General features: G+C 44.2%; 4 protein-coding genes and 1 non-coding gene across 5 annotated transcripts; 4 read left to right on the top strand and 1 right to left on the bottom strand.

The window, feature by feature from the left end:
• The first annotated feature begins 718 nt into the window (after positions 1-718).
• Positions 719-5,216, top strand: SLC26A1 (solute carrier family 26 member 1). The gene is made up of 2 exons (XM_065406920.1): positions 719-1,336; positions 3,690-5,216. Exons 1-2 carry the CDS (start codon positions 719-721, stop codon positions 5,214-5,216), a joined length of 2,145 nt encoding a protein of 714 aa, XP_065262992.1.
• A 15,924-nt stretch (positions 5,217-21,140) lies between these two features.
• Positions 21,141-62,004, top strand: LOC135880504 (protein regulator of cytokinesis 1-like). Its single transcript, XM_065406818.1, has 14 exons — positions 21,141-21,163; positions 21,349-21,481; positions 34,226-34,348; positions 37,484-37,717; positions 38,462-38,632; positions 41,452-41,601; positions 49,078-49,225; positions 52,123-52,259; positions 53,331-53,426; positions 54,598-54,735; positions 56,538-56,627; positions 58,114-58,218; positions 60,616-60,729; positions 61,933-62,004. Exons 1-14 carry the CDS (start codon positions 21,141-21,143, stop codon positions 62,002-62,004), a joined length of 1,734 nt encoding a protein of 577 aa, XP_065262890.1.
• A 22,994-nt stretch (positions 62,005-84,998) lies between these two features.
• Positions 84,999-211,759, top strand: DGKQ (diacylglycerol kinase theta). The gene is made up of 23 exons (XM_065406705.1): positions 84,999-85,206; positions 118,861-118,940; positions 137,060-137,159; positions 141,173-141,258; positions 143,572-143,697; positions 145,224-145,377; positions 152,608-152,676; positions 163,068-163,168; positions 164,698-164,921; positions 166,250-166,340; positions 171,204-171,258; positions 173,377-173,438; positions 173,740-173,890; positions 174,946-174,984; positions 176,793-176,908; positions 189,172-189,323; positions 191,033-191,181; positions 196,490-196,671; positions 198,841-198,941; positions 207,227-207,373; positions 208,596-208,707; positions 210,223-210,375; positions 211,661-211,759. Exons 1-23 carry the CDS (start codon positions 84,999-85,001, stop codon positions 211,757-211,759), a joined length of 2,757 nt encoding a protein of 918 aa, XP_065262777.1.
• Positions 123,579-123,651, top strand: TRNAK-UUU (transfer RNA lysine (anticodon UUU)). The gene has a single exon. It is a non-coding gene; the product is annotated as a tRNA-Lys (tRNA).
• Positions 211,760-228,166: 16,407 nt separating the features above from the next.
• Positions 228,167-261,861, bottom strand: SLC49A3 (solute carrier family 49 member 3). Its single transcript, XM_065406853.1, has 10 exons — positions 261,715-261,861; positions 248,632-248,790; positions 247,528-247,747; positions 245,262-245,338; positions 245,018-245,155; positions 244,656-244,772; positions 243,076-243,228; positions 240,774-240,931; positions 238,838-238,950; positions 228,167-228,318 (listed from the first exon to the last, which is right to left on the bottom strand). The coding sequence occupies exons 1-10, from the start codon at positions 261,859-261,861 to the stop codon at positions 228,167-228,169; spliced, it is 1,434 nt and encodes a 477-aa protein (XP_065262925.1).
• Between the last annotated feature and the right edge of the window lie 26,497 nt (positions 261,862-288,358).

Raw genomic sequence — 288,358 nt, 5'->3', positions numbered from 1 at the left:
ACACCCTGACACTGCATGCTGGTGAGCACACTGACTCGCTCTAACGCTGAGTTTAATGCTTTGTTAACTGAACCCTCTTGTTGTAGACAGAGAACATCTGGACGTTATGGATCACCACAAGGTGTGTTGTTTCCAAAACAAGGGTCAAATGCTTTCTTAGGAACTGAATGCCCCTCCCACTGCATTGGGAGCATTCAGCATATCAAGTTGTAAGTTTATATTGAATTATAGCATTCAATAAGTGGCTTTTCTGTGGGGAGGCACGTACTGTGCTGCATTATTCAGACGAGCAGACCGAATTGTTTATCATCAAAAAGGGTTATTAATTCAGCTCTGTTTTTGCTTAATGGACCAAAGCTGATTCATGTAAATTTATTGTTAAACATTTGCCAGATAACTTTTAAGCTGTTGGTTCTTTACAACTTTGTTTTTCAGTTTTCTTAACTAGTCTTGTGTGGTTGATCACTCAATAAGTCGTATGGTAATGTTTATAGTAGCTGATTGAATTAGACTTTATTAAAAGCATAATGAATAGTAAGCAATGAACTTCCATAGTCAATATTTAGAGTTAGAAATATTTGTGCTGAAATACTCAACTTTTGGACCTCTTGGACTGTAATGCACAAATCCTGCCATCATCAACAACATGCTGAGATGGAACCTAACCAGCACTTTCTTTACATCTTAGGAACTGATGTATTAAGTGAACGCACACAAAATGGAAAGCCAAACAGAAACTATCAAGATGGATATTGGCCCCTCTCCGTCATTTCCAATGGAAAGAAAGGTTCACATCCAGATAAGCGGGAGACAGATCATCCAAACCAAACTGAGGAAGAGCTGTTCCTGCACCACTAAGAGACTGAAGAACGTAGTCACGGACTTCTTCCCTGTGTTACGATGGCTTCCCAAGTACCACTGCAGAGAATACATATGGGGGGACGTTATGTCCGGGGTGGTGATTGGGATCATTTTGGTACCCCAAGCCATAGCGTATTCTCTGCTAGCCGGTCTGAAGCCTATTTATAGCCTTTACACGTCATTCTTTGCCAACATAATTTATTTCCTGATGGGCACCTCTCGCCACGTGTCTGTTGGCATTTTCAGCCTGTTAAGTTTAATGGTAGGGCAAGTTGTGGACAGAGAGCTGCTCTTGGCAGGGTTTGACCTGAACGATGATGATGACGCCATCAGCAACAGCTACGAATGGAACGGCAACAATTCTAATGTAACCGCCTTCAACCTTACCCTGGGGGGGTTGAGCGCTGAGTGTGGGAAAGACTGTTATGCTATTGGAGTTGCTACAGCCTTGACTTTTCTGGCTGGATTTTATCAGGTAAGTTGCTGCCTCGCCTATGGTGAGGATATGAAGCTCTTAGAGTGCCTTTGCAGGCTTTTGACTTCCACTGTAAGGAATTTTAACACGTCAGCTCAGTCAGATGGTCACTGAAATTTATCTTCCACCGAGAATCCTGGCAGCACGTTATAACGTTTATTTTAAACGTGTTTGACCAATAGGGTTTATTAGCTAGTTACTTGGAACACAATCATCAGGACCCAACATAGGTAAAATTCCTATTGGCCGCAGTGGAAGTGCTACTTACACTGGGTGCAATTCTCCATTGCATTGTGGGCCCTTTATGCTGCCCTGTGGGCACAAAGAGGCCTGGCACTCAGATTTGGTCATGGGGGAATTTTCAGGTAACACAGACACCGTGTAACACCTCTAACAACTTCGCTTCACTTCCCTCATGTGGCTGGGGCCACACAATCCCAGTCTTCCCCTACATCAAGGTGAGGAGAGCTGCTCCCCCTCCCTTTCCCAGCCCCCTGCTTGGCACCCCACAATCCCCTTGCTATCGCTGCCCCAACTTTGCCCCCTCCCAGCAGCCCCAGCTGGCTAGGAGTTGGAGAGTGAGCCTCATCCTGCAGCAGTGGCTTCTGTCCCATGGCGCTGGACCCAGCCGGCTCCCTGCTCCAGACACTGTGTCCTGGTGCATTGGGTTGCAGTGCCACTCAGGTTTGGCCCAGCTGCCCCTTCATCATGACAGAGGGGCAGCCAGGCCAAACCTGAGTGGCACTGCAACCCAATGCACCAGATCACAATGCCAGTTGGTTTGGGGACCCTCTCAAATGGGGGATCTAGGGCAAACTTCTCCCCCCATGGGCATGCACGGGGTGGGGAGTGATGCGGGGTGGGCGGTAACAGGCAACCCATCTAAACCTGTCCCGCAACTTACTGGTTTAGGAAACACTGGGTTAGGGCACGAGCCTAGAACTTGGGAGACCTGGATTCAAATCCCTCCTCTGCCACAGACTTCATGTGTGTGGCCTTGGTCAAGTCACTTAGGCCTGGTCTACACTGGGGGGGTGGGATCAATCTAAGTTACACAACTTCAGCTACGTGAATAACATAGCTGAAGTCAACGTACTTAGATCGACTTACCGTGGTTTCTTCACTGCGGTGAGTCGACTGCTGCCGCTCCCCCGTCGACTCCGCCTGCGCCTCTCGCGGCGCTGGAGTACAGGAGTCGATGGGAGAGCGCTCGGGGGTCGATTTATCGCGTCTAGACTAGATACGATAAATCGACCCCCCCGCTGGATCGATCGCTGCCCGCCGATCCGGCCGGCAGTGAAGACATACCCTTAGTCTCTCTGTGTCTCAGTCCTCCATCTGCAAAATGAGGTTAACACCATTACCTCGGTGGCCTGCTGAAGCTAAATGCACTGAAGACTGTGAGGTTCTCAGCTGCTATGCTGATGGGCTATGGATAGAAAGTTCTCAGGTGCCCAGTGCAGGTCACCTTCAAGGGCCTTGATTTTCCGAGGGAAGATACTCGGCACTTTCTGCATGTCAGGCTTCTTTACTGCATCTCAAAATGGCCACCCAAGCCCTGAGGCACCCAAAGTCACTACTGTCTGCTGAATATGTAAGGCACGGTGCCCAGGTTGTAAAGCAATCCCACTTCAGACTGCAACAGGCCTGAACTCAAGAAATGAGCTTGTTAGTTAAAAAACAAAAAAGGAGCCATATTTTCCCTTACCGCTGAAGCAGTAATCTCAGGAGGGATAGCTCAGTGGTTTGAGCATTGGCCTGCTAAACCCAGGGTTGTGAGTTCAATCCTTGAGGGGGCCACTTAGGGATCTGGGGCAAAATCAGTACTTGGTCCTGCTAGTGAAGGCAGGGGGCTGGACTCCATGACCTTTCAAGGTCCCTTCCAGTTCTAGGAGATAGGATATCTCCATTAATTTATTTATTTTATTTATAATCTCCATTGTCCTCACTGGGAGTTCTGCTGACAAAGGGATGGCAAGGAGGGCCCCACGCTTTTCTACTCCCTTTAGCGGAGCTGAATTATCAGCTCTGAGTACAATGAAAGCGCTCTGGACTAAATTCTCCACTGACTTACACCGGCATCAACGCAGTCACGTGGCAGATCACTTCAGTGTGGAGTTAATTTGAATTGATGCTGGGGTACCAGTTCCAGTTAGTCCACTTCAAAAACCTGCTCATTTATCTCTAGAGCTCATGGTGTAGCAAAACAAATCCATCAATTGTAAAAGCAGGCCTGAATTAACAAGTTACCAGCTCTTTTAAGAATTACAACTTTCAAGGATTTGTCTGCAACTGAGGCTTGCTCTGTTTTTTGCAGCACCCTTTAGTTCTCACCCTCTTGCTTTTCTTTCAGGTTCTGATGGGAGTCTTTCGTCTAGGCTTTGTCTCTATGTATCTTTCAGAGTCTGTGCTTGATGGATTTGCAACTGGTGCTTCTTTAACCATTTTAACAGCCCAAGTTAAGTACCTTATTGGAATAAAAATCCCACGCAGCCAAGGGCATGGGATCCTCTTAACGACCTGGATTAATATTTTTCGAAACATTTCTCAGGCTAACCAGTGCGATGTAATCACGAGCGTGGTTTGCATTGCGGTGCTAGTTGCTGCGAAAGAACTGGGAGATCGGTACAAGCAGAAGCTGAAAATCCCACTGCCCACAGAGCTGGTGGTTATTGTTGTGGCTACGCTGGTTTCACACTATGGGAAGCTGAATGAAGTTTACGCATCCAGTGTTTCGGGGGCAATTCCAACTGGATTTATTCCCCCTCAGCTGCCAAATTTTAACATGATGCATCGCGTGGCTCTAGATGCTGTTCCCCTTGCCATAGTTGGCTTTGCATTTACAATCTCCCTCTCAGAAATGTTCGCCAAGAAATATGCCTACACTGTCAGAGCCAATCAGGAAATGTTTGCCATAGGATTCTGTAACATTATCCCATCCTTTTTCCATTGTTTCGCAACCAGTGCAGCTCTTGCAAAAACGCTTGTGAAATCTTCTACGGGCTGCCAGACGCAGGTCTCTAGTGTTATCAGCGCAGTGGTAGTGCTTCTGGTGCTGCTCTTCCTCGCTCCGCTGTTTTATTCTTTGCAAAAATGTGTTTTGGCTTGCATCATAATAGTCAGTCTCCGAGGAGCCCTTCGGAAGTTTCGAGACGTGCCCCAGCGATATCACATGAACAAAGTGGACACTCTGGTCTGGTGCGTTACTGTGTTCTCATCTGCCCTGATCAGCACAGAAATGGGGCTTTTGATTGGGGTCCTCTTTTCCATGCTGTGCATCGTTGTTCGTACGCAGCGACCCCGTACTGCCCTGCTTGGTCAGATCCAGAGCACTGCCTTCTATGAAGACGACTGGGAATATGAAAGTCTCTGTCCTGTTCCAAATGCCAAAATATTTCGTTTTGAGGCACCACTTTACTATGCAAATAAAGACTTTTTTCTGAAGTCTCTCTACAGAATGACTGGGTTAGATCCTACTCTGGAAGCTGCTAAAAGGAAAAAGAATGAGAAGAAGCAAAAAGAGCATTTGAAAGAGGGAAACAGAGGCACAATTGTTAAGGGATCGGATCAGGCAGATACAGCCTTACACCTGGTCCCTAAACAAGTAGATTTCCAGACCATCATCATAGACTGTTCCTCAGTCACTTTTCTGGACACAGCTGGTATAATCACATTAAAGGAAATACTGAAAGATTACAACGAGCTAAAAATCACTGTTCTTCTGGCTTGCTGCAACCCCTCAGTGATTGACTCTCTGAAAAGAGGGGACTACTTTGGGAAGGATTGCAAAAAGATGCACGAATTGCTGTTCTATAGCATTCACAGTGCTGTGCAGTTTGCCAGAGACAGAAAGCTTTTGGCAGATGGCTCTGCTGTTTAGTTTCAAAGGCCCATGTCTTTCCCTCTGCTGTGCTGCCCAAAGGGGAACAGGGTCACTTAGAAGTCGGCAGACACCTCACTTGCTGCGCAGGAGCCATCTGCCTACAGGACATTCTCCCGTGAGAAGGTGTGCAGTGCTGGATCGCCGCGTCACATCTGCAGACGGGGCAAACAGGGGTGGGGTCAAGGACCAGATGGGAAAAGTGAGGCGTGCACCCAGTTACCACCTGAACTGCCACTTCAAAATGCAGATGTTGGACTGTAAAACAGCTTGTGAGTTACTTCTCCCTTGTACGGTAGTAACTTACACGCATCAAACGTATGCACCACCGGTCTGGTGTATCTGCAAGTCTGTCTAGTGCCTGAGCAGAAAAGGCTAGCTGTTTCCCTTGAATGTGCTGGTTTATGGGTACAGGAGAGCAGTCTCCAAGAAACCACTTGTGGTCTGGTTCCTTGGCCACACCACAGTGCTATCTTTTAAACTCTGGCCTGTAAGGCCTTTTCCCTTATCATATCACTACTACAGGCATGCTCTTGTTTCAACGGGCTTTTAGACAACCCCGCTGTTTGCTACACACTTGTTAGGAGCATCAGCTGGGATCATGTAGCACCTCCTTCCCACATGCCCATGAGCCATAACAAACGTGTTCCCCTCCGTTTCATTATTCCTTAGCAAAACCTCCCTCAAAGCTACTATGGAATCATCCATATTAAAAAGAGCCTATTAAGGGTATATTTCTGCTCTTAAAGATGCAGGAAGAAGTGTGACCATTAAACTCAGATTTGCTGTAGCTAGTGAAATTACTTAAAGCGATTTAAGAAAAGGGAAGTGCTTTCATTAGAAATCTTATAGCTACACTAGTTTAACTGAGAGGCAAATCTGACTTTCTGGAATTTAGCTATCTCAAGCTTAAACCCTAGAATTCAGGCCAAGCACATCATCTTTGTAATGTAACTGTCAGACTGGGTGCAGGGCAGTGGGGAGAAATGGGAGTGAAAGAGACAGAGGAGGGGAAAAGATGCAAGAAGGGAAGCCTGAGATATGGATGGGAAGGGGAGAAACGGGCTGGTTCTGAACTGGGTCTGAATCTGGAGTAACTCCATTGAAGTTTTACGCTGGTGTAACCGGGGTCAGAATGTGGCCTAATGGCTGAAGCAGAACTTTTTTAAACCATTCATTTCATTATGTTGTCAGAGTACCCCCGCTATTTGTATACATTTCAGGCCATAACTTTAATTTGTAACTCTGTGGTTTCTAACGACAGCTAATAGATGGCTAGGCTGTTATGCAGAGTCGGGATATGTTATTTTTATATTAATTTCTATGACTATTTATTCCCCGTAATATCAAATGGTAATTTAAAAGACAGCACACTGCAAAGCAGATGCATTGGTATATATCACACCTATTTGTGCAGTATCTGTACAAAAATATACGTAAAATAGGGCTAGACCAAAAGTCAGTTTAACAGACGGCGCTGAATTGCCGCCAGCAGTTCTGACACTTGGCTTTGGCAGCGTGGCTTCTCCAATGCTCAAGCTGACGAGCTAGCCAAGGCACAGTTTTGGCTCATTCAGCAGCTGCTTCTCCCTCCTGTCTCGTGTCCCATCCCACAGGCCAGATGCTGGGCAGTATAAGGGAGCTCAGCTTCTGGTCCTGGATGCTTTTTTCCTTTCTCGTTTTGGCCATTTTGTGTGACCCTCCACCCCCATTTCAATGGCAGAACTTTCCCAGTAGCTCTCACTGTCTTTCCTCTCCCATCCTTTTCCCTGGGGTTAGACGCGCCTTCCATTCATGAGTGAAATGTGGGGAAAATGCAGGTTTGAGGACTACTTACAGGGCTACATTTAGTCTAACTCCATTGAAGCCAATAGAGAAGCCCTTAAACGTACTCAGTGCTATAACTGCTCTGTAGTCTCTAAAGAGACTACTGGTCTCATTCTACTTTTAAAGCGAGCCCTTTGCCACGATACACAACATTTTGTTTAAGAGCACTACACAGCAGTACCAAGCAATTTATTTCCACTCTCTAGATCAACAAGTGCAAGGATATTCGAAGCAAAGGTCTCCAGATTTTCCAATGTCCCCTTCCCTATTTAGGAACACCACAACAAATAATCCTTTCATAAAGGAAGGGCAACTCATTTCCAAATAGAGATATTCTGGTGATTGACTCTATCTGAAGTGAGGGCAACACTGGGATGGGGTGTATAGATCCCACGCTGAGGAGGGAGGTGCCAGAGAGGCTCTGGGGACAGGACGAGCCCTGCCTCTCTGGCCTTGTCAATCATGTATAAAAGGGAGAAAATGGCAGTCAACTGAGGGGGCAGGAGCAAGAGTGCCCTAAGCAGAAGACTACTGGAGCCACTCGGGGAACGCCCATCCAGGAGATCTCTACCCCCACCCTGGGGGGAGTGCAGTGAACTCCCAGGGAGAGACTTAAGGCGGCCTGCAAGGGGTAGGACCCCTGGTAAGAAGTAAGGAATTGGGGCCTGTGTGGGAGCCACCCAGTGCAAGTAACTGGGTGTGGTCAGGTTCTCACCCTCTGGAAGAAAAACCTGTGGGGGCTCCTTTACAAACACATTTTTAATGAGGATTAGTAGTCAGGTACTGAAATTCCCCTGCTCGCCTCATTTATTCAAAAACACATGTGATGTCTCGGTGCTATTATCACAACACAGGATGTCAACAGTAACAAAATAATTCTGGAAAAGCCGGCCTGACTGATGTCCCTGTTAAGAGATCAGAACTGACCAACCATTTTTAGTATTCATGCTTTTCTGCAGTAAAGTCAATTGAACATGCAACGACATCATCCATTAAAGAGCTGGTGTACCATGACCACAGCTTACCATCTTCTCATTGTTACCTTGTGTTCTCCTGAAATGTTTGTTGTAGCCACTTAGTATGTATGCTTTGCTGGTCAGGACCAGCTTTGTCATATGTCTATACAGGGCCTAGCACAAAGCGACTGCGGCCAATACACTTCGCTGTATGATACAGCAGGCTACAATTGGGAGTTAACAGCAATCCCTGGGGAAGAAAAGAGCAAGCTGTTTAACAAGCTAGTCTTATTCACTCTGTTGGTTTGAGCCCCAGAGCTAGAACCTTGAGAAGAAATATAGCTTAGCTTTCCCCTAATGTTATGAGACTAATCTGGTTTCCGAAAGAAGGCAGGCAATTGGGGAACAAAATTAAGACTTATCCTTACCTGAAAAAAAAAAGTTAGAGTTCTAGCCAATGCCCCCCACACCCCCCAAAAGAGGGAGAAGGCGAGAGACGCTGATCTGTCAATCTTTTTTTAACAAAGCATGCTGGGAAGGGGTGCAGTCTGGTGGCTCTTTACAAGGTAGGCTCTTCAGGTTGTTTAGTATTTATCAGAGCAGCATCCCAGTAGAAGAAGGAGAGCTGCATGAAGATGCGGGATGGGGGGAGAACAGGTTGGTTTTTTTCTCTCTGATAAAAGTTGTTTTAACAACCAGAAAAGACTTCAGGAACCATTTGCGCTTTGAATGTTAGTTCTGGGAACCGGCATATATGTAAGTTACGGTGTTGGTGGTTGTAAATGACTTTCTATGATTAAAAACTGCTTTATTTCTGTTCACTTACTGTCAGGGGTCAGGGCAGGGTATCCTGACTCAGTGTGTGGCTGGTGAAGGGCTTGTAATTCCTCTGTGGTTTTATACTATTCTCAACGACTTGGGGTTTGGTAAATACTAGAATAAGATACTTAATATGAGACTCTCTCTTTTCTTGTGTAGCTGGCATACAATTTTTGTCAAGCATGGTGTCTTTGGCATGGACTATATATTTAACAAACTACAGGTAGCAAGGGAGGGGCTCCCAACCTCGAGGGGGAAAGAAAACTACATTAGTTCAGCCTGGAAGCAAAAAAGCTGCCCTTACATACAGTGTGGGGAAAGACAGGGAATGGTTACAGCTGCGGGCTGGAAGCAGGGGATGTTTTCAAACAGCCCCTGATTAGTGATGTCTCACAACTGACAGTTTTTCCCACCAAGAGAAACTTTTTAGCTCTACATCACCGCTTAGTCATGACTGGGATTTAAAGGCACAGTCTAGCCATAAGGGTTCACAGCTGAATACAGTAATTCCCCTATGTCTGCTTCTCATGCACTCCCAGGACTCTCACATCACAGAGGCATTTCCATTACTTCTAGGGAAGAGCAACCCTACCAAGTGTACATAGGAACATACAACTTACCTAAAATACATAGGTTGAGGTATTTAAAGAGCTGAAGCACTGTCAGAGGTATTAACAGGTCTTTTTGGACAATGTGCATGAGTCAAAGCAAATCTGAGCTCCTAGAGCAGGAAACTTGATTTTTCCCCCCCTAACACATTCCATTGTTAATTGTTGAGTAACAGAAATGTTCACTCACCCAACGGTAATGAGTTCCAGTAACCAGTGAATTCGAACTTGTTCAATGCCGCCATGTGGTACCGAAGACACATAGGCAAGGTTCAGCTCTTGGTCTTTACTGAGGTCAAATAAATCCGCTCTGCTGTGAGGTAGAGGAGGACTGGAGGTGGGAAAAACAATAGGTCACAGAACAGATCAATGCCAGAGCCAGGAATAAAACCCAGGCCTCTTGAGTCCCAATCCAGGGTCCTGTCCATGGGGATACACTGCTTTTGCTGGAGCAGTAAGTGCAGCTCAGCAAAGTGGAGTGAGGAAATTGAAACATGACTTGGGGTTTGTATCTTCGTGTTAGCTTACAAGTTAGCATCAGAGTACAGGACCGTGAATCATTCCATGAGTAGCAGGGCAGGAAGATTTTGCCTCAGATTACTTAAACTCAAGAAACACGCATAAGGAAAATTGGCAACGAGATAATTCCCTGGGAGTAATTAACACTGTTCTAAACATAGTGTCAGCCTGCCTGACTCCCACCTCTACTGAAGCCAACCAAAATCTTCCATAAGTCATGTAGGGGCTTGGTCTGTCCATTGACTTCAACCAAGTTGGATCAGGCTTCAAGAAAGCACATGCTGCTGAGGACGTTCTGCCATGCAAGTCTCTCAGTGCATGCACTCCACTGCCACACTGTGCCTCGCCCCTGGGCACCTGTCACAGGGGTGTTTGCCATGGGACTAAGCAGGCTGAGAAACCCTGAGCCATATTTAACTCTTCACTGATGCACAGTAACACACTCATGTTAACACTGACTCTCTGGGGCCCACTTATTCCATTGAAACTAACAACAGGGGGCGGGCTCCGTGTGCCCTTTGCCCCACTTTTGAACCCACACAGAATAGCTACCATGTGGAGGGAAAGTGTTTTCTCTAGCAGTTAGAATATGCTCTGAGTTTGTTGGGTTAAGTGCTAAATGTTGGGGCAACAGCAGGGGACTGGACACAGTGACCCAGGAGGGCCTTTCCAGTCCTATGTTCCTAAATACAGATCTCCTGTGAATGCCCTAGTTCTCTTCGTTTTTACAGAAAAGAGAGAACATGCTAAATCACTGCAAGACTTGGCTAAAATATATCCTGATACACTTTGTACTTTTTATATACATATGAAACTTAATAGAACTGTATATTGTGCTGGTTTATTTTGTTATGGGAGCATAGCTTAATTATACTCATAAAGAACCTATTGCAATGCATGCTAACTCATTGTGGGTAGTTGTCGCCTTCTAGCGGCTGGACCAGATACAGGTTTGAATCTGCTACTGCTTCCAAGCCAATGGACCTAGTGCTTTAGCTCAGTGGTTCTCAACCAGGGGTCTGTGGTCCCCTGTCGGTCCGCAAATCCTGTCAGGGGGGCCACGGAGCCCCACTGCTGAAACTCCGAGCTCTGGTGCCGGCCCCCGCCCCCACTGCGGGGCTGAAGCCAGGAGCGGCGCGGGGCTGAAACCCCGAGCTCCCCTCTTCCCCCTGCTGAAGATGGGAGCAGTGTGGGGCTGAATCCCCGAGCTCCTCTCCCCTCCTCCCCCCCCGAAGTCAGAGTGGCAGGGAGCTGAAACCCCAAGCTCCCCCCCACCTCCACGCTGAAGCCGGGAACGGCAGGGCTGAAGCCCCGACGCAGGCAGAAGCCCTGAGCCAATGGGCAGAGCTGAAGGGACACGGAGGTGTTGCCCCCCCCAAACTGCAGTGCCTTACCCAGAGTGCGGCAGTCCTAGGGGGGCAGCTCCACCCCCTCCCAGACCTCCTCCTCTCTCTCAGCCCCCTCAGGTCCCACCCTCTGGCCAGGTCCTAGCGGAAAGCCAGAGCCAAGCAGTGCGGGGCAGCTGCTCCTCTGGCTGGTGGCGCCATGGGGGGGAGTGGAGGGCAGCCCTGGCATTCCCCGTCTGCTGCTGGTGCCCGGGGTTGTGGCTGCTCCTCCGCTCCCAGCCCCCTTTGACTGCTCATGCAGCCAGTCCGAGCTGCCCAGATGGGGACCCAGCTCCGGGGCTGGCAGAGCCCTTGGGGAACAGCCATTGGCACACAGCCCCAGACAGGTGGGTGGCCTGCAAGATAAGTCAGGAGGTGGAGGTGGTGCTCCCTCCCTGGACCCTGCTGTGCAGAGCTGGCCTGAGTCCTGCTGGCCCTTGCCCTCCCCCCCCCAAAACAGAAGTTAAATTACGCCTATGCCCAAGGGTCCTACCCCTGGCCTGGAGCCCCGAGTCACCCCTCCCCCTGGTGGGCCCTGGAGTTTTTGTAGCATGTTGAGGGGGGCCTCAGAAAGAAAAAGGTTGAGAACCCCTGCTTTAGCTCAAGCACCGCTTCACATTACTAAACCCCTTTATTTAGCCACACCTCTAGAAGGAGGGAAAGACCTACACTGGATTTAACATGGGTTATCCTATCTCAGCAGCAGCTTTTGTCCTCTGTGGCTTGTTGTCCTGGTATCTGTCCTTTCCCTTTACTCTTCCATTCTAGTTTAAATATATCAAGTCTATAGAATCTCAGAACTTGGTGTTTCTGTGGTTTCATCCATGTTCTCTAGCAGGTTCCAAATCTGGTCTCTGCCAGATCATCTGATATTCTGACATGGAAAAAGGAAACTACATTCAACAACTAGAGCCTGCTTCTGATTCAGATTTCCAGTTCAGATTTCCAGTTCAGTCCTTTTGGTTGACCAGGGTTCCTGTCTGACTAGATGTGAACTGTGGCCTGATGTAACAGAACCAGGGAGGGTGCAAGGATGTTTCGCGCCCTAGGCGAAACTTCCACCTTGCGCACCCCCCTCCCCGAGCCCCTGTGGCAGCTCTCCGCCCCCCCCCTCCGCCCTAAGGGCCCCCCCCCCCCGCGGCAGCTCCCCCCCCTCCGCCCTGAGGCCCCCCCCCGCAGCAGCTGCCCCCCTCCACCCTGAGGCACCCCCCCCCCGCGGCAGCTCCCCCCAGCCCAGGGAGCCGTGCGGCAGCTCCCCGCCCCAGCTCACCTCTGCTCCGCCTCCTCCCCGAGCACGCCGTCACTGCTCCATTTCTCCCGCCTCCCAGGCTTGTGGCGCCAATCAGCTGTTTGGCGCCGCAAGCCTGGGAGGGAGAGAAGCAGAGCGGGGCGGCATGCTCAGGGGAGGAGGCGGAGCAGAGGTGAGCTGGGCCGGGGAGTTCCCCTGCGTGCCGCTCCCCCCCCTTACTTGCTGCAGGCGGCCCTCCCCGCGCCCCCCTGCCCCAGCTCCCTCCGCCTAAATGCTGACGACGACTGGGGCGGCCGAAGATCCGGCCGCTGCGGTCGCCGCCAAAAGACCCGAAATGCCGCCCCCCAAATGCTAGCACCCTAGGCAACCGCCTAGGTCGCCTAATGGGTTGCACCGGCCCTGAACAGAACTGTTGTTTGTACCTTTTCTGCTTTCCTTTTAATCTGTTTTTCTTACCTTTTGGGGAAACTGTAAATGGAGCTTTATAAATTGTTCCCAAGATGTTTTCAGCTAATCTGAATAATAACCTCATCATTTAAGAAAAAGTTTAAGAAAGCTGGCTTTAACTTTCCTTTCCTGTATACTTAGAAATATGCAACGAAGAGTCCTGTGGCACCTTATAGACTAACAGATGTATTGGAGCATAAGCTTTCATGGGTGAATACCCACTTCGTCAGACGCATGCATCTGACGAAGTGGATATTCAGCCACGAAAGCTTATGCTCCAATATGTCTGTTAGTCAATAAGTTTGCCACAGGACTCTTTGTTGCTTTTTACAGATCCAGACTAACACGGCTACCCCTCTGATACTTAGAAATATGAAATAAATGTTTTTTATAGCCTGGTGTGGTTCAGAAGTTAAACCTTAAACTGTGGTAAAAATATCTTGGGGTTTAGCACTAACTATTCGGTGTCTTTGACGATGTCTAAACAATCAATAACATGGACTGTTCACGCCAGAAACATGACAGTCACAATCAACGCTGCCCTCGGTCTCAGCAGAGAGGTCACATATTGAAGAGGCCCAAAATCTGAACTAGTCTCTCACGCTTGGAAGTAGTCACTCCTAGGTTGGGCTTGAGGCACACTGGCAAATTAGGGACGTTTGTACTTTTTGCTGTCTGTGCATGTGTAGTGCATGGTCATTTGATAAACCACATTTCCAGTGGTGCTAATCTGCTACTCTTCCTGAGCAGTAAAAACACCTTTAAAGATTACTTGCAAAATTAAAAAATGGGATGGTGCCTGTTTTGCTATTTTCTGATGGATAAAGAACTGTTAACTTTATTTATTTTATAGGTGGGCATGGTGCTTCTAATGTTCTGGCATTTCTAAAAGCACAAGTGTTGACTCCAGCTTTCCCTCATCTTGTTGTCTTGGAGATCTTAAATGCGAGATCTTAGCTATTAATTTAAAGAGAGGGAGGGAAGTGTGTAAAATCTTCCAGACTTTCTTACAAGTGTTCCCTTGGTGTGAGTTGAACACTGTATGTAAATTAAGAGGAGTTATTTGAACTGTCTAAGTAAAAAACACTTTCCATTTTTATCAGGTTTCACTTCCAAGGTTTTTCCAATCTCCTAACACTGGCAGTGCCTAGAGATTCAGGAGACAAGGTGGGTAAGGCAATATCTTTTATTGGACCAACTTCTGTTGGTGAGAGAGAAGACCTTTCGAGCTTACATAGAGCTCTTCTTCAGGGCTGGGAAAGGCACTCAGAGTGTCACAGCTAAATACCTTGTAAATAGTCTGCCAGCATGAGGCATCAGAACCCTGCTCCATCTCCATGCGGGTCCTGGAACCCAGCATAATGTAATAAGGTCACATGGTCACAAATACCTTGTATTTATCTGTGACACTCTGAGTGCCTTTCCCACACCGGAGGAAGAGCTTGGTGTAGCTCGTCTCTCTTACCAACAGACGTTGGTCCAATAAAAGATACCTCCCCAATAAAAGACCTTTCCCACCTTGTCTCCAGCTTAACCTATCACAAACTTCCAGCTGCAGAGTAACCAAGGCACTGCTCGGATACCAGTAATGTGGCAATGGCGTGGATTGGGAACTCTGGCTCCCTTAGATGCTTGACTGGAAAAGGAATCACACATTTCTCGGGCAATGTGATAGATACTCGTGTAAGATGCCACATATTCGTTTGACTGTCTACTTCGGGGTCAGGCAGAGCAGTACAATCCTATCCATGGAGGGGGCAGTAAATATGTGAGCCTGTTACAATATGCTGGGTTTCTGGACCCACATCGAGATGGAGCAGGTTCTGATGCCTCAGACTGGCTGTCAGACTGGCAGACTATTTATCAAATGCAAGAAGACAGATGTAGAGTCTCTAAGGCAAAAACAAGGTGAGGGGATGAGAGGTGCACTTGCTGGGAAAAGTCCCTAGAAAAAGTCAGCTCAGGAGAAAGGTGGACTATGGTTTGTTTGGGGCTTTGAGCACAATTAAAACACCAAAGTGATGCATGAGTTCTGACTGTTAACGCAGCATGTACTGTCCTGGGAGAAGGCCCTGCATGTTCACAGGCCCCGGAAAGGGGTGGGGAAAATAGCTTTCAGCTGAATCTTCTATCCTGTCCTAAGACCCAGTTTGCTGCTTGAGACTTAGCTATAGGAATATAATACTGGGCCATGTTCTGCTCTGCTACGGCTGTGCAACCCCCCTGCACTAGAAGAAACTAGCAATCAGTAGCTAAGTGTGGGGCCTGGGGGGGGACAGGATATAATGCTTTGATGTCTGCAAAACAGACCCTGAAAATCTATCTGAATTAGGTACCTGCCTTCTCCAATTTACAAGCCCGGTTTAGCTTATCTGCGGGGGCTGTTTAGGCCATAAAGAAAAAACCCCTCCTCCCTCCTGGACTACCCCCTGCGGGGTAGCAATGCAATATGTAAAGGCAGAGCAGCCTGGCTTTCCTCCAGGCGGCAGGAACTTCAGGAGGAAGCTTGCTCTCGAGTTGGATGTGGGTGTGTTCAGAAAGCAAAGGGCGCTTACCAAAAGCCAGTGCTTTTCCAGAAGTGCTTCAGGGGCCTTTCAAACTGCGAAACATCCACGTGTAGCACGTAAAACCCCAAGCCCGCGCCGAGCAGCAGGTGCAGGATTATTACTCCGGTCTCCCAGCTCCGAACCGACCCCATGGGGCCCGGGGAAACGGACCGGGATTACACTAGCGCCGGCCCAGGCTCGGAGCTCTCACTGAGAAGCCGGCACCCCAACAGGCTTCGTCCCACAGGGGTCCCCCCAGCCAGGCATCCCAGCTGCCGCTCCGCGGGGCCTGGGCACGGGGGCTCTGTAGTCCGCCGCTCTCCCGGTCCAGGGGTGGGAGAGATTCTCCCTTTAGCGACTCCAGCGAAAGCAAAAGCTGCGCCCTGGACATACCCCCCTCTTCGTGTTACACACATGGTTTCCCCGGCTTACTTCCTGCTTTCCAAATCTGCCGTGTTAAGGCAGACCTGCACACGTAGGAAAGAAACAGGGACTGGAGACAGCTGCGGAGAAGCGGGGAAGCCAGTGGGGCTGGAAAGGTGCTTGGAACCAGATCCTGGGGGGATTATTATAGCAATTCTGTGCTTTACTTGTGGATCCGATTTTGCAGAGAGGTGTTTTCCTGTGGCTGGCTCACCCAGAAGCAGGGAACCCAGATGGAGTACACCCCAGTAGCCCATGGGCACTCGAGTTCAGAAGGGAACTCGAAAGAACAGCTTGCAAAGGAGCACTGCTATCAGGGGCCCGTGGGAAAACCTTTGCAACAGCTCCCTCGAACCAGGAGGATGGAGAAGTGCCACAGGGTCGAGAATTGGGCGGAGGGATGAGGAAACTGAGTATTTCAAAATGGTATGAAAACTTGAATTGTAATTCTTGGCAGTGAGTGGAAGTGAAATGTTATGTAAGGTATATCCAGTGTTACCTATGAAGCCCCCTGGATTTCAGGGTGCAGAAGCAAAGGTATTTTACAAATGCTCCAGGATAATAGATTTGTATGGTAGGAAAACATTCTTAAATAGAAACTTTAGTTATGAAACAACACGTAATATTGTCCCCAAAGTAAAAATGGGGCAATACTGTAAAAGTATGTGTTAGAGAGGAATTCGGGTTTCATCACAAAGCAGAAATAAAGATGTGTTCTGCTCCCACATAATCTGCAGTGGCTGTGTGCTGTAACCACACCTTTTCCCTTTAATACTTTGAAGCAATTTTATATAGTGTCTTTCTTTTCAGTGTATCTGTCTTTCCATATCTTCCCCCCTCCCATCTTTAAATGTGGGGTTTTTCTTCCTTTTGTTGCATTTTGGAGGGAGGGGGTCCATTTTTGTTTTCCAGTTTTTGCTTTCTCTTTCAATCTGTCTGTTACGGCTTAGTTTACTTTTCATTTTAACTTTGCTTCTTTTCATTTAGTTCCTCAGTGTCGTCTATTTCCTTGACTTTGTTTCAGTATTTATCATCTCTGCTGGTTTTGTCTTTGTTTTCCCCCTCCCCTCCCCCTTTCTACATCCTTCCTGTCCTATTACAGTAGGGGTGTCTGAAAAATAAACTTACCTAAGGTGAGGGACTAACACTTACAAAACAACGAGGAGTCCTTGTGGCACCTTATAGACTAACAAATTTATTTGGGCCTAAGCTTTCGTGGGCTAGAACCCACTTCATCAGATGCATGGAGTGGAAAATACAGTAGGAAGATATATATAGCAGTACATGAAAAGATGGGAGTTGCCTTACTAAGTGGGGGGTTGAGACAGTTCAATTAAAGTGGGCTATTATCAACAGGATGAAAAATCACTTTTGTAGTGGTAATGAGGGCAATGTAAGCAGGGTGGCTCATTTCAAACAGTTAACAAGAAGGTGTGAGTAACAGTAGGGGGAAATTAGTTTTTGTTTTTTTTTTTTTAGTTCTTGTAGTGACCCATCCACTCCCAGTCTTTATTCAGGCCTAATTTGATGGTGTCCAGTTTGAAAATTAATTCCAGTTCTGCAGTTTCTCGTTGGAGTCTGTTTCTGAAGTTTTGTTGTTGTTGAAGAATTGCCACTTTTAAGTCTGTTGTTGGGCTTATGCCCAAATAAATTTGTTAGTTTATGAGGTGCCACAAGGGCTCCTCGTTGTTTTTGCTGATACAGACTAACACGGCTACCACTCTGAAACCAGTCACTTACAAAATAGTTACCCTCCTGAGTCTTTCTTGCCAGACATCCCCATTTTGGTCACATCCCAGTTACCTATATTCTACACATACTTGGTGTGTTTGTACTTCTATTGTTTGAAAATTATTTTTAGTAGAAATAAAGAATAATTAAACTGAAAATGTAGAGTTTTTTACACTAAAAAGGAATCTCACAGCACTTCAGTTTTGCTCCATCAGTACTTTTTTCTCTACTCATTTGGGGTGTTTGTTCTACATTTGGGCTGTAGCACGCGGAGAGATAAAGCTAGAACCGTTTAGGTTTATAACCACTCAAAGGGTAGCTTAGCACTCCTTTTGGGTGAGTCCTGCTGTCGGCTTCTGACAGCTCTGTCCTTCGCAGATTCAGCTACTGCCAGGAGTACATTATGACTTAACTGGATGTACATTTAGGACTGGTCTGCACTAGCGTTAGATCAACGTAAGGCAGTTTATGTTGACCTAACTCTGTAAATGTCCATACTACACCATTGCTCCCGCTGATGCAAGTCACCCATTACACAGACATAATAACTCCACCTCCACGAGAGGCGTAGCGCTTAGGTTGATGTAGTTAAGTCAACACAGTGTCTGTGTAGACCAGGTGGGGCCAGGCGGAAGCTAGCACCCAGACCCCGAGACCCCGCTGTGCGGGGCCAGGCGCCAGCTGGCAGCCAGACCCTGGACCTCACTGCTACGCGGGGCCAGGCAGCAGCCAGCCCCGTCCCAGATCACGCTGGGCAGCAGATGGACCTGGACCCTGCCGTGCAGGGCCGGGTGGCAGCCGACAGCTGTACCCCGCCGCTGGACCCGCTGGACAGCCGGGACCCGGATCCTGCTGCACCAGGCCAGGCAGCCAGAACCTCCAGCACCTGGCTAGGTGCAGAGCGCAAGGCGCAGGGCTGGGGTGGAGCCTCACCTAAAACCTGGGGGTGCTGCAGCACCCCTGCAAACCTCTAGTTCACAGAGCCCCCCTCCCCCCCAACTTGCCCGAGACCCACTCTCCCGCACCCTGCCCTCCTATGGCACTCACCAGCCCCAGGCTGGCAGAAGCGCTCTTACAGGCTGCCAGATGCTGTCTCCCCCTCAGGCAGCCCTGCCCTCTGCCAGACCAGAGCAGCTGGGTGCTAATTGGGCCACATGTGGCCACGGGTTGAGAACTGCTGGTGTAGACAATGCGTAACTTACATGGCCTGTTGCTGCCTTTGAGAGCCTGAGCTATGAGCCCTGCGCAGGGCTCACCACCGCAGCCCCACTGACCCAGGGCTGACTGCCTGAGCTCTCAGCCCTATGCAGGGCTGACTGCCGGAGCTAGGGTGACCAGACATCAAGTGTGAAAAATCGGGACGGGGGTGGGGGGTAATAGGCGCCTATATGAGAAAAAGCCCCAAATTTCAGGACTGTCCCTATAAAATAGGGACATCTGGTCACCCTAGCCGGAGCCCATGGGAGCGGTCAGTGCCCCACAATGCCCTATACTGTCAGTTAAATTGGTAGAAGCACTTCTGGTGAGGATGCGCACTGCCAACAGAGGGGGCATAATGTGGACATGAAAAACCATAGTAATTACTGTGGTGGCTGTACGTCAACCTAACTGAGTCGACTTAATTTTGTAGTGTAGACCAGGCCTTACAGACTGCATGAAAGAGCTTTCAGGGGAGATAGTCAATTGCCCAGTACTACTCTCTGGCTTTTGTCAGAAAGGAAAGAATGGAGTCACTCAAGCAACACTGTAGTGCCCTGGTAGGACGGCAATGCCAGTGTGTTGAGCTTCGTGGTGTAACACCTTGTACATGAGAAGCAGGCATTGGGCAAACAATGGGAGTTCCCAGGTTGCAAAGGCCAGGCATGCACATCACAGGTTTCCCTGGTTATTAAAGAGGAAACCTTTATCCACTATTCCTGAGGGCTTATCTTCACCTAAAACACTACAGCTGTAGGGCTTCAGTATAGATACTATCTATGCTGACAGGAGAGATTCTCCTGTTGGCATAGGTAATCCACTTTCCCAAGAGACAGCAGCTAGTTAGACCAAAGAATTCTTCAAGAGAGCTAGCACTGTCTAGACGGGGACTTAGGTTGGCTAAACTACGCCACTCAGTGGTGTGGATTTCTCACCCTCCTGAGCAATGTCTCCTACCCCAACAAACAGGACAGCATTTTGGGACAGATGCTATATATGAATACTTGCTGAAGGGTCAGATGGGCAGTTAAATGGCTTTGAGGGGAACTCCAGGTGTGTTTACATCATTGTACACATCTTCACATAGAACTCCCTTCCCTACACTCCCCTCTACAAACACCCCAATCTACCCCACACAGGCATTCTCCCCTGTATGGTCTGTATTGCATCCCCAGTGAGAATGTATACCCCTACTTACACCCACTATGCCCCCCAGAAACCCTATAACCCCCACAAGCCCACTAGAGACCCTATACACACTCATTATGCTCCCAGGCGCCCTATCACCTGTACATGCCCCCCAGACCCTAAATTAATGGAGATATCCCATCTCCTAGAACTGGAAGGGACCTTGAAAGGTCATGGAGTCCAGCCCCCTGCCTTCACTAGCAGGACCAAGTACTGATTTTGCCCCAGATCACTAAGTGGCCCCCTCAAGGATTGAACTCATAACCCTGGGTTTAGCAGGCTAATGCTCAAACCACTGAGCTATCCCTCCCTGCATACTACAAACAGCTACTGTACTCCCCAGAGACCCCACCCAGAGACCCCATATCCCCTACATACACCCACTATACTCCCCAGAGACCCCATATCCCCTATAGACACCCACTATACTCCCCAGAGACCCCATATCCCCTATAGACACCTACTGTACTCCCCAGAGACCCCATATCCCCTACAGACACCCACTATACTCCCTAGAGACCCCATATCCCCTATAGACACCTACTGTACTCCCCAGGGACCCTAAATAACCCCGCAGTGCCTCGGAGATTTCCTACCCCACTTCCCCCCCCCCCCGGCTCCCTAGTCACATGACCTTCTACCCACGACCCCACCTCCGCGTGGTTCTTTTCGAGAAGGAAAACAAGGGATCTCGATTCCCATTGGTCCCTGCCCCTAGCGCCTCGCCTTCCTTCCTGACGTCATGACTGCTCCCCAGTGTGATAGATGGTGGGCGTGGCCAAAATAGAACGGCGACTTCCATCCGGGCACCGCTCTGTACGTCACACGCTGCGTCCCGGAGGGTGGGGGGAGGATTTCCACAAGAGACGAGCTGGGAGTGGCTGGGTGTTGGGCCAATCCAGGCGCGGTTCTGTGTTGTGCGGCCGGTTTGAATCCCAGGGGCTGCCGTTAGGTTCGTTAGCCGGGAGAGAGCCGCTTCAGCCGCGCGCCCGAGAGGCCGAGACCCCCCCCCCCCTCAGCGCCGCGAGGATGCCGAGGACCCCGCGCAAGAGGTGAGTGAGGGGACCCCCGGGAAGGGGGGGCGGGGCTGCCTGTCCTGGGTGACAACCGCTCCCCGGGCCTCCTGCTCAGCCCCCCCCGTCCGTACTGGGGGGACCCCCGTGTCTCCCTCCGTACCCCGGCCCCCCTTCTCCAGCCGGACGCTGCGCTCCCGGCCTGACGAGGTGTTTCTCCTCAGCGAGGTCCTGGCCTCCTCCCTGGTGAGCAGCGTCAACCACGCCCTGGGGAAGCTGCTGGACATCTGGCACCAGATCGGCATCAAGGAGGAGATGCAGCTGGAGCGCATGCAGGCCGTCAAGCAGCACATCGAGGTGAGGCGGGGGGGGTGTGAGTGTGTGTGTGTGGGGGGGGGGGGGGGTCCTCACCCCTGCCCATTTCCCCTGCTCAGCAACAATCCTGCTCCCTCCTCGTTTCCTCCTCCAGGGGCTCTGCTCAGCCTCACCCCTGTTGCCTCCTCCTGGGGTTCTTCACTGCTTGTGGGGGCTGCAGCTGGGTCCCCTCTCCTCCTCCTCCTCCTTCCCCGACGGGCTGTCGCAGAGGAACAGACCCAGTGCTCACAATGGGGTGGGGGAAGAGCAGGAGCTGAGTTGCTGGGCTCTTTCTCTTGCTTCCTGTGAGAATGAGGGTCCCATACTGAGGGGCTCTGCCTCCTTCCTGCACCAGCCCTACCCGTCTTCTCTTCTCCAGGAGGTGGGCAAGTGGGGAAAGCAGCCATACAGAGCGGGGTTTCTCCCAGCTGGCACTAAAATCATGTGCCTGTCAGTGACCTATCTCCCTTCTCAAAAATATTATTTCCTGGTTTGCAACCTGGCCCACTTTAAGCAGTGGTGCCCACCTGCTGCTGGATGCACTTTCCTGGGAACTCCTGCCCACCCTGATCTGTCCAGCACGCAAGCCAGAGAATGCCAGAGCTGCAGCTTTGTATGTAGCCTCAACTCCCAACCCCCTGTGCGGAGGCAGCAGTGGAAGGGTAAGTCCCTAGCATCCCACCTGGGAGGTTTGGGTTTAATTCCCTGTTCTGTTACAGACTTCTTGTGTGACCTGTACGTTTCCCCTAAGGGCTTTTGTGTCATTGACATGGATATAACAGTACTTCCTTATCTCCTAGTGGTCCTGTGAGAAGAAGGTTATAAATACTACAGTAACGAGGGCCATATAAATACCATTTTCACACCTTTGAGTGCTTCATTTTGCAACTGGGATATTTCCAATGTAGTTTTTAGATGAACTCTTTTGAAAATAAAGTTTTGCATTCTAGAATTTCTGTTCTGCTAGATAGAAGCAGAGCACTGTGTCCTACACACCTTGCAAGGCCACTTCTTACCATATTAGATCCTTCTCTCTCCTCACCCCTCTCCAAACCTCACTAGCCCTGCAGCTCTTGCCTTAGAAAATAAACAATCAATGAGACAGGACTCTCCCATTAGGAATATTTTCTCTCAAATTCTCACAGCACAGGAAGATTTGACAGAACAAGGAGCAATGGTCTCAAGTTGCAGTGGGGGAGGTCTAGGTTGGATATTCGGAAAAACTATTTCACTAGGATGGTGGTGAAGCACTGGAATGGGTTACCTAGGGAGGTGGTGGAATCTCCATCCTTAGAGCTTTTTAAGGTCTGGTTTGACAAAGCCCTGGCTAGGATGATTTAGTTGGGGTTGGTCCTGCTTTGAGCAGGGGGTTGGAATAGGTGACCTCCTGAGGTCTCTTCCAACCCTAATCTTCTATGATTTGTCACATGCATGTCCTGTTTGGCCGCCTTAGCTGTGCATGCACAGAGTAATTTTAAATGGGTTGCAACTTGGTCAAATAAAACAAATCTTTATCAGCACACTCAAAATCACTCTACTCTATGCAGAATTTCAACTCTACTTGGCCATTTCAACACTTAAGTTGGTAAAAGTTTTTTCTCGTGTATTGTGCCTGGAAAAGTTTTGTTCAGACTATGCATGAAAAACTTCAGATTGAAAGATAAAGGCTTTGGAAGGCTGAGCAACTGTGAACAGGGTTAGAACAGTAACTTCCAGATATCTTTAAAACTATACTTTTTTGTTGGAATAATTATTGGTACAGGATACCACCATGACACCAATTTGATCATGAATTCCTTTATTAAATCCAAAGACCAAATTATATTTATGCAATTGCTCTAAACATGTCTAAAAAGCCTACATAACAAGCAATTACTACATCCAACCAGTAACAGATGTTCATAAGCATTTAATTAAGACACAAATGGACTAAATCCAGGGGTGCTTAGACCTATGTTAACAACAAGGAGTCTGGTGGCACCTTAAAGACTAACAGATTTATTTGGGCATAAGCTTTCGTGGGTTAAAAACCTCACTTCTGCATCTGAAGAAGTGAGGTTTTTACCCACGAAAGCTTATGCCCAAATAAATCTGTTAGTCTTTAAGGTGCCACCAGACTCCTTGTTGTAGATACAGACTAACACGGCTACCCCCTGATACTAGACCTATGTTAGTTTACTCTAACTTGGTCAGGCAGATATTAGTAATGAACCCCCAAGAGTTGACCTTTTTATACCCTTTAACAAACAAGTGATTGCCAATTCCTGACTTCAGCTAAAACCCAGTTTTGGGTTGGGAACGCTTCTGCTTGGCATAGACAAGAGTTATGACTGAGCCCTTTTCTTCAAGATAGCATTGGTGTGTCAGGGATCAACTTTTCTTTGTCTATTAGAATCAGCTCTGATAACTAGAAACTTCTTTTCTCTTATGAGCTACATTGAGTTCGGCATTTTTACAACTTATCTTGCCAGTTACATATTTTTCCTTACAGACTTCCCACAATGGCTAACTGACTTTTGTTTTACTTAAACTACAAAGCACACATTTTCCTTCATTCCTACACTCTTGTACATGGTAGTTAGTGATGCGCTAAAACTGAATTGTACAAAGCACCTAAGTTTCTGCCTCCTCACATTAGTATAGAGCTTTGAGCCGACACCAAGCTTACTACAAAACAGACTGATGTTGTATGGTTATCCTAGCTTTCCAGAATGAAACCTTAGAAGTTGTTGGTTGGAAAGGGAATGTAAGCTTGGTATACCCCATATGGATGGCCATTCTAAATGTATGAAGTAGTGCAACAGGTGCCAAATCAAAAATGGGCTAGGGGTCTTAGGAGCTAGGGGAGTTGGACTGTGGAGTCCTACAGCCCAAGGAAGTGGCCCTGACAGATCTGCACCCGGAAGTACCCTAGAGGCTAGAGATGGAAATGGCAGCTTCCACACACTTAGACTCAGCTTCAGAAACGTGGGATCCAAGGGTTGGGTCCAGTTACAACAGATTGTCCCCTATGGGGATTCAGCCAGCTCTGTACCATGGAATTCACTACATCTACGTAAGTATACTAGCTCTGCAGTGATGGAAGGAGCAATAAATTAATTGGTGGTCAGTACATTGAATCTAAATACACATAGGGAGCTGCTTTGCTGATTGGGTAGTGATCATTTTTACTGTTTCTTCTGATCATGATGACACTTAGGTCAACAAAAAATTTGTCCAGGCTAACTAGTTTGAACTACACAGATGTACAGTTTTCTTTACTCAGTTTCTTAATTTAGGTAAAATCTTGGTGCAAGATTTGGTTCATACGGGCTTATTACTTGAAGACTAGTCATGTCCTGAGCTTAGAGGCATTGGCCTTTAAAATTTATTAAAAATACAGCACAAATGAAAGATTTAGACCTGTGCAAGAACTAGAGAGGCACTTAGGAAAAGTGATTAAATCTTACAGACCACAGGCTTGCAAACAAGTTTAAATAAGTAACAAGATTGTTGCAGTAGCTTCTATTTTGAGTCAACCATGGACCAAGTAGACCAGGATCATGCCATTTGAGAACTGGGGCTCGTAAATTGGATGTAGGTATCTTAGGGAATTGGTAGCATGTACAATTACTGAGGCTGTCTTGTGCCAAAGCTACCCTGAAGCACAATAGCAGGCAGTTTTGACTTGTAAGATTACATGCATACTAAAGTAAAGGACCCATAGACTGAAACAGTTTATTTCCATTTGGGAGCTACTTGTAAACCAAGTGAATGTTCACAATACTTGACAAACCATCCAGTTGTTCTGTTAAAGCAAACAAACCAGATATTGCTGGCTAGACTTAAAGAGCTCAAAGAGATTGGGAAGGATTAGAATTGAAGGGTAGGTCACTAATGATTAGATTAAGAGAGCCCTTCATAAAAAGCAATGGATGCCTATATACCTCTGACTTAAACATGCAATTAATATTGATGATTTTCTTAGCTAAGTGTGTCTGAACAGATTAGCCACAGAACAGATGGTAAAGCTTGAGGACCAGAAAATGCTGAAGGTCAGTGTGTGACTTCAACACCTGTAATTTAAGTGCCTCGTCCTATTGGCTTTGATATAATTTTGTAACAATAATTAGTACCCTTTTAAAATACTGTACTGTTCGAGTGCAGAAGTTCTGCCAGGTTGTAGCTATATTGTGTCCCCATAGATTAGAATAATCTGAGCAAATGCCTCATGACTTTCTCTGAGCTCATCTGACTAGACTGACATTTTATCCAGTCTATTGGTAGCCAGGATGGAGGGTTGTATCTCACTTAGAAGCCCACTGGATATCAGTTTAATTGATAGTCTGAAGTTAGGTACTGGACCAGGCTGAAGTAAATAGCTCTTGCAATCCTGCAAGCTGAGGAGATGAGTTTAAGCCTAAAGTTTTCCCTTTCTCTATTTGTAAGCTGTAGAGATGTCTCGAGGCCACTGTCTCCCTGTCTGGGATGCAATTAGTCTTCAGATATGGAGCAACTATGTAATGGGTATAGTGGAGGGAAGGGACAAACTAGTTTGGAACATATGGGCAGTGTAGAAGGAGAGGCGTGTGTGTATATAGATATCCATTAGTTTTTCTTTTTTTTAAAAAAAAAAGTGAATTAAAATGACTGCCTTCTAGTTAAGCAGGAGAACACTAAACTTGCTCCAAATCTTTTACATTCAAACGTTCCATTGGGTGTCTGCTTTCATGTTGCTCTTCTTTCAGGCAAGATGATCCTGCAGCATTGTCCCTCAACTTCTGAAAAGTAGTAGTGAAACTTATTAGGATCCTGTATTGGAGAGAAGGCTCATGCTATTGGTAGTTGATCTTATTCTCTGCATTATTGATTTGACTTATAATTCCATTGATGATGGAGACAGAACAGACCTGTTGGGTCACAATCTTACAGTTCATGGAAGACAAAAATACCATACCTCCGATAAGCTTTGGGGGTGGGGTTTACTGAAGTTAAGCATATATAAACATATGTATACACTGAAATACATAGATTGTGGAGTTTGTGAAGTGGTACTCAAAACTGGAAGGATTATACATGAGTCACATAAATGCTGGAACATCAGGCATGCAGTTTTTTGTTTTCCTCGCAACAATTAATATTGAACTTTGCAACTAGTGTCTAGGTGTATGGAGGCAGGAGTGAAAACGTGCTGCAAGGATCAGTAACTAAGAAGAGTCTCTTAAAAACGGTCATGTTCCTCATTTTCATGTGAATTAAAGATCTCTACTGCTTCTCTCAAACTGCATAAAATGTTGCTCTGTATTCTACTATTTAGAAAATATCCAAGCTAAAACACCTTCTTTCATGCTCACCATACTGTTTTATCTGATTTTTCTTGGGGTTACTTTTTTAGAGCAGAGTTATATTTCAAGTAGCTTCCTTTCACTAATACACAAACAGAAATTGAATCTGAGAAGCTTGGAATAGTAGCATGTGCTACCACGAACGAGGAACTGCTAAGAGTGCTCAAGTATCCCATTATATAAATGGATTCTGATTAGGGCTGCCAATTGGAATTAATGCAAGTGATTAATGCAAAACAAATTAACTAGATTACAAAAGTCATGATTAATCAGTTTTAATTGCACTGTTAAACAATAATAGAATACCCATTAAATGATTAGAAATATTTTGTATGTTTTTCCTACATTTTTAAATGATTTCAATCACAACACAGAATACAGTGTTGTTCACTTTATACTATTTTTATTACAAATATTTGCACTGTAAAAGATGAACAAAATAGTATTTTTCAGCTCCTCCTACATGTACTGTAGTGCAATCGCTTAATCATGAAAGTGCAACTTACAAATGTAGAATTATTTTTTTTACATAACTGCACTCCAAAACAATATAAAACTTCAGAGCCTACAAGTCCACTTAGTCCTACTTCTTGTTCAGCCAATCGCTGAGACAAACAAGTTTGTTTACAATTACAGGAGATAATGCTGCCCACTTCTTATTTACAATGTTACCTGAAAGTGAGAACAGGTGTTTGCATGGCACTGTTGTAGCTGGCATGGCAAGGTATTTATGTGCCAGATATACTAAACATTTGTGTGCTTCTTCATGATTTCACTTGTTCAGTGTTGTTGGGTTGCTTACGTGGGTACCTAGAGGCTAAATATGAGACTCCTGGGGGGATTCTGTGCCACTGCGCATGCTTAGAATTTATGTCCCCCACAGATTTCTTTGCTTCCCTGCAGAATAATACTTTCTGATGGGGAAGCAAAAGGAAGCCACAAGAGCGGTCATGTGACCCTCCCCAGCAGTATATTTTAGGTGCCCAGGGCAGCCGGCAGAGAGGTAAATCAATGTGAGGCAAGGGGCGGGACTGGGGAAGACCTGGCGAGTGGCTCCTACCCTGCGCTGGGCTCAGCTGCTAGTTCTGGTTGGGCTGGGGAGGATGGGACTTCCCCTTCACATCTTCTGGGGCTATCATACCCACTCCCAGATTTCTCCCCTGGCTTTAGGAAGCTCTGCAAACTCTCTCTCACCCCCCAGCCCCCTGTGCTTCCTGCACCCATCGCTCCTCAGGTGCAGGGGGAGGGATCGCTGTACAGGGAGCTGCTTCCCCCATCCACCCAACCTCTGTGCAACCAGATTCCCCTTATACCCAGACCCCACCCGATAAGCCCCACTCCCCCTGCACCTGGACCACCCTGAGCCACCTACACATGGATCCCCACCCTACTGAGCCCCAACCAGCTGCACCTGATCCTTGCCCCACTCCCCCAGCATCTGGACCCCACCACTGAGCTCCCCACACCCAGACCCCCCTGCCGAGCTCTATCCCTGCCCCCCCCCGACACCTCTTTGGCTGAGCACCAACTACCTTCACCCGGACCCCCTGCAGAGTCCATTACTGTTGCACCCAGATCCCCCCCCAACAAGCCCCTGTGCATCTGGATCTCCCCCTTCTCCTCTTCTCCCCCCCCCCCGCACCTGGATCTCACACTGAGCCACCCACACCCAGATTGCCCCACACAGAACCCTCTCAACCCACACCTGGATCCCCCCACACTAAGCCCCTCCACACTTGGATCCTGCCTTGCTGAACCTGCTTGCCCACACCTGGTGCACCTGGCACAGAGGGGCAAGGCCCTGGGGTGTTTCTGGGCCAGGCTCGGTCCTTGCACTGTGTCAGGGTTGGGTGCAGCCTCATCGCTGAGTCCGTGTCCTGGGGGAACCTGCACAGTGATCTCTCACCTGTGCAGCCAGTGGCCTGTGCTCCTCACTGCCATGCTGGAGCCTCACATTTATTTGACAAATAAAATTTGCAGAATTTTAAAATACTGTGTACAGAATTTTTATTTTTTTGGCACAGAATGCCCTCAGGAGTAGTAGGAAGAGGGAGCAGGGGCTGTATAGTGATCAAGCAGAGATACTAAGAGTAGCTCTGTCTTGCTAGCTAACATATCGGCAATATGATGTCTTATAGATGCTCCCAGAAGAAAAATAATACATATAAGTTTCCTGAATGCGTGTTAATCACCTGCTCTCCATCCACATAGGAGGAAGGTTTTGGTCTTTACTATGATAGGAGTTCACTGCTACAACAGCCTTTCTGAGAGACTGGAATAGGGGTAGCAGAGTTACAGATTCTGTGCCAAATGATCAGAAAATGAGATGGGGCAGCTGGAGAGTATTGACACCTCATTTGTGTAGCTAAGCAGAGACCACCTGCAGTCAAGAATACCAAAGCTGCATGTTAAGTAACTACCACAGTGATCTTGCATGATCATGATGGGGAGGGATAGGGATCCATGCTGAGTTGGTGAACTCCTCTCCCTTGTGACTCATGGTAACTTAAGTTCAGGCTACAAAACTAAACGTTGATGCCCACGTTTGTTCACCCAGATCAGACCCTTCTTAGTAACCATAGTTACTAATAGGATGCTTATATGGAATTTATTATCTATACTGCAGGAGCCGCAGTCATGGACCAGGACCCCATTGTGCTAGGTACTGTATGGCAAAGACCATCCTTGATCCAAAGTGCTTACTCTGTTTTTATAATGCACTTCAATAGCCAATACCAAATGTACCCAGAAGAAAATAGCGCTGTTTGTATTTAAGTAAGGATTTGAGAATTATTGAATAATCTCTCCTTTCAAATGAGGTACTAACCTTAGAGTTGCTTGTAATAGGTTGTGACCATTTACATTTCCATCTAAAATTTTGAAACTTCATTAACTCATTATTTAAGGGCTCCTGCATACAGGATAAATCCCAAATTTTAATTGACTTTCCTATAAGAGATCAGAGAGTCAGTTGTCTTGGATTTAAACCACTTAAATGCCTCTAAAGTGAAATATGCCATATGTAGTCCCCTAAGAAGCTATTTATATCTTTACAAAGGAACTAAGAAAAGACCATTTGACTTTTTCAAGGGTCTCTTAGGTGTGAATTGGCAAAATGTGCATTAGGTCAGATTTCATAAATGGATAATAAATCTCTCATGTAGGCAAAGCCAACTGCCCAAATTCTAGTGAAATAAAAATAAGACCGAACTTCATAAGAGATGCTTGATAGGCATACCTTCTCACCACTGCTAAGGCACTTTGTAGTGCTTAGGATCACACATGACATGGAAACACATGGCCCTTACTTCGACTAGTTTCCCAACCCAATGTTAGACATGACAACAAGGATTAAAATACTGGGTTGGGCTGGTGGTCCACAGGACTAGTATCCTGCCTAACAACAGCTGTTACCAGATGCATCAGAGTAAGGTGCTAGAAATCCCAAAATGGGCAATTATAGAATACGTGGCCTATGGCAACTTAATTGATTACGCCCCTCAGAGGCTGGCTAATTCCCTTAAACCTGAGGGTGTATTGCTTCCTAACACTTTCTTTTTAATCCTGTCTTGTAATTGTGGGTGTCCTCATCCCTATAAACACCCAACATGTATTGATCCAGCCATCTGCAGGCTCCAGCAGTGCTTCAGCAGCCAGTTGTAGCTGTATTCCAGTAGCTAGCCCTATATTGCCCCAGAGATCATATGCAAAGTAGCTCCCAACTTTCTGGATCAACTAGTGATGGATATAGGCAGCAAGTGCTGTACAACAGAATCCTGCAGAATCTCCTAGAGCTGATTTATTCTGTTTCCATGAACATGGTAAAACATAGACTATTTGCGGCTTAGTGGTTTGGGAAGTCTGAGGTAGCAAGCTTTGAAAGATTCCTAGGGATCTATTCCACTTCCTTCCTGATCTACAAATGGTTGGAAGTCGTCAGAATGATCTGAATTTGAACAACTTAAAACAAGTCACTGAAAACGAAGTTCAAAATGGAAACATTGAGTTCTCCTTAACATGTCTTCAGCACTTTCCTAAACACTTAACCTAATCAGATCATTGCACTGACATTTTCTCAGGTTCTCTTATGCATTTTCAGAACCTTTGGAACGTAGCTCCTCTCCTGGAGCATTAATTAATTAACTGGGATGTATCAGCAGGAGTGTTGTTGTAAGCAAGACATGAGAAATCTTTTACTCTACTCCATGCTGATTATGCCTCAGTTGGAGTATTGTGTCCAGTTTTGGGTGCCACATTTCAGGAAAGATCTGGACTTTCTCCAATTTGTCCATAGGAGAGCAACAAAAATGATTAAAGGTCTAGAAAACATGACATATGAGGGAAGACTGAAAAAGCTGGGTTTGTTTAGTCTGGAGAAAAGAAGACTGAGGGAGGCTATAACAGTTTTCAAGTACATCAAAGGTTGTTACAAGGAGGAGAGTGAAAAATTGTTTTCCTTAACCTCCGAGAATAGGACAAAAAGCCGAGGTCTTAAATTGCAGCAAGGGAGGTTTAGGTTGGATATTAGGAAAAACTTCCTAACTATTAGAGTGGTTAAGCACTGGAATAAATTGCCTAGGGAGATTGTGGAATCTCTGATATTGGAGGTCTTTGAGAACAGATTAGACAAACGTGTCTAGTTATTACTTGGTCCTGCCTTGAGCACAGTGGACTGGACTAGATGACCTACTGAGGTCCCTTCCATTCCTAGCAATGAAGTCTATTACTAATGAAGTCAACCTGTTAGATTGGGGGCAGTGGGGGGACTTAGTGTTGAAGATGGGTCTTTTAAAATGAAAATAACTAAAATGGTGCATTGCTGTGACAGTCTACATAAATGGCAATTGGTTCATGGCTAAAAAGGATAGCTCAGTGGTTTGAGCATGGGCCTGCTAAACCCAGGGTTGCGAGTTCAATCCTTGAGGGGGCCATGTAGGGAACTGGGGTAAAAATCTGTCTGGGGATTGGTCCTGCTTTGAGCGGGGGGTTGGACTAGATGACCTCCTGAGGTTCCTTCCAACCCTGATATTCTATGATTCTTCTTCTATGAAATATCTAATCATTTCTCGCTTTTATAAAAGCTTTTTATCAGTTGATATTGAAGTGCTTTACAGAGGAGGTTAGAATTATCCCCATGTTATAAATGAGGAAACAGATGAAGTGAATTTGATGAAAGTCATAGCATCTGCAAAAGTGGAAACTTGAAACTCGATGTGCAAAATCTAGCAACGTTAAGGGAACATAGCTCTAGGTTTTGTCAAAACCTTAATGTGCATAGAAAATAGGGCCTGAGAGGCAAGGTAACAATCCTCAGGGACTATTTTCTATGGGTTGCTACCTCCTTTCTTTCTTTCTTTCTTTTTCTTTCTTTCTTTCCCTGAGACTATTTTCTAAGCATATGAAGCTTCTGACTATATCTAGGCCCACGGTTCTCAAACTTCATTGCACCGCGGCCCCCTTCTGACAACAAAAATTACTACATGACCCCAGAAGTGGGGACTGAAGCCTGAGCTTGCCGCCCTGGGTTGGGGGGCCCAAAGCCCAAGCCCCTCCACCTTAGGTGGGGGGGGCCCAAACCCAAGGGCTTCAGCCCTGGGCAGAGGGCATGTAACCAGAGCCCTGCTGCCCAGGGCTGAAGCTATTGGGCTTCAGCTTTGTCCCCGAGCACGGGGGCTCGGGCTTCGGCTTTGTCCCCGGGCCCCAGCAAGTCTGAAACCAGCCCTGGCAACCCCATTAAAATGGGTCCTCTGATCTAGACCTATGTTCCCTTAATGTCCCTTAATTTTGCACATCATTGAGTTTCAAAATGCATGCCCACTTTTGCAGATGCAATAATGACTTTCACCAAATTGTTTTCATGTGTCTAAGAAACATGATTTAACAACTGTCATAACTCTAGTCAAGTGCCACCTCTTGGCCATTCACCAGGGTACTGTGCAGGAATCCAGCTGCTGAATCCTCAGCTGCCTTAAGCCTCCAGAATCTGACTGGACTTCAGGCACAGCAGTTTTCTTGGATCCTCTAGGCACACTTGGGGTGCAGACACTGTGTCTGCTCTCTTCTGAGAGCTGAAACCGTGTGACCTGCTGCCCAGTCCCTAGAACCAGTGCTGGCCACTGACTCTCCCCATAGCTTAAACATACCCTCTTTCAGAGCTCCTGCTCTGGGATGTTCTGGGTTCATAGTTTACTTTCTCAAGGGGAATATGAATAGTGTAACACAAATGCACACTTTACACAGGATTCTAAAGCCAGTGCTGTTACTCACATGAGGAAATACAGTTCTGTACAAAAATAAAACCTACATTCCTTTGTCTGCTGCAGTTTCTTCACCATTCCAGAGCATTCTTTGGGCTGGGGTCAGTCGTCTGGGCTGGTCCAGGGTCCTTCTGCTGCATGGTTTGTTCTGAAACATGGACACTTCTCTCTCCTGCCCACAAGTTCCTGTGTGGCTCTCCCAGTCTTCCCACTGAGAGTATATCTACACTGCAAACAGGAGGTGCGATTGCAGCACATGTAGACATAGCTGAGCTAGCTCTGAGTCAAGTCACTTCAAGCAGTAGTGTAACCCAGGTAGCCTGGAACCATGGGTATGTAGTAGGGCAGCAAGCATGTGCTGCCACACCTACACGGCTAGTTTGAGCCAGCTGGCTCTATCATGGCTAGCTTAGGTGTGCCTACATGTGCTGCAATTGCACCTCCCTGACCATAGTGTAGGTGTACCCATAGTCCTTTTTAACCCTTGCTTTATTTGTCCTCTTTGGAAATTTTCCACTCCCCTCCCCCGCCCAACGAGTAGGCAGAAGTGTAGCTACTCCTAGGCTCCAGCTATCAGTATAGCTATTGGCTAGTCACAGTACAAACATTAAAGTTAGGGATCCTCCATTGTTATGACCTACACTTAAAATTTAGATTGATCTAGCTACGTTGCTTAGGGGTGTGAAAAAATTCACACCCTGCGTGATGTTAGCTATGCCAACCTAACCCCTGGTGTAGACATGGCTAGGTTGATAGACGAATGATTCAGTTGACCTAGCTACCACCATTTAGGGAGGTGTATTACCTACAGCAATAGGAAAAACTTCCATTGTTAGACACAATTTTTATCTATGCTACAGGCTTTGTTTGGCGTAGCTATGGTGCCAAAGCTATGCTGCTGTAGTCCCTGTAATGTAGATAAGCCCTTAGTCTGGTGTGTTCCTGATACAGGTCTTGTCAGCAATGTTGGCTACACAGAAATAGAGGCATTTCATGATACCGCAGTTTTCCTTGTGCCAATCTCATAACATTAACCAGAAGTTGTACAGCAATTTACAAATTATATTGATAGTTTAGTGCTGGGCCCAGTGTTGGGCTTGGTTACTGTGAAGTATGTTAGATCTGTCCTACTTATTGATAATTATTTTGTACCCTTTCCTGGGCAGGATCTGTTGAACGAAATGATTACAGAGGAATGCCAGTTAAAGGAAAGAATCGAAAGCAGCATTGAACGCCGTAAAAAGGAATTGACGTCACTGAGAAATGAACTGTCGCTGGACCCCTACCTGGTAAGATGGCTCTAGGTTTATTATGCCTGACACACAATCTACTAGTTGACTCCAAGGTTAAATTTGCTGTTTGAAACTGTTCAAATATGGATCAAATGTTACCATGTAGGTGCTTTTTTGATGTAAAATTTCAATGTTAATATTTATGCTCCTTGAATTTTCTATACACGTTTTGGGTTTTTTCTTTTTCTTTTTGGTGTTTGTCGCCTCCTCCTCCCCTTCCCCCCCACCATACAGTTTTCATAAGAAATCTAAAGTTGGTCTCTAGCAGAAATTCATTAGGGTTTCTAACATCTACCTCTATTTTAAAAACAAATTATAAGTGTGGGTCTATAGGGATCAATCCTGAGCAGATCTGCTAAAACAAGTAATTTATAGAAAAATATTAGGGTAAGGGTCACTTTTCTGTCTATCATAACAAACAGTTAATCTAGCTGCAGAGGCCATCAAATCTCTCCCTTCAGAGAAATTCATGAATTGCCTATTTAAAAATTACTGCTACTGTGGTCTGAAGACTGTGAGGACTCAGGCTGCATCAGTTAAAATGGTTGCCATTTTGCTACAGTAGGAAAATGAGGAAGCTTACGAAGCCTTTGGCAAATATGACCACTGCCTCCTATTGTTCCCAGTGGGAAGGATACCCCGTTGATATCAGGAATGATTGCAGCCCCTCCCTACTGTTTCAGAAGTAGAGAGGAGCCTGTGAGGTGTGAAGGAATATGAGGGGCAGGGAAAGCAGGAGAGAGAACTGGGACGTGTTTCATAACCTCAAACCCGTTTACTTGTCTTGCACAAAAAATATTAGACTACTTCCTTCTCTTGCCTTAGTATAACTTAAACATGATCTCCATCTGGTGTGTTCAGCAACCATTGTGAGCTGTCATGAGTTTGTCCAAGGAAGACCAGTCTCCGTAATTCCATGTTGTCTGGTACACATAGAGCTTAATCCTTGTGTATTCTTGCAGTAAGCCCCCTGCGACATGGGATGTTGGTCCTGACAAACTTGATAAAGTTGCCTTTGAGTTCCTTGGTCCATGTAAGCTTGTTTCTTAGATGAGAAGTCATTTTCCTGGTAGCAGTGACTTGTGCTCTCAGTGACTAATCTGATTTAAATCAAGTCTTAAGTATAATGTGGTGGTGCAGACTCGGTTCAGAAAGGAGTTCTACATTAGTGATGCTGTTCTGCTCAGTGTTCCCATGCCTGTGTCAGTCTGGCCTAGTGTAGCTCTGGATGGCCATCAGTCTTGTGAGTGAACCCAACTGCTGGACCCAAATGACTGGTCCCTTTTCCTAGCTCTGGGGGTTTCAGGCAACTCCCAGGTGCAGACCCCATGTCTGACATTCTTCTTAGGCAGTGGGATACCAGAGTTTGGCCACCTTAGACCCCAAAATAGTACCTCAGATCTCCTGAGCCACCAATTGCTTAGACACTTTTTCCGTAGAGTCTTGCAAACTCCACAACTCTGGCTTCAGGGACAATGTGGCAAAAACACAGGTTTAGGTATCTGGTTAAGAAACTCCTGTGTGAACTTTTTAAAGCATGCTAGTGTTAGATTTATTTGAAAAACACAAATTTGAACACCGCCTCCCTTCCTTCCTTGTCTGATCTTGCCACTCCTGTGACTCCTAGGTTAGGGCTAGGAAGCACTGTCTGTCTGCCTTAACCTGGTGGTCTTGCACATGCTGGTTGTCTGGCCACTTTGTTTTAAGAGGAGTGCTTCTCTAATAGTCTTTGTCCCTCTTTTGCCCATATGCTTTGGTAGGGGAGCTCCAAGTCTCAGCCTACTTCCCACGCCCCATTGGCTTCTGTGCAGTGTCAAAGTCAATGGTTCTACCAGTTGAAAACCCATTGTTGCAGTTGGAGAGAGTCTTTGAATGTTGACTGCCCTTTAACAAGGCTCTGTCACAGTGTCTGTCTTTTCACTAGGTGTCAGACCCCTGTTTCAAAATGCTCTAATCCATAAAGGAGGTTGCAGCATAAAGTAGACCCCCATGAAACAAAATGAGGTTCACCAAACAAAATGGGTTTCACAATTTGACACATATATCCACAACTTGTCACAGCCTACATCTCCATCCTGGGAGACTCACCTGCATATGCTCTGTTAAAATGCTTGGACATCTACTTAGAGCACACTAAAGCCCACCCAGTGCCTAAGGTTTTCATACCAATTTGCTGGTTAATGCGATTACCAAAAGACTATGTCAAAGTGTATGTCTGTTTCACACTCCTTTGACCTGGTTGGCCGGAAACTACAAAACCATGTCAATCAAGGCTTGCTTAATTGGAGGTAAGAGTTCATAGCTTGCTTTAGGAATATTTCCATCACACACTTGCCAAGCAGCTTACAGGCTCCCCTCCTCTCACATTCACAAGGTGCTGTTGCTTGGATTGATTCTCTGTATAGGACTCCTTGTGCTCCAGAACTTGTTTCCAGGGTTAGATGGCCAAAATCTTCTAACCAGAACCTGTTTAATTGGATGGTCCTTATTCTCAGTTGACTGACTTTTGCCTGAGTGCTTACTCTTAGAAGTGGGCTCTTGTGCTTGAATATTGAGAGATCTTGAAGGTTTGGATCAGGTATACATATACTCATTATTTAACTCTAGTTTAAAAAACCAAACAAACCTGCTTATACTGTTGGCTATATTGCTCCTCACTGTAATTGTGCTGTTTTCTTCTGCAATATCCCTTGAGATTCTTGCACTAAAGAGTGTAAATTCTGCACACAGGGTGTTCTCTTAAAGTAGGGGTGGTCAACCTGTGGTTCCGAAGCCACATGCGGCTCTTCAGAAGTTAATATGCGGCTCCTTGTATAGGCACAGACTCCAGGACTGGTAGGGGACTGTCTCACTGTCTATATACCTGCCCTAAGGGTTAAACTTCTGGGGTAAGGGAATTTTATCAGTCTTAGGTGAAGCAACTAAGATCCCAAGAATTAGAATGTGAAGAAGGTAAGTAACTTCAACAAACAGAAGTACAGGTCTGTTTCCCTTCTAGCAGCACACCCTGAAGTTTTGGTCTATCACACACTGATTGTATCTGATGGCTTTTCTTGATGCCAAGTCACAAACAAATGTTACAAGGCATTATGTATCCTTACGATTACAAAACATGCTTCAAAAACTCTACAGGCTGAAGAGGGTATATCCATCCTTCAGATGGAGAAAGATCTACGACTGGCATTAGACGCTACACTCAAAGAAAAAAATGAGAGGCTGGAGGAATTGAAACAACTTCAGCAGCAAGATGAAAAGCTCTGTGCTGAGCTTTTTGCCACCCCTTACTATATACCTACTGGCAGCATTCCAAGTCGTTTACAGCTGGAAGAGTTAAAGGAACATGTTCGGATGCGTTCAGATGAGAAGGTATGTGGTGTTGTTGTTTTTTTAAAAAAAGAAAGAAAGAAAAAAAAAATCCAATAAATGAAATGTGATTTGGGGCTGTAGAGGAAAGTGTTTTCCACCTCTGCATTTTAACTGGAAAAGAATGCTAGTTGCAGTGTGTTGTCTGATCACCAAGTGTAGCTGTAGCCCACGAAAGCTTATGCTCAAATAAATTTGTTAGTCTCTAAGGTGCCACAAGTACTCCTGTTCTTTTTGCTAATACTACAGTATTTAGTTTAATACTAATTTTTTAATCCAGTTTAATTAAATCCTATTATGGCCCGATTATCCATATATATTTAAAGGCATTAGATAGCTGAGACATCTCACCCTGTTTAAGGAGTTCTTTAAAAGTTATTATGGAAAATAATAGTGATGAAATTTTAAAATTTTTGTATGAAGTACAACTTCACATTGTCTAAGACTAAAATTTTAAATGCTGTTCCTATGAACTGAGTTCCCTTTTCTCCTTTTGTGATTAGCAGATAGTACTTGGATGATGACGTACACTTCAGCTTCTGTGCAGTGCTTTTAAGTTTTAGATAGTTTTTGTACAGTATAGTTACAAAGCTATCAATCCATACACAGAAAATGGAATTACCTGAACTAGCAAAATCATACTACCTTCGCTATCGTCTTGACATGGTATCTTAACCTACAGAGCCACAGTATGAGACAATATTCTAAGCAATTGTATATAAAATGCTTGTTTTAATTTTTCAATAGAAACAACGTCTGGAAGTTTTTCTCAAACTAAGAAACGAAATCAGGCAGTATAATGAAGAGATTGGGCACACACCTGATTCTACTCTTGAAAAAGAGGCGCTCTCTGATGATGAGGAACCTTTTTGTCTTACTAATAAGAACATTGAAGCTCTTCAAACACTTGTTAATAAGGTTAGATTTTTAAGTGCCTAAGAGAAAATATAGTAACTGTTCTTAACGATCACATGTAACACTGATATAATTAGGCTGTATAAGCATTGCCATTATAATACTTCCTACATCCTTAAGAACATAGGAATTGCTATGCAAGAGCAGTAGTAATCCATTGTGTCTAGTATTTTGCCTGGCAGTGGCCAGATCTAGATGCCTCAACAGAAGGTGAAAAAACACCCAGTTTTTACTCCTGGCCCTCACTTGTAACACTCACCTGCTCCATGTTATGTTGTTTTCCTTTTTCCTCTTCTGCTCCCTGTTCCCTGATTACTCTCCTTTCTTCTCTTCACTCCATGCCTGTCTATATCCTATGTTCTGTTTTCCTGATCATAACCTCTGTTTTGTCCCAAAGATTTTCAAATCTGGCTCTCCCTTGTCTACAGTCAGTCCTTCACTCTGCAACCTTGGCTTTCAGTCAATTCTCTGCACGTCCAAGGCCCACTAATTGTTGTTGTGCTTCCCTCAGCCCTCTACGAAATGCACAATCTGTCATCTTCCCACCAATCCACTCTCATCTCCATCAGTCTATCATTTGCCTTCCCCCCATTCCAACCAATCCATCCTCTGTAATCAAAGTTTTGCCCCGGTTTACTCTTTCCCTGTCTCCTAGACAATTCATTCTTAGCCTCTGCCTTTCCCAGCCAATTAAGCTCTTCTTCTTAGATAATTGATGATCAGTTCCCCTGCTCCAGTCTCCCTCCCAGCTGCCAGACAACTGGTCCTCTTCCCATTGCAGGCCATTGGGCATCTCCTGCCAGGCAATGAATTTTTTGTCTTCTATGAAAATTCAGGTTCTCTCTGGCCAGGATTAATGTTAGTTTTCATCAGTGTCTCCCCTCCTCCTCTTTGTGGCTATATGGACAGGATTGTCATCCTGTGCTTGGTGCTCCGTTAGGGCTCGAGCAAGGCCAGGGGAGCAGAGAGAGTGCCTATTTTCCCCCTTCTTCTTTGCATATATGAGGCAGCCCTCAGGCTTCTGAGAAGCTGCAGCAGAGTAGATGGACTAGCTTTTTCTAGCACTCCTATTCACACTCTTTTGAGTGCTTTGGGGATTCAGGGGAGGAAAAGGTAGCACCATGCTTTCCTTTATTCAGTTCAGTTTGCCTCTTCTCAATTCTGAACAAAACTGCAAGAACTTCTTATGATCTTTTTCTAGACCAAGAACCAAATACGCAGGAACTCAAGGCCCCTTCTTAAAGATAGCTATATTGAATAACTAATGTCCAAATAGCATATATGGTGGTATCTGTTTTATGATGAGCACACAAGCCACATGTTTCAAGACAATTAAATGCTAAAGTCTTTCAGTGTGTCTTGACTTCCTTGTTCTTTGTTCTCTTCTGTTAACCTCAGAATTGATCATAAATAAGCCATTGGCAGTATATGCGCAATGCCTTTAGATTGGAAATAGAAGGTCTTAATTAAGTACTCTAGCAAATAAACCTGTTCTGCAACAGTTTGCTAACTCATGCTGTTCCATAAAACCCTTGAAGCTGCTGGAACCTTGTCTGTTAGCACTGGTGGGATTGATAATGTTAATGCAGCTGAGTTGGTGGGAATATTTTAAGGCCCTGGTATACATGCAGTCCTAGAAATGAATTCTCCTATTTGTTGTTGCATGATAATAGGCCAGCTTGAAAGCTTCCACTATCCCAGGGGTGGGCAAACTTTTTTTGGCCTGAGGGCCACATCGGGGTTCCAAAACTGTATGGAGGGCCGGGTAGGGAAGGCTGTGCCTCCCCAAACAGCCTGGCCCCCTCCCCCTATCCATCTCCCTCTCACTTACTGCCCCCCTCAAGACCCCCGACCCATCCAACCCCCCCTTCTCCCTGTCCCCTGACTGCCCCATCCCCTGACAGGCCCCCCGGGACTCCCACGCCTATCCAACCCCCCCGTTCCCTGACCGTCTCTCCCCTCCCCCCCCCAGAACCTCTGCCCCATCCAACCTCCCCCTGCTCCCTGTCCCCTTACCATGCCGCTCCAAGCAGCAGGACTGACAGCCGCGCTGCCCGGCTGGAGCTCGCAGCCCCGCTGCCCATGGCATGGCGAGCTGAGGCTGCAGGAGGAGGGGGGACAGGAGGGGAGGGGCTGGGGGCAAGCCTCCCTGGCCGGGAGCTCAAGGGCTAGGCAGGACGGTCACGCGGGCTGGATGTGGCCCGCGGGCCGTAGTTTGCCCACCTCTGCACTATCCACTCTTTAACCATTTTGTTTGAGCTTCCAATGCTATGTCTAATGCTTCACTAGCAATAAATTCATTTAATATCATAAACTTCAGTCTTCAGGCATGTCCTGATAAGCATCAGCCAGAAGGGAAGGATATGACTGTTTTCACAATGTACCATAAACTTTGAGTGGCAGTTGCTATTAGTAACATCAAGCAATGATAATTTGCAGGGTTACTGGAAACTCTTGATTTCTGCTTGTATTGATGAGTTAAAGATGTCTTTCTAATGGCTTACATCAGGAATGAACTAGACCTTTGGACATTACCATAATATATTTTTTAAAGAGTATACAGCTTGCATCAAAATAGTGACCCATTAGTTAACTGTACAGATCCCATGTACTTAGTGTCCTCACTGCAATGCTGTAAGAACAAGCTTTCTTCCTTTTTCCATATCTTTACTGGAGCTTGTACATTATTTCTCTTCCTACCGAATAATTGTGGGTTGGTTCACCTTGCTACTATACTGTAATTTCTCAGCGTTCTTCTACATTAAGGTGCTATCCTCTCTGAAGTAAGTTTACCTTATACTGTCATACTATGTGCCTTGTAGTTGCAGTTGAAGAAAGAATCTGTAATCTCAACACGGGAGGCTCTGAAGGAGAAGGTACGACTTCTGTGGAACAGACTGCGCTGGCCAGTAGAGAAGCAGGAACAATGTAAAACTAATATTAAAGGCTCCATTACTCAAGAAGTTACCATGGTAAGACAAAACCTTGCATATTTTTCATCAAACTACTTCCCCTGCCTTTCTTCTTACAGAAACTATTTTAGGTTTTTCTTTAAATAGACAAGCTTTGTCACAAAATCCAACTACATAAGAAATGCAAGGTTTACACTGAGAACTCACTTTGCGTGAAGGCAAACCCTTATGTATATTCAGATTCCCCTTAAAGTAGTATTTTTGCTGGCAATTGAACTTGTACTACTGTTGCTTTCAAGTTGAGGTTGAAACTCTGTCTTCTGAAGTCATCAACACTTGAGCATGACTTAGTTGCCCTTTGATTTTAGAGTTCCTTGCAGTTATTGGTTCAGTTTCCAGACAGGGTGGATAGAAATCATTATTTAAAACAAGATTTATTTTTTAAATGAGGTTGACTTACCTGTTAGTACTTCTTCACTATTTTACCATTTTATGGGCTTAAATTGCTAAACTGGATGTCTTGTACTAGTTTGTTCAATTGGTTTCTTAGTTGGTGATAGAATTTCAGATTGTACATTGATTACACTGGTCTACAATTTTTGAGAAGTCGTCTGCTTCAGAGATAAAATGTGCTATTTATTATGTATTTTGATGTGCTGAATTCAAATATGACAATTAAAACAACTGATTGGCTACTGTTTCTAAGATATTTAAGTTTTTACATTTTATGTCTATGTATATTGTGTAGATAGTAGAGTTTTAATCATAAATTGTAAACCTAGGTCTTTTCATGTGTTTATGGTTGCTTTACATGATAATATTTCACCTGTCCTGTTTATGTAACACTTTAAAAATCAGCAAAAGGGTTATATAAATAAAATTTATTATGAAACAAAAGGCAAAAAACTATTCTGTACATACTTTAGTCCTATTCAGTGTCTACTCGGCGCTTCTTGGCTTGTCTCTTGTATTCATTAAATGGAGCATCTCTTGTCACTGTCCAGCAATAGTCTGAAAGCATTGATGGGCTCCATTTGCCCTGATAGCGTTTCTCCATTGTTGCAATGTCCTGGTGAAATCGCTCGCCGTGCTCGTCGCTCACTGCTCCGCAGTTCGGTGGAAAAAAATCTAGATGAGAGTGCAAAAAATGTATCTTTAGTGACATGTTGCAACCAAGGCTTTTGTATGCCTTGAGGAGGTTTTCCACCAACAACCTGTAGTTGTCTGCCTTGTTGTTTCCGAGAAAATTTATTGCCACTAACTGGAAGGCTTTCCATGCCGTCTTTTCCTTGCCACGCAGTGCATGGTCAAATGCATCAGCTCGAAGAAGTTCACGAATCTGAGGACCAACAAAGACACCTTCCTTTATCTTAGCTTCACTTAACCTTGGAAATTTTCCACGGAGGTACTTGAAAGCTGCTTGTGTTTTGTCAATGGCCTTGACAAAGTTCTTCATCAGACCCAGCTTGATCTGTAAGGGTGGTAACAAAATCTTCCTTGATTCAACAAGTGGTGGATGCTGAACACTTTTCCTCCCAGGCTCCAATGACTGTCGGAGTGGCCAATCTTTCTTGATGTAGTGGGAATCTCTTGCACGACTATCCCATTTGCAGAGAAAACAGCAGTACTTTGTGTATCAAGTCTGCAGACCAAGCAAGAGAGCAACAACCTTCAAAGCTGCCACTGATGTTGGTCATAGTTTATGCACCTCAAAAGTTGTTTCATGTTGTCATAGGTTTCCTTCATATGGACTGCATGACCAACTGGAATTGATGGCAAAACATTGCCATTATGCAGTAAAACAGCTTTAAGACTCGTCTTCGATGAATCAATGAACAGTCTCCACTCATCTGGATCATGAACGATGTTGAGGGCTGCCATCACACCATCGATGTTGTTGCAGGCTACAAGATCACCTTCCATGAAGAAGAATGGGACAAGATCCTTTTGACGGTCACGGAACGTGGAAACCCTAACATCACCTGCCAGGAGATTCCACTGCTGTAGTCTGGAGCCCAACAGCTCTGCCTTACTCTTGGGTAGTTCCAAATCCCTGACAAGGTCATTCAGTTCACCTTGTGTTATGAGGTGTGGTTCAGAGGAGGAGGATGGGAGAAAATGTGGGTCCTGTGACATTGATGGTTCAGGACCAGAAGTTTCATCCTCTTCCTCGTCTGACTCAAGTGAGAATGATTCTGGTGCATCAGGAACCGGCAGTCCTTCTCCGTGGGGTACTGGGCGTATAGCTGATGGAATGTTTGGATAATGCACAGTCCACTTTTTCTTCTTTGACACACCTTTCCCAACTGGAGGCACCATGCAGAAGTAACAATTGCTGGTATGATCTGTTGGCTCTCTCCAAATCATTGGCACTGCAAAAGGCATAGATTTCCTTTTCCTGTTCAACCACTGGCGAAGATTTGTTGCACAAGTGTTGCAGCATATGTGTGGGGACCACCTCTTGTCCTGATCTCCAATTTTGCAGCCAAAATAAAGGTGATAGGCTTTCTTAACCATAGTGGTTATACTGCGCTTTTGTGATGCAAAAGTCACTTCACCACAAACATAGCAGAAGTTATCTGCACTGTTCACACAAGTACGAGGCATCTCTGCTCACTTTGGCTAAACAGAAATGTGTCCCTTTGCAAAATCAAACACTGACAAATAAGAGAGCACGACATTGTATGATTTCTAGAGCTGATATAGGGCAATTTGTTCAGCAGAGTGATGTAAGCTTCGTTATGATTGCATCATCCATGACTTCTAGGAATAACATGATGCAATTCATATCATGTATGACGCAATACCAGCTTCAGATTGCATCCTTCATTGTTTTGCCTAAAAAGCAAGTACTGTCCAAACCCAGTCATAGATTTATTCATAGATCCAGTCAAAGATGTATTTTAGTCATTTCTGGTTTAAATTGAGATCCCTTCCCTTTATAACTCACCTATCCGCCGCCATTCCCAAGTCAAGGGTCGTATATACTGACCCAATAGCATATCTTGAAAACTAGAGCCAATCAACAATTTTAAGCATCATTTTCGTTCTCAGTGACCCAGAATTAGTAAAGTTTGACTACATTTATTTCAGAAGCATTTTGGCTGTAGAGCAGTATTTCTGCCAAGATGTTTCATACTCAAAATGTTTATATGCTGAAAAAGGCAAGTCCATAGTGTGAACGCAAGTTTGAACACGAAATAGGGGAATAAAAGCCCATGTTACGTTCATAGCCTGCACCATTTTCTGATATATTGAATTTCTCCAAGTTAAAAATGCTGACCTATTTCAACAAGCTATACTGGTCACTTTGAAGTGACTTAAAGAACAAATCTCTCTCACGTAAGTGGTTTTAAAAATCCCACCCTTGGGTGCCTAAATGTGGGTGATGCCTTGCCTTGTCACAGTGCTCACCAGGCATCACAAGCTGTTTAGTTTAGTGTGCAATAGCTCATTCAGGATATAGATTCATAGATTCTAGGACTGGAAGGGACCTCGAGAGGTCATCGAGTCCAGTCCCCTGCCCGCATGGCAGGACCAAATACTGTCTAGACCATCCCCGATAGACATTTATCTAACCTACTCTTAAATATCTCCAGAGATGGAGATTCCACAACCTCCCTAGGCAATTTATTCCAGTGTTTAACCACCCTGACAGTTAGGAACTTTTTCCTAATGTCCAACCTAGACCTCCCTTGCTGCAGTTTAAGCCCATTGCTTCTTGTTCTATCCTTAGAGGCTAAGGTGAACAAGTTTTCTCCCTCCTCCTTATGACACCCTTTTAGATACCTGAAAACTGCTATCATGTCCCCTCTCAGTCTTCTCTTTTCCAAACTAAACAAACCCAATTCTTTCAGCCTTCCTTCATAGGTCATGTTCTCAAGACCTTTAATCATTCTTGTTGCTCTTCTCTGGACCCTTTCCAATTTCTCCACATCTTTCTTGAAATGCGGTGCCCAGAACTGGACACAATACTCCAGCTGAGGCCTAACCAGAGCAGAGTAGAGCGGAAGAATGACTTCTCGTGTCTTGCTCACAACACACCTGTTAATACATCCCAGAATCATGTTTGCTTTTTTTGCAACAGCATCACACTGTTGACTCATATTTAGCTTGTGGTCCACTATAACCCCTAGATCCCTTTCTGCCGTACTCCTTCCTAGACAGTCTCTTCCCATTCTGTATGTGTGAAACTGATTTTTTCTTCCTAAGTGGAGCACTTTGCATTTGTCTTTGTTAAACTTCATCCTGTTTAACTCAGACCATTTCTCCAATTTGTCCAGATCATTTTGAATTATGACCCTGTCCTCCAAAGCAGTTGCAATCCCTCCCAGTTTGGTATCATCTGCAAACTTAATAAGTGTACTTTCTATGCCAATATCTAAGTCGTTAATGAAGATATTGAACAGAGCCGGCCCCAAAACAGATCCCTGCGGAACCCCACTCGTTATGCCTTTCCAGCAGGATTGGGAACCATTAATAACAACTCTCTGAGTACGGTTATCCAGCCAGTTATGCACCCACCTTATAGTAGCCCCATCTAAATTGTATTTGCCTAGTTTATCGATAAGAATATCATGCAAGACCGTATCAAATGCCTTACTAAAGTCTAGGTATACCACATCCACAGCTTCTCCCTTATCCACAAGACTCGTTATCCTATCGAAGAAAGCTATCAGATTGGTTTGACATGATTTGTTCTTTACAAATCCATGCTGGCTGTTCCCTATCACCTTACCACCTTCCAAGTGTTTGCAGATGATTTCCTTAATTACTTGCTCTATTATCTTCCCTGGCACAGAAGTTAAACTAACTGGTCTGTAGTTTCCTGGGTTGTTTTTATTTCCCTTTTTATAGATGGGCACTATATTTGCCCTTTTCCAGCTTCTGGAATCTCTCCCGTCTCCCATGATTTTCCAGAGATAATAGCTAGAGGCTCAGATACCTCCTCTATTAGCTCCTTGAGTATTCTAGGATGCATTTCATCAGGCCCTGGTGACTTGCAGGCATCTAACTTTTCTAAGTGATTTTTAACTTGTTCTTTTTTTATTTTATCTGCTAAACCTACCCCCTTCCCATTAGCATTCACTATGTTAGGCATTCCTTCAGACTTCTCGGTGAAGACCGAAACAAAGAAGTCATTAAGCATCTCTGCCATTTCCAAGTTTCCTGTTACTGTTTCTCCCTCTTCACTAAGCAGTGGGCCTACCCTGTCTTTGGTCTTCCTCTTGCTTCTAATGTATTGATAAAAAGTCTTCTTGTTTCCCTTTATGTTGTTGGTCTGTACTTGACCATTAGTTGAATCTTGAAATCCCGTGTCAGTTTATGTAACAGCTAATGTTATTAAGACCTTGAGTGGTGGGGAGATCACTTAATCAGAACCCTGGATGTTGCCTAAATGTTAAACAAATGTTTCTGGTGGTGATAAGTGTTTTCTGAATAGAAATTAAGTAGATACCCATAGGGCATCTTGGATTCAAAGAGGGCATCACTTTCTTCTGGAGGCAGAAACATGTCTCTGGATTATTATTATATGGAGATATACCTATCTCATAGAACTAGAAGGGACCTTGAAAGGTCATCGCGTCCAGTCCCCTGCCTTCACAGCAGGACCAAGTACCGTCCCTGACAGATTTTTGCCCCAGATCCCTAAATGGCCCCCTCAAGGATCGAACTCACAACCTTGGGTTTAGCAGGTCAATGTTCAAACCACTGAGCTATCCCTCCTCCAATATAATATAACGTATATGAATTCCATTACTGATCAGAGAACATAATGGAAGAACAATACAAATTATGTAGAGAAATCTATTAAGCCATACTAATTTTTCTTTTATTCTGAAGTGCAGTTATACTCTGAAAATTAACAGATGTCATTAGGCTCTTACTCATTTATCCTGTTTCTGTGTCTTTTATAATCAATGCGCTCAATTTACTATTTAAGCATACATTTATTTTAACTGGCAGCATGACAAGGGGCCTGTGATCAGCATCAGAATTTAGCTAATTTAATTGATGATGCAAGAGGTAAACGGGAACATGTCTTATTCTTCTTTGGCTGCATGGACTGTCTACTAAGAGACTCTCCTCTCAGTATGTAAATATAAGACAAGTGCCACTTTTATGACTGGAAATGCAATATCTAAATCCCATTCATTCAGTTTATGGAGCAACTCCCGCTCCTCTTACTCAGGCCAGTAGTCTAGTTAGTTTATTATAACCAAAATACCACATAAAGCAGAATTCTTACTCAATTTGGTTGCTTAAACTTCAGTTATAGCCCCTAGAAGGCCTCAACCAGGTCAAGACCCTGTTGTGCAAATTGACCCATGTGATTGGATAGAAGCTCCTTATTAAAAGTGGAAGCTGTGGTGTCAGTATTTCAGGAAATCAGGCCACTTAAGTCTAACATTAGGCACACAAATTTGAACACATTCTAGTGGACAGTGAAATATTTAAAACACCATTAGACTGCATCAGGGCAAATGCAGAGAAAACTAAATCACACTGGGAGGAAATCTGAAGGCTCTGAATAAGAAGTGTGTGCGCCATTCCCTGTTACAATCTATAGGCAGCAGAGGTTGATGGAGTTCTCGGTCCAGGACAATTAAATTGCTCTAATGTCAAATTCAAAGTGCAAATACCACAAGAGGCCAAAAATCTTGGTCAGTGACTCTTTTCACGAATCTCTTGATGCATCAAAAAAGCACCAAATGTTAATTGTAAGCAATACAAGTTGCGAGTCAAGAGAACTAGATGTCATTAGCAGGAAGTCTGGCTCTATGAACCAATAAAGATCAGATTATAGGCAATGCTAACTTGTCAAAGACATGGCAACAAGGCTCCAATGTTAATCCCGCCATATATTCAGAGTACTAAACTCTGCTAGAGTAAAGTAATAACCAGAGCAGGAAGAGTTGCAGCTAAACCAGTGGCTCCCCTCTTAAGAGCTTACTTGGTTCAGGATAATTTTAGACCTGGTGACCCCTTTACCTGGTAACTCTCAGCAGTCCATGCCCCGCCGTAATAATGTAAGTACTGCTCTAGGAGGCTTAGTTTACATAGATATTGGAGAGAGTAACTTTTACCTCATTTGTGCTCTGCTGTGTCTATTAAGAGATTCTCGTTTAGTATGTTTCAAGCAGTCCAGTAATCAATGCCTCATGTCACCAAAGCTTTATGGCCTCTGTCTGTTGATGTGCCGAAACCATGCCTCCCACTTGACTGACTGGGTGTAGACACTTGTCTGAACTTGATTACTATTTCAAGTTTGTCCTATTTTAGCCATTCATGTTCTTTCTGCATCTAATACTGATTTATTAGGTTATTTTATTTTCCTTTTAACTTGATAAGTGAATTGCTAATCACTATACTGTTATGTACTACAGTAGTTTCCAGAACACTAAAGGCTCAAAGGCAAAATAAAACAAACAGCGTGACGCTATCCTATGAGTAAGAGTGCTAAGAATGTTATGAAGATGCATTGTTGGCCTTAATGCAATGTATTACATTATTTTAAATAACTTTCTCCACTAGTGGGAAGAAGAGCTGCTGCGTCTGGAGGAACTGAAGAAAGAAAACTTGAAGGGAGTGATTGGAAAAGTCAGACAGGAGCTTGACCTTTACTGGGAAAAATGTTTGTATAGCACAGAACAGAAGTCAGCCTTTCATCCATATTATGATGGTAAATCTTCACTCCGACCTGCCACTCTTCCATTTCATGTGCAAGGATTGATTGATATAGACTTGAAGGCCAGAACGGACTATCATGATCATCTAGTGCAGGGGTCTCAAACGTGCGGCCCGTGGGGTGATTTTCTGCGGCCCGCAAGCCCCCCCGCACTGGGAGCAGGGCATGCTCCCTGCCTGCCTGCCCAGCCCTGCCCTGCCCTGCGCAGCTCCGGGAAGAGGCTGGAACATGGGGAAGGGGGGCGGAGGGGCTGTGTGTGGCTGTTGCTTCAGGCAGTGCCCCCAGCAGCTCCAATTGGCCAGAAACGGGGAACCGCGGCCAATGGGAGCTGCTGGCGGCGGTGCCTCAAGCAACAGAAGCACACAGCTCCTCCGCCCCACCAGGCAGGCAGGGAGCCTGCCCTGCCCCCGGTACGCGCCGGACCAGATCCTGCCCCCCGAACCTCTCCTGCAGCCGAACCCCCAGCTCTGAGCCCCCTGCCGCACCCCGACCCCCTGCCATACCCTGCACCCCGACCCCCTGCCATACCCTGCACCCCAACCCCCTGCCTCACCCCACACCCCTCCTGCATCCCAACCCACTGCCCTGAGCCCCATGCCGCACCCCTCCTGCACCCCGACCCCCTGCCGTACCCTGCACCCCTCCTGCACCCTGACCCCTGCCCTGAGCCCCCTGCCGCACCCTGCACTCCGATCCCCTGCCCTGAACCCCCTGCCGCATCCCGCACTCCTCTTGCACCCCAACCCCCTGCCCTGAGCCCCCTGCCGCACCCTGCACCCTGACCCCTTGCTGTACCCCTCACCCCTCCTGCACCCCACACCCCAACTCCCTGCCCTGAGCCCCCACCACACCCCACACCCCTCCTGCTCCCCCTGGGGGCAGGGAGGGGGCAGAGTTGGGGTGGGGATTTCGGGGAAGGGGTTGGAATGGGGGCAGGGAAGGGGTGGGAAGAGGCAGGGCAGGGGCGGGGCCTCATGGAAGGGATGGAGTGGGGGCAGGGCCGAGGGCAGCAGGGGCGGGAAGGTGTCAGTAATGCGGCCCTCGGGCCAATGTACTAGTCCTCATGTGGCCCTCATGGTCATTTGAGTTTGAGACTCCTGATCTAGTGTGACCTCTTGCATATTGCAGGGCACAGAACCTTACCCACCCATTTCTGTAATAGCCCCAAACTTCTGGCAAGTTACTTAAGTCCTCAAATCGTGATTTAAAGAATTCAAGTTACAGAGAATCCACCATTTACACTAGTTCAAACCAGCAAGTGACCCATGCTGCAGAGGAAGGCGAAAAATCCTGAGGGTTGCTGCCAATCTGACCTGAGGAAAAATTCCTTCCCAACCCCAAATATGGTGATTAGTTAGACCCTGAGCATGTAGATGAGACCCACCAAACAGACATCCGGGACTTAATTCAGAGACCATCCCATCTTTGCCCGTTGGAGATATTTGCCAATAGCTGTCACAGATGGGCCGTATGCCATTGTAGGCAACCTCCTCCATACCATCCTCTCCATAAAAGTATCAAGCTCAATCTTGAAACAAGTTAGGTTTTTTTGCCCCACTACCCCCCTTGAAAGGCTTTTACAGGAATTCCCTCCTCTGATGGTTAGGAACCTTCATCTAATTTCAAGCCTAAACTTGTTGAGGGCCAGTTTATATCCATTTCTTCTAGTTCCGACATTGGCCCTTAACTTAAATAACACCTCTCCCTACCTGGTGTTTATCCTTCTGATGCATCTATAGTGAGCAATCATATTTACCCTTAGCCTTTGTTTTATTAGGCTAAACAAGCCAAGCTCCTTAAGCTTCCACTTGTAAGGTAGGTTTTTCCATTCCTCGGATCATCCTAGTAGCCTTCTCTGCACCTGTTTCAGTTTGAATTAATCTTTCTTAAACGTGGGAGACCAGAATTGCACATAGTATTCCGGATGAGGTCTCACCAGTGCCTTGTTCAATGGTAATACACTCCCCTATCTCTACTGGAAATACCTTGCGTGATGCATCCTATGATTGCATTAGCCTTTTTCATGGCTGCATCACATTGCTTGTAGTCCTCTTGTGATAGACCAAGCAGTGCTGGAGAAATTTTTATAGTGGGGGTGCTGAGAGCCCTTGAACCAAACTGTAAACCCTGTATATAATGGAAACTACTTCAAGCCAGGGGGTGTGGCAGCACCTCTAGTTCCAGCACCTATGGATAGACCAATACATCCAAGACTTTCTCTGCTTCCTCTGTCATTTCCAACTGATATGTCCGTGGCTTATGGCAAAAATTCTTGTGGTTAGTCCCTAAGTGTATGACCTTGCATTAGTAAATTTCATTTACTCCAGATTTGCCTAGAACAGTGGTCATGTACCATTAGCCATTTTATCAGCTGGTTTCCCTATGTCTTTTTTTTTATACATGAAAGAAATGTTCAGTGATGGCTGTTTATTAAATAGTGTAGTTCCCCAAACCAACCAGAATAAGTGTCTTCATACTCTAGTTTTATAAGCCGTATTACTCCAGAGTTCACTATAACAAGCAGATGGGGTGCTAGGGATTGTATCCTCATTGACCAGTTGGAAAACAGCAAAAAAACAAAGCAGGATAGCCCTGAAACAGTGGACTTTTGGAATTAAAACATCCTATTTATTGGGAAGGGAGGAGCTACTTGGAACTGGGCCTAGAGTCACAGACCTTGGCAGGGTTTTGGATTAGCAACAAAACCAGGAGAGTTATGCTAGGTAAATCCTTAAAGGGTTCACTTAAATGCATTACTAAATTACTTAAATTACTAGAGCTTTGATGTCCACTATGCAACTAGTATTGAAAAGTTCAAATCACATGTGAGTAACTTTGCAGAAATATGTTATACCACAAATAATGAATAAACTAATTTTTTTCAAATCCAGATAACTTTACAGAAGATTTGTTGAACCAACATGATGAGGAAGTTATGAAAATGAAACTCCTTTATGAGAAAAACAAGGCTTTATATGATGGCATTGCTAAATGGGAAGCTACCTGGAAACAGTTCATGGAGTTGGAGGTACCAGTTACTGAAAATTAGTTTACACTAAGGCCTTGCTTGAGCAAGGGTAGTGATGCCACTAAGTGGAAGAATTGTGTATTGCAACTTAAATCGACGGGGCACAATTTCTAAAGAGCAGTGGACTGATGATAAACAACATCAGCAAAAAAAGGCTGTTGGGTTGGGGAAAAGGCTATTGGGGTTGGAAAATCAGGTCAAGTAAATGTACAAAATCTGAACAGCTACAAAAGTGACTGTTCATAATAACTTTCAGAGGGAGTCTAAGTAGAATTCCCATTAAAGATGGGCAATCTTTGGGGATAGCATTCTACTTAGTGAGATTTAGCTTTTGACTTCATGATATCAAAATAACCCCAGTGGTATGTCAGTTGTAGGTCCTATTTATCCATGCTAAACTTAAGGGAAGCTGGATGACATGTCAGTGTTTGACACATGTCAACATTTGTTCAAGTGCAAGTTGGTATCTAAAGCATTTTGGGTGTTAGTTTTACAAGACCCTGTTTAGGAGTGTTGTCAGCACATGTTTTTGGCAAATAACTAATCTGAGAAATCTTAATTTTCATGGTGCACTTAAGAATCTTTCTTCATTACACTGAATATATTTTAATTTTTTTCCCAAAGAGGGCAAGTGCTGTCAATTAATATTGCTATTAAAAGACCTTTTCTCCTTTAATTTTTCTCTTATGACTCATTGAGGCAGCCTGTTGCCACTTACAGCCATCTGGGCTCGAACAATTTCCAAGCACCCTTGTCTCATGTTGATGTAAATACTGTGTGTTAGTGCTGAGGAAATAGCTTTCATTCTTTTGTAGCAGACTAAATGATGACTCCCAAGTCATCACTGATGATCTCTTCAGAGAAAGGAGATATTTTGCTGATCATTCCTGAAATAATGGATTGAATAAGTGAAACTTCCCTGGCATTGAGTACAGAATAGCCTGTTTTGTGGGAAATGTAATGAATTATATTACTACTTAGTGTTGCTCCTGAAGGCCCTTTGCCATTCTGGAAGGGAAAAAAAAAGGCTTGAAGTATATGTTCACATTTCAATAAATTTATTTTGTTCAGAAAAAATCCACAAATCCAAACAGATTAGTTAACAGAGGTGGCACTCTATTGAAAGAAGAGAGAGAACGCTCAAAGATCCACAAGCTGTTAACAAAGGTAAGCCCTACCACAGCTAGCATGTATGCACTCTTGAAATTAAGAGTTAAAATTCAGTCGTTTCAATACAATATAGGCAAACTTGTCTGAGTTGATGGAACATAATATGCTATTGTTATAGTTCTCTCTTAGTAGGCTGGATGCTGAGTCAGTTCATTTGTCATGTGATAGATCTGATTTCCGTAACACTCCAGAAATTCTTATGCTTAAGGGATAGAAACTGAACTAAATACAATTCCTTCTAATGATGTTGATCCACTTTTGTGGTGATGGTCACCCTTAAACATACTTAAGTGTGAACAAACTTTAGTATTTAATGCTTAGACACTCTTTTTAGATGCTAAAAAGAACCCCACTCAGCAGCCTACAAGGGAGCGTCAGCCTTCAAGCTGTAAACTGCCTGCACAATACTAAACGCCTGTTCAAGGAGTCAATATGGGTGTCAATTAAATGTCACTTTGCTGGGTAACACTTTGTAAAACATCTATCCTGAACTACTGAAACTTCTGATGCTCATCCTCAGTCTGTCTGATATGCAGCAGCTAAATTCATGCTCTGGCAATGTCCAATCCTTCATTTACCTTGAATGGTTCCAGGTCTTTCTCCACCTCATATTTCTTGGAGTTTTTTTAGCTAGCACAATATAAGGCAAATGAAAAGGCCTGGAACTGTGCTTTTAGCCTCACAGTGAGGCAGGACTTGAAATACTTTAAAAGGATATAGTCAGCATGTTTTTGAGTATTACACCTACTGGTTCTACAAGCAGTACCTAACATTAATATAATTAAAATATTTGAGAAAAATCTGTTCAGTTTTGTTCAATTGTGAAGCATTTGAACAAAACTAAACAGTACTGCGCTTGCTTAAATCTCTGTCAATTTGTAGTTTTACAATCACTACTATTTTAGAAGTATTTCTCTTTCCACCTGCTGTGTGGCAGTTGCACATAATTATATAGGTATATACCACACAGCAGGTGGAAAGAAAAATACTTCTAAAATAGTAGTGATTGTAAAACTATCAATTGACAGTTTTAAGCAAGTGCAGTACCTGAAGGAACCTGTTTCTACCTCTCTGAAACTAATCAGTCCTCAAGCTGACTGTCCTAGCTGGTCAAATGGATAGTGAAATACAGACAAACTACCTTTTTTTTTTTCATTTGCAAACTTAGTTGGGAGAAGATCTGAAAAGGAGCATTGAAAGCTGGGAAAAAGAACAAGGTTGCAACTTCCTGATCAAGGGTCAAAGGTTCCTGGACTACATGGCAAATCAGTGGGAACAGCACAAACTTAAAAAGGAACAAGAGAGAGTGAGTTTGTTTTTTCTTAAAAGTAGACAAGGGATTGGTGTTACGCTACAGTAGAACCTCAGCATTACAAACACCAGAGTTATGAACTGACAGGTCAACCACACACCTCATTTGGAACCAGAAGTATGCAATCAGGCAGCAGCAGAGACCAAAAAAGCACCAATACACTACAGTACTGTGATAAATGTAAATTACTAAAAAGCTGTAGGGAAAGGTGTTTTTTTTGTTTGTTTGTTTGTTTGTTTTTAAGGTTTGACAAGGTAAGGAAACTGTTTCTCTGCTTGTTTCATTTAAATAGAGTTAAAAGCAGCATTTTTCTTCTGCATAAGTAAAATTTCAAAGCTATATTAAGTCAATGTTCCTTTGTAAACTTTTGAAAGAATAACCATAACGTTTTGTTCAGAGTTATAATCTCCATTCCCAAGGTGTTCATAACTCTGAGGTTCTACTGTATTTTCAATTAATTTTAACATAATTCGTCATACTGGCTATCTCCAAAGACCTGGCCTTCATGAAGTAATAAGTGATGGAGGGGCTTTGGTGGGGTAACATCTAGCCAAATACAGTGTGTCAGGCAAACATCTGTGTGAATAGCATGTTGTTGGTGCTGTTAGAATACAAATTATGCACGCCCTCGCACCCTTGAATGTTTAATTTAGATTTCTTGATGGGAAATGTGGACCCTAGGGTACTGGGAGTTTCTGCTGCCACCCTGTTGGCTTCAGACCAACAGGTTATTTGAGACGCCCCTTGTTTAACTGTGCAGCAGCTTTGTAATCAACTGCTGTTAAAAGGTTCAAGTCATTGATGAATGTGATCCAATTGTTAAGTGAAGAATTAGGGTAGGATTTTCAAGAGCTCTTCTCTCATTGAAGTCAATCACATGCCTTATTGCCTCAGCTGATTTGCCAACACGCCTAGTAGCAGTCTGGGGTAGCCAGCTTCCAAACAGCTATAGCAACCAGCTTCTGGACCAACGTGGCCTCCTTCATATGGGTATCCTGACTATGGAGGAACATGGAAAGCTGCTCCAAGCTCTAGAAACGTCACTTTATTCACATGAAAGTTCTGCACCCACTGCTGGTCATTCCAGGTCTGTGATCCCAACAGTCGTTTTTTGTGGCTGTAATGCAGAAGCACCAGGCTACATAGGGGGCATCAACAGATATATTGAGAGTCACGAGCAGCACTAGCCAATTGGATTCTGTCACATTTGTATTGTCATCCTCTACCAGGTGCATTTGGTGGGTCTGAAAATGCTATGTCCACCAGCATCCAATGGATGCTTCCCGACAGGAGTGAAAGCGCAAGCCAGACACGTTTTTCAAATAGTGCCTCATTTTCATGTTGCTGGCTCCAGTTGCTGAGTGTGTGCACAGCCAAAAAATGCTCAGCTGGATGTGGTAGTGTGCTGCAACAACTTCTAGTAGTGCCACATGGGATGGACAGTCACGTTTTTTCCATAGTGCACCATGAACCAAGGGCCAGAGCAGCTACAGCTGGGGAAGGCGCTAAGAAGCCTGAGTGAGGCTGGTTTGACTTGACTCTGCATAGTGCATTGTGGGTGTGTGACTGTGCATGTGTGTTCAGATTCTCAGAAATTATAAACCAAGGGTGAGTAATCAACGTGGGTACTCCAGGTCAGGCTCAGAAACATCGAGCCGACGGGGTCAAGTCCCACAGACTTATGCTGACATTACTGTGTAGACATAGTCAAGTCATAATTGGAAAATTTTAGTGAGTTAGTACACTCCTTCAATATACCTACCAGTGAAATAAAATTCAAGTCTTTTGTATTGCAGTTGACAAAGAAGGAAGATTCTGCAGTTCTGAAAACACCCATGAAAAGGCATGCTGGCTCAACCACTCAAACTCCCCTTAAGACAAGGAAGGCAAGTATATGGTCTTTTGAAACATACAGTAGAATCTCAGAGTTACAAACACCAGAGTTACGAACTGAGCAATCAACCATGTACCTCATTTGGAACCCGAAGTGCACAATCAGATAGCAGCAGAGACCAGAAAAAGCAAATACAGTACAGTACTGTGTTAAACATAAACTACTTTAACAAAAGGAGGGGGGGGGTAAAAATATTTGACAAGGTAAGGAAACTGTTTCTGTGCTTGTTTCATTTAAATTAAAAGCAGCATTTTTTTCTGCATAGTAAAGTTTCAAAGTTGTATTAAGTCATTGTTCAGTTGTAAACTTTTAAAAGAACAAACCTAAGATTTTGTTCAGAGTTACGAACATTTCAGAGTTACAAACAACCTCCATTCCTGAGATGTTGGTAACTGAACAAAATCTTATGCTTGTTCTTTTAAAAGTTTTTATAACTGAACAGTGACTTAATACAGCTTTGAAACTTTACTATGCAGAAAAAAAAATGCTGCTTTTAATTTAAATAAAACAAGCACAAACAGTTTCCTTACCTTGTCAAATCTGAGGTTTTACATTATAGAGACAATGCAGTTTCCTTACCTTGTCAAATCTGAGGTTCTACATTATAGAGACAATGACAAATATCCATAGGGAAAAGGGTATTATGGATTTCCCTTTTCCTGGCTTCTGCCATTAATATTTCATGCAAGTAACTTCTAGGTCAGTTCTGAATCAAATTGCCTTACGTCAGCTGGTGCTCTCCCAGACAATTGTCACTTGTCTCCTTGCTTTTTCAGAAAGATGAAGGAAAAAGGCACTGGCTCAAACTTTTTTCTAGTTGTTGTTTAAAATTGGTATATTCTGTTGTAATTATAGATACCATTGTAATCGATGCTTAATTTTAAAAAGCTGCAAAAGTATTTGAAAATGTGAGTAGGACTGCATCGTTCATGGAAGGAAATCATAAGAATTCATTCCTACTCCTTAATTAGGAGATAAAAATGAGTTTGAAAAAGTCTCTGTAAAACTGAGACCCTATTCCTAGGGGACAATTGGAGTTCAGTCTTAGCAACTTTGAGCCATCATATATTACTGTTTTCTTCTGATAGCTGTGCCAGCTTTGGAGTGCGATGGGAAAGTGAGGTTCATTGCTTTGTTGGGGATGAGTGAGCTAGAAAAGGGACAGATTTACTGGAGACCTTCAAGTTGTTGGCAGGATTGGTGGTTTAAAGAAGCAAAACTACGCAAACTTAATATAGTCTAGGTTTGAAATGGCAGGAAGCCAGTAATGGATGGGGCATCAGGCATAGCTTCTCTGGAGAAAAGCTGTACAGCAGTTCTGTATTTAAACAAAACTTGGCATACCTTCTAGAAACTAGTCTGAAATGTTTTGTCACCTCATAGATGCTGCTGGAATTAAAGGTCAGCATGCCCTTTACTAGCCTAACTTTTGTGTATTTAATGTTAGAAATCTGAAGCGTCTCATTTTTAACCTTTAGTTACATGGAGTCTCAAATTTAACTGTGCTGCGGGCAGCCAGCTGCATCAGTCTGACCAGCACAGGTACTGCAGCTGTTGCCAGAACACCCATTCCAGTTTGTAAGGTGAGTTAAGCTCTTGGATTGATTCTACTGTAGTTATTGTCAATAATAAAAGCCCTTCTTGTGGGCCCAGAATAAATGGTACTATCCCTATTTTTATGCAGGGCTCAAGCCCTGAACATTTGTATATGTGTACACATACATAAAACTTGAATATGAACTACAAAGGTTTGACTGAACTTATTTTTCCACTTTAACAATCATGTAATTTTTCTGGCAAAAGTGTTCAGTGTTTATAAAGCCATACTAGAAACAAACTGCTATTCAGTTAAACCTCAACTTTCACTCTGTTAAAGTGGAGACTACAAATGTTTGGTAAATGGTTATGAAAACCTCCAGTTCACCTTTAAATTGACTTCTCTTGAAGTTCCAGCATTTACTGTCTTCTTATACCCTTTCTTTCCTTTGTCTTGTAACTTGCACACAACCAAGATTTAATCTGTGCTGTCAAAGAAAAGCAATCTCTATGACTAGTGAGAAAAATAATTCCAGGGGGAAATGATCCATGGTATGAGTTGTGTCAGAACCAACCTGGTCAGTTGTCGTTTGTCTAATTGCTGGATGGGTGACTTCACATCACATTTCAAGAACCTATTCAGGGTACATTCCATTGCATGTAACCATCAATCTTCCACATGTAAGTTCTTTGGAAAGTACAAATGGTAACGTTTTCCCTCAACCAAGCACACTAGTGGTAGTATTGCGTAGGAGTGTTGGACTTAATATCTTATATAAAAGTTAATTTCTATGGGAGGAGCAATAAGCGACACATCCATTTTTTTTTCAACAAGTGAGGGAGCAGTAGGTCAAACTTGACAGTACTTCTTCAAATAGAATGGTTCCATTTTTTAGTTTCATTACTTTAACTTATCAAACTGGCTTCCAGTGCTCTAGAATGCTACCAGTGTGACTGTCTGCACATGTAGAGGAAGCAGAGTTCTCTATTCCCCTCTCCAGTCTTCTGGGTCTTGAGGTTATAAAAATATTGAAGTTGGGGATATAGAAGTAACCACATCCATTCTTGGACCAGGACAAGTGGATGTTTCTTCCAAACTTCTTGATTTTCCCAGAAGGACTTAAATATTCTAATGGAAACTTTCAGGCCACAAAGCCAGAATCCAAGTGCATTCCTTACAGAATTATAAACTTAAAGAAAATCTTTCTGTATTATCAACTCTTAACAGGCAAAATATAGACTTTAAAAGACTAATATTTGTGATGAACGAGTTGAGATTAATTGGAAAGTAGAAAACTTTTTTTTCCCCTTTTTGGAGTTAAAAATTGACCACCTCTTTCCTCATCCTTAGCCAGCACTCAGTCCCAAATGACTTAAATTCTAGTATGTGGAGCAGCTGCTGTGAGCGTCCCTGGGAAAAAATATGAATTCATATTTTACGCTACAAGTTAACTGTCAAGATCAATGAATGCCTCCATTATGAGAAAAATTACAGATAAGGAAACTAGCTCTTAATGCTAACGTTAATACAGGCTTTGATCTTAAACATTAATGGCTATCAGGCAGCTGCTTTTGGTCAAATTGAAGTGGTCTGGTTGTCAAGAGGATTATTGAATAAGCTGACTGAACTTTCTAGCACTTCCTGCTTATAGTCGTATTAATGGGAGCAGCATGGTTAAAGCCCCTTCACTGGGTAAGAATTGATAGAAGTCAAACCCTTACTGCAGCATAAGGGAATGTAACACCAAAGATCTGAGTCACCCATGCCACTTCATAGATGCATGTTTTACAAGGTTCATTATGAATGCATATAAAAGGAGAGAGGAAGGATGGCCTTTATGGTTAAAACACTGAAAAGTCTCAACCTGGATTCAATTCCTAGATCTGTTGCAGACTTCTTCTGTGACCTAGGGCAAGTTACTTAATCACTTTGCCTCGATTGTCATCTGTAAAATGGGGTCAAGTATCAGAGGGGTAGCCGTGTTAGTCTGGATCTGTAAAAAGCGACAAAGAGTCCTGTGGCACCTTATAGACTAACAGAAGTATTGGAGCATAAGCTTTCGTGGGTGAATACCCACTTTGTCAGACGCATGTGGTGGAAATTTCCAAAGGCAGGTATAAATATGTAGGCAAGAATCAGTCTTCTGTTAGTCTATAAGAATCTAGATTGATTCTTGCCTGCATATTTATACCTGCTTTTGTAAAATGGGGGTGTTTTCTAAAATAGGGATATTAGTGACATAAAGGCCAGTAACAAAAGTTTAAATTAGGCTAGTTTTTGCTCTGAATTATTAATGTGTATTTAATGATAAAAAGTAACTGAGCGGATTCTCCACCTGATGATTCTACATCTTCTTGGTCAGAGATCTGGTACTTTTTAATCAAGGTTGTACGTAATCTGTAGTAGAAAAGCTCACTAGACATAATGACATTACATTTTGCAGACACCATCTAAAAGCACACCACCAGATTCCCTGCAGCCAGCACGATTACAAGAGGGCAAAGAAAACCAGCAACCCAGCAAATCAAACAATCAATTCAGCTATTTAGACTTCACGGTATGTCTTATTTTTGTCTGGTGACTTAAATATAGTCTAATTTTAGAGAGGTGAGTAGAAAACTGACTAGATTTGGATGAGATTAGGTGGTGGGCATATAGCAAACTGCACTTTTAGATATTTTAAACTTATCCAAGGGACAGGAAACTAAATTCTCAAATTCTATGCCACTTTGAGGAATCTAACAAATTCTGTTTTAAAGCTATTGTCCAGAGAACTCTCAGTTCAGGGTTACCCAATAGATATTGAGAGTAGGGGGGTCCAGATTCCACAGCTAATCGAGGACTAACCAGGGAGTAAGGAGTAACAGGAAGCTGGACAGAAAGGGTAGCTATAGATAGGAACTTTGACAGTATGGAACTTCTGGAGCAGGGGATTTACGGATTTATTTTATTATCTGTCTTCATATCTCAAACATGGGTTTTGTTAAGATGGCTTTCTGGTGAAAACTAAAATCTGAGCAGCATGAGGGAAATGTAATGACTTCCAAGGTTTTGGCTTATTTAGGGGATAACAAATGCATTTCAGTTCAGAAAATACACTGAAATTGAGTCCTGGAAGCAAGGCAGCAACAACTGAGCTCACTAATCAGAAAAAGGGTTTGGTGGAGGGATGTTACTGTTAGCTCTAGTGAATAGACTGGGCTGTCTTAGTAGTGGGATGGAAAACAAGCAGTAATGCTGTTGTGTAAGGCAGTTGTTAAATCTTCTTAGGAATATATGGTATTGGTCACCATATCACAAATAGTATTACTGCATCCTCAACTGCAGAGTTGGACAAAAGTCCAGGTCAGAAAAACACAAGGAAAGGATCAAAAGAGGGTACTCTAACTGGATAAGCCAGCAACAGGTGACTTTTAACAGCTGTATTAAATCATAAATGAGTAAGTTCTTCAATAAGAACACAAATCAAGGGAAATGGGGGGGGGGGTTTCGGGGAAATCAGGCTGGGCCCACTTCATTTAAACAACAAAAATACATTCAGTAAAATATTGGTGAAGGGAAGTGAGGTAGGCTAAGTTTGAAAGAAGCATAGACTTCCTTTTGCAAGAGACAACTGAGAAGTATGGTAAAGCAGGAAGATGGGGTTGTCCTACCTAGATCACTTTAATTGGGTGAGTGTACCACTGAGTGTGCTGTGATTATATAGTAATGTTGTCTTGTTACTACTTAATCTACCTAACAATTTCTTAAATATTTTCAGAAAGATCTTTCAAAGAAAACTAGCAATACCAGTGGGATTTTCAACTCTACAGTAAATGAGAACAGATATTAAGGAACCTGCTGCTGCACCCTCTGAAATGCCGGGGTAACTCATTTTTTTTGTGGCACTTGAGCTCTTTTAACTATTTTCATAGACGGAAGAGAAGACGACTTACACTGTACCCTTGATGCCAGTGCCTTGACTAACTCCGGCTATCGAATTGGCACATGCAGCAAGTCGAAAGGATTTATGTGGCACCACAATTGTACCTTGAACTCTATTTCCTAGCTAGAAAATAAAAATAGAAAGTAGCACTTAAAAGTAACATGTTGAATTAGTGAAGTCTTTAAAATACTCCAACCAAACATCTGCAAGTCTTAGTCTACAGTTCAAGTATTTACCTTGTCTTTCTTTATCGGTGGGGCTGCATGATATTGAACTGGCTCATTTTGTTTTACTGATGAACATTTGTTTTTTTTCTAGAGTGCTAACAATCCTTTTTTTAAAAAAAATATTTATATTCAAGCCTTTGAACTGTCTCAACTCTTTCATGAAGTTCAGATTTGCAGGTTTCATATACTTAATTATTCTGTCTAATTGTTTTAGCCTGTCGCGCAATTAACTCTCAAGCCTTGTTGCTTTTTAAGCAAGCCTTGCAGGCAATTATGAAGCAAGGGGGGGAAAAAAAAAAACCTTAGTTGAAATGAAGTGATCACAATCCCTAATCATCTGAACTGTTCAATGCAACTTTGTTTACTTTCTCTTTTACTTTATCGTATTAATATCATGTCTTGAACTGAAAATGTACCTTCACATTAGTGAGTAAACCGTCTGAACTGCTGTGAGGAGATCTGGATAATATTGGGGCTAGAATAAAAATGTGTGTTTAAATATTTCTTATTGTATATAGTGTGATTGTGAAAAGCAATTGAAATAATAAAAAGATGTGTGTTGTGCTCTTAAATAAAAAGCTGCACTAGTCAAGATGTCTGTTTTCAATGGGATACCACTTCCTGGTTCTGAAGAAAATCTCATGCGTCTACAGTATTTGCAAAACACATTTTGTTGTTTTGTATGCTGTTTTGTAACTCAAAGGGAACAGCTGGCATTCATAAATTAAAAATAGTAATTTGTCTGAGAAGGAGCCATTTCATGGTGCATTAGTAAACTTTAAAAACAAATTTGGAAACTGATCAATATTTAATTTTACTCATGCTGTGAAATTTGTTTTTCTTGAAGTAGAATACTTCAAAAACAACGAGGAGTCGGGTGACAGCTTAAAGACTAACAGATTTATTTGGGCATAAGCTTTTGTGGGTAAAAAACCCCACCTCATATGCATGGAGTGAAAATTACAGATTCAGACAGGGTGGATTTGCTTTAAATACACTATACATTTTTTTAAGTGATGTATTTTGAAAACTTTTCAGATTAGTTTTACAGCTATATCATAATGAAGGATTGTTTGGTTATTTCATTTACCAAAGGTAATTGAAGCAGATAGTTCACCTCCCAATGACTTCATAATTATCTCCAATTCAACATGTTAATCATTAATATTTGGAGGATTTTCTTGCCAAGCTGTATTAGGAGGAGAACATCACCAGACAGACATTTTAAATTGTTTTATTTAACTAAAACAACAACGTTGTATATTCTGGATTTTTTTCTTCAACAGCAAACATTTTAACAAAACAAGCATATGAATTTTTGAATTTAGTTAAATATTCAAGTTTTTTAAAATCAGGTTTGTTTTTGTTCAAATTGTTTATATTTTTAAAAAAAACTTAAATCGACTATGTCAGCCAGGTCAACATGAGAAACTTAAAATATTGGCTTCTACAGCTAATTCAGTCGTCTTCACCTTCATTTTCCTGTTTGATCATAATCTGAAAAAGAGAAACAAGCTTTCCTGCTTTTTCAGGTCCCAAACGATTTCTCAATTTGGAATGAATTAGTCCAAAGGAAGAAAATATTCTTTCTACACCGGAAGAAGCTACTGCTGTTAAAAGTGAGATTATCACTTCAACAGTCTCTGAATCCAAGTGCTGAAGTGACTTCCACCAGTTCACTGGTGTGACTTTCTTTAAAACACCATCAGCAAACATATATTTCTTGAACGGTTCACCCTTAGCTCTGAAGTCGATTATAGTTGGTATTATGGAGGGATGATTGCTGGATGTCCATGTCATAGCCAGCTCCTCCTCTTCAGCAGTTAAGGTTTGACCCTGGTACCAAGTATTGAGAATATTTGCAAGAAAATGAGCTGGAGATAGTGCTTGTCCCATTCGTTTTTTTAATGCTTGTAATTTAACTGTCACTGCATATTTCTTTTTTTAAGAACAACAGGAGTACTTGTGGCACCTTAGAGACTAACAAATTTATTAGAGCATAAGCTTTCGTGGGCTACAACCCACTTCTTCGGATGCATAAGTGGGTTGTAGCCCACGAAAGCTTATGCTCTAATAAATTTGTTAGTCTCTAAGGTGCCACAAGTACTCCTGTTATTTTTGCGGATACAGACTAACACGGCTGCTACTCTGAAACCTGTCGTTCTTTTTTTAAGATTTCACTCAGTTCCTTCCAAATTTCAACAGCATCAGCAATAAAAGCTATTTCCCTGCATTTTGTTCAAGGCTACAGAAATAGGCTTCAGGGTACTCAGCATGTGTTCAACATTTCTCTTAAGCCCAGTGTTGAGAACTTTGGCTGTGACAGTGCCATCTATTTGTTCACAATTTTGTTCACAAACTGTCATCAGATTAGGCCAGTTCTTGATATAGTGCTCCAAACAGTCCACTACTGAGTTCCATGGCACGTCTTGTGGGAGAGTTAGCTTGGATCCTCCCACTTTTTTCAGAGCAGCTGCTGCAAAAGTGGTTGTTATGGAAGTATTTTGCAATTTCAACAACATTAGCCTTTATTTCTGGAACACTGAAGTCTTTGGCTAGGAGGTGCATCAAATGAGCACTGCAACCGTATGTTAGCTTGGGGCTCTCTTCTAAATAATTTCTTCTCATCTTGGATATATTTGCAGCATTGTCTATGACCAAGATGCATACTAGATATTTGAATTTTTTTTTCACGGTTTGTTCTAGCTTTTACTGCTGCTACTTGTAAGTATTCTGCTGTGTGCGCATTTCCTGATGGATCAATTGTTTCGGTAAGGAAGACATTCCCTTCTTCTGTTGTCACACAAGCACATACAACAGGATCATTGTGGACACTGCTCCACCTATCAAGACTCAGGTTAACAATTTCACCCTCTAGACCAGGGGTCGGCAACCTTTCAGCAGTGGTGTGCCGAATCTTCATTTATACACTCTAATTTAAGGCTTCGCAGGCCGGTAATACATTTTAACGCTTTTTAGAAGGTCTCTCTATAAGTCTATAATATATAACCAAACTACTGTTATATGTAAAGGGTGGCCTGCTGGGACTCCAGGCCCGAAAGCAGGATGAGCAAGGGCTGGAAACCAAGATTGGCAGCTGAGGTGAGTGGAGTAGGTGGCTGGTAGGCCTGAGCAGGGCTGGAGGCCTGGACCCTGTCTGCAAGGGAGCCTCCAACCGGAAGCAAGGTGAGTGGAGCTGCGCGGGAGAGACCCCTGCTGGCCAGGGGCCAGCAGCCAGAACCCCAGAGCAGCGACTGGCTCGCCTGCCGCCACTGGGGTTTCTGCCCCCAGCTCCTGCCAGCTGAGGTCTCAGCCCGCTGCCAGCCTGGGGTTCCTTCCCCCACAGGCCAGCAGCGGGTGCTGAATTGGACCCGCGGGGACCCCGGCTGGCAGGAGCCGGCAGCGGGAACTCCAGAGCAGGGCGGGCTGAGCAGCTCAGCCCGCCGCGGCTCTGGGGTTTTCACCGGCGGCTCCTGCCAGCCGCGGTCTCAGCCCGCTGCCAGCCTGGGGTTCCTTCCCCCCAGGCCAGCAGCAGGTGCTGAGTTGGACCCGCGGCGGGTCCCACAGGAGCCGGCAGCTGGCAGCGGGAACTCCAGAGTGGCAGCGGGGCTGAGCGGCTCAGCCCACGCCGCGTGCCAGGAAAAATCGGCACGCATGCCAACTTTGGCACGCGTGCCATAGGTTGCCGACCCCTGCTCTAGACCTTTTGCACCCTGCTCAATTTCTCTTTCATACACTTTATCCAGCAATTTGCCTGTGACATCTGCTCTGTTGGGTGGACTACATCCTGGTCCTAATGACTGAACCATGTTAATGAAGTGTGGGTTCTCAATCATACAGAGAGGACAGTTTGTTGCATAAACAAACTGGGCAATTTTTTCATCAATTACCTCTTTTTCTAATCTGCTGGTTCTTATCATAAACTTATCTATGGTTGATTCTGGATGATGGAGGGTTTTTTTTCTTTTTGCTATAGGTGATCTACTGTGGCTATGTGACATACATGATATGTCTGAAACGCTATCATTGGCAGATAACTCAAACTATAGAAGATGATTGTGATCTTAAAGGTGGATAGTCTTCAGAATCCTGTATGTTGAGGATGGATTCTCCTAATTAAATAACTGCATTGACTTATTTTGTTTATTACCATACTGCTCATTTAGTATTACTCATTGCATTGACCGACAGTACTACTTTAAAGGTGAAGTTGTACAAGGAAGATCTGCCTATTTCAGCTGTTTATTTTTTATTACATCTGCATCTAAAATTGATAGTGCCATAGAGTAACAACTATATTTTTTGCTCAAACATGAGAATTCAAGAATAGTCCAGAAGGAAGACAGGCAGTCCTTAAGAAAAGTATGAAATAAAAAAGTTTACCAACCTGAAGATCCTTCATGTTCAGACATGTTCCTTTTATCATCTTTAATGCAGCTTCTTCCTGAAAAGGAACACTTCTCATGATGTTGTTTCATTCGGGCAATCAGGCCTTGCATTTTTGTTGTTGCACTGTTTGCATTTTGCATGCTTGCCTGTCTTACCCACAGGTAGAGGAACTTCATTAAAATATTCCCAAACTGGGTTTCTCTTACGGCCTGCTGCCATTATAGGTTTTCCGTTCTAGTGAGAGAATGGTATGGTAGATCTCAAGTCAATGAAGGCTATACTCAGAAAGACATCAACTTCTAGAATATGCTGCTCAAACAGTTTCACTTTTGTTTCTACTGCCTGTCCCTCCCTTCTCACATTTATCTCCAGACTTCTTCTCCTTGTCCAGATCTATTCTGCCCCCAACAATCTTCTATTCATTGAACTTTTTGAAACTTTGTTCTTTTATAGAGAGGTAAGGGATTGACTCCGTGTACACAAATTTGCAGAGACAATAGGGTTGAGGTCTGTTATTTCTCACCTCTATATATTTATTTATTTTAAAAACATTTTTGCTGTTAACAAGCATATTATCTTTGGAGACACAAATCCACAGTTTGAGAACTGCAAAACTAAGCATCTCTGATCGTATCTTCTAGACTGAGCACTGTGTCCCATTGGATAGATAGAAAGATTAACCTAAAGAATCTATACAGAAGCCCCTGGAAACCCATAAGATTGGGTCCCTAATCCATGAATTTTTGGAACGCATTTACAAAACTTTTCTTAAAGTTTACATCAATATATTGTCTCATACTATAGAATTAGAATTTATAATCCCTATTCCATGATGAGATATCTTTGAGCTATAATGTATCTTAATTAAAACTATCTTTAGATTGCTTTTTGAGGAAAAAAAACATTTTATCAAAAAAATCTGATTTAAATTAAAAATTGATTTAAAAAAAAATCATTGATTTGTATCCACCCTGCATACAGGCATAAATATACTGTTACATGAAGAGAAGGGAATTACCTTACAAGTGGAGAACCCGTGTTGACAAGGCCAATTCAGTCAGGGTGGATGTGGTCCATATCCCAATAATTGATGAGGAGAGGTGTCAATACCAAGAGAGGGAAAATTGCTTTTGTAGTGAGCCAGCCACTCCCAGTCCCTATTCAAGCCCAAATTAATGGTGTTAAGTTTGCAAATGAATTGTAGCTCTGCAGTTTCTCTTTGAAGTCTGTTTTTGAAGGTTTTGGTTGGTTGGTTTTTTTTGAAGGATGGCTACTTTTAAATATCTGTTATAGAATGTCCAGGGAGATTGAAGTGTTCTCCTACTGGCTTTTGTATGTTACCATTCCTGATGTCTGATTTGTGTCTATTTATTCTTTTATGTAGAGACTGTCCGGTTTGGCCAATGTACATGGCAGAGGGGCATTGCTGGCACATGATGGTATATATCACATTAGTACATGTGCAGGTGAATGAGCCCCTGATGGTGTGGCTGATGTGGTTGGATCCTATGATGGTGTTGCTCCAGTAGATCTGGGGACAGAGGAGGCAACAGGGTTTATTGCAAGGATAGGTTCCTGGGTTAGTGTTTCTGTGGTGTGGTGTGTAGTTGCCGGTGAGTATTTGCTTCAGGTTGGGGGGCTGTCTGTAAGCAAGGACTGGCCTGTCTCCCAAGGTCTGTGAGAGTGAGGGATCATTTACCAGGATAGGTTGTACATCGTTCATGATGTGCTGCAGAGGTTTTAGCTGGGGGCTGTTCGTGATGGCCAGTGGTGTTCTGTTTTAAAAGCAACGTGGACTTCAGTTTGTCTCCATTTGCTTTCTATCAAAGTGACCTTTAGTTGCCATCTCCTCTCCTAGGTGCACAGGGGAACTGACTCCAGTAGCCACAGAACTCAACGGCACAATTTTAAACTTGTTACTAGATTTCATTCCTGAAGCTTTCAGAATATAAATCAAACTACTATCCTCTCCTTGCAACCCACTAACTCCTGTGCACAGGGATATTTGCAGTCTAGTTAAGAGGACTATCTAATTTTATTTAACCCCCCCCCCACAAAGCTTTTATTAAAGTCCAAACCTAGTGTTCTAAATGAGAAACAAGAGCTTAAGAGCTTCTAAATCATGCGATGGGTTTAAAAAACTATCAATATGTCCAACAGAGGAAAAGCAAGCTTTCTCCTGCAAACATCTGCTCACAGACCCTGAGGCATAGCTATTTCTTAAGCAAAGAAGGCTGGGGGGTGGGAGGGGATAACTGATTTTATGTAAGGTATCCTAATTAAACCGCTTTCATCTATGTTAGGAAAGTCCCCGTGGCTGAGGAGGGGTTGGTATTGGATGCAGCTGAAGTTCTTGAAATGATGCTGAACAATTGGTACCTACAGTTGGTATCAGCTAGTTCTGCTGAGGCCCCTCAGCACAATGGGCAATTTTCCTAGTGTCAGCATTCTGACTAGACGTATCCTGCTCCAACGATGCAGATTCTTGGTTATGGAGCTCTCCAGACTTCAGAGAAGCCCATTGCAAGTAGTACAATGACCGCACTTAGGCTTACTGTCTGGAATCTTGCTTTGTAGGATGGCAGAAGAGGACTTGTACAAAAAAGGAAATAAAAGCTGTAGCAGTCTGATCCTTCATATTCTGCTTCCCTCACATTGAATAATGCTTCCTTTTCTACACGCAACTTTTTGCTTGTGGGATGAGTTTTCATAAGCATCTAAGGGCTATATTATACTTGCTGGAGGCTGCAAGGATCTCACACTTCTAATGTGCCGGGGCTCAGAGCAGGCATAATCATGTGAGGTGGAGACAGGGGCAGGTGCTGACTCTCCCCAAGTGGCAAGGTGCCAGGCAGGGCTGGCTGAAGTCCTGTCTGCTGGGAGGTACACGAACTACAGCTTGGGGCCATGCACTCTTGCACTCAAAAGGCATTATGCTTTTTGAAGGCGTAAACTGCACCGCTGCTGAGCGTTTGCAACTTCCATGGACTTGAACTGGAGCTACGGGCTGCTTATCGCCGTGGAAAATCAGGCCCATAAAATGTTTCCAAGCACCATAGCTGAGGCAGTGTTCCGCCACTTCCTCTCCAGTGTTGTTCAGTTTAGGAGCCAGAAATGAGCCAGAAATTTTCAACTTCCTCTTTACAAGACCAAAACCAAGAGATTGGGGGAGTGTGGTTTTCAGTCTCTCCTGAAAATGACAGTCTGTTTATCTCCCACTTCCTGATAGCACTTTGTGTAGAGGATCTCCCCTGGGATGAGGAAACAGGCATATAATAAAACTATTTAGAGGGTAAATTCCTTCTGCTTTTGTTCTAGCATTTAGCAATCAATTCAATTAGGAAGAGTTGCAAGTTTTCACACTGACTTTAAACATTAAAATATGATTCCATGACTACTGCATCAAAGGTAAAAATCAAACCTCTACTGGAGTGACCATATTCCTTGGGAACGGGGAAGAAAAGGAGGCAGGATGAACTGGTTGTGCTAATTTGGCCTAGAAAGATACTATATGTTCATATAGTAGCTTTTGTTTGCCCCTCCTATGTGATCTCATGCATTTTTAGTCAAGATCTTCCCCCTCCCTAAGTGATCTGTCTTATTTAGAATCAGCAATGCTGACACAAAAAATTAAGATTGTAGGCTTAAAAAAAAAACTTACCATACATTATTGTCCCTGTTACTGTCTGTCAAGGCATAGGAATCTACCTCCACATTAGGCCCTGGTATACTGACAGTTATAAGGATAAAAAAAATGTAGACGTTGAAGTATCTGAATTGATGATCTTTATTGCTTTTATTTGTACTTTTTTTTCCCAAAAGAAACACATTTTTCTTCTTAAATGACTGAAATTTTCTCTCTCTCCCCCCACCCCCTTCTAAAATCATGCTGCACTTGGATTACATCAACCTATATAGAGGAAGTAATTTTTTTTCTAACTGATAATTCATCTGACAGGTCAGTACCCAGCAATCAAATAAATTATGATTCTATCTGAAAGAGGATAAACCATTTTTAATTTCTTGTTTTTACTCTGAAGCTTCTGCAGTGAAATAGATTCAGGTTTGTAATACTATCTATTAAAGCAAGTAGTACAAGAATGTGTATAAAATACCATTTTATACACATTCTTGTGAAGGCTAGAAGGTGTTACCTGGGAGATAGCTGGCATAATTCAAAACAAGGCCACAATCTGTTCTATATATCAGATTGCTGTCTCTCTTCTGAATGTCTTCCCCTGCCCTCAGGTACAACAGTTGTTGGTGCTTTCTCATGGGACTGCCTTTGGTTTGTTTCTGATGTGGTCATTATGGTGGTGTTCTCAGGATATGAGCTAAGTGTTGCAGAAGATGGAAGCTACTCTAAAACAAAAGGAAAACATACTAAAATGTAGTTACTCATCCCAGGTATCAAATGCAGAAATGAAAATGTTTACTTTCTACAGTGCCTTCCATCACAGGATCTCAAAGTGCGTTGCACAAACGTCTCACCTGATACTTCCTCTGCCTGTTGAAATAGGAAGTATTTTACAGATATGACAATTGAGGTGTAGGGTAGTAAAGTGACTTGGTCCAGGCCACCCAGCACATCTGTAACAGGGATAGGAAGAGATCTCAAATCATTTGACTCCCAGCCCTTGGTGGCAGGATATTGCAGTGATAAAGTTACTTTGGAAGGCAATACAAATCGTGCATTTACTGAGCAGGCATTATATGCTTGTCCAGTTAATGCTGGTGTAGATGTCCTGAGGAAACGCATCAGTTTGTCACATTCACTTCTGACATCAAAGGTCGTGAGTCTTCCCTCAGCTAGTAAATTGCCTCTGTGCTGTTTGCAGAAGTTCTCTTCTAGAAAGCCGCCAGCCCCTCCATCTCTGAGGGTCAAATCCTCACTTGTGTGTGCAGCCATCATTGTACACAGGTTGTGATGAGTGGAGATCTGCTGCAGAATGAGGATGCAAAGGAATATTGACCAGGCCACAGAACAGCAGCAGAGCTCCCACATGATTGCTAATGTAGTCTTGTGGGCTTCCACCCCTGCAGGGAAGGGAAGGGCTATGTCGGGTGGCCGTTGTGGTGGTGCAGCTCCACCTATCACTCAGTCGCTCAGTGTGCACTGGGCAGCAGGGTATAGTCTCCAGTCCAGGCTCTCAATATCATGCTAAGAAGATGGAACCACACCAGTTTCTACTGCTTCTAGGGCCCTCTGTGCTTGTAAGTTGGGGAAGGGCAGGATTTGCCCGGTAGTATGGGTGTTTTGAATGATTACATTATGTAAGCGGGGGAATGGTCCCGCTATTGTGGGGAACTTTCCTGGCTTCTGCACTACCCCGGTGAAGTGGGCTAGTGAAAGGATCTGAGTCCTCGCTCCCACTCCCTTTACCCAGAGGCCTCCCTGCCCTTGAGGGCTCCCCTTCCACTCTCCTGTCTGGCAGAGTCCTCGTAACCCCAACAAGGCTGGGCCCAGGATTCCTGGGGGGCTCAACCCCCAACCCTGCTGTGGTCACCTAGGACAGGGGCTAGGGTGTCCCCACTCCGGGGTACTCTCTCTGCACTGGGCACCTCCCTGACCCACTGATCATTTTATACAATTTAAAGCAAATACAAGTTGTTTAATTAACAATTAATCTAAAGAAAAGAATAAGGAAAAATGGGAAAGGTTAAAGGAAAACACATCACCCCGCTTTGTGGCAGGGAACATCACACACAGTGTCTCTGGACATCAGGGCACTTTGCAGTCTGTTCCTTGTAGGTCCCAGATTTCCGTCTCAGGCCCTGGCTGTGCTGCAGGGATGCTGCGGGTTGGACACTTGAAATGGTGGTGGCCACACACCTCCGGGCTTTGAGTGGTGGGACCCTTCTTCCCAGCGTCAGCCCCCCGTCAGGTTACGGTCCCCCTCCCGGTCTGGCCTGCAAGGGCCCTTGTCTGGGGGTGTCTTTCTGTGCTGGGCCCTTTGCCCAAGGTCCCCCCTTGGCTGGCCCCACTTGCTCACCACACCTGGCTCTGTGGCTGCGGCTCTGCTCCCAGCACAGGATCTGCTCTCCCTGGGCTGCGTCTCTGGCTCTGTGGCTGCGGCTCTGCTCCGCTCCCAGCTCAGGATCTGCTCTCCCTGGGCTGCGTCTCTGGCTCTGTGGCTGCGGCTCTGGCCCCTCTGGATCTGGCACGGTTCTGCTCTCCAGCTCAGCTTGGGCCCCTGCTTTCTCCTTAGCTCGGCCCCACTCAGTCTGATCCAGGCAATTCCAGCTCACATGGAGGACGGGATCCACCCTGGCCTCCTGTCATGCTGATTAGCCTGCCCGCCCTGTCAATCAGGCTGATCTGGAGCATTGGCCTCTTCCCATTGTTCCTGGGGACTGTCAGTCTCAGGCTTCTGATTTGCCATCGACCCTTCCCCTTTTAGTGCTGGGAGCTAGCCAACCAAAACACCCCCACTGAATGTTAGTAAGGGGGCAACAGTCCCCTTACATCTAGATGTTAGTTTGGTCCCCCCAGAACATGTACCGCAGGGACAGTAGCAAAGCGAGCTAATGAGCCTTGATCTTGACCTTGAAGGCCCAACTCCAGGGATTAGAGGGTCCATGTCAGTTTGCAACGTGGCCTCCCTGTGAGGGAAGCCAATAAAGGTACTAACTAGTGCCAGTAGTGATGGTATTGTCTTGTGGTGCTGAATAACCTACTAAGAACTGAAAGAGAACAAATCGGTCTGCATTAGGCTGCCAAAAGCCATTAGACTGTAGCAACTTCAGGTCATTACCAACCAGGGCCAAATTTAAACTAATGACCTGGAGGTGAAAAATACTGGAAACATTATGGGTAACGGGATTCTTTCTCCAGCTGGGGTGACTAACCTCTAGTAGTACTGTAGATAGTATAAAACAATGGGTCTGAATCTGCCCCTTTGGAAGTCAGTGGTGAGTGTGAACAGAATTAGAGGTGTTCCTGGATATGAGAAGTTTTTATAATATGTCATCTTTTGAGTGTTAAATAATTTCTACTTACTCTTGTTCAATGTAGATCAGTGGTTTTCAAAGGGGTCGCGGAATGCAAGGCATTGGGTCGCCTTGCTCAGCACCCAGGGACCCTGGCAGCCGGCCAGTAAAAACTAATATTCCCTATCTGTTCTGACACCACGCTGCGCCAGAAATGGTCATTCAGAAGGGAAAAAGAGGAAAACTCCAAATATTTGCTATTGGATAAGCATGTTGACATTGGCATTTTCCTCTACTTGTCAAGTACCTTTGTCATAGATGTTTAAAAACGGATACCTTAATTGTTCCCCTTGGTTCTGCAGGGAGTTGTGGTGGGCTGTTGAGCTTGGACTGTGAGGACTCTGTTTTCGTTAGGCTTTGTGGACTTCCTTGAGTTCTGTGTGTTTCTCTCTGCTTTGATTTCTTCTATTGTCTGGATGGCAGAAATGCTTCCAGGGTGGCCATCATAGATGTAACGTCTTTGTGCAAACTGGCTGCCATTAGTATCCTGAAAGAACAACAAGACCGTAGTTCCTACAGCTGCCAGCGACGAGGAGCAGTAAGAAATGACTCCGATGTGTCTGAAACTGTACTGAACTTTACAGCTAGGGTCAATTGAAATCTTGTTGCTTCATTTTAACTTGAAGGGATGCTGTCAAGCTAGCGTTGGCTCAGAATTTCATACATTAAAATTGTGTCCAGTTACTGTTTCTTTCCCCTTGAGCCATCTATAGTACCCTAAAAGCTACATATTTTCATGCTTTATCCTTGTGCTGGGAACAAATGCGAGTGAAAAGGTAACATACTTATCACGGTGGTTAATGTGTGCACACTGCTTTCCAGTTGCTTGCCTGGGTCAACTGTCAGACCCGTATAGAGGGAGAGTGAAGGAGTACCCGCCCCCCCCCCCCCCCCCGCAGTCAACTCTTCTTCTACGGGTGCAGAAGATACCACTGCTGAGTACCCTGCTGTTGAGGGAACATACCAAATTCATCATGCAATAAGATCTTAACAGCAGAATGGCAAGCAGCTGCTATCTTAATGTACAATCACGGTGTGGTACCGTCCAAGGGTTAAATCAGCACCTCTGAATTATACCTAGACCATGTCTATTAGTAGGTGTTCAGTATCTACGGGCCTGACCCAAACCCCAGTGAAATCAATGGGAGTCTTTCCACAGTGTGTCAGGCCCTTAAATTCTTTTGAACGAGATATCTGTAAGCAGAGAACAAATATTAAAAGGGATCAAATTCAGCCCTTGGCTTCAATCAACACACAACTGCCCTGGAAGCAACAGGGATTGTGCAATGGTCCGAAGGGAAAACTTGACCCAATATTGCACAAACATCGTTTCACAATACTGGAGCTAATGATTGCTCCTACTCGTAGTAAAAACTTCATAGATCTTCAAAATTACCAAGAAAAACCAGCTCCGCTATTGAGAAACTGTATTTGAATTCTCATCTTCTTCTAGTGTAGTACTGAGAGCTTGTGCTTTGGAAAACATCCAATGGGGGGAAGCATTATTCCCTATACAGACAAACTTGTAAGCGGATATCTAGTTAGATTTATTAATAACAGGACTGTATTTATTAATTAATGAAGCTGCACCGCACTAGCGACCAGTGTTAGAAGGGTAAATATTAAACTCTTACCCTGGGATGTAGTTGGAATCATAAGAAAGGACAGTCTCCGTTAATTGAGGTAGCGTTACGGGCATCTTAGATTACAGATCTATAACAATTGGTTTCCCCCCCCTCTCTTGAGCTTCAACCTCAGATGGAGTGTAAGAAATGTGTTGCCAAGATTGTCATAACTTTTCTGGTGTCGTAACCCAGAATGCAAGGTTTTGTTACCAGAACCACCCAAGTCAGGTGACCTTAATGGCAATAAAACAAACAATGTCTGCGGTGCACCAACAAGAATACAAAAGGCTTGTAACCAAATGAATAGTTTACAATGCATTACCCATCCAAACCATGTTCTTCTGAAAGCTGGCAATCCTCAACATGAATGTGAATATGGTGTTGCCACTGCCCTCCCGCTCTCAGCCTCCTTAGCTGTAGCCCAGGGGCTAGAGCAGTCACCTGAGATGCAGGTTCAAATCTCTGTTCTAGCTCAGACCCAAAACAGACTTCTTTGCTCCACCAAAAAACTCAAGTCTGGTTCAACCCCCACCCAATTTCTTTTTCAACTTTTCAGAGCTGCCACAAACCGAAAAGCCAATGATTTCCCCAGCTGGTGGCCAAAGAACCTAGTGCCAACTGAATTGATTAGCTGAATTTCGCATAAATATGTTTGGCCCCTTACCACATCCAAGTCTTCAGCTGGGCTGTAGTGGGGCAGTGCAGAAGGTTTGTGGGTCCCTGAACCCACGCAACATTCTCTGGTGACTGCAAACCTCAGCCCTGCCCCTCAAGTGCCTTAGTCCTGCCCACTCCCTTCCTTTGCAGAGCTGAACACAAGTTCATCCAGCAGGATGTCAATCCGGTGCTCAGTGATGGCAAGGAAAAGGTTTCATTATATTGAGATGGTGGCAAGGCTGAAGGTCTTGGAGGGTGGGGCGTAGATGTCTTGTAATGTTTTGTATTACAAAGAGAGGTGGAGTTAAGTTCTCTGTAATCTGCAAATACTAGTAGCAAATACCTTCAACAGCCAGTGATGGGACACTAGATGGGGAGGGCTGAGTTGCTACAGATAATTTTCCCAGGTGTCTAGCTGGTGGATCTTGTCCACATGCTCAGGGTCTAACTGATTGCCATATTTGGGATCAGGAGGGAATTTTCTCCCCGGGTCAGATTGGCAGAGACACTGTTTTTTTTTTTTTTTTTTTTTTGCCTTTCTCTGCAGCGTGGGGCATGGGTACCTTGCAGGTTTAAACTAGTGTAAATGGTGGATTCTCTGTAACTTGAAGTCTTTATATCATGATTTGAGGACTTCAGTAACTCAGCCAGAAGTTAGGGGTCTATTACAGGAGCGGGTGGGTGGGGTTCTGTGGCCTTCAATGTGCAGGAGGTCAGACTAGAGGATCATGATGGTCCCTTCTGGCCTTAAAGTCTATGGATCTATAATGTTGAAAAATGTTACTTAATACAAATGGTGAGAAAACAAGCAAAAAAAATAATAATCAGGAAATAGTTAAGACTTGTATTAAATTTAACAACGGTACCAGGAGAGCACGTCCCACCTCGGAGGGGTAGGAGTCAGTTGGTTAAGTTTGGAGGCTAGGATGAGCACTTAGCAACTGAGTTGAGGGAATATGAAAGATTGACAGCTGGAAGTGGGGTGTGATGAACGAGGCAGGTGACAAAATTGAAAAGGAGATGGGAGTTGGATTTAGCCTGCCTCACTGGAGGTTAGAGGTTTGGCTTCTGAGGCAGGAATGGGTGATGCTTCTAAATAGGGGATCTGAGAGGGTTTGTCAGCTTGGGCTGTGGCATGTCCCTTGGCAGGAGGCTGGAGAGATGGTGCAGACAATCTGGGGAGGTTTGGCTGCCGGGAGAGCAGGTGTCTGGCACTTAGAATGGCTTTGGATATTCAGAGATAAAGAGCCTGACGATGCATTGCCTTACACCTTGTGTAGTCACACCTGTGCAAAGTAGGTTAAAGATGCACTGGGAAGATTCTGAATTGGCAGCCTTTTACACCTATCATGCACAGGTGTGACGGCGGAAGGTGTAAAGCAGTGGAGAATCAGGCCCAAACACTAGATGCTTATGGAAGAAAGTGAAGTAAAAATACGTATGTGTTAGAGTATGATGTCAAAAATTTAACCCGGTTTTCTTATCAGGAGGAAGCACATTTGTATTTTAAAAAAATCCCCCCCAGTTCCCAGAACCCAAACGTCCAAACAGTTCTCTTCTAATTTCACAAACAACCCCAACCTGCAAACTGGCATGGTAGATTCCAGGAGGTTGTGGCTTCACACTGCCCCCAGAGCAGGACGGTATCTATAATAAGGTATGTCTGGTCCAAAGACAGCCACCTTACGCTTTGTGATCAGGTCATCATTCAAGACTAGCAGTCTGCATCTGGCTACACTTCCATCTGTACTGATACTTGTTAGATAATTTCCTTGCATTTCTTCCGGCAGCTTTACAGCTGCCTGTCTTCTTAGCGGCTTAGTCACAGTGGGCAAGTTAGAGATCATTCAGGCTTTGGCTCAAATTAAGAGTGAGGAGGACTCTTTGGGGGAAGGGGGAAGAAAAGGCTTAAATGCCATTATTTTAAAGCTAATAATGATATGTCCCTCTTGTAAAGGAAAACTTCCCTTTATTAAAGAAGATAGGCATAGTTACCCACCCCCACTCTGTTCTAGAATACTTCGTGGGTATGAATCCAACCTTCAGATGCAAACCTGGCCAGCTCTGAATTTGAAACTGGTGTCAGATCCTTCTAGCTTACTATCAGATGTGTGGTACTGACCGCTGGTAATAGTCCTTTTAACAGAGATTTTCTCAAAGGTCTTAGATTTTGCCCTTGAAATCCAGATGAAATTAAATCACACTTCAACTGCTGCCGTCTCTGGTAGTTGCTACCAGTGATGACTGACTATCCTGCAGAAAGTCACTAGCAAATTGCACAAGGAAACTGCCATCCGGTGGAGTTAAGTTGGTTTCCCAGAGATATGAGGAGAAATGTTTGGGATTCTGGAGGACCTCTACAATCAAAACAAATATATGCAGCACCTGTGTCTGAAATGCTTATAAATCCAAGTGGAACATCAGACTTGAAAAACTAAGGGGACTTTGTGCTTACCCTGCATTGATGTATAATGTAGGTTTAATTAAACATACAGACTTAGAAAACAGGATGTATTTTTAACTTCCTTCCCCCCCTGCTATTAAGTGAGGCAAGGCCATCTCTTGATGACTCTGTAAAGCAGTAGGGTGTGACCTGCTTTTGAATGCATGGAAGAATTTTTCAAAGTGGCATCATTACAGAAACTAATTTCCCCACACTAATTTCCCCCTACTGTTACTCACACCTTCTTGTCAACTATTTGAAAAGGGCCACCCTGATTACATTGCCCTCATTACCACTACAAAAGTGATTTTTCCTCCAATGGGATATATGCCATCATGTGCCAGCAATGCCCCTCTGCCATGTACATTGGCCAAACTGGACAGTCTCTACGCAAAAGAATACATGGACACAAATCAGACATCAAGAATTATAACATTCAAAAACCAGTTGGAGAACACTTCAACCTCCCTGGTCACTCAATTACAGACCTAAAAGTCACAATTCTTCAACAACAAAAAACTTCAAAAACAGACTCCAACGAGAAACTGCAGAACTGGAATTAATTTGCAAACTAGACACCATTAATTTAGGCTTGAATAAAGACTGGGAGTGGATGGGTCATTACAAAAACTAAAAAATATTTTCCCATGCTAATTTCCCTCCCCCCACTCTTACTCACACCTTCTTGTCAACTGTTTGAAATAGGCCATCCTGATTATCACTACAAAAGGTTTTTTTTCTCCTGCTGATAATAGCCCACCTTAATTGGATTTGTCTCGTTAGAGTTGGTATGGAAACCCCCATCTTTTCATATTCTCTGTATCTCTCGCTCTCTATATATATCTTCCTACTGTATTTTCCACTCCATGCATCTGATGAAGTGGGTTTTTGCCCACAAAAGCTTATGCCCAAATAAATTTGTTAGTCTCTAAGGTGCCACAAGGACTCCTGGTTCTTTTTGCAGATACAGACTAACACGGCTACCCCTCTGAAATCTTCTCCTCCTTTGGTATTCTACTGTTGAGAATAGCTCACTTCCACTTTAATTGAATTGTCTCGTTAGCACTCACTTTCCACTTGGTGAGGCAACTCCCATCTTTTCATGTACTGTGTATATATATACCTGCTACTGTATTTTCCATTCCATGCATCCGATGAAGTGGGTTTTAGCCCACGAAAGCTTATTCCCAAATAAATGTGTTAGTCTCTAAGGTGCCACATGGACTCCTGGTTGTTTCAGCAGCAGTGTTTCTGTCTCATGGGGTATATGTGGCTTAAGAGGAGAATGGAGGATTTGTAAGGTTCCATGCAGCTGGACAGATGCTGGGAGGGAAGGGTAGGGGAGAGGTTCTTGCATCACAGTCATGACAGGCAGCTGAGGCAGAAAACTCCCCCAGAGGACTTTGGGACAAGGCCCCAGAAGCTGCAGTATGAAAAAACCCTTGGCCGTAGGGCAGAGGTTAATGGCCTTGTTTAATGTTGGGAATGGAGGGATTTAGACTTTGTGCCTGAGCATGAACATCCCAAGGAGGAACAAGTGCAAATTCACCACAAAGAGCAGGATGAACTCCATTTAAATGACAGGAGTACTTGTGGCACCTTAGAGACTAACAGTGCCACAAGTACTCCTGTTATTTTTGCGGATACAGACTAACACGGCTGCTACTCTGAAACCTCCACTTAAATGGACACTGATCGATCCAATCTGATCTAAAACTGTTGCAAGCTCTGGACCTGCCATCAACTGTCAGCTCTCGGACACTAACAAACTGCCTTGGGTTTGAAGTGGTGACCTCTGGGTAAAGGGCTGCTGGCAGAGTCAGGGTAAGCACATGGCAGCCGGAAAGCTGGGACTAATTGTTGGGTGTTTAATAAATGAAATAAAATCAAATAACACTGCTGAGAAGGAGTCTTTAATTTACATGTCTTCTCTCCTACTTTAGAATATGCAAAGCCAGAGACCCTCTATTGTGGGCCAGATCCTCAGCTGGGGTGAAGTTAAAGTTGGTGCAATTAACGGAGCTATGTTGCTCTAAATCAGCTGTGCATCTGGCCCATTGTTTTAAAGGTTTTCTTGTATTAATCCCATTCAGCTTTGAATGGTTGGAAGACAACTTCCTGGGAGTTACCTTGGGATTGTTCATCTTGTTCCCCCCGGTCCGAGAACAAGCATTTTTTCAGGGGGGAAAAATCAGACTGCATTTTTTAGGTCCCATACCTTTCTATGTACCAGAAACAGCTTTTCTAAACCATGTTGTAGGAGCTGTTGAAAATGGCTTAATGCGTCTGCCTTTTCTTTAGATGTTCTGGGGGTCAGTTAAGTACTCCCAAAAATCAATTGTTCCTTTTCAAGCCAAGGATTTTTAACCATCAAAGAGAACCGGACCAATACTGGATATAGACTGTAAGCTCTTTGTACCAGTTCAGTAGGAGCCCCCGAGTGCTGTACTGATAATATATTAATGATTTGGAAAAGAGGTGAGAAGTAAGGTGGCAACTTGCAGGTGGTACAAATGAGATTAGTAAAGACCCAAGAAAACTGAGTAACTTTAAAAAAAGAACAGGAGTACTTGTGGCACCTTAGAGACTAACAAATTTATTAGAGCATAAGCTTTCGTGGGCTACAGCCCACTTCTTCGGATGCATATAGAGTGAAACATATATTGAGGAGATATATATACACGCATACAGAGAGCATGAACAGGTGGGAGTTGTCTTACCAACTCTGAGAGGCCAATTAAGTAAGGGGGAAAAAAAAAAGTCCCCCCCCCCTTACTTAATTGGCCTCTGAGTTGGTAAGACAACTCCCACCTGTTCATGCTCTCTGTATGCGTGTATATATATCTCCTCAATATATGTTTCACTCTATATGCATCCGAAGAAGTGGGTTGTAGCCCACGAAAGCTTATGCTCTAATAAATTTGTTAGTCTCTAAGGTGCCACAAGTACTCCTGTTCTTTTTGCGGATACAGACTAACACGGCTGCTACTCTGAAACCTGAGTAACTTTAGTAACCTAAGTTAATGAGCCACATGATGCCATATACAAGTCCCTGTTAACAACTACCAAGTAATTAATGCTTATTGAAGGCAATCACCTGAACTGCTCATATATCTTACTAGATCCTAAATTAACTATATACTCAAAGAAAAGAGATGGGTATCTTAATGGACAGCTCAGTGACTATCTCAAGTCAATGTGCAGTTGAGGTCCAGAAAACAGAGAAAGTGAGGATGCCTAAGGACTGATAAAATAAAGTGGAAGAAATTGTGCTATTATATAAATGAAGGGTATACCCCCCCCCCCCACTGATACTATGATCAATTCTGATCATTCTTCTCAATAAGGATGGATGAGACACAGGGAGTTTCAGTGGCAGATGATGAAAATGAAGAGGGACTTGGAAACACTTGCATTTGAAGAGAGATTTTAAAAATTGGGCCAGTTTAGCAGAAGAAGGAGACAAATATGAGGGAATATGATGGAAGTGTACAAATTAAAAAATGGTCTATTCTCCCTTTCTGATCACATCAGAATGAGGTGACTTTCAATGAGACTGAAAGATTGCCAATTCAAAACCAAAAAGAAAGTACCTTTTCATACAATGCACAATTAGACGTGAACTCATTGGTGCAAGATAGTGTTAAGGCCAAGAGTTTAGTAGGATTCAAAAATGGATTCAATATTTATATGGATAATACAAATGTCCAAAGTTATAATTGATAACATTTTGGAAGGACATTCAATCTCATGCTGTAGGGCATATGCCAAAGTAACTATTTGAAGTTAGGCACAAACTTTTCCTGGGACCAGGTTAGTCTACAATTGTCTGCTTCAGGGTTTCTTCTTTCAAAGCAGCTGGTATTGGCCACTGTCAAGGACAGGATGGACTGTTGATCTGATGCAGAAGGTTCAAATGTCACCAAAGTGTAAACCCCTACCCAAGAGAGACATCACTTACAAGTATTTTAAAGTTGGATCAAAGGTCAGGGATTTTCTCTCATAGAATATCAGGATTGGAAGGGACCTTAGGAGATCATCTAGTCCAACCCGCTGCTCAAAGCAGGACCAATCCCTAACTATTTTTTTTGCCCCAGATCCCTAAATGGCCCCCTCAAGGATTGAACTCACAACCCTGGGTTTAGCAGGCCAATGCTCAAACCACTGAGCTATCCCTCCCCTGTGTGTAGTTCTTAACACTGTGCAGGCTTTAGCTCCTGTTTGGGGCCTTTGTATATTACTCTCTACAAACAGCTGAAAAAATATTTATATGCCATATTCTTACCTATGGCAATTATAAACAATGCTGCTATGCACTTACCTTCTTAACTTGAGGATATTACAGTATGACATTAAAATTGGACAGAACATGCTGCTAGTGGCTTGTCTGAATTTACGCAAATCTATGAAAATGTGCCACTTTACAAGTGACTCCTTTTACAGTTAAGAATGTTGGCAGATAGGGAATGATTACACTGCCATCAGATTCAGCAAACTATAAATTTTGCAAGTCTTCTGACTTTATCAAAGTCTTAATGCCACAGTTTCACCACTAGGTGGCTTTTTAACGAGCCAGGTACTGGCAGTACCTTTTCTTTCCTTGGTGCATCACGTATTTGGTCGTGGGCGGGATCTGTATTTGGTTAGCTCTGTGATTATTACATCTTCAGCCTGCTCCAAAAGGATTTTGGGTTGAAGAACCTCCTAAACTCTATGAAAGGTAACAGAAATTGAATAAGGAAAGAGCTGGTACAGCAGAGGATTTCCTCTGTGCCCCTACCCAATATAGGATTCTTACTCACAATTTCCAATACATTGTCCATTTTATTTTCACACTGCCCAGGTGCTGGGGCTTCCACCATTTTCTCATGGGAAATCATTCCTTAACATAATTGATCTCACCGTCAGACAGTTTATTTTCCTGATATTAATTTTAAATTTGCTCTTTATTTAGGTAATTTAAACCTGACAAGAATCTCTCCATAAGGAAATAGATGATCTCTTTAGCAACCTCTGAAAATGTGTCTTGCCAAGAATTACAATGCAGAAGGCTTAATATTTATTTCATATATCAACACTGAAAGTAAGCTAACCTTGACGTCTTTTAAACCAGCATAACCAGTTTGCAGGACACTACTTAGCTCCTTTTTTTCCTAGGAGGAGGGGAAAGAAATTAATGGAGCCAATGATGAAATCAAAGGGGTGGTTGGTTATCAACCTAGTGCAGCAATCCCTGAGGGGGAGGTGGTTGCCTATAGCTGTTTCATGCAGTGTTGTAGCTGTGTCTGTCCAGGATAGAGAGAGAAGGTGGGTGAGGAAATATCTTTTATTGGACCTACTTCTGTTAGAGATAGAGACAAACCTTCGAGCCACACAGAGCTCTTCTTCCTAAAGCTGAAGTAAGCTCGAAAGCTTGTCTCTCTCACCAACAGAAGTTGGCCAATGCACGACATTACCTCCCCCACCTTGTCTCTCTATACCTGTTCCAGACATGGTGAGATTGCTCAGTAAGGAAGGTCTGGCCTTTCTAAACTCCTTGGAATTACATCAGCATCTTTTTGCAGTCTGGTGATCCGAGCTGCTTAGCAGTTAGAACCACCCTTATGGTAACATTGTTTACTCAGCCATCCTCTCTGGAGAAGAAAGACTCTCTAAGCCACGGCCTACACCTACATATGCCCTTTGCATCTCCACTTGAACCATGCCCTCTAGACAGCTTTGCCTGTGGCAACACCCGGCACATGCTCCTCCTTCCAGCCAAAGACAAAAGCTGAAGGGTATCAAAGGAACAACACCGCCCACCCCAACTGCCACTTCTCACTTTCTGACTGCAACACCCAGCAGATCCCCTTTGGTTTCCTCCAGCTGCCCTGGGGGTTGCGGTTAGTTTAAGGCAAGGCTCTGGTACTCCTACACCCGTGTGCCGGCGGGAGTGAAGATGATTAAGAGAAAAAAAATCCCAGGAGCAGGGGGTTGGGGTGCAGGGGGGGGGGGGGTGAGGGCTCTAACTGCGGGTGCAGGCTCTGGGGTGGGGCCAGAAATGAGGGGTTCAGGGTGTGGGAGAGGGCTCCAGGCTGGGACAGGGAGTTGGGGTGCAGGAGGGGGTTGGGGTTTAAGAGAAAAATCCTGGGAGCAGGGACCCTGGAGGGGGGGGGGGCGCTGAGAGCCACTGAACCAAACTGTGAACCCTGGATATGAGGGAAACCACTTAAACGCCTCTGCCTTGCACCAGCCCCCCCCCGTCCGACCCCCACGCTGCCCACATGGCCCGGGGCGGGCTGGGGCGGTCCCCGGGCCAGAGGGGAGAGAGGCGGGCAGGCTCCCGCTGCTGCCGGAGCTTGTCAGGCTGCGGGCGGGGCGGGGAGCGGAGCGCGGCGGCCCGGCCCCGGGGAGGAGCGCGGCTCTGCGGCGGGGCCGCTGCGTGCGAAGCGCCGCCCCTCGCTCCCCGGCCGCGGCCGGGCGGAAGCGCGGCGCGTAACAACCTCGGGGGCCGGGGCCCGGCGGCGCAGGGACCGCCCCGCTTCCCCGGGGGAGGAGGGAGCGGACCCGGCCGGCCCCGGCTGCGGGGCCATGGCGGACGGAGCCCGCGCCCTGCTTGGCAGCCGCGGGGGCAGCCCGGCCTCCAGCCCCCAGCTGGGCGGCAGGAGCCGTTCGCAGCCGCCGCCGGCTCCGCTCAGCGCGCCCGGGCACGGCTTCCGCAGGGTGACCCTGACCAAGCCCACCTTCTGCCACTGCTGCACCGACTTCATCTGGGGGCTGGCGGGCTACCAGTGCGAGGGTAAGAGACCGCCCGGGGCTATCCCCGCCTGGATTACCCCCTGCGCCCTCCCCCGGGGCTATCCCCGCCTGGACTACCCCCTGCCCGGACTCCCCCCTGCGCCTTCCCCGGGGCTACCCTCTGCCCCGGGGCTACCCCCCTGCGCCCTCCCCCGGGACTATCCCCGCCTGGATTACCCCCTGCGCCCTCCCCCGGGGCTATCCCCGCCTGGACTACCCCCTGCCCGGACTCCCCCCTGCGCCTTCCCCGGGGCTACCCTCTGCCCCGGGGCTACCCCCCTGCGCCCTCCCCCGGGACTATCCCCGCCTGGATTACCCCCTGCGCCCTCCCCCGGGGCTATCCCCGCCTGGACTACCCCCTGCCCGGGCTCCCCCCTGCGCCTTCCCCGGGGCTACTCCCCTGCGCCTTCCCCCGGGGCATCCCCTGCTCGGGTTACCCCGCTGCGCTTTCCCCTGGGGCTACTCCCCTGCCCCGGGGCTACCCCCGCATGGACTACCCCCCTGCCCGGGCTAATCCGCTGCTTCCTGCCCCGGGACACTCCCTGCCCAGGCTAGCCCCCTGCACCTTCCCCCGGGGCACCCCCTGTGCCTTCCCCTGTGACACCCCCTGCCTGGGCTACCCCCCTGCGCCTTCCCCTGTGGCTACCCCGCTGCACCCTGCCCCGGGGCACCCCCTGCCAGGGCTACCCCTACTCCCTGCCCAGGGCTGGCGGGCTAGCAGAGTGAGGGTAAGGGACTGTGCCTTGGGCTACCCCTAGCCACCTTCTCCTGGGGCTACCCCCGTGCACCTTCTCCTGGGCCCCCACTGGTGGCGGGTACCTCTATTCACCTTTCCCTGGGGCTATCCCCTGTGTGCCTTTCCCTGGGGCACCCCTTGCTGACGGCTACTCCTATCCACCTTCCCTGGGCACCCCCTGGCGGCAGGTACCTCTATCCACCTTCCCCTGGGGCTATCCCCGTGCGCCCTACCTGGGAAGCCCCCCACGCGCCTTCCCCTGGGAACCCTCTGCCGGCAGGTTCCCAGAGCCGGCCCACAACTTTTGGCACCTGAGGCCAAAACTTTGAAAGGTTTAAATTCTGGGTCCTAGTGGCGCCCCCCCCACAGTCTGGCACCTGAGGCGGCCGCCTCAGTTTGCCTCATGGTAAGGCCAGCCCTGCGGGTTCCTCTATCAACCTTCCCCAGAACACTCCTCATGTGCCCTCCTCGGGACGCCTCCTGCCGGCGGATACTGCTATACACTCTGCCCAGGGCTACCCCTACACACCTTCCCCAAGATACCCCCCATGTGCCCCCTGCTGGCGAGTACTGCTATACACCCTGCCTGGGGCTGGCGGGCCAGCAGTGCGAGGGTAAGGGACCATGCCCGCGGCTACCCCCTACCCACCTTCCCCTGGGCTACCCCCCCACCCCTGTGCCTTCCCTGGGACAGCCCCTGCTGGGGCTACCCCGTGTGCGCCCTTCCTCTAGGCAACCCTGCTGGCCGGTTCCCCTATCCACCTGCCCCGGGACACCCCTTGCCGGGGCTACCCCGTGCGCCCTGCCCCGGGACACCCCCTGCTGGGGCTACCCCGTGCGCCGTTCCCCTAGGCACCCCCGCCGGTGGGTTCTCCTATCCACCTTCCCTGGGACACCCCTTGTCGGGGCTAGCCCTGAACACCGTGCCCAGGGCTGGCAGGCTACCAGTTTGAGGGTAAGAGACCCCTGCCTGGGACACCCCTGTGCACACTGCCCTGGGGGCCACCTCCTGCCCGGGAGGCTACCAGTGTGAGGGTAAGAGACCCTTCCCCAGGACACCCCCTGCCCAGGTGTACCCCTATACACCTTCCCTGGGACATCCCCTGTGTGCCCTACCCTGGGGCTACACCCTGCCAGGAGTACCCCTACACACCTTGCCCGGCGCTGGCAGCCCCTGTGCCCAGATCACCTCCTATACACCTTCCCTGCCTGGGGTTACCCCTATATACTCTACCTAGGCCTGGTAAGCTGCGAGTGCCAGGGTAAAAGACCCCTCCCCAAGGCACCACCATACCTCTGCCTGAGGCTACCGACCTTCCCCAGGGCTGGAGGGCTACCAGTACCAGGGTAAGAGTTTTCCCTAGCCTGGTTGTGTGTGTGTGTGTCTCGCATTGTTGGTGGAGCCCTCCTCTTTGCCCGCTTGCCCTGAGTCCTCATCTGTGAGTGTCTCGTGAGGGCAGAGGGCTGCTCCCTCACACCCTTCCCAGGGCTTCAGCCTGTCTGTTTCAAACTGGGGTCTGCTCCGTTTCTCACACTCTTTCTTTGGGGTGTGTTCACATCTCGGAGCATCTCTTCCAAGAGGGTGCCTCTTTATACACCTGATTTGGGGCTGGGTGTCTCTACAAGTTATTTGAAATCCTTGCTTTTTTGGTGACTTCTTGTGTCAGTTCTAACTTGGTAAGATTCAGGTGTCTAGCCTTTAAAATGTGTGAGCGCCCCAACTGGATTGATTTTCCCAGAGTGCCTGCTCTGTGTATGCTTGGGCTCAACCAGAAGTTACAAGCTTGATGGGTGCGGGTGGGAAGGAAAGATCCCTGTGAAATTCTGTGGCCTGTGCCCTGCAGGTGGTCAGACGACATGATCGTCCTGACCTTAAAAATTGTGAGTTCTACCCTGTTAAATGCTATAGCAACATTGTCATGATTCAGCCTTGCTCATATCCATGTTCAGTAACAATGAGTGTGTTGATTGCTAAGGGAGAAGGGTCACTTTCTGTCTGCAATGAATGATGTGCTCCGAAATCTGATATAGTTGAGCAATCTTGTAATTTGGGGGGTGGTGTTCAGCATTTGCTTTTTGCTAAGCCTGGATGTATGGCTCTCCAGAAAAGGTTCCCAAATGTTGTGGCACTGTGTGGGCAACTTTCTAGGAACCTTACAGGTGCATCCAATGTGCAGATAAATGTATATAGAACTTTTGTGGCTTTAAAAAAAAAAAAAAAGTCCTAAAACTAGAGAGGAACAGGGGTTCCTTGGGAAACTGTCCATGACCAACGTCGATAAGATAGTCTTTCATAGATGGAAGGCAGAAAAGGACATAAAACCCAGCTTGTTTTAATGCAATATACTACAAAGACTTGCATCATTTAAAAAAAAAAATATGGGATGCTCTTCTCTGTTCCATCTACTTACAAAAAATATCTTCTGTCTGTTAGCGGCAGCCTTGCAGTTTTATCTTCTATCGTTTTTTCCTCTCATTCCCCAAAGCTAGTAGCTATTGTAATATTGGTCTGTAAAATCAGCTAAGAGGGCTTCTAGGACCCGACCCTCCCCCCACACACATTAAGATAAAGAGAACTTAGAAACGTAGCTTTGAATTGTTATATTGTGTTTGTGTGGGAGAAGTAACTGACAGGTAGTCTCATAGCCTTGTGAGCTGAATCTCTGCATTTGAGAGATGGCAAATCAGGGGGGCTCTGGGCTTCGTTTTTGAGATATCGAGCGCTGCGCTTTGAGTGTCTTTCTTTTAACTTGTGAAACTCTAAACAAAAATGTAGTTTCTCACAAAATAAAGCAGGCCTTGGATAATAATTGTGTAACCTTAGTATTTATGACAGCTAGCATGGTTTACTGGGTGCTCTGGGCTGAAAGAAGGAGCAGGCTGAATTTAGCAGAAGCCTCTGTGTTTTTACCTGGTGAGGGACAGTCTTGTGAGAATGGAAATTGTTGTCTTAAAGTTGTGCACTTCCATATGATGAAAACTTTTATTTAAAAAACATACTTTGAGTTAGAAATAACACTGAAGTACAGAAAAGGTTGTATTTTGTCAGGAAAATAGAATTATAAGAAAGCAAGTTTATTACTTAATTTTTACAACCAAGGAGAAGACTTTAACTTTTCTAGAACTTGATTTATTTATACTGTCTTGTACTGGAAGGTTTTGCTAGATAGCTTAAAAAAAAAGGAAGATAATCATCTTAAATCAGTCTTTCTCTTGGAATTATGAAAATGTTCAGCTGCCTGTTTTGCACTTCTGAGTTTCAAACAGCTTTGATGTGTCAATGTGTGAGAAGAACAGGAAGACTTTAGTCCATATTGTTGATTTCATTCTGCACTGAAAAAAAAAAAAAAGAGAGCGAGAGAACCTGTTGTGGAGGCTGGAAAGTGAACTGCTGCTCAAAGATTTGATACACATGTGCGGCAGTATACTTACTGTACTATGCTTTAATTTGAAAACTGCACTAATAATCTGGTATTCTGGTCATCTGTGAAGTCTGGCAGGTTAGAAATCCTGAATAGTATTTATCAATACCATTGTGTAATTGACCTATGGCATATAGGAGTGCCCTACCTTGTGCCCTTAAGAGGTGTGTATTATTTAATCTTTTGCTTAAAAAAAAAAAAAAAAAGTCCAACAGGATTTGAAAGTTGCACTTGACACACATCAGTCTGAAGACCTTGCCTCTGCTAGTCAAGGGGAAAAAAAGTGTGCTGTCATATCCCACATGCCTTCACTTTAAAAGAATAAAATAGTAGTTTGTTGTTCATACGCACTGTATTTAACAATAACTTTATCTATTTTCTATTAGATTTTTTCCAAATAATTTATTACTGAGCAAATAATAAGAAAAATAATTATCAGATATATTATTAGATGTGTTTCACTGGTATTTGACGAATATACTTACAGCTCTCTAGCTAGTCATATAACACAAAAAATTGTCAAATTATTCAATGATTACTGGTGAAATTTCTTGAATGTTCTTAGGCGACTACCGGGTAGTGCTCAGTAATCCTCTACTTAATAAATTTTTTTGCTTTTGCTAATGTATGGAGAAGGAACTTGATCAGCTCAGCTTTTGATCAACTTAACCCAAACAAACCCAGTGAGGATAAAATTGCAAACTTCAGGACAATCAGCCTGATAGTGAGTGAGTGTGTCTATAAAAAAACATCATTGGATGAATTTGTGGTTAAATGAATTCAGTATATTCCTAGCCAAATGAAAGTTTAGGTAGATGCAATTACCTCTTTTCTATGAGGAGATAAAGTGGGTGTAGAGGCAGGCTACAATCCAGCTGATCCTTTTTGTTATTTAGACACCTTTCATAAATATGTATAAGCTTAAAAATCAGAAGCTGTTTCCTAACTTTAATGAGTTTACAGTGTGTAAGGTTGTGTAGTGGTTTCTTTTCTAACTCCCCATTTTCAGCTGCTCAGTTTTCTGAAACTTTCACCCTCTGTGATGAAGTTCTGTATACTTGGTTTCTGTTCAAAAGTAATGTTTTTTTTTAAGTTTGAGCAAAATTAGTGGTGGTGTGTTTGAGTATTTAAAAAGAATACACTTTTCCTTTTATAAATCCAAACACAGTTCTTCAACGTTTTGTGTTTGGAGCATCTTTATAGTCTAAAGGGCTAGGGATTGAAATTTAATTATGTGACAAGTATAACTCTTTGAAAATCACATGCTCCACGTACATTGTCCACTGGAGTTCTCACTGAATTTGTAACTTTTCCAGCTAAGGGAGGTTGTCTCTGTGGTTGTTTTTACCTCAGCCAAGCAGACAAATAATATTCAGACCCTTACGTACAGGACTTATTGGCCCACCCTCTCCAAAGCCTGGACAGTCATTAATTTTTATGACAAACTCCTTTGTTGACTGAATTGAGTGAGAGTTATACCTTATCAGAGGTGGGGAGGGAGAGGTAGTTTAAGTCATGTCTACTATTTTTTTCATTTTGTCCCTTTAAAAAAAAGTCAAGAATCTTTCTTAATATGTAAAGTCTTCCATATGTAATGAACAGGGTCAGAATTGCAGTATATATATTTCTCATCAACAATGCAAAGTACAACCAATTAAATATTTACTCATTATTGTTTATATTTTATAGTTAGGAGTTTTTGACGATTTCTTCCTACCCAAAATATTTTTCTCTGCAGTGCTTCTCTTCATAATAACATTAAAGCCTCTTTTATTGGCTTGAAAATAATCAACGTTTAGAGGTAGAGGAGCTATAGGTTTGTGTGGATCTCAGATACTTCCATTGCTGCAAATCTCTGTAATACGAACTTTAGTTCAATTTGTTTTATTTTAACCAAATTTGATTTTTTTTTTTTTTTTTAGGTTAAGGAATATGATAAACGAGCTTTAGAGGGGTGGAAAAGACATTGGCTTAAAATTAAATGTAATTTCATGGTTGTATTTTTGGGTGCATAAGTGTTTCACTAAACTTTTTAATGATAGCTTACAGTGTATGAATGTAGGTGTCGGTTAAAATCTGTGTGCTTTTTTGGACAAATACTGCATTCATTTTATTTGGACAGCAGCTACTGCAAGTGAAATGATACTGTAGAAATTAGTCTAGCTTTCGTGTATTCAGGCTTTGTATTCTAAGTAGATCACCCAAAATGACTCTAAGAAAACTTCATAGAAGCACAGCTCCTGTAGTGCTTGTTTGTCTTTTGATCTGCCTTGACGTTGTCTGAAAACATGAGATTCTTCCAAAATAAGATGTAAACTTTGGATTGAAAGTAGAAATTTATAACATAAACAAAGCTAAGTAACACAGCTGTAAAAAGGTTTTTCCTTGAGAATCTTTTGTGGTTCTGATCTGATCGTACATCTGTCGTGTGTGTTCTGTTACTACACTTGAATTTTGAGATGTCTACACAGCATCTCTATAGCAACCCAGAGACGCACATTCCATGCATCTTTTGGTTGGAGTCTGACTACTTCCCAACGTCTGTGTGTAACTGGAACCCACACAGGAAGGGTGTGTGGTTGCTCTGAGTCTTGGGTTTGGTTTAGAGCTGGGAGCTAGACGAACAGGGTGTTTGTTTCCTCAGAAATGCAGAGGTGGTGCTAGGAGAAAGGAAAAAAGCGAAGATGTCTTGGATCAGACTTCAGATCCCTAGCTAATTTCCTCCTGGGGACAAGCACTTGAAATTCCCCAAGTGGGGGCATAGCTTAGTTGTGAGAAAAGCAAATGTGCTGAGAGAGCTCCAGAAAGGAAGGTTTAACATTCACAATTACAGAGCACTAGACATTTTCTCTGTGGCTGGCAAGCTTTGGCACATTTCTGGTCCATGTTTAAACTAAAAATAAAAGCTACAAATGGGCAAAACCAAAGTAAAATCTGAGAGATTCCTTTTTTGAAGCCACCTGCTTCCATCCCACAGGCAGCTAGAATTTTCTAGACCCATTTCAGCAGCTAAAACCCTACACGGGAATGCTTCCATCTTAGAGGTTTCCACCTCTAAGATGGAAGCCATTCAAATCTGCTGGACCCAAAGTTCCACGCATTGGATTCAAAGATAGGAACCGTAAATTGGGTATGTATAATAAAGTGGGAAAAATAGAAATATAGCTTGCAACACAATGGAGTAGCAGTCACTACAGGAGGGGGTAAAACAATGGAGATTGGAACTTTAATGAGTAGACTCATGAAACTAATTGGAACTCCTGTCAGATATAAAAATACCTGTCTTGGGAGACCTTGGGGGAAAATACTTGGAGCTACCGACTGACATTGCGAAAGACATAATTCCATATTTCTTGGGCCTAGGTCTGAAGGAAGATCCAATTTATCCTGAAGGGAATTTCGACCTTTCTTTCCATTACCTGCCCCCACACACAATCTAGTAATAATTGAGAGAGAACTGTAATTGTCGCACTGAACAATGCAAAGGAAAGGAGAAGAATTTTGCAAACAGAAAGAAAGGAGCGATTGTAATTGGAGGATACACTAAAAGTTGTTGGATTCTTTCCCTCAAATACAAGTCCAGCAGCTCCAACGGTGCAGAAAGTCACTTGCTATAGAGGGCATTTGGGCAGCGGGGTCGTACAAAGTGTTACATTTTGTATTCTAATAAAACCACCTTTTTTCTGAGTTATTACCTCTACAAACCAGTTTGTGAAAAAAGATTAAAGACCAACAAAATGGGACGCTGCTCACTCCAGATTTTAGAGTGGACTAAAATCCACAAGTATGTTTGCATGAGAAGGCGGCCACTTGTTCCTTGCAGTCTTCTTTTTCAGAAGAGTTGTAGTCTGTTGTGTCTTCCACACTGGAGTTTTATATCTCCCCCTTACTGCGAGCCAAATCCTGCAGTGCTCACTCTGACAAACACTCCATAGACTTCAGTGGCCATTTGGTTTGAGTAAGAACTGAATGAAGGACTGTGTTCCAGATTTCTTAACTCCCCAGTGTTTGCTTTCCTGAAATCAAACACCATGGTGGTGCTTGCTGCATTTTGTGATCTCGTTCCCTAACTTGCTGACTTCTCCATGTAACTTCTCGCAGATTCTCATTGCCCCGGTCATTCTCTTTCCGGGCATAATCCAACTGTCCTTGTGCTCAGTAGAAAGAGTCTCGTTGTCTGCAATGGCAATTGAATTAGGCTTTCAGTTTCTGTCGTTAAGAAGTAGATTAATGATGGCTCCTTCTTGGATCATATCTACTTTCCGGGTCAGTCTGCTGTTCATGGAGTTGAAGGCCAGAAGGGACTGTTAGATCATCTAGTCTCACATCCCTATCACAGGCCCTTAAATTTTTCCCAATTACCCCTGTATTGAGCCCAGTAACCTATATTTGGCTCAAGCATCTCTTCCAGAAGAGCACCCAGTCTTGATTTGAAGACATCAAGAGATGGAGAATCCACCACTTCCCTTGGGTGTTCGTTCCCATGGTTAATCACCCTCATTGTTAAAAATTATTTCTGATTTCAGTTTGCCTGGCTTCATTGTGCAGCCATTGGTTCTGGTTCTGGTTCTGCCTTTCTCTGCTACATTACAGAGACCTTTAGTGCCCAGTATATTTTCCCTGTGAAGGTCCTTATACACTGAAATCAAGTCACCTCTCAATCGTTTTGATAAGCTAAATAGGTCGAGTTTTTAACCCGCTGTTCAGAACTGTCTTCCGTGTTTTAGTATCTCTTTCTTTAACGCTGTACCCATAAGTGAAATCGCCCCCCTAGTCCTACTCACTGTTCCCCTGTTCATTCATCCAAGGACTAGCCAGAGCATGGCTTTGGGATCTCATGTTCAGTGCTTGTGCACGGTGACTCTGAAAAGCACACAGGAGTTGCTGCTTTGCAGAGGGCAGTCCCCCATTCTGTAGGCATGGCCTGCATTCCGTGTTCGTAGACATTTGACCTGACATCTGGCTGTATTAAAGCACATTTTGTTTGAAAGGGCCCAGGATACCAACCGATCCAGATTGTTCTGTTTGATTGCCTATCCTCATCATTATTTACTATTTGGCCAATTTTTGTGTGATTTTTTGTTTTCAAATGTTAGCAGCAGCGATTTTATATTTACTTCCAGATCATAGATGAAGACGTTGAATAGCGTTGGGTATAATACAGATCCTTGTGGAACCCCATAAGAAATGCATCAGTTCAGTGACGATTCCCTATTGACAACTGTTACAGAAAGTAGGAATCTTTTTTGCATGTTGGTTGCATCAGTTACCCAGCAGCAAATGCAATCTGAGTAGAGTGTCTTGTTATTTAGAGTTCTCAACAGTTGATTCAGGGCCTTTTTGTTAATGTTCTTCTCTAGTCCTGGTACTATGTAGCAGACATGCCTATGGAGGTTCTACTTTTGTGCTTAATTCCTTATCCTTAGACATAAACTGTTATCTTGTTTTCCCACTGGTCAGTTTTTGGACAACATTACCCCCATGTTCACCCTTTTTTCTTCTCCTGCTCTTTTTGGTTATTCCATCTTAAAATGATCAGCCATCCATAATGTCTTCATTTATTGCTCCAGCCGTCTCCACACGTAAAGCCAAATTTGTATCTGCATCTGATCTTCAAAAATGGCTCACGGATATCCGCATCCATGGGTATAAAGCGGATATCCGCGAATCTGCAGGGCTCTATCTATGCACTCAGAAATCCAGATTCTCTTCTGAAATTATCTCTGGAGTCATTCCATTTTAGGGCAGCTTCTTTCTTTCTCATCCCTTACCCTGAATTTTTCCCTATGTGACCATGGCGAGCCTTACATAACTCTGTCCCTTGCTGCTTCTGTGAGCTTGTGTCTTGTGTCAGTCTCAATTTTGTCTCCTTCACCACACTATGGTCTTTCATGTTGTCCTCTACTCATGACATGGCCTTCCTGAGCTGGTTCTCAAAGACACTGCCCTCCCTCCTGCAAACCCACTTCTTTCACAACTCCTACAGGAAATTATATCACTGAATTATCTACTTGTCAATTGACCTGTATTTCCTGAATAACCTCAGTTATGCAGAGGGAAGGGGGAGGATGTTTAGCTTAAATACTGTATATAGAAACCCTGAAACAAGCTAGAAAATAATGTATGGTGTCACTTCCTTGATCACTTTGTTTTTATATTGTCTTCCTTTGCCCCATCTTTTGTCTCTTGTCTTTTTAGATTGTATGTTGAGGTGGAGCTGTGTGTGGAAACACCTTTGGGTACTACTACACTATACAAAGCTGAATTGTAATGTACTGCAAATGGTTTTCTATGCAGCCACTACCCCTTTCTCTCTTCTTTATAAATATCACTCTCTGTTAACATTGCAGTTATGAAAATAATCCCACCAAATTACAGTGACGCTCACTAGATCATAATTTCCTTGTAGTTTTGCTTCTAGTTCTTCTTCTTCCTTGACTAGAGTGAAAGAATTCCTCTCTGTTGGAACTTGGTATGAGAGTGATCCATTTGTATTTATGTTCAGCATTATAAATGCCCTTTATGCTGATATTAGTCATCTTGTTTGTTCCTTTCTAAATAACACTTGTATGGTTTTAGTTAATGTCAAACACACCACTTGCAGTATAAAAATAACTTTGTTTAATGTTTAAAGCCACAAAAATTGAGAACTTTGACTTAAAGCCACCACATCTTCATTTAATGCATGCCTGTAGTGCTTATTTATTGTAGATTGTGTGAGGCGTTCAGAATTTACCACAATAGTGGGTAGTTGCATGAACCCTACTGTGTGGTTAAATGCAGATGGACAGGGACAGGCTGAGAGAATGATCAAAATAAAGATCTAGGGAGGTAGAGAAATGCAGGTAAGCCAAGAACAAGTGGATTGCTTAGTGTTTTTTTCATGGTGGTGGGGTAAGGTGGGGGACATTTATATTAGGTTTTAGGTCCTAATGTATTTAACTGAAGTGGTAGTTTTCAAGAGATTCAGAAATAAAACTTCCCGCTAAAATGTAGCACTCATGCCCTTATGTTTGTAAGGATTTGTGGAGAGAGCTTTCCCACGGGCATACAAACAAATGAAATAATTCCTGCTCTGGGTTCTGTGCCATTAACTTATATAACTGTAGTCTCTCTTGCTAATGGTGATGAAAGGGAGTTAGCCAGTGCCTCAAATTCCCCAGGGTAGCTTATCCTATAAAACTTCCTCAGTGAAATCTTGCTCCTTTTGCAAAACTAGGCAGGAGCATAAGGTTAAAAATACCCTTCAGTACATTCAAGTATCTTGGTGTCCTTGCTGCCTTTGTCCTCTGTCATTCTGTTTCTCTCTCTCTCTCTCCTTTTTACTCCAAAATCGCTCCTGTATTAGCAAATGCCTTGAGCTTTGTTGGATACAAAATGGAAGCTTTCCTGTATTTTTCATTAAAAGCTTTTTTTTTTTTTTTTTTTTTGTAAGATAGGAGCAAATATTTTCTTTTCTTGAAAAATAGGATTTCAGGTCTAGAAAGGTAACCGAAACGTTTCTCTCGCCTTGAGTCTTTCTCACAAATGTAATTTTGATTCTGAATATATTTTCCTCTGGGGCAGTCCCAAAGTCTTCTCTCTCAATCTAGTTTTCAGCCAGCTCTGGCTTTTTGTATAATACAAATATTTTAATAACTGATACTTTGTTATTAACCCTCTTCCCCTAAAACTGCTTTCTGTTCCTGGCAGCCACCTCATGCATGTGAGCTTGCATTTCTACTGCCCCATCAACCTGGTCCTCTAGAACCGTAATTTTAGATGTAGACTCTCCTTAAAAATGACCTGTAATTGGCTTGAGCTGGCACTCAGATTTGATCAGTTTATATACTGAGCTATCAGAGTTGGAGAAGCTGGTGTACTCATAGCAGAAGAGTATTGCCTTTGAAGACTTAGGCTGCATTCCTGCAAAGGCTTATGTACATCCTTGGCTTCATTCACTGTGAATAGTCTCATTGACTTGAATGGGATGTTCCATAATTACAGTTAAGCGGGTGCTTAAGTCTTATTAATCTAGTGTACTTAGATTTTCAGAAAGACTTTGACAAGGTCCTTCACCAAAGGCTCTTAAGAAAAGTAAGCAGTCATGGGATAAGAGGGAAGGTTCTCTCATGGATTGGTAACTGGTTAAAAGATAGGAAACAAGGGATAGGTATAAATGGTCAGTTCTCAGAATGGAGAGAGGTAAATAGTGGTGTCCCCCAGGGGTCAGTTCTGGGACTAGTCCTATTCAACATATTCATAAATGATCTGGAAAAAGAGGTAAATAGTGAGGTGGCAAAATTTGCAGACAATTCAAAACTACTCAAGATAGTTACGTCCGAAGCAGACTGCGAAGAGCTACAAAAGGATCTCACAAAACTGGGTGACTGGGCAACAAAATGGCAGATGAAATTCAATGTTGATAAATGCAAAATAATACACATTGGAAAACAAACAATCCCAACTACAGTAACTCCTCACATAACGTTGTAGTTATGTTCCTGAAAAATGCAACTTTAAGTGTTAAACGCATCCAATTGTCCCATAAGATTTAATGTAAATGCGGGGGGTTAGGTTCCAAGGAAATTTTTTTGGGGCAGACAAAAGGCATTATATACTGTATGCTGTACAATACTGTACTGTACTGTGGTTGGGAAGTGCCCCTGGTTTACCCCACACAGTCACAGCCCGCTGCAGGCAAGGACGCTAGGGAGCACCTTTGCAGCAGCAGCAGCGGCAGCTTCCCCGGAGAACAGGCCCACCTCTTCCCACCCCCCACTTCACCTCCTCTCCGGAGCACACCACATCTCCCCCCCTCCCAAAGTCCTAAGCGCCGCCAAACAGCTGTTTAGCGGTGCTTAGGATTTTCTGGGAGGGAGGGGGAGGAGTGGAGACACGGCGCTTCCCCACTCCTGCCCCTCCCTCCTAGAAAGTCCTAAGCACTGGGGGGAAGCGCTGGGAGGGAGGGGGAGGAGGCGGAGAAGCGGAACTTGTGCAATGCTCCCTTGTAAAGTCGCTGCTCTTCCACAGAATCTTACAAGCAGGCAGCCAAACGACGTTATAAGGGAGCATTGCACAACTTTAAACGAGCATGGTACCTGATTGAGCAGGGACGTAACATTGAAACAATGTTAAGTGGGACAACCTTAAATGAGGAGTTACTGTATACATCTAAAATGATGGGGTCTAAATTAACTGTTACCACTCAAGAAAGATCTTGGAGTCGTGGAGAGTTCTCTGAAAACATCCACTCAATGTGCAGCGGCAGTCAAAAAAAGCGAACAGAATGTTGGGAATCCTTAGGAAAGGGATAGCTAATAAGACAGAAAATATATTGCCTCTGTATAAATCCACGGTACGCCCACATCTTGAATACTGTGTAAAGGCAGAAAAAACGCAGTGTCGCTGCCAGCAGCAGCAGCAGAGAAGTAAGGATGGCATGATATGGTACTGCCACCCTTACTTCTGCACTACTGCCTGCAGAGCTGGGCCCTAAGTCAGCAGTCGCCACTCTCCAGCCGCCCAGCTCTGAAAGTAACAGCACAGAAGTAAGGGTGACAATACTGCGGCCCCCTAAAGTAACCTTGAGACCCCCCCTGCAACTTCCTTTGGGGTCAGAATCCCCAGTTTGAGAAACGCTGGTATCCCCTGTGAAATCTGTATAGGATAGGGTAAAAGCACACAAGACCAGATTTCATGGTGGGAGACCAGATTTCACGGTCCGTGATGCGTTTTTCATGGCCATGAATTTGGTAGGGTCCTAGACATCCGTGAATGTTTGCACACATTTGATGTTCCATGGTTCCAATTTAGGAACTGAACACCTCAAAAGCTAAAAGTACAGGTTGCTATGGCAACCTTTCATCTATGCCTTTATGAAACAAAAGAACATAGAGTCGTGTAGTTGAGTGGTGTGACACACTAGTTAATGTCTTGCAAAAAAGTTCTAAAGTTTCTAAATATAGAAATGGTATATAGGTTGGGTGATTAAGAAATAATTCAGCATATGTTAAAATGCTGATAAATGTATTTCTTGTAAAGCCATAACATTACAGTGGTTGCATGGTAGCCACTGCTGTAGTTAAGATTAAACAGTTTCCATTCTGCCCCCTCTTTCCACTCATGCTTAATTTTTTGGACGCTTCATGTTCACCTGTTTTTGAGTGAGAGCAGAGTGACAGAAAATACTTCTCTCCAGTATATAGAAAGTGTTACTCTTTTTGAAATGATTGAGGTTAGAAAGTTGAGAGAGCTCAAGAAATTGCTTTGTATTCACTTATTTGTATACTAAAATTACATTACCGCACGTGTGCAGTAGACCTTTGTGCTAAGTGTAAGACGTACATGGCTGAGTATGAACTGCATATGTGTGCATAGCTAGGTTAAGATGCTTTAAATTTCAGGATGGCTCTAAACTGGACACGCTTTTGGAATATTATGGGAGATTCTGGATCTCATCCAAAGGAGGTTGATTGCTGCTGTTGCAGCATTCTCCTCCACCGTAGCCTGTGGGAAATAGGTCCTAAATTATGTTCCTACCTTCTGCTGCAAGTGGCTTTAATAATTCTGTGCACTTCACAGATCTTGTTTTGTGACCCCCCCCCCCCCCCATGAGGCTTAAATATCATTTCCATTTTACAGACAGGGGATCGGTGGTACAGACTTGCTCAAAGTCACAGAGCTGTGAACAAACCCTTGATTTCTCCTAGACCCACGGTGGTTGTCCGCCTGACCGCAGAATGACACGGAGTGCAGGTGTGTGCACTGTGCTACGTGCAAGCCCTGCTTCATTCTGCAGGATTTGTTAATGGCCACAGGGACTCTTGCCTCACACAGTGACGCGTGTGCAGTACAAAGTGGCCTGCTTATAATAGATTTCCTTGCCGTGGGATTTTTGTTCATTTTTCTTTTTTTAAAAAAAAGTTCAGGATAAAAAATTATATTCACTTGGCATCCTTGATATTCTTTGAAACACACGAAAGTCTGATTGTCTGAACAGACTTAACTCTTTGCCCGTGTGGATAGTTTTTTATGATCACATACCGTTTCTTTCCAACAGCATGGCAGATTGGATAGTGTGCGGTGAATGAGGTTGGGGACCAGACACTGAACATGGGGGATACAAATTTAAAAATGAAAGAGCTACGTTCACTTTGTAGCATACAGTGTTGTGGAAATGCCCGCGGCAAATGTCAAATTATTTAAAAACCAGTGTTTTTTGTAATTGATCATTGGGATGGAGATTGTATAGTACTTGTCAAATGAATTTGTTTTGAATGCTGAAGCCTATAGTTCTTTGTTTTGGCAAAAATAATTGTGATTCAGCCGAGGAACAATAGTAGGCAATTGACACAATGCATTCCTTTTCATAGGGAATTCTGTTGTTTTCAGTAGAATGCAAAAGCTGTTGTGGGCAACAACAGAACCCGGTCATAGGAATACTACAAGTTTTATGTTAAATAATTAGAACGTAAATATGTAAATTAGATATGTAAACACAGACAGACCTCAGAACAGCCTTTTGCAGCACTATCTCCCTGATGGATTGAATGGGCTGAGTCCTCAGCTGTCAGGCAGGCAGCTGAAGGCAGGATTTTTGTCTGCATTTTTCCTCCTCTTTGTCTGCAGAAGTTGTTCCTCTGCTTTACCGGAAAGAGTTGCAGCCAGTTCTTCTCTATTAAAATGCAATCCATCCTTCTTTGAGTTATTCTTGGAGCTCTTGGCCACCACAGAGGCCAACAAAGGAAGTTTCTGCCTAGTAAAAGCTGGGGAAAAAGACCAAAGATTGCGTCTCATGTATGTCTGCTTTGCAATCATTAGAAGCAGGTTTCTTCAGCCGGTCTTGTAGCCCCAATGGCCTCCCACTGAAATGCCACAGCTGTCCTGAACAGGGGTGGGAGACCATGTTCCATTTCATCCCATTGGGAGCCAGTGGGACAGAATTGGACCTCCAGGAACATCAAGACACTGGTGTTCCTTGAACCTCCTGGAGCAGGATTACTTCAGAGTCCTTGGAGATTTCTATTGTACATGGGTGGATATGTCGGAGTTCCTTCTCACCAGTTCTCTTTCACCCTGCTTCCCTAGGAGCCTCAGAAGGGTAGTGGACTTTTTCACTAGAAAGGGGCCATATGTCTAATTTCCAAAAATTGGAGGGCGACACAGTATATCCCAGGTACGTTGTAGTCCTCAAAAGCTGAGGAGAGCAGAGACTGATGCTAGATTTAAAATGACTGAATCAGTTTGACAGATAAGAAAATTTAACAATGGTGTTTTCATTCATTTCTTGTGGACATAGATCTGTGAAACTGTTAGTATCCATTGATTTGTAGGACACTTGTCTTCCCATCCCCCTATGTTTTAAGCCCATCAGAGATTCATTCGATTTTCTACGGGACCGCTGCATTTCTAGCTCAGTGCTCCTGCTCGGCCCTGTGGCTGTGGGTTGTTGCAGTAGTCACATTAGGTGTCTGCCTAATTCTTTACCTTGATGTTGATGGGCTGGGCTGGACTCAGGTGCTCCAGAACCCTGATGATGCTCCATGATTTTGGCGTGGTGGTAAATTGTGAAAAGAGATGCGTCTTCCTTCAGATTTTGTTTGATCTGCGAGTGGTTTTAAACATGCCAGATAAGCCCTTCTCTCCACCTGCCCCCCAACAAGCCTCTGATTAATCTCTTCCGGTCCAGGGGTTCAGCATCCATCCACTTGTGTAGAACCTTGCTGGAAGGCCTGGCATTGTGCCAGGACTCTGTCCCATGGGCTGGGTTCTCGATCATTCCGATCTCTGTTACCTTGCCTCTGTGGAAGAGGATGTCAAGCATTTAGCTGGCTCTCCTCAACCAGCAGCTGGACTGATTTCACATGACAGGGAGGATTTTTGAGGGGGGGGCTCTCCCACCTCTACATCAACACAGACTAATGCAAGCCTCTGTAGATTGGAGGCTCACAGTTAATCTCAGCTAAATCATGAATTGGAAGTGTCTCTTTTCAGAGGCAGGGTCCCGCCACTGAAAGATTTTCAATCAATTAGCTGCCTGCTCCTGGCCTTCCCTCTGTTAGCCTCTGTGTTTGGCTGCAACTCCCTAGTCTCCAGGCACTTCAGCAGACACCTGCCCCCAAGGCTTGGGTGCAGGATGCTTTCTCCATATTGCAGGTGGGATCTGAAGAAAGTGGAAAAAGAGATAGTGCCTTCTGATGATCAAAACCCTAGGCTGGCCTAGAGGGACCTGGTTTGTGGACCCCCTTTAGCTATTCCTTTGGGAAGGAAAGGATCTCATCCTTCACTCTAACCCCGTGCCCCTCAAACTCCGGGTCTAGCCTGCTCTCAGAGGTGGTCAGGTCCTTGTTCAGATCTGTTTTTGCTGATTGAAAGGCCTGAAAATAGGAAGAACGTTTGCCTTTCCTGCTTGGTCGGCGTCTACATTTAACTCTCCTACTCCCTTTCAGGCCTCCCATGTCAAGAAACTTCAAGGACGCTTGACATGGTCAGTGGCTATGTCATGGGTGTAGCATGGGGAGGCCTGACTCTGTTGGCTGCCACCTGGCACTCGGTTCAGAGAATCAGGACACTACTGGATGGATTTGAATTCATCAGCTGATGTGGCTTCAAGTTGGATTTCATCAGCTTGGCTATTGTTCCTCTTTCCCTCCCTGAGTATGGTCACTGCCAGTCAGGTCCATTTGGCCAAACTGATGTCAGTTACACCATGGCAAAAGGAACTGCTCATACTTGGCTAATTGTTTCCTGTAATATGCAGGCTTCGTATGGACCTAGCTAGTAAGCCTAGTGTAGCCTAGCCATATATTTTCTCTAGCTCTGGGGGCTCTTAACTGGGGACTCTTGCCTGCAAGTTGTGAGGAGGAGCGAGACGTGAAAAACCTGATCTGGATTTGGTACAACTGGGCTGACTGACAGGTGACTCATCCATTTGTCTGTCCTGGGCTTGCATCATGGAAAACATCAAAGCAAGAGAAATTTATTTTTCATATCTTGAAATGAGTAAATCCTAAATCATAATAGAAATGGAGATTCTCAACATGCCCTGTGGCCTTTTTGAGGCTTTTACAAGTCAAGCCAGCTTACTGTAACTGAATTCTGCTTTTATGAATCACTGTTCAAGTACGTTGTTGCACTTGCTTGACTGTCAGTTCAATATCATTTGATTTCCTGCTGTATTTTTTCTAGCAACATGTCTGAAAGGGAAACAACAATTCCCTCTCATTGACAACTATGTAGATGTATGACCGTTAAACGTATTGCTTTCTGTTGCATACACTGTTGAGAAGTTTGCAATAATGTGAGTCCGACCTTCCAAGAAGACAGTAGGTGGATTTTTGAAAGACCATGGTTGTGCTTGTACAGCCTTCCATTTTAAACGTGAAGCTCCACATTAGTGCATTAGGTAGCAGGATAGGAGAATGCCAAGGGGGAAAGGAGTTTGTAGAATATGAGTATTTTATGAATGTGCTTTTTCTGTATCTGGGTAAACCCCAAACTATTCCCTGGGGACAAGGAGCACTGTTTCTGCCTCCCAAACCTGTTCAAGAGCTCCCTGGCTGCTAGGAGTTGGGATGGTGGCATCTCCGGTACTTTGACATCCCCTCAGGTATCTGGCTGCAGTGATAGAGCTGTGCATCTCCACTACTCAACTGCGGCTCTGTTTTCTGGCAGCTGGAAGGGGAATGTTTCCCTTGCACTCTCCCTTCCCCAGCCCCCCTCTCTTAGATTATTCTCACCAATGAATAGCATCAGTGACAGCCTTTTGTGCTGCTCTGAGCTTTCCCCAGCAGCTGAAAAATGTAACTTAGCATAGAAACTTAGCGCCGTTGGGTGTCCTCAGGGTTCTGAACAGCAACAGTAAGAAGTGATGAGACTGGTCAATTTTCTCTCTGCTGCAGCTTGGGAAAGCTCTGAGCAGAAGCAGAGGCGCTGACGCTATCTGTGGACTTAGGAAGACAACACTGCATGAGGTTATGTTCAGTTCCTATTGCGTATTCACAGTCATAAGAGCTAGTGACTTAGATTGTTTTTTGCTTTTATTTAATGAAGGCCTAATTTCTGCGGAAGTTGCTGGCACTCACCTGAAAACACTTCCTAAAACAATGGTGGCTGACCTTGTCGGAACATTTTTAAAGGGACAGTTGCAGACTGGTGGCAAAAGCCTGAAATCAAATGTGGAGATACTTCCCTAAGCTGGAAAATTGACAGCGCTGAAGGCCTAAGAGACTCCTCAGGATTATAAAATCCCAAGAGACCAAAGTCAAGGGGCAGTGGAGGGAATACTATGGGTGGGAAGAGAACACTCCTTGGGACAGCCCAAATAGTTGCTAAAACGCAGTTTAGGTAGAGAAACCTCGAGGCTAGTCCCCATTGTCAGGCCGAAGGAAGCCCAATGAGGTTCCTGGAATTAGTCTTTTGTTTTATCCAGAACATTTGCTTTTTCCTTCTTTGTGGAAAATTAGAATTCTGTAAGCTTGGTAACAATGGATTTGATCTGCAGGACTCTCCTCTTTAACTTAAAAGATGTACTTGCCCATCAAAGAAGCTTTGCACAGAAATCTAATTTTAATGGATACATCCTTATGCGAAGTCTCTCCTGCAAAGTGTCATTCCTCTGCATGTCAACCTTCACATTTGCTTTCGAGCTAGAAAATAAGGCTTGGTCTACACTAAACCCCCAAATCGAACTAAGGTACGCAACTTCAGCTACGTGAATAACGTAGCTGAAGTTCGAAGTACCTTAGTTCGAACTTACCTCGGTCCACACGTGGCAGGCAGGCTCCCCCGTCGACTCCGCGGTACTCCTCTTGTCTAGCTGGAGTACCGCAGTTGACGGCGAGCACTTCCTGGTTCGACTTATCGCGTCCAGACAAGACGCGATAAGTCGAACCCAGAACTTTGATTGCCAGCCGCCGAACTAGCGGCTGGGTGTAGACATACCCAAAGGTACGCTGACAGGTCCTACAATTGAATCCAACCTTCCTTTGAATGCTTATTCACAATACTCTGATCCTAAGGTCACTGCTCTGAAATAGCTGAATGTAACTGTGTGTTGGCAAGGCTAGTACAATATAAAGAGATCAGAGCTGTATGACAAATGTAAAAGTTAATCCCCCATGCACCCAGTGGAAAGAAAACATTACTTGGTGAAGTTATCCATAAATATCCCCTCATCCATTAGCCTGAAAGCTCCAGCCCATATAAGGCCATCTGTTGGACATCTCATGTTTTAAGAAAATCTACCTGTTTTGCCGGTCCTAGCTGATCTGGTCCCCAGCTTCTCATCAAAGCAGTTAGGTTCAAATTATCATTATCCTCGGTGCTCCAAAGCCAGTTCCCACAGGAAGAGAAAATCCTAGAGTAGAAAGAAGCCAACAGCTCAAGAAATAAAGTTGTAAAACCCACTGAGCTGTAAAATTAACATATGACACATTCAATGTTTTGTACCAGATCGTCTGCTCATCACAATGAAACATCTGAACCGCGGGAGCATGCTAGGATGGGGTTGGGCGGGGGACAACCTAAGTCAAACACGGTTAGCAAAAATGTGAGAATCAACCTTTTCGTTGCTTTCTTTTGATTGAACTAGCTGCTGCTCTGTCTCCCTGTTCCTGGTGCATGCGTTTCACTCTGTCATACTTTCCGCTGATTAAAGAACGAGATTATCTGTTGTCGATAGTCTGTTGGTGTCACCTTGCACAACAACATGGAAGTTTGTTTGCTCAGGAACTTTGCTAGATTTCTCTGTTATTTTACTGAATCCATCTACAGATGTTTGTCCTTTTAGATTCCCTTCGGTTACTAAGTATTCTGCAGCAGCTACATGTTGGACGATATTCCCCTCAATTGGCACCCAGTCCAATTGCTGTAATTTCTCTTTTTGTTTCATAGAATCATAGAAACATCCAGTTAGAAGGGACCACAAGGGTCATCTAGTCCAGTGGTTCTCAACCTTCCCAGACTACCATACCCCTTTCAGGAGTCTGATTTGTCTTGTGTACCCCCAAGTTTCACCTCACTTGAAAACTACTTGCTTAAAAAATCAGACATTAAAAATAGAAAAGTGCCAGAGCACAGTAGTACTGAAAAATTGCTGACTTTCTCATTTTTACCATATAATTATAAAATAAACCAATTGGAATATAAATATCATACTCGCATTTCAGTGTGATACTTGAGCCTGTTGTTCACGTGTGAGTGGTGAAGTGACAGTAACAATTAAGTTTTTCTCCACATTGATTCTGTTCCTACTCTGTCTTGATGGCAGTTGTAGCAGAAGACGAGACTTCACAAAGATACGTTGACCCAAAAGGTAACAGAACATTCAAAGCATGGCTCCCAAGGCCAGTGTAGTCTTTTTGTACTAAACACCAGAACTGGGTTAGTGTGGAACAGTGGTTTTCAACCTGCAGGCTGCCTGCGGCCCAATCAGCACAGAGCTGCGACCCATGTGACATCCTCAGGGCCATACAGGTAGTATTGGATGCAGCCCACAATGGTAAATAGGTTGAGAACCACTGGTGCGGAGGCATTAAACTTCATTTGCAGACTACTGTCTGAAGATAGCTCAAGAAGATGTTCTTGCTGACTGGCAGAGAGGTTACTGCTGCTAACATCTGACAAAATGAATGGGTTTCTTACCCAGTCGAGTTGAGCTGAGTTGTGTTGAATGTTGGGGAAATATGACTTGATCTGAGATGTCAAGTTAATAATCTTCTATTATTTCTTTAATTTTGCTCTGCTCAATTTCCCCGGTGCAGACATCAGTGACATATGCATGAAACAGTGAAAAACAGATCAAGTCTTTGTCTCCACATTTGGACTTCCGGAATTCGGTTTTTTTGGTAAAAGCATTCACTTTGTCATAGAGATTGAGTGTCAGTGTCATGACCTTGCATGGACAAATTTAGATCATTCAGCTTGCTAAATATATCTGTGAGGTAGGCAAGTTGAGCTAACCACACAGTATGGTCAAAGACCGAGGCAAGAGGGGATGAATGATCAGAAAGAAACGTGTGAACCTCTGTGCGTAATTCAGACAGTCTGTCTAGTCCTTTTGCTCTTGAAAGCCAGCTAACCTCTGTGTGAAGCAACAGTTGTTGATGTTCTGCCCCCATCTCTTCACAAAGAATGCGAAACTGGTGAGCATTGAGTGGGCTGGACTTGAGAAAGTTGACAGTTTTGACAGACTCGTTTAAAACTTCATGCAGCTCAGAACTCGTCTTTTTTTTTTGAAGCAAATGCCTCCCTGTGTATGATCCAGTGCACCCACTGGAAGGCAGGACTTTCTTTCTTGATCCTAGCTACACTCTCCTGGTCATTGCAGTGGTCCCGTCAGTGTAGAGGAATTTGCATAAATTCCAACTCAAATCATGATCAGGAAAAAAGTCAATTAGTTTAAAAATGTCCGCTGTTGAGTTTGCCTGTATACCTTTGCAAAATAGTCCCTGCTTACTGATATCAGTGGTTTCAGGGTATCTAACGTAAGCAGTTCTCCACTAATATTCGTGGACTCATCAAGCTGAAGGGCAAATGTTTTTGCCAATTTAAGTTGCTCTACAATTTGAGAGACAATATCCTCAGTCATTTCTTTAATTCGACGACACACAGTGTCATTTGATCAGCGTACGTTCTTGAGAGAATCAGGTTTTTTTTTTTTTAATCAAGCATGGTTTTTCTGCAAGCGCCGCAGGGGCAGGCAGAATCAGACCTTCTGCAATTGTGTATGGCTTCTTTGATTTTGCTACAAGAAGGGAGACCGCATATGAAGCTTCAAGTGCTTTTGTAGACATAGTTGAAGCTGCTTTCTTTTTAAGCTGGCAAATCTGAAACTCGGAAAGTTTCCTTTGAAAAAAATTCTACGGGCTCACCCGCACGCACAGGGTGTTTTGTCTTCAAATGTTGTTGCAAATGTGTCAGCTTCAGACTATTGTTTGATAGCGCAGTGGTTCTCAACTTGTGGCCCGTGGGCGGGCCGCATATGGCCCAATCAGCACACATTCTCATATTCTCAAAGTGGTGCACTTTAGTAAAATATAAGAACCTGCTAACATTAAACCCACCAAACTAGAGAAGCTGCCAGTCTTCTTCAATCACTTTGTGCTTAGGTTCATTTCTGGTTGGTGTGAGTCACATATGGGTTTGAACCCCGTTATTGAGTTTTTTTTATTTAATATATTTATAAGGCATCCCTTCTTTTCCACTGGCGGGGTCCCCATCATTTCCCTCCACATCAGCCGTCTCCTCAGAGGCGCCCCATGTGGGACTCTTTGGATCATATCAGTGCTACACTTCATTTACATCGGAGGGTTTGTTATTGAATGTGGTTGCTGAGTGTGCAACATTCCGAAGCTTGGCTGTCTGGAGCAGGAGGGTATTTTATCATTTTAAAGAAATATTTAGTTTCTACTTTAAAAAAAAAAATCAGTTGTTCTCATAAAGGCTTTAGGTCAGGGGTTCTCAAACTGGGGGTTGGAACCCCACAGCGGGTTGCGAGGTTATTCCGGGGGGGGGGTCACGAGCTGTCGGCCTCCACCTGAAACCCCACTTTGTCTCCAGCATTTATAATGGTGTTAAATATATAAAAAATGTTTTTAATTTATAAGAGGGGTCGCACTCAGAGGCTTGCTATGTGAAAGGGGTCACCAGTAAAAAAGTTTGAGAACCACTGCGTTAGGTTTAGGAACAGCTGCAGTAGTATGGTGCAAATTGAAATGGATTTCACCTGCCCTGTATTCTTAATGGTTCAGTTGGGCTCGTGATACACAAAACACAAGAGTTGCCATAATTCTGTCTCAGTAAAAGAAATATTTCTGTCTTTGGCTGTACTGTTAGAATTTCCTGTCATCTTTTATCAAGTCAGCTTGGCAGGAAGTATTGGAAATGTTTTCTGGTGCATACTCTATTTCAATTTTTTTTCATGTTGATAAATACAAATATAGAAGCGTTGCATGGACATGATGCTACTTATGATTTATTGTGTTGACTCCAAATAGAAACACCATGTCAGATTCTCAGCTGGTGTAGTTTGTTATAGCTTTCCTGAATAGGGTTGCCAGGCGTCCGGTTTTCAACTGGAATGCTCGGTCAAAAAGGGACCGTGGCGGCTCCAGTCAGCACCGCTCACTGGAACGTTAAAAGTCCGGTCAGTGGGGATAAGGCAGGCTCCCTGTGGCTCCTCGAAGCAGCTGGCATAAACCCAGGGTTGTGAGTTCAATCCTTCAGGGGGCCATTTAGGGATCTGGGGAAAAATCTGTCTGGGGATTGGTCCTGCTTTGAGCAGGGGGTTGGACTAGATGACCTCCTGAGGTCCCTTCCAACCCTGATATTCTATGATTCTATGTCCAGCTCCTACGCGTGGGGCGCCCATGGGGGCTTCACACGCTGTCCCCGCCCCGAGTGCTGTCTCCATAGCTCCCATTGGCTGGGAACCGTGGCCAATGGGAGCTGCAGGGGCAGCACCTGCGGGCATGGGCAGTGTGTGGAGCCCCCGTGGCTGCCCCTGGGCCTTGGAGCCAGACATGCCAGCCACTTCCAGGAGTTGCCTGAGGTAAGCGCTGCCCGGCAGGAGCCTGCACCCCCAACCCCTTTCCCAGGTCGGAACCCCCTTCTGCACCCTACCTCCCTCACAGAGCCCGCACCACAACCCCCTGTCCTAGCCCTGAGTCCCCTCCCAGACCCTGCACCCCACAGGCCCTCTTGCACAGCACCCCAAGCCACTCATCCCTGGCCCCACCCCAGAGCCTGCACCACCTCCTGCACTCTGAACCCCCGGCCCCAGCCTGGAGCTCCCTCCCGCACCCTGAACCCTCATTCCTGGCCCCACCCTGGAGTCCACACCCCTTCCCACACCCCAACCCTCTGCCCCCCAGCCTGGTGAAAGTGAGTGAGGGTGGGGGAGAGTGAGCGACGGAGGGAGAGGGGATGGAGTGAGCAGGGGTGGGGCCTTGGAGAAGGGGTGGGGTAGGGGCGGGGTCTTGGTGAAGGGGGCGGGGTGAAGGTGTTCAGTTTTGTGCGATTCGAAAGTTGGCCACCCTCTCACTGAAGTTAATGGAGGTATGCTGGTTTATACAATCTGAGCATCTGGCCCTTCATCTGTAGATTATTTTATGTTTGCTCTTAAAGTTTATAATATTTTAGTATACGCTAATGCTATATATTATACTATGTGACGCTGTAGGTGAATTTCTTAAATTTCATTATGCTGTAGCAGAATATTTTGAAACAGATTCATATAGTGACTGACTTCTTGTGAAGTTCTGTATTTTTTTGCTAACTTGCTCTCAGATTTGATGACTTACTGTAACGGATTTAAGGCCGTGTTAATGCACTTCAAAATTAATTCCTGCTGCTAAAACTGAAGCGCATGCTACGCTTGCATACATCTGCTTTTTAAAAGCTTGTATCCCTGTCCTGCATTGTCATCCAGGGGCTGCACCCGTACAAATGACAGGACAGGACTGGGGCCTTAGCACATGTCCAGAATACGTCCAAAACAATCGCAGTGATGCAAATGTTAAGCATTTATGCATTATTCCTCTTAAAGTTTTATTTCAGGCTTTATCTCTCTGCCCCCCTACTGGACCCAGACTTCAGGGAACACTGCCTCTTCTCCCCGCCTTCCCAACGTGTCCTATAGTCACTGTACGTCGGGAGCTTTATTCTGTCCCACATCTGTGGGCTCACCCTATAAAAGGCATATTTCCTTTGCTTCAGGAGTCTGCTCCTACCCTCTGGCCAATAGCATGTTTTGTCTCAGTAGACTGTTATCCTCTGTAGTTGATGGGGTTTGTGCAGATGGAAAAGGAAGGGCTTGACCAGAGCAGATGGTGTTCAGAAGCAAACTGGACTGTGCTTATCTCTGGTTTCTGCCAGGAGGGTGTGCAGAGATAGGCAGAAGATTGCCATACGATGAATAAATGAGTGCTGCCTTATATGGAAGCTCGTAGATTTGTGAACATGTTGCAATAGGAAATGGGCTTTTAAAGGTTCAAATGATTTGAATGGGGTTAAAGTGAAAACAAAGCTAAAGCTTAAAATTAACGTATACAGTAGGAATATGCCAGGGTTAAATATAAACAGTAAAGGATGAAAATAGATTACATAGAAAAGGTGAAGGTTAGATTAAAAAATATGTGAGCATAGTGTTACATTTCACAGCAAGGGACAACAATCTAGATTTATGAAGGCAACCAAAAAAACAAAACAAAACAGGCAGTGGTGAAGTGTGGAGGCAAGCATCAAAAAGTGAGATTTAAATCTGGATTAAATTTCTTAATATAATCATAGAATACCAGGGTTGGAAGGGACCTCAGGAGGTCATCTAGTCGAATCCCCTGCTCAAAGCAGGACCTATCCCCAGACAGATTTTTACCCCAATTCCCTAAATGACCCCCTGAAGGATTGAACTCAGAACCCTGGGTTTAGCAGGCAAATGCTCAAACCACTGAGCTATCCCTCCCCCCAATAACCCTGTCCCTTCATCTATAAATTTTCTCTGTGAATTGGCCTAATGAGAATGCAAGTTCCTTGGGACAGTGGATGGGGTTGTTTTATGTTTAGATGGTACCTAGAACACTTTTAGGCAGTCATTGAATCAAAAATAACACTCCAGATTATCATCTGTTTTGTGATCACAAGTTTGAGTGTAATGTCTGTTCCATTTGCAGTTGTCATTGGTTTGTTGGGTTATGTGACTTTGGGAGATGATATGGCAGGAACATGCTCCCTGCTCACCAAAACTAGGGTGCATTGTCATATGAACACCGTAACCTGAAATTTAGCCTTTTCCTTATGTTGTTTTTTGTTGACCCTGTAATTTAAGCAAAATGGATCCAAAGATACTATATAAGGGTTCGTTTTTTGACAATTTCTCTGGTGATCATATGTGAAAAACCAAAGTAAAACCATAGGGCCTGATTCTGTGTTGCTCTGCATCTTCTGTAGTTATTTACGCCAGTGAACGTGGGTGAAAATGCTGCCATTCTGATTTTAGTGGTATATTAAATCCACGTTCACTGCCGTAAATGTCTGCGTACTGTGCAGGGCAACTGAGATTCGGGCCCTCAGTGCTTTCACATGCCATCAAACTTGAAAAACACCTTTAATGTTTAAATTGTATGCTAGAAATACGCTGTACTGCAGGACTTTGCTAATCCTTTGATGTTATGATCCACATAAACAATGCAGGTCTTCCCACCTTTGCATGTTTTATATTAGAACGGTAGAGAGGTTTCATATTGTGTGCTAGGCACTAATAGACTTGTAAGAAGTCCTTGCCTCAAGCTTACAGCCCTTGCCTTTTACAAGATATTTTACAGAACATTTGTTAGTATATTGGTATAAATAAAACTAAACTGAAATTGCCAGAATAAATGAACAAAGTACATTCTGTGATGCATTATACTTCAATTCTTTGTTCATTTACAGAAGAACCTTACTAATTTGCACTAATGACTGGGGGAGCTGTTAGTGACTGAATTTTGCAAATTCGTAGTAAAAGCAAGGATAGTGCATCACAGAATTCCCTTTGTTAATCTGTCATTCTATCATTTTTGAAAAGTGGTTGGGAGAGACGTGTTTTTTTCCCCAATGAAATTTATGGGGTATGCAGATGAGCAAAGTGCAAGTTAATGAGGGGTATGCTACTTGCTAAAACACAAAATCCAATAATTCACAACAGGTGGCCCAGTTATTCATGAAAATTAGTGGGTTCTACTGTAATCATTTCATGCTGGAGATTGTTTCTTTGGTGCTGAGTCTGTGACAAGTGCTGAAATGGCTATTTCTAATGAGTTCATGTAACCCACTGGTGAGTGTGTTACAGGTGCCCCTGTGTGCCAGTCCATAAAGTATATGCTGTTACAGTCACCCATTTCAGAGGCTTGTCTCTTTAGTTCAAGCCATAGCAGCTCATCCTTTTCATCTGGAGGGTCCCAGTTCAGTCCCTGCTGTGTCATCCAAGATGGTGAATATAAGAACGGCCATACTGGGTCAGACTATTGGTCCATCTAGCCCAATATCCTGTCTCCAGAGCTTCAGAGGAGTGAACAGAACTCAGGGGGCGTGTACAGACTTGTGGTGATCACGTCAATGTTAGGTCAGGATTCCAAGAAAGCCCTTGAGCGTGCGCTTAAACCTGCTTGAGCTTCCCTGAATTGGGGACCAGAGGGTCTGATTCAAAACCCATTGTGAAGGGATGGGAGTACTTCCATTTACTCCAGTGGGAGTTAAACCAAGCCCATAAAGCCCACTCCAGCTTCTACTGAAATCAGTGGCAAAATAAATGGTTACAGGGGTTGGGCCATAGTGCATTGGCTCCGTGTCATAAATGAGTCATGTTTGAATTAGAAAATAAACCCAGCAATCTCTTAGCTTTTCGGCTGCCTTCCATTGACCCTGCTCATGCCGAATACCTAGAGAGCAGTTATTCTGGGTGATTGGCAAATGCAAGAAGAGCTCGGAAAAAATAAACAAAAAAAGAAATGGAATTGTGTGGAATACCTCAGGTAGAGGACAAAGGCATTTCTGCATGTTCCTGTAGAAATCACAATTTATGATTAGTTATTAAATTTGTAGCAGCCAGAGGCAATAGTCCTGGTTGAGGTCTCATTGTGCTAGCTGCTTTCAGGTGGAGAGGTAGATACAGCCTCTTCCCCAAAGAGCTTAATCTTAGTATTAAAGTCTTTGGTTGCCAAAGCGCATTGTGGGGCATAGGTGAGAGAAGAGGTTTGCTTTCGGCTCTCTATGAGCTGGGGGGTGAAAACATTATCTACTATCACCAAGTGGCTCGGACTCTGCCTTCTGTTTGCATGTGAATCAGATACACTGTTTGCATCATACAGGATGGGTCGCTGTGATCTGCCTGGCCGGGTTTCCTTTTTGGAACCAGCCTTGAACTCTGCCTTCAGGGCTGGGAGGAAACGCGATAGGATGTGAGCCAGTGTGGCACAATCGAGCTTATAAATAGTTTTAGTTTCACTAGAATGCTTACCACAGCTCTGCAATAACACACAACAGTTCCCGCCGGCATCTCCCTCCTTCCTGACTCAAGGGCAAACACAGAGTAGAGATGGTTTCTTGGCAAACAGAGTAGTTCTGACGAGCCACTGATACCATAGTTACATGGCCACTCCCCCATTTTCTCCTTCCCTCCCACCCCCCGTACCTTTACCACATCACAGGCCCCGTCCCTGTGTTGGAACGGTGCCCAGTCTGAGACGAGAGGGTGTACCGGGGGGGGGTGGGGGGGGTCAGTTACAAATCATAAGTGCCCCAGCTTCTGATAGCCACATGTCCCTTTGTCATCCTGTGAAATGCCTGAGTCATGTTGGTACTTACAGAAAATAGCCCAAATTTTCAAACATGGTTGCTGTTACCCACCTAAATCTTTATTTAGGTGCTTAGAGAGGGTGCCCAATGTTTTGGTCACAGGCAGTAAGTGCCCAGGGATTGCCAGTGACATCAGTGGGAATTATGGGTGCTCAGCATCTCTGAATATTGGGTGACTTGGTGGAGCTTGAACAGGGATGTAGGTGTCTAGCTTCAGGCTTCTGAAAAATGTGGCAAAATATGATAAATTAAGGTAAGAAAACACAAATACGTCATAGTCTTTTTCCCCTTAGGAACTTGAAGTAAGAGTTAAAATATTGTTTAAACAGGCTACACCACTGAAAATTCCTACCTCCCAAACGTAATCTATTAATATATAAAAACTGTGTGTTCAAAATGGTTTAGAAAAATAAGACATTTCTGTTGTACTCCCTGCTGTATCCCTCATAGTAGCTCCTGATCAATTTTAATGTTCAATAAGCATCTCTGTAAATAGTCTCAAATTGTCAGGACAGTATGTCCTTTTCCCGACCAGTTTCTCAATGAGCTTTCCTTAAAATATATGCTTCTGAGACTTTGTATTCAAAATAATGACTCCTGATTTGGTCCCATAGATAACAATCACCCATCACAAAACTCCTTCCAGAGATTCCCACTCCAGGAGTTGAGATGCTTCACTTTACCAGACTAAATGGTTTGATGCATTAGATAGCCAGCTAGCACGTGCTATTTTAATGGAAACACAAAACCTCTTCTGTCCTTGTCTTCTTTTTAACTCCTGCTTCTTCGGTCATGGAGCTGGCACTGCATGGCCGGATTTATATTTCTCTATGTAGGCTGTAGTTTAAAATTTAATTGGCATATGATTGTTCAAGATTTTTTCTTACTGGGTGGATGTTCACGGTTAGCACCATAGGGCTCTGATCTTGATGGGGAACCTCTAGGTCCCATAGTAAGGCAAATAGCAAGTAATGACTTACCAAAGAACAAAGTTCAAAGCAGGTGTTTTGAATGGCCGCTGCACATTCCCACTCATGGGATACTCCAATAGTGCAGATCCGGCCACACTGTTAGCACGTCCTTTGAGTGTGAACGTGCAGTTCATCTCAGAGGACTTGGATTACAAGTGAGAAACCTTTATTTATTCAGGTTGTGAATCCAAGCACCCAGATTTGGGAAATACTGGCTATACGGCTTCAGTGCAACCTTAACTCTGCCCCTTTGTGCATACGTGTTATAATAGTCTAATTACATGATTGCGTCCTGTGGGTATTGCAGGGCAGGACGGGACGGGAGTGGGATTTAAAAAAAATGGTCTTCTGCAGGGCTCTACCCCCCGGGATGTAATCATGTTATTAGGACATCATAATGGATATGCACTCGGGTAGAATTAAGGCTGCATGGACAATGGTAAATCTAGCGTATCCTAATTCTGCAAAGTCAAGCACTTGAACTGAAAGTTTTAAAGTTTTGGTATGTCATTGCCTAGGTTTCTTTAAAAAGGAAAAAGTTGAAAATGAATTCTAGTACGTACAACTGTAACAATGCTCACTTCTTGCAACGTCAGCAGGACTTGAATCCCTGAACCTTCAACAGTGGAGCACAGAGGTCTGTCACTTGAGCTACCGAACTAACTGCATTAGGTGGCAGCAGGACAAAGCGGTGTTCCCAGGGAGGAAGGAGAATGCCCTGTTGGCACCAAGTGCCAGGCCCAGAAAATGTGTTTAAAAGGGGGAGTGCACAGAGCAGCCTGTGTCAGCAAGGTCCTGTCCTTGCTCCGGCAGCTTCCGGCAGTTCTAGAGCAACTTGTGGTGTTGCTGCTCTGTTGGGAGCCTGGACCCAACGTTTTAGGATATCCATAGTCAGTTGTTGTTTCGGCGGGCTGCCAAGATTTTCCTGAGGAACAGGACAGGAAAGGGAAGTGGTGACTTTTAGCAGTTCATGCCTTGGCTAAACCGGAGTGGAGTTTCATGAGACAAAGAAAAGGCACCGTTGTTGTCAGAGAGCTTTTCTCCCTGCTGAATTCCAAGGCTGGCTGCAAACAATGGACGTGGGAGAGCTTCACAAAAAAAGGTTAAACAAATCATTTATTATGGAACTATTGAGCGACCTAAGCATAGTGATTGCTGCTAGCTCCCCATAGATTCTCTGATGATCGCTCTTGCTGTCTCTGGGGTTCCTTAATTTGCTTCCCAGTAAAAGCAGTAATCCTCTTTCTGAAATTTTACCCTTGTTAACTTTTGTTCCTGAGACTGGCCATTTTTCCTTGTACTCCCCTGAGCCAGATCAGTAAACTGCAGGTACTTATGTCTTACTCACCTTTTACCATTATGAAAAAATGCTAAGATGGAACTTTGTCCTTGCCTAAGATTTCTATTGTTGGAGTTATTCCTTAACAACATCTCTGTGCATTTCCCCTGTGCTCCATGATACTCCTTGCCCAACTCTTCTACCCAACTGGATACTCACTTCTTAGGTGAAAATGATTCCATTAAAAATCTTTTTGTAAGCGGTTTTCCCACTTTTTGTTGCCCATGAGCTGAGAAGAAATCTGTCTTGGTGTAGATTGTCTAGACGAATTGAGAGAGGCAGATATTAGAAGATCTCAAGGCTTATCCTACCAGAGCTAGGGCATCTTTTCTGGTTTCCCTCAGTAAAGAATTCCTCTCTGAAATCTGTAGAGAAACTGCGTGGGGCTCAGTAAATCATGTATTCAGCTTTGGTGTGTAGATTGGAAATGGGGTGTCTGCTTTGGGATGTTGGTTTCGCAGTTTGTCTTCTGTGGATGGCTACTACCTCTCTGTACAGGAGTGTCTTGCAGCTCACTAGTCTTCGGGTGGTGACTTGTGATGCAATGTTCTGCCCTTGCTCAAGCAAGCTGAGGAATTGAATGAGAACACAGACCAACATCTTGCCAGTCAGATAGATTTGGTGGCAATTGGTATAAGTGAATTGTATAGACTATTTTAATGGATTTTTATCAGTTGTGGGGTCTTATCCCACACTAGACCCCATGTGGTGAGACACACAACTCCAAAAGCAGGGGTCTGTGAAGGTATTCTGTCTAGAGAGCTCCACTTACGGATATTATGAGTAACCAAGTTCTGCTGTTAACTTCTCTCAAAGTCATCAACGCTCTGAAATGTCTGCACCTGTGTGGTTTGTCAAGTTCTGGAACCTTATATTAGTACGTTCATCCTCACGATCCAACTGGCACTGTCCGCTTCTGAATACAGTGAGCGCTATGTATCATTAACGGGCTGACGTGTTAATTCCTAAGTAATCCCAGCTAGTGACACTATACAGATAATGAATGGCAGGGAGTTTTTCTTATTCAACGGTATCCCTCTTAGTAGATCATGATTAATTTTAATGTTCAGCAATAAACATTCTATAAAGAGTCTCACATTGTCAGGACAGTGTGTCCTTTTTCCTGAACAGTTGCTCAATGAGCTTTCCTTAAAACTTTGTACTTCTGAAACTTTGTATTAAAATACTGGCTCCCGATTTGGTCCCATACCAACAGTCCCCCATCACAAAACTCCTCCCAGAGATTCCTACTCCAGGAGTGGGGATGCGTACCGTTGCTTGAACTACGCACTTCACCTATGCAGTTATAATGTTTTTTCCTGAGCATTAAAAGCAAGCTAGTGAAACAATTTTCCAGCCCTTTGTAGGTATTAATAATATATTTATTAATTTTAGCAAAATTTACATGGAAGTGTTACTAATGACTTCTGCAATAAAAATTGCAATTCATTTTCAATACTCTAAGCAGCGTATGCTTTGTCGTCTCTTTCTCCACTGCTCCAGTGGGTTTGATGCCATGTTTATCCACCATATAGTCCTCCTCCACGTCATGAATTGTAGGGGGAAGAATTCCTCTGTACACAGCCCACCCACTTGGGCCGTGTCCTAGGGCTGGTTCTGGCTGTAAGCAGCCTCCCTGTAGTTAAAGCTGCTTGGGGTAGCAGGCCCCTAGTGTGGTGCTGGTGGGGGGACGTTGCTCCTTTGACAGCTGGGAAGGGGAGAATGGGCAATACAGGGATAGGATGAACTCTGTTCTCAAACCCTGAGACATTAGTAATAGTACAGTTTAGAAAGTGGTTCTTGAATATATTTGATCTGCTTTGGAAAAAGAAAAGTCTCACGTTTTTGAAACATTCATGTTTTATTTCCACAGTTTGCAACTTTATGTCTCATGAAAAGTGCCTCAAGCATGTGAAGATACCATGCTCGTGTATTGCGTCAAGTCTCGTCAGGGTGAGTCGGCATGTGTTATGATATACTTTACCTAGCCAGTGGCTCAAGTTTATTTGCTATATCTTTCTCATTAGTAAATTAATTATAAAAAAATAGATTCACTCATTAATTTAATGATTTTAATATAAGCTAAATGTTATTCATGGGTTCAAACTCTTACATCTTTTCCATGACAAAAGTTTTAAATCTAAGCCCTTCTGAACCTGCCTGGAATAGGTAGTTATGCACAAACTGCCTTGAAAAATGCTGTGTTGCGTTCCTTAAAGATTACCAAAGTGCTTTAATGGTGTGTCATTGCCTGGTAGAATTGTCATACTTGAATGTGGTAACTGATTCAGATGAGGTGCAGAGGTACAGTACACTCTTATACATGGTTTTCTGAGCAAGGTTTTTGGACATTACCACATTTTTTACAGCAATTACACTTCAATAGAGGGTGATAAGCCTTTGCTGTTGAATGAAAGAGCTGTTTTTGACTTCTGTAGGTTGGTGCATCTTAACATTTTTGTTCACGTATGCCCTTTTTTGAGTCTTAATTGTAGCGGTGGATACAGACAGAAAATACCATATTGTCTCTATATAAATCCATGGTACGCCCACATCTTGAATACTGTGGGCAGATCTGGTTGCCCCCATCTCAAAAAAGATATACTGGAATGGGAAAAGGTTCAGAAAAGGGCAACAAAAATGATTAGGGGTATGGAACAGCTTCCGTATGAGGAGAGATTAAGAAGACGGGGACTTTTCAGCTTGGAAAAGAGACGATTAAGAGGGGATATGATAGAGGTCTATACAATCATGACTGGTGTGGAGAAAGTAAATAAGGAAGTGTTATTTACTCCTTCTCATAACACAAGAACTAGGGGTCATCAAATGAAGTAGGCAGCAGGTATAAAACAAACAAAAGGAAGTATTTCTTCACACAGTACACAGTCAGTCTGTGGAACGCTTTGCCAGAGGATGTTATGAAGGCCAAGACTATAACAGGGTTCAAAAAAGAACTAGTATGAATACACACACAAAAATTGGATTCAATTTAATTACTAAAGAAAAAGAGCACAAAGAGGTATTGTGGAGCTGGAGGAAGATGGAAATGGGAAGACGGGGGCAGTACAATGCCTGGTGAAGTGTTAAGTGGTACGAAAGCTTTAAATAAGGAAAACCTGGAAGAGTTAGAGACATCTGTCATTAAATCAGTCTCATTGAATCAAAGGGATGTTGATACAGGTATAACAGAGAAGATAATCAGATACTTTTGGGAACGTTTCAATGGAGAGCCAGCGTCATCTTATACTGATATCTCGGATGTGAACTGCAAGTTCTTATACATAATGTCATTAAAACCCACCCATTCTGTCTGATTGAAACTTTTCCTTAGGTATGTTTGTACACCGCGTGTGACCTAGAACATGCGAATATGAATTGACTAGGATGCTAAGGGTGGGGTCATGACAAGAGCCTGTGGCTGTTTTTGGTGGAGGATGTGTGGATCTGGGTGCTTGGTATGAGTGGCTGGTGCTGGGTAGGGCGGGCAGAGGCAACAGGAAAAGGATGGCAAGAAGAGCTCACCTGTCTTCTTCATTCACAGCTTCTGGATCCTAGTGTCCATCGGATTTTGCTGCGTTTTCCTTCAACTCCTGGGACATGACTTACCAGGCGCTCCTGGTGAACCTACTTGTGGATCATGGCAGGGCTTTGGAGCTATGCTCCGGCTCCGCTCCAGCTCCAGGCAAAAACCTGCAGCTCCGGAACTGCTCCATGCTCCAGCTCCGGGCTCCGCTCCAAAGCCCTGGATCATGGCCACTGGGCTGGAAAGTACTGCTCCAGATCCTGTTGTTTTAGGTGTATGGGCTTGTGGCTGCAACAACAGGCACTATTTCCAAGGCTACATGCTTTATTTATTTTACTGTTCATGTCACTCTCTGCAGAGAGGCAGATATTACAGCACTGTAAGTCAACAGTCAATAGCTGGGTCAGCTACATCATGACGTATGGATAAGTTTGTGAGTAAGCTTGGGGAGGGTCATAGATCAATGAAGTATCAGTTAACTAGTTCAAGTTCTGAGAGAGAGAGAAATGATCATTTTTCTTGGAAATGTGTGACTGATCAAGTATTCATTCAAGGACAAGTGCAGAATCCTGCACTTAGGATGGAAGAATCCCATGCACTGCTATAGGCTGGGGACCGACTGGCTAAGCAGCAGTTTTGCAGAAAAGGACCTGGGGATTACAGTGGACAAGAAGCTGGATATGAGTCAGCAGTGTGCCCTTGCTGCCAAGAAGGCCAACGGCATATTGGGCTGTATTATTAGGAGCATTGCCAGCAGGTCGAGGGAAGTGATTATTCCCCTCTATTCAACACTGGTGAGGCCACACCTGGAGTATTGTGTCCACTTTTGGTCCCCCCACTACAGAAGGGATGTGGACAAATTGGAGAGAGTCCAGCGGAGGGCAACGAAAATGATTAGGGGGGCTGGGACACATGATTTATGAGGAGAGGCTGAGGGAACTGGGGTTATTTAGTCTGCAGAAGAGAAGAGTGAGGGGGGATTTGACAGCAGCCTTCAACTACCTGAAGGCGGGTTCCAAAGAGGATGGAGCTCGGCTGTTCTCAGTGGTGGCAGATGACAGAACAAGAAGCAATGGTCTCAAGTTGCAGTGGGGGAGGTCTAGGTTGGATATTAGGAAACACTATTTCACTAGGAGAGTGGTGAAGCTCTGGAATGGGTTACCTAGGAAGGAGGTAGAATCTCTATCTGTAGAGGTTTTTAAGGCCTGGCTTGATAAAGCCCTGGCTGGGATGATTTAGTTGGTGTTGGTCCTGCTTTGAGCAAGGGTTTGGACTAGATGACCTCCTGAGGTCTCTTCCAACCCTGATATTCTATGATTCGTTCATTTAAATTTGGCATGTGATTTAAAATATCAAATCTTCTTAATTGTGTGACTAAAACCATGAGTCTGAATGTATTAATGTTAAAATCTGTTTGATATTACAATATTGTAGTCTAGTTGTTTTTATTTGTGTCTGGGTGCAGGTTGTTTTCCCCACTTTTCTCTAATATTTTATCTGATGTTTTATTTTTGCTTAAACAATCAAAATACAAACAATAGCATATTTTATTTAACTTTAGATCGTCCTCTCCTACACCTACAGTTGTGCAGCATGCCTTGTAAGAATTGGCAGCTTTCCACACTCAGAATTGTCCACCTGTCAGTGTTGCTGTACAGAGTTGTAAAGGGCTGATGAGCCTTCATATAGAAAGGTGCTATATAAAATTTAAGATAGTCCAGAAGTAAACAGAACAGTTTCTTCACACAATGCACAGTCAACCTGTGGATCTCTTTGCCAGAGGATGTTGTGAAGGCCAAGACTATAACAGGGTTCAAAAAAGAATTAGATAAGTTCATGGAGGATAGGTCCATCAATGGCTATTAGCCAGGAGGGGCAGGGATGGTGTCCTTAGCCTCTGTTTGCCAGAAGCTGGGAATGAGCGATAGGGGATGGATCGCTTGATGATTACCTGTTCTGTTCATTCCCTCTGGGGCACCTGGCACTGGCCACTGTTGGAAGACAGGATACTGGGCTAGATGGACCTTGGGTCTGACCCAGTATGGCCATTCTTATGTTCTTGTTTTCTTGATGTGGTTATCTGAGTTCTGTTAACCTGGCCCGCTGAGCAAGTGAAGGCTGCCATGTGGGAGATCTTGTTTTGTGTGTAGTCTACATGAAGTAAATATTGAACTTGGTTCTTAATTAAAAAACATAACCAAGCAAAACAACTTATGATGGTTTATAATATATGTGGAAAATTTATTTTTGCATCCATCACCATCCCTTCAGATTATTTACATGTGGTTCTTTATGGAAAGCTCTGATGTATGAGGCGGTGTTAAGAGGATATTTTTCCTGTCATTTTCTCCTCATGTATTAATATTAAGCTTATGACATAAATTACATTTTTAATCTCTTGGATTTTATCTGGAACAGACAACAGCCTTTAAAGTCCATCTGTGACAGTGTTTCATTTGATGTTAAATCAGACTGCCAGAGAACCGTTTTTCAATGATTGTCTCATGGAAATTTTCATACCTAAACAGAGCTTGCTTTCCAGGATCAAGCAAAGGCTCATGCAGTCTCAAACATGTCATGACTGCAGCTGGTCTCAGATAAGTTCTGGACTAGGAGATTCGCAAGGATGCCTTACCAAGTTGTTTTTTGCTTGCACTCAGTGTTTCAGACTGGAATCAGTATTTCAAAACCTGTTTTTGTAGAGAGTTCAGCTTGCCAAATGTCCATTTCTGCTGTTCATGGGGTGTTTCTGTTTTAGTTCTGTGTGTTGTCATTTAAAAAAAAAAGTACTCTTTGTACTGTCTGAGGTGTTTAAAAAACTAACTGTATTGTCCTTAGCGGTAAACACTACACATCCTCACTGTGTGTTTCATCCTAGTTATGTAGGTGACGTTATGTGTTGTGTAAGTGTTTTCCGGGCTTTGCCTGGACATAGAAATGTTTGCATTTTTTTTGTTTTGATTTTACAGATTGTGGCCATATAGAGAAGTTTTTTTAGTTTTTATGAGTTTTCTATGATAAATGCTTGCTTTTAGAGAAGCTATGTATTTGTAGTACTTGTTATCTGAGCCTGGCTAGCTCAGTTGGTAGAGCATCAGACTTTTAGTCTGAGGGTCCAGGGTTTAAGTCCCTGGTCAGGTGATAAACTACTTACCAAGATCTTAAAAATCTGTCTTTCTGGAGTCCTCTTTGATGTTACTTTTGGGAGGAGCTCAGTGGTTTGAGCATTGGCCTGCTAAACCCAGGGTTGTGAGTTCAATCCTTGAGGGGGCCATTTAGGGATCTGGGGCAAAAATCTGTCTGGGGATTGGTCCTGCTTTGAGCAGGGGGTTGGACTAGATGACCTCCTGAGGTCCCTTCCAACCCTGATATTCTATGATTCTATGAATGTAGTTGTGTTTAATGCAATTGTTACCCAAGATTTATATTTCTGGAGTTGTATGTGGACTAGACTCTGTCATAGTCCAACAATAGCATATTAATTTTGTGCAAACTAGGGCATCTATACAAAAGCGTGCCGAGATAGATCCCATCTACAATTCTTGATTGCACATATACTGATTTAGAACTGCAAGTCTATATTAAGGCTTTTACAAGTTTTCTGTATAGTAATTTGTTTAGAACTTATTAGTTACTGGTTGCTTGCATGTGTGATACTGGTATTTAATTTTTTTCTTGCTGATTCAGATACTGGGAAATCAAGATTATAGTTCCCATAGAATGTTGCCCAGAGACCAGAATTTGCTGTTGACTGTCTTGCGGAAGAGATGTCACTACGGTTGCTTCAGACTACTAGTGTCTTGGGTGGATGTTTAACAACTGAAACTGTTGAATGTAGCATCTCCTTCTCCCATGCCCATGAATTGTGATTGACTGAGCACCATTTGCTCCCAGTAGGTAGAAATCTAACTTTCCTTCCAGAGACATTTCCCTTTGAACCCTGGGAAAGCTTACATTGTTTAAGTTTCTTTTTCACAAATGACAGATTTATTGCCCTGATTACAGGTTGATGTGACAGAGTGGGGGCAAGAGGGAAATGTCAGTGCAGCTTTCCAGGGGTCTGTGACATCATGAGCAGGTGGTTGACCTTGCCCGTTGACCTGATATTTTCCCCCCATTGGCTCCAGCTATGCACAATTGATTGGTTGTATTTGTCAGTTGTTGTATTTCTCCTAAGCTGCTGGAAGACGTGAAAAGGGGTGTGTGGGGGGAATACAGAGTTAGGTTAATCCCCATTTAAAACTATTGATAATCCGTTCTGCATTAAACATTCCATGGTTGATGGTAACAGTTCCAGGCCTCTTTATCTAGTCTTCACCACTGTAGCATTTTGCCTCGGTATTAGGAGCCTCACAGGAGTGAGTTCCACCAAAGGGGTGAAAATCCAAATAGCATCATCATCACCGTCCCCGTTTGTCTGAGATTTTAAGGAAGTGCCTAAGAGTGCTCAATCACTTACTAAGATTTATCAAAATCAGGCATTTGATAACTTCCAAGATTTCAGATACAAACGTGTTACATTCAGGTGGAGGGAACAACACTGGGACAGGGATAGCTTGGGGAAACGAGGGATGGAAAGAAGGAGAGGAGCGTGGAAGGTGGAGAAAGTGAGGCTAGTGGTGGAGGGACTGGGTGAGAGTGAGGAGTGGGAGGAGGTTGGGGCAAACAGCCTATCAGAAGATAGAAAACCGTGTCCAGAATCCCAGTGGAGAATGCCGTCTCCTGACATCACCTGTCTGAAGGTGCCTCAGCCTTCCCTCACTTCTGTTTTCAGGAGTTGCTGCTTGCTACTGGAATCTGCTTCTGCTGCCCGGAGTGCTGTGGTGATGCTTGCGGTTCCTGGGGAGGGTCGGTGTTTGCTGGGGCCTGATGCCCCGGGGTGTGTGTGTGTGTGTGAAGGGATATTTAAACATAACTCGGGGTAATCTGAAGTCGAACAGAGCAGCTAGTTACCAACTTTGATCTTGGCCGGGATCATGGGCTCTGATGAGGTGCCATAGCAACGTAAAATGACCCCAGCTTTACTTTGTAGCTCATCTGCTGAGCGGTGACATTTCCAGCGTCATGGTGCCCCGTAATAGTGCCCTGTCAGTGAGCCGAGCAGTACCTGTTGAATCATCAAAATCATTCCTTGGAAGTGTCCCATCCAATATTGACCCAGCCCAGCGCACCTGAGCTTTGAAGATTAGACTGGTCAGTATGATGGCAGGTCACTAGAAGAATTTTGTTTGTTCTAAAAATCAGCTGACATCAAACATTATTCCTGTGAGAGACAGGGGTGATTTTAGAGGTGGAAATGAGAGAACTCCGTTTTTTGTTTTTTTTTAAAAGTGGTAAATTTTGTGTGTGTGTGTGTGTATTTGTGTTTTAAGAGAGCGGGAAATAGATGGACAGGTGAGCTCAATCTCTGTATGAATCACAACTAGTGACACTGGTTATAAAACTCTCCTCTCCCTCTCATATAAACATATTTGGGTATGAGATGAGTGACTTCAGCACTCATGGATTTAAAAAAGGAAAGTTTATATATTCTCCCTGTGATAAATGAAGGTTGCGGGGAGTGAGGGGGGGAATAGCTCCCTTTTATGGACACCTAGCCAGCCAGTTAGCTATAAAGTCCCTCTTGGTGGCTGTTCTCTGCTTGCTTTACCTGTAAAGGGTTAACAAAGTCACCCAGGTAAAGGGCACCTGATAAAAGAGCCAATGGGAGGGCTAGAACTTTTTAAAATTGGGAAAGAAGCTTTCCCTTTGTGTCTGTGGTTGTTCTCTGTAGAGGGGGGACAGAGCAGGACAGGGCTGAAGTTATGCTGTAAGCAGCTTTAAAATCAGGTATGAAAAAACATCAGTTCATTCCTCAGACCTACTTATCTGAAACCCCAGATGTGTAAGTGGATCAGAAAAGTTTAGAAAGACGCGATTGGGTTATTTTCTTTTATTTCTGAAAGGCTTGTGGACTCCTCTGTGCTAAATCCCAGATGCTTTTGTTTGCTTGTAACCTTTAAGCTGAACTCCCAAGAAAGCTATTTTGGGTGCTTAACTTTTGGAATTGCTCTTTTAAAATCTAGCAAAAGCCGAAGTTCCAGATGTCTTTTCTTTCTTTTTGTTTTTAATAAAACCTTTTTTAAGAACAGGATTGGATTTTTGGTGTCTTCAGAGGTTTGTGCATGTTGTTTGATTAGCTGGTAGCAAAAGCTAATTTCCTTTGTTTTCTTTCTCAGCTCTTCCCCAGAGGGGGTGTGTGAAAGGGCTTGAGGGTACCTTACCGGGAGGAATTCCCAAGTGCTCCTTCCTGGGTTCAAGCAGGGCCGGCTCCAGCTTTTTTGCCGCCCCAAGCGGCGAAGTGGGGGGAGAAAAAAAAAAAAAGATAAAGCCACGATGGGCGGCACTTCGGCGGCAGCTCTGTCGTGCCGCTTCATTCTTAGGTGGCAAGACGGCAGCGGGTCCTTCGCTCCGAGAGGGACTGAGGGACCCGCCGCCGAAGACCTGGACGTGCCGCCCCTTTCCATTGGCCGCCCCAAGCACCTGGTTCTTGGAGCCGGCCCTGGGTCCAAGGGGTTTTTTGCATTTGGGTGGTGGCAGTATTTACCAAGCCAAGGTCCGAGAAAAGCTGTAAGCTGGGGAGTTTAATACAAGTCTGGAGTGGCCAGTATTAATTTTTTGAATCCTTGCGGGTCCCCACCTTCTGCACTCGGAGTGCCAGAGTGGGAATTCAGCCTCGACACTCCCCCCACCCCCTTTTTTTTTTTTTTTTTTTTTTAATTTTGACTTCCACAAAAGCTGGACAGGTTTTCAGTTAAAAGATTTTTCATTTGTATCAATTTTAGCAATAAGTGTCGGTAGAAGGTCTTGTGTTGTAGGTTGTAACAACAGTCAAAACTTCTGTTGTGGGCTTATGATTGTGAATTTAATTATCCTGTAACAAATAAAAAGTTAATTCTTAGTTGAAAGTTAAATTATCAACTTATTAATATTACTACTTAATTATTAGTTTATCTAAAATTGTAATTAAAAGTTATTTAATTTTAGTCAACCATTTGAAGATTAGCAAACATGTAGGTTAAAATACCAACACCTTTTAATTACTATTTTCTTGGCATAAACTTGTACATGTAACAGTCATGTTCAAGATGCATCTGTCTGAGGACTTCATCTAGTGCCAGTTGTTGTACTGCCTAAGTGCTTCTCTGGTTCTGCAAGGTGAGGTCCCCCCTAGTAGACTTCATGAGATTTCTGCTCTTCTCCTTTTCCTGTGTATATACAACTTTTTGACTCTGTTCTTTCCGCTCCTCCCCTTTTGGTTTCTTTGGCTTTAGTGTGAAAGTTTTGTTCCAGCCAAAGGGGTCTGCAGCATGTCCTCAAAGTGGTCAGGCTCCAGACTAATCCAGTCTTATCTGGCAGGTTGTTTGACAGATGTGCCCCCTTGACTGAGAAGGATCTGCCTACAGATCTCTTGCGGTTCATCCTGGGTTTTGTGAGCTGCATTGTTCCCGCAAGACAATTGCCTGGAGCCTCACAAAAGGGTGGGAGACATGATGTGACGAATTGTTGAGCTACCAACAAAGCGAGGCACAGTGTACTTTTTTTCTTACATTATAAGCACAGGAAACTTTAACTGATACAATTTTTTGACTGTTCCAAATGTTTTCACTGCTCCAAATTCTTCATCTCCTCCTCCAAACCCCCATGTCCTACCTCCCTAGGCAGGAGAACACCATCTAAATTCTTGTAAACTTGATATAAGCTGTAGCCTGTCATGAGAATTCACATACTAGCTCTGAATTCACAATCTTTCACATTCAGAAATAGGATAGGTTTCAGAGTGGTAGCCGTGTTAGTCTGTATCAGCAAAAAGAATGAGGAGACCTTAGAGACTAACAAATTTATTTGGACATAAGCATCCGATGGGGTGGGTTTTAGCCCACGAAAGCTTATGCCCAAATAAATTTGTTAGTCTCTAAGGTGCCACAAGTATTTCTAGAAGTAGGATAGATACTCCCTGGGAGGTTGTCATTTCATTTTCTATTTTTATTTTTGGTTTTTCTTCCCTTAATAGGATCCATAAAAGCATTGATGTCTGTAGTGGTAATAAAGGCAAGGTGTCCTTTTATTCTCAGTTATCAGGTTTGCTTTTGATGTTGCGAAAAGGAACAGTCTCCAGCAGGGCTTGATGATAGCAGAAAACTCTATTGAATGAGTCATTCTTTCAAGTAGAAGCATGACTCATACAAAAAAGTTTTCTGCTATAGAAGTACCATAGGGTCTAGGGGGACCTGTGTATTCAGACTGCATGAAATTGACCATAAGCTTTCCAATTGCAAGGCTGCCCTTGAGAACTACCACCAACAGTGGGTCTAATCTGCTGTTTGTATGACACATTTCAGACAAATTGGGTCAACTGTAGGAATACATTTGCTTCTGATACAGTGAAGTAATGTACAGATTTATACTGTTTCCCTTGCATCAGCCACAATAGAAATTTTGGGTATTGGCTATATTAGCTAATTTTAACTGTATTCATCTGTTTCCTGTCCTGAGATATGTTCCCACCCCTTTGTAATGTTAATTCTTGTTTGATTACAAAATTTATATCTGAAAGACTTTGGACTTTTTACCAGAAATTGCTTTTAACTTGCATTCTTCTTGTCCCAAGAAAAGTGGTGAAATTAACATAGTTACTCAGCATGGAGACTACTTGTGTTCTTTAGACCAATTTATAAAAATAAATAAATAGCAGTTACAGAAGGTGCGTGTACTCCTAACCAAAAAGAAAGCAGGAAGGCAAGCTAAAACCCAGTATAGTTAAAATACAAGATTAGAGGTTATTCAAACTAAGCCTACTTTTCAAAAAATAAAAATCCAGACCAAGTGAAGTCAATAGAAAACAACAGTGGTGGTTGGTAAGATGGAAACTAGGAAAGCAAAGAAAATTTGGAGAGAAAACTAACAAATACACACACACACAAAAATCAAAACTCAGGGAATTCTTGAGGTATATTAGAAGCAGGAAGGCGTCCCCTGGACAACCACCGCGTCAAGGGAGCAACCAAGGCAGATGTGAATGTTGTAGAGAAACTAAATGATTTCTGTGAAAGAGTCTCCCGCACATAGGATGTGGACTTGACATCTACTCCAGACTTTTACTCTTTCCAGATGAGGCACTAACAGAGACTGAAATGTCAAAATAAGAAATACTGGAATAAAATGATAAATTGAATAGCAAAGAGACAAGGTGGGTGAGGTAATATCTTTTATTGGACCAACTTTTGTGGGTAAAAGAGAGAAGCTTTCATGCTACACAGAGCTCTTCAGGTAGTCACAAGGACTAGACTGCATTCATCCAAGAGTTCTGAAGAAACTGGGGGTGAGAGTGTTATGATTTTCAAAGCAGTCCTGGGGATTTAGACATGTCTCCCATTCCTGTGGCTAGTCTGTTTAAAAATATAAGATATCATGTATTAAAACCAGCTTCTAGACTGGAGGATAGCAAACTTACCTACTTTTTTAAAAGGGCACTTGGGGGTTATTCTGGGAATTAGAGCAGTGAGTGTTACTTCAGTATCAGGTATATTGGTTGAAGTATTAATTAAAGACCATTCTAAAACACCTAGTTGAGCATGATGTGATCGAGATCTTGTTAAGGTATTTTGTACCCTGACAGTAAACTAGAATTTTATTGAGCATCTCAACAAAATAGTGGATAAAGGAGAAGCAGTTGATGTGACTTATTTGGCTGTTCAAAAGACCTTCAGCTCTTTCACAAGGGGCAATTAAGGTAAGTAATCCTGGGGTGAAAAATAAAAGGCTATAACTAGGACCGTACCAAATTCACGGTCCATTTTGGTCAATTTCATGGTCATAGGATTTTTAAAATAGTAAATTTCATGATTTCAGCTATTTAAATCTGAAATGGCACAGTGTTGTAACTGTAGAAGTCCTGACCCATCTCCGAAGGCAGCTGCGCAGAAGTAAGGATGGCATGGCATGGAATTGCCACCTTTACTTCTGCGCTGCTGCTGGCGGGGCGCTGCCTTCAGAGCTGGGCGCCTGGCCAGCAGTTGCCACTCTCCGGACACCCAGCTCTGAAGGCAGTGGAGAAGTAAGGGTGGCAATACTGCAACCCCCCTACAATAATCTTGCAGCCCCTCCCCCCAAGCCTCTTTTGGGTCAGGACCCCCAGTTTGAGAAATAAATCTGTATAGTATAAGGTAAAAGCACACACAAGACCAGATTTCATGGGGGAGACCAGATTTCCCGGTCCGTGATGCATTTTTCACAGACGTGAATTTGGTAGGGCTCTAGCTATAACAAATTAGAAATCGTCTGAAAGAGGAAATGGCCTGGTGGGGGAAGAAGTTGGAAAAAGGAGACTTCTGCCGGTTGTTGGGTGTTTGGGGTTTTGTTTTTGTTATGAGATCAAGCCCTTTAAAAGTCAGGAAAATTCTGAAGATTAAGATTATTTCAAGTAATGTTAATTCATCCACTTTGCATAGATGTAATATTTCCTAGTCCTTTTCCTCTGTTAAAGACATGTTGTATTGATAACGATCTTAAAGGCCTAAAGAGTTCATGAACACCTTTAACTCTTTCACTGTCCAACATTAAACAGCAATAGGTGGGTTCTGGGTTATTGTTAAACAGAGCCCTTGGTTTTACTCAGTTACTTAGCAAACAACCAAAAGTATTCATTCATATTGAAAGTTTATTGATTAAACACAAGAAAGAACATGAAATTAAAACAAGCATTTATATTGAAACTGTGGTTGAGTGATGATGTAAAACAGACTTAGTTAGACCTTATCAAAGTCTCTCTCCTTTTGGTGTCAAACTATCAATCTCTTATTTTTAGAACAGCCTTTCTTTGATGAAAGGGCATCTACTTATCCTGTTCTTAACACGCAGGCAGACTAAAGGTGGAGGGGAGTCAGGGTAGAAAAGATGGGTGAAATATGGCTTTGGTTGATATTTTTGGAACACTGGATCACTGGTTAATTACGAGTGGATGCTTTGGCTGGGTAGTGGACCAAGACACCTGCTGCTTTGACCCTGGTTAGTTATGATCCGGTCAGGGCTGTCATCTGGTTGGATCCTTTCTCCTTAGACAAGGCAGGATTGGATGACTGCAGTATAGTTGACTTCAGGATTCAATGAAAAGCCGGGAGTGAGATAGGCTAGGAAGAAAGAGAGAAACCGTGGGCAGAAGATAACACAAGAGAAGGGAATACAACACAGGATCTTACATGGCTTTGTGGTGCTGGTAGTTAGCTCTCCCCGCTGGCAGGCTGAGAACTGGCTGTCATGATGATGTGATGACTTTCAGCACTCACAGGAGAAAACCAAGTTCCTTAAATAAGAGCGAGGCCAGCCGGCCTTCCCTATTATTCCCCATTATTGTGGAATAAATATATATATAGGAAGGCAGAATTCACTTTCTTCATGTGGCAGCTAATGGAAGTCTGTTTCGAAAGCAGATAGTGGTTTGGAGTACGGCAACCATGTTAAGTCGGTTGTTCGAATCTTAGCTGAGAATTTCCAGACTTTTGCGCATACTTTGTTTTTTCATTATTTAATAGTGTATCTTAGCAGCTTCCGATGGCACCAAACAGGCCCCATTGTGTCAAGTGCTTTGCAAACAACTGGAAAGACAGTGTTTGATTTTTCCTGTCCCCAGTTTCACAACACTGTAATGCCCTGCCCTGAAGAGCTTACAATCTAATGTAATGTTAATTTTTGAAAAGCTAACATTCCAATAACACATTGTTCTCCCAGGGAGAATGCTTTCAAAGTTTTAAGGCTTTTGACTGGGTATATACTTTTGAGAGTGTTTTGTAGGCTAGAAGCAATTATGCGTGGCATTGTTGGGAGCTTATCTGTAGAGCAAAGGTTAAGAGAATTGGAAAATCCCTAGCAGAATTAGAAAAGGCAAGTACAGCTGCTATAGATAGCTGAAAACAGAATGGTCATCCCCGTACCACAAATACCGGTTAATGTTTCTGTCTACACAATACTCTTGATTTTACTTTATGAACAGTAGTTTGCATCTCAGCCACCCGATAGGAAGAATTTTTAACATAATTTAGAAGTGCCATGGTCGGTAAATCATATAAATGTAGAGGAAAATAAGGTTAATCATAGTAAAGGATAGTGTTTATAGTGGTAGCAACAAAAGGCCTTTGAAGATTATTGAAAGCAGAGCCATTTGATGATGGTAAAAGCAGTTTGTTTATAGTGTACGCTACATTTCTATATGGTATAGTAAGTAATCCAGCAAGACAATATCCAGTTACACGGCAAGACAGTATCCAAAGGACAGTACTCGGATGTCTTCATGAGTTATGGCTGGAAACAAAATGCTGAAATGAAGAATTAGGGAATACTCTGTTCATAAGGAAACTGGGTATTCAAGGGCATTTCAAGGTATAAATTGAAATAAGCATTAACACTGACCTTTGTGTCAATAGAGGTTTGGTCAGGACTATATTGGCACTTAGACGTTTTTAATGGCATTTCATGGATAAAGTTTCTATATCGTTCTGTACAAATTGATTTTAGTGTCATCGGACTGGAAAAGCAGCTCAGTAATTGATGAGAACCAAGAAATTGCAACTCTCTTTGTGACCGTGTAAGCCATCTCCCGTGCTTTTAATGCACAATATTAATACAGCTACTGAATCTCATTTCAAAATGAGTACTATTTCAGGACTTGGACTACAAGCTCATCACCAGACCTTCCCTGGTAAGGGATTGTCCTGAAGACAGGACAAGAAGTGATGGGCTTAATCTGCAGCAAAGGGAGATTTACACTAGCTATTACACTTCCCAACTCTAAGGATAGTTAAGCTCTGGAACAGGATTCCAAGGGAGGTTATGGAATCACATCATTGGAGGTTTTTAAGAACAGGCTGAACAAACATTCATCAGGGATGGTCTAGGTTTACTTGATCCTTCCTCAGCACAGGGGGCTGGACATCTAGACCTCCTGAGGTCCCTTCCAGCCCTACATTTCTATGATTCTCTGTTGCTGCAGAACGTTTAGCTTCCGTCAAATGGACATTTTCTGACAGAAAAGTGTTCCGTCTGAACATTTTTGACCAGCACTAATGTGAATACAGTCTTGTGGTTGAGATGTTACACACACATATTAGGAAATTTGAAATTACAGTGTATACATGTATACTTATAGGAATCATTATAACTTGACCAAAGTGCCATTTTATGTCATAATAGAAAATTTAAAAACTAGTGCCTATGCGCAGGGCTGTGAGTTATGGTTGCCATGGGAATTATATTGACATTTATGCATCTATGGTCGTAACTTTAGTGTGAGGAAAACATGATTTTAATATACCTGGGAATATGTTTTAAGTACAGTGTTTCAGTTGTATTTTTGCCATTAGGGAGGGAATCCTTTCATCATCATCATCATCATCATCTTCTTTCCCCCTTTTGTCCACCTGAATTAATTCAGATTAGGAGATCAACAATTCACGTTAGGAATCTGCTCCGGCAATTAAAAAAAAAAAAAAGTATTTTACTTTGTTTTTGATTTCCCCATCCCTTGTTTCATTTATGTGTCAGTCTCTGTCCCTCATTCTGCACCCATCCAATCACCTGGGATCTCTTTCCCCATCCTGCGACTGACAAACCTTTGTTTCACTTACTTTGTCATGAACATTTCTGGAATAGAATTGCTTAGCATAATCATGACTGTGTTCTGGTATATTAGAGCTTCCCAGTGCAAACCCTTTAGAAACTGACTGGAATGATGTGATTCTGATCAATTTCAGATTGTTGCTAGCAAATACAGGAAAATCCTAATACTCAAGGAACAGTCAGATCTTGCTTAATAATTCTGTGGGGTGGTCTGCTGGAGTGAGCATGGAAATGTGGTATTTGTGTGATCTCATGTATCATCTAAAAGCTGCTGTTAACACATTTTTACTGGAAATGATTTTTATTGTGCAATGTCGTAGTGAAATGTTGTTCCAAATGTACTTCAGATAGTTTTTTTTATCAGAATGTGACAAGGCTAATTGTCATGGAGCCATAGATGATGATAAATGATGTGATGTCGTAGCTTGTCATGAAGGGTACGTGGATTACTCAATTCAAGAGGCACACTGTGTGTAATATAAAATTGTAAATTTGAAATTTTACAACGTAATTAACCTAAATTATACCTGAACTTTGTGACACCAGTCATTTGAATTCTAAAGTCTAAAAGAGACATTTGCACTTCTGGCTTATTGTATGAGCGTACTAATGAGACGGGAATATGCTACTTCAAATACTAGTGTCTCCAGAGTGTGGATTAAATACATAAATAAGAATCCTTTTAAATTTTCCATTTCGTGTTTTCACTTTTCATTCATAAATAGTGGTGTCCCTCAGGGGTCTGTACTGGAACAAGTACCGTTCAACGTACTCAGAAATGATCTGGAAAAAGGGGTAAAGTTGGCAAAATTTGCAGATGATACAAAACTACTCAAGATAGTTAAGTCCCAGGCAGACTGCAAAGAGCTACAAAGGGATCTCTCAAAACTGGGTGACTGGGCAACAAAATGGCAGATGAAATTCAAGGTTGATAAATGCAAAGTAATGCACATTGGAAAACATAATCCCAACTATACATATAAAATGATGGGGTCTAAATTAGCTGTTACCACTCAAGAAAGAGATCTTGGAGTCATTGTGGAGAGTTCTCTGAAAACATCCACTCAATGTGCAGCAGCAGTCTAAAAAGCGAACAGAATGTTGGGAATCCTTAGGAAATGGATAGATAATAAGACAGAAAATATCATATTGCCTCTATACAAATCCATGGCATGCTCACATCTTGAATACTGTGTGCAGATGTGTTCACCCCATCTCAAAAAAGATGTATTGGAATTGGAAAAGGTACAGAAAAGGGCAATGATTAGAGGTACGGAATAGCTCCTGTGTGAGGAGAGATTAATAAGACTGGGACTTTTCAGCTTGGAGAAGAGACGACTAAGGAGGGATATGGTAGAGTTCTATAAAATCATGATTGGTGTGGAGAAAGTAAGCAAGGAAGTGTTATTTTCTACTTCTCATAACACAAGAATTAGGGGTTACCAAATGAAATTAATAGGTGGCAGGTTTAAAACGAACAAAAGGAAGTATTTCTTCACACAGCGCACAATCAACCTGTGGAACTCCTTGCCACAGGATGTTGGGAAGACCAAGACTATAACAGGGTTCAAAAAAGAATTAGATAAATTCATGGAGGATAGGTCCATCAATGGCTATTAGCCAGGATGGGCAGGGATGGCGTCCCTACCATCTGTTTGCCAGAAGCTTGGAATGGGCGACAGGGGATGGATCACTTGATGATTACTTGTTCATTCCTTCTGGGGCACCTGGCATTGGTCACTGTTGGAAGACAGGATACTGGGCTACATGGACCTTTGGTCTGACCCAGTATGGCTGTTCTTATGTTCTTATTCCTGTCTGTAGTTGTTTGTTTGGTATCACCTGAAGAAAAGACTCAGTCCCAAGGTTCAGCTGTAGTTATTGTTACTAGATCCAGACTGTGTCATGAATAGGAAGATGCAGTGTTAAAAGACTGTTTAACACTGTTGAGGCATTTTTCCTACTGTATTGGAAGATGAAATTCCACCCGTGCTTTTTTCCATTGGCCCTGCACTTCCGTTCTAGCAGCAATCATCGATATGTGAGAGAAATAATTAGATTTTTGTTGCATTACGTTATAAGAAGAGTATAGCGACACTAAAAATGTTTTGTTAAACCTGTTAGTGTTGTCCATAGCAACAGAATCTTGAGATACCACTGTCCATTGGGAAGTTGAGCAATTTTTGAGCCAAGCCACAGATTTGGCTTCCAGTGTCGCAATAATACTAATACATCCATCCTTGTGATTCAGCACAGTAATTTACACAATCTGGTCGGCTTCCATCTCGCTGTAATAAAGGATGACTGCGGCAGTTTGGCATGGGTGTCTTGCTGTCCAGGCATTGCAACGTTAAGTTGTTCTTTTGGGTAATGGTCAGTTTGCGCCTTGGAAGGGCCATGTGGAGAGAGCACCCTTGGTCAGTTAGTTAGCAATGGAACTGAGATGGGCGAAAAGACATGGAGCATAGTGGGATGGAGGAAAATCTTTCATTTTTAAAAAGATTATTCACTGGATATATATGCATCTTTTGGCATTTTTCTTGTATGTTTGTGTTTGTCTTGTCTGTTCAAATCCTCTTAAGGGCAAGGACCATGTCTCTGCGTGGGACCCTGATAATAATTGGAGCCTTTGGGTGCTATTTCAATAATAAAACCTCATTAGTGCCACTTTTTTCTTGTTTCACTTTTTAAATTTTGAGATGCCTGGGTGTTTGTAATAAAACGAGCGTATTTGTTTTCAATTTGTGTTCCTCCCCGTTTCTGTGGGTGCACATAGTATAAAGTCATGTATTGCAGGATATAGTATACAAAGGAAGTTTCAATGACTTAGAATTCTTCTTAATAGTTATTGATATGACAGTGATTGTTAAAGATGTACCCTGTATATTTTCATTGACAGATTCCAGTTGCACATTGTTTTGGACCTCCGGGACATTACAAAAGAAAGTTTTGCACCGTGTGCAGAAAGCAGTTAGAGTCCCTTGCATTTCGATGTGAAGGTAATTTAAAACGTGTATATGCACAGTCATGTTGTGTCACATAAAAATAGATATATGTGTATTTCTAAAGATATATAACGTATGCTAATAATAACCCTGAGATAAATTCCTTTCTTTTTGCATTCATGAGATAAGCTCGACTTAATTTGTACTCTGAGCTGCTTCACTTGCGTTCTGTCCAATAATCTTTGTGTCTGAACTAACATTGCAAACTACCGAGCACCTTCAAACAGTTACTGTAAAAACAAGGAACAAAAATACATGCAAACATACGTCTCTTCACCAAATGTGGATTCCATCCCCTGATTTTACTCTGGTCCTTGAATTTTTGTTGACGCTGCTGCGGGTCAGTGACAGGCCCAAAAGCAAGCCTCCTCCCCTCGGAGAAATGTGATTCTGAGCTTTCTGTTAGTGTGTAGCACGAACACCTACCCCTGAAGGCTTATGAGATACTGGGACTTAAATAAATACCAACACTTTTGACAGAAAAGCTATTTTAGACTGCTTTTAACATATTCTCACTTTTCTATCACTGTCTGTTGATCAGGGCACCTGAAGGGACATGAAAATAGTATCACTAAAAATAATTCTACTCTAAAAATGTTCCGAAGTAGCTTTCTGTAAAAAGTGCCATAAACCAAATACATGTTGGTCTGAAGGCTTCGTTGGCACTTGTTTGGGGCAACCTGCCTAACTCACGCATGGCCGTGCCGTTCATGAATGACATGGCCATTTCAAAAATGAAAGTCACTGGGAGTCGGAAAGGCACTGCTGAAAACTTTATCCCTGCTCTAGTGTTCCCCTGTATGCATGGCAGGAGAGCAGAAACTGAAGAGACAATAGGTTGGAGCGTATATGGAGGGAAGAGGGAATAGCGATGAACCTAGAGTCATGTTGGATAGTCTTGGGCCCATTCTGAAGACCCTTGTAAGCAGCATCAGAAAAAAGCTTTATAAAGTTAGTTTTAAAGATTTTTTTTAATTGGGTGATAAAACTTGTGTTCTCTTTTGATGGTCTTCATATTGACTAGTTCAAAGAAATGGTATTGTTGACAGAGAGGCACTTATAGCTTGAGATGAGTTTTGATTTGATGACTTGCCTTTGTATTTGACAGACCAATTCCTCTACCTTTCTGCAGATACTGGCCTTCAGTTGTAAACTAAACAATCAAAATATGCATTATGAAAGAGCCCTAAACGCTGCTCAGTTCTGACCCTAAGCTCCTGGGCTGAAGTTGAGACATTAACAGTTCTCCCCAGTCATTTCTAAATCTTGCTTTTTAAAGACTGTTTCTCTTATGAAAGTGGCTGTCTCTAAACTGTCCCCTTCCTACTCAACAAATCCGTTCTTTTCAGGATTTGGAGGCATATCTGCCATCTGCAATGCAGTTTCCAGCTTTTACTCCTATTAATAATACAGAGCCAACATTGCTTTGCTGCGTGAGCTGCAGATTGTACTTTACCGAGTGTACCAACAACAGAATTGTTGCTATGTTCCAATCAGCTATGCCTGTGTAACCTCACTGAAATCATGATTTGGTTTGCAGAAACTTTATTACTGGTAGTGATGTGTGGATGGAAAGAACTCAGCTTGTCTCTAAGCCCAGGTTGAATTTACAAAACTGTCAACATTTTCCTTATCAAATGTGTATTTTTTTAAAAAAAATTGTTGACAAATAACCCTGGAACTGCACAATATCTTTTTTTACCAAGTAATTTTTGTGGCAGATTTGTAGTCAAGTTAGGAAGTACTTAATCTATTTAGGGATCTCATACTTACTACCTTGTTATAGCAGTTTTCAGAAGGATTCTTTTCAGAAAAGAAAAAAAATGTTGCTTCTCCTGTAGATTTAAACATAAGACAGTCTTTGCTTATGTGCAATGGTGAATTACATCCACAGCCGTGTGTAGGACTACAGTTAGCTAGAATGTGCTTATTGACTTTATTTCTTACTGCTTATAGAGCACTTTTAAAATTAAGTTTACAGAATGGGTAACTTGATGATTCTTGTAGAAAGCATGACTGTCATTGTTAATGGCTGTCAGCATGGCTGACCTCCGGTGTCAGACCTGGAATTCTTCAGAGTTGTGTGAGGTGGTTGGAACAATGGATTCCTTAAATGCTACAGAAAGAGGTGGTTTGCAGGGTTGGTGGAATCCTGAGATTCATGTTCTTGATTTATTTGAAGAGACAAATGTTGCTGCCTGCCCAGAATGCTCACTTTTAAAGAACAGTTCTGTTTACAACGTAGCTAATTTTCTTTTCTTTTTCTTCTTCTTCCAAATAGGTTCATGGCCATTTGGCCCTGTGTAATTTTACGTTTGGGGTGTGTCTTCCAGCATTTGAATTCCGTTTTGTTACATTAACATGTGGGTTTGTTAAGGAGGTCATTCCAGAACTTTGTCATTCCAGTTCATGCCAGTTCTGTTGCATTTTGTTGAAGCTGTTAACTTGGGATTCCACTTTGCTGATGGGCCAGTGGTCTCTCCTTTATAGCTGAAGCTTCAGGTCAGCCTTTAGGAAATCAAAATACTACTTTTGGTCCAAAAGGAAAACTTAACCAAATCTTCATAGGCCACAGTAAGGCATCTTCTGGTGGAAATCTAACAGCTGGACATATCTGACTTCTAAAACATCTGGCATAAGGGGAGGCTGTAAACCCCCTCCCACACTCCGGTTTTCTGTCTCTTGACATTAAGATGGAGACTAGGATATAGAGTGCAAAGAGATTTGGACCAGATCTCCTATATGGGATGGATATGCCCCTTTTCTTCTAGAATATATTCAAGTTGAAATAAGGAATCCAAGTTGGCATCTGACAGCAAAATGGGTGATTTCAGATGTTAGTTCCTGGGTAAAATTCTGTTGCCTGGCTGTTAGAGTACACTTATGAATCTGGATTGTCTAATGTAATCTCTCTTTGTGTATTGCACACACAGTATTTGTGTATATTCAGTGGAAAGGTGATCTAGGTTTCCTGGGTAACCTAACAAGCTAGACAGAGGCACATGGAAAAATATTTCCTTTTGGTGCTACAAGAACTCTTTGACGCTCCTAATGAACTCTTCAGGTCCTTTAGACTTGTCATTAAAGGTGCTGGAGTAATGGTCCTGATGATGGAACGCTGGTTCCCAATGAACAGGTACAACATACTGTAGAGGCAGCGGCAGTGCAAACTCCTCCACGCTCCATTACCGGTGTGTGTGTGTGTGTGTGTGTGTTTACTGTCTGCTCCTAGGCCAGCTAAGGATGTGGCAAGGAGGAAGCCTGTCCCTTATTTAGGCATCAGGTTACAAGCGTGCAGTACAACACTATTAACAGTTCAGTGTCCCAGTACGCTACACTCACCCTGCTTTGGAGGGACACTTTGTCAGACTCCATGTCTGTTCATTCCCTGGGACCTCTACTGAGACTCCGAGTCAGGCAGAGTGGAGGATTTGGAAGATGTGATTTTTGGAATGTCTACAGCTGACTGCCTCCTGTCCCCCTGCGATGTCAGAGTATTTGGGGATACGACTTGGTGGTTGGCTACCGCTCTTCTGTGTTTAGGACTTCATTATTTTTCAGCTATAAAATAGAGAAAGTTGCCCTTCCTATTAATGGGGGTCTCCTGAACTCTACTTTCTCATTTTGTTAAAGCAAAATTTCCAGTTTAAGGTGAGAGAGGTGATTATATTAGGGAAGACTGGTTTCTTTGAATCAGACTATAGACATCCTTATAGTAAACTAGCCAATTGTTGTTCTTATCTTATTTTATTGGAAGAAATAATTAAATCACTTAAGCGCAAAATTAGCTTTGCCTTCCTACCTACTTGCTTTTTCAGTTAAATAATAGTTGCATCAATTAAATGCAAAGTAAATTGAATAACACACACCATAATACAGATAAATGTCTTGCATTTTGCCTGTCTTTGCTGAACAGTAAAAGGCATGAGAAATGCTATGTGGGGAGATAGGAAAATAAAACAAACCTGGGTGCTAAAGACATTTCCTGTTTAATTTTTTACTTTCAGTGTGTGAACTACACGTGCATACAGATTGTCTCCCGTTTGCTTGCAGCGATTGTCGTCAGTGCCATCAAGATGGGCATCAGGATCATGTGAGTGTTAACTTGTGTGGCTAGAATAGAGTATGAAGTACAATCAGTTACTTTCAATGTAAAACAAACCTGAATCCTTCCCCCTCCCCCAATAACATCCTCCTCCAGCTTCTGTTGTGTGGTTTAATGTGTGAGTGACATTGTTTTCGTAGATATGTTCCCTACGTATAAGGAACAGAAAAATACATCCTGTATATTATTGGATTTTGTTGTGAACTGATGCTACTTTTTGTTTTCTAACGTGTTACTGACATTTGTCCAGTGGAGAGCAGGTTGTTGCTGCTGAATTTTAGACATGCTTGGTGGAGCTCAAGTTGAGCATACCCAGGGATGTTCAGAAAATCTCAGGCTTTATTTAAAAAACAAAAGACCAATCTGGTGATGGGGAAATGGAAATTCCCTCTTCTCTCCGAGGCTGCTTCTGCCTCGTATTTTTTTTTGCTTCTCATGATGTGAACCATTTTTAGAGAAACTGTAATGCTAACAGTACAAGCCTGTTGGCAGGACGAACATAATTACCATCAAAATACAATGTGCCCTTCATACTGATGGATCATTTCTAAACTGTAGTGTCCTCTTTGTGAAGGGGCAGCTGATTGTATAGCTGTTGCACTTCTCCCTGTTGTACTTCAGTTAATTTAGATTTCGTGGCCAAAACTTTAAAAGATGGCTGCTGAAAATTAGGGTAATTTTAAGTAGATATTGAGGCCTGATTTTCAGAAGTGCTGAGCAGCCGGCAGCTTCCATGGGAGTAACAGTTACTGCTGAATGCTGAGCACGTCTGAAAATCAGGCCTAGTCCCGTAGCTTTTAGCACCACTTTTAAAAATGTTTGGCCTTCTCTTTCTCGTACTGAAGACTGACTAGGCATTTTGAAAGGGTCTGTTATTGTAGTAGCTATAGGTGCCGAAGATCAAATGCAAAGTCATTTGCTGTGTATAGCTTTAGTGTAAGAATAATACATTGTGGACTGTTTATAGAACATGAAATAAAAATTAATATTTCTGTCTGCAGTGTTGTAGCCATGTCAGCTTCAGGATATTAGAGACAACGTGGGGGAGGTGATATCTTTATTGGACCAACATCTGTTGGTGAGAGAGACGAGCTTTCGAGGTTACACAGAGCTCTTCTTCAGGTCTGGGAAATGTACTCAGAGTGTCACAGCTAAATACAAGGTGGAACAGATGGTTTAGCATAAGTGGTTAACACATATTTCAAGGGACCATTCCAAGTGAAGTGGCCTGTTAACACCCCTGCAGTTAGGGGAAGAAGGAAGATGTGTGTGTGTGTGTGTGTGTGTTAGTGGATACAGATAGTTGTAATAAGTCATAACTACACTGTCTCTTTTCAAGCCATGATATTGAGTGTCTAGCAAAGTTATGAATTTAAGCTCCCAGGCTCATCTTTTGAAAGGATTGTGCAGATTTCCTCTGAGGATGAGGACTGATAGGGCAGACATAGAGTGATAGTTTGTGAAAAGTGTTCACCCACAGCTGATGTGAGGTTTTTGGCTTTTATCGTTTTCCTGTGGTTTTTCTGCATTTTGAGCTTTTGAGCAATGTGACACACCCGTAGGACACAGAGAGTTGTTATAGAAGCCACACATTTCTGAGATCTCTAAACCCATTCCTCAGGCTGGCTGCTGCTTATGTCTCAGGCAAAATGTTTAACGTTTGCTCCTCAATTTTTTAAACTGTAAAGTGCTAATTCTAATCTCTCTGAATATTTGGAGAACTAAGATTTGTAATGGGCTGTGAGGATGGAAAGTGCTATGTAAGTGCCAAATATTTTTCCTTAAGTTGATGCATTTATTACAGAACTAAACATTACAATGCTCAGGAAAATGGGACAGTGAGACTTCTTTATCCTAGGTTTCAGAGTAGCAGCCGTGTTAGTCTGTATCCGCAAAAAGAACAGGAGTACTTGTGGCACCTTAGAGACTAACAAATTTATTAGAGCATAAGCTTTCGTGGGCTACAACCCACTTCTTCGGATGCATCCGAAGAAGTGGGTTGTAGCTCACGAAAGCTTATGCTCTAATAAATTTGTTAGTCTCTAAGGTGCCACAAGTACTCCTGTTCTTTTTTCTTTATCCTAGATTTTCTGTGGGATTTTAATGGCCTGCTGCAAACTTCCTTACTCCATATGTCAATAGGAAAATAATTAAATATTTTATATATTAATTACATTAAATATGCACAACATTCTGTGATGTTTTTCCTAAAGCCTTTAGGGTTAATTGTAAATTAATAATGTAGGGACACGGTTGTATTTGCCATTCGGTATAATACAATCGATTGATCCATTTTCTCAGGACACATACCATCATCACTGGAGGGAGGGAAATCTCTCGTCCAGTGCTCGCTGTGAGGTCTGCAAGAAAACCTGTGGCTCTTCGGAGGTGCTGTCTGGCATGAGGTGTGAGTGGTGTGGCATTCTGGTATGTAAACGGTATTGGGCATGTCTGTGGAAATAAAAGCCTGGTTAATTTGATGTATTTAAAACTGGCCATGAATTTGTTGGACGACACTCGATAAATCAGAGCGAAAGTAAGTTTGGGGTTTGTTTCCTTTTGTTTCCAAAGTGGAGGAATTTTAAAATAAGCAGATAAAATTAAGAAATTCTTAATGCTGTGTCTTAACAGGATGCTTTGGGGTACAAACACTGCATAGTTAACTGATGCTTCTTCATTCAGTACATGGCTGCTATTCCATTTCTTGTCTTGTGGTTCTCACCCATTCAGTATATTACCAGTTAGTCCTTGTATTATTGATGTGAATTGTAAAAAGAAACAAAGATTTATGCTGATTACATAGAATCCCTCCTTCTAACCTGCTCGTGTTCCCTTTCAGCATGGAATGTTGTTGAACCCCGGAGATTGTTCCCAACATTTCTTAACGTGTATTTGATTTTGTGATCATCCCTTTGTACTGCTAATGTTTGATTCCCATACAACAAAAGTATCCTCTCATCCAGAAGAGAACCAAAACTGGTTACAGACTTAAAACTGATATACAACCTACTGTGTAGAATAGGGGTCACTGCATCCATCATTAGTCACCTAGGGGGTGAAACGCAGAAACAGTGCCTAGAAATAACACGCAAATCGTTAGGGGATAGGAAGTGAAAAACATATTTAATAATTAAAAACAAAAGTATTTTTGAATTGCCACACTAAGTTACAATAGCAAGCTTACCTGTATCTTAAGGATTAACAATTATTCAGTGTTTCAGGTATATTTTATGTGAATTATTTAGATATTCAAAAATACTTTTAAAAAACAAATAACTGAAATAACACAGATCACCATTTTTTCTTTAATTTTTTAAAATATTTTTGCGAACTTCTTTTATTGGTTGTGTTCATCAGTTTGTCATATGTATTTACCATTAGCTGATTCCAAGGATAATAGATGGTCTAGAATAAATGTAAGGCAGAAATTTACTCAAGGGTCTGGGCTGATGACATAAGCTTCAGAAAGGACAATTCCTGAATTTGTCAATGGAAGAAAAACCTCAGGAGGAAATCGCAGCCCCGACTTCCTACAGGGTAACCTATTAATTATAGCACGAGCGTCCATGTTTTGATCATCTTCCCACTTGTGAATACCACTAGAATGCAAAATCCAATGGTTCCGATGCAAAACAATCTTACTATTGTTCCTTTATGTCAATGTAGGTAAAACTTTAGATTTCAGTAGAATGTTTTTAATATTTTAAAAAGTGTTGTCACATGTTACGAATTCTCACTGTTACGTCAATAAAAATATAGCGAGTTAAAATCAAACCCGATGTAAGTGGCTGCAACTCCATTCATTGCACAGGAGATGGACCAATTTACAGTAAGTATGAATTGGTTCCAGCACGGTTTGCAAGGCCACTGCCTATTTTGTTACAGTGAGTTAATTTTTTTACAAGTTTAATGTCTGAGGTTTGACAAGTGTTTAATGATGTTTCTGTTTATAGGCTCATGCTTCATGCTACATTATTGTACCACCAGAATGTACTTTTGGAAGATTAAGGAATATGATTCTTCCGCCGAATTGCGTGCGGTTAGTTTCTCGCAATTTCAGCAAAATGCACTGTTTTCGAATATCAGAGAGCCTGCAAACAGAACCAGGTAAAGACTCTGAAAACGGTATCCAACAGAGTGCTGAATATGTGGAGTTACTATGTTTTACGTCAGTACTGAACTGAATCTTTTAAGGTTGCTGATCATGTAGTACGTCTTTTTTGAGGATGTAATATTAATCTGTTACTAGCTAAGGTTGCTACTTCTGCTATATGATATGGATTCTAAATACAGAGCCTGCTGAATTCTTGTTTCTGCTTGACTATTTGGCATCAGTTCTACTGAGTTTGACAATAAATATGTAGGTTCCTTGGTTTTCTTGCTATAACATGTTCTAAAGAAAGCTTAGTTCCAACTTGCACATAACATGATTGTATATTTACAAACATAGGACATTTTTTATGAAGGAGAGGACCAGTTTTTTTGTGAGCAAAATCATGTCTTAGCCTGTAGCTTCTATTATTCCAGAGCTGAAGCAGCAGTATATTGCTTCTGCATTTATAGGAAAAATAAATCTCCATATACGGGGGGGACGGCAGAGGAGAAAGAAACTGCATTTTAAGCACCTTTTTCGATCAAACATGTCTTCCCCTCCACCTCACATACATTTAGTAACTTAACAGTTGTAGTGTGTATTGTGGAAACTGTAGACTGGAGTCGTCTTTGACTAACTAGGATACTGATGCTGATGATATAAGCAATCATTGATATAAATGCTACTTTTATTTAGCAGCTCATGTTAGTAAATGTTTTGCTTTCCCTGTTTGTAATTAAACATTTGTCCTTTCCACGTGGAAGGGATTTAATTTGTAGGATAACATTTTGCTGCCACCTAGAGTGCGTATTCCTTATTTACTTTAGTTTTCAGGAGCAAGCCTTTTCTTATGCCATTGCCCTCTTTCTTTTTGTGCTTTACATTTCAAACATCCCAAATGTAAACTTACCTTTTTTACTTAGAAATTATTTTTGTACATTAAGACTGAAAGGGAAGCTAAATACACCAAACTTTGCCAGTCTTGGGAGGTTAAAATGTTCGAAACTTGTTTCCTTCAGAGCTTCCTGAGAAGTTGGACGTGAGTTTACTGTTGTGGTGTTGAACATTTGAGTGTATCTTGGTATTTAATAGCTATCACTAGCTAGAGTCATCTGTAATACATGCACAAGCTGTAATATTACCCCAGCGTCTTTGGTAATGGACCTCAATCCTGACCTACACTTTCCCAGCTATCGTAGCCTCTCTTGAGCAGAGACAAGCTAGTTTTTAGTGGACTTTTATCTATATTACAAAAACCATGCAGTGAAACACAACTGGTAAGGACCATCTAACCTAGATTCACTTATGACTTAAAGTGACCTGCAAATGTGTGGTTTTTAATAACTGGTTTTGTACCCTTTGTTGATTTTTTATGATGTACATAAAATGCTGGAAAACCGAGTGGTTTTAATGATTTTTTCCTACTTGTTTTTTATTTTAGAAATATCAGGAATGTTTACTCTGGACCTCCCTGGTTTTGCTGGAGGGCTTGTTCAGGGTCTCAGACAATGAATAATGTTAAGTGTTTAATCTTTAACAAAGTCTTCCATTCTCAAAAATGTTAGTCATTAAATTGGAATTAACAAAAAACAGACTTTAAAACTGTCTGATTAAAAATCCTCTAGTTCAGTATTCCGTAATTTTCCTCTTGTGATGTCATCCTTTCAGAATGCCTTCATACATCATTTAATAAAAACCTCACAAGTTTAATATTCATTGTTCTTTATTTGCAGGTCATTTTTAGGTGAAATTTGAACCCAGATCTCTATGGGTGAAAGACTAGTATGTTAACAATTGCCGCTTCTAGTCACTAGGTTTGTTACATTAGGTGACAGACAAAGGTTTTCTCCATTTTAATACTTAGGATTATATATGCTCATTATACAAAGTTGCATTACCCAAATTCAAGTTGCCTGAATACATTTTAACAGGGTACATTTTCATGTCATTAAATCTGCATGTTCAAAGCACAGAAAGCAGAACATCCAACAACCAACAGTGAGGCCCCCACCACAGCACCAGACCTGAAAGCCACTTTCCTTTGGTGGGGGGCAGGTGTTAGTAGTAACTGCACTTGGATATGGACTTTATGGATTATTCCAGCAACTCTCTAATAAGTGAAACCAAAACACACACTTTGGGGTGTTTGAAATTCACATCCATGTTTTGTAGCTCCAGCCCATGTAGACAAAGGATATAGAGTGAGGCTCTGAAAAGTCTCTTCTGTAGAGATATGACCCAGCTGCCAGGATTCTCTCTCCTGGGTCTCAGCTCCCCAGCCTGAGGTTGGTAGAGCTCCGCAGGCTTCAAAAGACTGTTGATCACGGAGGCGACAGTTGTGCAGTTGCGAGAGCAAGCCAATCGCCCTCCCCCGTCTGTTTGCGCACCGCCTGCTAACCTGAACAGCTGCCTTGGGCCTCACCGGACACTTTCTTCTTGGCTGGTCAGCAAAGGAGCTAGGCTTCTGCCGTTGCTGCTTCAGCTCTTCTCCCCAGACTTTCTGAAGCACGGCAGGAAACCTTTCCAGTAGAGTCAGACCTGGCTCTCCGGAACGATGGCCGTGGGAGGGCTTTTGCCAGAAACACTTTGTTCAGCGCGTCGGCCCCTGTTTTTCTCTGAACACTTGGGTGCCTTGATGGTACTTTCCTGTCAGTGTTTGGGGCTCAGTGCATTGTCTTGGCGCTCTCCATCCTGCGAGCACAACTCCCAGGTCCGACCCTCCACTGGAGGTAACGTGTTTGGGGAGCAGGTGGAAGTGTCATTTCTGAGTGCCAAGGAGCGGGTTGTCACTCTGTGCTTTTGGACCTTTAACTCACTTTTCAGATCCCTTCTCCCAGGAAAGCTAAGGAATCTGCTTTGGATGCTGGCTTTTGCAGCAACTCAGAACCCCACGGAGCAGAGCACTCTGCATCAACACCAACCATGGAATGGTCCCACGCTCCCTGTCAGCGAGCACCAAGGACTAAAGGGTTTGTGAAAGGATCCTGGGTGCATAGCTGGTCAGGACCTACCTGACTGAGGAGGCTGGGAGCTGCTTATTTGGTCAAGGAAAAATTCAAGATGGTCACTCTGGGAGCTGCCTTCCCTAGAGAAGGGGGCCTGGCTATTTGCTGTGGATCTTTCTAAGGCTTGTGTGCATATTATGGGCACTTCTCAAGGACTGGTGGTGTCTGTTTTGTTACAGGAGAGCTATTCTGCTAGTTCCTTGTTTAGCCTTCAGGGAAGGATGGTCATTAAATGCTTGGGAATAGTTGGGGCCACTCTGCCAGGCTGGCAGTGAGGTGTTCCTCCATTTGGTTGGTTGATGATGGAGGACCTCATTCAGTTGGGTGTCAGATCAGCGTGTGTCACCACTGGAGTGTGGGAGTCACCAGAGTTTGTGGTAACTCACCCAAACCCCCAGCTCGTCCCAGACTGACCATTGGAATGTGTATGAGCCCTGCTACCCAGCTCATGTCCAGCCTTCCCGCCAGGGGTTGGGTGCGATACGTCACCTGTCTGATGGGGGGCAATGGTCAGCAATGGTCAGAATCAGGAGGCAGCAACTCACCCCATGTTGCAAATTCTGGCTCTCCTGGCCAACACCTGTAGCACATCTCCACATTGAGTTTAACCTCTCTGGAGCTGAGACACCAGAGGACGCACAAGCAATACAGGGCCTTTTTACACTGCCCCTGCGTAACAGAGAACCTCTGGGCAAGTCTGACTTGGTGGCTGTCCAGGGACAGTTTGCAATGAGGAATTCCAAACACCACCTCCCTAACTTATAGTGGCCATGGCTATCTCCTGCCTAGTCTAGGGAGCTGACACAGTGGAACTCTACACCAAGGGAATTTGGTCTCTCCAGCAATTGTCATTCACCAGTTACTCTGATAAGGTCAGTCAAAATCTGCTAAGGATTGTCCGAGACCTAGTATTCCAAAAGGCGGTCCTGAGTCAAATGGCCATCTGTGTATTGGGAAAGCCTTCGGGAGGCCGGAGTGGGCATTTTCTCACAAGTTATTCCTCATCATCATACACCTAGCAAGGAAGGCCCACATGATCACAGTCAGCTTGAGCTGATCTGTGTCGCATCCTTCTGAATGTCTTCTGGATTGGGGCGTGGCTGATCGGATTACCCCTTCCTCCAGTGAGGGATGCTGGAGATGAGTTGCCTCACGTCCGACCTAAACCAGGATCTACCAGTCTTTTCTTACTACTACTAAAAGGTACCTTCCCCATTTGCTGACGGAGGATGGTGCTATATGTTTTTCCACTGACACCTCTTGTATCAAGGTCTGTTCAAAGCCCAGGAGTGACGGAATTTCAGTTATCATAACAGCACCATATCGGCTCAGGCAAGAGTGGTTTTCAACGCAGTTTTACAGGGTAAAAACTGGTCCCCTCAGGATGAGTCTCTGGCCTCAGATCATCATTTGAGACCATGGTGTCGCAGTGCATCCCAGCTCCGGAGCCCGCTGCCTGGCCCCTAGTAGGAACATACCTGCCAACGCAGTCTGGTATACAAAGGTAGATATTAAATTGCCTAAACATTACATAAAATCCTGTGCAAGTCCTTGTTGACAGTGCAGAGCCTTCCTGCTCATTTCCCTTGGCATGGGTGGCGGGGCACGGGGTATAGATGCCAGCTCTGCTCCCACTGGACTTGAGGACAGACCGGGGTAGGGGCTGTGGCAGATGGTGGGTACAGGGAACTGTTCCCACCTCTTTTCCTCCAGGGGAGAGTGGTATTTGCAGGCTGTTGTTGGTGACCGTGGGGATGCTCGCTCCTTCCATCCCTCTTGTTCCTTTTCAGGCTGGAAAGCTCCTCCTTGAACCACCTGGTTCCTAGGAGTTTTAATTCCTTACGTGAATGGCCACTTCAGTGGTGGTAGTGACTGTATCTGAGTGAGTGGGCTTCAGGCCCTGCAAGCGTTCCTTCCAGTCTATACCAAATCTCCGAAGGATAAGCTGGCGCTACAAACTCATTTGAGGCTCCTCTCTAGTGGTGATCAAGTTCCACCTTAATGACCCTGTTCTCCCACAGTCTGTTTCCCATGCCTGAATGCCCATCCTCTCTAAATGCTTGAGGTTCAGAGGTCCTGAGGTCTTTAACTAGAGCTGACTAACGCCTTAGAAAGACCATCACGCTTTTTCATTTTGCACCGACTTGATAAGCAGCCATGTCTAATGGTTTGCTTTTTGCCTGGCTGTGATGTGGCTGGCCTGTCAAGGCTTGATCACAGCAAAGGATATTTCCATCCCAGACATACCTAAGGCAGGCTCGTTGCGCTGTCGGTGCTTTCACAACGCGGTTTTGCTTGGAGTCCAGAAGGAATTCTGTTTTAGGGTCTCCATGTTCCAGAATTCCTTTCTAAGGGAGAAAGTCTAAGCTCTCTGTTTTGTTTCTTCGGAGTTGTCCTGTATCAAGGCTATACAGTTTATTGAATTTTGGTTCTAATTCATCGTGCAGGATGCTACTGTTGTTACTTGTGGTGGTGACGGGCAAATGTCAGATCCCTCCTTTATTTAAAAACCATAATCTCCAAAACACCATAGCTGGTAACACTGTTGGCATTGGCCTTCGGTATGGCGATTCATTTTGTATTGGTTTTTATAATAAAACCAAACAATGGAAAGTCCAAAAAGGCAAATGACTTGTAGCTTGTATACGTTCCTGAATACCACACGCTTCATGGGATCTCAAAGAGAATTATGTAGTCTTACAATTTGTCAAAGCTGCAAGACCAGACACTCCGGTAAAGACACAACACATTTGGGTGGGAGTTACAGTAAGAAAATAGGAAAAGACCTACATAAACATAAATAGGGAAAGGAGAGAAGGAGGAACCAGGGAGGGGTTAAATAGACTGGAACTTGTTTTTCTACCTGTTGAAACATTACTATAACTCTTCACTGAGAGATCTGTCAAGTCGTTTACTCGCCAGTAGTGAGAATCCTAGTAAATGGTAGTTTTAGAGAAGGGAAAATTAATAACCTGTAATTTTGCTTCTTTGAGGATTTCATTATATCAGCAAAGAGTCCTGTGGCACCTTATAGACTAACAGACGTATTGGAGCATGAGCTTTCATGGGTGAATACCCACTTCGTCGGATGCAGGTCATTATATGCATGTCATGCATCTGACGAAGTGGGTATTCACCCACAAAAGCTCATGCTCCTATACGTCTGTTAGTCTATAAGGTGCCACAGGACTCTTTGCTGCTTTCACAGATCCAGACTAACACGGCTACCCCTTCGATCATTATATCAGGATTCTCACTCACTCACCCACTTTTCCCCAAAGTCTGGAGGTTTATCTTTGTTGAAGCGGAGTTTGGGGGCCTTGGTTTTTTTTCATCTCTTCTTAAATCAGATTTTTAATCATTTTTTTTTATTGGCTGACCTTTTTTTGGCCAATCACGCAGTCAGTAATTGACTGGAGGTTTCCAAGGGCAGCAGTTAAACTGTGTGGAGGCTACATGTCTATCTCTCATTATGGTGGGCTGGCTTGTATTCCACCTTGCTACTGCTGCTCTTGGAGAACCAAATCTGTCAAGAGGAGTTCCATCTGTCTCGCACTAGAGAAGCGAGACACAGGAGTGGGATTTCAGTCAGGATGATACCTTCAGAGAAGCAAAATCACAGGTCAGTAATTTCCTCTTAATTATTTTGTCAGCATTAAACATTTGACTATATAAACTGTAAATATCATCTAATACATTGGCTCCCAGTTTTAAGTAATAAATCAACTCAAGTTTCCTCTTCTAGAGCTCGACAAACAAAATCTTGTGTAATTTGAAACTATTCAGTTCTGGAATTATCTTTATTAAATGGATACATCTGATCGGACAGCATTTAATACTCTGATTCCTGTTACAATATCGTAGTTTAAAACTTATTATCAGAAAGTCTATTTTTAATTCATAGGCAGACATGACAGGCCGAGAAAGGAATTAAATTTGCAAGTAGTAATATTGAGACAATCCGTGAGAGAATTTGAGCCTATGACCCACACAGTGGTTACATGTTAATCCTTATTGTCAGTGTGTTACACTGCTACATTCATTGGGATGTTGTGGTAGTGATTTTCATTTTAAAAAGCGAAGTATTGGAAGAGGAAATGTGGTCGTTGCTGTAGTGTATGCTCACCCTGTGACTTTTGTTGTCTTTGTTGCTTCCATTAAACTATTTTTAAGTAAGACTCAACTATTATTTTGTGCAATGGAAAGGTAACCATCTCCTCAAAACGTTTCTTTCCACAGATGAAGATGAGGATGTTGATGGCTTAACACAAGGGTCAGTGAAAGATGCCCAAATTTCAACAGATTCAAGTAAGTAGAATTTTAGTAAGTTGGGAATATTGGCTCAACGCAGCCTTTATTATATTAGCTTAACCTGATTTTCCTTATGAAGAATAGTAGTCCTAAAGAAAGCTTCACTTTGGTCAGACAATTATGTTCTAATGGTAATTACAGATCTTGTGTATTCTGTATTGGTTCAGCACACCTTTATGTATATGAAGTGATAATGGTTAGGGCCTTCTGTGAAATCTACTCGAGCATTTTAATGAAAAGAGGTGATGGTATTCCTTAGATCATTGCAGTCAACCTTCTCTTGAGGTGTTTTCCACAGGTGAGTATCTCTGGAGTTAATCACTTTCTGTGAGTAGTATTCTCGGTAAGTCACAGCTAGCCATCTCTCACAATAACAATTGAGAAATCTTGTGTTTGTGTTTAACGATCCAGTAATGTTAAGTGATAGATTTGGAGGGCAGGCAGTACGTTTCTTTAAAGCAACTAGCCTTTCATCTGTGGCTACTTGGGTTCAAATCTTACCAAGGGCATAAGTAAAATGAGATCTACCCTCTGCTCAGGTGAGGCCCAGTAAGAATAAATATAGTGGTGTTTATGTCAGGATTGAAGTCCATTGGCAACTGCGCAGTACAATTTTTCTACCCATTGACTGCTCTACGTTTGATATTCGCTCTTATTAATCTCATTTTCTTGAATAGTGCAGTCAACCACAGTTTATTAAAACAAAATAAAAGGAAGTGGAGTAAATGACTAAAACCAGCAAATCATCACATTTTTCATGATGTGGTTGCATAAATGGCTCTAGTACGAAAAAGTAGATTGAAGAAAAAGTAAAGAAAGAAAGAGCCTTCCATGTCCCCTTCATGTTCTTTCAAGATCTAAGACTATTGAGGAAATTGCCATGTGACAAGGGCCATTCCAGATCAATACTTAGCATAGTTCTGACAATGGGCTCAAATGTGTTAGTATGTCCTCTTCATTTTAAAATAGGGTTTAAACTTCACTTTCTCCTGATGACTGTGAGGAATTTATGACACACCATATACTTCCATATTGTAGGATCAGATTGTGACTAGCTGTGGTTTGTCAAATAAACCTGCACTTTTTCCAGTGGGCGGCTTTTCAAATAGCAATGCGAAATAATCCTTTCTGTGCCAGCACCTGTTTTTACTTTTATATCTTACTGACTGAGGCTGGTATTTCTCTATCAGTGGCTGTCAAAGGGAGTGAGATGTCTATCCTGGTATCTCAGATGGCTTGGTCGACACTGCTAGTCCAGTACGTCTTATTTTATACAGACTGACCCAAGAAGATGAAGACACTGCACTCAAAAAGAGCTTCTAAACTTCACTTTTCCTTACACACATTTCTCTACAGTGTCAATCAGTAAAACTGGGGAGAACAGGAACACACTGTATATTTTCAAAGACCAGTGCAAAGAATCTTTAATCCTGTGGTTTAAATAAAATGGTTGTACTAAAATGAATTGCTTCCCCTTATTACATATTAACCCAACATAACTGGCTTTCTTTCATGCCCTGATTTTTGATGATTACTGTGTTGGGAGGAGAGAAATTCTAATGCTTCTATTGAAAACAAAGGCATCATGTTCAGTGGGAAGTATTGATTAATCATTGGCTTAACACTTTCAAATATTAATGTAACTGATACCAGGTAGTAAGGCTTTACTCCTCCTACAGCTGATCCTGCCCGCTGCTGTATGTAGCCCAAGGGGTCGAGAGAGAGCCACTCATTGACTTTGCAGGAGGGATCTCTACATTTGTTGCATCACTGTTTCAAGTCAAGCTCTTCTTTCAGAGTGCACAGACTTTTACTGTGTAAGGGAACATGATACTAGAACTGTTGGTCACCTTTACAGTTATGGTAGCTAACCTGCTATTTTATCTTCCAAAAAAGATGTAGCTGTTGTTTTTTCTCAGTTTCATACAGGGGCGATTCCAGGCACCAGCGCAGCAAGCGCATGCCTGAGGCGGCAAGCCGCGGGGGGTGGCCTGCCGGTCGCCGTGAGCACGGCAGTCAGGGAGCCTTCGGCGGCATGCCTGCGGGAGGTCCGCCGGTTCGGCGGTTTCGGCGGCAATTCGACGACGGGTACACCGAAGGCGCGGGACCGGCGGGCCTCCCGCAGGCATGCCGCCGAAGGCTGCCTCACTGCCGTGCTTGGGGTGGCAAAATACATAGAGCCGCCCCTGGTTTCATATCCCTTACAGATACAGGTCTGTAAAAAAAAAAAAAAGCAGTGAAAAATAAAATGCAGGATATTTTTTGGGGCGTGAAAGGATAGATGCCTGGCCAACTTTGGTTTGTAAGACATGCTATTTACGTTAGAGAAGGAACTAACAAGAACCATGATAAAAAGAATACAAAATAAAGAATGGTTTATAAACAAAGTTACATTAGGATCTTTTGTTCATCCTTTCTCATAATGTGAGAACAAGGGGACATTAAATGAAATTGATAGGGAGAAAAATTAAAACTGATAGAGGCTTTTAAAGACAATGCATTGTTAAACTGTGGAACTTATTGTAACAAGATATTATTGAGGCCAAGAATTTATCAGGAGTGATTAGAATATTTTAGATGGGTAGCACAGATATCCAGAGTTACAATAGCAAATATTTTTTTAAAAATGAGTTTGGGAAGAGATCTGAACCCTCAAACTTCAGGACATAAAGTAGGGTCTACGGGCTAGTCTACACAGGAAAGTTATATTGGTATAAGCTAAAGTGTGAATTTTAACCAATATAATGTAATCCCTGTGCGGTTACTCTTATTCCATCATGAAAGCCTTTTATTCTGGTGTGAGGCCCTTTTTTCTGTTTAGCTCATGTCTTTTGGGAAGGGGTTTAAGCTAACCTGAAAAGAGTTGTTCCCACTGAGGGTTGTACTTGTTTAACTATACTGGTAAACTGGAGACGGGATACCCGGGATGGCAATTCCTGTGTTCCTACAGACAAAGCACATTGTTCTTAGCTGAGGCCGTGTTTGAAAATGATGCTGAACATAAAGAATCACAGTCCTAGTCTGGCAAACAAACAAACAAACAAACAAACAAACCGTCTTTAATTTCCCATCTTTGCTAATATTCCTTCATAACTGGAGATTTAGAGGGTGGAAATACTGTTTGGATGATATCGTACAGATGTAACAAACCCCCAGAAGAGAGATCTCCATAATTCTCAAAATAAAAATTATTTACGGTGAGCTCTTAGTTCCTGGATCTGTAGGGATCCTGGAACATAAAGACGCCAGACTCTCTGCCTCTGGTGGTGTGCCAGAAATCAAGGCAGGTTGAGGGCTTGTGCAACCTGCATGATCAGGCCCTGATGTTTTTGTTCATTTAAGGCTTCTGTCGGTCACAGCTGGCAATGAGACCGACAGAATGAGACCCCCTGCTCCCCAAACAACAGGTAAAAGTCTGGTGATTAGTCTCAAAAGGTGTTCATTACAGACGGGGATTTACAGTGCTTCGTGTTAAGCACCTGGCCATTCTTCCCGAGGCTACTGACACTTAAGAGTAACAAACAGCTTTTGAAAGCTGCTGTTGTGCAGAGTAGAGCTTCAGCCAGGATGATGGCTTTAGTGCCATGCAAAGCTAAAACCTCCTCCTCTGGCTGGATTGTCGGTGTGTGACTATTGAAAAGGCATATGGCATTCTGAGCATCACACACTATCTTCCTTGACTGATTTTATTTTAGCTTTAGGGTTTTTGTTATTTGGTTTAATGAATTAATAAATTAAGACTGAGTGAAGGTGTGATGGCAATCTATCCTGTTCAGGTTTTTCCTCTGTTTGCAGGTTCTCTTTGATCCCCTATGCCAGTCCAGATGCTTAGATATAATTTGTCCCTGGCAGCAGATGGGGATAGTATGCGAAACGTGTTTGGAGGTGTCATCCCCTGTACACAGGGGACTTGCTCGCTGTGTAAGCTCATTGTTGGTATTTCCAGCAGGTGGAGAGATCAGTACTTTTGCTGGCAGATGCAGAGGACTGAAGGGAAAAGAAGGGCTTGTGACCTCAGAAATCCCCCTTGCACTGGAACACCCATACTTTCTAGCTGTCCCCAGGGAGATGCTTACTGCCTGCTGTGGGACTCAGCATATCTGACACCCACACGTGTCCCAGGGAGTAACCAAGAGGACAACACTGGGGTAGCTGCACGCTATGAACATAGGCAGCTGTCAAGGAATACTCTCTCCCTCTTCCCTCCCCTCGTTGTGGGGGTGGGGAGGGCTAAATGATCATGTCCAAGAAACAAGGGGTAAAGTGGGCCTTTGCCCCCATCTGTTGCCCATCAAGACTGCAGCCTGTTTGTCCAGTGGTCCCCAACCTCCAGGTCATGGGGTAGGGCATTGTAATGTGAGAGTGGACATGCCCAGATCACTTGGCTCCACACTCTGCTTGGGCAAGTGCTAAATCTGCTGCCAGGGAAACGGAGGGGTTTACTGAGGATCTGCGAGTGGGCACTGCACTTTCCAGCGTGGCAAAGGAGAGACTAGATCTCAAAGGTGAGGTTTCACTCTGCGCCACAGACAAGTCAGGTCTTTTTCGAAGAAGACCTTTGAGCTCAGTACAGTGCTTCACAGGTAGTCCTGGGCGCAGCGTATTCCTCTGGGGCACTGCTCAGATCCATCTATGATCCATGTCCCCTGAAGCTAGAGGTGAACAGAGGAAAGTGGATCAGATGCTGCTCTGGCTGGAATCTGCAATGTTGCTCATGGCAGATGGGTGAAAAAGTTCCATGAGCAGCTGTTAAGGCCCAGGGCGAGCATGCAGCCCCCACGTGAAAGGCTGGCAGCTCTCCCAGCCTTGTGGTCCAAAAATCCCTTAGAGCTGGAGTTTCGGCCTGTCTCATTGGGTGAGACCCAGTAGTGATGAAACGGCCAGTGATATAGTCAGAGAACCAGGATGACATGGGGAAAGAGGTTGGTTTTTCAAAGGAACAACAGCATAAAATTCACATGATTCTTGTCAGTTTCATAGCTGCCCAACTGGGTTTTGAATGGCAGCAATGAAACTGACCAGAGTCTTGCTAATTTCTCCTTGCTGCTGCTTGGCACAGCTGAGAGCAGTAGAAGTACAGGTACTGGAGCAGGCAGGGTACAGGGTAAGGAAGACAGCACTGCAGTTGGTTTGCACTCTGTTCATATTTAGAAAATTTTCTTATTTTTCAAAACCTTAAATTCTGCGGATACTGTTGGATTAGGCTCCTGTGCTTGCCAGGGAAAAGCTTCCCACTCGTCATTGATTGATAGATTTTTTTTTTTTTCAAGCTGTGCTTAGATTTTTGAAAAGTAAGAAAAGAATAAAAAGGCTCCCCCTAGCCACAAGACTCTCAAATATGAGGAAAGCTGTTTTGGTTTCACCACGTATTACATATCCTGTCCCCAAAGAAACTCTGTGTTTCTGAATCAGGTTTCATGGTTTCGTAAACAAGTACCTAACATTGACCTTGCAGTAGCCTCCTGCTTAAAAAACAACAAAACCAAACCAGTTTTGCTCTTTAAATTGGACAGCTCTGAAAGAAGCCATTGATGGAAAAGATAAAATCAGCTTTCAGAAGGTGAAACTACGATTTAGTTGTAAGAAGAGACTTGAGGTCTAAAGACTTGAGAATGGGGAAAAAAGTTCTGTTGCAAGGAGCTATTTGTATGATGCATCAGTTGATAACTCTGATCAGAAATCATCTTATAATTAGTTACATAGTAGAAAGAAGAACCTTTTAGGTTAAACTGTGTGCCAACTTCATTTCACAGTTGATCTTCTTAGCCTTTTCCTTTAGCAATGAGAATTGGAGAGGATACTACGTGCAGCATCATCTAATATAAATTACAAATATTTAAATAGATTTTCCAAAAGAAAAGAAGTCAGACAAGTTGTATGCAAATTATTTATATAATGCCCCCTTTGTGGTGGGTTTACACACAGATCAGAAGAGAAATATTTGTACAAATGACTAGTTGTGGTAATAAGATGCTGACCGAAGAAAGGATGTCGTATCTAGATGACTGATTTTAATAACGGCTGCATTGAGCATTAGCATCAGAACGAAAAGTGTGGGATTCATTTCAGAATGGGGACCTGATGGTCAGTCTAGGGGAAGAGTTGTGTAATTACATACAAATCTTTCTCTTAGAGTACAGTCATTACCACCAAAAAAAAAAAGGTATGTTCCACTCTAAAAAGTGTAACCAAAAAAAAAAAAAAAAAAAAAAAGTCCTGTTGAAAGAACTTCCCTGTGCTGATTTGAATCTGGAGAGACATTCTAGTTCTTATTAACTCACAGGGCATTCTGCATACTCCTAGTTAAGTGGTCTTGCATGAGTTCATTCCCAGTAGCTGAAGTGAAGTAAAGCAGACACAGTCTTTCATCAGATTGTAATACCAGAATCAGTCAACATACCTTTTAAGATGGACTATGCCAAATAAATACATTAAAAAAGGATTTCCATTGATCTGAGGACACTTCCAGTCTTTACCTCCTATCATTCTATTCCCCAAGCCAGCTTCTGGAAAAAGAATTTGGGCTCTCTTAATGTTGTCAGTCAATACACACTATGTCTAGATCATGTGTTTCTTAAACCGATCTTGGGCACTGTGAGGTTTCTATAAGGTTGCTGTTTAGATACTCATTTTTAAAGCATTCTTCTAGGAAAGAAGAAACTTGAGGTCTGCTTCCAAAGTTCATTCCACTGAGGCAATAGGCAGGAACGAAAACTTCTGCAGAATCAGGGAAGGTGGAGCGCGGTAAGAGGTAGCGCTCGCTGCCGCTTCTCTAAGCATTGTTTGTAATGCAGATGGCTGAACTGGTAGGTTGGCTCAAGTTGTCTTTGAGTTTAGCATTCTAGTCGCTCTTTTTTCCTACGGTAAGCACCCACCTTTTCACCCCTTATTTGCTACGTTAACTTGTACCCATTTCTGCCCTTGCAGTGGCTTTAAAAGGAGCTGCAGCCTTTTTGTTCTAGCTCACATGACATACTATGTGGATGCAGTGGAAAGGGCTGAAGCGAAAATCACTATAGAGGTGGCAGCGCTTGAACAGAGGTGTCCACGGATACAGCCTTTGGCTGCAAAATGTTCAGTGCTGTGATTCCTAAAAGATTTTCTTCTCCTCTTTCTTCCCCCAGGGAGAGACTTCTGCAGGCTTATGGTGAATAGTGGGAATCCTTTAGTCAAAAACCTAACCTTGACATCTTTATCCTTTCATCAGTCTTCCTACAGCCTTAAGCAGTGCAGAGCCATCTATCTATGCCCTGCTCACCTTGCTTCAGAACAGGACCCATCTCCATCGCATCCAAAAAACCAAAAATAAATTCAATACATTTCTCCCTTGTCACGGAAAATCAGAACACGGTACTGATGATGCGTGGTGTACGGTAGCTTAGGGTGGTTGTAAAACATCCATGTAACAGAGGCAAAATTTGAGCACTTATTGTATTGTCTCATATTGTAGTGATCCTTAACTACTCCTGACAGCTGCTTTGACCAAACTCCTGTCGAGTAATGAAATGTTCCTCTTGTACGTGCTGCAGAATGTACAGTAGAAGCCCTTGGGTGCTTGTCTTTGGGAGAGTTTGGAGCTCTACTTCAAAATGTGCCTTTTCCCCTGAGCTGTTGGCATGGTGATCCGGTTGTGGTGGATCACAGTTCAGATCCTTCGGTCACAAGCTCCTGCCGTTGTCCTGTGCTCAGCTCCTGAAGGACAAATGCTCAGGGCAACATTGATGGACTGCCAAAGGAGCAGCATCCATATTGCCATAGTATGGCAAGAGGGAAGATCCACATGATGGAAGGCCTTTGAGTGAGGGGGAAGTAGCAGGGTGACCCTGAAGAAGAAAGTGAGAGTAAAAGACCAGTTGAAATAAAGACTTGTCAACAAACTAAAGCATCCCACTCCCCCCCCATGGGAGCCTTCTGTGCAAGGCTAGCATCCCTGCTGTTTAATACAGCCCAGCTCTCCTTGCTTGTCATCACACAGAGTTGGAGAATTTTTATCTCCACGTCTGGTTTCTTTCATAGCCATAGCAGCCACGGTTGTAACGAGGAGAATAAACAGGACACTCGCAGCCACTTGTGCATAAACGCTTGTGTTCATAAAACATACCTTGTAAAAATGTAATATAAACAAGCTCTTGGCTCTTGCACCCATTTTGTACAATATTGCCATCATGAATATGCTGGGCCTGAGAACCAGACTTACCTCTGTATTGCTTCTCACTTCCACCCTGAGTGGAACTTGTTCATAGTGCGGCCTGGACGCCTTCACCCGCAAGTATTAAGTGATGCAGTTCTGGGAGTCGTGCCCAAAAGACACTGGCAGCACCTTAACAGGCAATAACTTTTGTGTTATGATGGGGGCGGGGGGGGGGGAGGGGGCAATGGAGAAGCAAACTCTTAGAGGAGGGGAAAACCTAACAAATAGGGTCCTGTCCTCCCCCCTTTCTGCACCTCCCTCCTCCCCCCCCCCCAAAATCTCAGGCAATGTGTAGGCTTTACCTCTTCAGAAAAGTGGAAAGGAAATAGAAGTCTTGCACTTTCTATTGCAGGACATAGGCCAAGGGCGAGGGCCATAGAGAGAGAGGCCTTTTGTTGGGAAAGATTCCGCCCGTTATGAGCATAATTTGGTATGGCCCATTTGTTCCAAACCAGGCCTGTTAATTGTGGTGACAGAACATATAGTAGAACCGGAGGTGATCCATAGAATATGCTGTTTCTATGTCTCGGATGGCTCTGAAAGCTTGCAGCAAAATATTGACGTGCCCAGGCTGCATTTTTATTGTCGGCATTGATGGCCTGCCCGTCATTGTCATGTCTGGGTGCCTGATTAAACAGATGAGTTGGGCTGGATATCTCTGCAGGATTCTGCGCTTTTATGCCTTGTTTTTGCAGTAGCTAGTTTTTCATTTTACTCATCCATGTCCACCCATCTCATCTGCTGTCCTCTTTCTGTGGGAAATTCTACTGGGTTAACACAATAAACAGAACATAGATATCAAGATTATTTGTGGGCAAAACCCCTTGAGTCCTTGCTGTCATACTCTGAACTAATTCCAAGTGAGGGAAGAAGTTGTATACCAGTATAATTGAGTGCACATACATGTATTTCTGTTGAGCTCAGGATTCATTCTTCCCATGCCTCGTATCAAGGTACAAAAAGGATTACCTTTCAGGCTTTTATTATTTCAATGGTAAAAGGTATTTGCCCACATCCCGTAAAGGTGCCGCTGGGTTTGTGACCATATCAGTGTGTGCTGAATGCATGAGGAGCGGTTGGTTACGAGATCGGATTGGTTTGAGAATGCTCCAAACATTGCCAGTGAAGAGTGGCCTAGAGTTCAAACTGTAAATCACACCTCTAGAGCAAAAATGGTGTGTCGTTTGTGCAGGAAACTGGGTAACAGCCGTGATATATTGTCGGACTTCTCCATTCATTGGGGACTGTGGAGGGGACTAAATATAACTACCCCCCTATGACCCACACCTCTTCTGTAGTAATGGGATCAGAAGAGTGAAAGGTGTTCCTTAGATTGTAGCCCCTCATTAATGAAACAAATTTGACCCCCACGTTGGAGGTGGCAAGATGAGTCTGTTGGATTGGTGGTCTTATGCCGGCTTAAAAAACCCCCAAAACATTCTGTAAGATTTGTATGCAGAGTTGTTTTAAATTTGTGTAATTAACTAATATTTTTTAAAAATGTTCAATGGAGGGTATCAGATTCCACCACTACCTCAGTTTTGTGGAGGGCTGAAGCCAAAAGCCTTGATTCTTCACCATTTGGGAAGTATTAGTATGCTGTCTACCTATAGTTCATGATTTGTGCAGTTTTTATTGGAAATTTTAGATTTAAAATAAAATGCAGATCAGGAAAACATTTGATTTTTAAAAATTTCTGGGGCAATTTAAAAAACGTAATATAATAATTTAAAATGTTCCCTTTGACATTTAATTGGCTCATAGCCAAACTGGGTATTTTAAACAATGTTTTGTTCTCCAAATCACAGTCATCAGACTTGCCACACCTGTTCTGAAGGCATCAATCTGTTATTTTGGGTTCCATGTTGCTGAATTGGTAAAGATTAGACTAAGGAGATTTGAAATTAAGGGGAAAATAATTAGAAAATCGTGGACAAAACACTTGGATGAAAACTAATGGTGAAATTGCCATTTGAAAGAAATTTTTAGTTCATTTTCCTGTTGTTAAGTTACATTTTAGCCTAACAGCAGGAAAATAAAAGTAAACTTAAGAAAATGCAAATAAATGTTACTCTTACAAAAATCTGCTTTTAACCAGTTTTAAAGTTGCATTGTCCACTGGTTGCATACACACTTCTTATTGTGACATGACTATATTAAATGTTGTTGTTGTAATGTAAACATTTGTTTTCTTTAGGTAAACAAACATTAAAGATATTTGATGGGAATGATGCAGTAAAACGCAATCAATTTCGACTGATTTCCGTTCCAAGGATTGCAAAAAGTGAGGAGGTTGTGGTAAGAGACTCTCAAATGGATAACGACTTTGTCTGATAGATTACGTTGACCTCCAGCTATCCCAGTATACCATGATTTACAAATGTAATGCATCTCACAACGCCGATGACAAAACCTGCTTGTACCCTAGCTAGAATATTAGAACATAATTTGGTTCTATCTAGCACTGTTGATATTCCTGGTACTTCAGACCATTTTATGAGGTACTGATGTAGATATGCAGACTGCAGAGACTTCATAGATGTATGCAGCAACCATTATGTGTTAAGCTGTAACTTGCCTATCCTGTCGAACATTCAAATGTGGTTTTAGTGATAGCTGGGATATTGGCTGGTATACCAGGGTTGCTAATGAGCCCCCTATTCTTCTCTCTAAATATATAGTATTTAATGATTTTAACTTCAGTCTGGACAAACACCAGAGGGTTACACATACCTGAAACAAACTATTTCTTAAGACTGCTGCATATGTCCATTTTTCTGTTTACCAAACAAGGCATACTAAAATTGTTGTTGAATAAAAACCCAATGCTCTGCAGAATGAGGGAAAAGACAGAGTGATAGGTGCTCTTCCTGTGATAGATGCAGGGTGGGAACCTATATAGAATATTACCAACATTTTTCAGCTTCAGTCAGTAAATAACTGTTACCATTATATACCCCCTTCTTCATTGATAATGTGCTCAAAATTAACTGAAATTTTGAAAATTACTCTTGATGATCCACATCCAAATAGTTAAAAAAAGAATATGCAGTGCAAAAAAAAAAAAAAAAAATGGCTGTTTAGGATTGCTTGGTATTTTTCAAACGTAATTATTTTGGCTGTTGTCTTCTCCCAAATAAAAGAAATTCCTAGTTCACAAAAAAGTGCCATCCTAGGACATATTTGTTCCAGGGTCGGTGGTGGCCGACGGTGATGCAGGCTGTGATAGAAGGTCTCTAGCTTTGAAATTGGGCTGTAATGGCAAGGATGGCTACAGAGTTCCCTATGCTGCAGGTGGAGTGGTCTTTACCTGGCCAGGAGAGCCCCAAAGAGGGAGATGTGGACCTGGGGAGCAGAGTGGCTGTGAAGCAGGGATGCTTAGGGCATCCAGGGCTTAAAGTGGTCTCTGATTTAAACCTGGGTCAAAAGCAGGCAGCTGTATGCCCCACAGCGCAGAGAAGTACAACTTACCTCTCCGTACAAGCGTGAATCCTGAAGCTGTGTGTCTATTGCAGCTCACTGCATTTATATTAAAAGGATACATCAATCAAAATTGCCATCGCTTGACAAAAATACTCCAGGCACCAACAAAAATCTATATATTTGGATTCTGGTGAGAAATTTCCACTTGTGTTTTTACATCACTAAAACTTCGTTGCGAAACCATATGCTTATTTTCGATAGCGGCCTGTCGGCTGTTTTTATGTTCCCTTAAAAGAATCTTTTAGAGTAAGTGAACTGACTGAATTTCATAACTGTGTCCCAGCCAAACATCAGTGCACGTTTTCAGAGGAGGGCGACTCACTCTCTTTCCTGTGCTGTTGTAGGAGGCAGCGCTGAGGGCATACTACGTAAATGGTGATCAGCAGCACTATGAGCTCCAGACATTTTCTCAGCAGACCTTGTTTTCTGATGACATCATCAACAGGAATGATGCCACTGAAGAAACCAACCCAGGTCCAGTGTTCAGAGAGGCGGTTCCCGAAGCTTGGATCATCAGAGCCAAATCTAAGGATCACGAAGTAATAAGAATTTATCCCGGTTGGCTGAAGTGAGTGATATCCTTCTTTTTGCAAGGTTACTCTGCTCAGCCAATTTTGCCTTCAGTTGTGGCCAGGAAAATGTGTTGCAGTCATTAAAGTTGCACGAGGGTAAAGGAGGACAAAATCCACTACATTTCAAGGATCTGTGTTGGTGTAACAGATATTTATTTTTTTAGCTTTCATTTTTCTTCATTTCTAGACTGTGACATTAACTATTACATTGATTTAGCCCCCAGTCATGCACGCTTAAGAGTCAACAGGTGCCTTTGCATGATCGGGACAGATCCTGCATCTTTGTTTAGTTGTAGCACACATTAATCCAAGGAGACATAACTTTTTAAGCAAATTGCATCCGTGTACAAATGATGAGCAGAAGCTTTCTTGTGAGAACTTCATATTTTTTAAAGGGAACGTTAAGATAAAGATGTGTATGTTACATTCTTTTCCATGTTAGTAATAGATTAGATCAGGGGTCGGCAACCTTTCAGAAGTGGTGTGCCGAGTCTTCATTTATTCACTCTAATTTAAGGTTTGGCGTGCCAGTCATACATTTTAACATTTTTAGAAGGTCTCTTTCTATAAGTCTATAATATAGAACTAAACTATTGTTGTATGTAAAGTAAATATGGTTTTTAAAATGTTTAAGAAGCTTCATTTAAAATTAAATTAAAATGCAGAACCCCCCTGACCGGTAGCCAGGACCCGGACAGTGTGAGTGCCACTGAAAATCAGCTCGTGTGCCGCCTTTGGCACGCGTGCCATAGGTTGCCTACCCTTGGATTAGATGATTAAAACAGTTTTTTTTAAAAATCTTTTTTTTTTTTTTACTACTGAAACTGTTTTGCATTTTATGCACCCTCCACAATGAAATAAGACTGATCAGTTTATAGTCACTTTCGTTTTATAGTTCCATCTTTCATCCCAAAGGTTCCCAAATTGTTTGAGTTGTGTGTCTGTCCTTGCTGCTGAGATTGCCAACTCGGTCCCAGTTGTATTAACAAAAACTTTAGTCCATAGTCCTGCAAGTGGGACTGCTCGGACAGAGGCCCATGGGTTTCAGTGAGTCTTCATACAGGCCTACTTGTGTGAAGTCACCAGCAGTATAGAGGCGTCAGTGACTGGTCTCCGGGAGAGTGGGTTCCCACCTGTCCAATGTGAGTGGGACTGAGGCTTGGGGACAGCTTAATTTTATCAGCTGGTAACAAGTTTTTTACTGAATGGGGCTGAATTGTAACTGGGATCTTAGAGTAGGAGCTCTCCAGATCCTGGTACAATCTCCTGAGCTAATCCATCTGCATAAGTGATTTTAATTTTAAATTATTATTTTTTTGTCTAGAGTGGGAATGGCATATATCTCTCTACGAATAGATAAGGAAAGCACCACCCAGACAGTAATTAAAGAAGTTCTCCGGCTATTAGGACGGCAGGTAAGCAATATAAAGCTCATCAGCATTTCTTTGTGCTTCGTATGAACTATCCTAACAATTCATTCAAAAGAAAAAGCATACTTACAAAAATGTATATATTACTTTCCCTCTACTAAATAGTCTTCTTAATGCTCAGCGAATGATAACTCCTGCCTTGCGTGGTGCCAAATTGCGGGTAAAACATTACCTGAGCATAATAAAAAAGACCCACAAGGTGGATGAGGTAATATATTTTATTGGACTGACTTCTCTTGGCGAGAGAGCTTTCTGACACGGCTACTGCACTGCATAATACAACAGACCGAATAGCTCTATACTGAAAGCCTCCTCCATTTCTTATGGGCCAAGCAAATTTACTCAGGCAAAGAGGAGAATTCTCAATCTAGAGCATACGGCTTTTGTGCTTCTGTATCTCTTGAATATTGAAATCAGGCTGATACGCAAGATCAAGTCCTGATGGAACTGGAGAAAACCTTAAATTCTTTTTTGAGTGTCTTCTGCATTGTCCCGCTCGTGGGATGTGCTGACGAGTGCAGGTCAGGTGGTGGAACCTTCTCATAACAGGGCCTGTTGGCACGCTCATGCATCTCTCCTGTCCCTCCCATCTGCATTCCTGAATGTGCTGAGGCCAAGACGATAAAATGGGACGTGGCACCCTCAGCTACCTTAGCATCTTCCATCCACAGCAACAGATGGATGTACACCTATTGGGTTCCTTTGGTGCCAGATCCTTCACTTAGAAGATCGTGGTGCCTTAGTTTACTGTTTCATAGTTAGTGTTAGACTTAGGATAAGTTAACTGTTAAGTTTTATTTTTAGTATAGTTTAGAGAGAGCTGTTTGATTCCATTTACTGGTTCCATGGCAGACCTGAAGTTGAAGAGACCAGGCTTTCAAAGGTGCAGCTCTTGTCCAGCAGTCTTCCTGGCATGGCTGCTCATAATAGAGGTTTGTTGAGTGCTGATGTACTTTGTGATGCTCTGTCTGCAGCGTATTCAACGCGAGAGCATGCAAGGAGTTCCAGAACAGGCTGAAAGCCCTACTGTTTCAAGAAGGTTTGGCTGTGAAGCCCCTTGGAGATGGTACCTCTTCAGGGTTCTGATCAGAAGGTGAAATGTCCAATATCAGTTCTGGACACCTCTGGGTCTCAGAAAAAGGCCACAATGCAGAAAGCTCCATCTCTGAAATTTTGTTAGGAATGCTGTTTGCAAAGATTGATATAACGACGTTATAATTTTTTTGTTTCCTAATTGGCCAGTTGTCATCACATCTATTAAAGTTCACTTTCTGTATAAACTAGAAAGTTAAGAAGCATAATGCCTGACTTCAAAGTACTGGTACCAGGGGAGAGTGGGCCAGTTAAAATTAGTTTTGATCTCTAAATAAGTTAAAAGAGTCGCTTTACCCAATAGCTGGCCAACTGGGTGTATTCCATAGCGCTCTCAATGTTTGAAGCTCTCTGTGTTTGCTATTTGGGTTAAGATCTGGATTATTTGCAATGGGTGGTGTTGGCAAGGGAAAAGAGTTTATTTTACCTATAGTTCTATTCCAAACCCATAGAATAGCCTTTGCTAAAGGATGTATGCAAAATTCTGGTAGCCTAACAGTGTTTACACTGCTGCAATTTTCTTGTTCAATAAAGATCCAGTGTTAGACTGGATTAGAGTGCCCCCATCCACTACTGCTTTGAGCTGGCTGGCTTGATAGTACCATAGAATTTTTGGAACAGCTGGTCCACCTTGTTTAATGGGTTTGTACAAAGTATCTGCTCCCACTCTTGATTTTCTTATTCCATAGACATTCTAACATCATCCTCTGTAGGGTTTTATCTGAGATAATCGCGGAAAATTTTGAAACAAGAAAATTATCCTTGCCAGAATATTTGTTTTGACTGTGGCTATTCTTCTTGACCAAGGAATTGCATACATCCCTCAGCACTCCAGATCTTTGTTCATGTGCTAAAGTAGTAGTTTGAAGATGAAATCCTAGAGCCCTTCTAGGGTGTTTGAGATTTGAATTCCCAGGTATTTTATAGAATTTGTTGCCCCTTTATACCCAAATGTTTTCTGAAGGAGTGACGTCTCAGAGTCTGGCAAATTGTATATTTCAGATTTGCCTTAATTCACTTAAAATCCAGATGCTTTCCCAACATCCTGGATTTCTTTAGAAACTAATTTTAGGGAAATATTTGGTTTAGATAAAAAAAATATTACGTCATTCGCATATAATGCTGTTTTCTGATGTCTTCCTGCAAGATTTATTCCTCTGATCGATCCATTGTCCCTTATCCTCTGGGCAAAAGTCTTGATGGCCAGTGCAAAAAGTAAAGGAGACAACGGACATCCCTGCTTAGTCCCTCTGTGTAACTGAAACAGGAGATTTAACCCCATTAACTCGCAAAACTGCATTTGGGCTGCTGTGAAGAGCATTATCCATTAAAGGAACCGGAGGCCAAAGTCCATTTGGGACAGGATTTGAAACAAAATGTTCCATTCTATTCTATCAAAGGCTTTCTCTGTGTCTAATGATAACAAGGGATTTGTAGCTTTTAACAGTGATATGGGCATATAGGAAGTGCAGAAGGAAAAGTCTTTTCCATTGTTAGGGAGAACCACCACAGTAGCTTCTTTCATAGTTTGTGGAAGTTCCTCCCCTAGGTGCTTCTCAAGGGACCCACTAATACCTTCTTAAATATCTTGTAAAATTCAGCTGGAGAGCCATCGGGTCCTAGAGTTTTAGCACTTTTCTTCCTTGCTGTTGCCTCTAGGATTTCTTCTTCTGTTATTTTTTTAATTTAAAGTTTCTTTATCAATTTTGCTTATCTTTGGCAAGCCTGCTACTTCCAGATATTTCTGAATAATTTCAGAGCCCGGAGTATCTGAGGTATAGAGATTTTTATCGGCAACAAAAGTAACCCATATTTCATTAGTGAGTGTAACTATCTTTTGCTGATTGTCCATCCCAGCTAACAAATATTACTCCCACTGGTTCATGATCTGACCATGTAATATTGCCAATTTCTGCAGATTTTGTCTGCTTCATTAAGGATTTAGAGATTAACGTTACATCTCTTCTAGTATAGAACTGATGATGGTGTGACTAAAATGTGTAATCTCTTTCCCCGGAGAGATTGAATTGTTGGCCCAGCGACTTCAGTGCCGCACCTGCTTCCCTGTCCCTCTTGTCTTTTTTATCAGATCTGTCCTAGTAAGTGTGCAATTGACGTCTCCTCCAAGTGTAATTCCCTCTTTCCCCAAAGTGTTGCCATGTTTTAAAGAAGTCACTGGAGGATTTTAAGAACAGTTTGGACAAACACTTGTCAGGGATGGTCTAGGTTTACTTGGTACTGCCTCTGTGCAGGGGGCTGGACTAGATGACTTCTCAAGGTCCATTCCAGCCCTACATTTCAATGACTATTTGGTGGAAATATGCAGTCCTGGAGCTAGAATGAAAATTCTGACAGCTTCACTAGTTTCCAAAAGCTCAATCCTTCACGGTAGTGTGTAGTTCTCTGGTTAGCAGCTGTTGTCACATCTCCTGGAGTTCATGAAACTCTGGAGAATTCATACTATTGCGTCCTCTGAGATAGCTCTCTACGTAGCTCTTGATTTTGGCTAGTTTGAAACACTATGTACATGTGCCATGTACGTTTCCATGGGCAGGAGTGTCTATCCTCTTAGCAGGGGGAATTCTGACTCATGTGAAAGCTCTTGTACAATGTTTCTCATATCCAGCAGGGCAGATGCATTTGTACATCAACTGGTGATCGATGATTATCCAAAGCTTGTGGATGTTGAAGTCCTTCTCTGAGAGATTCCAAATGCCCTCAGCCTTAATACATAAAGTGAACCTAGGGATTTTAGTTAGGGATTTTGTCACTTCCTAGTCAAGACCTGTTAGAAAGGTAGCATGTCCCCAAAGTTTCATGACCTATTCCACTAGAGTAATAGTAACACTGAATGTATGCTTTCACCAGTCCCGTGTAGCAGATGTGTCTAGGACAGTGTTGGACAATCATATTATTAATTTTTTTAATAATAAGGATACCAGCTGTTTTAATCTGATATTCAGGTTTTTAGCTGCCCATTCTGGTGTGTGTATGGGGTGTTCCTCTTCTATTCTGAATGAATGATTCTAGGCAAGGACTAAGGGGTATGTAGATAAGATTCCTCCTCCTTCTCCTCCCCCATCATAATGTGTCAAGACTTTAAACAGTCCCATGTTCATGCAGTAGTGTTTTGCTCCAAGAGTATGGATCTGTGGTGTCAATAGCTGTTATATTAATTATCTAACTTGTTAGTGAAGTCTGCTTCCACTGGTTGGCCTGATGGGCCATTTGTGAGAGCTGTGTACCATTCCCCATTCTGCTCCCTTTGGCGAGATCATCCGTGTGGAAATGTTCTAATAGCCCCATCGGCTGCTGAGTGGGGAGAGTTAACTGTATTATTCAGCAGCTGTCTCTCCAGTTGATTTATGGGTTGCGTTGGTAGCTAAGAAATGGGGAAGTTTGAGGCTTTGTGTGGGAGAGACAATGGAAATGGAAAGGGAAGGTTTTTCCAGAGAAGGAAAAGTACAATTCAGTATCTTCCATTGTGGTTTTCTTCTGTGGGTGGAAAAAGACAAACTTTTGAGCTCCACAGAGCTCTTCTTGAGGCTTTGACCCGAAGAAGAGATCTGCGGAGCTCCAAAGCTTTCCTCGTCCAGTAAAAGATATTACCTCACCCAGCTTGTGTCTCAAGTTAATTTAAGGTATTTAATTTTCTCGTGCCTGTTAATATTATAATGTAACCACTAAAAGAATACAAAACTCTGGCAAATTTATTACTTATTAAAATGTACATCTAAATGTGTTGTCTCTTGGCAGACGGAATGCCTCCAGAATTTCAAACTTCTAGAAGTACTTATGGCCAGTAAGCAAGGTAAATCAAGCGTTATTTGCTTTTCTATTCCAATGAATAACTGTAGTTGAGTCCTGTAGTATTCATTTATGTATTTTAATGTTAATACATCTATATTTAATTTTTACAGTTGATCCTCCAATAACTGACAGATACTTGGTGTATAATTATGCTGGAAAATGTTGAAATATTGAATCAGAAATGCTTTTTTTTTTTAAATTGTCACCATAAATTTTGTGTTTAGTACTTTACTCTCCCTTCTTTGTACTAAAAGAAAGCACATGGCAAGGTTGTGTTTTCCAAAGAGATGTGCAAATATGAGATTTTTCAGGTTAGTGGCCAAACCAAAAAAATTATGGAGGGGCGGGGAAATCAGTTCAAGTCGAACCAAAATGGAGTTTTGTTTTGATATTTTCCCCCCTCCCCCCGACGAAAAGCAAAAGTTGAAAAAATAGTTTTGGGTTGGAAGTTTCGTTTTGTTTTTGAAGGCTTTAATTTTTTTTAAAGAAAATAGTGAAATTCCAAAACAAAAAGTTGAAACATTTCATTTCAGAAATGCTAAAACAAACTCTTTTGAAGTTACTTAAAATTTTTATTTGACTGAAACAATTTGCTGAAATTGACCTGAATTTGTTAATTGTTTTGGTTGACACCAATCTGCATTTTTTCAGTGGAAAAAATTATTTGCATGAGAAATTTCACCCAGCTAGTTTTCTGATGCATACTTACCCACTGGTGAAAAGGACTGTTTTTTTGGGAGATGCCCTTTGAAGGCAGCTGTTACTTAATTGGGGTCAATAACTTTGCTATTAAAGCAGATCACACACAGGCCAGTGCAAAGAAGCTTTTCGGTGCTGCTGTTTGGCTATATCTATTCCATGAATAAACCAAGAATTTGAGTTCAGGGACATGTAGGGCCGGATGCTCGAGTCCCTATAGCGGCTGTGTTGCTCTGGTTGGAGAGACGGCCTGGTGGTGAAGAGGCTAGACTGGGACTCCTGATCTGGGTTCGGCCCAGTCCTGCGGGAACTCTGTGGTTGAGCCAGGAGCTAAGGATGTGTCTACACTGCCAAAAAAGGTGTTCTTACTGTGGGTTAAAGTAGCAGTGAAGAGGTTAGCAGCTCAAGTTAAAGCCTCTAGAGTTAGGTCTACAGAGCTGCGCACGGCCTAGCCTACCCAAGCGAGCTTGAATCCAGCTCGTGTGGGTAGCAGTAGTAGTGAAGACAGCCCAGTGCTGGCTTCAGTGCAAGTACTACCAGTCTGGCATGGACCCTGGCTATGCATTTGGCTCACTAGCCTGAGCTGAAGCCCATGATGCACTGTCTTCACTGCTCTTGCTAGTTGCACTAGCTAGCTCGGAGAGGCTAGTACCATGCGTCGCTTTTGCTGCATAGACATACCCTAGGGGAGCTTGGAGTTGAGCTCGTGCTGCTAACCTGAGTAAAAAGCAGAGGTGCTGTGTCTTCACTGCTGTATTACAGGAGTTAGCGAACCCAAGTTCGAAACACCCCTTTTATTTTCAGGGAGATGGACCCTAAGTGACTTGCCCAAGGTGTTTCACTCTCTCTGTATTCCAGTTCCCAATCTGTACAGTGGCAGGATAAATTAAAGCGTATGATGCACTCGAATACTCTTGTGATGGAGGCCACAGAAATACTTGGGTAGAGTTTTAACATATGATTGTAACTTTCCCTTGTTTTCTTTGTTGTGGTTAGTGTTTTCTTTTTTTATCTGTCAGGATGTCTCATGTTTTTCCCAATCATCTGCTTTCAAATACAGTAATTAGTTTGTTACCAGAGTATTGTTTGGTTGTGATTAGCTGCAAAATGTTATCATCCTTAAAATAAATATATATATATGAATAAATAAAGGGTGGGGGTCCAGAAGGGTACTTAAAAGCTTTGTGCAAATTAACGGTAGTGCAATTTAAATCCTCCTCAGAGTTTTGCTGCTGAATATGGCTTGTAGCTTGTGTGTTCATATTTCTACTTGTGTTTAATATTAAAGAAAGTGGTAAAACATAGGTCAAGGCATTAATTTCCCTAAAACAGTCATTTTTATTTGCTTTTGCTTTCATTTGAGTTATGTAATAATTCAGACTTTTTAAAAAAACCACTATCATTGCTTTTATTTCTCTAGTTCAGCGAATGGTGCTGGATGACCAGGAGATGATCCTTAGCAGACTTAGGGACATAAGAAAGGTAAACAAGTAAAGAAATAATCAATATGATTTGTGCTTTCGGATCAGTTGGGGGTAATTTTTTTCTCAATTTCTGGGTAATTTTAATTTTCATTAAACTGAGGAGCTGCAGCTTCTATATAAGCTCATAAACAGAACAGTCAGGTTTTGGAGCGTACGTTTTTGTAATTCTTTCCGAGCACAAAGTTCTGGTAGCCAGTGGCATTGCTTCAGAGCTACATCGATTTTTTTTTCATGACATTGTGTGTTTTCCCCTGCTATATAACGGGTTGTAGCATGACTAGTTGATTTCTTTTTTCTAGACTTCAATACGTCAGATGAATCAGACAAGATTTTACATTGTAGAAAATAATAAATCTGTCGTGCGGGTAAATTTGTTTGTGGGTGGCTTGCCACCTCAGCTCTCTGCTGAAGAATACACTAACATCCTCAAGGATGACTTAGCTATCAAAAGTAAGTCAAATAGTGTTATCTTTGGACTACGAGAACTTGATTTCACTGTCTATTCCTATGTATAGAATAACATGCTATAGTAAAATTGTGTTCCTTCTCTTCCAATTTTGCTTATGTATATTTGTGACCCCTTTGTTGGCAAATGTTGTCTTGCAAAAATCACTATTTTTTTTCTTGTTACGTTTTATCTGAAATAGTGACATTTTCCCTCTGCTTTTACCTTCAGAGCTCTGCAAATCTGTGGATATCCACTTTATATCCGTGGGTCATTTTTGCAAATCTGATGCGGATACAAATTTTGTATCTGCGCAGGGCTGTATTTATCTTAACATACTGACGGTTCTGTGTAAGAAATAAAAATGTATGTGACAGCTTGCTTTTTGTTCAGAGGATGGTCAGTAAGGCACTTGGGTTGCCTTTATATATATTTGGTTACACTGACCTTTTTAGCTGTTTTTCTAAAAGTATTATTACTTTCTGTTTAAATTCTAAATGAGTGCATTCTCTTTAAAAGTAACCAGCTGAAAGTCAGTTTTTTATCAAAGAATATGTAAGATTATATTAATCGTTTCCCAAGAATAGTACCTGGGATTTAACTTTCTTTAAGAAGGTAAATTGAGGGATGTTAACAGATACCTTAACGCTACCTGTCATATGGCTTGTGTGCTATATTAGTTCAAATTGTGGCAACACAATTTAATTCAGAAGTGAAAAGGGGGGAGTACATTTAACAATTTTGTCTTTATTACAGCGAATATATTCTATCTACACTACTGAAAATTCACTTTGTACCTTTCTACAGTAAACAAATTTATCTTTTCATATAGCTTTTACTTTTCAAAGTTAAACACCAGGGGGAAGTTGTTTTTTACTTATACAAAGTTTGAAAAACAACCACCAATTTTTAAGGTGACTTTGGAAGAGGGAAAGTGTTAATTGGGGATGCTATCTGTTTTTTTGCGATTTTAAAAAGTTTTTGATTTGAAATCAGTGCTTTTAAAATTTACTGTTCATCTACCCAAAGTCTGACGTACATTCTCTTTTAATCTTTGCAGCAAATCTGCTTTCTTTGAGTCATGTTTACTCAGTGCCAGGTAAGCCTCTAACATTTTAAACTGAGTTCAGTATTGTAAAAACATACCAACTTCAGAAATTCAGTCACATGCTAAAAGCTCAAAGATAAAAGAATATATTAGAGATCTTATCATCTAAAGAAAAAGTCTTTAAAAATCAGATGTAAAACATCGTAGCATATTTATATAAGCCACAATATATTTTATTAGAACTTTCTTTTTTATAAGGTGGCTTCATTCCTTGTATGAATGTGATGAAGTTTTATCTGTTAAAAGTGAGTTTTGAATGTTAATTTCAAGCAGCTAGGAGAGTCAGTTGTTGCAGGCAATACCATACATCCTCTTCTCATTTTGTTCTTTTAAAAAATAAGATATTGGAATTTGTTTCTGTTGTTAAACTTAAAAAAATGGAATTTCAAGCTCTGTGTTTCACAGATCCAGCATTTTGGTTTTAATAAGTACACTGGAGGGGATGAGGCTAATCTGTTATCTTTGGAAAATTCTTACTTCAGTTTGTTAGATACTCTTCCACTGAACACACACGTTTTCTTTGAGATGTTGCTTTGCTACTGGTGTTAAAGAATGAGGTTTATTTCATCCTGGGGTGAAGGAAATTGGGGAAGTAAGAAACACCTCCAAAACCACTAGAACATTTAGCATCAGGAGTGCTGCAACCTGACAGCTACGCATCTGTATTCTTAGTATCCTCAACCATGAAATAGAAAAGACTTTCTTTAGCTTTTATCCATCTGCCACCAAATGATGATTCATAAAAGCTTATTTTCAAATGCATTGTCCAGTCTCAATTTCAAATGACTGCATTAGTGGGGCGTCAGTGACTTAATTTGGGAGGTTAAGGCCTACAATACTGTGGAATAATCTTCAGAAAATGTTCCTGATATCCTGTTTAGATACTCCTTTGCCCAGTTGCATTCCATTAACCCATACCCAAAAGCCCATGTTTACTGCCGATGTTTTCCCTCATAAAGACCATTGGAACCCCCTGGGATGTTTTTGAACAACTCCTTTCCCTTTTTTGTATTTGCAGCATGGAAAATAATTGTAGATTATGATCCTCCTCTTACCCATAGTTTGTTTTAAATCCAGTTTACATGTAGGTGTTTTACAGAGATCTCTGCTCATGAATTAATCCATGTAATCATTTTTATGGCTGTTTGAAGTTTGTTCAGTTCCTTAATATTTTTCTATTTCCGAGACTCTCTCAATGGGGTGGGAAGCTCTAGCTGGGAGTCAGACCTTCCTGGACCATGGTATGATGGCTCTTAAGAAACGGCCAAAATTCCATAGATTTTTTTCTTTTTCTTTTAGCCACTATACTGTTTGGCAAGCTCATAGCTAACCTGTTAGCCATCGTCCTTCCTCGTTTTGTTTGGCATTATTGGTTCCAATATTTCGTTCACACTAAACAGCTGATTTCTTTTGCCTGAATTTTTTTTCTTACTAGATGGATTTTTTCCCAACCTGCTCAGATATCTAAGCTCCTTTTATATTCTTTCTCTGACCACTCTAATTTTTGTAACACCCCGTCAGTTTTGCCCAGCACTAGTGTGTGGATCTTTCTCAACAATGTTCCCAGGTGGTTTGGTTTGGTTTTTCCTTTCTTTTCTGTGCTGATGGATTTTTGAATTAAATACAAATAGGACTTTGCATTCTTGGCAACCAGTTTATTGCAGTTGGATGACTTTCTTATATTTTCTTAAGTACCATAAAACTATTTTCTTTCATGGTAATCTGTTTTCCCTTATCTTAACTTCATATTAAGCTAGTTTATTTGCGACTAAAGAATCACTTAAATACATTTGTTACAGGTGCTGTTGTACTTGAAATGTCTTGTTTTTCTGAAGCTGAAAGAATATATATGCTAGCTAAAGATACAACGGTCAATGACAAACAGCTTACTGCCGCTGTGATTCCTGAAGTTCTGGTAAGATCTTTAGGTTACATCCTGTGTAAGAAAAAGCCAGACTCTCTTTTGAGAGAGAGTGGAGTGAAAATTGTTTGGTATTTGAAGGGATGGGTGGACAAAAATAGACTGAAATTGAGCTTTTGTAAACATTCGGCTAAAGAATAGAGAGAGAGAGCCTGTATTGTATGTCCCTGATGTACATCTGTGTATGAATGGCTGCTTGTTACGTTGATACTGATCATGAAGTGCTGAACGGTGATGTGAGTGTAGTTACAAGGCTATAAAGGAGCAAAAAGCAATTTTAATTCTTTTCCCTAAATTCTTTCCACTATCACTAAAATTTGATCGAATCCCTTACTTTTAATAGCAGTTTGCTGTAGCATCTACATTGAAGTTACTTCAGTGTTTAAACTTGGTTCCTGGGTAGTTCTGGGATAGCCCCACCCATTCTTGGGTGATCTCCCCTTTGCTGAGTGGCTGAATTCCCTTGTTTGGGAGAGGGGTGGGAGTGCACATGCACGTTTACCAACTTGTACCCTGTATACTGTATTGTTGGGCTGCCTCCCAGGAGGAGTCTTGTCACCCTCTCCCTCCTGAGGGAGGAACAGGAGGGCCAAGGAATCTTAGGGTAAGCCTGGGCTCTAGGACGCTGCGTGGTGGGGGGGTCCCAGAGCCCAAGCCCAAACATCTACACCGCAATTAAACAGCCCATTAGCCGAAGCCCCATGAGCCTGGGTCTGCTGGCACTGGCCAGCCGCGGGGGTCTAATTGCATTGTAGACATACGCTTTGTTCCTTCTTCGAGTGACCTCTACATGTTCTTACTCATGGGATGGCTGACGGCGCAGCCTGGCCATGCTCGTTCTGAGCTCTGGTTGCAGGTGAAATCACCTTCTTTTTTTATATCTAGAACTAATGACGTCAACAAATATTTCAACTATAATTTAATCTATAGACATTAGCTGACCTCTCTAGCATTCCAGTAAACAGTACAAAAAGTAGCTTAAGATGAAGCTGCTATCTTTCTTCAAAGCCATTGAAATATGTCACCTTGCAGAGAGTCTGTTTCTTTGCTCTTCCCTTGCCAGGCATGAGAGGCTGGCAATGCAGAAGGCTAGACGCTTTCCCTGAGAGGAAGGTGCATTGTGTGCTGTTTTGTGGCAACTCTGACTGGTACTTAGGATGGGCTCTAGAGAGGTTTTTTAAAGGGCCCTGCCTGAAAGAGAAATGGAAGAGAGTTAACTCAATGCTGTGCTTTTTAACCCAGGCTAAGTGAGAATTCTGTGGTAAAGCTTATGACATACGTCATTTACTTGGTTACAGTTTAATATCCATAATTCAATAAACTTCAGTGAAATACTCTTAATGAAGTGATGTGGTGAATTCTTCATCACTTGAAGACTTTCGAAGAGGATTGGTTGTCTTTCTAAAAGACATACTGTAGCTCAAGCAGAAGTTGTGGGCTAGGTGCAGGAATCATTTGGTGAAATTCCCTGGCCTGTGTTGTGAAGGAGGTCAGAATAGATGATCCTAAAGGTCCTTTCTGGTCTTAAAATCTGTGACTCTACAGAAGTGCTTTATTTGGTACTGATTGACCAATAACTTTTCTGCTCCAAACTGCAAGTCATCTCAGAAAATATCAATTGACTTGAAAAGGACAGCATGTCATCCTCTTTGTGCCGCCAAATAAATATTCCTAACAATGTTTTTAATTTGTAATAGTTTTCAGATTCCAACGAGCTATTGGGGTGAGGTGGGGGGAAAGCAGTTCAGCGAGGTTATTTTAAAACAGCATAGTTGATGTAGGACCTAGATTAAAAAAATGTGGCGTGATCATTTTCTGCAGAGCCATCAGAGGGCATACAAATGATATAACATATCCTCTTTCCAGAGATGTGTTGACATCCTCAGCACTGCAGCTAAATAAAATGATGATGTTAGTTTCAAGCGTCTTTAGAATTACAGAAAAAAATCAATGTTTGCCAAATTATACAAAATTAATAGGAAAAAATGTGTGTTTCTATGAAGGTAATGCAAACAATGGCTTAAAATAAAAGAATCTTTGTTTAAAGTTGCTTTTGAAATAATGTAGATAATGTGACAGCAGTTATGAAACCGAGCATAAATCACAAATGACTTTGTGTAAGTCTATAAAGAGTATTGTGTAGTTATTAAAAAGGAACAGTGCTTTAACCACCTACAAATCTGAAGTCCTCCACCTCTATAGAAGAGAAGTTATTAGAATGAGTCGTCTTAGACCATTTTTTCTCAAAAATGTGTGCCTTCGAAAAGCTCTATGAAGGAAAACTTTGTGTAGGCATGAAACTAATGACAATCTGAAAGGGCATTTGTTTGAAACTTTCAAATTCCCCCCCCCCCCTCCCCCGCCAAAAAAAATCTTTGCAAGCCCCATCCAATACTCCTTACATGAGCAATATGCCCCATGAAATTACTGGGTATTTTTCTAGAGAAAAATCAATTTGCTTGTGTTCTAAATCTACATTGGTCTCAAAAGGGATAAAAACAATGTTGGTCATTTTTTGGTTATTGGCTTTCACAGGTTAAATAGGTAAGTGCTGGGGAGTTTATATGGGCAGGAGGTATAGCTCTGTGGTTTGAGCAGTGGCCTGCTAAGCCCAGGGTTGTGAGTTCAATCCTTGAGGGGGCCATTTAGGGATTGGGGGCAAAAATCTGTCTGGGGATGGGTCCTGCTTTGAGCAGGGGGTTGGACTAGAACATTCTATGATTCTATGACTGTACTCTGAAATGTTTACCTGGCTAGGCTAGCTGTCTCTTAGGGTTCCTGACATTATATAGAATAGCGCTGAGCCCTTTGAAGTCAGGAATATAGATCCTGATGCTTATCCTAAAATGCAAGTTATATCTAGAAACCGTGGGCTCATTGGCACTATCAGGCTGCACTTCTGATAGGTAGGAAGATTTACAATAAATTCTGAAATGATAGAAAATGGATTGCTTCTGCTCAGTAATCTCTAAAATGAAACTTACTTTAGTAGTTAACATTGAGAGTTTCAAGCCATCTAACGTGGAAAGTAGCTTACTTTGCTCATTGTTTACCTAGAGTAAACTATCAAGAACTTCAAGTAAGATTTTGTTCTTTTTTTATAATTGTATGTGATCTTTTAGCCCTGCACACAGCTGTGGGAAATACTTGTATAAAAATTTAGTACTGTACCAAACAATATTGTATTTGTTTTTCCTCTGTCACTGTTGCGGGAGTGGGAAGAATTGACTGACTAAAATGAGAATGGAGCAAAATTTAGTCCCAGAAAAGGAATGCGTGGTTCGAAACAAGAAACTCTCACATTTTCATTTTTGACCTAAAAGTCGTGAGCCGTTTTTGTAAAGTTGTAACTTAATAATAAAAAAAGCTGCAACGTCTCTAATCTTGAAGGCTAGTTATCATTTGGCACAAAAGTAAACAGTAAAACTTGGTGTCTCCTCTCAGATTTATTCTTTGCATATTATAAAAGCAAAACTATTCATTTACCCCATTTGAGATGCCTTTTAAAAATAAGGCCCTGTCTAAACTCATGGCTCTTGTGAGCTTTTCATGAAAGTTTGTCTGAGATATATTTTTCCCTGGTTTATCTTGATTAAAAATAAAGTTTAAATACAACATTCATTAGAATGGTTCTCATTGCTTCTCACACAGACAGACCGGTAGGATTGGCCTACCTTTGTATGTTGTGTCCTTGCCACCTCACTATATTTGACTTAGGGATTTTGTTAAATAAAGTTTATTTCAGAATATTTAAGTAAAATAAAATATTTTGTTCTTTAATTAACGTGTGAACAACAGTACAGCATGTTGCAGAACAACATTTTCTTGTACTGCATACGATGCCCACCTAGAATCATAGGGTTAGAATGGACCGCAAGGGTCATCCAATCCAACCCCCTGCCAAGATGGAGGATTTGTTGTGTCTAAACCAGTGGTCCCCAAACTTTTTACGTCACCCCTCCCCTTACCCCTGTCCATGCCTCCCCCCCCTGCCCCATGGCTGGGAGCGGGGCCAAGGCTCTGGAAGGGAGAGGCAATGCGGACAACGGTAAGGGGGCTGAGGCTGGGGTCATAGCTGGAGGCGGGGGCGGGAGCGGAGCTTCCACCAGGGGCTGAAGTCAGCAGCCGGTGCCCCAGGCCAGCAGCCGGATCTTGGGCAGGGCCAGGACTCTGGGCGCAGGGCCAGGAGCAGAGTTGGGTGGCGCTCCCTCCCCGCCCCCGTGGGGACTGGCCCAGGCTCCAGCTGCACCCCCCGAACATTCCTGCCTGCTCTCCATAGATTGGGGACTTCTGGTCTAAACCATCCAGGACAGATAGCTATTAAGTCCTCTCTTGAAAACCTGCAGTGAAGGAACTTCCACAGCCTCCCTAGGCAGTTTGTTCCACACTCCTACTGTTCTTACAGTTCAGAAGTTTTTCCTGAGATTTCATCTAAATCTGCTGTGCTGTAGTTTGAACCCATTGCCTCTTGTCCTGCCCTCTGTGGCAAGAGCGAACAATTTTTCACCATCTTTTTTACAGCAGCCTTTCAAATATTTAGCAATGGAGCGCTTGTATCCCATTACATCTAGTGTTCTCTTCTGAGTGAAGAGTAGAGATGGCAGATAGATGAGAGAATTGCTGGTCAGCAACCGGGCAAACCGATGTTTGATTAGCAGTTTATTTGGTTCTACATACTGGGAAAGTTTATCAATTTCTATGTCTGTAGTTAATCTCTCTAATAAATACTGAGCAACTGAGAAGACATCAGAAGGTACATCTCAAGGCCAGGTTTTTACAGGGCACTTGGGGCAGTACCATCTTATGTTTGTACAGTGCTTGGGCCCCACTCCTGATGGGGCTCAGTAGGTATTACTGAAGTATACATGTTAATAATAAGGATAATGAACAAATACCAAATTCAGTTGCTGTCGCTTTAAATGGAATTATTTTTCCTTGTGCCATGGATACCTGAACCCTGACTTGCTGGACCTGCATGCAAACTAAAATCTTAAACTAGTTGAATATAATTTTGTTGTGTGGACAAATAACTCTTTAAAAACAAATGTAGAGAGGGGATAAGGAATCGTGGCTGAAGTGTGATCGTAGGCAAGGAAATAATATGTATAGGAGCCAGTTTGGCCTAAAAATATTGTGCTGAGTCATAAATTGCAGTAAGTGTTTAGACAAATGTGTTCACCAGCAGAATTTGGCCATCCTGGCGAGCAGAGGCAGTAATAATGCCCCTCATAGCCAAATCATTGCAGTGGGTCCGTTCTAGCCTCCCCATCCCAATGCAACATTACAAAAATATACACAAACCTCTACGCAGCCTCTTGTCAGGTCTTACTGACCTGTTAAGTATAAAGAATTATGTGAAAGTTGCAATATGCTAAGATTACCCCTCTTACCTGGACCCAGGAATATGGGGATCCAAACTCTGGGAATCCTAAGTACCTTTCTCACACAGCTGCTGCAGAGAATACCTGTGTAAATGCCTACTTTGATTGCAGAGCTGAGTTTTCTGGTCTGCATCTCCTGGGTAAAAACTGCTCCCACCAGAAAAAATGGATAAAGTTTGCAGCACAGAACACTTTGTATTCATTTGCTGTTAGGCATTCCATTCTGCCACCACCAGACACGGCTATGCCCGATATTCAGCAGAAATGGGATTAGAATGAATAACAAATCTGTCAGAGCACAAAACTACGGCCTACTAATCCTGACAAATAAAACAACCTGTAGTGACTGCCACAGCATGTAAATCACGCCCCTCCAGCTATCTTTGGGGGGATAAGGAATAAATTTCTGACTAAAAACCAGCCAACGCAAAACCCCTCTGCAAATTTCACTTTTCAAGCATCATACCAAAGTGGGGATAAAGAAAAAAAACATCCTACACAAGACTGTGTGAGTCACATATTCCATTCTACGAAGTAACAAACCATAATTCATATTTTCCCATTTGGCCTTCACTAAGGGATTAAAAAAATTCTGCAATGCCAGGGTGACCAGTGCACAGTCACGTGCACCAATAACAAAAGGAGACATGTACCTCTTAGAACCTGGTGAAGCTGTGCTTCCAAATACTGACCAGGGTAACCAGTTTGCACAGAACTATTTAATCCCCATGCAAAGGAGAACAATCTTCTAACTGAAGCTGCTTTGTCTCTTACCAATAGGAGTTTGGCATTGTCCTGTTTAACTTTTCTGCAGATTGTAGGATTAAGAACAAATTAAGCATTATGCCGAACACACTTAAAGTTTCTTCCCTTACAGGGTTCTGCTATTTAAGCATTTCTGTAGAATTGAACTCCAAATTAGTATCTAATAAAGAATTACCTGTGGTAATGAGGAATCCTCTTGAGCAAGATACGCATGCATCCAGAGGTGGTAGGACAACTGAAAAAAGAATTCACTCTCTAGCTATCATACTACCACTGATAATTCCTTTTTGTAGTACAGCCACTATCCCTGCAACTTCCTGTGATGCAGAATTTTTCACCCCATCATGCACAAATATATGTATTTTTATCATTGTCTTCTTATTTAATGTATTGTACTATTGATTTTCCTGTTTATAATAAAGCACTTTGTGTATAAGTAGAAATATTAAAGAAAAGTTTGATTGTATCATATTTGCTTCAGCAAGATCGCAAGGTCCTTTCCAAACTGTAAACGTGTTTTTGATTAAGCATGTAGGACCTGATCCGAAGCTCAGAGCAATCAGTGGTAAGGCACCTGTTGGTGGACTTTAAATCAGGCTTTCAGTAAATGTTTGAATGAGCATATTTAAAACCAAATTCTGTGTGGCTCTCTAAAATTAAGGAAAATACTAGAAAATACATGCTTCCTATGCTGTTTTTAAATGTCCCCAATATATTTTAAAACCAGATTTCTTGAGAAGAAAATTTAAAAGCAAAAGTTCTCATCCTCATTCAAGATGAGGTACTTGCCTAGTTTGCAGTGTTTAAAAGTTTTCAGCTATAAAGCAGAGAAAGTGTCTGAAATATCCTTTTAACACTTGACAAAGCTTTCCCCTCACATTTGGATAAGTCAAGCAGTGAAATACATTTTGAAGATTATTTTTTTAATTTTTCTGGGCTTGAGACCAAACATGAGAACTATCAGAGCCCCACCCACCAAAAACAAAAGTCTTGTGGAGAAAGTTTTCATAGAATCATAGAATATCAGAGTTGGAAGGGACCTCAGGAGGTCATCTAGTCCAACCCCCTGCTCAAAACAGGACCAATCCCAACTAAATCATCCCAGCCAGGGCTTTGTCAAGCCTGACCTTAAAAAACCTCTAAGGAAGGAGATTCCACCACCTCCCTAGGTAACCCATTCCAGTGCTTCATCACCCTCCTAGTGAAATAGTGTTTCCTAATATCCAACCTAGACCTTCCCCACTGCAACTTGAGACCATTACTCCTTGTTTTAAATGACTGAAAATGAAGCTTAGATGATGCATCCTTCCCGAACCCTTAGCTGGAGTATTGATAAGATATGACAAATTCCTGTATATTCATTCATATAATCCTTTGACATCTCTTCTCTTTTCCCCCTCAAAGCATTTCTTAGTCAGCATCGTTGTTGTTATATAAAGTGGGAACCTTGCCCGGTCTGCTCAGCTTACATTCAAAGCTAACCAAGTTTCACGATGTGCCCAATAGTATTGTCATACATGACTTCTGGGATGAAGAGAAGTAATTCTGTCATTTGCTGCCCCAGATGAGCAGCTGGATAACGCTCCCAGACTCCTAAGTCTTGTATCTGTCTTTAAACTTTGACAGCCTAAATTGTCTTCATTTGCATATTTGTAGCATAAACTCTCAAATTATTACAGCTCAAATTGGCTGTTTTCTCTTATTACCCACTAGAACCTTAGACGCTGTAGGTAGAAAAGCGCTCTCCCTGCTAGTGCAGGATTTTGACCTGCAGTGGTGTTTCCAGTGTTTCCATTCTACTTTTACAAGTCCCAAGTGAAAGGGGCTCTTTGGAGACTAATATGCTAAAGACAAACATTTTCATAATGATAAGTGATTTAAGACATCTTAAAAGGCCTGATTTTCAGAGGGCAGGCGCTCCGTCCTTTCTGAAAACCAGCACCTGTAAGATATCTCAAGTTAGGAACCCCAAAATTGGGACACCCAAAGTCATTATTCACTTGTGAAAATCTTGGCAAACATCTCTCTGTGTCAGGAAGTATTTCCTCATATTCAGCTTACGTCTTCCATATGTTGGTTTTATCTCGTTACTCTTGGTTACACTCCCTTGTAACTATGTGTGGGGAACGGTCCCCATATTATGTAGGCACTAGTTCCTCCCCTTCCTAGGTGTAGATACTCTTAAAATATTTGTAGTCTGTTGTCATGATCCCCTTAATCACTGCTTAGCCAAACTACTGATATTTTAGTTCTTTTCATCTTTCCTCATAAATCGTTCCTTCCAGCCTCATGCCAAACTGCTGTTCTCTGAATGCTGTCCCGTTGGTGAATGCAAATGACCATGAATAAGGGGCCACCACCAACGTTTCGGTTTGGAAACTCTCAGTTGAAAATGCCTGATAGAGAAATGAAGAAGCAGCTTTTCTCTGTGTGCCATCTTTGTATCTCTATGGAAGTTATTCTTCTGTAATGCCTGGCTGAATGAAATGAAAAGAAAGGTAGCTTGGTGTTTTCTGATGTTTATCCAATCATTTGAAAACTGGTTTAAAACCGTTCCAATACCGTATTTCTGGCATCTGTTCCTTGCCTAATTCTGACTTCCAGTGAAGCCCTATGTGCTGCTTCTGTGCAGTAGGTTTACCTTATCCTAGAAACCACCTACTGTGTTCAACGCCCATAATGCAGTGAACTATTCTTCTTTCGAGCTGGCTTCTGGAAGGATCCCCAGCCCCGCCCCTCTGAGCTTTGGGAGCTCTGGTGAAAGTAGTGCCAGATGAGGTGACATGAGAGCACACTCACAGCACTGAATACTTGAGGCTGAGGTTATAAGAGAGATGTGGCCCCAGCTACTCCACCCTTCCTTTCAGTGGTTAGCTCCAGAGGTAGTGACAAAGTCCGAGAGAGGCAGATCAGGGCTCGTTTAAAACTTCCCCAATGTTTATTATTAAATTCTGTTGGCAGTAGTGATTTGATAGCTTGTGCGATGGCACTTGGCTTTTGTGGGGATCAGGATCACTGGACCTTTTTGGTCGTGACTATTCAGGTTTTCAAGGGTCAGAATCAGAAGGGTAGATTTTAGTGACATGCGTCATGCCCCCCCTGTTTTCCTGGATTGCTATTTGGTGCTGTTACCTGGGGTTTTCAGAACCCCCAACAGGGGCAACTTCACTATTCACTCCCGGCACTGTCAGGAATAAATCAGTGGGAATACAGCAATTCCGGCTGATAAGACTCATGCAAGTCAGCGTGCTCTATCTAAGGGTACGTCTATACTTACTTCCTGGTCCGGATGTAAGCGATCGATCTTCTGGGATCGATTTATCGCGTCTTGTCTAGACGCGATAAATCGATCCCGGATCGATCCCGGAAGTGCTCACCGTCGACGCCGGTACTCCAGCTCAGCGAGAGGAGTATGCGGCATCGACGGGGGAGCCTGCCTGCAGCGTCTGGACCCGCGGTAAGTTCGGACTAAGGTACTTCGAATTCAGCTACGTTATTAACGTAGCTGAATTTGCATACCTTAGTCCGAAGTGGGGGGGTAGTGTGGACCAGGCCTAACACTGAAGTTTATTAGATTTAAGCACACACAGACATAAGCAATAGGTTTAGAACAGGGGTCTCAAACTCAAATGACCACGAGGGCCACATGAGGGCTAGTTCATTGGCCCGAGGGCCGCATCACTGACACACCCTCCCCTCACTGCCCCCAGCCCTGCCCCCTGCTTCCATGAGGCCCCGCCTCTTCCCACCCCTTCCCTGCCCCCATTCCAACCCCTTCCCTGAAGTCCCCACCCCAACTCCGCCCCCTCCCTGCCCCCAGAGGGTGCATGAGGGGTGTGGCAGGGGCTCAGGGCAGGGAGTTGAGGTGCAGCAGGGGGCTCAGGGTGCAGAAGGGATGTGGGATGCAGCAGGGGGCTCAGGGCAGGGGGTTGGGGTGTCGGGTGCAGCAGGGGGCTCAGGGCAGGGAGTTGGGGTGCAGGAGGGGTGTGGGATGCGGCAGGGGGTTGGGGTGCAGCAGTGGGTTGAGGTTCAGGCAGGGGGATCAGGGCAAGGAGTTGGGGTGCAGCAGGGGGTTGGGGTGTAGATGGGGCTCAGGGCAGGGGATTGGGGTGCAGAGGGGGTGTGGAATGCAGCAGGGGACTCAGGGCATGGGGTTGGGGTGTGGGGTGCAGCGGGGGCGCAGGGCATGGAGTTGGGGGGCGGGGTGCAGGAGGGCTCCGGGGTGGCAGTGCGCACACTGGGGCCAGGGCAGGCTGCCGCTCCCGCTCCGTTTTGTTCTGGGAAGTAGCTGGAACCATGTCCCTGCAGCCCCTGGGGGAGTGGGACGCAGGGCTCCGCACGCTGCTTGCCGCGCCTCCAGGTACCTCCCCCAAAGTTCCCATTGGCCGCGGTTCCCCGTTCCCGGCCAATGGGAGCTGCGGGGGGGGGGGGGGGCGGTGCCTAGAAACCAGGGCAACACACGGAGCCCTCTGCTCTCCCGCCCCTCCCCCGGCCGCGGGGACGTGATGCCAGCCGCTTCAGGGAGCAGCGTGGGGCTCGAGGGGGGAATCCCGCGGGTGTAGTTTGCCCACCCATGGCCTGGAGGTAGCCCGGGGGGGCGGGGCGCACGGGCCACTTGGCGGACTGCAGGAAATGGTCCCGCAGGCCGCGTGTTTGAGACCCCTGGTTTAGAACATCCCAGATATTTACCTAACATCTGAAACAGTATTGAGTAATTAACAGCAGGTTCGCACTGACCAGTTGCTCACCCACCGGGGAGAAAGGGTGTTAGGAAAAAACATTTCTTAAGATGGCTTCCCAAATACACTCTATTAGCTGATCTTTTATAACTAACTTCTACAAAACACATAGGTCATAATGACCCCTACTGCATCATCACTTTTCTAACTTTCAATAAACTTTTAATATCAGAGGCGTCTAGACTCAAGGTTTTCCAACCACCAAGGTTTTCAGTCTCAGCTATTTACTTGTCTGTCCCCTCCACCCATTCTGATTTGCAGAAACTGCGAGCTAGATATGACCTTGCTTCTAAAAGCCTGTCTCCAAATTAACCCTTAACTATGTGGTGGTCTGTTTCATTAATTCAGGGTGGCTGAGTGCACATAATATGGTCGCAATTAGCTTGATCACATTCTGGGGCAGACACACCCCTCAAATCCAGGGCAAGGGTGTGACAGACCTTTACATTTCAAGCCTACGCTGACAGGCAGTGGAGGCTTCGTGGCGAGAGAGGCATGGAGCCTAATGTAACAGTTATTATCAAGGGGACCCCCCCCAAATCCCCCAGATTTGTATGGGATGATGAGCCAATCTGTCACTGACGGGGTTGAGGAAAAAATATTTCCCATTGGTAGATCATTCCCTAGCCCCACCCTTGCACCTTCTTCTGAAGCATTTGGCACTGATCACTCGTGGAGACAGGATACTGTATTAGTTGGATCATGACTGTGATCCAGACTGGCAATTGCTGTTTTCCTAGACTTCAGGCTCCATACAGGGCCATTTATGACTTTTTTTTTTTTTTTTTGGTAAAAGTATTTAGAGCCCCAGTGGAAAGGCTTTGCTGCTTGAATTCAATGGACTCAGATTATTGAAATGGTTCTTTCTAAAGTCAATAGACACTGAACCTGATATGCATACCTTGGAAATATTGTGTCATATAATGTCTTCATTTTTACCACATAGACTAATAGACTCATAGACTTTAAGGTCAGAAGGGACCATTATGATCATCTAGTCTGACCTCCCGCATGATGCAGGCCACAAAAGCTGACCCACCCACTCCTGGAATAATTCTCTCCCTTGACTCAGCTGTTGAAGTCCCCAAATCATGATTTAAAGACTTCAAGTCGCAGAGAATCCTCCAGCAAGCGACCCCTGCCCCATGCTGCGGAGGAAGGCTGCGGAGGAAGGCGAAAAACCTCCAGGGCCTCTGCCAAGCTAACTTTACGTCTTCACTTTTCAAAAAAGCAAAATCAAATATGCATTCAAGCTACACTATTACCTGTTGATTGTGGTTTGTTTACTAAAGGACTGTGAGTGGATATTCTTGGAATACTGTAATAATCTAACATGTACACATTTGTTCTAACACCTCTTTGCCTCTTCCAGCATACCAAGCTACCACAGAACTGCTGTCCACTACTTGTGTTTGTGAATCCCAAAAGTGGAGGTTTGAAAGGCCGAGATCTACTCTACAGTTTTAGAAAACTGCTAAATCCTCATCAGGTCTTTGAACTCACTAATGGAGGTCCACTGCCTGGGTAAATCTTTTATCACAATAGTTCTTTAGTGAATGGAATAGTATCACCAAAATAGTAATTTACCGATACTTGTTAGATCTCTCGCTCTGTCACACACACACAAAATAGCTAAAATTTCCTCCAACTCATTTTATTTACTCCTGTATTGCACGTGTGAGAATTACACTGCAGGGCCTCTCTTAGAAATTGTGGTCCTTATTTTAAAAACAAATGGAAAATGTTCACATTTCACAAAGAGGAGAGGACAGAATTGTTTCTGATGTGTCTAGCACAGTAGGGTCCAGATCCTGATGGGAGCATGTGCACATCACCACAATGCAAATAACTACTGGTGGTTAACACAATTGATGGAGAAGGAAGGGAGGAAAGAGAGGGCTTTGAGCAACACGGCTGCCAAGTCGTAATTTTTGCCACTATTTCCAACCATTCTTAACGTCAGGTAATAGAAGGGTGTAATAAATGTCTCTATCTCTACTCTTGGAATTTGCCTACAGTTGCAGAAATTTAAGAGGACCTGATTATTCAGAAATGGTAACGCCATTTCTAAGACGTAAGAAGAAATGTGATGGGAAAAACAAAAGCAATGTGTTACTGGTTTTTTAAAAACACAGTTTAGTTACCAGTGAGTAATAGTATTGCCTGCTTATTGTAATGGAAAAACGTGTTTTTTAAATCCTACTACGTTACTGTTTATTTTTGTACTACTTAAATTGACTCCAGTGCGTTGAAATAAAACTCTCAAAAGGTTAACTTTATTATTTTACATTCATCCAGTGCAAGTGGGTTCAACAGTCCATAACGAAGAAGCAGTAAAAAATAAGCAATACAGGTCTTCTAACTTTGTCAGGACCATGGTTCGTTTAGGCTGCTTCCTACAGCATGACTGTCAGTGTTATGCCCATAGAACGTATTGTTGGCTGCAGTATTTCTCTGTTACTATGGGCAAGACACTTCACCTCTCTGAGCCTCAGTTTTCCACCTGTAAAATGGGAAGAACGATAAACTCCATTGTAAAGTGCCTTGATTGGTAGGGCTGAAAGTGTTGTGCGAATGGGATCCTATTTAGAATCTCAGTTTTTACAAATCCAGAGAGGTACAGAAACACCCCCTTCTGGGTTTTTTTCAGTCACAGCAGTATATGCTAGCGGACAAGGAAATGCACACTGTTTAATAACCAAATACTGCATTCAATGTGAATGACAATGGTGTTGTAAACTTCCATTTAAAACCAGATAGAAATCCCAAGTGACAAACAGAATTACAGATGTGTAAATTATCAGAGGGGTAGCCGTGTTAGTCTGAATCTGTAAAAAGCAACAGAGGGTCCTGTGGCACCTTTAAGACTAACATGTGTAAATGATGTGTAAATGAAAACACAAATAAACACATTTTAAAAATGTAGACCTTTTTGTGTCTCTGTCTTGTTAATTCCCTGTGGGAGAGAACTCAACTACCATCTTTGGCTATGGGGAAACATCGTGAGAAATATAACTTCATGTTTGTTAGGCAAAAAACTCCTCTGATAGTTCTAAGTTTTATTGTCCATTTTATCAGCTTTTCTTAATCGAAACTCTAAAGTGAGGGAAGGAAAAAGCAATAATGACTAAGAACTCAGTTGTGTTATTTTAAAGAGAATATTATGGGAGGCCTAATTAATTTTCTGCATCACAGTGTAATATTATTTCTTATGCTTTTGTTTTTAAATGAAGATTTCATACATTCTCTCAAGTTCCCTATTTCCGAGTGCTGGTGTGCGGTGGTGACGGCACAGTTGGTTGGGTCCTTGGTGCGCTGGAGGAAATCAGACACATGCTCGTCTGTTCAGAGCCCTCTGTAGCCATCTTACCTTTAGGAACAGGTGAGAAATAACAGTATGGAACGGGGTTGATTTGAGGAATGTTAATGGGAAGCTATTAAGCATGCTCAAAAATTAGTAGTTTTTCTTTTCGTGTTGATTTTTCTCATCACATGGCATCCGTGACTGGCTTTGTAGCCTGAATGGCATTTTGTTTTAGTTTCTTATGTTACATTGAAGCAATCGGCGTGCATCCAGGAGGGAAACAACGAAGACCATTTAATCATCATTATTCTTTGATTCTTCCATCCTGCCCTCAAAAGGCTCTAAGGTTGCAGCAATCCTCTGTTCAGAACCCATCAGTGGTGCTTACGGCATTGGCCAAAGCAGTGGTTCTCAGCCCGCAGGCCGCTTCCGGCCCAATCAGCACACAGCTACGGCCCATGTGACATCCTCAGGGCCATACAGGCAGTGTATATATTGTGTGGATGCAGCCCACATAACGCACAGAGAGCTACATATGCTGCCCACAATGGTAAATAGGTTGAGAACCACTCGGCCAAAGGGTCACCAGAGAGCCACACAAATGGAAGTGGTATGAACCTAGGGGTGTGGAAGTCCAGATAAACCAGATGTTCTCATTAATTTGTATTCAGGTTTCCAGAAACACAGGGGCTGCTGCCTAAGGGCCTGACCAGAGGCAGCAGCACTCCAGTTGCTTTGCAATCCCAGTGTAATAGTGGGATCTATTCTCTCTGTAACCGGCTCCTCTTTACTCTGTCTAGCCGCTAGTGGTGAGTGTCAGCCACTCTCTCCTTCTCTTGCTCTCTCCTCCTCTTGCTTGTTCACCTAGGTTAGGGCTCTGTTTTCCTCCCTTCCCATATGCTACAGCCCTCCCTCCAGTAAGTGACCAGTCCCATTCCCTCTTACCCCAATGACTGCCTAGTTCTCCAGTCCTCCCGCTGTGACAGGGTCGGTCCAGATGGCTACAGGAGAGTGATAGAAGGCAGATATATTAGCCCCAGATTAAGCAGGTCCCTTTTCCCTGGATAAGGTAACGGGCGGTTCCAGAAAAATCAGGAACTTGCTGGAACCAGTTAAGGCAGGCAGGCTAATTAGGACCCCTGGAGCCAATTAAGAAGCTGCTAGAATCAATTAAGACAGGCAGGCTAATCAGGGCACCTGCTCTAAAAAGGACCTCACTTCAGTCAGTGAGGGGCGTGCAAGGAGCTGAGAGTGAGAGGGCGTGCTGCTGGAGGACTGAGGAGTACAAACACTATCTGGCATCAGGAGGAAGGTCCTGTGGTGAGGATACAGAAGGTGTTGGGAGGAGGCCATGGGGAAGTAGCCCAGGGAGTTGTAGTTGTCACACAGGTGTTACACGAAACACGGTAGACAGTTGTGATCCACAGGGCCCTGGGCTGGAACCCGGAGTAGAGGGTGGGCCTGGGTTTCCCCCACCCCCCTCCTCCCATTGGATACAAGAGGAGTTGACCTGGACTGTGGGTCCCACCAGAGAGGAAGGTCCCTGGCCTGTCCCCCGACCCACTAGGTGGGACTACAGAGACTGTGGGGATTGTTCTCCCTTTCCCCCATGCTGGCCAGTGATGAGGTGAGCTGAGTGAATGGCAGGTTTGAGCCACTAGCAAAAGTGGCCAAACTGAGGGCTGCCGTGAAACTCTGAGGCGAGCAAATCCGTCAATAAGCGCAGGACCCACCAAGGCAGAGGAGGAACTTTGTCACACCGCCCTTATGATTACTGTAGAATTACATCTAAGAAAAGGCCAGAGTGTTTCTCCCCTCCTGTAGAATACACCTGAGAGTTATTCCACATTGATTTAGGGGCTGTCTCACTGACTGAATACGGTTATAGGCAAGATTCTTCTATAGTAAAATTAGACATGAAAACTTTTGTACATCCTTAACAAATTGAAATCTGATTAATTTGATCGAGAATCTGTGATGCTGGAAATGTATTGAGACTAATTAGTTTTTAACGAATTCTCTTGATCACTGTCAGAAGCATTGGTTGGGGGAAAATTCATTAGCATTCATGTAAACTTAAAATGAGAAATTAGGAATCTGAATTGAGAAAAGCAGAATAAACTAATCTTCCCATAGCACTCAGACAACTTATCAGATGCAAGTGATTAACTCTTATTTTCCCCACACTCATTCTGTGGTTTATCAGCTCAGCATGAGTTCACAGGCTTATTAAGAAAAAAAGGAACAAAACTGAGGATCTTCAACCTATTGCATGCAGAAAATAATTAACAACTGAAACGTGGATTAACGGACAGCATAAGGAACTAAAAGGCAGATCTGGTCTCTCTTCACCCATCGGGGGGGAATATTTATCATATAAAGTGACGTGTCATCTTCAGTACCCAACAACTTACTTTTCTTCCTCCGTGTCCTTTATGAATTCACTTTATTTTGTCAAGTTGTTTTATGCCAGTGCCTTGCCAACATGGTCGCTTATTCCGAGTTTGTATCCACATGCAGTCATAAGGAACAATGGTTTCATGTCATGTATTCATAGTATACAGCCAGTATCTCACGGTAATGTATTTATCTAGATGCAGAAAACCTTTCATGAAATGCGTGTGCTTAACTGTGCTAACAAAATACAGTTGGGAACGAAATTCACAAATAGGCGAATCGTGCGTGACAGTATGCTAAATGCCTTGGCCAGGATTCTGCCTGTGACCAGGACGTAGAACATTCTAATGAATTTACTTCACCACTGTGGGGTGGCAACATATTGCTTACAGATAAGGCATGGCTGTCAACAGCATTAGCTCTTCTGTTTCAGGCAGAGCCTGGCTACCTAGTGTAGCCAACACTTTCTCCATTGTGCAACGGCCAACAGACTTGGTACTTCAGCCTGCTTGCAGCTTGAGGACAGAAACAGACATGACCTTTGCTGGCAGCTGGGGAGTTCCCCAACTCCACCATTTTCCTTTGCCTTCCTAGAGCCAGGTGCAGGGCTCAACCCCCCCTTCCTGCTACCGAGGTTTTCTTAGAAGAATCCCCCCCTTTTTGTTTCAAAGTTCTGACTAACAGTTGCACATCTAAATGCCAGTCATGTTCCATGGCTGCATTTGCCTTTTGGGGAATTTTTCTCCTCAGCTCGGTCTCTTATGAAGTGCTGCAGCATTTCGTGACCCTGCAGCGGGACAGGGAGAAGGGTAAGCTGAGAAAGCCAAAGGGGAGGCCTGCGCATCCTCCCTCACTCGCCTTATTGCGTGTCCTATTGGGGAACGTGGCTCTGTCTGTAGACAAACTGGAGTTGTCCCTCTGAGCCCCATCTGCGTGAGGTCACCTTGGCCGCCTCCTCTAGAGATACCCTTCAGTTTTTACCTAGACTAATGGGTTACCATAATTTTCATGTAATCATATACTATGTCATGCCACTGGCCTTTGTGATGTTCCAGGCTTACCCCCACCTCTGCCCTGCAGGGTTAATGTCAAGCCACGGGACTCTGAGATGCCCTCACCGTAACCAGCTATGCCATGTCCCAGCATTATCCTGTTCTCTTCTCTGGACATCAAATCTTTGGTCACTGTGTTAGATGCTTAGGCATATCAGTTCCCAGCTCTTAGTACTTCAGTGTGAGAATATTTTCAGAAATACAAGGGATAAGGTAGTAATGGAGTCATCAAAACTTATTTATATTCTGGCCCCAGTCTGGTCTGCAAATTGAAGCCATCTCTGAAATTCAGCAGGAGAGAGTACCACTTTGCCAGGGGCCGTACTAAAAGGAATGCCCATATGCTATTATGGAGGCAAGGTTCTCAACTTCCTCAGAGCCAGCTTTTGTTTGAAGTTAGACCCCAAAATTGGTGCCAGGCTCTTTCAGTTTGTAAGCAAGTGGCTGCTCTTGGCTTTGTTGCTCTTTGAAACTTTTCAAGAATCCACAGGCATGCTATTGTCCCATTCCTAATCTCTAGCAACCCCTGGAAATGGCTGGACCCACTCGGAACAATGCAACCCATGTAGCGAGAACTTGAGTGGTGTTCCCATTCCTTTTTCTGTCCTCCACGCTCTGAGTCTTTTCCATGGTACTATTAATAACAACTTCAGGGAAGGATGGAGTTCATGCCTATCCTTTCCTAGACAGCTTGCTGATCAGGGCTCTGCATAGAGAGAAGGCATAAACCACACACAGCATTTCCATTTCAAGAGCATCTTGGATTCACGATAGGCATGACACCAGGGAAATCAGTCATAGGTTTGGAGGCGAGGATGGATACCATTAGGTACAAGTCTCATCTGGGAAGAATGTTGGCAGAAGATGAAGATGGCCATAAAGGAGAAGAACAAGTGATGCTTCCAAAAAATAAAAAAAAGTCCAATCTCTGCAGGAGCCAATTGAGAATGCTGGTGTCATGCAGAGACGTGCTTCAATGGGCCTGAGTTCATGTAATTGTTATCCAGCTACTCTTTTAACCCCTCCGCATCTCTCCTTATAGCTGTGATTGGGAGATGTCAAGGTCCTATGGCCTGTTCTTCCATTCCTTCAACAAGTGAATGCAGAGATTGTTTGAAGGAATCCCTCATGAGTGAACCAGGCAGTGCCACCCTTTTGGTAGACCCTAACCGAAGATAATGGGAGATACATGCAGTTCTGTGCTTTAAAATCCCATTGTAGGGGATCTGGAGACACCAGCATGCTAGAAAATAATAGGGCAATTTATCTGAGTTTATTTTAAAATTCCCTTTCTTCAGTTTATAAGGACCATGGCCCTGGCCCATTGTGGAAACAAAGTGGACATCCAGAATACAGATGGAAATTGATATCCAAAGCTTTGGGATTATTTTATCTGGGGAAATTATTCCCATGCACTTCAGTAGGAGAAACTTTTCCTTTTCAAAATATTATCATCCCGACTTCTGATGTAGGAAAATAAGATGGCATTGACGTTGGCGTGGAAGTTGTCTCAAGCAGTAGAAACTTCAGAGGGAGGTGTATGCTCCTCTTTCAGTGGAGGACTGGTCTGCTTCTGCTCACAAGCAGTCTGAAATGTAACAGTTCGGTGCACCCTTTATAACAGATCTCCCGACCTTATTACTGTGAGAGGAAATTTTCAGGTGATGATGTATAAATATTCCTATTTTGTGTGGGTCTCTTACATAAAGCAGTACATGATATATTTAATAATTTACTTACAGAACAGCAAAGACAACATTTACTTACAGGCTTGTCATGTATGCTAAAGTTACATTTTCAGTTCAGTTTTACTGCTGGGAAGTTGTGATCACTGTCTGACTAGTACCCTTGTGATTGGAGCAATTACAAGGTATTTATCTTTCGCACTGTCAGTTGGTTGATTAAACAAGTTAACAGTTTGCTTTTTCCTTGTCCAGGTAACGATTTAGGGAGGGTGCTTCGCTGGGGAGCTGGCTATAGTGGGGAAGATCCCTACTCTATTCTGATATCTGTAGATGAAGCTGATGATGTACTTATGGATCGCTGGACCATCCTTTTAGATGCCCAGGAGGCTGTTGAAAGTGCAGAGAATGGTATTTTGGAACCTGATCCTCCAAAGGTATTTCACCGTTTTGTTTTCTAAAAGCTATTGGTTTATTCCAGGATGAATGAGATTATAGTGTACCATAGCTGCTTGCGATTTGTCTTTTATTTCAACACACCTTTGGGTGTTACTGTAATAATTCTATATGACTTAGCCCTGGTCTACACTGGGTGGGTGGGGGGGATCAATCTAAGATATGCAACTTCAGCGACGAGAATAGCGTAGCTGAAGTCGACGCATCTTAGATCGACTTACCTCGCGTCCTCACGGTGCAGGGTCGGCTGCCGCCGCTCCCCCGTCAACTCCGCTTCGCCTCTCGGCAGTGGTGGAGTTCCGGAGTCGTCTACACTAGACACGATAAATCGATCCCCGATAGATCAATTACTAACCACAAATCTGGCGGGTAGTGAAGACCTGCCCTTAGCTCAGTCACTAAACCTGTGTGTGAGGAAAGGTAAACCTGACGTGCTTCTTTGAGTACAGTTCTAAAACACTTGAAGTCAGAGATTAGTTACACAATATATTCTTTATGGACACTTAAGATATTAATTATTTCTCGGGCACAAAGCATGTCTGACTGATTAACAGTAGTCGTGTCTGCTTTCTGAGGTTGGGAAGGAATGGGTTCCCAGCTCAGGCGAGAATAGGTTCTGCTGAGAGGACGATCAAAGCTACATTTCAGACCCCTATAATGAAACTGGAATCCTTACACTTTGTTAAACAATCCAGAAAGTTGGTTGTTAAAGTTCTGCTAGACATCACTGAGGTTCGGTTCGGTAAAACTTTAATTGAACAATCTACCATATCTCTTTCCCTGTTTGCGTACGGTGTCTTTTAAGTGAAAATCTTGCTTGACAGGCTCTCGTGACATCAGATCTCTTTGTTTGGGACAGGGAGAATGTCGTTTGCAGATGTAACCCTGGGATTTGTTGCTTCAAGTCTGGTTCTGTTTTAAGACAAAACAAGGCACAAGATAAAGGAGAAAAAGAGAAGAATAGCAGACGATTACAAAAAAATGGAGCAGTTCAGTTGCTGTTCAGTTCAGCAGTTCAGTCTTTGCAGTTCAGTTGCTGGAACACCCCAGGCTCAGTACATGGCTTGTGGCTTTATTAGCCACGCAGGGATCTGCCTCATTTTTAAGCAGAATCAGGCGGTGAAGTCATTGTGGTTCGCTTACCACTCGTTCATAACAGTGTGTTGCAAGGGTAGAATAGTCCTGGCTGTCTAAATTGTCTAAAGATGGAAGGCAGAGAGAGAGAGAATGTGTATGTGCCAGGAGGAAAAATGCTGTGGTTGAAACTGTCACGCTGGGGAGGATTTAATAATAGAAACATTAGGTTCGCACCACAGGAGTTGCTCAGGACACAGATGTGAAAATGTTGGTGTTCTCTGGTTCCGTCTTCTGGTCTGGTGTGTTTAGATTATCTTTCCGGATAAAGAAACGAAGGCTGCATGATGGGATGGTAAATCCACGGGTGATACTGTTTAATGCTTCCTTCCATGCACAAACAAGTTGCCAAGTTCTCCCCTATAGTGACACCATGAAGGGAAATATGAAAAAAACGAATGTCTTTGGAAATTGGTTTAATCTGGGACAACGAACACTACAATTTGTCAGTCATAGTCATATGGTTATTAAATGGTAGCACTAGGTGAAGCTAAGATTGTTTAGGTACTGTAACTCTGCAGTTCGATGCTTTACCATATTTGGTATGCTATGCATCCGAAGAAGTGGGTTGTAGTCCACGAAAGCTTATGCTCTAATAAATTTGTTAGTCTCTAAGGTGCCACAAGTACTCCTGTTCTTTTTGCGGATACAGACTAACACGGCTGCTACTCTGAAACCTACCATATTTGGATTTCTTTTAAATATAACCTTATTAATTGCAAATGTCCTGGGTTTGGAATGCTTGGTTTAGGGATAATTACAATATCCTTGCAGTGTTTTTCACCTAGAAGTTACTGATAAATACTCTCATATCTTCATTTTAATGTTGTGTTTTGTACTGGGGCTATCTGTGAGAGAAAATGTACTCCTAAATTGCTTTGTGTGCAGTGACTTCAAAAATCTACAAATGTCCATTTCACTGAAAATTTTCAATACCAATATGGGACCCTCTGCTGCGTACATTTGAGTCTCAATGGTATACCATAGTATACTGCTATTTTTGTTTTGTTTTTCAGATTGTACAAATGAACAACTATTGTGGCCTTGGAATTGATGCAGAATTGAGCTTGGGCTTTCACCATGCTAGAGAAGAAGAACCAGGCAAATTTAATAGCAGGTAATCTCAGGAAAAACCTTTGCGGACTGAATGTTCATAGTATCACATATTCAGGATCTGTATATGATATAACAACTCTACAGGCATTCACAAATAGTGGTGTGTGATATAGTGCACACACCCCACATGCCAGGAAAGAGTTAATGGCCTGCTTTTTTGGGCGGGTGAAACAGCCCTGCCTGAAGCAAGTTTGAGGCTTTGAGGGAAGTGCTAAAAAGGGAGAGCCCAGCTCGGGTGGACCCTGGCAGGAGGCAGAGCAGATCTGCAGCTTTCACTGCAGGAGAGCAGGCTGCCTGGGGCCAGGAACCAAGACAGACTGTGGAAAGCTAGGCCTGGCAGGAGCCGGTTGCCTTCTTTGGCTGCCAGCAACTGACTTAGGCTTGCATGAGCCCTGGTGAGTTTGGAAGTTTGCACTTTCCTGGGATTTTTGCCGCCTCAAGCAAAAAAAATTTTGGCTGCCCCCCCCCCTTTTTTTGTGGCCCCCTGCCCCTGGTCCCGCCCCAACTCCACCCCTTCCAAACCCCTTCCCCAAATCCCCAGCCCCGCCTCCTCCCCGGGGTGTGCCGCATTCCCTACTCCCATTGCTTCCTGTGGGCCCCCTCCCCCCCTCGTGACCTCCTGCCCTAGCTCACCTCTGCTCCGCCTGCTCCCCCGGGCGCACCGCCGCTCCGCTTCTCTCCCCTCCCTCTCAGACGAGGGAGGGGGGAGAAGCGGAGCAGCAGCAAGTTCAGGGTAGCAGGCAGAGCGGAGGTGAGCTAGGGAGGGGGGCGCAGGAAGTAACGGGGGGTAGAGGAACCGCTCCCCGCTCCGGCTCACCTCCACTCCACCACCGCCGCCTCCCCCGAGCGCCCCCCCACTTGGCTTCTCCTCCCTTCCTCCCTCCCAGCCTTGCTGCGCGAAACAGCCTGGGAGAAGCGGAGCAGCGGCACGGTCAGGGGAGCAGGCGGAGCTGAGATGAGCTAGGGTGGGGGCGCAGGAAGTAACGGGGGGGTAGAAGAACCGCTCCCTGCTCCAGCTCACCTCCGCTCCACCACCGCCGCCTCCCCCGAGGCCTGCCGCTTGGCTTCTCCTCCCTCCCAGCCTTGCTGCGCGAAACAGCTGTTTTGCGCCCGGCAAGCCTGGGAGGGAGGGGGGAGAAGCGGCAGTGACGCGCTCAGGGGAGCAGGTGGAGGTGTAGTGGAGGCGAGCTGGGGCGGCGAGCTGGGGTGGCGGGGGCACTTTTTCCCCATGCCCCGGAGTTGGTGCCTATGATGGCCGGCGCTAGAAATGTGCCGCCCCTAGAAATGTGCCGCCCCAAGCACCTGCTTGTTTTGCTGGTGCCTGGAGCCGGCCCTGGACACTGCCGAGCCCAGCAGGGCTGACGAGTGTGGTGAGGATTGAGCCCAGCAGGGACAGAAGAGTTTACATTTCTTTGTTTGTTCTGGATTTGGGGAGCCCCAGAAGGGGTGGACCTTGTCAGAGGGCTAAGTCACCTCAACTGGGAATGCGCCAGAGGCAGGGCGGATCAGCTGGAGACCCGGAGGACAGAGGCAGAACCACTGCCCCACCCCCATAAGGGGGCATGCAGGGAGGGTACTCGGTCACATGGTGCTTCCAAAAATGGAAAACAAAACAGGTTACAGTCATAGCCATGTGACGAGTGCTAGTCTGCCAGATTTTTACAGTAAATAGCACGCTAGAGGCAATCAGAAGTACAATGTTTGGGAAGCACTTGGTCATGGTTTCGAAATTTACTTCTTTTCCAATAACTTTGATATTAAAATCGCTGATCTAGGATATATGGCAGCTGGTGGCATTTGTACAAGTATGTACAGTAGTACAAAGCAGGGAAAATTCACATTACAAATACTCAGTGTCCAGAATGTTCTTTGTACAACTTCGTACTGGAGTGTGTGTGTGTATTTATGAGCTCCCATGGATGTATTTATTTAATACAATCTGTTTGATCATAAACACCAAAAACAAACAAAACCCCCACAAGACCCTCCTCTAAGAGCACCAAGAAAAAGAAAATAGCCTCTGTATGTAATTAGTGAATTCAACAATTCTTCAACATCACTTTCAGTAAGCGCAATCCACCACTGTTTTATATCCATCTTTGATTGTGCTTGAAAGCTCCTTTGATTTGTCTTTATGATACCAGCACAAACAGCCATCATCATGGATTAAGTAAACCCTAATTATTTATATTCAGAAATACTGCAACAATTATCAATATTATAAAACATTATCCAGTTCTCTCCCCATTACAGTTTGATATCAGTATGCTCAAGCAGTATATTTTTCTCAAGAGTTAGGATAATGAAAATCTACTGTTCATGCTCATATACATTACAAAGTACATGGGGAAAATAGCACTTCACACTGTGTGTACTGCGTAAGAGTAATACATTCAAGAACTATATTACTTACAAAAAAAATTAAATCTTCTCCAACCCTCTGGATTGAGAACAGAAAATAACAGGTATTGACTATAAAGTGTAACTATAACAGTGCACAGAGAAAATAATTTTAGCCTTATGTGTGTAATTAATACAATGTAAAGTTACACAGACACATGTATTTAGATAGTTCATACAAAACCAACTACATTAAAAGAACAGCAAGATCGTAAAGTGAAGTACTCAAAAGTCAGGAAATGATGCAACCTTAACTTCTTTCTTTGTACCTAAGCAGCACGATACTAGACGACAGTATTTTTTCCATGGGCTCCCTGTCTCAACGAGTGCAGAAATAAAATATATGGAGATATACCCCAAAAGGTCATCAAGTCCAGCCCCCTGCCTTCACTAGCAGGACCAAGTACTGATTTTTTCCCCAGATCCCTAAGTGGCCCCCTCAAGGATTGAACTCACCACCCTGGGTATAGCATGCCAATGCTGAAACCACTGAGCTATCAGAAGATGAACAGTACTCTGTGGAGGGAGGCAGTGGTTCAGTTTGTCTGACATGAGTTATCGTGTATGTGTTTGAAGATGATGTTCAGTACATCAGTGGGGGATGAGGGGGCCTCAAGGGTAGAGAAGAAAGGGAAATTCCTCCTAATTGATGATACAAGGCAAACGTGAATTGTTATAATCTTAAATAAAATTCACATGTTGTATATACCATGCTGTACTTACCGCTTGGTTAAATTTGTTGCTGAATGTTACTTCTCATTAAAGTTAATTGATAAATGTAGGTATACCAATCCAACTTTTTAAAATGAAACCTTAAATCAGTCAAAAAACCCACTACATGCATATACTCTGCAGAGATATATTCTGGTGAGGATTTTGCACTATTTTGTATTCAGAAACAAAATATCTATGATGCTCGTATCTGGAGTTTAAAATATGTGTACAACTTCCCAGGGCATTTTAACTTCAGCAATGCGTGTTCAATCCAGAGCCATATGATAAAGTAAATCTGGGCCAAACTATCAGATGAGAAAGCTCTAGTTTGAAAATCCAAGATGCTTTTAGCTACTATTGAATAAGTGTGTGATCCCACAACAGACGGCAATTCAGGAAAGCATCTCTATTCAGGACAGCACTAAGTGCATGCCTAAAATTAAACGTGGGTTTACGCACTGGCCTGAATCAAGGCATTAGACTTGAAAATACTCTGAAGCACATGTGTGTCTATGGAGTGTCTTTCTGCCATGCTTTCTCTTCTATTGTCCTTCCTAATACAACGCTGCATTCTGTATGGAATTTGGGTCTTGGTCTTACTTCCCAGGCCAGGTAAAATATAGTGCTTGGTTTTGGGGGTAGGGTTAAAGTATCTTCTCACAGAATTTCAAAGCTTTTTTTGTCCCTCACACGCATTATGTGTATATTGACTTACACTTTAGGTTATTTTGAAAGGTCAAACTCATAAGTAAAGGAGCAACCCTGGTGTCTTACATGTCATATATTTCTCTTTGATGTTTAATGATAGATATTTTTGGTCATATTTGGTGTGGCTACTTGTACAGATGGTCTTGACTGTTGTACTTAAGTTTGCTTGCTGACATGCAGTAATACATTTTGAACATCTTTATTTTATTTATTTTTTTTGGAAAATCATGCTTGTTTTTGCGTGGCATGGAGTATTGCAGTAACTTTCTAGTGACATAATTAGTCAGCAGAGTTTATAGTGTAAGGAGTATAATCATAATGACATTCTAAATAGCTTTTGTGTATCTTGAGGCCGTGTTTTTCCTCCTCATATAGCTAAAAGCACATAGCAGTTCATATGCAATGTTCTAAGGAAAGACAGGAATAGGCTTCAAGTGTTTTTGCTGTAGGCATACTGAATTAACATTCGGAGCAGCTGCTAATGTCTCATTTATTAACTTGCTTTAGATGAAATGTAGCCACATGTACGTTTACAATTCCGTCTCTTCTGGTGATTTTTATCATGCTGCACCAAATTACAAATGTCTAGTAATGGGTGACACTATAGGGGCTTCTAGTGTCATGTGTTTAAGAGTTGTACATGAGAGGAGAAAGGACAAATTCCCAAACAGAATGAGATTTGTGTGTAAACAGAATGAGATTGGCCGTTTCTTTGGAGATCTGTTTGGAAAACTGATTTTCCATCCCACAAAAATCTTTTTTTTGTCCCCAGAAATGTCAAATTTGTTTGCAAAACAAAATTTTGAAGAAAAAAATCATCTCATGTCAACTGAAATGTCATTTAGATTTCGTTTTTTTTAATGTTAATTGGTTTTTATGCAAAATAAATTTCAAAATGAAAAGTCCTTTTGAGATGAAAAATTGAAACTTTTCATTCCAAAAATGTCCTGTTTTGACATCTTCGAAAATTTGGTTGAAATAGATACGTTTCAATGAAAAATTTGGATTTTGTTGAAATGGCATTTTCTGACGGAAAACTGAGTTGTGATCTTCTCCACTCAGCAGAAGTACTTGATTATTGCTGCCTTTCAGAAATAAATAGATTTGTCACAAATCACCTTAAGATTGTTGTTAATGGGTATATAATGACTAATCAAGGAGATGATAAAGCCAAAATTAATTTGTTTTATACGCCTGCCCGTAGGCACAGCTGCCAATGCTAATTGTAATTGTTTGTTTAGTACGTGTAATGCACTCCCCAGGGAGCTGTGAACCATAAACCACTGTGTTACCTCACCAAGGGAGAACTTTGCCCTGGCTTAAACTATGACACACCAGTTTTGGTAGCCTCACCAGTCAACAACCTGAGACTCTGCCAGTCTTAACCTTGCCTTTCAGGTAACATCCGGTGCTCCCGAGGTCCCCAGAGACGTCTTTGCAGTGTCCAGTCCCTCTCACTGGCAAACACAGAATTTATTAAGTCTGCTGTCTCCAAAGAGACAGAGTGTACACCAGCCTGTTGGCTCCCTGAGGATATGCTCTTTATCTTTATACACAGCACGGAGATGGTTTTATAGTAAAAATAAGTTTATTAATAATGAACATAGATTTAAGTGGCACTAAGCAAGAGAAAAAGAGACCGGTATGGATACAAATAAAACAAAAGTGAAAACATGCTTTCTAGTGTCTACAACTTAACAGTTCACAGTCCTGGTCTCAGGCAATTTCTCACCTACAATCAGTTCCCAGAGTCTTCGACCCACACTGTTGAAGGATCCACCTTTCACAGATTCCAAGAGTTCTGGCCTCTTTTGTTCCTTAAGTGATGGATACATAAGGGGTTGTCTCCCCTTCTTTTTATAGTCTAGTAAACCTTTGAAATGTGTGTCCCCAGATAAAGTTCTTCTCCCCTGCTGTGTTTTTCTTCCTGGTCACTTCCCAGCCCCCCTGTTGATTTGTATGTCAATGTAACTTTCATTGTCTCGGGCATCTCCGTGCTCAGTTTACTTTGGAGACACAGGCAAACCAACGTTCCTTTGTCTAGGGCAAACTTGTTTGTCAAGTCTGCCCCCAAAACATATTTTAGTAAAGTATTCCCAGCACGCGCACACAACTCTTTACACGCCATCTGTACATACATCACGCAGTGATAGTATTGACCCACGGGTTACCAGTTTTTACATGATACTTAGCAAGACACGGTGTTTGGCTAAATATTCTGACCAGGGTGTGCCCTTTACCAGTTGGCATAAAGGGGCTTTGGGGTCACAGACTCATTACGACAGTCACCATGGTAACAAGCTAAGGACTTAAACGTGTGGGGAAGGTTATCAACTACTCCATTATTGATTGAGCTTCCCTGTTCATGAACTGTAAGTCCCTGCACCTGGTCTGTCACCTTGGACCATTTTTTTAAAAAGTGGTGTTTGTGGCCACCCCCACGTCAAGCTGCAGTTGTTCTGTTTACTGATCCTGAGGTACAGTGCTGTGCACGCTGCTCGAATGTGGTCGCTCTGCTCCTGCCTGTATCTGGGAGGCAAAACTGACATTCTGGTCCTCTCTCTAGAGAACTGAAACGTGTGAGGCGGAGTATTAAGGCAGTGGCATAACAGCCCTGGTGCTCCCTGGTGAGGGGACTTTTGGCAGGCCCCTGTGGAATTCTGCTGTAGAATCCAGCTTTCACTTTAAAATACAATGTTTCTAGCCCTCCTCCTTGTGACGAGAACCTGGAAAATGTGAACCGATGCATGAGGTCTTCCTGAGTCTGCAGGAAGCACGACATAAGTCACAGGTGTTACCTGCCTAGCTCACCAGGGCCTTGCTGGACACAGCTATTCCATGGCATTTTTTCCTAGAAAGACTTTAGGGGCAGGGATTTACCCGCTGAGGCAGCCAGATGCCTCAGGTTTTATTTTCTGTGTACGAGTCCCATGGAGTGTGCCTATGGGGGTGCCTAAAGTTCACCTCTCCTAGCTAAGGTATTAAAACACAACTTTGCCCTGTCTATCTTAGGGTACTTTATAACATGTTACTTACTGCATTTACCAAGCCACCTTTAAGACTTGTCTAGACTAGCGAAAAGCATTTTCTCTGTGATATTTGCATGGCATGGTAAATCTGTTAAACCTTCCTAAATAAATAAATAGTTAGCTAATGTGCGGGGGACATGGGCGGGGGGTGGGGGAGGGGTTACATGTTTTAATTAAGTGCTATTTAAAATATGTTAGCACACCTTACCCAGCTAATGTTTTTAAAGGTGCTAAATGCTGTCTGCCCGAGGAGCTGATGTAATCCCTGCTAATGTAGTGTGGTTCTTTGAACCTATTTAGTGATTAGAGTACCACAGGGGTTTGGTCACTATTACTTGTCCACTATTACTGTCTGCAACAGGGGTCGGCAACCTTTCAGAAGTGGTGTGCCGAGTCTTCATTTATTCACTCTAATTTAAGGTTTCGCGTGCCAGTCATACATTTTAACGTTTTTAGAAGGTCTCTTTCTATAAGTCTATAAGATATAACTAAACTATTGTTGTATGTAAAGTAAATAAGGTTTTTAAAATGTTTAAGAAGCTTCATTTAAAATTAAATTAAAATGCAGATCCCCCCCAGACCGGTGGCCAGGACCCGGGCAGTGTGAGTGCCACTGAAAATCAGCTCGCGTGCCGCCTTCGACACGCGTGCCATAGGTTGCCTACCTCTGGTCTGCAGGCTAGTGGATCTGATCTTTTAGCTCACACAGTAGAGATTCGTGCTTTTAGATCTAGAGATGCCAGCTTCTCTCCCTGCAGATGACTTATCCATAGGTGTCATTTTACTAACCTGATTTTAAACAGCACTTAATTAAAATGTATTAGCTAAAATAACATTTAAAAATATTGTAAACAAGGGGTTAACCTTTTCTTCCGTTTTCTTCTCTGTAAAATTGGAACACTTGCAAGTAGCTACATCACAGAATGGCTGAGGGTTATCAGTATAATAAGTATTTTGAAATTTTTCTCACTACAGCTTGGGCAGTTTATATTTTCAAATGACTTATTTAGCTCTCTGTTTATCCAGACTCTGGATGGGTTATGGGCACAGTGCCAATTTTAATTATTCTGTGTTTTCACACTCCATTTTCAAAGTAGTAGATTTTGATTAAAATAAAATTATTTTCAAGCAGAAAGCCTTCTGAAAGGCAGTTCTGAATCTTTACTTGTATATATTTCCATGTGTTCTATGCCTAATGCCTAAGTTGTCTTTCTCTCTATTCATTAAAGTGGATATGAAGTAACAGTTTATCACCTGAAATAGCTCGATTTGTTGATTAAAACTAGAAGACTTAAGTGTGATTTTAGCTAAAGGAAACTTTAAATGAACGTGTTCCAAAATTAGAAGAAAAGTGTTAGCTTAAATTAGCATAATTCAAACAGTGTCACAATATAGTGTCAAACCTTGCAGTGACAGAATGCTATTCTGTTCATAGGTTTCACAACAAAGGAGTCTATGTAAAAGTTGGACTGCAGAGGATAAATCACACCAGAAACCTTCACAAAGAGATAAAACTTCAAGTGGACCAGCATGAAGTTGAGTTACCAAGTATCGAGGGACTCATTTTCATTAATATCCCCAGGTAAAAATGTGAGAAATGAGTCTGTGTCTGTACACACCAAACACCCTGTTGTACTCACCAAAATCTCTGTGGTCAATAGGACTAGATGGAAGGGGTGTTCTTTACTTTTTTTGGCGGGGATTTTCAAAAGTGCTTAAAGGAGCTAGCTGCTCAACTGTTACGAGATTTGGACAGAACTCGCTTCAGTTCTTCTGAAAGTCCTGGCCTGAGTTCATAGAAACTAACCCTCGTTTTTCTAGTGTAATGAGAACCGCTTTGCTATCTCTGCTCTTCTTTCATATTTCATTATTTCTTATTTCATTTATTTCTAGTAACTTTTACCCACTCCCCGTAGATTGCATGCAGGCTTTCTTTTTGTTTCCACAAATGTATAATAGTTACTGAAAGGGCTGCCATAGTATTTAACTGTAGCAACTATCTTAAAAGGCGCTATTAATTAGGGTTCTCCGTTAAGAGAAGTTAACCAGCTGTACCTTTTGTTCTAACTTAGGGCATGGCTTCAAGAATTAGAGATTTTTTCTCTTTTTAAATCTGTTTTTTTTTTTATTCCTGAGAAAACTAGAAAAGGGGAAAAAATCATATCCAGTGTTGAGCAGTAGCTGTGCATTGGAGAGGCAAACATACTAATCTTACTGGAAATGCAAGTATTTTCTAGGAAGTAAAATTATATTAATTTCCCACTGGCAGGATTTCAGTGGAATGATTTGAAGTGCTTAATTCTACAAAGCTATTTGATGCCTAAATGTAATAATTTGATACAGCAGTTTCTCAGTATTTAGCTTCCCTCCAATATATCGTGTCTTCCGAAAGAAAAAATGTATTGACATTACCAAGAACTGTGGTAATCTTCTGAGTAGTAATCATAAAAGTTAAGGCTTCACAGATTTAACCTGTGGTTTCCAGCAACCCAAAATAGTATGAAACTGTTTCCCTCTTATCTACTTTTCCCCAACTGAAAACCTGCTTAGGCCTCCCTCACTGCTTCCACCTCCTCCCTCCCCCACCCTCGAGCAGTGTTATCAAGAGGTTACCAAATTTTAGGAAGGCAAATACCGTGTTTTGTAAAGTGGAAAAGGAGAAATACATAACCCCACTCAAGGAGAATCTGTGGAAGAGCAGAATGGCTTCCTAAATTGTTAACAGATCAGATATTTTGATGCTGCTTGAGTATTGTCAGATGCCAACATACTCTCAGCGGCCATGTTTGTGTGCTCTGCTCCAGTTGGGGGTCTGGAGCTGATCTCTGGGGATCTGACCACGATAATCGATTTGAGAAACCAAGAATCGATGATGGCTTACTGGAAGTCGTGGGGGTGACCGGTGTTGTGCACATGGTAAGTCAGTGCTGTGCCCGCTTTTTGTTTGTTTGGGGGGTACTGAGCAAGTGAGAACACTTAACCTGTGGTAAACATCTCTGTGAATTTGCCCCATGGTAAATATTTTGCTCACAACACCTTCAAAAAATAGTTTTAGGTTGTAAAATGAAGAACTCAAAAGTCAGAATACAAATTCCAAGAATCTTAAGAATACAAAATATATTAGTCAAGTTAGGCTATAAAAGTAGTTGGCTGTCATGCTGTGGGGCATTGGCTGTGACGGCAGTTGGAGAGTGGGTTTAGACAGCTTTTGAAGCCTGCTCTGGAAATCCTTGTTCTGGTGCGCAAATTCAGCAATATATAGAAGGAAGCTGGAGCTGGATGGTAAAAAGTTTTAGAGGCATTGAGGGGTCTGCTGTACCACTTGTTCAAGTAAATGGAAATGCTCCCAGTGATTTCAGAGGGCTTTGAATCAAGCCCTGAAAGACGTCCATATAAAGAATGGGACTGTTTAATTTAGAGAGATGTTAGCTGCACAAAACAATGAGAGGTATAGATTAGGTCAATCGGGTGCTTTTGTTTACCCTCTTTCAAAATAGAAGTGGATGGTGAATGAAATTTCAAAGGCTGATAACTAAAAAAAAAAAAAGAAATTAGAATGGGTAGAGATGGCTTCATTTTTGCTTCCTGGGTTGCTTTATTAGGCTGTGGATAATTGGTACTGCACCTATTGTTCCAGCTTAACAATTTGAAACTCATTTATTGGAGGTTTGCTTTTACATCCCTTTCTTCCAAACCTGTTACATGTATGTAATGTGGTGGAAGCCACTTGTAATCTTATTCCACATTGTTCATAAGCTTCTCAATAAAATTATAAGGCAAAAAATGATAAAAGGAATTACTAACATAATGCATTAAATAACCTGCGGCATTTATTACCTTAAGATAGCAAAATCCTATGATGTCAGAGCACTTAGCAGGATGAAAAACTAGACTTTATTTGAATTTATGATATGTTTGATTCTGTATATGATTTTTAAAATTTGTTATTTTTAAAGTAATTTAAAATCTCAGTATTTTCTACGGGTCTTTTAGGTGTCTTTTGTAACAAAATAAAAATATTTGTGAACAAATCCTGATAAATGTTGTATGCCGAGGATAACAATTACTTGGACTCCTTTATAAATCTAGACCCCAATCCTACAAACAAGTTTGCAGCAGCAGGAAGCCCCTTTGAGTTCAGTGGAGCTCAGCCGAAGTTGAGGTCTGTTGGCTTGGAGCCACTTTCCGGATCAGGGCCTTACTGCGGCATGGGGTTAACACGGGTGTTACTTTTTAAAATGTCAGGTCATCATTTTGGAATCTTCTAGGGGGTAGAAAGCTCAGACAGGAAAAGGCCAGGATGTACTCCAGCGCTGCAAAAGTCTTAAGCAACGGCATGATCTGCACCTGTCCTTGCTTTTCTAAGGCTTATTTGTACCAATACATACTAGAGAGTTTTAGAAAATAATGGCAGTTCTGATATTCTGATAGGGCCAAGTACAGAGCGGTCTGCGATCAGGGATCCGCATAGCCCAAGGAGCTTACTTCCGTGTGACGCTTCTGAAACCAACGCCCGTTCAAGTAGACGGGGAGCCCTGGATCCAGCCGCCAGGCCAGATGATCATTTCGGTTGCAGGACCGAAGGTAAGCTTGCCTCGGCCGTTGGCTTTTTTGCATTAGAAAAATGTAAATGGTTGTCGTTAAATTTTTCTCCTGTTTGGTTTTGTTCCTTAGTCTAAGTCGTGCCATTTGTTTGTCTCGTCTCCTGCTATTTGTCTGGCTCCTCATCCTCTTAGCGCATTTCATTTTTAAAGTGCTAATCAGCATAATGTGAGCACTGTTGGATGAATATACACTACGGAATCTACACCATGAAATTCAAAGACGTTCACATACATTAGTTAAAGGGCCTGTCTTCACCAGCAAAACTGCAGTATCAAGGGATCATGTTTAAGAAAACAGCCCCCTGGGGGTTTTGTAATGTGGCTTAGCCTCGCATGAGACAGCAGTGAGCCATGTTCTAATTACGTTGTTTGCGTTGCAGAAGACCAGGGTTATTCAGACAATCCAGGTACATGTTGTATGAGGGACAGTGCACTCCCTGTTCAGGGGTCAAGGAATCCACTAGCAAGAAAGTGGAGAAATGAGACGTATGAGCAATGGGAGGGGAAGCAGAGGAGGGGTTGGGGGGATTGAGAGTAAAGTTTCTCCCATCCAAGGAGTTAAAGTTTCTGCTGACAATGAAGCAGCCAAATGATTCTTTTGCACTGTCAGTGCATTTGATGACTCCCACACACACAAGTTCCTTGAATGACCCCTTTAAGAACGACTGCAGAAATCTGTTGCTACAGAAAGAGTTCCAGAAATCTCATCGAATGCCAAGCTTTTGTCGTGAGAAAAAAAGGAGTTTGCAGAATGTGCCTCTATTATTTGAAAAGTATTTGCGGCTACGCAGAGCTCTTCTTCAGGTTAAAAAAGAGCTCTGCGTAGCTTGAAAGCGTCTCTCTCTCTCTCACCAACAGGAGTTGCTCCAACAAAAGATATTACCTCACCCGCCTTGTCTCTTTCAAAGTATTAACCTTTTTGTAAAGAGGGCCAGTGTATAAAAGCTTTTCCCTTCTTGCACGAGAGAGGGATACACATTTTGCAATTTGGAGTCACTGTACAGAAACCGCTCTTAAATGCGCAAAGTAAGCAAACCAGAAATTAGGCTTTTCTTGACTCTGCTAGTCATCTTGGGTGATATAATTATAAGAGGTTAAAAAAGGACAAGTGAGAGTTAAGTTAATAGTATCTCTATTAAATTGCTTTTCTGTTGCAGCATTAATGTATATTTTATTCATTACTAAGCATAGCTTTCTTAAATTTGCTTGAGTAAAGAGATGTTTTGTTGCTCTCGTTAACCGTCTCTACAAATGTTTTCTTTAAGGTCCACATGTTGAAAAAATCCAAACAGAAGCAGAAAAAAACTGGAAGCTTGAAAGAGACAAGAACAGATAGTGTATCAATCACTGAAGTGGGACATTGAATTGAGCGGACCTTTACAGAACAAAGGCAGCCCAGCTACTGTAGATGAAAGGAGCCTGCACAATACAGCTTTGTGCAGGGGTTTGGTAAAGAAGGGTTCCGAATGAGCCTGCCCTTTATTCCATTGTAGTAGTACTGTGTTCTGCTCGTTTTGTTAAATGATTGTGCCTCATTAGGTGGCTGACGCACACCTACTCATATACCACTAATTTCATTCGAAATGTTTGCCTTTGGTAGCCTTCCCTAAACCATTGCCCAGTTTTTGGTTTGTACCAGTAGATAACACAGCTCTACCCTATGGAGCTCTTCACACTTGGTTTTGCAACATTTTCATTTTGTTAAGAAATTTCTAGCCTTTTTGTTACATAATCTTCCATAGACAAATCATCGCAAGGTTCTGTTAAACTAACCCTGAACAACAGTCTTCCAACAAACAGAACTGTAGTAGTTGCATCTCTTTGCTGTTGTGCTGTGACCTTCTTGGGCAAGGCCAAACACCACAATTTGAGGCGTCGCTGTTTGAGACCATGTTACTCGAGATGAATAACCGTAATGATAATGATCCCAACGTGAAGAGCGCCGTGTACAGAGGAGAAAAACGGCGCTGAAACACTCAAGTCAAAATGGCTAAGACAGTATCGTTTCAAGGTGGTTTACTTGGACAAAGTGGATGGGGACAAAAATATGTTTTAAACAGTTATGAAATGGTCTAGCCTCTTCCAGTCATCAAACACATCAAACAGTTCAGCAGCTATCTCTTGACTAAATGGAGGCAAAGTTTACCTCAGTAATATATGTAGACAACAAACTTCTTGGGCTCTTATTTTTCTCCCCTGCTGGGTGTTCTACCTTTGGTGACTCCATACTCCTCCACAGGTCCTCATCTGTCTTGTTTCAAATTAATTTTCTAAAAAAAAAGCCCTATGTGTAAATGTATTTTGACTATGACTTTCCATACAAGCTCCAGAGAGTAGAAGAATGGGTACTAATTCTGGCAAAAAGCTGCTGAAAACGACTATTTCATTGACTATCAGTTCACTAAGGCTGCCTCTCTACAAGGGGTGCGATTCCCCGCCTACGCTAGCTCGATGAAAGCTAGCGTGAGTATACGTAGTAGTGGAGGCGTGTCTAAACTTTACCACGTACAAACCAGCCTGAAATCGGCGGGCACATGCTCGGCACAGCTAAGCTACGTCTCTGCTGCCCGTGCTGCCATAGCTACACTACTATTTGTATCTGCACTGGCTCTCATTGAGCTACCGTGAGATGTGTACGCGAGCAGCGGCTTCACGCCCCTGGCTTGGAGTGTAGACATAGCCCATGATATGTGAACGTAGAGGCAGGCTAACATTAAATGGAAATACACAATAGTTTAATTCCTTGAGTTTTTTCTGAGGCATAGTGTGTGTTCAGTAAGACTGTATGTCTGGCAACATGTATGTCGTGTGCTGTAGAAAATGCTGTGGCTTCAGATGACCGAGTATTTAGCAATAAAGTAACGAACGGCCAAACAGCATTCCCGCAACTGTTTAGCCACGGTTCTTTCTTGCAGGCTGCCAATGTAGCTTAGCATTTGGGGCATAGAGAAGGGGTGTAGGCCCAGATTCTCAACGCTATTTAGGCACCTAACTTGCATTGATTTCATTGGAAGTGGAGCCTGAATACATTTGAGGATCTGGGCCATAGTGATTGTACTGTAATGTAGCTGGACCAGTGTATGTTGTAAGCCCAGGCTAGGGCATGACCATCCTCCCAGAAAGGAGATCTGACTGCTTGTCCACCTGCTGCAGACTGATGGGTCAGGGTGTTTGAGAATGCTGCCCAGCCCCGGGGCTAATGTGCTGAAGGTCTGGTAGAACACTACATCTGTTGTCCACAGCCATTCCCGCATGGGCCTTTCTAAACACCCCTTCTCTTTGCATCCCTCTCAGCTCACCATGGTTCTCTGGTGATCTAAGTCAGGTGGAAATGAATGGGCTCAAACAGCAGTGTGAAAAGATGTAGAACCATTGTGGTGGAAGGAATTTGTATAGTCCTACCCCACCCAGGGAAAGGGGACTAAGATCTTTCAGTGTTGTATCTGGTAAGTCTTGACCAATGGAACTGCTCCCAGCTATGTCCTCATGAACCTAAGTCCTATTAGCAGGCGACTAGGCGCACTTACCCTCGGCTGTAGAAAGAACTGATGAAATACATGACAGCCACCTCTGCTCGGGGGGCAGCAAATCAGAGAAAAACGGTGACCGCATTGGTAGCGTGGCTCAATCACTCAAGCAGAGGCTCTGAAAAGACTCTTAACATCGCTGCTTGTGGAATGGCTCTTCGAAGCCAGGTCCCACCTGAGGGCCACCTCCAGGATGGCATTCTGTCGACCGTAAAACGTGAAAAAGCCCAGCCTTTGTTTAGCAAGCAATTGATGCCGGTGTTCTTGCCAGCCATCCCCTTTTCACGGTCTCCTCTGCAAGTGGTTGCAAGTCAACGCCTGCCGCGGTTGTTTTCTACCAGTGTTATAGACACCTTCTAGACATGCTTCGGACGTAGCTAAGGCATGGCAGCGGCTTTGATAATCAGCTTATTGCCACAGAGAGAGCTGAAACTTCAGTGCAAATGCGGCTTGATCTAACAACAGTTTCTACCATCCGTCATCAAGAGATGCTTTTTACTCGCTTATGGGACAGCTGCTCCTCTTCCCCATGTGTCCTTACCGTAAGCGCGCTACAGGACGCCATCCCCTCTTATTCAACATCAGAACAAGATCTCTGTTGAGAGTGAGATATCTGCATGCTGATGGTGCAGATCTTTCATGTGCATCTTCCCTCTTCGAACACAGCATCAGCTCCACTTCGGTGCTTGGAAGTTGGTACGTGCATGAAAAGCAGGCGGCTTGAGCTCAGCTGGAGTGTGGGCACCTCTGCTGATAGTGGGAGGAGGAAAGCATTGTATTTCAAGCTGTCTGCTCTCGCAGGGTGAAGTCAACAGACTAAGGAAATACATCACTGCTCATGGGTATCCAAGGCACAACGGTGGCCAGGAAAGCTGCTTTTAGACTTTACGTAGTTGAGAGATTGATTCTGTTCTCTCTGATGCGGCCTAGCCATGGAGATGAATGTTTTTGTCATCTGCAGACTCTATCTAAGTGGACTGCAAAGAGCATGCAGAAACGGAAGCCTCTCTCCTCCACGGACCTCACCAGAGAGCCCATCTCACCAGTGCGCCATTCCTACGCTGGCTCCAATTGACACTCCGGATCTGTTTCATGCTGCTAGTCCTGACCTTCACAGATCATAATGTGCTCAGTCCTGTCTCTCTCCCCCGCTGCCCCATTGCAGTGGCTGTTATCTGAAATAGTGTGGTTCACAATCCCGAAGGTGAAACTCTTTGGACAGCATATTTTAAGTGGAAGACGTTTTGGCTGTGGAATTTCCTGCCATCTGATTGGTATAAATGCCAGACTCTTTCCACACTTAGAGCACAGTGCAAGATCCATCTCTTTGTGCATACCTCCCATAGTCTGGTGCAATAGTGCTTTCCTGGCAGGCAGCCACGAGAGAGGACACTGATAGGGATAGAAGAAGTGGTGGGAAGCTTCGGACCCTTGCTCATGCAGAAATGAAGTCTGATGCATGTGGTATCTAGACAGTTTGGTGATTGGCACGTTGGAAATGAAAATAGATACAATTTTTTAAAGCTTAATGTTTATGGCCTTTCTGTCTCCTAGTCTGGTTCTGAAATATCTTCTGTATGTTTTCAAGACGCAACAGATTTTTGGGCAAGTGGAATGGAAAAGTGAATATACACAGAATAAGCAAACCAATTGAAAAACGGAGAAGAATTCTCTGGAGTAACTATTTTTAAGCTGTTTCAATTTCAGGTATTTAAAAAGGCTAAGATGCTTAGGGAATTGTGGCGCTATAGTTTTGTTTTTATCAAAATTACACCTGCTGTGGATGGGGATAGGGTTAATCACGTACAGTCTTTGCATTCATATTAATTACTCGGAGGCTTCCCTGCAGAAAGGTGGCGTTGCTTATAAGTTACGTTAAACATGTGTAACAGCTGATAATTAGGTTTTATGTAAATCCAGTGAGATAATGCAATATAATTACATTTTGATGGTCTAATGCATGGTTCATACCATTATCCGCTCTGAGTGGAGAATGCTGTAAAATGTGATAATTATATAAACTTACGGTGGTCCCTCGGCCAGTGCTTAAAATAGCATTAACAAATTTGGAGCTAGAGTGGTTTAGAAAACGTGGCGCAGAGAGCTCAGAAACGATATTGGGAGGGAGGCTGAATCCTGGTGAGGCTGGGCCGTGCTTATGGGTGGTCCTTGTGGGCTCATAGGGAGACGTACACTGTGCTGTAGGCCCCTGTCTGATTACAGCCTCAGGGCACACTTGTATTGCTTGTCTGCTTCCTGCTTGGAACGTTGCATTTGGCGTCTACCTCCTGGCTTTCCAGCCCTTGTTAGTAGGGGAGGAGAAGGGGGTCACTAAAAGTGCTATTCAGTATCTCAGCTTTCCAACCCAGGTCCAATGCATGTTTAAGGTATACAGTCCTAGATACATATGTTATTGAATAGTACAGGGTAAGGACAAAATGTCTGCTCTGAGTTTTAGCCATAACTTCACAATTTCTGGCTTTTATGGTTGTAACTTATTCCCTCAATGTTATTCCAACACTTATGGTTTGGTTTAGGGTAGTGTAAGCTTCTACTTAGTGATGCTTAATCTAAGTTGATCTTTGTGAACTTAGTGACTCATTTTGCCAAAAAACGATTAAGTCGTCTGGGCGAGTTGAACATCTGGTCACAGTATATCCTTGTGTGGATTTAGCTGGGTGACTAGGTTCTGATGTCATTTGCTTCTGATCCTTATTGATAACACACAAGTGGTCTGAGCCCCTTCTTGCCGGTCCGTGAGAGACACTGTCATCAAGATTCCCAACACAAACCTCATGGATCTAAGGAACCTGTATTTTTCAACAAGATTCACTGGTTATAAAATCCAGCAATGAGTTTAGAATTCAGCATCAGCATATATTTTAGCTTTACCTCTGTATATCTTCCTGTAGATTTTAATCAGGCCCTGGATATTAAATTAAACCAGAACTCTTCCTGTGTAATACATTTAATAAAAATCTAGGAAAACCTCTTAGTAGTCACAAGACTGTAAATAATGAATGAAACTCTTATGAATGGATATTTATTATCTTCATATCCTATACAAGCTTATTGTGTAAGTGGCATTTTTTAAGAGTACCTTATCTACTCAATCCAGATCCTAACTATTGGATGAACGTTTGGATGGATGTGTTTATGCATGTATGTTATTTACCCAGTTGCCCAGCCTATTGTTGTGTAAGTACAGTCATTGCTAAACATTGCCTAAGGTCAAACAAAATGAAACCATTGTAGCAAATGTATATACCTGGGGTAAATTGTTAAAAATGGTAAGGTTTAACAACGATAAAGCTATAGCAGTGCAAATGCTTTAAAACGTACCATAGCATTGCCTGATACTTTGTGTATTTTGTGCAGTCTGTTTATCGTTCAGCTGAATATTTCTTTGAAAAGTGCAGTATTGCGACCTGGAAATAGACGTTTTTTCAATCTACAACACAGGCTGCTTTCCCACCGCCACCACAATGACTGTGTGCCCCCGCCATCCTCCGCGGGCGCCACCTTCATGTCCTTTGTTCTCAGCCCTTCTGCTGAAACTGATGACTAATTAGTGCCAATTCTGATGGTGCTGTTTGATCTGAACGCTTGTCCACTAGCAGCGGGTCTGAGACCACCCATTCATTTCCACTTACGTCCTTCAACAGCCACGAAATGCAAAGATCTTCAGTTACTACTGACCTGGCTCAGATTCAGATTGGGAACTTTGGCTCATTTTCAAACGTAGATCCCAGATTGTGTGGGTTTCCATTATTTTCCAGACATTTTGCACTTAACAAGTAAATGCAGAACAGACGTTGTTTAGTGTATGGCAGAACTGCCTTTTTGTGTTTGTAGTGTAAATAAGGAAAACCTTTTTGCAGACTTAAGATGCACTTTCAGGTTAAAATACAAAGAAGTCTGTAGAATGCCATTTAAAATGCTAGTTATTCTTGTAATTGTAACATTCCCTAGCATCCATTTCAGTGAAATTACTGTACTCTCGTTTAGTGCCCCATTAGGGAAGGAGAGGAGATTGTAACATTTTTGCAATACATATTTATATCTAACTGACTGAAAGTTCATTTAAACTTTAAACCATTATAAATTGGCTGCTATTCTATGAATTAGGTTTAATAGACTAATTTTTATAATGCATGAGATTCATTTTAAATTTATTTATAATGTTAACAGGTAGTTAATTTGACACACAGGATGTGTGATAAGAAGTCCAACTGAAAAGGCCTTCACTTCTTTGACCTCTCTGTGCATTTGCACTGACCAATGTAAAGGCATTACATGGAATGCAGTGGTTTGAACACAACTTCTTAAAATTGTTTCTAAATGTATGATTAGACCAGCAGTTCCAATGTTTACAGATTGGTGACTATTGATTGTATGCACTCTGGTTCGCTTTTGACACAGTGCACTGTTTTACGTTTTGGAAGCACTGTTTTTACTTCCCGTGCCCAGGAGTGGAATCGTTGCCTTTTTAGTTTGGGCTCGTAAGTAACCCTTTGGAAATATGTAAGCGTGGATTTTCACTTTTCTGCTATGAACTGATAGAACCGACTCTGTGCTGATAAAAGTATTAGATTGAACATTTCTTCCGAAAGGACCAGTTTATTTTTGATAATGTATAAAATGGTTTTATAAACAATTGAGTGGTGTTGAAAAAGTTGGTCTGAGCTCTTGAAACAAGTGTATATCATGATTTAAAAATGTATTTCAAAGCAGATAAGCATTTTTTCTTGATAGGGCAGTGAAATGATCCTTTCACTGTTAGTTCTGTTCTGTGTTTAGCAACACCTTTGTAACGTGTTTCAGACATAATGTACTTAGCTTATCTATTAAGAGAACACTTATTCTCAGAAGATGTGGCTTCATTTATCTTCAATTTATGCCATATTGTGCTAATCACCTTGACCTTTTACGCTTCTCTTGTAGCAATTCACAATATAAACACCTGTTTAAGAGGCTTAACTTTCCATCTCTGAATTCCTACAGATGAAAGGACAAAAATTCCTCATTTGGGCACAAAATTGTGACAACTTTGGTTATTACCCTGTCTGCCTAAAGTGAATGTGCCATGCAGCTTCCAAAGGCAGCTGTCTCTTGGGCCAAATGTACACCAGTAAGGGATGCAGAATCCTAGATCGGGCAAATGCTGCTCTGGTGATTGCTCTCCTCCCTTTATGCTTTTAAATTTGCCAAATAGGGAGTAGCAAGAGGTGCCTAAGAAATTAGTCAGTATTGAAAGTGAGCAAATACAGGTGCTTGGAAAACCTAAACCTAACTCCTTGAAAGCAAAATCCTGCGAGGTCTGTGTCATAGAAGTAGTTGGCTCATTTCCGCTTTTCAAAAGTGCGAAGAGAAAATGTTAAATTGGAAATGGCTGAGAGACAAACAGTAAGATACCTTGGTGAAGCTGTAGATTGAGATGAAGGGCGGGGGCGGGAGGCAGGATCTGATACCTTGATATCAAAATCAGAGAAGCACAGATTGTTTTGTTAGCCATAGAAAAGTTTGATTATCCTCCTGTACGCAAAAGTTCCATTATGTGGTAAATTATCATTACCTGAGTAATTGTGTTATTTTCCATTTCCATCTAGTCCAAGCAGCCGATTTCACTGGACTAGCTCTTTAAATAAGATGAACACGTTTTTTAAAAACAAGGTACTTCATGATGTCTTACGGCATTTCTTGTGAATGTTGTCACATGTTGGGCCACGTGGATTACACCGACAAGCTAAGCTAAACTGACCATTGAATAGTTCGGCTAGTGTGCAGTGCTGATTCTTTGTGCTTCTGCCTGATAATTCTTAGAAACAGTTTGTTGACAGTGTAGCTATTAATGTGGTTGAATTCTATTTCTGTGTTGTGTGCCTCAAACTAATAAAGCATATCACACATCTTTATTTGTGGTTTGATCTTAAAAAAGGGTTTTCATGGTATAACTAGTTTCTAGTTTTCTGCCTTGCAGACCACTGTGCTGGTAATCTGTCTCTATGAATTAATGTTCCTAAAATGTAGTAACTAAAAAATAAAAAAGAGGTGGACTTTTCTTTTATATTTAAACATCAGTTTGTCCTCAGATTATGTTCTTAGAATAATTCTGTATATATTTTGCAATATGGTTTTGTGTGTAATTTTGACTGTACATTTTGCACTGATTGAAATTCTGTATTCTAAGTATAATTTGTGAGTACCAGAGATCTATAACTAGAATTTATGTCTGTGACAAATATAATTGGTAATTTCTGTTACACCCTGGATGAGTCTCTGTGTGTTGGTTAACATTTTCTTGTTACAAATGGTGAAAGGTGTTTCTGCAAAGAGCAAACAAACTTGCTTTGTTTCACTCATTCTCCAGACACTACTTGATTGAGCATTTTACAGTTCAAGTGTCCAAGAATACCTAGTGCTCAACATAACACGAGAACGGCCATAGAGGGTCAGATCAATGGTCCATCTAGCCTAGTGTCCTGTCTACCAACAGTGGCCAGTGCCAGGTGCTTCAGAGGGAATGAACAGAACAGGCAAATATTGAGCGATCCATCCTCTGGCCTTCACTCCCAACTTCTGGCAGTCAGAGGCTAGGGACACCTAGAGGATGGGGTTACATCCCTGAGCATCTTGGCTAAAAGCCATTGATGGACCTATCCTCCATTAACTTACCTAATGTGCCATTGTTATGGCTACTGTTTTCTGATGCTGCACTACTGGCTTCTTTCCTGAATTTCTGAAAAATAATCGCTCTCTTTTCTGTATTGCAGATCATGGTGTTTGATAACTGATCACCTGAGTATTTAGCTAGTTTCCAATTTTTCTCTGCAACTTAGACGTTGCTGTTTTGTTGTATTTTATCCTACACCGTATCTCTTGCGCCAGCTTCTTAAAAATGTTTAGCTGCTTTTGTCTTTATTTGTTAGCACACTTGATGGTATTTTGGGGATTTTTTTAACCTTGTGTTTTTCCCTTGTGGATAATTTTAACAATGGTCCAGATTTTCAAAGTTCGGTTCACACAATTGCTTTAGGTATTTACACTTAGCTTGAAAAATCTTGTACCGTATTTTCAAACTCATCCCTTTTGTTGACACAAGATTAAGTGATGCTTCTTTTTGGAAGGAGTTTTTACTTGCATATTATGGTGAATCCCCAGCTTTGATCATACTTTTTACGCGTAAGATAACGTGTGTCCAGAACCTCATTGAATCTGAATGTCAATGAGATCATTGGTGGTTGTAGTAGTTTAAGTCGATTTTAAAATCTTAAACCTTTGACAAATGACTCTCAAGTGGGAGAACCAAGGTTGGGGATGGAGGGAGGGAATATCAAGACAGCATTACTGTAGTTGCATATGGCTTTGTTTTTGGCTATTGATTTATTTGCAAGATAAAATATTTATCACTTAGAACATATTGATAGACTTTGCTGTCTAGTTTATTTGGCCATTTAGGATGCTGCCCTCTTGCCTTCAGACTTAATTAGAGCAATACCCCAATATATAGATCCTTCACACAATTATAGCTTGCAGCACTTGTGATGCTGCTGCTGCGGATTTTTCAGTTTTAAACGTTTCCACGGTTCTACCACATTTGATTTGGTGACATGTAAATCCTTCATTGTTTTAAAGGTCTTGCACTTCAAAATGACAAGACCGTAAAACCTTGGATTGACAATATTTTCTATAGATACTTCCTCGTGACTAGGGCCCTACCAAATTCATGGTCCATTTTGGTCATTTTCACGCTCCTAGGATTTTAAAAATCGTAAATTTCATGTTTTCAGCTATTCAAATCTGAAATGTCACGGTGTTGTAATTGTAGGGGTCCTGATCCGTAAAGGAGTTGTTGGGGGCGGGTCGCGAGGTTATTGTAGAGGGTGTTGCGGTATTGCTACCCTTACTTCTCTGCTGCTGCTGGCGGCGGCGCTGCCTTCAGAGCTGGGCAGCTGGAGAGCGGTGGCTGCTGGCCGGGAACCCAGATCTGAAGGCAGAGCCGCCGCCAGCAGCAGCACAGAAGTAAGGATGGCCTGGTATAGTATTGCCACCCTTACTTCTGCACTGCTGCTGGCGGGGTGCTGCCTTCAGAGCTGGGTGCCCAGCCAATCACTGTCGCTCTCTGGCCACCCAGCTCTGAAGGCAGCACAGAAGTAAGGGTGGCAACACCACAAGCCCCCTAAAATAACCTTGTGACCTCCCTGCAACTCCCTTTTGGGTCAAGACCCCCAATTTGAGAAACACTGGTCTCCCCCATGAAATCTGTATAGTACAGGGTAAAAGCACACAAAAGTCCAGATTTCACAGTCCGTGACGCGTTTTTCATGGCCTTGAATTTGTAGACAATGCTATTATGTATCAAAATATGTCAAGGTTTGTTATGAAAGCTTGTAATGTCCTGAACTTGCTGGTCATTAGGAGATATGTGTACAGGTTCTGGGTGTGCAGGGATGTGTGTGCGTAGAGCATTGTCATTGTAACTACAGTGCAACTGCACCATCCCCTCACAGCAGCGGGGGAGACAATCGGGCAGGGGTGTTTCCCTAGCATCTAACATTGTCCAGCCAGGACATGACAACGTTGGACCATCACAGTTAATGGGCAAACATTGAAACAACTTGAACTGGAAAACAAACCCCCTGTGTGGAAAACGCCCTGCTCTGTGTAACCATGAATTGCCAGAGTCTGAGAAAAAGGGGAAAAAACCCTCTTAACGGGGAAGGGATTTGAAAGGTATCCAGAAACTGAGGGCCAGCATCTCAGTGGGGTGCTCTCCGTGAAACACTGGATCCTCTTTAGGGAAACGGGCACGTTGGGAACAACCTGTCCAAAGGCAATAGGTCACTTGTATTAGACAAGGGAATTTAGCTAATGGGGACGTATAAAGCCTGAGCTCGTGTCTTTGTTTATTTTCTGTGCACTTCGCCTGTGTTTGCTTTTCCTTGTTGTTTCATCTTTGAATCAATGATTTTGTTTTGTTCATATGCACCTCAAGCAGCTCCTCTGTTGTGCAAACTGGAGTGCGGGCACCAAAGTGAACTGCTAACCTGGGATGGGTTTCACGCCTTTGGCGGTGACGAACCAGAGGGAAAAGTCAGAGTGTCTGGTAGTGAGGAACACGGGGAGCTGGATTTGGGGGCACTTGGGACTGGAAGGGATTGTTGAGCTCACCCTGCAAGAAGTAACAAGGCTGGTGGAAGTCCTGCTTGCAGGGTAGGTACTGGTGTTGGAGCACTGAACCACAGCAGCACGGCTTTAAGACATCCAAGATGGTGACAGAATCCCTCACTGGCCAGGGTGATCCCCAAAACGTTATTTCGGAGCAATAGGTAAGTAAATAACAGAGAAAAGGCAGTTCTCATTGACTAGGAACTACTACTCATAGAGTGTATGAATTGAAGGGAATTGTGCCAGGCTTTGTGCCATAGACTGGGGTGTGAGCAGTCCGGCTACTGGTTAGAACAACAGCAATCCATCCTAGTGGTCGGAGTTGGAATCGAGATCGAAGAGTCAGAGCTGGTGTCAGGAACCTGGAGTCAGAAACAAAGCAGGGATCAAGCGGACTGAAGCAAGGCTGGGAAGAAGCCAGGGAAAGGAGCAATCACAGCATTGGGCAACCACTGGCCAAGTGCTACTGCTGGACTTAAGAGCAGTTGGGGCAATGCCGCTCAACCAATCCAGTGATCTGGCCAGTTAGGTCTTTCAGCTGGTTACTTGATCCCAGGCCCAGCTGCAGGTCCTCAGGCCTGACACTTTGTTTTACAGATAAATGACCACCCTTGAGTAGTTCTTTTGGCAGGGTGTGCTCCCTAGGAAGCTATGGGGACTGATGGCTTAGGTTTGCACTAATGTCCTGCTAACAGACCGTTGTGATGTCCAGAAAAACAATCACACGACCAACACCATGGCCCTGTCCCACATTTAGAATGTTCACATTTACCGTTTAAACAGGCCAAATGCATCCTTGATTGGCTTGGGTCACACTTTCACATCGGGAAGTTAGAAAGTGCAAAAGCCACCTGTCTGCTCTTGCTATTCTTCTATAAAACACTCTACGGAAATCAAGCTGACGCTTTCTGGCTCAGTCTAATGCAGGCTCACAGGCCGCAGTGTGACGGCTGATTCTGGATACACCAGCTAGCACTGCATTTCTCCCCACTGCCGCAACCAGTTGAAGTCAGGTGTCTACCTGGGATTAATTTGCCATCATTTGAGAGACAGCCTGAAATGCATGTTTTGCACACTATACTCATTATACGTCTCTAGTGTAACAAAATTATTCTGATTAGTTCATTTTGTGCACCCTCACATGGATAAAATACATATAAGTGGTGCCAAAGTTGTCATTTTTAAAAAGCACCATTTATTAAACTGGACAGTTTGCAGCGATACAAAACAATCATGTACCAAGAGCATTTTGATCAGGACTGAGGAATGGCTGACAAGTTTCAGTCATACTTTATTAGGCATTTAGTGCCACAGTTGCCGAGTTGACAAACTAAAGTCTGCTTGTCCGATAACTTCACAGTCTGTTCTTCTGAAGCACTTTAAATTTATCTCCTTGAATCTTAATCTGTTATCCGCTTAAGCCTCTACTTCAGACAATTCCTCCCCTTCATTCTGTGAATTTTAGAGTCTAATGGGAATGTAAGGCTTTGTCTAGGTTAGCACTTTTGTCGGCAACATTTTTGTCACTCGGGGGTGTGAAAAAACACCTCCCTGAGGGACATAAGTTTCATCGACAAAAGCACGGATGTGGACAGTGGTATTTCGGTGGGAGAGCGTCTCCCGCCGACGTAGCTATCACTGCTCATTGGGGGTGGTTTAATTATGCCAGCAGGAGAGGTGGGTGCGGCGTGGTTGCAGTGGTACAGTTGTGCTGCTGTAAGATCTGCAGTGTAGACAGAGCCTAGTGGGTAGCTGTACAAACTAACAAATGGTGATCAACTAGTAAGAGAGATTGTGAAGGTGACCAGTGCACCTGGTCCTCAACGAGTGTCAGTGTCGCCTAAATCCTCCAATGAATCTCAGGCTTGATCAGCTCACACACTGAACTACACTGGACTGCCTGAAGTGTGACCCTCACTCACACAGACTATAGCCCACCAGGAAGAAACTCAACTGCAGATGCAGTCAGATTTCTCTTGACAGCACATGCCTTCAATTCAGGAAGGCAGGAAGAAAGACTGAGTTGCAAATGTGTTTGATCTAGTTTCCAGTGTACTGAGAGTGAAATAATTCACGCTTTTGAACAATTAGCTCCCTCCAGTAGGAGAAAGGGCTGTACACAAGCTGCAGCGCTAAAACTCACTTAATACTAAGTCCTGAAGGACCTCAAGTCCCTTCTTCCTGTAAGTGGACTGGAGAGCAGGACAAACTGATCCGAATAGTTGCAAGTGTCATTTACAGCTCTTTATCCAGTAGCTTTTTACAAGCACCATCGCAGATGGCATGTTAGCACTGAAAGGCCATACGTGGGAACAAGTATCCCGACTTGGACAGTTTAACTCCTTGCCAAAGAACTGCACTGCAGTGTTGCTGTGGAGGTATCTTGGATACCAACCATTTTGCTTGCTGTTTGCTGCAGAGAAGTAGGAATCCGTTTTCTGTCCACCGCAGTCATTACAGTCATTTAGTTTATAAATCACAGATGACTCCTGGCTCCTCTGGGACCCCTCCTCCCAGGTCCTGGCAGCGTGGATCCAGCAGTCGCCTGGTTGCTATTGGCTGGATTCCCCTTTGGCTGTTCTCTTACCGTTAATGAGGACCGTGCAGGGAGTTAATGCTGCTTGAAGCTAATCCTCTGCTCCTGCCCATCATTTCTACTCTGAGGATCACCTCTCCTGGTTGTGGGGAGAGCGAGGCGGGGTCTTAAAGGCAGCAGGCCCCCTTTCTATGCAGGTATGAGAACATCTGTGCATGGCTCTTGGGAGACAACCCAAACGTCACTTTAAGATACCCCTGCTGCCTCCTAGAAGGAATCTGAAATGGTCCTGCCTCTGTTCTAATGTGTGTGTGTTACAGCCAACACACCACGTAGCTCGTTCCCAAGAGGCAGCAGTTTTACGGCAAGTGAAAGTTTCCCCAACTACTTCTTAGCAGTTTCCAAAGTGCAAATAGTGCCTGGGTTGTAGAAAGCTATAACGGAGAGATGGCAGGGGGCAAGGACAGAGCCATTAGTGTTCCTTGGACAGCTACTTGTGGACTTAGTAGAACTGGTCATGAATTGTCCGCCAGAACAGGGTTGCAAATGCTGATTTGTCTAGCCCAAAATGTTTCACAGACATGTGGCAGGTTCAGTTAACGTTCATCACAGCACAGGTGCAGTTTGGAATGAAACCTCCCTGGTTCCCTGCCAGCTCACCCGGCAGGCTGCTCGACATCCAGGGCGTCCAGGGGCTGCAGCTCCAAGGCTGCACCAGAGTTGGGGACTGTAGGGCCTCCAAACTCCCTGCTGCTGGGCTGGGAGCTTGGTGGCCCTGAGACCCACGCCTGGGCTTGGGCTTGCGAGGCTTCCAACTTCCTCCCTGGAGCTGGGAGCCCTAGGGTTGGGCTTGCAGGGTCCACGCCCTGCGGCCCCAGCAGTGCAGACCTTGCAAAGCCAGGCAGCTGCTGAGTAAAACTGACATGATTTCACAGCTGCTGGTTGATGGTGGGCAGCTGCGAAACTGACGTCAATCATGTTAATTTCACTCAGCAGCTGACCAGGCCTGAGGAGCATATTTCCTCTTGGAAACACCTCCTGTCCCTAGTCCCACAACGAAAATTCCTAGGAATTTCCTCTTCCCTGGAAAGGCTGAAAATTTTAAGTTTTGTTTCAAATTGGACTGAGCCCCATGCTGGAAATGTCAATTTCCCACGGGTGGAGTTTTAGTCCTTGGGCCCCAATCATTCCCGGCAGCACCTGCAGGTCTGTTACACCTCCCTGCACTAGCCCGGGACCCTGTGCATTAGTCTAGGCCCCCGAGGGGTGAATCGCCCCCGTGTTACCATTACTGGCCTCCAGCAGGTTCCCATTGAGGATTGGCCTTTGCCCCTGCCTGGGGTTCTTAGGTGTGTCCTGGGCAGCACCTGCTGCGGGAAGGAGCTAAACCATCATTTTCCTGCCATGTCCAACAGTGCTAGTGCCTCACCTTTAACCTCACCCTCTCCTGGGCAGTGAGCACAGGCCTGCTCCAGGGTCAGCAGGTTCCTTTGCTTATTAAATTGTAACGATTAGAAATGGGTCAAGGGTTTGTGTTAAGGCAGAAGTAGCAACAGGCTAGAAATGAATTCTGCATCGCTGACCGTACGGCAGGTGAGTGGGTGGAGGGAGGGTGTTATAAAACCCAGTCTCGTAACCTGCGCTGGCTCTTAATCTCTCCTTCGGGGGGGGGGGGGTGTCAATTCTCCTTTACATTTGGTGCTTAAATATCAGGGCTTCCCCTCGCATGTCTACAGGTAAAGATGCTGCAGGTGATTTTAGAAGCGTGTGCTGTGCCCACCATGGGGGCTTACAGAACATTGAACAAACCAGCAGCAGGCAAAGATAAAACCCACCTGCCCAGTTTTTACCACCCCCATCCCTTGAAGAAAGGTCACCCCAGCCATCAGAATTGCCATACTGATCAGAACCGTGGTCCTTCAAGGTCAGTGTTCTGTCTCTAGCAGTGGGCAGCACCAGATTCCTCAGAGGAAGATGCAGGGTAGGTACGGACAAACTGCCCCCCCCCCCAGATTATCTCACCCCAACCTCTAGTACTTAAAAAATGGCCTTAACTCCTGAAACATGAGGTTTATCTCCACTGCAATACTTCAGCATTACTGTAGCAACTGTAAAAAGTAACAGAGGGTCCTGTGGCACCTTTAAGACTAACAGAAATATTGGGAGCATAAGCTTTCGTGGGTAAGAACCTCACTTCTTCAGATGTAGCAACTGAATATTCTTATCTCTGTAGATGTCCAACCCATCTTTGGTTCTTTTAATCACTTTAGCAAGATCCAAATAGCACAAATACCTCTCCCTTGAATCTTGTCCTAAAAGTCCAGCTCGGGCTCTGGTGGAGAACCACAAGGGCAGACGACGTTCCAGCTCCTCTGTCGTCAAACTTGGAGTAGCCCTTGTATTGTGGTAGCACCTATAAGATCCATACCAGGCTCAGGGCCCCAGTGTGCGAGCTGAATGCACAGGTGTGGCTGGCCGTTTCCCACAGAGATTAGGCCGTTTTCCCCAGCATGCTAGTGTACAGTTGTAAATAAGACATTTTAGGCTTCAGGAGCTGTTGCTTCAGTTCCAATTTTGTTGATTGAGGCGGCATTCGATGCTTCGGCACGGAGTCTCTTGTAGTCGGTGTGGAAGAAGATGACATAGAAGCAGGCTACAACACTGCATGCTCCAGCCATCACCAGTGTGGAAACTATATACAAAGAAATAACCACATTAGAAAGTGAATGCCCACTTCAAACTCTTTCTGCTCTGGATCTAGGTGGTGGTTTTCCAGACGAGATGCAGAATCAAGTCCTCAACTATATCATCTAAAATCCTATGACACCAACAGTATAGGAATGCTAAGTCCCATATCTTGCTCAAATTTACAAGTGGGTAAGATTCTCCCTCCCATTTTCAGAAAGCCTTCACCTCCCCTGTCAACACTGTTGATACAGAAAGGTTTGTGCCTTCCACCCCAGAGACAGCTGCATTTCAGTAGTGGGTGAGTCATCCATACACACACACAATACAGTGCTTTGCGATTCTTCTGGATGTTGGCATATAATACACCATATTAAGGTGCTCTCCCTTCTAATTTGGACCTTCATAATTCTATCTCTCATGTATAGGTTCTGTAACTATGTGAGAGCCTTTCAGTATAACTGCCTTTCCACAAGGTGCGCATAGCATATTTTACAATGGGGAAAGCCTGGAAAATGTTCAAAATGCAATAGCCACATTTCAGATGATTTTAAAACCTTGGACTGGATCCTAAACAACTCCCTGTTCTTATAACTCTTTTTTAAAGGTAATTTCCTGGTTCATTTTTAAGACGTAAAACATTCTATGCTGTGTGTAACATCCCCATCGTGAGGGTAATTAACCATTGGAACAACTTCCACCAAAGCCTCGACGTTTCGTTTGTGAAATCTGACAGTATCCAATGCCTAATTCCCTTCCATTTGGAAATGCATAACTTTTAAGATGGGGTGTTAAGATGTGGACCTAGCATATGCCTCCATCATCTCATGCCTTGCTCTGGAAGCATCACATGGGGAAGGTGCTAGTCATCTCCTGTACTGTATGTGGGGGTGGGGGGCGGACAACCGGAGTGGGGCATGATTCTTCCGACCACCACCAGGACCCAGCACTTGGTGCCAGTAATCCCACTTCCTCTCTCCCTAGGATAACTGCTTTCTTCTGTTACCTGCTAAGGCAATATATTCGGTATTTCTAGCAGCAGAATTTTGTGCTGAAGATTCCGGGGTCCAACTCTGCTCTCAGATTCAAGAGACCCCTGCGATCGGCTAGTCTGACTTCCTGCTGCCATAGAACTTCCACAAAATGATGCAGCTACTCGAGCGGAGCTTTTAGAAAAACATCCCGTCTTGATTCAAAAATTGCCAGTGAGACAGAATCCACCATGACCCTCAGTAAGTTATTCCAGTGGTTAATTACCCTCCTGATGGGGATGTTTGTGTGTGTTACAATCATGACTGGTGTGGAGAAAGTAAATAAGGAAGTGTTATTTACTCCTCCTCATAACACAAGAACTAGGGGTCACCAAATGAAATTAATAGGCAGCAGGTTTCAGACAAACAAAAGGAAGTATTTCTTCACACAACGCACAGTCAACCTGTGGAACTCTTTGCCAGAGGATGTTGTGAAGGCCAAGACTATATCAGGGTTAAAAAAAGAACTAGATAAGTTAATGGAGGATAGGTCCATCAATGGCTATTAGCCAGGATGGGCAGGAATGCAAAACTGCTGCACTTCGTAGAATGTTTACTTTTTAAAAATAAATTAGGAAATTGCATTAGAAAAACTGTTATAAGAAAGGAGTTGATTAGGGCGCGTTTAAAGCACTAAAAAATTAGGAAATGCCAGAATGAAGGTTGCCTGTGCAACCTTAATTCTGCCCCTTGTGTGTATGCATTATGATAGTCTAATTACATGATCACACTTTTTCCCACAGGACCCCTGCCTCATTCAGAGCACAGGATGGATACCCAATGGGCAGAATTAAGGTTACACAGGCAATTAAATCTAGCGTTCCCCACCTTTGGCCTGCTTGACTTTGCAACCCAAACACTCCTTTAATGCAGTTTGTTCTATAACACAAAGGGACAGTTTCCGGGCTATACAGGCCAACTATGCTTTCAGCTAAATGCACTTTGTAGCTATCAGCCGTATGCCCAACTTTCACCTCAGGAAGGCGATGCTGGGATGGAAGAACAAAATCTATTCATTTGTCAGTCGGCAGCCATTTTGAGGAAGACTAGAGCTAGCTTGTGCCCTGGCACACTGGTGAAAAACTAGAGGAATTCCAAAGGGATTCATCTGTCTGTACAGCAATGGATTAGAGAGCAGAGGGGCACAATGCAAGGAATGAAAAATACCCAGTGCACAGCCGGAGGGCACTCTGGAACGGTTCCTACCTCCATCACAGCCAAACCAGTTTTCATTGAGACATAACTGCCCATTATGCTGAATATAGCATAAGTGTCAAAGAATGGTTGTGTTTGTGTGTGTGTGTGTGTGGAATGTTGTAGAAAAACTGTATCTCGCCGCAGAAAGACCTGGGCATATGCATTGTTTCTAACTGATCACAAGAGACATAGCTCAGGGTGCACAAGCAATCATCTCTTTGGGATCTCCTGACCAGCTCGGCCCCCACCCCACAAAAATGACCATTAAACACGCTGTCTAAAATTGATTGGCCCTGGAAACAAAATGACCGTATTGCCCTTAGGAGGCTGCCACACTGAGAAAATACTTACCTGCTTTTTCTGCAGCTCCTCCCGCCTGTATAAAAGCTCTAGGATCGATTGGGCTCAGGCGTTCTCAGCATGAAATCTCCCTTTGCACTAACATGAATGGACTGATACATTGCAGGGCAGAGATGGAACAGCAACGACTCTTTTACTGGGCGCATTAGATCTGAGGAGACGCCATTCACTTGTGAACAAAAGACCCGGATGATTTTGTTGTCTGCTCTGGGGTTAACACTAGTTTGTGTCATCGCTGTAGGACTGCTGGCAGGTCCAGTATCTGCTACAGGTTTTCCTTCTCCCGGCCTGTCTACTTCTAGCTGGTGAGGGACACTAGGGTCCCACATGTTTCTTTATGAAGTTGTCATGACAAGCCACTGGGGGATGTGGAGTTTATCTATCCTAGTAGATTATGAAGACCGAGTTAGTGGCACAGTGGGAACAGCATCAGCTAAAGGGGTTGCAGGGCTAAGGTTTCATAGAGCCGGGTTCCCTAAGCTGCTCTGCAGCTCCTAATCGAGCTCACCCCCCATTGCAGCACGGCAGACTACACTGCCATCGCTCTTCTTCCCAGGAAGCTCCCTCAGCTACTGTTGCTAAGGGGATGGCTACACTTGCGAGTTAGAGCACATTAAAGCAGCCCTGTGCGCTCTAACTCACGACCCGACCACACTGGCAAGGCACGTAGAGCGCTCTGACTCTGTGGCTACAGCGCTCCTGGTAATCCACCTCGGCGAGAGGCATAACACTTGGTGCGCCCTGGCTGGAGCGCCGCAGTGCCAGTGTGGACGCCCTGCTCTGTTAATGCGCTCTGATCGGCCTCCAGAAGTGTCCCACAATGCCTGTTCTAGCCACTCTGGTCATCACTTTGAACTCTACTGCCCTGCCCTCAAGTGACCAACCGTCAGACCCGCCCTTTAAATTCTCTGGGAATTTTGAAAATCTCCTTCCTGTTTGCTCAGCCAGGCGTGGAGTGCTCTCAGCGCATCTTTCCAGGTGACCATGCCTCCACCCGCCAGGCGATCCCCAGTATGGAGCAATGGCGAGGTGCTGGACCTCATCAGTGTTTGGGGGAGGAAGCTGTCCAGACCCAGCTGAGCTCCAGCCGTAGGCATTACGATACCTTCAGGCAGATATCAAGAGACATGATGGAAAGGGGCGCACTGCAGAGCAGGGTTAAAGTGAAGGAGCTGCAGAATGCCTACCGCAAAGCCTGTGAGGCAAACAGCCACTCCGGTGCTGTCCCCGCGACCTGCCGTTTCTACAAAGAGCTGGACGCGATACCAGGGGGGCGACCCCACCTCCACTCCGAGTACCACCATGGACACTTCAGAGCCCAGTTCAACAAGGCAGGAGGAGGAAAGCGGGAGTGAGGGTGCTGAGGAGGAGGAAGACACCCCGGCATCCCTAGATGCATGCAGCCAGGAGCTGTTCTCAAGCCAGGAGGAAGGTAGCCAGTCGCGGTGGCTGGTGCTTGGGGAAGGACAAACACCAGAGGAGGTTCCCGGTAAGCAGCTTTTATTTTGGGAAGGAAGTTATTCGGTGCGGGCTCTTGGGGCGAGGAGGGTTAGGGCTGCATGCATGCCTAGATGCGGAATAGGGCGTTGATGTGCTCTCTCACATCGTGGTAATCGGCCTCAGTGATCTCTTCAAAGGTCTCATCCAGAACTTGGGCAATGCGCTTGCGCAGGTTCCTTGGGAGAGCCACTGTGCTCCTTGTCCCAGTCAGGCTAACAGGTCCGCGCCACTGTGCCATGAGGGGCGGGGGGACCATTGCTGCACACAGGCAAGCTGCATATGGGCCAGGGCGGAAGCCGCATTGTAGTAGAAGACCCTCCCTTGCTTCCCAGGTCACCCTCAGCAGCGAGATATCTTCCAGGACCAAGTCCTGTGGAAAATGTGGGGACAGTGTTCAGTATAGGGGCCCCCTGCAGCTGTTGGCTCTCCCCAAGGCACAGAAACCCGGAGGACAGTACAGCCGTGAAACGATCAGTCCCCATTGCCCCTGTGCTTACTCACCATTTTGGGGCTCCTGTGGGTTATGTGCGCTCGCTTTGGGACGGGCAATTTCTGCTATTGTGTAGACTGTGCTCGTCTTTAAGTACGGCCGAATCATTGCTCTGTCTGGTGGGAACAATGCTGCCTCTGTTAAGTGTTGCATTTTGCCTTTACAGATGCAACCTTGAGATCTCAGACGTCCTTGTTATCAACGGCCGAAAGGCTGCAAAGAATTAGGAAGAGGCCACGTAGAAGCAAAGAGGACCTGCTGCATGAAGTAATGCAGCAGTCACTTAACGAGAATCTAAAAGTGCAGAGTGGCGGGAGAGTGAAAGGAGGATCCGCCAGCAGAATGCGGAGCGCCGGCAGCAAAGCACGGAGCGGCTGATTAGCATCATGGAGCACCAAGCGGACTCGATCCAGGCACTTGTAGCCATGCAGGCGGAGCACTACCACGCCCGACCCCCCTGCAGCCCTTGTCCCAAAACTCTTTCCCTTGCGCCCCCATGTCACCTCCAACCCACTTTCCCCAACATCCGGGTTCTTATCGCCACCAGCTGCCTCCAACACCTGTAGCGTCACCACCCAGCCCCGAAAACTACGTCCCTTACCCTCTGCACTCAACCCCCATCACCATGCAATATAGCCATCCTGAAGTGCAACAATCAATGCACAGCATTCCAGCCAGGAAAGCTGAATATGATAACAGGACATACGCACATCTGTGATTGTACCGTTCCCCACCCCACCCCCTTGCCGTTTCTGTTTCCCAAGCAGTTGTGTTCCTTTTCAATAAATGGATTTTTTGGCTTTGAAAACATTCTTTATTATTGCATAAACTAAAAGATACCTTAGCCCAGGAAAGCAACAGGCACTGCAAGTCAGCGTAGCAAACACAGATTCCTACTAACATTGGAACCACTGCACTTCACTCCCGTGCAGGGCACCAAACATTACTGGTGGCTTTCAGCATCAAATTGCTCCCTCAAGGCATCCCTAATCCTTGCAGCCCCGCGCTGGGCCCCTCTAATAGCCCTGCTCTCTGGCTGTTCAAATTCAGCCTCCAGGTGTTGAACCTCCGAGTTCCATGCCTGAGTGAAGCTTTCACCCTTCCCTTCACAATTGTTATGGAGGGTACAACACGCGGATATAACCGTGGGAATGCTGTTATCGGCAAATGGCCAAAAGCACACTCCACAGTCATTCTGCACCGACTCAGCCTGTTGTTGAACCGCTCCTTGCTGCTGTCAAGGCTCCCTGTGTAGGGTTTTATGAGCCACGGCATTAAAGGGTAAGTGGGGTCTCCAAGGATCACAATGGGCATTTCGACTTCCCCTACGGTGATCTTCTGGTCTGGGGAAAAAGTCCTGGCTTGCAGCTTCCTGAACAGGCCAGTGTTCCAAAAGATGCGTGCGTCATGCACCTTTCCGGGCCAGCCTGCGTTAATGTCAATGAAACGCTTGTCAGTGATCCACAAGCGCCTGGAGAACCATAGAGAAATACCCCTTCTGATTTATGTACTCAGAGGCTAGGTGGGCTGGTGCCAGAATTGGAATATGCGTCCCATCTATCGCCCCTCCGCAGTTAGGGAAACCCGTTTGTGCAAAGCCATCCACAATGTCACGCACGTTGCCCAGAGTCACGGTTCTTCTGAGCAGGATGCGATTAATAGCCCTGCACACTTGCATCAACACGATTCCAACGGTCGACTTTCCCACTCCAAACTGGTTAGCGACCGATCGGTAGCTGTCTGGAGTTGCCAACTTCCAGATTGCAATAGCCACCCGCTTCTCCACCATCAGGGCAGCTCTCAATCTCGTGTCCTTGTGCCGCAGGGTGGGGGCGAGCTCATCACACAGTCCCATGAAAGTGGCTTTTCTCATCCGAAAGTTCTGCAGCCACTGCTCATCATCCCAGACTTGCAGGACGATGTGATCCCACCACTCAGTGCTTGTTTCCCAAGCCCAACAGTGGCGTTCCACAGTGGTGAGCATGTCCGTGAATGCCACAAGCAATCTCGTGTCGTATGCGTTACTCGAGTCGATATCCTCATCGGAGTCCTCACTGTCAGTTTGGATCTTAAGGAGTAACTCGACTGCCAAATGTGACGTGCTGGCGAGACTCGTTAGCATATTTCTCAGCACTTCAGGATCCATTCCCGCAGACCGAAAGGGAAGACAGAGTGCGCAGCACAAAACGTTGAAAGATGGCGCCAAATGTGGATGGAAGCACAGGGATTGCTGGGATGTGAACCGATGCATCATGGGGCGTTGGGACAGGACCCAGAATGCTCCACACCTCCTGCCCCCTTCCCACAAGCCACAGCGCCAGAATGGGAAGAGGTGCTCTGTGGGATAGCTGTCCATAAAGCACCGCTCCCAATGCCACTGCAAGTGCCAGAAATGTGGCCACGCCAGTGAGCTGTCAGCTGTCAGTGTGGACAGACTGCAGCGCTTTCCCTCCTGCGCTCTCCAAAGGCTGGTTTAACTCAAAGCGCTCTACATCTGCAAGTGTAGCCATGTCCTAATAGCGTGTCAGCTAGCTCCTGCTCGGACTGCCTATGGTCAGCCCATCTCGTCCCCTTGCCACTCCTCACTCCACTATTCCAGCTTCCCTGCTCCCCCACCCCCGGAACTTCATCCCTCACCACTAGTTTGTTCCCCTTTCCTGATTGTTATGAATTCTGGAAAAAAGGGGTCAATCTTTAAATGCATTCTTTTGGGAATCTGCAAAGTGACTGAATACAGTGTCAGAAGCTGGGGATGGGTCACAGGGGATGGGTCACTCGATGATTACCTGTTCTGGCATTGGCCACTGTCAGAAGACCGGATACTGGGCTAGATGGACATTTGTCTGACCCAGTATGGCCGTTCTTATGTTCAATAATTGGCTTGAACATAACCAGAGCTTCTCTCCCCCCTGACCCCATTCTGGAGTGTCCAGATCTCATGAACGTCTTATTTTTACTAGCTCAGTCAGAAACAAACCTGCATTTTTGGAAATCTGAAGTTGAATCTGGGTGCTCATCCAAATGGAAGGTAGGGATGGTCACCCATCTCTCCATTACATATAGTGCAGAGCTGTTTTAACTGCAGAGATTAACAAGGACAAGGGAACTCTGAGCTGGTAGAAAATTTCCACATGAAGTTGTTCCAAAAATAGCCTTTTTAAAAAGAAGTTCCATGAAAATGTGATGACTTTTTTTTTTTAATGTTTTTAATTAAATTGCCAAAACTTCAAGTTTTGGAGTAATTGAAATTTCAGTAAATCAACAGTTAAACGTCAATAAGACAAACCGGGTCTGTTCTGAACCTTGCCAAATGGAAAGAGCTTCAGAATTTCTCCATCATGTTTATATTTCAGCCAGCTCTAGTCCAAACTATTTAAGTAGACTGGAGATTCATTGGAGGTGACATCTGCCTTGCTCAGATGCTTTCACCAGCACCATTGCTGCAGTGAACAAGTGGGCAGTTGCTGCTTGGTCTTGCATAGGTAGCCATTAGCCTTGAGACTGGCATGTTTATGTTCTGCTCTGCATCCAAATAATGCAACGTCTAAAGCTTTCTAAACTTTAGCAGATTAAAGGTATGTTGACGCTGCAGTAAAACAAGTGTTAACTTCTGTTAGCTGACTCAGGTTCAAATAGAAATGAAGACACAGCAACTGGGTTTTAGCTTGGGTTAGCACATCAAGTTAAAGCCTACAGGGTTGGACGCAAGCTACTAACCCAAAGCAAGAGCCAAATTGCCATGTCTTTGCTGTGATTTTACTTGATGTGCTTCCTTGGGCAACTCTTGCTCTGTTTACCTGTCTTTACCTGGGGCGATATCACCTGTTGTGCCATATTTCAGCGGTGGTGTGAAAATTCTTTGAACATAATGCACCATGTTCTGTTACACTTAATTAATGCTGGACACTGCCAGGGACTCGTCAGAATTGCAGTGTCATTTCAATGCCAAGTTGAGTGAATCATAGAATATCAGGGTTGGAAAGGACCTCAGGAGGTCATCTAGTCCAACCCCCTGCTAAAAGCAGGACCAATCCCCAGACAGATTTTTGCCCCAGATCCCTAAATGGCCCCCTCAAGCATTGAACTCACAACCCTGGGTTTAGCAGGCCAATGCTCAAACCACTGAGCTATCCCTCCCCCCAGGTCATTGAGTTCAGCCCCCTGCCTTCACTAGCAGGACCAAGTACTGATTTTGCCCCAGATCCCTAAGTGGCCCCCTCAAGGATTGAACTCACAACCCTGGGTTTAGCAGGCCAATGCTCAAACCACTGAGCTATCCCTCCTCCCAATGAGTGTTTTGTACTCATTGAATTGCATGGGAAAGTTGCGATGTATCGATCAGAAACAGTCCTCCTTCCTGCCAGCTAGTCAAGTGTCTGACTTTCATCCTCAGGTTAATTATTTAATTCCCCTCTGCCATAGAAAGGCTCAATTGTAATATGTGCCTGTTCTCGCCTGCTCACATGTAAATGAGGTTTCAGAAAATCTCCACCGTGCTTCTACTCGGGAGAATGTGGAGGTGGATGCTACCCCTAGAGTCAGACCAGATGCAACTTTTAAACGGATTAAATGTTTAATAATTGATCCTTGTCGCTGGACGAATTTTCCCTCCCTGACATCAGCAGCTGCAGTTTCTTCTATACTTTGGTCCATGAATTCAGCTTCCACCCTTTTGATGGGAAGTAGCAGGATATTTTGGCCTCACTCGACTGACAGGTAGTTTCATTAACTTAATGAAGTGGTTTTCAGACTTGGGAGTACACAAGCTTTTGTCAGGGAGTATGCAAGAAAAATCTTGTAATGGTGGACTTATCCCTTACAGACCTTCTCTCCCCCCCCCCCCCCATTTTCATAGGTATATTATGACTCTATCTTAGATAGGGGTAGGCGGTAGACTGTATTATTTGGAAGGGGGGTTGAAAACCACTGCATTACAGAATTTTCAGGCCATTGCTACAGCTGATCACTGATGGATCCTGTGGATGTTCACAATGGCTGGGAATTCAGGGGTGGGCTGTGTTAAAGCAATAGCCAGCATGCGATTTGCTTTCAGAACTCTTGACACGCCTTTCCGAATCAGACCAATGAAGACACACTGACCAGTGCTCTCAGGATCAGCAAGGGTGACTTGGCAAATCAGAAAGTCTGGCAACCTGTTGGTAGTGCTACTTGTACAGAATAGAGTATCACTGTTCCTTGCACGTTGGTCCTTTGGGCCCCTGGGGAAGCAGCACTTGCTGGAGCACAGGACCCTATCAATTGTATTGAACGTTTCTAGTTCAAGGTAACCAATCTCAAGGAAGTCAGTGGGAACGGGCTCCTCAGCCATTGGGCAGTCACGCTACGTATTTAGCTGCCTTCATTTGCACTCAAGGACTGAACTCTAGGCATGCATTGCATTGCTCACAGTATCCCCAGTGCTGCCTCCATTGCTGTCCCCCCGACTCTACCATGTTACGGCTGTGTTGTACTGCCCGGTTTTGTAGTGCCTGGTCTTGCTGCCTTGTCAAGTTGTGCAACTGCATCGTTCTGCTGGAGATCCTGTGAAACATGCGGTGTTTGGAGACATGCACGCACTGCAAGCCAGTTACATTAAGCTCCAAAAAGGGGTTAGGCTTCTCCAGGGTGGGTGGAAGAGAACCTTTTAAATTGGATTATTTAGCAGCATTATTGGCATCCGAGGTGGCTTTTCATTCCACCCTCCCACCCGTAAAGTGCTGTCAAAGCAATGACAGCAGGGAAAGCACCAACAGGTGGTGTGTGAGGAATAGCTGCTGGCTCCCAGTCGGCCAGCACAGCATCAGCCCAAGGGATGGTAATGAAGCACATTCCACCAGGAATCCGTTCTGTGGCACAGTAAAGAACTCTGGTCATAGACTGTGTGGGGATCGGATAGGACACCCCTCAGTTATACACATCAATACGTTTTAAGAAAAGGGGGCACTTACCTGTCCAGTCTAATGCTCCACCTTCCTCAATGTCACAGGTGGAGAATGGAGCTGTGGAAATCTGCACCGTGAGGGCTTGCAATAGCAGCATTAGGATCACTCCTTGGATCTGACTGCACAGAGAGAAACCACCATTGAGCTAATCTCCTAGTCTGGATTCATCAGTCCCATAGCCAAACCAGGGCCACCCCTCGAACAGAAGGAGTCTCTCCTTGCACGGCTAGCTTCTCATCTGTAAGCGGGGACGGGGACTTTACGATTAATTCTCCAAGGGCCTTTTATCCTCTTGTCTTGTATGATGTAGATACGCTACCCAAAGGCAGTTACTAGGTTAAGCCTTTGTTTCGTGTGTAGACAAGAATACAATTAACAAACATCCAGTAATGTAGCACTTTTGAAAATTGTATACACAGATGTACAATAGGCAGCGACCACGAGCACTTAACCAAGCACACAAGCCTACGCGAATGGCAGTGCTTCTAGTGTGTGGAGGATTGCATCCCAGAGATGTGCACTAGAGTACGAATAACAGGATGCTACGGCTACCACCACACCGCCTGTCAAACCACACCCTTTTGGACTGTTAAGAGTGATGGCTTGGCCAGTGGTAGAGCCTTAAAATTCTCTTCCTCACTGTTCCAGTTAGCAGAAAAAACCTTGCTGCCACCCTGCTTATCTTGGAGTGGGGCCATAACAAACCACACGACCAATCAAACAGAGAAGCCAATTGTGACAAGGTCTGGTAATCCCTGCTTTAGACTCTGCAGGGTGCCCAGTGTTTATTGTTTTCCTGAATCTTTCTCCTGGCCCATGGGCCAGTGCACCCCTGGTTAGAGCACAGAGCAGTAATGTCAGAATCTCCATTGTAAATTCAGCACTACTGCATCCCGTTAAAGGAGAACCTATCTCTAAAGCATGTTGCCCAAGGCACAGCCAGGCGACTGTAGAAGGAAGTGTTCCAATCCCATTAGCTGAACGAACAGGTATCTAAGCCAGTGGAAGACCAAGTGTGATTGACCTGCGACGGATGCTACCATACTTCTGTCTGTCCCAGAGGAGCATTTTGACCAAATCTGGGCCAGTGGGAGAGCAGTATGCAACATCGTCTGTGCTTCACCTTGAAGTTCTCCCCACTGCTTAGGGACCTTCTGTTTTTTTTTGCTGGGGACATAGGTTTTCATAGCTCCATAGATTTCAAGGCCAGAAGTGGTTGTCTAGTCTGACCTCCTGCATGACAGGCCAGAGAACTTCCCCAAAATAATTCCTAGAGCAGAGTTTTTTAAAAGAACATACAGTCCTGATTTTAAAAGGGTCAGTGATGGAGAATCTACCACGACCCTTGGTAAATTGTTCCAAACTGTTACAAATGTAGGACATATTTCCAGTCTGAATTTGTCTAGCTTCCACTTCCAGCCATTGGGTCGTGTTAGGCCTTTCCCTGCTAGACGGAGAGAGGTATAACATGATCCAGTGGCTGGAAGCTGAAGCATGGGGCAGCAGGGTCTCTACAGGTTTCAAAGCTAGCTGTTAAGAGAGGCTGTCTCCCAAAGTCACACAGAGCGGGATGGATCCTGGGCTCCCATTTGACTTTCTCTTGGTCCCCTCCCATACACCAATCCCACAGCTCTCTTTACGTCGAGCTAGTTTTCTTTTGCAGCGACTCCTTTGAATAGCTCCCTCCAACGACATGAAACGATCACTGCCAGTGGCAGTGAATCAGCTGTACAGCATCACCCAGCATTCACAGGGCGGCTGGTATCCTTTTACCTTCCCCCTCAGCCCACGTACTGACAGCTGGCTGCTACCAGCACTGACGTCACTAATTGCCGTAGGTAACGGAGGTAGAAGAAACATAGCGCTCCGCTGTTCTTTATCTGCAAGACGCTGCTGTCCGTGGCTGAGCTACATTCCAGCTGAGTCTGACTTGGCGACTTACCTTGAAACAAAAATGAGGCCTGTGGATGTTCCCTCTCCCACCGGGTAGGAGCATTCTACCGCTAGCTCCATAGCAACAGGGTAGATAGAAAATCCAAAGAACCCAAACAGCGAGCTGATCAGAGCCAGTGGAACGGCCTGGTTCCTGAACCGAGACATCTGCAGGGAGAGAGAGAGAGAGTGGCCAGGCGTTACATCAGCACAGCAGCTTGGCAAGTCTGCGGGGTGCTTCAAGTCGACATCAGGCAGTCACCAGTATGAAGTCCGCGGTATTTACCATTGTGGTTGGAGGCCTCCCCACCTTCTGTAAAGCTCTCAAATGTGACCTATTTGCATGGAACTGCGTGTTAGGGGATGGAGACGTTCGTTTTCTTGTGTGCTTGGCCCCAGCAACTCCTACTGACTTCAGTGGGACTGGGGCAGGTGTGTGTGTGTGTGGGGGGGGCAGGGAATCAGCACTTTGGAAAGCCAGGCTTTTGTTTCATGCAGAGGCAATGCCCCAGCGGGGGCTCAGTTTGGCCTCCAGAGAGGTGGGAGCTCCGAAAACTCCCAGTGTTTAAGTTCAGTTTCTTTATGTCTGTGTCCCTGGGGCATCTGCAAAACCCCCAAACCAATTGCATCGACTGTCCTGATGAATTCGGTGTGGACCAAGCTCACCCCGGGTCAGAGCTAGTGGTGAAAAGCCGAGCCCAGTCCAGCCCGGGAAAGAAGAGCTAAATTGGTAAGTCAGGCGGTTCCAGGGGCGAGGTCCTTCTCTTCTCTCCGCACAGTTGTACGTATGGTCTTGTGCGCTACCTGGGATAAAAGCCATCAAGACTCATGTGTCAGGGCCTAAACTGATCTCTAGCTGAGTTCAGGAGATGACTTCTCCTAACCCTGGCCTCTGTGGGATAGGCTGCCCAATTAGATGCATTACACGGAGTTACCTGCCTTCCTTGGCCATCTGATATTGGCCACTGTCAGAGCCAGCAGGCAGGATTAGGTGTTTAATGATACTTAGCAATTCAAATGCTTTATGCTCCCAAGGCACTGCCCCAATGTTAATTCATGCTCACAACATTCCTGGGAATTAAATAAATTAACCCCATTGCTCCAGATTGAAAGAAGATGAGGCAACTGTTCCAAGGTTGCGCAGTGAGTTAGTGGCAGATGCTGGAAATGGTGTTCATTGAAATGCCCCAATCCGCGGGGAACAATCCCCCAAGTTATACTGTAACAAAGAACCCCAAACCTCATAAACAGCATCATCGTCAGTGAAAGCAACCTAGTAGCAGATTCCGGTGGCACCTTAAAGACTAACAGATTTATTTGGGCATAAGCTTTCATGGGTAAAAAAACTCACTTCTTCAGATGCATGGAGTGAAAATTACAGATGCAGGCATTATATAATGAAGAGAAGGGAGTTACCTCACAAGTGGAGAACCAGTGTTGACAGGGCCAATTCGATCAGGGTGGATGTAGTCCACTCCCAATAACAGATGAGGAGGTGTCAATTCCAGGAGAGGCAAAGCTGCTTTTGTAATGAGCCAGCCACTCCCAGTCCCTATTCAAGCCCAGATTAATGGTGTTAAACTTGCAAATCTGTTAGCCTTTAAGGTGCCACCGGACTCCCTGTTGTTTTTGTGGATACAGACTAGCACGGCTACCCCCTGATACTAGTAGCGGATTGAAGTCACAGTCTCTACGCAAAAGAATAAATGACATCAGGAATCATAACAGTCAAAAACCAGTAGGAGAACACTTCAGCCTCTCTGGTCACTCAGTAACAGACTTAAAGGTGGCAATCTTGCAACAGAAAAGCTTCAAAAACAGACTCCAACGAGAAACTGCTGAACTTGAATTAATATGCAAACTAGGTACCATCAATTTAGGCTTGAATGGAGACTGGGAATGGCTGAGCCATTACACACATTGAATCTATTTCCCCATGTTAAGTATCCTCGCACCTTCTTGTCAAACTGTCTGAAATGGGCCATCTTGATTATCACTACAAAAGTTTCTTTTTCTCCTGCTGATAATTGCTCGTCTTAATTAATTAGCCTCTTAGAGTTGGTATGGCAACTCCCATCTTTTCATGCTCTCTGTATGTATATATATCTCCTTACTATATGTTCCATTCTATGCATCTGATGAAGTGGGCTGAAGTCCACGAAAGCTTATGCTCAAATAAATGTGTTAGTCTCTAAGGTGCCACAAGTACTCCTGTTCTTTTTTTGGAGTTACTGAATGTTTTATCAGACAGCTGAAGAAATGGGCTTTAATTTCATCTTCGCAGACCAGATGAAGTGCGACGCAGAACTTACGACTGCAAATGCGATGCTGGCTAGCGCAGTCAGGCAGAAACAGACCTTGGTGGATTCTATAAATTTTCTGGTCTTGTCGACGTACAGTCCCAGAAGGAAAGCGCCAAGTAACCCAAACACCGTGAACAACGCACCATTCAGGCCTGCAAAGAACTACAGGGGAAGATAAATGAGTGTCTGAGAAACTAGAATTAGGAGGTGAGAGTTTGTTACATTACCAATATTTAACTACACGGACAGGTTTATGAACAGTAGGTTGTAGGCCACCATAGTCTATTTAACATGCTTTTCCATTGTAGCCATCACAATATTCAAAACCTCCCCAGGACACGCATTTAGAATAGCAAGCAATTGACCCAGGTGATGACAGTCCCAAAAGGTGTCCAGAGGAAGAGTTCAGATCCCATAGAGACGGGAGTGGTGTAAGACCATACGCAGATAAAAGCAGACTGGGTCAGTGCATCTATGCTAGTCATTTTAACATGGTATACATGGAACAGTGGAGCTGATTTTCCCCCAAAGCAAACAACTGTTACTCTTAAGCAGTCCCCATGTACCATTGCTTTCTAAGTGAATGTGGTAGGAGCCTCTTTAAGTGGTAGTCGTGTACCTCAAAGGGCAAAAACCCATTTTTGATATTACTCTGTTTTTAATAGAGAGCGACTTGAATGGCAAAGTTTCATGAATACAGAGAACCATGTGCAGTGGTACCCATGTGTTTGGTATGCTCCTCAACCTTATCTCCCTTCGGATTTTCCTCATCTCATTCCTCTTGTGCTTTGTCGTGACTTGCCTAGCCACGCAGAACACCATTGTTTATTCTCCGTCTGGCCGCCTTAGCCAGCAGGGCCCAGTATGGCCTTCCATGCACAGCCTCCCGAACTTCCCTTTGAACACGCCTGGAATTGAGGGAGAAGAATTCAGAGCTCACATCCTCCTCCCGTTGCCCTGGGATCACCTACTGCAGTGGAGGGAGCACAGATGAGTTTTGCTGTGACCATGCTGTGTTGGAGACTGCATGCCACACAAACTGATGCTGGAGACCAATGCAAGGCTGAGCCACAAGAGAGGGCCTTGGGGGAGATGTTTATTGGAGAATATAAATGTAGCCGAGAGGTGACCACCTCTGCTTATGTGCATTTGGCTAAGGACACATACGGCAATGAAATAACCTAGTCCACCTGGCTTTGAGTTTCCAGTTCCCTCTCACCTCTGTCTGAGCCTCTGCCCCATATTTGCACATTGGGAGAGGTGCATAAGGGACTGCATTTAGCTGCATTTAACTCCTATAAAATCTATTAAAAGCCTTTATTTTACCAAGTAAAATCCAGCAAGAGAAGAGTTTCATTCACAAATGGTGACCCAGCCAAGGATACGAATTAAACGTCAGATAACGTATCGTATTGAAAGACTGATGATGTACCAGACTAGTATGCTAGTTAGCATATCTCAAATACTGATAACCTAGTTTAGACAAGTGCACCGCATCAAGTGGCTTCATCTTGTTTTGATCACTGTAATTAGTGGAGGTTCATTTCAATCGTATAACAAATAATGCTTAAGATGCAAAAAGGCCTTACATTTGAATACCCCCTTACACACAGGATCTGTTCCAGAAGAGCCGAAAAGCAGGTGAACATCCCAATCCCTGCTCCAAAACAGACCATCAGGATGACGTATGGTTTATTTCTCAGAAGCTGCAAAGTTCAGAACGTAGGTTTAAAAAAAATAGGTTCAAGTTACTTGGGCAGCAAATCTCAGCACCCGCCCACCTGCTGGCCTGCCCATAACAACAGGATCACTGAGGGTGACAATGACACCACGCAGGCCAGGCAGTATGTACACTTGGTCCTGCCTCAGCGTAGGGGGCTGGACTTGGTGACCTCTCAAGGATGCTATGTTTGATTCCGGGGTTTACCTCTCTGCACTGTAGGACACTTACCATTTTCAAGCCTTTGAAAAATGGCTGCGAGGTAGAATGAGTGGCGCTTGCTGATGGTGGAGTTGGAGGGACCTTGTCGTGAACACCAACCGTGGCTAGGATGCAGGCTGTAACTGCAGGGATGGCGTACAGTCCAAGCTATGAAACCCAAAGCAAAGACACGTAACCAGGTTGCCCGACTCCAATGCTACTGAATATATAAACCCAAATGACACTGCATACTAATTAATCAGCTTTCGCTTACCATCACTGGTATATCTTTTTCTTCAGACACAAGTGTAGGGGACAGCAAGTTAGCTAGAAGAATTCCCAAGGGATTAGCTAGATTGAAATAAAAAAGACAATGTTTTTCTATACAAATTGAGAGAATGTTACACATTTACCAAAATGTCACGAGACATCCATTTCACAGCATCCTCAGCTTAAATGAAGCCATGGCTGGGGGGGAGGGAGATCAGGAACAAGACATCTGTAAGGTTACATCAGGAGGGTAAAACTCACAAAAATACTTAAGTGTCTTAGCCTTTTCTGGAAATTTTACCTGGAATTCCACTAGGGACATAAGACTAGGCAGGATCTCCTGGGTCACTAAGTCCAGTCCCCTGCTACTGCAGGCAATCCCGTCCTATCATCCTGTTTATAAATTTGTCAAGCTTTCCCTCTTCAAGCTAGTTGGGGTGTTTGGCCTTGCAGAACCTCACTCCTCTGATGGTTAGAAACCTCCTTCTAATTTCCAGTTTAAATGTATTCCTGGCCACTTTACCTCCATTTATTCTTGTGTTGCCTTCACTTTTTGATGTAATTGTTCCCCCCAAAGCATGGTAAAAACACATCCGTCCTGTCTTTGAATAATTCTTCATCCCTTCTCACCAAGTTGCCCCAGTAAATGGCTTATGGAAGGAACAAAAATGAAGATGGAACAACTCTAGTTGTCAGTCCAAATGCTATCTGCCTGCAGTTATAGTACAGGCCCTGACGCTATGCAGTACAGACTCGCATATCCTTTGCCAAGTTCAAGTAAAATACAACATACCTCATTACTAGTTGACCCACTTTCAAACGTACCGGTATATTACAACATAATGTCTCCGCGGTCGTTGCCGCTAACTGAACATCTAATAGTTCTTTACACCGCTTGCACTTTCATCTCACTGTTGTAATGCAATTATCCAACTACACACCTAGCAGATTTCAGAACCAGATCAGAGAGGGTTTTTCACTGCAAACGTGAACAATTTGTAGACTTCTATAAGCACCTTGCAGCTCAACCAGACAATCCAGGCTACCTCTGATTCCGTTTCAGTTTTTCCCATGACTACAGTGGATTCTGTTTAGACTGGTTAATTAGGGCCACTGGGGAGCCAACAGAAATAGCAGGTGTTGGGCAAGCTATCTTGGACCATATTCTAGTGTGTGTGCACGACACACTTACTGTTCTCATACTTATCAGTAATGAACAATACCTAGATCTGACACCACCATTTATTTTTCAAGCTGTCACAAAGCAACTTTCCAAGTGACATTCCATTAAAAATAACAGAAACTCGTCACACACTATACAGATTATATCCCACATTTTAAAGATGCTCAGAGATTTTAAGGAATGTTGACATTTATCAGCTAGGTAGTCAATATTCATTGTAGCACGTACCTTTCCAGTGCACATTTATTCAACAGGAGAATAGCAGGGACGCTTTTGATTTTTAAGGATTTTAACTAGCTGTTGCACGCAACGGAGAGAGCTGTCAATAGCAATGCTGTGCCGGGAGAGAAGCTATCTCTGCAAATGGCAAAAACCCACAGCGAAGGATGGTTTCTAGGTGCAATGTTTTATGATGAACTAGTTTCTGTTCACAGCCTTTTCGAACACCTTGGAAACTAACTATTCAAATTTAGGGAGAAAATTAAATTATCAGGTTTCCTTTCTTCTGTGTTTTTGGTTTTTATTTTCCCTTTCCTGCAGTTAATCTTCCTCCTTTACAGGACCAATGTGTATTCATTACAAGGTGGGAGGACCCTGTTCACACCAGCAGGGTCTACAGGGGGCAGTTAGAGGTCAACACTTCAGAGCGCTCTACAATTCACAGCCCTGTAGTCCACACTGTGGTGCCGTGTAGACAAGCCCTTCCACTGCCAAAGCAGCTAGCCGCTCAAGTCAGTTGTGATTTGGACATCTGCTGACTTGAGGAGCTGGGTTCAAGTGATGGGTTAAGGTTTGGTGACTATTCTGAGCTATTAGCAGTCTGCATGGGATTTGCAGGAGGAAAATGGTCTTGTGGCTAAGGCAGAGGGAAGAGACTGGGAGGTCTGGGGTTTTTACTCCAGACTTTCCATGTGATGAGTAAGTCATGTGACCTGGTCTCCATCTGCAATGTGGAGATACCTGCCTACTTCATGGAGTTTTTGTGAAGCTTTAGTTCACTTTGGCTCCACAGGCCACATACACCACAGGCAGGTTCTGCTATGGAGTGACCTTGCTGCAGCTCGGCATGGTTGTAGCTGTTACTTACACATTGAAGAGATCATATTTGCTGTAGCTCTCTGGTGGTCTGGGAACCACAGGGCCGCTAGTTTTGTTGGAGAAAAAATGACAAGCGGCTGAGCCAGAGCACAGAGGCACTGTCCTATGAACAGGTACGTGTAGGTCAGGGATCCCAGACTCAGGAAGTTGATGACGCTGAAAGTCCGGATGACGCTCCCAACCATGTTCAGCCAGGCACTAAGTATCACCTACAACAAGTAAAGAGGGACTGGAGTCACTTGCTGACTTAGCTGCAGACTGAATTAAGTTCTAGGATGTGGCATGACTCTAGGTGACCAATCTGGCATGTCCCAGGCTCCTAATCCCTTCCCTGTCCTTCAGACGTGTGCAGAGGTGCTGGCAGCATCGTGGTTCCATCAGAAATACTCCCTTGTTTCATTTTCATCTTTCATTCCATACAGTCTCACCAGGGCCATCAACTGACTGGGGCTTGCATAGGTTGAAAGATGCACTCAGGTCTGCTGAGCCTCAGGTAGCGTGAAGCCACCTTTTATCACATGACAAGCAAGTTTAGTCCTGGCTAACTTAGGAAGCTTATGGCCTCAAAAGACACTGGTAAATGAGCAACAAAACCAATCCCAGTTGGATGACTGAAATAAAGACAGACATTCAAGTTCCATAATGCATCTGATCTCAATACTCTGATCAAGTTCATGTTTGACTAAAGTTTGTTTGGTATGGGGCAGAGACCATCTCTAAGTGCTTCATGGTAACTTGAAGTTTCAAGTTATCAGGAAAGACTTTGTGGAAAATACAAACAAGTGAAGTTCAGGGAGGAATGTAAATTAGTGGCCCTAAAGAGAGAAAGGGGAAGGTATCAGACAGTCATTCCCACCCTCCTTTGTGTTTTCTTTTCTTGTTGTTCCCCACTTCATTTCCTCTTGGACCAGATTCTATTCATTGCAAGGTAGGAAGGATAGTTTTAAATACATTCATCTCACACAACGTTTAGTCAGAATGTCATGACTTGGGCTGCTCCGTACATTCAGAGTATTAGTTAGCAAAGATTACGCTTGCATATACAAAAATACACAACTTTAGTTAGTTAATGCAGCTTCTCATTCAAACTTACAGCACACTTGAGTCCCACGGTGTCGAGAATCCAGGTGGCCACCAGTCCAAACGGGATAGATATGAGAAGGTACACCAGGGACAGCCAGTTAATCGTATCCATGGAGATGTGGAAGTAGGCTGCTGTTTTGTCAGCCACTGGAGCAAACGTCAGCCATAGCTGCCAAAAACAGAACAGAGAGGTTAAGAGTTAACACTCGGTCGGCCAGGGTGAGCTTTGCCCCATACAGTCCCTGCATGATTGTACTTTGGAGGGACACCAGGTGGTGGTGTAGTTTCGCCCCCATTGGAAATCAGCCCCCATCCATCTGCTAGTCCAGTGCAAAGGCCAGAATCTCCGTTGCTGCTGTTGTCACAGTGATCAGCATTTGCTTGGCTCCTAGCCCATTCCCCAGTGTCGGGGGCGGGGGGGAACATGGCGGCCACTGGATGGCACATGAATGGCAGAAGCTCCCCTGCAGGGCCAGTCTGCCAGCGCCCCCACCATGTCCCTCAGTGAGTCTTCTTCAGTGCAGGTGTCCCACCATGGTGACGATCACCATTTGGGTCAGATTCAGAGGTGATGGTAGGGAGCCTTCCCATTTTCTACGGCATTTACATCACCAGCTTAGGACTTCCTGGGCCAAGTTTTGTCATTTACCCTGGTGTAAACCCAGAGTAACCCCACTGAGTTACTGTAAAACAGCTGAGCAGGCCCCATTAGATTGCCTTACAGTCAATTAGACTGACATGTCCGTTACACCCCCGCTGAGTTATGTCATGACTGAATTTGGCCCTTAACCACTTATTACAGCTACAAGTTGAGAGAGACTCTAGAGTTTGCTACAAAGAATGTTACGTGGATGTTGTACTCTACGCACCCAGCCATTATGAGGGCAGAGGCATTTATAGTCTGCTCTTCGCTACCATCGTCCCCTTTAAAAATGCAAAATACTGTTGATTATAATGCCAAATTTAAGGCCATAAGGGACACTACTATGATCATCCTAGTCTGACCTCCTGTGTAGCACACGTCATATGATTTCACCAAGTAATTCCTGCACTCCCTTGTGATGCAGGAATGTTAAATGTTAACATTTTAGACATCCCATCTTCACAATGGGAACCATTTACCTCTAGCTGCAAGTCTAGCTGGTGGCATAGGCCAAGCACTGTAACAAGCTACAGGATCTTTCCTGCTATGTCAGTAGCAGATATCTGCAGCGATCCAGAACGGATGGAATTATCTGTATTCCCCACTGGGATAATACAAGATCCTTCTTAAAAACCCCAATTTTGAGATTTAACGTTTCCTTCCAAATGACGTCAAAATATGCCCTTTGAAGTGGTTTCTAAAGCTCTGTGTATACTGCACGCTTCTTCTGATGGCATGTAGAATATGCACTCGGGTGGGACCCCCGTCCCCCCCAGCGTGGTTTAAGTAGCGATGTAGACGGCAAGGCACACCTTAGGTGAGTAAAGACACACCGGAAGGGTGTGGGTACGTATGTGAATACATGTATATGGTTCTCTTCTTGCCCAAGCCTTGCCTGCCTGTCTACACTGCTATTTTTAACCGGGTAGTATCCTGCTGCCTCCCTCCTGCCACAGCTTATTACTGACACTTGTAGCTACACACCGCAGTGTGGATGCAGCCTTTTTCCCCCACTGCAGCGTGTAGCTACACATTGCCAAAAGCAGAGGTAGCCTAATTCATGAAGATTCTTTGGGTAGCTACAACATAGTTTGTTAGGCAATTTATATGAATACTGTTTTATTAGTTAGGCTAACGGAGTGCTCATGCTGTGCCTTTTGATCCCATCAGCTTGTTTGCATTCAGAGTACAATGTCTTGTGAATTTAAATACAGGTGTCGCTACAAAGCCCTAAAAAGAGAGCTTTTTTTCCTCACATAATTTGCACGATGTCAACAACTGGTTTAAATGGAGGTCTTATCCTGCCAGAGAGGAGCTTGTCTCGCACAGCGTTTTTCCTGCTAGTGAGAGACAGTTCTGGTAGCTTACAGTTTAAAATGTTTACCCATTTGAGATGGCTAAGAGTTGAAGAGTAACTACAAACTATCAGTATAATGGGGTTCATTACATCCAGCGTGTCAGTCCATTTCCGCCTCCTTTCCCACAAAGGGAAATGTTAAGGGCACACTGATCTATTTCTCCAAACTTGGTGCCTCCAGTTCTTCACCTAAATCTGACTTTGTGGCACCTGGACCATCAGCTTGCTTTGCTGAGTGCCCAGAATTCCTGTTGCAATCAGGTACTCAGCACCTTTCAATATCAGGCAATTTTTCTCTGAGAGCATCCAACCATGTTGAAAAAACTGGGGCATTGTCTGAGTTTCAAAATGCCGGGGTAGACTTTGTCTCAACGTTTTTCAAGACCAGTTGGTCAACACTGAGAATTCATCCCACATAACATTTCAATTCAGAGCCTATTTTACCTGGAGATTGCACAGAATCATAGAAATGTCGGGCTGGAAGGGATCTTGAGATGTCAAGTCCAGCCCCCTGAGCTGAGACAGGACCAAGACAGGACCTGAACAGATTATAAATGCTTAGAACTCTCTCAATCTCAGGCCTTTGTCCAGTTAATCGGGGGGGTCACAACATTTAATTTGATTGAAGCTATTGCAGCTCTTACAGATAATCTTCAGCTTTCGGTGCAATATGCGCCGGATACATTTGATAAGCAGGTTTGAGCACAGATTAGCGTTTTCCTTCTTTGGCAGGTTCTTGAAGAGCAGTCTCCGTCAGAGCTAACTTCAGCCACTGTTTCCAGGCCCCCGGGAGAGGTGTAACCACCTGTTCCCCAGCACACCCCTGCAGCCACTGGCTGGTGAGTGAAGTCATGGACGCATTCCCGCTGGAGCAGTCAGCACTGCTGAAAGCAGGAGCTTGCCCCTCCCTTACACCAACTGCCAAAAGCCACATTACACCTGCCTTCTGCACCGGAGTAGCCTATTCCCCGAAGCACTGGTGATGTGGGGGACCTGACCTTCCCAAGCACCCCATGAGATCAGGAGTGTGATTTCCATATTGAAATGGACAGAGGTGAAAGCCAACACGTCCAGAAGGGTCCACGAGCTTTGGGTGCCTCATCTGAGCACTCAGCTTGATGCTTTAAAGGGGCCGGATTGTTCAAACATGTTGAGAACCCCGCTGCTTTCATCCATCTCAACATCAGGTGCTAGCTGTGCATGATGGGACCAAACACCACGGCACCCAGAACTAGCGGACAAGCCATAAAATCTGTCATTTAGAGTGTAGCTCAAGGGTACACGGTTAGTCAGTGTCTAAGCCAGAGCTTGAACTCAAGAGTTCCTCTCTTAGTCCCATCCATGCTTGGTCGCCCAGAGTGTGTTGCTTCTCATTCATTGTTGACACTAGCAATAAACTAATTAAAAGACTCTCTTGCCTACAGGTCAAAATGTGCCGTCTCTCCCCTGTGCCCTGATGCTTGAAGAACCAGAGGTTCCTATATTTAAAAGTGGGAACCTGAAAGTATATTCTTAAACGCAAGTCAAGTATTTTTAAAGGCGGGGACTTTTCTCCCCTGACATGCACTAACTCAAACAGCGGAACTGATGTTCACATCAGGCATGGGACTAGAGACATAGGCCCAAAACAAGTTATTTTTCTGCAAGAAAGACCCTGCAGATAGGATCTTATTCTAGCTTTCTTATAAGAGCTGCTAGTACAGCTGCAATAGAAACATTGACACAATTTAAAAATGACGATATGTAAAAACTTTGAATAGAAGATAATTTGCAGGAACCTGCAGAACCAGAAAGATCAAAAGGTTTTTAAATGTGCAGTACAGCAACATTGCTTGGGTGTGCATCCATCTCTCCATCTTTTGTGGAGGAGGACGATCAGACAAACATTTAGGATGGCGACGGCTTTAAAGGAGATAATAAGATGTTCTGAAGTTGCCCCAGTATGCGCATCCTGTCCTTAAAACTTGTTACTTAAAGAATCGCTTCTCAGTATGGCACTGCATTCAACTCAGTCTTTAGAAAGTGCTTCTGATGTGTGGGAAACAGTGCCAGCAGCAACTGCCTCAGAAGATGAGACGTACTGTGGTCTACAAACATGTGTGGTGGAATTTTGTTTTGTACAACCGAGAGTTTGAGATGGCTCTACTCGTTCGATAATCAAAGTAATTGTGCAAAGGACTCCCGCCTCAGTGGAAGTGTGATTGCTAAAATTGCCAGCTAGATTAGAGGGACTCACTTCAAGAAAGAGCCAAGTGTCAAGAGGCCAGAACTGCTGCTTCGCTAGCCAAGATAAATGTTTAATTAGAACTATACTGTGATGGTACAAACAGGGAAATATTTTGCAGTGTTTGGGAGAATTAACACTTTTAGGCTTGTGTGAGATGATTCACATCAGGAAAACAACGCTGTTAGGAATTTGGATCCTCCTGTCTCTTCCTCGCAGCCTGGAATATCCTGCCCCAATCCCAAGAGTGTAACTCCATGGCCCTTGGGTTCTCGTAGGAAATCATATCTGCCTAACAAATTAGATGAAATTCAGAACCACACCCTGTCCACAATTTGAGTTGTTGGGGTCTTGTGTTTGGATCAATCGTATGGACGTCCCTGAGCCCAGAAGAGTTTGGACTGAGATTGGAAAGTCCCGGCATTAGAGGGATTCTAACCGCATGGTCCAGTTTGGGCCCCCTCTATTCTACAGAAAAGTACAAGAAGATCTGAAACAGGGAGTCCAAGCTGAGTTCATATTTGCATGTGCAGTGTTCACTTTTGAGCAAGGAAAGTCCTGGATTTCTACTCAACCCCAATCATGCTAATCTTACACTCAAAATGTTTGTGACGTAAGCTTTCCTCGTTGCCTTCTCTACGCTCTGAACATAAGAACGGCCATACTGGGTCAGACCAAAGCATGGGCGGCGGGTGAACTGCCGGCTGGGGGAGGCTAGCTCCTGGCTGGCCCCGCCCCCCACCCGAGGACCCTTCCCCCGCTGGAGCCCGGAGCCCCCCCATCCCCGCAACCGCAGGTCTCTGCTCCCTCCACCCCCAAGGCTCTTGACCTGCCTTGTTTCCCCTGTAGGCTCCCTATCTTCTTGGCAATCCCCACTTCATACTCAGAACTCACCTTCTCTCCATCCATTCTGAGGTAGCCTGAAATCCCACCTTTGGCTATCTTTCTCCTTCCTCTCGCGCTGCCTTTCCCCACCCAGGCAGCTCCCTGGCTGAGGGGCCATCTTTTCTCTTCCCTGCCTGCTTCCAACGGGAGTTCTGGCACCTCCCTGTAGCAATTGGTCTAATACACCCATCTCTATGCTTCCCAAGACCTGTCAGTGAGGACTGCTCACATGCTGACGGTTCACACTTACATTTAGCTATAGCCCCACCAAAAACATTACCCGGATGTTTCTTTTGCAACAGGGGCAGCATTTTCAGCCAACTCTGAGACACCCAAACATCAGGCAGCCGGGAGAGTCAGTCAAAAATGTGAACTGATTTGTACAGTAGTGAGCCTGCCAAAATCCGGGCGTTAGACGCGAAGCCATTTTACAGCATTAATTAGAGGGGCCCCTAGTGTAGGCGATTGCTGGAATAAAGGCTCCAGGCAAATCAGCTTGCTGCTGTCTGGCTGAGGTATCATTGCACGAGGCAGCAATGTGTTTGTGAAGCCTGTACAGCTGCCGTGGTTTGTTTCTGCAGGCTTTCAAACGCTAACAGCGTGCTGTGCACCAGGGCTTGGCCTTACAGGAACCTGTTCCGACGTCAAAGCCAGCCGGGCAGGGCTGGCTGCATTGTTTTACTCAGTCATGCACGCATAGTCCTCCTGCATGAATCCGACTTGCTCCTCACTAGTATGATGAGGTCATTGGCTAACGGAGAGAGAATGTCTCTCACCAGAGGCTGAGGGCAAGATTCTGCTCAGTTACGCAGGTGCAATCCCAGTGGAGTCAGTGAGACTTGTACCATGCACTGGGAGTAGAATTTGGCCCCTAGCCTACCGCAAACAAGTAGCTTAACCCTGGGGCATTTTGAGTCTCTGCAGGGCAGATTTACTCCTTGCCTTCTGCCGTCGGCAGGACGTCCTCCCAGAATGGGCTCAATGACCCCTAGCCACACTGGGAGGCCAGAGCTGGCTGAAGCAGCCCAGAAAGTGAGTGAGGTGCTCCAGGTGCAAACGGTCAGAGAACTGCCGCCTGCTACCAGCAGGGGTGCTATGGAGCCCTGGCTGGAATTTAGAACTGCCCCCTCCCCTCCCCCCTATCATCTGTCCCTCTCTTGGGGTTAAGGGGGTGGATGCTCACCCCCACCCCCCGGGGCGAATCAACCCTGATCTGTCTTTCTGCAGAGGTCAGGGTCAGAGCCACGTAGCAAGTGTGTGGTTGTGCAGAATAACCCGGAGGAGGAGTGCGTGGACCCTTTGGGGCGTTCTGTCCAGCTATGGAGTATTGTACAGCACTGGGGGAACTTCCTCCTGCTCCAGGCTCGTGAGTCGGATCTCATCAGGAGGTCTGGCCGCACCCGTGTGTGTGGAAATCAGACCAGCCTCCGGAGACACACTGCTAACCTCTGAGTTTCGTGTTCCTCCTACGATCATCTGTCAGCAATACCGGCCTCAACTGAGCAGCGACAGCTCTGACACAAGGACCTGCAAGGGCTCATGGGATGGACTTTCTACTCTGCATTTGGCCTCCCTTTTTCTGTTTGCTGCTTGAGTTCTAGGTGAAACGTCTTACGGGATCTTTTGATTTAAGACTCATTTGGGAGTATGGCAGAGGAGTTGGGTAGTTCCTTTTAAAGGAATTAGCTCACTTAGACGTAGCTAGCTTCACTCCAGCTTTTTTTCTATACAACCTTTCTTGAAGCCAGAATGTTCCCCCCCACAACCTCCCTCCCCTGAGCCCTCCCTAATACATTTTTGCTTGTTGCCTGGCTACAAGTGTGGCTGTTTCAGCCACAAGCTTTTGTGGGGCAAGGAATTTAATTAAGGCCAATTTATGGCATTGTCTAAGTAAGGAAGGCGTTTTAAAAGCCAATTGTTTCCTACAGTATATTGGCCTTATAGAAATTATTGTAGTTTTACTTTAAAAATTCCCAAACGTCCTGGGTCAGCGTCTACATTTTCAAGTTTGCAGAGTACCAAGTATTATGGCTTAAGTTTAATGAGGTACCACATACAGACGTGGGTAATAAGACCTGGGACATTTTGTTAGAAGAGTTTTCCTTATGCCTTGTCAGCGTTGTGGGTCCGATTCCCCACCGCTCTGCACACCCGTACAATGGGCGCAAAGCACAACGAGAGCAGAATGTCAGCGGCACACAGCCACTGTGCACGGCTGTACGTGACAAGGTGCAGAGCAGCGGGCATTGGGGCCAGTGTTTAGCTGCATGGGCACTTTATTACATCATGTACCTAAGTGCCTTTCTTTTCTTTTTTTTCTGTCACGTTGGAGACCACAGCTGGAGCAGAGAGAACACCTCTGTATACTTTGACTCTTAAATCTGAGAAGGTCAATAATTCTATCTTGATTTTTTCAAGGTTGTAGTCATTGGTACGTAGGCACTGCAGGACAATCTGAGACTGGCACCGAATGGGACTGAACTGGCAGAGTATGTGTGCTTTCCCTTCTCGCTGGTTTTATTTCTGTTTTAAGATCGCAGCGTTTCTACACTTATGGATTTATTAAAACACACATTTTACCATGTTTCAATCTTTGGCGTGGGGCCATACTGTGTGAGAGAGTTTCACCCACACCACGGCCAGCGTCAGAAGGGTGGCAAAAGGGCTGCCTGGGCAGCAGGGGGGTTAGAATCTCTGGGGCTGGGAAAGAGACCAAGAAGAAAGCCAGCACAGACTTCTATCTGCATACTGTGGAGGGGACCCATTTTAAGTGTCCATTATTCATACAGTTTTGATCAGAGCCGGTCCTAGACCAAAAGGCGCCCCAGGTGAGGAGCGTCTTCAGCGCCCCACCCCCCACATTTGTTAAACCTTTGAATACCTTATTTTTTTATTGCATTTGTAGCCCGTTTCATGACTTGGATGCACGATTTGCATGCACGATTTAGCTCTGTCATATAAGACTGACTGGCAATGCCCTGCCCCTTATATACCCATGAGGTAGGGTTGCCAGGCGTCCGGTATTCAGCCGGAATGCCCGGTTGAAAAGGGACCCTGGTGGCGCCGGTCAGCACTGCTGACCAGGCCGTTAAAAGTCCGGTCGGCAGCACAGCAGGGCTAAGGCAGGCTCCCCGCCTGCCCTGGCTCTGCGTGGCTCCCAGAAGTGGCCGGCATGTCCCTTCGGCCCCTAAGTGCAGGGGCGGCCAGGGAAGCTCCACACGCTGCCCCCTCCCCGAGCGCTGGCTCTGCAGCTCCCATTGGCCAGAAACCTACCATCCTTACATCTACTCCATCCCCTTTCCTGCCATGTATTTGCTAGAGCTGTGATCTCAAAAAACAGGGCTTCCAACACTTCCCTGCAGAGATTGTTTCTTAGAGCTAACAGAGTCAGATTTTTTCAAGATATTTAACCTAGAGTTTCCCTTTCTTAATTTCATCCTATTTCTCCCAAATCACTATCTTCTTATATCATATTTAAGCCCTTCTAATATTTGTGAATGATTCAGTTAGCTGTCAGTTAGCCAACGTCTGGGTGTTTATAGCTTGGTTCTGCAAGCACTTAAGCATACAAGTAACTTTTCAGGCCCCTCACTTTTAGAACCTGACCCAGTGCCCACCAAAGTCCAATGAAAATATTCCTACTGACTTTGGGCAATGAGGTTAGGCTCTAAGGGTACGTCCAGACTACCCACTGGACCGGCGGGTAGTGATCGATCTATTGGGGATCGATATCGCGTCTCATCTAGACGCGATATATCAATCCCCGAACGCGCTCCCATCGACTCCGGAACTCCACCAGGGCGAGCGGCGGTAGCGGAGTTGACGGGGGAGCCGCGGCCGTCGATCCCGCGCTGTGAGGATGGGAGGTAAGTTGAAATAAGATACGTCGACTTCAGCTACGCTATTCCTGTAGCTGAAGTTGCGTATCTTACATCGAACCCCTGCCCCCCCAGTGTAGACCAGGCCTTTGTCTTTCCAGCTGCACCTCAATTGTTTGTTGCTGGCACTGGTTGAATAAAAGTTGCACCTGTTTGTTGATTAAAGCTTAGTTCTTTATTTGCCAGCTTAGTAGGACTGGGCAGCCATTTTCAAATATTACAAGTCTTGCAAAACTTTTAGAGTAAAACATTCAAAAGGAATTTTCATCCTTTCTCCAGCTCTTGCTATTCTCTGAGTTCCCCGGCCTGCCTGCTTGTGTTCCTGTAATCTGTTCATGACACTGGTTTTGCCCTGTGAACAGGGCCCCAGGACCTGTGCGACTCAGTTCAGCTCATTCTCCCAGGTATTAGCACAGTGTTCCTATTGGTGCCATTCTGCGGGCATGTCAAAAGCCACTTGATCCCTGGCTGAGGCAGTATAGGAGAGCTATGCAGAGAAGGCACTTATACAAACAGGGTCCCCAATCCTGTAAACACAGGCCCACGAGTAGCCCCTTGGGATTGCTCATGTGCACAGCTGTTTGCAGGACTTGGGCAGGGAGGTGGGAGTGAGCGCACATGAGCTGACAGTTGTGGAGAGCTGCTGCCCGGGCACAATTCAATCCCGTGTGAAGGCAGGATTAGATCAGAGCGTTGAAGCACTCACAATAACTGCATTGTGCTTGTAGGGCAGGCAAGCCCTTACAGAAAAGACGCCTGCTTTGTCCGATAAATCCAATTTTTCTAAACCCGGATCATAAACAGCTCATAAGAGGCTCTAAAGGAAGCACATTTGGTCCATTTTCTGAGCATTAGATGAGTCTGTTGCTTTACATCAGTGAGGAAACCAAGCTAATGCCCACTCACCGATGCCAAGCTATTTCCAGCTCAATCTTTAAAACACTCTGGGCTAGATTGTGCCACCCTTGCTCCCGCTGAATAGCACCTTCCTCTGTTACTAGCCCTGCTAGCTCTTAGCAGACTGAGGAGCTACTCAGTGTACCTCGGGAACACCCGCGCCTTTAAGCAGCAAGGGTCACTAATGCCGTTTAATAGAATTTGCACCATTTCAGTCTGGTGTGATCTTGTCATTCCTGTTGCTAGCCACTTTGCTTTTTGGCAGGCAGCTCTCCAGGGGGATCCCATATTGTATTTTGCTGGTGAGAAAGGAAGTGTTGTGATGCAGATTGGAAAAGCAGCAAGGAAATAGCATGCTCAAGATGAGAAGATGCTCGTTACTTGCACTTGGTTGGGGGCAAGTTTAGGTCTTCTAGTGTGCTCAGTTCTTACTTTCGAGTTCCTGGCTGAAGAGCTTTGACTCTACAAAACAGACCTAGATACGTTCATGGAGGATAGGTCCATCACTGGGTATTAGCCAAGATGGTCAGGGATGCAACCCCATGCTCTGGGTGACCCCATGGGCAGCGGGTATAATAGGCCAAGGAAGGCTCTGCCGCGGAACACTGGCAGCAGTGGGGGAGGGGAGGCTCCGGGGTCCAGCCAGCTAGCCCAAGACTTCTCGGGAGGGGGCTCAGGGCTCCTGCTGCAGAGGGTGGGGCCTTGTGTGGAAGGGGCAGGGCCACGGGGCTAGCCCATGGGTGACCCTAAACTTCTGACTGCCAGAAGCTAGGAGGGGAAGACAGAGGTTGATCACTCCAACAGCTCTGTTCTGTACACCGCCCCCAAAGTTTGGGTATGGGGCGCTGTCAGCAGACAGGATACTGGCCTTGATGGCACCATTGGTCTGGCCCAATATGGCAATTCTTATGTTCTTACATTTAAAATGTCCAGTATTTTACTTGTATGAAGTAAGATGCCATCCATGTTCACATCACTGCAGACAAGACATTGGCAAGGATGTTTGACTTTAAAATGATTTAAGGTTTTTCATTTCTTCTTGCAATGTGACTGAAATTTCTCAAAGAAAGAAACATTGCTGTGAGCCAAGGACACAGAGTCCTGGCTTCCCCCCACTGGTCTGCCAAAGCCAGTCCTGGACCAAGGTACAAGGTTTTGGCCAGGTCTACACTAAAACTTTTGCCAGTGTGGTAATGTTGGTTAGGGATGTGATTTTTTTTTTTTAATATTTTTTTTAATTTAAATTATATGGGGGCTGGAAAAATGATTAGGGGGCTGGAGCACAAAACTTATGAGGAGAGGCTGAGGGAACTGGGATTATTTAGTCTGCAGAAGAGAAGAGTGAGGGGGGATTTGATAGCAGCCTTCAACTGCCTGAAGGCGGGTTCCAAAGAGGATGGAGCTCGGCTGTTCTCAGTGGTGGCAGATGACAGAACAAGGAGCAATGGTCTCAAGTTGCAGTGGGGGAGGTCGAGGTTGGATATTAGGCCTGGTCTACACTACGACTTTAATTCGGATTTAGCTGCTTTAATTCGAATTAACGCTTGACCCGTCCACACAACGAAGCCATTTAATTCGAATTAAAGAGCCCTTTAATTCGATTTCTGTACTCCTCCTCGACGAGAGGAGTAGCGTCAAAATCGGTATTGTTAATCCGAATTAAGGTTAGTGTGGCCGCAATTCGAAGTTATTGGCAATTCAATGTTATTGGCTACCCACAATGCAACGCTCTGGAAATCGATGCTACTACGGTAGCTTGGACGCACACCACCGAATTAATGGTGCCTAGTGTGGCCGAATACATTCGAATTTATAAAATCGGTTTCCTAAATTCGAATTATATAAATTCGGATTAATCCTGTAGTGTAGACATACCCTTATTAGGGAAAACTTTTTCACTAGGAGGGTGGTGAAGCACTGGAATGGGTTACCTGGGGAGGTGGTGGAATCTCCATCCTTAGAGGTTTTTAAGGTCAGGCTTGACAAAGCCCTGGCTGGGATGATTTAGTTGGGGATTGGTCCTGCTTTGAGCAGGGGGTTGGACTAGATGATCTCCTGAGGTCCCCTCCAACCCTGTGATTCTATGATTTATACCAGCAAAAGCCCTAGTGTAGCTGCAGTTATATTGGTGGTATAGCTTATTTTATTTGGGGAACTGGAATCAACTATGCTGGCAAAACACCCTTTTGCTGGTACAAGCTGCCTCCAGGCTACATGTATAGCTGTACTGACAAGCATTTCCAAGTGTGAACTAGGCCTTTGTAGCAGGATTTCAATTCAAATAACTCATCCAAGCTCTCCAAACACTTTAAAATAATAAAAGCAGCCTACAAAAACCAGGAATGATTAACCAAGCACGCTGTTAAATTTATACCAGCTGTGTTAGTGTATTTTCCAGCTCGGTTTTGTCTAACGCTTGCTGCTGTTATGTTGCCATGGAAAATAGTTCTTTGTAACTTCCCAAACAAACTATGTAAATACACGAGACAAGGGAAGTTCCCAAAGGAATCCTCTGCAGGCTGCTTAGATCGATTTTTTCCTCCTCGTTAAATCCATTTGAAGTTAGCGTTCTCCATATTTTAGTTTTGCTGTGAAATCTCTCAGCCCGGGTTAAGGTTGCCACAACCTTTTAGCTCATCACACTAAGGGTACGTCTATACTTACCCGCTGGTTCGGCGGCAAGCAATCGATCTTCTGGGATCGATTTATCGCGTCTTGTCTAGACGCGATAAATCGATCCCGGAAGTGCTTGCCGTCGACGCCGGTACTCCTGCTCCGCGAGAGGAGTAGGCGGAGTCGACGGGGGAGCCTGCCTGCCGCGTGTGGACCCGCGTTAAGTACCTTTAAGTTCGAACTAAGATACTTCGACTTCAGCTACGTTATTCACGTAGCTGAAGTTGCGTATCTTAGTTCGAACTGGGGGCTTAGTGTAGACCAGCCCTGAGTAAAGTTTCTGTTCTGGCCGATCTCTTTTCAAATCACAAGTGGCTGCTGCCTAGACAGACGCTTAGGACACAGTGTATTGTCACAGGTAATGCATTAAGACAAATCTTTGTTTCTTAGAAGCTCGTCTGCTGCAGATGCTAGTTGGGACAGAGCTGTTCTCTCCCCCCCAGTGTCACAGAAAGGCAGGCTTGTTCCAGACCAGAATGTCCGGTTTCCACAAGGAAACAGGTTTAAGCGCTGAGGGCAGTGTCACCGGTACTCACCATGGCATTGGAGCAGTTCAGCAGGCAGACCACCACCAGCAGGAACCATCGCCGCCTGTAAGTTCTGAAGAGCACCGGTTTCCTCAGCTCAGCCGGCCCTGGCGTTTCCAGCAAGGGCTCCGAGTCGCCTGTTGTTTCCTCATCCATCTTCCCCTCCTCAGGACAGTCAGAGCTCTGCCTGTCTCTGGAAGCTGTGGTGGTGGTTCTCTGGGGGGAGGCCAGGAAGCAACAGGGTGTGAGTGGCAGACCCTGGGCACATTGTTCAGTGCACAGCACCCGCTCTCCTGTCAGGCGCTCTGTATGCTGGCTGCTTTCTCCTGGGTGCAACAGCTGCACTTGGGCAAGCCTGTCCCTGCCTTTCCCTTCCTGCCTGGTGCAGCAGGAGGAGTGCCTGACGGCTTATAAAGAAGTTCCTTTTTCTGCTCCCACAACCACTCCCTCCTCCACACCCCACAGGGTCCTAGTGCTGGCCTGGCTGAAACACTGCAGCCTGGAGCCAGCACAGCAAGTTCTGTCGGGCAAAGTCTGCAAAGCCAAGCAAACACAGCGCTGCGCTCCTCAGCTGCAGTGCAAGGGAGCGAGGCCTGCAGGTGGCAGGGGGGGTAAAGCAGGCCTTCGACATGCGCCACATCAGCACCACAAGCTAAGCATCGCTCCCCTCATCCCCCACAGCGGATTGATTTGTAGGTGGGAGGCTCTGCACAGTCCCCCTCACAGGGTGTGCTCGCTGGTGGGGCTGCTGACAGCGGTGGGTTTCAGGGCAGTGCCTGTGGGCCTCCTCTCCCGCCCCCTCCTGGCCTTCCCTATGCTGCTCCTGAACAGCCTCAGGGCGGGGCTAGAAAAGGGGGCGTGCTGCTCTGCCCACCTGGGCCCCTTCCTGCTGCAGATGGATCAGAAACCTCGCTGGGTGGCTCTGATTCATTCCAGAGGGTTTTATGTTTATACCTGTCCTAGCCCGGATCCACGGATCCAGAAGGGAATCGGCCAGGATTTAAGAGGCGGGCCTCTTGTCCTGCTGTATTCCCCGCTTCAGACGCCCATGTTAGGTGCCTGGTTTGCTTGGGAAGCGGGGAGAGTTTATCCAGCTTGCTGCTCCACACCCAGACTCACAGCACCTCCACCCCGAGAGCTCCTAAGGGGCATTAAAACCTGCTCCAAGCCTTGCTTCTCCAGCTTTAGCTGCCAAGCTAAAGGATCTGAGCGTATGGATAAGCCTGTCGCAGCCTCCGCTCCAGTGCTTAAAGTGGGGGTCACGAGAGGTTGTAGACCTAGTAAAAAAAAAAAAAAAAATTACAAATCAGGTCAGGGCACCCACTATCCTATTAAAGGTTTCAGAGTAGCAGCCATGTTAGTCTGTATCCGCAAAAAGAACAGGAGTCCTTGTGGCACCTTAGAGACTAACAAATTTATTTGAGCATAAGCTTTCGTGGATGCATGTAGTGGAAAATACAGTAGGTAGATATATATATATAGATATAGATATCTATATATATACACACACAGAGAACATGAAACAATGGGTGTTACCATACACACTATAATGAGAGTGATCAGTTAAGGTGAGCTATTACCAGCAGGAGAGAAAAAAAACCTTTTTGTAGTGGTAATCAAAATGGCCCATTTCCAGCAGCTGACAAGAAGGTGTGAGGAACCGTAGGGGGGGGGGGGGGGGAAATAAACATGGGGAAATAGTTTTACTTTGTATAGTGACCCATCTACTCCCAGTCTTTATTCAAGCCTAATTTAATGGTGTCCAATTTGCAAATTAATTCCAATTCAGCAGTCTCTCGTTGGAGTCTGTTTTTGAAGTTTTTTTTGTTGTAATATTGCAACTTTTAGGTCTGTAATCGAGTTACCAGGGAGATTGAAGTGTTCTCCAACTGGTTTTTTTAATGTTATAATTCTTGACGTCTGATTTGTGTCCATTTGTGTCACTCTCGTTATAGTTTGTATGATAACACCCATTGTTTCATGTTCTCTGTGTATATATATGTTGTGAGATGCTACCGGTGTGGTGCTCTGCTTTCTCCTATGTTGATATCACTCGGCTGCGTGCGTGTGTTCCCTCTGTGTGCTGTCCCAGCTCTGCGCAGATAGCTGACATAGCAAACCCGACGAGAACCCCCAATAACCACAGAGTCCAGTAAGATGCACAATCACGTCGAGTAGGTTTATTGCGACCTCGGACACAATTGCAGTTCCCCGTAGATTACTTAGTCTACCGGGCATACTACTAATAGATGACTCTTGGCAAGGACCCGGCTCAGTGGCGGGACTTTCCACTGCCCCCGTGGCCGGACAAAGACACCACCCCAGGGATACATTCTTATACACGGGTAAAAACAAGTTACACATCACTCCTGACGTATTGAGGTGCAACCCCTTCACGTAGCAAGGTACAACCTCCCTACGTAGTAAGGTGCCGCCTTTCACCTTGTACATGTTGGTTCGATCAAAACAACTCTATCCATCATTTTACCCTTTTGCCCCTGTCATTGGGATGGGTCGGCCTGTTCCATGTTATCTGTGGAATGTTCCCGTATGGTATGTCTCGGTACCATCTTTGCTAGGTGAATATATTTCTATGCAACATCAGCCCTTTTCCTGCCAGCTTCTGTGAGCAGGGCCTGCCTCTTGCTCACAGCTTAACTTTGCTTTATGTTAGCAAAGTCTTGACCATTACTTTAGTTCAGGCCTCAGGCCTCATACTGGGCCTCTGATACCAAGGTTTATATCTCAGGGCCTCCTCTTACTACAATATATATCTTCATACTGTATTTTCCACTGCATGCATCCGATGAAGTGGGCTGTAGCCCACGAAAGCTTATGCTCAAATAAATTTGTTAGTCTCGAAGGTGCCACAAGTACTCCTGTTCTTTAGCCTATTAAAGCTGCTCCTGTGCATGTGAGAGCCTCTCTCGCGTTCTTCAGCACTGCCCAGCTCCTTCGGGAGCTAAAAAACAGTGCAAGAGATCACACAAGGTACCGAGCTCCGTTAGCAGGGAAAAGGCCAAGATCATGGTACCGCTGGATCCGCAGCCATCAGCGCTGATTGCTTAGCATGGCAGGAGCCTGCAGGGGGCGGCCTCTGTTAGCAGAGCCCATCTGCACACCTGGACACCCTCAGATCCCATGGGCTCCATGCTGAAACCTTCTCCTTCCCCCAAACCAAAGGGTCTGTGATAGCAAAGCCCCAACGGAGGGTCATACCCCAAATGGAACAAGCATATCGGTTCCAAAAATGGTGGCCGAAAAAGAGGCTGGAGACAACTTCAGACTCCCTGGCACTGTCCGCTTCCCCCTTTCCAGCGGTGGCCCAAGTACATCCGTCGGATCCAGAGGTGGGGCTGTACATGGATTTGAAAGCACCGCTGGTCAGGGATCCTCAGGGGAAAAAGGTCAAGGGTCTAAGGAAAACTGAGGGCTCAGGTTATCCCACTTCTCCACTGGGAAAGTAAAAGAGAATCCCCTCCCAGAGTTCCCCGGCGTCAGTGACCGGCACATGGGTGGTCGTGCCTAGTGGTCAGAGCAGGACTCGGAGCCGAGGAGTTGCAGCTGATGCCAGAGGCCAGATGCCAGAGCCCAGGGTCAGCGCTGAAGCCAGGAGTCAGGAATCGGAGCCGAGGATCAGGACCAGGTTACCTGCGGCGAGGCACAGCAGGAGCGTGGCTGGGAACAAGCAAGCAGAGGAGCTGTTGCAGCCGTGGGTGAGTGCTTGGAGCAGCCACTGGGTTTGAGAGCTGGTCTGGTGCCTCTTCCAACCAATCAGGCACTGGAGCCAACTGTAGGCCCGCAGTGCTCCTTAAGTAGCCGGGAGACAGTGGCGCCGGAACCGGAGAGGCCAGGGGGAGCCATAGCCCTCCCGCTTTTTGAAAGTGGATGGACGTGGCCTGTCCAATTTTTGCCCGGGGTGGACCCCACCCTCTTCCCCCCAAGGCCCCACCCTCCAACCAGGCCAGCCGCACGGACCCTCCACCTGCCTGCGGTGCGGGGGAGCTGGAAGCAGTCCCCAGCCCGTGTCCCGCCCTGAGCAGGTGGAGGGGCCGCGACTCCATGCCGGGTGACGACAGCTGCTTGCGCGGCTCTGAAACCGACCCGGCTCTGGCTGGGGGGCCCTTGGAGCTGCAGCCTGGCCATGGTAAGGGCCGCGCAGGAGCCGCGGACCCTCCCCTTGCCCTGGGCGGGGGGGGGGGGTCCGGGGGCTGCTCTTGGATCCCCCGCACCGCAGGCAGGTGGAGGGTCCGCCGTGATTCCCCACCGCTGCCCGCATGGCTCTTATGGCTGGGCTGAGGGTCCCTGGCCAGAGCCGGGTTGGGGGGAGCCCGGGTCCCTCCACCTGCCCTGGGGTCTCCAGAGGAAGAGGAGGGGTGGGGGTGGGGCCTCAGGGGGCAGGGCCCACCCTGCTTTTGGGAAGGCTCCAGCACCCTTGCCTGGAAACTGCCTCTGCTGCAGGCCCTGATTCCCGACATCCAGTCGTTATGCGTATCTAGGGTGACCAGATGTCCCAATATTATAGGGACAGTCCCGATTTTTGGGTCTTTTTCTTATATAGGCTCCTATTACCCCCCACCCCCGTCTAGATTTTTCACATTTGCTGTCTGGTCACCCTATGCGTGTCTAAGGGACTTATCAGTTGTGCAAAGAAGAAACCTACAAACAAACCTAGGAATCCCCCGGTCAGAGCAATAGATCACATTCCACAAGGGCAACGGCTGCTTGCCTGGCGTGGCATGGCGTGATTTTGGAAACACGCAGAGCGGCGACCTGCAGCTCTAGCCACGCGTTCACAGGGCGCTATACCCTAGAGCTAGCATTCCCGCTGGAGGCTCGGATTGGTAAGGCAGGACTACTATCTATTCAGTGAGGACTCAGCTCTGCTGGAATGGTTCAGAGGGTGATTTCAGAGGAAGATTTGAACCCACAGCCTGCACTGCCCTTGGTGGATGTTCTTTAAAATGCAATTTTCTGCTGAGACGGTTTTTAAAAACTTTTGCCTGTTAGCTTCTTAAATGTCTGGGAAATTGGGCCTCCAGATGTCACTAGCCAGGGCTAGCTACTATGTGAAGGCTAAAGGTAAAATAAATGAATTAGGCAGGAATCCCTGAAGCGCTTGAAGGTAAGCTTTAGACATGTAGGATGGATTGTCAGTGATAAATGCACTATCATCAAAATCCACCCCCAAAAGTATTCAAGCTCTTTGCAATAGCTTGTGGAACGGTGGGGTAATTAACAGCCTATAGGTAGGGCCCTACCAAATTCACGGTCCATGTTGGTCAATTTCACGGTCATAGGATTTTAAAAATCATAAATTTAATGCTTTCAGCTATTTAAGTCTGAAGTTTCACGGTGTTGTAATTGTAGGGGTCCTGGCCCAAAAAGGAGTTGTGGGAGGGGTGGTTGCGGTACTGCTATTCTTACTTCTGCACTGCTACTGGTAGCGGCACTGCCTTCAGAGCTGGATAGCTGGAGAGGGGCAGCTGCTGGCCGGGATCCCAGCACTGAAGGCAGCGTTGCTGCCAGCAGCAGTGCAGAAGTAAGGATGGTGCAGAAGTAAGGGTGGATGGAATGGTACTGCCCCCATACTTCTGGGCTGCTGATGGCAGGGCTCTGCCTTCAGAGCTGGGTGCCAAGATAATAGCCTCTGCTCTCCAGCTGCCCAGATCTGAAGGCAGCACAGAAGTAAGTTTGGCAATACTGTGACCCCCACTAAAATAACCTTGTGACCTCTCTGCAACGCCCTTTTGAGTCAGGACCCCCAATTTGAGAAACGCTGGTCTCCCCCATGAAATCTGTATAGCATAGGGCAAAAGCACATAAAAGACCCCATGAAATCTGTATAGCATAGGGCAAAAGCACACAAAAGACCAGATTTCATGGGGGGGAGACCAGATGTCATGGTCCATGACACGTTTTTCATGGCCATGAATTTGGTAGGGCCCTATCTATAGGTAAACTGTATAAGTGAGGACAGCTTTCAGTTCCAAGTCAGTTGCATTTTCACCATTTAGGCCTTGAAAAACAAACAAAATATGTAATGCCTACTGTGATGCTGTGTATAAGAAAGATGACCATTTATATCATTGTCGCTACCACTGTTATACAATTGCAACAAATTTTGTACAAAGCATGTCATGTAAGGTGTCAATAGAAAACTTATGATTTGCTAAGTATGATTATCTTGTTTATATGTATGTATCATCTTTGTATCTGAAGTTATGAATATTGGCTACTGGTATCTTAAACGTGTGTCGTATTCCTGGGTGACACCCCCCAGATACATTTACGTTAGGGCTAGACAGCTACGTGTTGATGGCCCATCAAGGACATTCCACTCTCACAATGGGCCATTGAAAAAACTCATCCCACCTTGATAGCTCTCCCTGGGGATGCCTCAAACAGCGAGGAGCCAATGGCCGCCCCCTGTGATTCAGCAAAACATGTTGGGGCAGGTGAGATGCTCCTGTAACCCTGGACTCCACCTTGGGCCAGTGACTTTCCATGTACAGGGGCTGTGGGCTTTGTTTGGGACAGTACATTTCCATGCACAGGACAGAGGATATAAAAGATCACAGATAGGTGGCATTTCGGCGGTGACGCCTCTGGATGACGCTGCTTCTCGGCGGCATTTCGGCGGATGCTCGTCCGCCGGCCAGTACACGGGCGCGCGCCACGGCACCCGCAAGCACCGCGTTGGGCACCCCTGGTCTATAAGGTGCCACAGGACTCGTTGTTGCTTTTTAAAAGATCACAGAGACACTCCATTTCTCTAATGCTCTGGAATGTGGATTTACAACAAAAAGGAGCATCTTGAACTATGGACTGAGGACCTTCCAATCTTGTAGAAGTCACCAGAGAAACTTTACAAGCCAGCTCTCTATTCCATCACTGCTACGCACCTGATATAAGGATTTTGCAATCATTTGTATGTACATGATCTATTAGCCATTTAGAACTCTCTTCTTTTCTGTTTTTAAGAAACCTTTAGTGAGTTTACTAAGGATTGGCTGACAGTGTGATATTTGGGTAAGATCTGAGCTTCATATTGACCTGGGGATACGTGTCTGATCCTTTGGGATTAGTAGAACCTTGCATATGGTGAAATGGGTTTTCACTAGCCTCTCACTATATTAGACCTGTTTGTTGGGATGGGAGCTGGAATGCCTAACAGGGACTGTGTTTGGCTTCTGGTTAACCAGTGTGGTACTGCAGAAGCTCTCTTGTTACTGGCTTGGTGAATATCATTATTTGGGGATTGTCTGTCCTAATTCTTGCAGTCTGTCCCGAGTGTGGCATTCTCAGTGTGGCCCATCCAGGCACCTGATTACACCTTCTGATCACGGGCATCCGTTGATTAGTCAGACACCAGACAAGCAACCTGACTGCTTCACTCATTCCAGAATCTCCTGCTTGTGACACTTGGCAGCGTTAGGTAAAAACCAATCTCTGCTGGGTTGATGAAGGAATCGCTCCATTTGCTGCATCCCATCTGAAGAATTCCCTTTGCTTTCGATTGTCCAGTTTTTCAGGAGGGATATTTGTGCAATTAAAGGCCTGTCTGGTCAAAATGTAGGGAGCGATGTGCTTCATGGTTTTCAGTGGCATAGTGAAACAAGAAGTCACCGTTTTTTGTTTCGTCACAAGTAAAGCAGTTGCTATACTGCTGTGTATTTCCACCTCTCTTGTCTGGTGAATACCCGATGATAGATGCCTGTCTAGAGACCCGTTTCTGATCCACAGTAACATTGCAGGGGATACAGAGGAGCTTCCCTCTACTGCTGTGTAAATCTCCTGCTGGATACTGCTTTTCGCAAGCTGCTGCAGACACTGTTTTAGCTTTTTTTTAGACATCCATTTTCTGGATTGGTTTGGGCGGAAATAGTCCGTGTTGAGCGTCTGCCTCTGGCTGAATTTTTTTGGGAAAGATTCTGCAAAAATGGTTGTCGTTTCTCAGAACCTGCCTGGAGAAAAAGAGGTTGTTTGCTCGTGTTAAGGATGCTTAGCTGTTTTGTTGGCGAGCTCTGGAATCTCCAGGCTGTGGACCCAGGCATTTGATATTTGGCCGGGGGCCACTCTGGAGTTAGGGAAGTGCCTCTTGCCAGCCCTGGGAAAATTTGCCCAACTTGTGTGTCACTGAAACATCTCGGTTTGCACGTGCTCAGTGGAGACTAGTCAGAATACGGCAATTCTCTGAGGATCCTACCTAAGTGATCATGCTCCATCCCAGGGGCGCAGAGGCTGAGCAAGGTCTTACCCTGCAATTGCTGCTCCCAGTGCTAGTGGCCTACCCTGTTCCTAGACACAGAAACTACAAGCAGGGAGATCTCTCTCCTGTTCTCTCAGTGCCCCCTGCTGGCCCCTGGGCAACGTGGAGGAGGCTGCAGTCTGACTGCAGTGACTGTGAGGGTAGTGGGGTCTGACAGGCTGGAAGGGACAGGGACAGAAAGGTCTGTGGCCTCTGCAGCACACCCCTCAGAACGCGACTGGGACCCGGGAGTCCATAGTCTCAACACTCCTCTGCTCTCAGCAAACAGCTGTGGAACCCACTCGCAAAGTGTGTCTCATCTCCCTCTAGTGTCTGAGCCTCGCACTCAGTTTTTATATATATACCGGTATATATATATATAAATAGAGAGAGAGACCTATCTCATAGAGCTGGAAGGGACCCTGAAAGGTCATTGAGTCCAGCCCCCTGCCTTCACTAGCAGGACCAAGTACTGATTTTGCCCCCGATCCCTAAGTGGCCCCCTCAAAGATTGAACTCACCACCCTGGGTTTAGCAGGCCAATGCTCAAACCACTGAGCTATCCCTCCCCCAACTTCTACTCGTGACTCTGTTAGCTCACGTGGAGAGCATCTGTGCTCTAAAGGTGGAGTTCCAAACCCTGCTGATGACCCAAGCTGGGGGGATCAATGAGGTGCCACAGGATTTAACCCTCCTATATTACACACATTCCAGCTTCTGCAACAAGAGGGCCAGGAGTCCGACAGACCACGGTTTACATCACTACACAGCCCTGATTCGTCCCCCAGCACCATTCATCCTGTGCAATGAATGGGGCCGAAAAAAGTATGTGATCCTGTAATGAAAAACTATCATCGTGCATATGCACAAGTGGGGCAAAATAAGGTTGAAAGGGGTAGTCTTCATTTTTGGCATTTCCTAACGTGTGTTTGATTTGGCATCCTGAATGCAATTTTTGTAAGTAATAGTGTACATAAGAGACCGAATACCTAGATTCCATGTCACTGACTCCCTCCTCCAATGAGAAACTGGCCCTGCAATCTGCTGCTGCTTGGCAGACTGACAACAAGGAGTTTGCAGCTCCTACTACTCATAGACTCATAGACTTTAAGGTCAGAAGGGACCAATATGGTCATCTAGTCTGACCTCCCGCATGATGCAGGCCACAAAAGCTGACTCACCCACAACAGAATCTTCCAGCCTGCGACCCCTGCCCTATGCTGCGGAGGAAGGCGAAAAACCTCCAGGGCCTCTGCCAATCTACCCTGGAGGAAAATTCCTTCCCGACCCCAAATATGGCGATCAGCAGAACCCCGAGCATACAGGCAAGATTCTACAGCCGGACTCTCATTTTACCCGCGATGGCCCGTTAATGCCTATTTGACTAAAATCACATTATCCCATCAAACCATTCCCTCCATAAACTTATCAAGCCTAATCTTGAAGCCAGAGAGGTCCTTTGCCCCCACCGTTTCCCTCGGAAGGCTGTTCCAAAATTTTACCCCTCTGACGGTCAGAAACCTTCGTCTAATTTCAAGCCTAAACTTCCCCACGGCCAGTTTATATCCATTCGTTCTCGTATCCACATTACTACTAAGCTGAAATAATTCCTACTACAGCGGCCTCCGGACCTGATAGCCGCCCTGCAAAATAAATGTGAAATGATACATACCCGAGATAGGCCCAGTTACCAGCCTCCTCCCCCTTCTTGGCTGGCCTCGCCTCCCTGCTCCCATGCCACTGCTGCATGGTGATAGTGGGTTTGACCAGGCTGTTCCTGCCGCCCCCTCTCTGACAGGGCAGGCAGGATTAGAAAAGCTGTCCTCCTACAATCGGTAACGGCAGCTCTCCTAGGCCTAGGGTTGCCACCTTTCTAATTGCTGGCAAGCGGAGCCCCGAATCCCCGCCGCCAGCTCCTCTCCCCCTCACTGCCCGTCACTCACTGGATCGTCTCCAGGAGCCTGCCTGCAGGTAGGAGCCGGCCCCGGCTGAGCAGGGGCGGGCGTGGGTTAATGACCTGGTGCCTCCCCCCACCCCACGGTAACCGGGCTTTTGGTTCAGGTGCCATTTAGGGTTGCCAGGTCCCCGAAAACCAGGCACCTGGCAACCCTAAAAGGCACCCGGACACAGAAGCCAAAAACTGGACCATCTGGGTAAAACCCTATCTATGCCTCTCTTTGGTACTAAGCTCAGCAAATACAAGATTGAACGTGGTCACCACCAGCTCTCTACTACGAGGCTGACCCATGCCCAGCTGTCTCTTCTCCCCTTTCCACTGAGGAGCTTGGGGCTGGCTTCTCCCTACAGGACAAGGAGTCCGTGTAGCTGGGCTCAGTGTCATAGGGAGCATGCATGAGGCAGTGATAATGTTAGAGAGGCAACTGTGGCACTTTAGACCTAAGTTATGCAGTGAGGCCCCCAGGTAGGTGGCAGAACTACACCGACTTCCATGGCCATATTAAAAACCAGTTGGTAGGTTAAAAGGTGCTAATGTCAACTGTCTGGTGAGTCTGATCCAGAGGCAATCACAGACCACCTTGAAATCAGTGGGGATGCCAACTAGAGCTTTGGCAAATAGTACATTTATCAGAAAATGATTTGGTTACATCAAAAGGGTTGCAAGTTTGCAAGTTTGGGTCAAACTTGGTGAATAGTTTCAGCCAGAAAAAAAAAATGAAAACAAATTTTGGAAATGTTTTGAATTAACAAAATATTTCTTTTTTTTTTTTCATTTTAGCGAGAAAAACCTACAATCGGTTTTGGTCCAAAAACGAAACATTTTTTCAGACTTTTCAGTTCAGCGCTGAACTGGAAAAAAAAATCAGTGTGCTCTCTCTAGTGCCAGCCACTCTTTCAGACTCAAGCGAAGGAGCAGCTAAGTATGCACCTAGGGAGGTGGTGGTGGAATCTCCATCCTGAGAGGTTTTTAAGGCCCTGCTTGACAAAGCCCTGGCTGGGATGATTTAGTTGGGGATTGGTCCTGCTTTGAGCAGGGGGTTGGACTAGATGACCTCCTGAGGTCTCTTCCAACCCTAATCTTCTATGATTCTATGCATATGTTGTTGAGAAAGCTACAACCAATGGAGGGGCTGCCCAAGCCACACAGCAGATCAGAGCTAAGCCGTGTGGGCTGAGCAGAAAACCTGGAGAAGCAGTTGTGAATATGACCCTGAGAGGAAACGGAGAGAGAGACTCTTGGGCACAGGACTCCCTGGAGTAGGAGACCTGGGGAATTTTAAAGGAACCTGCCTGTTGTTTCGTTCTACTGGGAAACAGGATCATCTCTCCAGGGGGAGAATCCAGCCCTGAAAGGTCAGTTCCTATGCTTAATCTATGGCATATCATAAATCCTCAGGTCTATCTGAGAGCATCAGAAATGTCTGTATTAACACTTAGAGCAGTGGTTTACAACCTGGGGTCCACAAACTATGTCTAAGGTGTCTGTGAAAGGTTGTTGTTACCATAGAACAGTGGTTTTCAACCTGTGGTCTGCGGATAAGGTTGCCAGTTTTGGTTGGAGGTATTCCTGGAGGTTTCATCACCTGACATCATCTCTAGTTAAAGATTAATCTGTAATTCCTGGAGACTCCAGGGCAATCCCGGAGGGTTGGCAACTGTATCTGATTTCCAAAGGGAGCCGCACCGCCATTTGAAATTTTGTATGGGTCCACAAATGAAAAAGGGTTGAAACCCACTGCCCTAGAATACTTTCTAGGTCCTGCATGCTAAAGGTTAGTACCTTTATTTGAGAGAGGCCTCAGTGTTCCTCTTGTTTGTAGTTAACCAGCAGAGGGCGTCCTTAGAATTGCCTGACTGTAACAAACATGAGCAGCTGTAAAACTTGTTTCACAAGTTCCAGCATTTACTTAAAATTGTGTTCCACGTGCGGTAACCCTAGCTATACACATGCAGGGTTTTAAATACAGTCAGGGTTATAAATGACAGCCTTCAACTAAAGCATCAATAAAGATCATAGAGACCGACCATGTAGTTCTCCCTAAATGATCAGATTCTATATTTTTTGGTATATGACCAATTGAATAGGTCCTTAAATTCACTTTCTAGCCTGTTGAAGTTGTGACGGTGCTTTTACAGCTGGCTACATTGGCAATGAGGCCTCTGAGTGTCACAAGCCTTTGTGTCGTTCTTCCACTCATGTTTACTTGCGAGGCTGGAGTGAACCAGCGAGTCAGCATATTTGATCCCTTGTGTCTGATAGCTGAGCCCAGAACATGGCTCTACCCCGAAAGTCAACAACCTCCCTCACCCACACAGAGCAGAATACCTGCCCTGACATCCGACAAAGGACGCATGGAGCAGTTTGTTTTTTTAAGTGTTACACCAACCATCTGATATAAAGACACTCAGGGATACTGTTCACAAGCTGCCTACCATATCTCCCCTGCTGAAAACTACATTACATGGGGAATTAAGGTTGGGCATTTACTTTTCAGGAATTTAGGGTGTAATAGAATATATTACAGGGATCCTCTGTCCCAAAATACAGCACTATAAAGGAAATTCAAGGTTAATGTTAAGCTTAAACGAACTGCAAAGATGCTACAGAATAGAAGTGAACAGTGAAGGCAAGCAAACAACCTTAACTGTGCCCTGTAGGGATGTCATACAATGATCATAGAGTTATGATTAATGCATTTTACTGTGTGTACTCCCAGACAGTGTGGTTTATGATTTTTTTCTCACGTTTTCTATGGGACAGAGTTGACATTCTTTGGGTACCTAAACTGGACATGTCCGGCCATGTTTTTTTTTAACTCTTTGATTTTCCTGGGTTTACTGTCATGTAGTTTACCCTAAATTATTGATACAACACTTCCAACCTCAATTTTGTATTAATTACTTTATATCTGGGAGCTTCTTTTTAAATTAAAAGTTACATTTTATGAACACTGTGACAGGGTTTGCTGCCTGCCTCTTCGTCTGGGGTGGTTCTTTGGCAGCCTGCCTCAGTTTCCCCTCAGGGATTCTCAGTAACTCCACAAAGGCATGAGTCCAATAATATCCCTTCTTGGGGACTGGTTTATTAACATGAAACTCACCCCCCCAAGAGTCTTCCAGCCCAGGCTCACACGGGGCTCAGCCCCTTCTCGCTGAGGTCTGTCTGTCTTTGAGTTCCACGCTGGGCACAGTTTTTAGGCTCTGCTCAGGCTCTCCACTCAAGTCCACCCTGGGCTCTTTCAAGCACCTCCTGCTGTTCGTGGAGCAGCCACCCCTAGGTCTTCCTGCCTGGCTTGTTTCCCCGTTCTTTAGCTCTGCAGGAATTCCCAGGCTTTTCTATCTCACAGGCTCAGTGTCCGCGTGGTCCTCCAGGCACAAACAGTTCCCTCAAGGGCCTCTGCCCCAGCTTCCTCTTTCTTTCTTGCGCCCCCCCACGGGCATGGCTACGCTGCAATTAGACACCCGCGGCTGGCCCATGCCAGCTGTCTTAGGCTAAGAGGCTTGGGCCAAGGGGCTGTTTCACTGCAGTGTAGACGTTTTAGATCAGACTGCAGCCTGAGCTCTGGGCCCTTCTCACTTCCAGGTCCTGGAGCCTGGGCCCGAAGCCAAACATCTGCACAGCAGTTAAACAGCCCCTTAGCCCGAGCCCCGTGAGCCTGAGTCAGATGGCACGGGCCAGCCCTGGGTTTTAGTGTAGACATGCCCTATCAGGCCCCATCCAGAGACTGTTAATGAGACACAGGTGGGCTGGAACAGTTCTCTTTTAAAGGGCTCAGTCCAGCCTGTGACAAACGTTAAGTAAGAAACCACAGAGGATGTTGCCATGTGATAGTTCTGAAGATCTGAAGTATCATCCTTACATTTTTTCCCAATGGATAGCCAGATTCAGCTCTTGCTGCTTTACCCTATGCTGGAGCAGCCCAAAGCAGCCGGCATATATAGGCCAGTTAAGCTGGGCTGACAGCTGCTTTGCAATATCAGATCAGCACAAGAAGTCGGAGTACATACTCACTTCCCTTTTTCCCTTCTGTCCTCCACATTCCCCTGCACACACATCATTTTTTTCTTCCTGCCCTCTTAGTCGGGTAGATAAAGCGCAACAGGTGCTTTTTAAGAAAGAAATCGGTGACCAAGGGTAATTTTTCTCACATCTACAAGTTTCTTAACGCAAAATGTTGGGAGAAACTCACAAAGAACTGTCCTCTTTTAAAACGGCCATTATCATAGATTGCTCTCAAAGAAGGCCCTTGCCACCCATTGTTATTAATAGAGGTGAAATTAAGTTGCCCTTAGTCCAAGTATTAGCCCAGGGGTGGGCAAACTTTTTGGCCCGAGGGACACATCTGGGTATGGAAAGTGTATGGCGGGCCATGAATGCTCACAAAATTGGGGGTTGGGATGCAGGAGGGGGTGAGGGCTCTGGTTAGGGGTGTGGGCTCTGGGGTGGGGCCGGGGATGAAGGGCTGGGGGTGCAGGAGAGTGCTCCGGGCTGGGACCGAGGGGTTTGGAGGGCGGATAAGGGCTGGGGCAAGGGGTTAGGGTGCGGGAGGGGGCCAGGGGTGCAGGATCTGGGCGGTGCTTACCTCAAGCAGCTCCCGGAAGCAGCGGCATGTCCCCCCTCAGGCTCCTATGTGCAGGGCTGGCTCCAGGCACCAGCCCAGCAAGCAGGTGCTTGGGGCGGCCAAGGGGAAGGGGCGGCACGTCGGGCTGTTCGGTGGCGGGTCCCTCTCGGAGGGAAGCACCTGCCGCCGAATTCCCGCCGAAGAAGAAAGTGGCGCGATGGAGCTGCCGCCGGAGTGCCGCCGATCGCAATTGCGATCGCGGCTTTTTTTTTTTTCCTGCCGCTTGGGGCGGCAAAAACCCTGGAGCCGGTCCTGCCTACATGGAGGCGCGGCCAGGTGGCTCTGCCCTGTCTGCAGGCACCATCCCTGCAGCTCCCATTGGCCGCGGTTCCTGGCCAATGGGAGCTGCGGGGGTGGCACTTGGGGCGGGGGCAGCGTGCGGAGCCCCCTGGCTGCCCCTACGCTTAGGAGCTGGAGGGGGGACATGCCGCTGCTTCCAGGAGCCACGGCACATGCAGAGCGGGGCAAGCCCATGACCCTGCTCCCTGGCGGGAGCTCGAGGGCTACATTAAAACCTCTAAAGGGCCGGATGTGGTCCCCAGGCCGTAGTTTGCCCACCCCTGTATTAGCCCCTATGCTTTCAGGAGACAAAGAACACTTAAAAGAGGAGGTAAGATGGCTATCTTTGCTAAGAGCAGTGTCTGACTTCAATCCCGCTGAAAACAGGACACGACAGACGTTTTGGGTGAAAGCAAATCTGCACAAGTTTCACCAAAAACATTCTCAGCCTCTGCTGGAGGAGAAGCTTTCAGCCATGAGAAGTAATAAGTGGCAATTCTTAACAGTATTCTTTTCCAGAACACGCCACTCTACAAAGTCAACTCCAGATGTATTTTGCTCCCTATTGTGTATTTAGACAAAGTGTAAATAGGGAGCATTTGGGACAAAAATCTAAAACCCACAAGGTACTAAGTTTCTGAAGTGACTCTTTTTAATGAAATTTAACTCTCACTGAATATTTACCTATAGAGTCTCAAAGTTTTCTGTCCTCAAGGAGTGCTATATATTTGGAATAGATATGCTGTATTTATACAGGGTAGTAAAGTAATTTAGTTCTTGCTTTAAGTGTGAAACTCAACAGAGTCACAGCTAGTATCTCTATAATACACTTAAAGCTTTTCAAATGAAAGCAGCATTCTAGGGCCTTACCTAGGGTTTTGTGGGGAGGGAGGGTTGGACTTATTTCTTAGCATTTTCCTCCCTACTTCAACCAGCATTTCTATTCCCAGGAATGTTTTTTCACTACTAAGTGAAAGACAGAAGAGGTTGTATGTTGTAGGACTGCAGGCTTTGCTCCTTTCCCAGCAGGCTTTGTGCTAAAAAAGATTTGATTGGTGGGGCTCATTTTTTGTGGAATGGGATTGTGCTTTGGAACTGCTGTGTCTTTTTTCACAGCTAAGGAAACTTTTATTATATGGGATTTATTTATTTTTCTGTTGGGGGTGGGGGCAGGAAAGGGAGCCCTAATATTTTTTAATGGTTATTACTCTAGAGATCAAATATACCAGGGATTCAATCCAATTTGTTAAAATAATCTTTTAGGGTTTTTTTCCTCCCCTTTTGAGGTTCTTTATACTCCTTAATGACTGTTGGCTTTGTCATGGAGCGAGAAAATTGCCAAAAAATATGTAATAGTATCTTGTAATATTTGTTAAGAGCCTATTAGACTAGAATTTTATTTTATACAGCACCATTTGTATTCTAGGGGCCAAACTTTGCACTACTCTCTATTTTGTGGAAATGCTCAGCTTTCACTACTGTGAACAAATGATGTATATCAAGGCATAATTATTTAACAAGAACCCCATTTTGCTTCCCCTGAAGTTCCTCATAGTAGCTCCCACAAAAGCTCTGAAGTACACCTGGTCAGAAAACAGAGTTGCTGGCTTATGAAATTTTTAGATTTTGGAAAAAAAATTTGTCCCAAATCAGGATGAAAAGCCAAAACGTCAAAAAAAAAAAAAAATCCCCAAAATTAAAAAATTCAGGTCAATTGAAATGTTTTGTTTGGAGTTTTACCCTTAATTCTTAATATATAAAAGAAAAGAAAATTTGAAACTAAGAAATCAAATCTTTTAATTCCAAAAATATTTAAATGGGACTTCGAATTTTCTTTAAACAGACTTTTGTCAAAATTATAAGATTTTGTGAACATTTTCAGTTTTGTCAAAATGGTATTTTCCAACCAGCTCTACTCTGTGCTAAGAGTCCTGTTCACCTTAATGGTGTGCTATTAGGGCATTGTGCTTGCAGGGGCCTGTTTTGTATATGCAAAATGTGCACAGAAGTGTGAAAAAACCACCCCCTGACCTACAAAAGTTTCACTGACAAAAGCACCAGTGTGGATCGTGCTATGTCGGCGAGAAAGACGCTCTCCTGCCGACATAGCTACTGCCGGTTGTTAGGGGTGGTTTAATTATGCTGGCAGGAGAGCTCTGTCCTGCTGGCATAGAATGGTTATATGAGAGACCTTAAAGTGGCACAGCTGCAATAATCTCCTTCTCAATAATCCCTTTCTTTTTCTCCTTTTTATGTCCCATTTTGTGACAACCCTTCCTCCAGATAAAGATGGCCCCAGCCACAAGCACAAATTAAAAGCTGGGAGCAGGGACAGAAAAATGGCAGCAAGTTATCCAGATGGAGTTTAAAACTCCTTAAAGGAATATAAATCAGTTTCACATTCTAAGAACTGCCCAGTTCCATTAATATGCCTCATACTAGACTCGCGCTTGGCCCCTAAAAAATGAAATGCATCTCATTTGCAGATTCATTGAGTAGTAGCAGCCGTAAATTACAAAAATCTCAAATAGATGAATTCTAGCATTGTTCAGACCTACAGGGAGGGTTTATGGAATTGATATGAAAGATATCTGAGATAAATCTTGAACCGTATAGGCCTGCAAAGATGGTAGATGTGGAACTGATTGTTTGTAAAAACAAATGCAAATTACAATAGCAAAATCAGCAGAGTTAGTCATTCAGACGGGTATTTCACTATATTATACTGATACAATACTAATAAAAAGCAAAAACTGTCTGAAAGACAATTAAGATGTTAAACTAATGCTCTGAAAATCCAGCTCTACATTTCCACGGGGAGCATGCCATCAATTGCATTTTTAGACACACTCATTTGCTACTGAAAGATTATCAGTAAGGTTCAATTTCTTTTTATGTAAATTGATAACCCAGGCACAGCCATTTCATAGACCTGGGGAGGCTTAGTTTTCATAGAATCATAGAAGATGAGAGTTGGAAGAGGCCTCAGGAGGTCATCTAGTCCAACCCCCTGCTCAAAGCAGGACCAACCCCGCACTTTCAGAGAAACGGATAACGTTGGTAGAACGCAAAATGTGCCCACGTACTTTCTGCTCCAGAAGCAGTGTGAATTCCAGCAGAAGCTTTCATTGCCTCCTGAGATGCAAGTTTCCCACAGTGCAAGGGGGTACTTTCTAGTGGTAATAAATCAAGCTCTGTTCAGTTTTCTCACAGTAGAACAGGTTTCCTTAAAATCCTGGGTGACCGACCAGAAGGGCATTGGGAATCTTGTTCACCCACGTCCACCAAATGTTTGGCACTGAAAATCAGACAGGGACCTAACAAAGGTTGTGGGTGGGGGGAGGTGCAAGGTTGTACCAAAAATGTTGTGGGGGAGGGGAGGAATTCCTCCCGTCTTCCCCCTTTACTTGTGCATGGACTAGTATGAGGATGGTTCTATATAGCAGAGCCCAGAGAGTTGCTATGGTCCCAGTCCGGCACACAGAGATGCTTGTGAGCGGTCCTTTGAAGTCAGTGGGAGCTGCAGGGTGCGCATCACGCTTGACCCTCAGGCTGTTTGAGATGCTCAAGTATGGGTTGAGAAGACTAATTTCAGCGATCCATTTTTGATTATCTTAAGCAAAATGTCTCCTCCCAGAGCCTGAGCCTCATTGTGTCCACGATAATTGACTCCAGCCAGCCCAGGAGCCAGGGTTACATGTAAAAGTGTTATACGGCAATAAGGTTTCTGTCACTGTGTCCTCCAGAGCTTTGACGTCTCTTGTATTGGAACTGTAGAGGAGACGGCATAACGTTAGCTCTTTGTAACTTGGCTTTGGTATACAATTCTACCCTATCCTGATTTTCTTCAGCATAGCTTGCAAAAATCGTGCTTCTTTCGCTCACCTAAATGGCAAGTATCTCGGCTTTGATTTGCAGATTTCATGCCTAAAATCAAGCACATATGGGCACCAAACGGAGCTGATCCCAGCTGTAAAAAACATACTTTGGCCCAGCCCAGAATGTTATTTCCCCTCTGGAACTTAAATTACCAATGTGGATTAAACTTTAAAACTGCAGCAAGTTCCTTCAGCTGCCTAAGCTTCCAGAATTCTGATTTCCCAACTTCTGCCCCTGATTAATTTACATCACAGTCTGCAAGTTAAGGACATTTTGATGAATGAGGTGATGCTAATTTGGAAGTGAAAGGCCCTATAAACCTACCCAGCTTTATTTAGGTTCAAGATCAAGCTTAATGTAGACAACAACCATTAGAAAACTAATCACCAAGGCCCTGATTGAGGGAAAGCACTTAAACATGTGCTGAAGTCCCATATTATTTAAGTGCTTTGCTAAATAAGGGTGTCTTCCGGGTCTAATTCTACAGCCGACAACCTCTCTAGTGAGAGGATATTACTAAGAGTTGCTCAAGAAAACGCAAGACTATCTAACACAACATAATTGAATAACATATGTACCAGGGTATGAATCACTAATATATTATAAAATGGAGTGGCTGTTTGGAACATAACAGTGAACAAAAAATAATTGGAAATTTCTGTTGTGAAATGTACCTTACTGGGTTGCTCCTTGCAGAGAATTGTCCTTTATTTTGTAAGTGGCAGGTCTGAGCGAGAGGAGGAATCTACTAAATCAAATGTTCTCAAACTTTTTATAGTATGGGCCACATTATGATTTCTCATAGACTGCCATTGGTGATTGTGAACAGTTCTATGGCAAGTACAGTCATTCTTGACTTGGAAAAAACACTTCAGCAACTGGAAAAAAGAGTTAGTAGCATCATGGCTCCATGGACTCCTAGCTCTGTGGCCTGCAGACCCAGGTTCAGAACCACTGACTGTTCTGGTAGGGACTGGATGAGTCGCAGGGAAGCTTTTCACTTTTTGGTGAACTGCAAACTCAGTAGGGAATCACAACCCTAACACCACTTGTTTGTCCCATTATATTTTAGTGAAAATGGCTTGGAACTAATTTGGGATAACTCGTTTGGGCCCCCCAGCTCAGATTTGATGCATGACAAAACTAATTTCTGGCTAAAGAAAACGTAAGAGGCTTCCTGCTCTGAATCGATGTAATTTTCCTAGCAGTGGCCTCTCCTGCTAGGAGGGGAAAAGAGTTTTAAAATGTCCTAAAAAATCCTCAATCCTGTGCCTCAATCCTATGTCCTAAAAAAATCCTCAATCCTACAGCCTATGGAGCAGCTTTAATAGGATAGTGGGTGCCCTGACTTGAAATGTAAATTTTTTCCCCCCTAGGTCTACAACCTCTCATGACCCCCACTTTAAGCACTGGAGCTGAGGCTCCCAAATACGTAAACGGCTCCCGCTATCTCCCTGAAAGAGACAGTGATTCCATCCTGCTCTCCACCTCTTTATTTACTCTAATCAAATCTATAGGAAAATTAAGAACACCTTATGACTTATGAGGACCTTCCACACCACAGTTAGGACTAAGAGGGTATGAACAGCAGTGTGCACCAAAGTGCTGTGTGAACACTGCAGCTGTAAACTTAAAGGGCCTTAATTTGCACTAATAGAGTCCTCTTTCAATTTGTTAGTCTCTAAGGTGCCACAAGTACTCCAAGAGGTGTGCCAGCCAGCCCGGTTTGAAACACCAATAAACTCAGGTGATAGGGTTCTGTGTGTGGACAGGAGGGGAGGTAGGGACAACACTTGAGTAAGAGCCCAAGTTAACTCTGCAGTGAAGACAGACCCTAAATAACTTAGGTGGGCAAGTCTTCCTGACTTTAAAAACGAATTGTGCTCCTAACTGACTTAGGCACATAAGAAAATCACAACTGTATAGCATTTGGATCAAGATTCATGTAGGCGACATTCTCCAAGGGAGACAGGATGCGTACAAGATTTATATTTGTATGCAGTATTGCTGTAGCTGTGTTGGTTCCAGGATATTGAAGAGACAAGGTAGGTGAGGCTATATCTTTATTGGACCAACTTCTCTCTCACCAACAGAAGTGGGTCCAATAAAAATATTGCCCCAGCTACCTTGTCTCTCTCTGATTGATGTTTATCAGCCTTGGATAATTATATATTCTGAGAACAGTGAATACAAATGCAATAAAGGAAGATAGGATCAAGTCAACAGCTGCAAGCTTGTTGGAATGGTGATCTCTCTCTCCTTGCAATGACACTATTTTTAATGTTCGCACCTTTGAAAATGAAAAGCTTTGAACAGGAGGGGATGTAGACCTGGGAGCCAGCCACACAAAAATGTAAGTGGGAAAAACGATGGCCTTATGAAACTCGGCCTTACGTAAATTGGAAAAAGCCTGCCCCTCACAGACAAATAACAAAACATCTTGTGCAAGTTACATGATGCACAAGATCTCCTTCCAGGCACCGTCACCATCTTAGTTACAGTAGAACACTTAAAAACTGGTGGGTTGGAAATAACCATCTTGCCAACCCCAAGCATTTAAAAAAAAAACCACCACCCTTTCTTCCACCCCTCCCTCCCCAAAATCACAAGATTGGCTTAAAAATCATGACATTTTAAAGAACTATAAAATATGGTTGATTTCATAATTGCCTTGTGATGTCTAAGCTTTTAGGGTGCACTTGGTTCACGTTTTCAAGCTTTTCTCTGTAACCGGGAGGGTTAGAAACTTCCTTTTTTTTTTTTTTAATTGAAAGCTTGAGATTCTCAGGTAATCACTAGATTCTGTGATCTACAGATATAACATCACTATTGTGGGACTTGTGATAAAACTGTGCGAGCTGACCACACTGTGATCACTTCCCATTTGCTTGGCTTCCCAATGCCCTGGGCTGTGTCACTTTCCAGGCTTTACCTTCCAGGGTTTTTGACCCTGGAATGAAACTTTCCAGATTGGGTCTCGCTGCCCCCACTCACAACTCTGCAGGGCACTCTGTATTTGGGAATCATGGCGCTTGCTTTTCTTTTAGCTGGCTCAGCGTTAAGCTATCTGTGTTCGATTTATGTCTAGTAGGGGTGATTTGTTATACCAATATTTTAGTTGGTGTGGTCTTGAACAAACTGTGCAGAGAGCAGGAACCCACCCGGCCTTTCATTGTGCTCTTTCAGGTCAGTAGCCCAAATTAAAACACCAGTCATTAGAAAGTCAAGGCCATGTGATCTGTTAAATACCCCAGGAGCAGAACTAAACACACCAAGGATTTGCTTATCTTAATAATTTCCAAACGGGGGCAGTGAAAGTCAACGGTTGAGAGCTTGACTTGTGTGAACTTCCCGTGCCAAACGGTATGTCCTTCATCTAATACAGACATAGTTTTGCTGCTGGTAGTTTTCCTGCTGCTGGTTCAACAGCCTGCATCAGATACAGTTGATGTTGGGGGCTTTGTTTGAATCACCACTTTGGCCTCTGTCTGTCCTTCCCCCTCTCCCACCTGCGGCAGAAGTGGCCTTTGGTATGGGGGGGGTGAGAGAAAGGGGGACTGAGGTGGAGTGTTTTACAAGGGGAGTAATATAATGTGATATAATGAGGGCACAGGAATAGCAGAAGGTCGAAGCAAGCGAAGCAGAAAACCCAACAAAAGAGGGATGCAAAGATAGGAGTAGAGCAGGGCCACAGGGCGTTTATGGACTGGCACCACATGGAGTAAGGCGACCGAGGGGCGTGTAATTCCTGGATGTAGTCCTGATGATGACCATGGAATTAACCCAGTTTACATGTGCCACCTTATCCATACTTCCCACAAGTCTGCTTTTTATCTGTTGGGAGAAATGGCTGTGTTCTTTATGTATGGATCATTAGAGTTGATCTAGGCCTTGATTCAGCTAAGCACATGATGTCATCTGCTCATACTCCTTCCAGACATCCTAGGCCTTGAAAGACACATGAGCATTGACAGGAGTATGTTGTCTCCTCTATTGGTAATTCTGTGGCTTTTATAGCAAACATCCTAACATCATGGCTAGACAGATCTTCATTCCTAAAAGAGGCAATAGAGCTGCATTTACTAGTCAAAGTTAAGCGATGTTGGTTTTTAAAACTAGTTGTAATAGTTTCTTACCCTTGTCTTCTAAATAAGAAATGAACTTGGCTTCTAAATGTCGATCATTACCTTGTGTATAGCATTTATTTCCTTTTTCTTACTCTGTATTGCAATTTATTAATGACATGGGACCAAATTCCACTGGTTGAACTGAGGTTCAACTTGATGGAATTGTGCCTGCTTACCCCAGGGCTGCTAAAAGGGTTGTTTTGAGTGTTTACATTTGAAACCTCCTTGCACCACTTAAATCACAGGTGTAAATGCTTGTTTTTTTAAATCAAACTAGCAATAAAGTTGCTCAGCCTGGGAGCAAAGTTTGTTTAAATTTTATTTCCTACATTTTAAATTAAATCTCCTCCTGCTACTTGAGAGAAGCTTTAAAGATGGTTTTAGATGCATCTTTTGGAGGCCTGAAAATAGCTATTGTTTGAATGAAATGTGCCAGGCTCTTAGGCCAGGATGTGGAGTTTAGCCTAGGCTCGTTAAAAATAAGTCTTATGGAAAAGTGAGTTGCGGTTATAAGTCTCTTTTTAAGAAGCTATTTAAAAAATTACACTTCCTGTAGAACCGTATAAATTAGAGATATAAAAGAGCTATTATGTGGAGCTGTTACACTTGTCTTCCCAAGTACTTTTTTTAGTGTGCGAGCAAATCTTCAGTCTTCAGAAGACATGCTATGCAGCGGGGGTAGTTTTGCTATGGGTTAGGTTCTGGGTAGAGGCTGTGGTGAAGAAGTGGGAGCTGCATGACCACAGCAGAGTTTGCTCTGTCTTGGGCTCTCTCTGATTGAGTCAGTTCTTAAGGCAGAGTTGCTGCTTGGGAGCCATGGATTGGTGTTGGGCTGAGGTTCCTGAAAGGACAATTGCCCCACATGTTGTTAGTCCTCCTCTGTTCCAGGATGGGCAGATACATGTCAATAAAATAGGTCACACTTAGACTATACCCAGACTCCTGCTGATTTGATGGAGTCAAAATGTTCTGTGGGAGCGTGTTGATTCCCTTGAAACTTCCAATAGAAACCAGGCAGGCCAGAGTGCCAGTCTGCCTGGTTTCCTAAAAGTCTGGGCTCCTCTGGATGCCCAATTCCCTGAGCAGCTACCTCCCTGGGCTGGAGGTCTGGGGAGTCAAGCAGCTGCCCACGGAGTCTGGCAATTGGGAGCAGCTGGAAAATTCCATTTAGTTCTCCTCAAATGGAGTATTTCATAACGTTTCCTCCTGTGCAAAAAATCAAACTTTTGACTCTGTCTCAATTCAGGATGAAAATGTTTATATTTCTATAAAATCCTTAACCTCTGAGGATAGGACAAGAAGCAGTGCCCTTAAATTGCAGCAAGGGCGGTTTAGGTTGGCCATTAGAAAAAACTTCCTAACTGTCAGGTTGGTTAAGCACTGGACTAAATGACCCAGGAAGGTTGTGGAATCTCCATCATTGAATATTTTTAAGAGCAGGTTAGACAAACCTCTGTCAGGGATGGTCTAGAGAATACTTAGCCCTGCCTTGAGTGCAGGGGGCTGGACTAGATGACTTCCCGAGGTCCCTTCCAGTCCTAAGATTCTATACATTAGGGCAGCACCAGGTTAGCATCTGAGGAGAAACAACAAGTTGGAAAAGCAAGTACCACCTTTGGGCACAAGCTGGGGCCAGCCTATAAAGACTGCGGACTTCCCAGCAAGGGCAAAGACTTTGATTGCACTTAGGATTCTCTGCTTGGATCTTATGGGGGGAAATAGGACTAAAAGTAAATGGGTGCAGATGCATTGGTACCTATTTTACCAACACCTTTTTCAAGAACTGCTCCATCTCTGGCTTCCTTTCCTCCCATCCTGTTCCTGTTGTGGCTGGGTCATCCTGGCCCACCAGGGAGTACTTGGTGACAGGCATGCTTACCACTGCTTCTGCTGGGCAGCTTTCTGCCTCTCACACAAGCTGCAAACCCAATATCCTAGCTTGCAGACTGCAATACCCCTATCACCCACACGGCTGAGCTCTGATCTGCCATGTGCCCTGGGCAGTCCCTTTGTTGCCTGTAGCTTTGTCTGTAGGAAGAGGCTTAATTGCTCCTTTTTTTGAGCCTGAAAGGGTGCTTGGTGCACCCATTGGCTTCAGTGAAGTCTGGGATTGTCTTTGGATCAAAGACTCACTTGATGGCAAGCCATTAGCCCAGGGGTGGGCAAACTTTTTGGCCCGAGGGCCACATTTGGGTATGGAAATTGTATGGTGGGCCATGAATGCTCATGAATTGGGGGTTGGGGTGCGGGAGGAGGTAGGGGCTCTGGCTGGGGGTGCAGGCTCTGGGGTGAGGCCAGAAATGAGGAGTTCAGGGTGCGGGAGGGGGCTCCGGGCTGGGGCAGGGGTTCGGAGGGGGGGATGAGGGGTTGGGGGTGCAGGAGGGGGCTCTGGGCTGGGAGCAAGGGGTTCGGAGGGGGGGAGGGGGATCAGGGCTGGGGCAGGGGATTGGGGCATGGTAGGGGGTCAGGGGTGCAGGCTCTGGGCGGCGCTTACCTCAAGCAGTTCCCGGAGGCAGTGGCATGTCCCCCCCCGGCTCCTATGCGGAGGCGCAGCCAGGCATCTCTGTGTGCTGCCCTGTCCGCAGGGCCACCCCTGCAGCTCCCATTGGCCATGATTCCCGGCCAATGGGAGCTGCGGAGCCCCTTGGCTGACCCTATGCATAGGAGCTGGAGGGAGGACATGTCGTTGCTTCTGGGAGCCGCCCGGAGCCACAGCACATGTGGAGCGGGGCAAGCCCCCGGCTGGAGTGCCAGAGTGGGGCAAGCCCCGAACCCCACTCTCCGGCAGGAGCTCCAGGGCTGGATTACAACATGTGACGGGCCGGATGTGGCCCCCGGGCCATAGTTTGCCCACCCCTACGTTAGCCCCTTTCATTGTAGTAGTCTGTATCCCGCATTGCATTTAATCACCAGTTATGAACTTTCACACTAGTGATCAAAGTGCATTTTTCAGTGGACATAACATTTTTTGTTTTCAAATTTTGTATTTTAATTTAATCTTGCACTCAGATGAGGTCTCTGAGGTATCATGCTGCATTAATCCCTGCCAGGCTTCACTGTCCACTGTATAGGTTACACCCATGGAGGAGACTGGGAACCCAATGATTCTGCACTCGTCGACTTCCCACCAGATTGTTACACCTGGTGGGCAGAGTTCTTCCTCTCACTCCCTGCACTTAGAATGGGCTGGACTTTCAGCCCCAGAGATCTGCAAGAGCCCAGGAGATCTGTGGAGGCCCCATGCCAGTGACATATTTATGTAGCCTGCAGCTCCTCCCCCATTGGCATGGCAATATGGCCGGTGCTGTTGGTGGGGATTCCACACTGGAGACGGGGAGTGGCTGAGTCACTCCTGACAGGGTTAATGCAAACTGACTCACTGCAGTCTTGTGGGGTTGGAGGGAGGAGGATAAAGCAGGGGACAGATGTGCCTGTGCCCTTCCATGGACCTCAGTCTTTGTGGAGCTCCCGCACTGGGCTTTTCGTATGATCGAGTGATCCAGATAACAGGTATCTTCCCCCTTCAAAAGGAAATA

The sequence above is a fragment of the Emys orbicularis genome, chromosome 6 (assembly GCF_028017835.1).
Source record: "Emys orbicularis isolate rEmyOrb1 chromosome 6, rEmyOrb1.hap1, whole genome shotgun sequence".
Lineage (NCBI taxonomy): Eukaryota > Metazoa > Chordata > Testudines > Emydidae > Emys > Emys orbicularis.
Note: the sequence above shows the minus strand (reverse complement) of the source record. Positions and strands in the feature narration are given on the sequence as shown.

What these genes read in the sequence shown, in the direction of transcription:
- SLC49A3 (XM_065406853.1), bottom strand. Translation starts at nt 261,861, where the DNA reads ATGGATGAGGAAACAACAGGCGACTCGGAGCCCTTGCTGGAAACGCCA. An exon ending in GTGTAAGGGGGTATTCAAAT is followed by an intron (nt 243,229 to 244,655) that starts GTAAGGCCTTTT and finishes CTTCCCCTGTAG; the next exon opens with TTCTTTGCAGGCCTGAATGG. An exon ending in TGGAGCATTAGACTGGACAG is followed by an intron (nt 228,319 to 238,837) that starts GTAAGTGCCCCC and finishes CTTTGTATATAG; the next exon opens with TTTCCACACTGGTGATGGCT.
- SLC26A1 (XM_065406920.1), top strand. Translation starts at nt 719, where the DNA reads ATGGAAAGCCAAACAGAAACTATCAAGATGGATATTGGCCCCTCTCCG. An exon ending in TTCTGGCTGGATTTTATCAG is followed by an intron (nt 1,337 to 3,689) that starts GTAAGTTGCTGC and finishes CTTTTCTTTCAG; the next exon opens with GTTCTGATGGGAGTCTTTCG.
- DGKQ (XM_065406705.1), top strand. Translation starts at nt 84,999, where the DNA reads ATGGCGGACGGAGCCCGCGCCCTGCTTGGCAGCCGCGGGGGCAGCCCG. An exon ending in ACTTATGGCCAGTAAGCAAG is followed by an intron (nt 171,259 to 173,376) that starts GTAAATCAAGCG and finishes TTATTTCTCTAG; the next exon opens with TTCAGCGAATGGTGCTGGAT. An exon ending in CTGTGATTCCTGAAGTTCTG is followed by an intron (nt 176,909 to 189,171) that starts GTAAGATCTTTA and finishes TGCCTCTTCCAG; the next exon opens with CATACCAAGCTACCACAGAA.
- LOC135880504 (XM_065406818.1), top strand. Translation starts at nt 21,141, where the DNA reads ATGCCGAGGACCCCGCGCAAGAG. An exon ending in TTAAAAAGGAACAAGAGAGA is followed by an intron (nt 54,736 to 56,537) that starts GTGAGTTTGTTT and finishes TTTGTATTGCAG; the next exon opens with TTGACAAAGAAGGAAGATTC. An exon ending in CTCCCCTTAAGACAAGGAAG is followed by an intron (nt 56,628 to 58,113) that starts GCAAGTATATGG and finishes TTTAACCTTTAG; the next exon opens with TTACATGGAGTCTCAAATTT.